The sequence below is a fragment of the Balaenoptera musculus genome, chromosome 12 (assembly GCF_009873245.2).
Source record: "Balaenoptera musculus isolate JJ_BM4_2016_0621 chromosome 12, mBalMus1.pri.v3, whole genome shotgun sequence".
NCBI classification, from domain to species: domain Eukaryota; kingdom Metazoa; phylum Chordata; class Mammalia; order Artiodactyla; family Balaenopteridae; genus Balaenoptera; species Balaenoptera musculus.
In genome coordinates this window covers 81,255,925-81,525,479 of record NC_045796.1, presented here as the reverse complement: position 1 = coordinate 81,525,479, position 269,555 = coordinate 81,255,925, and the positions used below count along the sequence as shown (strand labels likewise).

At 39.8% G+C, this 269,555-nt stretch overlaps 1 protein-coding gene and 1 non-coding gene across 3 annotated transcripts; one reads left to right on the top strand and one right to left on the bottom strand.

Annotated features, from left to right (window-relative positions):
* The first annotated feature begins 34,091 nt into the window (after positions 1 to 34,091).
* On the top strand, positions 34,092 to 164,465 carry CD109 (CD109 molecule). Of its 2 annotated transcripts, XM_036871866.1 has the most exons (33): positions 34,092 to 34,469; positions 35,811 to 35,983; positions 53,179 to 53,207; positions 60,807 to 61,037; positions 67,314 to 67,439; positions 92,323 to 92,362; positions 94,863 to 94,947; positions 99,286 to 99,382; positions 99,654 to 99,795; positions 100,480 to 100,589; positions 102,777 to 103,001; positions 103,808 to 103,909; positions 103,994 to 104,056; positions 105,856 to 106,032; positions 109,538 to 109,690; positions 120,650 to 120,724; positions 121,273 to 121,330; positions 124,828 to 124,957; positions 125,864 to 125,981; positions 127,726 to 127,839; positions 129,233 to 129,451; positions 130,191 to 130,335; positions 132,772 to 132,948; positions 142,834 to 142,915; positions 145,069 to 145,297; positions 145,854 to 146,019; positions 147,518 to 147,708; positions 148,204 to 148,359; positions 149,364 to 149,429; positions 152,398 to 152,540; positions 156,614 to 156,761; positions 158,673 to 158,775; positions 160,754 to 164,465. In XM_036871866.1, exons 1-33 carry the CDS (start codon positions 34,396 to 34,398, stop codon positions 160,927 to 160,929), a joined length of 4,323 nt encoding a protein of 1,440 aa, XP_036727761.1. In that variant the 5' UTR covers positions 34,092 to 34,395; the 3' UTR covers positions 160,930 to 164,465. The 2 variants fall into 2 exon arrangements, with proteins under 2 accessions (XP_036727761.1, XP_036727762.1); XM_036871867.1 differs by lacking the exons at positions 34,092 to 34,469; positions 53,179 to 53,207 and having other exon boundaries at positions 35,868 to 35,983.
* A 1,222-nt stretch (positions 164,466 to 165,687) lies between these two features.
* Positions 165,688 to 165,760, bottom strand: TRNAG-GCC. The gene has a single exon. It is a non-coding gene; the product is annotated as a tRNA-Gly (tRNA).
* Positions 165,761 to 269,555: the final 103,795 nt, after the last annotated feature.

The following is a 269,555-nucleotide window of genomic DNA, read 5'->3' as shown; positions in this document are numbered from 1 at the left end:
TCCGTGTACAAGGAGCTCAGGGAGCAGGGGTGACTGGGAACCTTGAGGCGGGCGGCAGGGGCTTACATCGTGCATAATTGAGGGGAGGGCTTGGACCGAACTTGGAGTGGATGTTTTGTATTTGACGTTCAGTTATAGTAGTAAATTGCCGTGAATATTAGCAACCCTGGTACTGTCTGCCCGTGACAGCCTATTGTCTCTAGGATACCCTTTGAGGCGGAAAAACGGGCAATAGAAGCATATTGTTGAGTCCTATGTAATTGCCTACTTTGTAGGTCAAAATAACCCAGTATCAGCAGTTTCATATGGTTCACTCTATAGAATCATCTGACGTATGTCTCCACAGGTCTAAATCGAACAGGTTGTCCTGGCATTTGCTGACTCTAAGGTAGAAGCGCTAGGAAAATGCACTAGCCTGCCTTGCGGGGAGGGGGTGGGAGTGGGACATACCTCTTCTGACCACAGGCAGTTCTCTGTGGGTAATAAAGAACTGGAGATGAAGGGGAAAATGAGATACGGTAGGTGCCCTTGGGGAGTTCATTGCAGCAGGGAAGAAACCCACAAGCCAGCAGTTAAATCAGCCAGGTCAGAGGCGTGGTGAGGTCCACGTGGGAACAAATGAGAGGGTCAACCTTGTCCGGAGGGGAGGGTGGCAGCGACTGCTGGAGGCGTCCGTAACCTCCAGATCGGTAAATGCTAGCAAGGTCATCACGTTGCAAGGAGGACAAATCAAGCCTTGTTTCTGAGTTACTGAAATGATCGTGTATGAGATTTAAACTGTCCGAGGAGGATTCTGGCCCTTCAGGAATCTTGTAGAGCAACGCCCCTTAAACTTGAACGTAGGAAATCACCAGGCAGTTCCTTTTAAAATTCAGGTTCAGATTTATCAGGTGTGGTATGACAGTTAATTAAAAAATTTTTAAAAATCATTGTTTGGTTTTTATTTTTTAATTTGTTAATATGATATTATAAATTACATTGATTTCTAAAAAATTGAGGTTTAATTGATTTACAATATATTAGTTTCAGGTATACAACATAGTGATTCAAAATTTTTATAGATTATACTCCATTTAAAGTTATTATAAAATATTGGTTATATTTCCTGTGCTGTACAATGTATCCTTGTAGCTTATTTATATTATACATAGTAGTTTGTATCTCTTAACTCCCTACCTCTATCTTGTCCCTCTGCCCTTCCCTCTCCCCACTGGTAACCACTAGTTTGTTCTCTATATCTGTGAGTCTACTTCTGTTTTGTTATATTCATTTGTTTGCTTTATTCTTTAGATTCCACATATAAGTGATAATGGTATTCGGTGACAGTTAATTTTATGTATCTACTTGGAGGGTGCTTTTGGATGAGGTTAACATTTAAATTGTTGAAGCAGATTGCCCTCTGTAATGTGAGTAGACCTTATTCCATTAATCTAAGGCCTGAATAGAAGACCTACCCTCTGAGCAAGGGGGGGATTCTCTAGCAGACTGCCTTCAGACTTCATTTGCACCATGGGTCTCTAGGCTGCCAGGCTACACTGCAGATTTAGACTGGCCAGCCTTCATAATTGCACGAGCCATTTCCTTATAGTTCTTTTTAGCCATTTCCTTATAATTCTTATTCTGTGCCTGCACGCACACACACACACTATTGGTTCTGTTTCTCTGGTGGGCCCTGACTAGTATATCTGGGATGGGCCTGAGATTCTGTATTGTTAGGAAGCTCACAGGTGACCACATTTTGAATAGCAAGGTTATAAAAGACTTGAACCAGGGAATAAAGATTCCAACAGACTTGAAATATTTCAAACCACAGGAGGTCCTGTTAAAAAAAAAAAAAACCTACACTTTTTATTTTAGACGTTTTAAGTTTACAGAAAAATTGTAGAGATAGTCCAGAGAGTTTTTCATACCCTTTGCCTTGTTTGACTTGTTGCTAAGGTCTTACATTAGTATGATACATGATCACAACTAATTAGCCAATATTGATAGATTTTTTTTTTAATACATTTATTTATTTATCTTTGACTGCATTGGGTCTTCATTGCTGCACGCGGGCTTTCTCTAATTGCTGCGAGCTGGGGTACTCTTTTTTGTGGTGCGTGGGCTTCTCATTGCGGTGGCTTCTCTTGTTGCAGAGCACGAGCTCTAGGCGTGGGCTTCAGTAGTTGTGGCATGCGGGCTCAGTAGTTGTGGCACATGGGCCCAGTTGCTCTGCGACATGTGGGATCTTCCCAGTCCAGGGCTCGAACCCGTGTCCCCTGCACTGGCAGGTGGATTCCTAACCACTGTGCCACCAGGGAAGTCCCTGATAGATTATTGGTTTTTTTGTTTTTTGTTTTTTTATAAATTTATTTATTTATTTTTGGCTGCATTGGGTCTTTGTTGCTGCGTGCGGGCTTTCTCTAGTTGCACTGAGCGGGGGCTACTCTTCGTTGCAGTGTACGGGCTTCTCATTGTGGTGGCTTCTCTTGTTGTGGAGCACGGGCTCTAGGCACGCGGGCTTCAGTAGTTGTGGCACATGGGCTCAGTAGTTGTGGCACACGGGCTTAGTTGCTCCGCGGCATGTGGGATCTTCCTGGACCAGGGCTCGAACCCGTGACCCCTGCATTAGCAGGTGGATTCTTAACCACTGCGCGACCGGGGAAGCCCTGATAGGTTATTGTTAATGGAAGTTCATACTTTATATTCAGATTTATTTAGTTTTTACCTAATGTTCTTTTTCTGTCCCAGGATTCCATCCAGGATGCCACATTATATTGTATTTAGGCATTGTGTCTCATTGGGCTCCTGTAGACTGACAGTTTCTCAGACCTTCCTTGTTTTTGCTGATCTTGAAAGTTTTGTAGAGTACTGGTAGGTTTTGTAGAAAGGCTCCCAATTTGAATTTGTTCGATGTTTTTATTATAATTACACTGGGGTTATGGGGTTAAAGACCACAGAGGTAAAGTGCCATCCTCATCACATAGTTTCAAGGGAATATGCTGTCAACATAACTTATCATTGATGGTTATCACTGGTGGTGTTAAACTTCATCACATGCCTAAGATGGTGTTTGTCAGGGTTTTCCTCAAGTTCCTCTTTTTTTCCCCCTCCCGTTCCATTTTTTTCTCTCAGTATGTGCAGCCTATACTTGAGGGGTAGGGACTTTATGCTTCACCTGTTTGAGGGGCAGAATTCTTTTGTATGGGAAAAGTGTCTGTTTCCCACCATTTGTTTATTTTATATATTTTTAAAAATTAGGGACTCTAATTTTATTTATTTATTTATTTTTACATTTTTATTTAGTACTGGAGTATAGTTGATTAACAATATTGGGTTAGTTTCAGGTGTACAGCAAAGTGATTCAGTTATACATATACATGTATCTATTCTTTTTTTTTTTTTTTTATTAATTTTTTTTTTTTTTTTTAAAGATTTATTGATTGATTGATTGATTGATTGCTATGTTGGGTCTTCGTTTCTGTGCGAGGGCTTTCTCTAGTTGCGGCAAGCGGGGGCCACTCTTCATCGCGGTGCGCGGCCCTCTCACTATCGCGGCCTCTCTTGTTGCGGAGCACAGGCTCCAGACGCGCAGGCTCAGCAATTGTGGCTCACGGGCCCGGGTGCTCCGCGGCATGTGGGATCTTCCCAGACCAGGGCTCGAACCCGTGTCCCCTGCATTAGCAGGCAGACTCTCAACCACTGCGCCACCAGGGAAGCCCCATGTATCTATTCTTTTTCAAATTCTTTTCCCATTTAGGTTATTACAGAGGATTGAGCGGAGTTCCCTGTGCTATATAGTAGGTCCTCGTTGGTTATCGGGTTTTTTTGGCTACGATGCGTGGCTTGCAGGATCTTAGTTCCCCGACCAGGGATTGAACCTGGGTGACGGCAGTGAAAGCACAGAGTCCTAATCACCGGACCTCCAGGGAACTCCCATGGTTATCTGTTTTTGAATATAGCAGTGTGTACATGTCATTCCTGAACTCCCAATCTCTCCCTCTCTCCCACCCCCATTTGTTTATTTATTTAATCATTTATTTGTATTAGTATGGACACATGGTTATTTATTTTATACTTTGGGTTATAATCCAACACTTTGTTATTTATTTTATTGCTCAAATTGTTCCAGCTTTGGTAATTGGGAGCTCTTTCAGTTGGCTCCTGTGCCGCTTTTGTATGCCCCTGCTGGTTTTTTTTTTTTTTTTTTTATTAATTTATTTTATTTATTTATTTTGGCTGCGTTGGGTCTTCGTCGCTGCACGTGGGCTTTCTCTAGTTGTGGCCAGCGGGGGCTACTCTTCATTGCAGTGCGCGGGCTTCTCATTGCGGTGGCTTCTCTTGCTGCAGAGCACGGGCTCTAGGCGCGTGGGCTTCAGTAGTTGCAGCATGTGGGCTCAGTAGTTGTGGCTCATGGGCTCTAGAACACAGGCTCAGTAGTTGTGGTGCACGAGCTTAGTTGCTCCGCGGCATGTGGGATCTTCCCGGACCAGGGATCGAACCCGTGTTCCCTGCACTGGTAGGCGGATTCTCAACCACTGCGCCACCAGGGAAGACCCCTGCTGTGTTTTTTGAGCACTACCTTACTTTCTGGTGCTACAAGCTGTCCCAGCTCATCCTGTATAGTCTCTGCTCCTGCCATTTCTCCAAGGTGGATGATATTAGAAGCCAAGATGGGTGCTGTGTGTACTTCTTGCTACTATGTTGTCATTGATTCCAGGCCCAGAGGAGGTACTTTTGTTTTGTTTTTGTTTTCTTTTATAATCTTCTCAAGAAGGTTTTTTTAAAAAGTGTAAGATAACACCTTTTTCTTCCTTATATCTGGCATTTAATTCCTGCTCACTACCATAGAAGATTGTCGTTGATGTTATTTATTTTTTGGTTAGTAATTCCTTTCTTTAACAACACTCTAAACCAGTGCTGTTCAGTAGAAATATAATGCAAGACATATATGTAATTTAACATTTTCTAGGAGCCTCATTAAAAACTTAAGAAACAAAAAAACAAACAAAGGTGAAATTAACTCTATAATATACATTCTTTAACCCAATATACTAAAAATTTTACCAATTCAACATCTAATCAATATAAAACACTTAATAAGATATGTTACATTATTTTTTTCAGTGCTAATTCTTCGAAACCTTGTGTGTATTTTATACTTACAGCACATCTTCATTAAGACCAGTCACATTTCAAGTGTTTAATGACCACATGTGGCTTGGGCTACCATTTTGGACAGCACAGTTGTAGACCATGTGAGGACTTATTTTTTTTCCCCCAAATCTTGTGTTTGCATGGGAAAAGAGTGTCTTCTGAGCAGTGCCTAGTTCAAAAGAATCTAGCTGTTTTTTTCCTCTATAAAATGAAGATAATAATAGAAACAACTATTATTGTTAAACAACTCATAGGGTTATTATGAGGAATAAATAAGATAATGTATGCAAATCATGGTACATGATGGGTAGTCTCAATATATGTTAGCTATTATCATTTTTATTAAGTTTGTTTTGGAAAATGAGCTTACCCATCTTAAGAACTCCTTTATTTATTTATTTATTTTGAAATACAGTTCATTTACAATGTTGTGCTAGTTTCTGGTGTACAGCAAAGTGATTCAGTTATATACACACACACACATATTCTTTTTCATATTCTTTTCCATTACGGTTTATTACAGGATATTGAATATAGTTCCCTTGTTGTTTATCTGTTTTATATATAGAAGTTTGTATCTGCTAATCCCAGACTCCCAATTTATCCCTCCCCCACCCCCTTTCCCCTTTGGCAATGATACATTTGTTTTCTATATCTGTGAGTCTGTTTCTGTTTTGTAACTAACTTCACTTGTGTCATATTTTAGACTTCACATATAAGTGATATCATATAATGTTTATCTTTCTCTTTCTGACTTACTTCACCTAGTATGATAATCTCTAGGTCCATCGATGTTGCTGCAAATGGCATTATTTCATTTTTTTTTATGGCTGAGTAGTAGTCAATTGTATTTATATACCACATATTCTTTATCCATTCATTTGTCAATGGACATTTAGGTTGCTTCCATGTCTTGGCTATTGTAAACAGTGCTGCAATGCATGTATCTTTTCAAATTATAGTTTTCCCTGGACATATGCCCAGTAGTGGGATTGCTGGATCATATGGTAGCTCTATTTTTAGTTTTTTAAGGAATCTCCATACTGTTCTCCATAGTGGCTGTACCAGTTTACATTCCCACCAACAGTGTAGAGGAACTCCCTTTTGATTTTCCTTATACCTCTTTTAAAACACGTATCACATTCTATCTGGAATTACATGGTTAGTAGTTGGCTGTGCAGCTGTTTTAATTCCTTTTTGTGACTGTAGGTGTCCTAGGAGCTGGTACCAAGTCTCGTTTATCTCTGTGAGCTGAGAAGTTCCTAACCATGTTTCTTTCACTGTGCTTATCATGTTTCACAGTGCCTTATCATGTTGGCCATGGTGAAACTACCAAGGTGAGAATTTCAAGTAGGTAGGAATATATAGGGATTAAAAAACTCAATGGAGAGACAAATATTTGAATCACTAAATTTAGAAATAAAGTCGGTAAAGGAATTTTTGGATGAACAGTGTGGCCCTATAAAATCATCCTTTCTTTATCCCAGATTTTCCTCTAAAGTAAATAATTATAATCACAAATGATAATGATTATTGAGATATAATGGTTATTGAGATATTTTTTTCAATGTTTTGATTTATTTTTTTTTCGCCAAACTTGACAGTTGATCATCAGAGAGTTGATTTCTTCGGATTAATTTCAGAATTCTTTGTCATTTTATGGTTTTGAATCTCTAGGATTTAGCAACTATTTTCTTTAAATTGTGTCATATTATTTTGTATGAAGAAACATTTCACCATTTGGAGACCTTTTCCTCATAGAATTCCGTGAGTTAAATTCCACGGATCATTTTTTTCCTCAGATTATCTTTGTAACTTATATAGAATATTAGTCAAAATATTTGCTCAGAAAATAGAGTTTTGCAAAGGAGAAACACTAAAACTTTAAGTACCACAGATCAGCCTAACTTAAAACAATGATCTAATGTAATTATTTAAGAAAAAGTGTAAAAATATTTTAAAAGGATAGGATTGGTAGGAAAATTTCTATTAAGTCTAAGGTTTCTCTCTAATATATTTTCCTTATAATACAGGCATCACAATTCCTGATTTCAAACTTTATTACAAAGCTATAGTAATTGAAACAGTACTGGCATAAAAATGGATACATAGACCAATGGAACAGAATTGAGAGCCCAGAAACACCCACACTTATAAGGTCAACTAATATTTGACAAGGGTGCCAATAATATTCACTGGGTCAAGGATAGCGTCTTCAATAACTGGTGTTGGGAAAACTGGACGACTACATGCAGAAGTGTGATATCGGACCTCTATCTTATATCATTTACAAAAATCAACTCAAAATGCATTAAAGACTTAAATGTGAGACCTGAAATTGTAAAACCCCTTAGAAGAAAACATAGGAAAAAAGCTCCTTGACGTTGGTCATGGCAATGATTTTTTGGATATGACACTCAAAGCACAAGCAACAAAATAAAAAATAAGTGGAGCTACATCAAACTAAAAAGCTTCTGCATAGCAAAAGAAACAATCAGCAGAATAAAAAGAATGGGAGAAAATATTTGCAAACCATCTGTCTGATAAGGGGTTAATATCCTAAAATACATAAAGGAACGCATACAATTCAACAGCATAAGAACCAAACGGTCTGATTAAAAAATGGGTGAAGGACTTGAATACACTTCTTTTCCAAAGAAGACATATGAACGGCCAAACAGGTACATGAAAAGATGCTCATCATCACTAATCATCAGGGAAATGCAAATCAAAACCACGAGATATCACCTCACACCTGTTAGAATGGCTATTACCAAAAAGACAAAAGCTAACAAATGTTGGTGAAGCTTTGGAGAAAATGGGACCCTTGTGCACTGTTGGTGGGAACGTAAATTGGTGCAGCCACTATGGAAAACAGTACGGAGGTTCCTCAAGAAATTAAAAATAGAGCTACCATACGATCCAGCAGTTCCACTTCTGGATATGCATCTGAAGGAAGTGGGGTCAGGATCTCAAAGAAATACCTGCACTCCCATGTTCACTGCAGCATTATTCACAATAGCCAAGATATGGAAACAACCTAAGTGTCCATTAACAAATGAATGGATAAAGAAAATATGACGGAATATTATTCACCTATATAAAAAAGGAAATTTTGCCTTTTGTGACAACGTAGATGGACCTTGAGGACATTATGCTAAGTAAAATAAGTGAGACAGAGAAAGACAAATATTGTATGTTCTCACTTATATGTGAAATCTAAAAAAGCTGAACTCGGAAATAGAGAGTAGAATGCTTGTTGCCAAGGGCTGGGGGTGGGGTGAGGAAAATGGGAGCGATGTCAGTCAAAGGGTACAAACTCCCAGTTACAAGATCAATAAGTTCAAGGGATCTAATGTATAGCACGGTGACTATAATTAACAATACTGTATTATGTATTTGAAAGTTAAGAGAGTAAATCTTAAATATCATCACTACACTCATGCACACAGAGAGACAATTATATGAGGGGACGGAGGTGTTAACTAACCTTACTGTGGTATCATTTTGTAATATATACATGTGTTAAATCATCACATTGTACACCTTAAAAGCTTACATAAGTTATAGGTCAATATCTCAACAAAGCTGGAAAAAATATTTCTCCATTCCCTGGTAAAGTATCATCTACACGTACCTTAGTGCTATCTCTGAATAATATAGGTCTGATACTGTTACCCCTTTAAAAAACCCTTCAGTGGTAACTTATTGCCTGGGTCTTCACGGTTTTGATTGTGTACTCTATCAGTAAAAATTCTGAATATGGACCCAACTTGTGTCTTTTTCTATATAAATTACACACACACACAGACACACACACACATACACACATTATACTCAACAAACACTCAAAATTAAAAAGGATGAGAAAATATAAATACAAATAGATGTTCTGGTGTTTCCCTGAATTGGTTTGCATATGCTCCGGAGTGAGTGCACCCCACTTTGGAGACTACTTGTCTAGAAGATAAAATCCAGATTCTTTGGTGGAGAACACGAGATCCTTACAGACTGGCATCAGTTTCCAGCTATCTTCCGCACTTCCTGCACCCGCTTGGTGCTTTACACATTGGACTGCACACCACGTTTTCCTTGTTTGCTTCTTTTGTGCATGGTGAGTTCTTATTTGTCCTTAGACTAAAATGTTACCTTTCTTTAAAGATCTCTTGACAATCTCCCTTTTTCTTGCTTTCGTGTGTATCGTCCATACCTTTATTATAGCACATCGTGTTATCTAAGACGGTTTATAGTGTGTGAGTCATTCCTTGAGAAGAGGAACCTTGACTTACTTATCTCCCATTCCAGCTCTAAGCAGACAGAACAGCTTAAGAAATATTTATGGAGCTTCGTATTATGTGTGAGGGCCTGTCCTGGGTGCTATGAGAGTGTATGAGATGAATAAACATGATTTCTGCCTCCAAGGAGTTTATAAGTAAAATGTACCTTGAAGGAAATATTTCTTAATTACTGTCTAAGGGAAGTATAAATATTTCTCTAACAATTATGAAAGTTAGAGGACATATTTTTAATTTATATTTTCTAGAGAGCCAGTGGTATATGATTAATGTATTCAAGAGGATGAGTGATAATATTTTTAGAAAGGAATTTCAAAAACGAACAGTCTGGGCATACTTTACCATATCCTGTTTCCTTCAGGCAGCTGTACTGACAGATGTCCTCAGATAGTGATCAAAATATAAACAAAATAAGGCAGGTAAATGTGAACAGTTTTTTGTCATGTTTATGTGAAAGTGTGCACTCAATTATTTTTATAGCAGAGTTTAAATTTCCTCAGTGCTTTTCAACCTAACAATTGAGTAATTATTGTAATATACCCACAGACACGTGGGAATTATAACCATTTTAACTAATGCATGGCAATTGAATGAAGTGATTTGTCCAAGATCAGTGAGAGCCACTATTACAATTCAGATGTATTGCCTTTTCTAGAATTCAGATCCGAGGATGGTGCTTCTTCATAATTTTCTTGATTTTCTACATCTCCTATGTTACCCTTGCATCTTAAAACTTTTGAGTACAATTTTGCTTAGTCTTGGAAGTCATTTCAATGATAGGTATATAATATGTAAAGTTAGTTGTTGATTATAAATTATATGGCATTTTCTTTGTCAGTTTCCTTTCATTGATTTGCTATAGGGAAGCTGAAAAAGCAGTCACTTAAAAAAGAGATATAAGTAATTTTGCCTCTGTGAAAAGCCTGGAAAAGACCGATATGTAAAATTTAAATACACTGAAAAATTTAGAAGATATGTTGTAGCTTTATCTCTTCAACTTCAGGGAATTTAAACTACATCAATTTTTGCAAATGTTGTGAATTATCAGTGAAGCAGATACTGAATCAACTGGGAAAATCACACAAGAAGAAGAAGAAACAGGATGACCTTCAGAAATAAGCTAAAACTGCATGCAAAGCAACTCAAAATTGAATGACTCAGGCAGATTAGAAGATTAAGGTTCAAATCTGTCCTTCTAACTAGTATGTGAAGCCACAGTGCTGTTGAGTCAGCCTTCCTGATAATCCCTTTTGGTCAGAATTCTCTCCACATATGCATTCCTATTTTCTGACTAATGAAGGATATACTGGCTTAGAAACTAATTGTTGTTGTTTTATAACAGAAAAAATAATCTGAGATACTGGGATCTGGATATTAGAAGGTGTTACAACATCACTATAACCTGCTAATTAACACAGCAGCAACTTATTTTTCTGATGGTTGTATTCCTAAAAGTTTTATATAAATTCAACCATATTTAAGATGACACATGAGAGTTTGCTGCTTTTTAGAGAAGCTATGATCAATCCTTTTGTAGAGGGATAGCTGAATTTTCATTTTTTAGGTTTTTTTTTTTTTTTTTTGGCTGTGTTGGGTCTTTGTTGCTGTGCGTGGGCTTTCTCTAGTTGCAGCAAGTGGGGGCTACTCTTCATTGAGGTGCGTGGGCTTCTCATTGCGGTGGCTTCTCTTGTTGCGGAGCACGGGCTGTAGGTGTGCGGGCTTCAGTAGTTGCGGCTTGTGGACTCAGTAGTTGTGACTCGCGGGCTTAGTTGCTCTGTGGCATGTGGGATCTTCCCAGACCAGGGCTTGAACCAGTGTCCCCTGCATTGGCAGGTGAATTCTTAACCACTGCGCCACCAGGGAAGTCCCAGGTATTCTTTTTTTTTTTTAATTTATTTTTATTTATTTATGACAGTGTTGGGTCTTCGTTTCTGTGCGAGGGCTTTCTCTAGTTGTGGCAAGCGGGGGCCACTCTTCATCGCGGTGCGCGGGCCTCTCACTATCGCGGCCTCTCTTGTTGTGGAGCACAGACTCCAGACGCACAGGCTCAGTAGTTGTGGCTCACGGGCCTAGTTGCTCCGCGGCATGTGGGATCTTCCCAGACCAGGGCTCGAACCCGTCTCCCCTGCATTGGCAGGCAGACTCTCAACCACTGCGCCACCAGGGAAGCCCCCAGGTATTCTTTTTAATAGGACACATTTATAGTTGTTTTCTGTACCAGTAATTTAAGTAAAAAGAAAAATGCAGTTATGTTGAGCTTATCTTTCTAATTGAGTTCCTCAGGAATAAAAATCGCAATCTTACAACTCACTAGTTAGAATGCTAATAAACCACAATATTAAAATTTAATCCTTTCTGTGTTTAAAAAATTCCATCAGAACTGGTTACATCAGTTGGTGAGGTGATACCAATCTCCATCAATAGACCCCTTTTGGTTTGTCTACAAACAAGCAAGCACCAAAGGACAAAAATCCAAACAACAACAGCTAAAGCAAAACCGAAACTCAGAGTTTTAGTGATTGATTAATCCCTCCAACTCCAAGTAAAAACCAACATCAAGATACATAATTAATAATGCTATGTAGTGGCACCCTTACATATAAATGAAAGCAGTCAAAGTAGGTCACAGTTTTAACTTACAAGATGTGGCTATAAAGTAACGAGATTGTATGAAGGAGTGAAGAAATGGCTCTTAATAGAGTTTTACAAAGAAAGTTCCAAAAGTATTTTGAGGGATAGAGAATTGGAGAAAAGGTATTTAATCTGTTAAAACTTCTGTTCTCTTTTACATTAATTTGTGTTTATTTGAAAAAAAAAAAACCCCAATTGTCTATTGTTTTATTGTCACACTATTGTCTCTCAGGTAGCCAAGCTGACAGCTAAGCCACTGTGATGTCAGCAGAGGTGGACCCCATACAACGCTTTCTGTGGAGAAGAGCATCAGTGAGTTGATAGGAAGACACGGTCTTTTATTGGGATTACAAGGTGGAGCTGTAGGGAGGACTTATCTGAGGGAGAAGAGATGATCAGATTAAGGTCAAAAACTAAGGTTATTAACCTCCTAAAAGAACTCTGCGCCAACAGTGCTTGTGTGCTGCAACTCATGTGGTAAAAACCCCCCCATTACCACTTGGATCCAATGTAATAGGACACACGGGACTCAGTACCTGTTACGTGTCAGGCACCATGGTAAGCACTTATGCATATTATTTAATTCTGAAAGCATCTATAGGTCTAGGTATCATTATTCTCACTTCACAACTAAGGAAACCTGAACTCAGAGAGAGTGACATTGCTTAAGCACAAAGATTAGAATGTGTCTGTTGCCTGTCTGGGCCTGACCCGGCTCAGCTTTCAAGATCAAGGGTGTTCAGGGTGGTATGGTTGTAGAGAGAATGTATGTCTGTCTTACTCCAAATCCCATGTTCTTTCCATGCTGCTTTCCAGTAGATCACCTATGTAATTCTTCATTCACAGGGTGCTAAAATTTTCTTGGCTTGGGTGTTGGTCCATTATCTGAACCCACCATCAGTGGGAAGGGTCTGAGGATGAGGGGTAATTGGTGTGCTAGAGAGTGCATAGGGTTAGCACTAAGGAGGCCAGATTCCATCAAGTCCAAGGGGCTGGCAATGGGAACGCCAAGAGGGTTAGACGGCAGGTAGACACGGGATGCCAAAAAACAAGGATAAAAGAGTTTTTGATGACACTTTGTCTTAAAACACACCAAATGGCCTGGGAAGGACAATTTTGAAAACAAAACTCAGTCTACACTTGGCTGGCTGCGGACCTCATTACTTCTGAGAGCTTTCATTGTGTTTCAGTCATCGTTTTCCTTATTGGCATTTTCTGATTACTTAGGCATAGGAATGAGTAAATAAAATGCTTTGATGCAGGTTTAAAGAAATGAACGCTATCCTACCTTTGTAAAGCTTGGAAGAGACTTTCAAGGATAGCTTCAGTTGTGTCTGAGTCACTGTTGGCTTTTTTCTGATTACTTAGGCAAGGGAATGTATAAATTGAATGCTATGATGCAGGTTTAAGGAAATTACTCTACTTTTGGATTAGACTGCCAATACATTAAGCTTGAAAATGAATTCCAGTTACTGCCTAGCTAAGACTCAGTCGTCCCCATACAGTCCCCCTTCATGGCTGTGCAGCAGGTGGTCCTAAACTGAAAACCCAGCCTACGTTCTAATCTACTTTGTTATGCCCTTTGGTCATGAGGGAAACAGATCAGCACAATCCTTAAAAAACATTTCAAAGTACATGCCTTAGAATAAACGTTTCCTTATGAAAAATTTCAAACATGCATGAAAGTAGAGAGAATAGAATAATAAACTACTATTGACAATTAACTTGATTCTGATGATTATCAGTATTTTGCCATGTTTGTTTCATACATCTCCCATTCAACTAACTTGTGTCTCCCTGGTCCCCCCTTACTCCATAGCCATCACCAGACTATTTTAAACCAATTACCAGACATCATTTCATACATTTCAGGTAAAAGGTTAAAAAAATGATGATGTTGGGACTTCCCTGGTGGTGCAGTGGTTAAGAATCTGCCTGCCAATGCACAGGACACGAGTTTGAGCCCTTGTCCGGGAAGATCCCACGTGCCGCGGAGCAACAAAGCCCGTGCGCCACAACTACTGAGCCTGCATGCCACAACTACTGAAGCCCACGTGCTTAGAGCCCGTGATCCACAACAAGAGAAGCCACTGCAATGAGAAGCCTGCACACCGCAACGAAGACCCAATGCGGTCAAAAAAAATAAATAATACTGATGTATTACTATTAACTAAAGTTCATAGTTTACATTAGGGTTCACTGTTAGTACTGTACAGTTCCGTGGGTTTTGCCAAATTATAATGTCATATATCCACCATTATAGTATCATACAGAATAACATCTCTGCCCTAAAAATCCCTTGCGCTCCACGCATCTCTTCATCCTTGCTGTTCCCCAACTCTTGGCAACAAATGATCTTTTTATTGTTTCTATAGTTTTTCCTTTTCCAGAATGCCATGTAGTTGGAATCACAGAGTATGTAGCCTTTTCATGATGGCTTCTTTCACTTAGCAGTAAGCATTTAAGGTACCTTCATATCTTTCCATGACTTTTTTTTTCTTTTCATGACTTGGTAATGCATTTCTTTTCATTGGTGAATACCATTCCAATGTATGGCTTTGTTTATCCATTTACATATTGAGGGGCATCTTGGTTGCTTCCAAGTTTTGGCAATTATGCATAAAGCTGCTGTAATACCCGCGTGCAGGTTTTTGTGTGGACTTAAGTTTTCAACTCATTTGGGTAAATGCCTCAGAGCATGATTGTTGGATCATAGGGTAAGAGTATATTTAGTTTTGTAAGAAATCGCTGAACAACAGAAGATACTCTGAGGTGACTGCACCGTTCTGCATTCTCACCACCACTGAATGAGAGTTCCAGTTGCTCTATATCCTTCCCAGCATTCGCTGGTGTCAGTGTTCTGGAGTTTAGTCATTCTAATAGGTGTGTAATGGTATCTCATTGTTGTTTGTTTGTTTATTATTTATTTATTTATTACTGGAGTATAGTTGATTTACAATACTGTGTTTGTTACTTTCTGCTGTACAGCAAAGTGAATCAGTTATACATATTCATATATCCACTCTTTTTTTTTTTTTTTTTAGATTCTTTTCCCATATGGGTCATTACAGAGTTCTGAGTAGAGTTCCCTGTTCTATACAACAGGTTCTTATCAGTTATCTATTTTATATATAGTTGTGTGTATATGTCAATCCCAATCTCCCAATATATCCCTTCCCCTCCTTACCCCCTGGTAACCATAAGCTTGTTTTCTACATCCTTGACTCTACTTCTGCTTTTTAAATAACTTCATTTGTACCCCTATTTTTTTAGATTCCACATATAAGCAATGTCAGATGATATTTGTCTTTCTGTGTCTGACTTACTTCACTCAGTATGACAATCTCTGTGTCCATCCATGTTGCTGCAAATGGCATTATTTTGTTCTTTTTTATGGCCGAGTAATATTCCATTGTATATATATACCATATCTTCTATGACAAAGGAGGCAAGTGGAGAATACAGTGGAGAATAGACAGCCTCTTCAATAAGTGGTGCTGGGAAAACTGGACAGCTACATGTAAAAGAATGAAATTAGAACACTCCCTAACACCATACACAAAAATAAACTCAAAATGGATTAAAGACCTAAATGTAACGCCAGTTACTATAAAACTCTCAGAGGAAAACATAGGCAGAACACTCTTTGACATAAACTGCAGCAAGATCCTTTTTGATCCACCTCCTAGAGTAATGAAAATAAAGACAAAACTAAACAAATGGGATCTAATTAAACTTAAAAGCTTTTGCACAGCAAAGGAAACCATAAACAACACGAAAAGACAACCCTCAGAATGGGAGAAAATATTTGCAAATGAAGCAACCAACAAGGAATTAATTTCCAAAATATACAAACAGTTCATGCAGCTTAATATAAAAAAAAAATAACCCAATCAAAAAATTGGTGGAAGATCTAAATAGACATTTCTCTCACTGTTGTTTAGATTTGCAATTCCTTAATGACATATGATATTGAGCATTCCAAGTCTCTTTTAATCTGTAACAGTTTTATACCTTTTCCCCCTTGCCATGCCATTTATTTGTTAAAGAAACCAGACCATTTATGTTGTAGAATTTTCACATTCTGACAGAATCATGATGTGTAAAGTACATGCCTCTTTGATAGAAGTTTAGTTACATCTTCATGTTTGAAAGAGAACACACACAAAAGATCCTACTGGATGGAAAGACCTTAAGATTCTACTATATTTTACATACTGACAGTTCAGTTTAATGTTTTAAAATATAATGCCTACAAGGGATAGACAGGCATTATGTTCTTTTGGAATTCCTCACACATTTCAGATGACAGTTTTCTTTTTGTATAATTTATCTGATTTTATATTAACTGATAGTGTTAAAAAAAACCTCTGGCCAATGCAGAGTTAAGACTTTTCAATTCTTTTCAATGGAGTCCTGTTTCTAGGACTTTTAGTGCATGTTAAAAAACATTTTGAAAATATAATTTTCTAAAAATGCTTTAGGCTCAGTATCCATTTTGGAGAAGCCATGTTGCAGCTCTCTTCAGGAATAATGAGAACTCAAGGGAAATGTCTGATTTACAATAGATTCAAGGGGGTTCTATCAAAGCATCTTACTTTCTGGTTTACAGTTGATGTCTTGGCAATAATATTTCCCGTCCGTTGAAGCAACAATGTCTCTTTTTTTTTTAAATTTTATTTATTTATTTTTATATTTTATTTTTGGCTGTGTTGGGTCTTCGTTTCTGTGCGAGGGCTTTCTCTAGTTGCGGCAAGTGGGGGCCACTCTTCATCGCGGTGCGCGGGCCTCTCTTGTTGCGGAGCACAGGCTCCAGACGCGCAGGCTCAACAATTGTGGCTCACAGGGCCAGTTACTCCGCGGCATGTGGGATCTTCCCAGACCAGGACTCGAACCCGTGTCCCCTGCATTGGCAGGCAGATTCTCAACCACTGCGCCACCAGGGAAGCCCAGTGTCTCTTGACAAATAGAATTTTTTTTTTTTTTTAAACATCTTTATTGAAGTATAATTGCTTCACAATGGTGTGTTAGTTTCTGCTTTATAACAAAATGAATCAGCTACAGATATACACACGTTCCCATATCTCCTCCCTCCCGCATCTCCCTCCCTCCCACCCTCCCCATCCCACCCCTCTAGGTGGTCACAAAGCACCGAGCTGATCTCCCTGTGCTATGCGGCTGCTTCCCACTAGCTATCTATTTTACATTTGGTAGTGTATATATGTCCACGCCACTCTCTCATTAGAATTTTTTTTAAGTGAAGGGTCTACAACCCTATGGCTTATTACTCTTTAATTTCTGTGTTTTAAATGGTAATGTGGAAGGTGTTGTCAGTGCTGTTGGTGATCTTTGGACCTATGTACATAACAGATTGAAAATTGAGTTATTAAGGAGCAGATTTCTTGTGTTTTTAAAAAATACACATTTTATTTGTTTGGAAGCAACAAACTACTTAAAAAAATAAGGATTTCATTTAGTGAAGACCATAGAACATAATGCATATTGTTTTCACTAAACTTCCTGTGTCGTATATATTTTTGGGGATTGACAAATTTTTATCGGGATGTATTTCTGGAAACTATCCTTCAGTCTAGGCAAACCTGCTCGTGCTGTTCAGACCCACTCCTACACATAAGGGGGTCTCTTAAGTTCTTTACCCCGTTGTAAATGAGGGAATCAGTGCAGTCTGCTGTCTCCTAACCAGGGTTGATGTATATTAATTAATTAATTAACGATTTAATAATTCAGACCCTGCATAAGTTCAAAAGATTATGAAAGTGGTGCCAAAGCATTTAGTACAGATAAATACTTGGGACTTTAGTGTTGTCTAAGGAAACTCTGCATTTCTATAACTGGATCCTTACTTGGGAGTGAATGGAATTGCTGGAGATAGTTTCAGCTATCCTGAGGGAACAAGATCACACTAGCAATTATCTCCTCAAACTTTAAAACTTTCTGACAGGAGCTGGGGAAAGGCAGAGAAAAGATTAATCTTTTCCTTTCTAATAGTTCATTATAAACCCAATATGTGTGAAAAACAACAACTTGGGTCACCTGAAAATAGACTTTAGAAACTCACTAGCATTTCATTTTATTTTCCATAGTAATCAATGGAACAACAGCTGTTAGTTTCTGGATATGGCTCTAACTGTAGATTTTTTTTTTTTTAAACTTTGGGTTTATTTATTTATTATTTTTGGCTGTGTTGGGTCATTTCTGTGCGAGGGCTTTCTCTACTTGCGGCAAGTGGGGGCCACTCGTCATCGCGGTGCGCAGGCCTCTCATTATCGCGGCCTCTCTTGTTGCGGAGCACAGGCTCCAGACGCGCAGGCTCAGTAGTTGTGGCTCACGGGCCTAGTTGCTCCGCGGCATGTGGGATCTTCCCAGACCAGGGCTCAAACCCGTATCCTCTGCATTGGCAGGCAGATTCTCAACCACTGTGCCACCAGGGAAGCCCTGTAGATTTTTGATGTTGTATTCTTCTTGGCTTTTTAAAAAAAGTTGTAGTGAGCTTACAATAATTTACAACTGATATTTTTATCCCCTGTAGAACGGGATTAACAGCTGTCTTCAATATTATAGCTACTACAGTTTATTCTGTGCTAGGTTCTTTTTCTCATTTAATCCTTATGGCCCCCCTCCAAGGTATTATATCCACTTGACAGACAAGGACCTTGAGGCTTGGAGGTATAAGCAATTTACTCAAGGATATAGATGGTAAGGTGTAGAGGATCTTGACCAATTCACAAGTTTTTATTCAAGGTTTAAGTAATATACAAGATGGCAAAATTCCTGGAGCGCTGTAGTGTCCCAGGAATGTTTATTTGCTTCCTTTCTTTCCCCCTTAGATCATGGAGAGGAGAGACGCCCCCTTAATGTGTATTTTCCTCTTCCACTCTTTTGCACCTAAACATGTGAGATCAGTTTTTTACTGGGCATTATCCTACAGAGGGCTTATTTTAATATACGATTTCCAGTCAACAAAAAGTAAAAAACCTTTTATGGTCTAAAACCAAAACAAACAAAAAAGTAAAAACAAACAAAACCCCCAATACATCAGAGGGTAGCACTGACTAATTCCACATCAGAGGTTAGCATTCTCATGGAGCTTTGAGTTGATAATGCCTTCTGACTGCATATAAACTAGAAGGGAAGCTGTGAATTGGCCATGAAAGGTCCCTATGGTAGATGACTTTGCATGTACAGGACTTAAAATTTAGAGCCAGGCCTGATATTGTTACTCGGCACTACTCCAGGTTCTGACTGTTGGCTGGGTGTCGTCTACAGCTGCTGCTTCTGGAGATAACTGAGGCTGGGAGATCACTCAAGTCTACACTGAGAATTGTGGTGTTGGCCCAGGGCAAACTCTTTTCTCAGCAAAGTTCTCAGTACAATGGAAAGTACTTAGAATAAGTAACCTAGTGCTGCTTTCATGTCCTGGAGAACCTGTTCTCCAGGAGTACAAGTGAAAGGTATTTTTAGGATGGGTGGCCTTTGTCTCAAGGTGGTGCTTGGCACTCAGCTGAGGTCATCTTCAGTTTTTAGTGAGGGAAATGGAAATTCTTTTGTTCATGGTGGTGTCTACAGTGATGAATACAAGGCTATTCACAATCCGGGTGGTAACCCTGAAACCCCTGTGGTCTCATCCTCACGTCCTTCCTCGCGTTTTACATGGCTGAGCCAATCATCTAACTGTGGTGTAAGCTGAGGCTTTTGATGGCCCATTTCTATGAAGTTTCAGCAAGTGACATTGAAACACTTGTCTTAGGTACACTCCTAATTATAACAGATATAAGAATTACATTTCTTATCTTTTCATAAGCATTTTTATCAGTAATTTTTTTGTCATTGTCTCTTTGTAACAGGAATGTTTACTTTCCTCTCCTCCTCGGTTTGACCCAGAAAGCATTTACTCTGAAGCACAGAAAAAGATGAGGTCATACTATTCGGATCATGTGGTGATACCAGTAACACGTTGCATCAATTGTTATGACCATTAGGTGGCAGGCTGATGCAGAATGACATCGCCCTGGGAAACTGGACAGTACTCAATGTCTGACTGGCTTCTTCTCTGGCCAGAGGGGCAAGTAGGCTTTTCCTGGATTCAGAATGCAAGCTGGATGAATTCAAGCCTCTGTCGCCTTATGGACCGATCACCGTAATTACCATTCCTCCTCATTTCTGCTTTTAGGCCTTCAAACACAAAAGACTAAGCATCCTATTCCAGGTAATAGAGTTATTTCCATACTATCGTGATGTGACCCTAGGGCCCTCTTAAATAGACATCTAGAACTCAGAGGGGTCACGCTCTAAAATTTTGAGTCCTGTAATGAAAATTTAAAAAACACCAAATAGGACTTCCTTGGTGGTGCAGTGGTTAAGAATCTGCCTGCCAATGCAGGGGACAGGGTTCGAGCCCCGGTCCGGGAAGATCCCACATGCCACAGAGCAACTAAGCCCATGCGACACAACTACTGAGCCTGTGCTCTAGAACCCGTGAGCCACAACTACTGAGCCCACACGCCACAACTACTGAAGCCCGCACGCCTAGAGTCCGTGCTCCGCAACAAAGAGAAGCCACCGCAATGGGAAGCCCGCGCACCGCAACGAAGAGTAGCCCCCGCTCGCCACAACTAGAGAAAGCCCACGCGCAGCAACGAAGACCCAAAGCAGTCAAAATAAATAAATAAATTTATAAACAAACAAACAAACAACAACAACAAAAAACACCAAAGAACCCAGAAGTGGTGATGGGAATTTACAAAAAGAAGGGTTTATTAACTACAGTCCCTGGAGAGACATAACTCGACAAAATTACCTCCTTTTTCAGTGGTTATGAGAAGTCAAAAAGTTTCAGTCTAAATTGGCTTTCAGGGCTCCACTGCCGGTGGGGATCCAGGTCTCTTCTCTCTCACTATACTCTTTCCTGCTTTGAAGTGGTAGTGCCTACTGGCACTCAGTGTCTCAACCAAAACAAAGCAACTTTATCCCCATGTTTCTTCACATTTGATAAAGTCTAGTTTTTGCTCAAACCTGTCTGCATTAAATGACCTCCATGGGAGTGATGTTCTTGTCTGGTTCAGTTACTGCCTCTGACGCCTGAGTTACTCCAGACCCCATGCTACCTTCCCTGCTCCGCCTCAGCTCCATTTTCAGACCCTACATGTGGCTCTAGTGCTAGCATGTCCCCTGGGGCGTTCCAGCTTGTATCCTTGCTCAGAATTCCCGCTCTGCCTTGTTAGTCCTATCACCACGTTACTGATTAGGCTCTGCTACTAGCACCTGAACTTCTTGCCTATACTATTCTAAACCTGTTTCAAGGCTCTGATGTTGTCACCATCAAGTCAGTTAAACTCTACTTTTTCATGTCGCTGTGGTTGCTTGATGGAAACTAATTATAATTGTCCCTCAGTGTCCATTGGGGATTGGTTCCAGGTGCCCCCATATCAAAATCTGGGGATGCCCTTATATAAAATGGCATAGTATTTGCATACAACCTATGTATATCCTCCCTTATATACATTAAATCACTTCTAGATTACTTACAATACCCAATACAATGTAAATATTATGTAAATTGTTGTAAATACAATGTAATTCCTATTAAGTAGTTGCCAGTTCCTGGCAAATTCATGTTTTGTGTTTTGGAACTTTCTGGAAAATTTTTTTCCAGTATTTTCAATCTGTGGTTGGTTGAATATGTGGGTACAGAACTTGCAGATATGGAGGGCCAACTTAAAAAAACTTTTTTTATTGAAATATAGTTGATTTACCATGTTGTGTTAGTTTCAGGTGTAGGGGGACCAACTTTTAATAGAAAATTCAAGAGATTCTCCAGAAAAACTCTTGGAACTAATAAGAGTTTGGCAGGGTTGGTGAATCCAAGATCAACATGCAAAGATTAATTGTATTTTTTGTACCATCAGTAATGCATTAGATAATGCAATTTATTATTTTTTAAATTTTTTCACATCTTTATTGGAGTATAATTGCTTTACAATGTTGTGTTAGTTTCTGCTGTACAACAAAGTGAATCAGCTATATGCATACATATATCCCCATATCCCCTCCCTCTTGAGCCTCCCTCCCACCCTCCCTATCCCACCCCTCTAGGTGGTCACAAAGCACCGAGCTGATCTCCCCGTGCTATGCAGCAGCTGCCCACTAGCCAACCATTTCATATTTGGGAGTGTATATATGTTAATGTTACTCTCTCACTTTGTCCAAGCTTCCCCTTCCTCCCCTGTGTCCTCAAGTCTGTCCTCTACGTCTGTGTCTTTATTCCTGCCCTGTCACTAGGTTCATCGGTACAGTTCTTTTAGATTCCATATATATGCGTTAACATATGATATTTGTTTTTCTCTTTCTGACTTACTTCACTCTGTATGACAGACTCTAGGTCCATCCGCCTCATTACAAATGACTCAATTTTGTTCCTTTTTATGGCTGAGTAATATTCCATTGAATATATGTGCCGCATCTTCTTTATCCATTCATCTGTCGATGGACATTTAGGTTGCTTCCATGTCCTGGTTATTGTAAACAGTGCTGCAATGAACATTGTGGTACATGTATCTTTTTTTTTTCTTTTGTTTAAAATTAATTAATTTATTTTTTATGGCTGTGTTGGGTCTTCGTTTCTGTGCGAGTGCTTTCTCTAGTTGTGGCAAGTGTGGGCCACTCTTCATCGCGGTGCGCGGCCCTCTCACTATCGCGGCCTCTCTTGTTGCAGAGCACAGGCCCCAGACGCGCAAGCTCAGTACTTGTGGCTCACAGGCCCAGTCACTCCGCAGCATGTGGGATCTTCCCAGACCAGGGCTCGAACCCGTGTCCCCTGCATTGACAGGCAGATTCTCAACCACTGCGCCACCAGGGAAGCCCACATGTATCTTTTTGAATTATGGTTTTCTCAGGGTATACGCCCAGTAGTGGGATTGCTGGGTCATATGGTAGCTCTATTTTAGGTTTTTTAAGGAAACGGCATACTGTTCTCCACAGTGGCTGTATCAACTTACATTCCCTCCAACAGTGCACGAGGGTTCCCTTTTCTTCACACCCTCTCCAGCATTTATTGTTTCTAGATTTTTTGATGATGGCTATTCTGACCAGTGTGAGGTGATACCTCATTTTCATAATATTGATTCTTCCAATCCAGGAGCATGGTATATCTCTCCAACTGTTTATGTCATCTTTTTGATTTCTTTCATCAGTGTTTCATAGTTTTCTGAGTACAGGTCTTTTGCCTCCTTAAGTAGGTTTATTCCTAGGTATTTTATTCTTTTTGATGAGATAGTAAATGGGATTGTTTCCTTAATTTCTCTTTATGATCTTTTGTTGTTAGTGTATAGGAATGCAAGAGATTTCTGTGCATTGATTTTGTATCCTGAAGGAAAACTTGAAGGGTATCCTGAAACCTTACCAAATTCATAGATTAGTTCTAGTAGTTTTCTGGTGGCACCTTTAAGATTTTCTACGTATAGTATCAAGTCATCAGCAACAGTTATCGTTTTACTTCTTCTTTTCCAATTTGTATTCCTTTTACTTCTTTTTCTTCTCTGATTGCCATGGCTAGGACTTCCAAAACTATGTTGAATAATAGTGGTGAGAGTGGACATCCTTATCTTGTTCCTGATCTTAGAGGAAATGCTTTCAGTTTTTCACCATTGAGAATGATGTTTGCTGCATATGGCCTTTATTATGTTGAGGTAGGTTCCCTCTATGCCCACTTTGTGGAGAGTTTTTATCATAAGTGGGTGTTGAATTTTATTATTATTTATAGTAAAATATACATAGCATAAAATTTGTCACTTTAACCACTTTTAAGTGTACAGTCCTGTGGCATTAAATACTTTCATACTGTTGTGTAACCATCACCAACATCCATCTCTAGAAATTTTTAATCTTCTCAGACTGAAACTCCCTACCCATTAAACAATAAATCTCCATGCCCCACTCTCCCCAGCCCCTGGCAACCACCAGTAAAATGTACTTTCTATCTCTATGAATTTGACTACTCCGGGTACCTCATATAAATGGAATCACACAATATTTGTCCTGTTGTGACTTGTTTATTTCACTTAGCATAATGCTGCCAAGGTTCAAACATGTTGCAGCACATGTCAGAATTTCTTTTCTGAATAATATCCCAATTGTACAAATATGTCACATTTTGTTTATCCATTAATTCATCAAGGAACACTTACATTGCATTCACCTTTTGGCTATTGTGAATAATGCTTCTACGAACAAGGGTGTACAAATATATGTTTGAGTCCCTGCTTTCAGTTGTTTCGGGTGTGTACCCAAAAGTGGAATTGCTGAATCATATGGTAATTCTATGTTTAATTTTTTGAGGGACTGTCATGCAGCTTTTCACCATGGCTGCACCATTTAACATTCCTACCAGCAATGCACAAGAGTTTCAATTTCTCCACACTCTTTCTAATGCTTATTATTTTCTGTGGTTTATTTATTTATTTATTTGATAATAGCTATCCTAATGGGTCTGAATTGGTTCCTGTATTGTTTCTGAAGCAAATCCCAGACATCATAAATTTCACCCACAATTATTTCAGTATGTATGTCTAAAAGATAAAAACCCTTTCAAAAAGTATAACTCCAGCCTAAAGAATTAATAAAAATTCTTTAATATCATCAAATACCCAATCAGTATGCACAATTTCAACTGTTTAGAAATGGAACAATCCTTTATCCAGGGTTCTGTTTGGATCAGGAGCCAAATATATTCATACATTGCTACTAATTGTTGTCTTTTAAGCCTCTTTAAACCTATAGTTTCAGACACGGTCCTCCAGCTGCAGTGTTGGTACAGCCATGTCTCACCAGGAACTCCGGTCTCAAGTGCCGGGGTCAAGGCCTCTGCACGCAGTACCCTGTGAACAAGTGAAACTACACTAAGCACAAAGTAAAAGAAAAATAGGCTGGGGATGGGGCCTGAGCTCCTGTGGTGGGAATGCCTAGTCCAAGCCACTGGACCAGCAGAGAACTTCAGGCCCCAGGGAATATTAATCTGTGTGAGCTCTCCTGGAGCTCCTCATCTCTGCACCAAGACCCAGCTCCACCCAATTGCCTGCAAACTCTAGTGCTGGACGCCTTCGGCCAAACAAGCAGTGAGACAGGAAAACAGCTCCACCCATCAAAAAAAATTAGATGACAAAAAAATATGTTATAGATGAAGGAGCAAGGTAAAAACCCAAAAGACTAAATAAATGAAGAGGAAATAAGCAACCTACCGGAAAAAGAATTCGGAGTAATGATGGTAAAGATGATCAAAAATCTCAGAAATAAAATGGAGGCACAGATTGAGAAAATACAAGAAATGTTTAACAAAGACCCAGAAGAACTAAAGAACAAACAAACAGTGATGAACAACACAATAACTGAAATGAAAAATACAGTAGAAGGAATCAGTAGCAGAATAACTGAGGCAGAAGAACGGATAAGTGACCTGGAAGACAGAATGGTGGAATTCACTGCTGTGGAACAGGATACAGAAAAAAAGAATGAAAATAAATGAGGACTGTCTCAGAGACCTCTGGGACAACATTAAATGTGCCAACATTCAAATTATAGGGGTCCCAGAGGAAGAAGAGAAACAAAAAGAGTCTGAGAAAACATTTGAAGAGATTATAGTCGAAAACTTCTCTAACATGGGAAAGGCAATAGCCACCCAAGTCCAGGAAGCACAGAAAGTCCCATATGGGATAAACCCAAGGAGAAACATGCCAAGACACGTATTAATCAAACTAACAAAAATTAAGTTCAAAGAAAAAATATTAAAAGCAGCAAGGGAAAAGCAAAAATAACACACAGCAGAATCCCCACAAGGTTATCAGCTGATTTTTCAGCAAAACTCTGCAGGCTAGAAGGGAGTGGCAGGATATATTTAAAGTGATGACAGGGAAAAACTTACCACCAGGATTACTCTATCCAGCAAGGATCTCATTCAGATTTGACGGAGAAATCAAAAGCTTTACAGACAAGCAAAAGCTATGAGAATTCAGCACCACAAACCAGCTTTACAACAAATGCTAAAGGAACTCCTCAGTGGGAAACACGAGAGAAGAAAAAGACCCACAAAACAAACTCAAAACAATTAAGACAATGGTAATAGGAACATACATATTGATAATCAACTTGAATGTAAATGGATTAAATGCTCCAACCAAAAGACACAGACTGGCTGAATGGATACAAAAACAAGACCTGTATATATGCTGTCTACAAGAGATCCACTTCAGACCTAGGGACGCATACAGACTGAAAGTGAGGGGGTGGAAAAAGATATTCCATGTAAATGGAAATCACAAGAAATCTGGAGTAGCAATAGTCATATCAGATAAAATAGACTTTAAAATAAAGAATGTTACAAGAGACAAGGGAAACACTGCATAATGATCAAGGGATCAATCCAAGAAGAAGAAATAACAATTATAAATATTTATGCACCCAACATAGGAGCACCTCAATACATAAGGCAAATGCTAACAGCCATAAAAGGGGAAATTGACAGTAACACAATCATAGTGGGGGACTTTAACATCCCACTTACACCAATGGACAGAACATCCAGAAAGAAAATTAATAAGGAAACAGAAGCTTTAAATGACACAATAGACCAGGTAGACTTAACTGATATTTATAGGACATTCTACCTGAAAGCAGCAGAATACACGTTTTTCTCAAGTGCACACGGAACATTCTCCTGGATAGATCACATCCTGTGTCACAAATCAAACCTTGGAAAATTTAAGAAAATTGAAATCATATCAAGCAACTTTTCCAACAACAACACTATGAGATTAGAAATCAATTACAGGAAAAAAACTGTAAAAAACACAAACACGTGGACGCTAAACAGTGCACTACTAAGTAACCAAGAAATCACTCAAGAAATCAAACAGGAAATAAAGAAATACATAGAAACAAATGACAGTGAAAACACAACAACCCAAAACCTATGAGACACAGCAAAAGCAGTTCTAAGAGGGAAGTTTATAGCAATTCAATCTCACCTCAAGAAACAAGAAAAATCTCAAATAAACAATCTAACATTATACCTAAAGCAACTAGAGAAAGAAGAAGAAGAACAACAATGGAAACCCAAAGTTAGTAGAAGGAAAGAAGTCATAAAGATCAGAACAGAAATAAATGAAATAGAAATGAAGAAAACAATAGCAAAGATCAATACAACTAAAAGTTAGTTCTTTGAGAAGATAAACAAAATTGATAAACCCTTAGCCAGACTCATCAAGAAAAAAGGGATTCAAATCAATAAAATTAGAAATGAAAAAGGAGAAATTACAACCGACAGCACAGAAATACAAAGGATCATAAGAGACTACTACAAGCAACTATATGCCAATAAAATGGACAACCTGGAAGAAATGGACAAATTGAACCAGGAAGAAATACAAAGTATAAACAGACAAACCACAAGTAATGAAATTGAAACTGTAATTAAAAATCTTCCAACAAACAAAAGTCCAGGACCAGATGGCTTCACAGGTGAATTCTATCAAACATTTAGAGAAGAGCTAACACCCATCCTTCTCAAACTCTTCCAAAAGATTGCAGAGGAAGGAACACTCCCAAACTCATTCTATGAGGCCACCATCACCCTGATACCAAAACCAGACAAAGATATCCCCCAAAAAGAAAATTACAGAACAATATCATTGATGAATATAGATGCAAAAATCCTCAACAAAATACTAGCAAACAGAATCCAACAACACATTAAAAGGATCATACACCATAATCAAGTGGGATTTATCCCAGTATATACACAAGTCAATCAATGTGATACACCATATTAACAAACGAAAGAATAAAATCCATATGATCATCTGAATAGATGCAGAAAAAGAGTTTGACAAAATTCAGCACCCATTTATGATAAAACCTCTCCAGAAAGTGTGCATAGAGGGAACCTACCTCAACAAAATAAAGGCCATATACGACAAACCCACAGCAAGCGTCATTTTCAATGGTGAAAAACTGAAAGCATTTCCTCTAAGATCAGGAACAAGACAAGGATGTCCATTCTCTCCACTATTATTCAAGATAGTTCTGGACCTAGCCACGGCAAGCAGAGAAGAAAAAGAAATAAAAGAAATACAAATTGGAAAAGAAGAAGTAAAACCATAACTGTTTGCTGATGACATGATACTGTAAATAGAAAATCTTAAAGGTGCCACCAGAGAACTACTAGAACTAATCTACGAATCTGGTAAAGTTGCAGGATTCAAAATTAATGCACAGAAATCTCTTGCATTCCTATACACTAACAACAAAAGATCAGAAACAGAAGTTAAGGAAACACCATTTACAATTGCAACAAAAAGAATAAAATACCTAGGAATAAACCTACTTAAGGAGGCAAAAGACCGGTACTCAGAAAATTATAAAACACTGATGAAAGAAAGCAAAGATGACACAATCAGATGGAGAGATATACTGTGTTGTTGGATTGGAAGAATAAATATTGTGAAAATGACTATACTACCCAAAGCAATCTACAGATTCAACACAATCCCTATCAAATTACCAATGGCATTTTCCACAGAATTAGAACAAAAATTTTATAATTTGTATGGAAACACAAAATACCCCGAATAGCCAAAGCAATCTTGAGAAAGAAAAAATGGAGCTGGAGGAATCTGGCTCCCAGACTTCATACTGTACTACAAAGCTACAGTAATCAAGATAGTATGGTACTGGCACTAAAACAGAAATATAGATCAATGGAACAGGATAGAAAACCCAGAGATAAACCCACACATCTATGGCCATCTAATCTATGAAAAAGGAGGCAAGAATATAAAATGGAGAAAAGACGGTCTCTTCAATAAGTGGTGCTGGGAAAACTGTATAGCTACATGTAAAAGAATGAAATTAGAACACTCCGTCACACCATACACAAAAAATAAACTCAAAATGGATTAAAGACCTAAATGTAAGGCCAGACAGTATAAAACTCTTAGAGGAAAACACAGGCAGAACACACTATGACATAAATTGCAGCAAGATCCTTTTTGACCCACCTCCTAAAGTAATGGAAATAAAAACAAAAATAAACAAATGGGACTTAATGAAACTTAAAAGCTTTTGCACAGCAAAGGAAACCATAAACAAGATGAAAAGACAACCCTCAGAATGGGAGAAAATATTTGCAAACTGACAAAGCAAAGCAACTGACAAAGGATTAATCTCTAAAATATACAAGCAGCTCAGGTAGCCCAATATCAAAAAAACAAACAACCCAATCCAAAAATGGGCAGAAGACCTAAATGTCTTCCAAAGAAGACATACATATGGTCAAGAGGCACATGAAAGAATACTTAACACCACTAATTATTAGAGAAATGCAAATCAAAACTACAATGAGGTATCACCTCACACTGGTCAGAATGGCCATTATCACAAAATCTAGAAACAATAAAGCTGGAGAGGGTGTGGGGAAAAGGGAACCCTCTTGCACTGTTGGTGGGAATGTAAATTGATACAGCCACTATGGAGAACAGTATGGACGTTCCTTAAAAAACTAAAAATAGAATTACCATACGACCCAGCAATCCCACTACTGGGCATATACCCTGAGAAAACCATAGTTCAAAAAGACACATGTACTACAATGTTCACTGCAGCTCTATTTACAATAGCCAGGACATGGAAATGACCTCAATGTCCATCGACAGATGAATGGATAAAGAAGATGTGGCACATATATACAACGGAATATTATTTTCCCCTTGAGGCCTTATTCCTGGAATTCTTCCTGTTGGAACTTCTCTCTTCATTGCTCCCTGGGGTTATATATACTTTTTCCTGAATCTCCTATCTTCCTTTTTCTTGGATTATTTCATTGGTTTGCTAAATACGTCCTCCAAAAGTAACTTCCTAAAAAGAGTTTGTTGAAGGCAAAGTTTCTGAGCCATTCCATTTCTGAAAACATTTTAATTCTCTCTTCATTCTTGTTTGATAATTTGGTTGGACAGAGAATTCTCATTTTAAATTTTGGACACTCATATAGAAAGTTAAGGACAAGCCTTGTTATTATTATTCCTAGTTAATTTCAGTACCATTCCTTGTCTTCCAGTGGACAGGGGTTTCCTCCTCTGCTCTGGGTAACAAAGATTCTGGTGTTCTGTGCAGGACTCTGTCTAAATAGGTCTCAAATAGATGATGAATTTAAGTAGATGTTCATTTCATACATAATATTTCTGAAATTTTATACAGTTTGAATGTGTAAAAAATCAAACAACAGACTTGAGGGTATGGATTATGCTGTAAATCAGTAAGTAATGTTTCTCTCAATGCTTCTCCCAAGACCAGCCTCACTGATCTGAGAATAGAGGGTGGAAATGAGGCACGAATAACATTCAAAGATAGTAGAGGGATTTTTTTTTAAAAAATTAATTAATTAGTTAATTTATTTTTGGCTGTGTTGGGTCTTCGTTTCTGTGCGAGGGCTTTCTCTAGTTGCGGCGAGCGGGGGCCACTCTTCATCGCGGTGCGCGGGCCTCTTCACTATCGTGGCCTCTCTTGTTGCGGAGCACAGGCTCCAGACGCGCAGGCTCAGTAGTTGTGGCTCACGGGCCCAGCTGCTCCGCGGCATGTGGGATCTTCCCAGACCAGGGCTCGAACCCGTGTCCCCTGCATGGGCAGGCAGATTCTCAACCACTGCGCCACCAGGGAAGCCCCTAGTTGAGGGATTTTGTATACTCTTTCGCAGAGAGGGTAAGTTTGTTTTCCGTTAGATGAGGACTAATTGCTTCATGTTGGGGGAAAGCATGATTTTTCTGTTTTTTGTTGAAGTTAAGTATGGTTAAAAGGGGTATATACAGAGGCCTAGTTGATGAGGCATGGACTTTGGTAGCTTTGTACTGGGCCAACTTATCTAAGATGAAGCTAAATTTCTTAGAATTCCCCTCCCTGTATGGTTATGAGTTGGTGTTGGCCACAAGAGATACTTTATATGAATTTGGAAGCCAGCAGTGAAGCAGAAGTCATATTTTTCACTCTCTGAAGGTCAGTGCAGGGCTCTAGGCGTTGGCCGCTAGCCCAGATTACTGCTGCTGTGCTAGTTGACTTGTGGGTGTGGGGCGGCAGTGGGTCCCGTAGCCCGTCCAGTTCTCAGGGGATCTCCTCCTCGAGCTTTTCTGAATTCTGGGCTAAGTGCATACGCAGCCGGCTTCTCCTGCAGGTTACCCATGACGTCCGAGTTGGAGGTGTTAATAGAGGCATGGGTTCCAGCTTGCCCTCATGCTTCCTTGTGCTGGTCCACATGTAGCTTTTCTGCCCTGGCTGTCTTAGAGTGACTTAGACTCAGCACTAGGTGATTCTGCTTTTCTCAATGAACCACACCCTAAGACATGTCCAGGAGGGACATGGGAACAGTGTAGGGTTCTTATGCCAAAGGCCATTCAGTTTTCATAGGGGGAACATATATAATTTTTCTGTAACAAAACTCATGAATTTTATTCCAGAGAGTTTCTAAGATGCTCCCTTAAAGACTACTTGCTAAAACAATATCATTTTTATTGTTTTCTTTTTAAAAGAAAAATTATATATATATATATATGTTCACTGTAGAAAACTTGGCAAATCCAGGTAATTACCTGGATACTGATAACATTTTGCTGAATACCCTTCAAGTTTTCCTTCAGTGCATGTATCTATAATGTATATGTATACATAAACACAATTTATTTTTATAAAAATGGAATCATTTAAATTCTGTTTTATAAAAGACTCCCCCCAACAGCACATCAGGAATATTTATCTTTAGATAATTAAATAGTCTCCAAAACAAACAAAATAATAAAGTCTCCAATTCAAGAACATAATTTTAAATTGCTTCACAGTATTCTGTTGCATAGGCATACCATAATTTATTTAACCCCATCTCTTATTGTTACTATCAGACAACTTTAAGTTTTTCTTACTTAAAAAAAAAAAATCTAGGAAGAACATTTTTTATTAATCCTTTTAAGGAGTTTTACTGAGTAGCTACTCTGTGCCTCATCTCTTTGCAAATCCACATGGCCAGATTTCTGCATGGTTAAGTTTTTCTTGTGTATTGCGAGAAGGAAGGCCTAAACAGGGAGGTTGCATCAATTTAAAATCTGCACAGACTTCATTTTACAAAACAACTAGGTGGTTCTAAACCTTTCTAGAAGACTTCTTGGAATGCAACATTATCAACTAATCTTTTGGAGTCCTTTTTACATTTTCCTGCCTCTAGAATAAACCTGAATTTATTGATCCATCTTATGAAGTGAAGCTTGGAAAGAATTTTCTCCAGGTTTCCAACTTCCTTTTCTCATCAAAGAGAGAGTTTACCTGTAGACCCTCTGTGGCCCACAGTATGTTGAAATGAGGCAGAATTTCAGTCCCTATCCCAGACCTGCTGAATCAGCATCTGCCTTTCACTGTGATTCTCATACACATTAGAGTTGGAGAAGCACTGATTTAGACTTTGACAGAGTCCACACTTGACCCTGAACAACAGAGGTGAGGAGACCAGACAGGCAGTAACAGCTGTGTCAGGGACAGGATATGTACCCAAGGACCCACTTGGACCCTTTTCACTTTACCCAAGCCCTGCCTGCACAGGAAGTCGGCCACTAAAGATAGGAGTGCGGAGGAGACAGGAGGACATAGGGACCTCTGCTAGCTTTTCAGCAGGGTGAAAAAGGGTGGAACAGGAAAGGGAGGAAAGCAAGTTCCTGGACTCCAAAACCACAGTTGGTCTAGGTGCTACTTTCCCCCTTATTTAGCACATAGTTTTGTGAGGAGACACCCTTGGCTGGCCTCTTTTCTTTTTGCATTTTGCCCCGTAGAGTCTGTCATACAGAGTGAAGTAAGTCAGAAAGAGAAAAACAAATACCGTATGCTAACACATATATATGGAATCTAAGGAAAAAAAAAAAAAAGGTCATGAAGAACATAGTGGCAAGATGGGAATAAAGACACAGACCTACTAGAGAACGGACTTGAGGATATGGGGAGGGGGAAGGGTAAGCTGGGACAAAGTGAGAGAGTGGCATGGACATATATACACTACCAAATGCAAAATAGATAGCTAGTGGGAAGCAACTGCATAGCACAGGGAGATCAGCTCGGTGCTTTGTGACCACCTAGAGGGGTGGCATAGGGAGGGTGGGAGGGAGGGAGACGCCAGAGGGAAGAGATATGGGAACATATGTATATGTATAACTGATTCACTTTGTTATAAAGCAGAAACTAACACACCATTGTAAAGCAATTATACTCCAATAAAGATGTTAAAAAAAAAAGAACTTTGATTAAAAAAAAAAAAGTGACCATCCAAAACTTTTCTCCATGAATTAGAAACTTAAAGTTGTTAGGGACTGAATGTGCCTGTTTTCCAACAGTTGCTGGCAGTTCCCTGCTTTTATGGTGTAGCCATGGTGAAACCTGAGTCATCTGAACATGGTGACAGCACCAAGCAGCGGGGAAGGAGCTACAGACAAGCCGGGACGCAGGAGCTGGAGCTCAGCAACTGCTCGGCACCCTGGGCCACTGGTCTTCCTAAGGATAGGAGAGCCACCCTAATTCTAACGTGTTTACACAAACTGCTCCAGGCTTCACAGTGCTAATGAATACCTTCTGTAGCAGAAGTGTTCAGCGATAGCCCACGGTATAAAGCATCTCCCCCCATAGTTGTTTCTCAGAGTCCTAAGGAGCAACACCTAACTTTCTCATGTGCCAGAATTTTTTTCCTCGTCTTTTTTTAAACGGAGAAACCACATTTTCCTGGAGAGGCAAACGATATACGTGAGTTTTTGTTTCAAGGAAAAGAAGTTTTTCTCTTGTGCCTATTCATTCGTATATATTGAACAACTAGCAGAAAATACACCCCTGTTTGGCGCGTGTGTGTGTGTGCGTGTTTGCCGTTTCTCTAAAATTCTGACTCATGGTCTGGAGGACAATGACCGATTTTTTTCCACCTCACAAGGTTGCTATGAATGTCTCCGTACGGGGACAGGCCTGTTCATGCACCCCGGGCACGGGCGGTGGAGCGCTAGCGTAAACCGCCCGAGGAGCCGGGCGGCCGGGTTTGCGGTGCAGCTCGGGGCGCCGAGCAGCGCCATGGCGATGCGGCGGGAGGGGCGGAGCCGCCGCGTCCCGGCTCGCTGTAGAGCCCTCGCTCCGCTCGCAGGCGCGCCCAGTGCAAACTGCTAAGCCTGGAGTCGGGGAGATCCGGGAGGAGGTGGAAGGCCACACCCCGCGCTGCCCGCGAATTTCCTCCGGAGCCCGCGGTCGCCGGGCAGACGCCGCCGAGATGCGGGGCCCGCGGCTCGGGGCCGCCGCCCGCCTCTTCTGCGTGTGGAGCGCGGCGCTGGCTGCCGCCCCCGGGTAGGAGCGCGGGGCGGCGGGCGCGGGGCGGCGGGCGCGGGGCGGCGGGCGCGGGGCGGCGGGCGCGGGGCGGCGGGCGCGGGGCGGCGATCCCCAGCCGGACCCCGGCCTGGAGATTTGATCATGCATCGCCTCCCTTCGGTTCTTCGCGGGACAGTTGCTTTCTCCACCCGCGAGGTTGTTTAAGCGTCTCTGGCCGTAACTGCTTTCTAAAGACAGCATTTTATTTTTAGTCCACGTTGCCTCTGCGTTTTTCTCAACTTTTTGCTCCCCAATAATGTGCCTTCTTCTTTTAAAGACATATATATATATATATATATTTTTTCTAAACAAGATGCCTCAACTTTGGCAATGACAAGGTGTGGCCGAGGTGGCTGAAATATGGGTTTAGGTGCAGACTTCGTGGGAAGATAACGGGTGAGACACCTAAGTAGTGGAAAGCACTCCCCCGCTTCCCCCCAAAGGTTTTTGCCCTTGAGCCCTAATCCCTAGCTTGGGCAGAGAAAGTGCTGTTTCAGCGATTTTTATGCTCTGCTCTACCTGGAAATGTCACCACTGATAGTTTAATTTCAGATGGTATATTTTAATCAGTGGTGTTGATTAGATGATGTTTTCTTGGGTAGATGTCCAAACATAAAGTTTTCAATAAGAAACAAGCAAAATCCGTGTGTGTGTGTGTGTGTGTGTGTGTGTGTGTGTGTGTCTTTAAGCCAAGAAAAAAAAATTACGCTGGGATGATGTCTTCTGTAAAGGAGAAGTTTACAGGCTTGTATTGATACTTTGCCAATAACTTCTGCATGTCCCAGTGTAAGCCCTCCTGTGCTATTTGTGGTTTATAAAATGGAAATAATAACACAGGCCAGTCCTCTAACAGTACATGGATGACCGCATTAAAATTGATTTATGGGAATGTATCAATAAAACGTGATGAATATAATTAACACTGCTGTATATTATATATGAAAGTTAAGAAGAGAGTAAATCCTTCGAGTTCTGACCACAAGGAAAAACATGTATTTTTTCTATTCCTTTAATTTCGTATCTATATGAGATGATAGATGTTCACTAAACTTACTGTGATCATCTCATGATGCATGAAAGCCAAATCGATTATATCTCAATAAAACTGGATAAAAAATGGATTTATGGGGATTATTGTTGTTTCAATAGCATTTCAGTGCAGTTGCTAAATGGAGCAGTGAGGCAATATTAATTGGAACAGTTGCAACTGGCACAGGATAGGGAGTTGATCTCACTCTCTGTGAAATTTGAGGATCTCAAAAGAATGGAGATGTGAGGGTAAGAAGCTTTGTTTTTCCCTTGCTGTTGGGAACTCTTTAGGCCCAGGTTTCTGGTGACAGCCCCTGGGATCATCAGGCCAGGAGGAAATGTGACCATTGGGGTGGAGCTTCTGGAACACAGTCCCTCACAGGTCACTGTGAAGGCGGAGCTGGTCAAGATAGCAGCGAACCTTGCCGTCTCTGTCCTGGAAGCAGAAGGAGTCTTTGAAAAAGGTAAGATAACAGCAGAGTCTTACTCATCTGCAGTAATAATTGGAGTATGTTAATAAAGCCACGTGCTATGTAACGTAGTGGAGAAGCCCCCCATTTTCAGTGGCTTACACAATAAACTTTGGTTTCTTACTCATGTGGAGTCCGAAATGATGTTCCTGGGATGCTCTTCCAGGTGGAGATTGTGAGGCCCAGGTTCCTTCCCCTTTGTGGCTCTGTCGTCATCAGTACGTGGCTTCCAATCTGCAGGGGAAGAGCGTGGAGTGGCTCCTGTGGGAGGTCTTTACGGGCCAGGCCTGGACGTGGCTCGTATCATTCCTCCCTCCTCTGATGGCCACTTTTAGCTGCACAGGAGGCTGGGCGGGTAGGACAGTGTGTGCCCAGAAGAGGAAATGGGCGTAGTTAACAGTCTGACACAAAACCATATTTATGTATGGTTTATACAAACCAGGTATGACCATATTTATTGGGTGCAGAGGATTTTACTAAGTAGGCCTGTGGGTAGGAAAAGAAGAACTAAAGTTAAAATCTAGTTTTATGGAATATTTTTTAGTTTTTTAAGTAACAGGAAAAAAAAGAAAAATAATGTAAAAGAAGTCGGAGCCATTTGTAAAAGAACCCACATATCTTGTTTTAAATTTGAGCTCTAACCAGGCCCTGGATTAAATTGGGTCAGTGAATGTCTTCTTTTTCAATACTAAGGGCAGAATAATTTGGGGGGTAAATAGTTAAATAGGTAAACTTTCTTTCACATTAAAATGAACATTTAATTTTTTCTAATTGAAAGAGTAATATATACTCAGTGCTAGCAACCTGGCAAATACTGGAAGTAAAGGGAATAAACCAAAATCCTACCTGTAATCCTACCACCCAAGTATAAACACTGTTAACTAGAAGCATGTTTAGATGTTTAGTCAGAGGCCAGAAATTGAGGCATAACTTCCTATAACATTAAGAGTTATCTTTTAAAAGAATCATTTAAGGGCACAAAATGAAGGGTGGATGAGTTTCCACAGTAGCTCATTATATAAATGTTTATCCTTTACCAGCATAGAGAAATTAACGCCATCATGAAATGAGATAAAATCAAAGTTTATCTACCTCCGAGGTTCTTTCTCCATTGGGAAGTTGACTGACTGGGTGGGTAGGTTTGGAGTCAGGAAGAGGTGATGTGTGCAGCAGCCAGGCCACTTTGTCTTTCGTAGGAGTAGTGTCAGGAAAGCCGGAGGCCTTGTTTCCCTGGAGAAGCAATGCAGTTAGCACTTAAGATCTGAGATTGAGTCTTAGCACTAGCTGTGTGATCTTGGGCAGGTTACTTAAATGCTCTGAGCCTCAATTTCCTCATCTATAAAACGGGGATGATGTACTTCCCAGGGCAGTTATAAAGTTAAAATCAGTATCTAGTACCTATTAGGCACTCAATAAACAGTAGCTGTTAATATTGTAAATAGGAATACTATTGAAGAAGAAGATGCAGGAAGCATCATTTCCTTTTTACATGGGGGCAGATCTCTTACTTTTATTATTGAACTATTTATTCTGAAAATGAATGAATCTTGGTCTTGTGATAATGGCTAAAGAAAATATTGAAATACTAAGTCACAGCAGACAACACTTAAGGTAGTTCCACATTCATTATTTATTCATTAAGAATTATCATTTTGGCTCTGCTAGTGTGACAGTTTTACTACCATGCAAAGGTCCAGAATAACAAGGATGATCTTGATAAATATTTGGGCTTTGCTCGGACATTTGCGTGTGCTTATTCTAGAATTTCTCCTACGTTGTCTTTTAGGCAGTCTCCTTCGTCAGTCTTGTTTCTTTTTTCTACAAATAGTACGAACACTGAGGTGCTTGTTACTGTGGCTTGGTTTTAAACTTTATTCTTAGATTCTTCCTTTGGGAGGAAGGTTTGTCATGCTTTTGGGTAAGGCTAAAGTGGGTCGGACAACACTATCCTGGGAGCTTAATGGATCTTTGAAAAAGAAAGAGAAGAAAATGCGCTACTTTCAGGGGCTGTTTTGGACGCAGTTGACATACAGTTTCATTGAAAATACCATTGCAACCATTCTCCCTCTTTCAAAGGAGAATGTTAACTTTGTTATCAGGGGCTCTGAGTCATTGTTCTCAGAGCAGATGCTTCCTGTAAAGTTAGGACTTAAGGACCAAGACATTTCTCCCTCCCTGTCTTTACATCCTTTGCTTTATCTGATTTCTCCAGGTGTAACAATATGTAGATAAAGGAGGACTTTCTAAATTAGTGGGGTCTGGATCTTCCTAGGATTCATTTTTTCCTTGCCACATAAACACAAGCACATAAATACATTTTAGGTCTGATTATTTCATCATTTTCTTATGATGGACTCCAAGAGGTCCTGCCAAGGAAAGATTGGTTTTAATAAAGCTCTGCCTGCTAGCAGAGTTGGGTAAGGAGGGGGATTGTTTCTGAGTGGCTGTTTCTAGCAGTCCTGCTGTTCTTAGAAATTCCTGGGGCAGGGCGGTGTTTCACCATAACCAGAATGCATTTCTAGCTTAACTTGTGTCAGAAATAGTAATAGCTAAAGCATTTGAATTGCAGCATATACCTTAATAAAGGCAGAAAAGTACGGCTTGTCCTCAAGGAAAAGTTCGTTTATTTGTTTGGCAGATATGGGAAAAATTTTGTTTACATTTCCACCCTTGAGGCCAGTAGCATGGATTGCATTACAGTTAGTTTATTCATTTTTAAATATATTAATTTTATATTTATTGGGGATCAATTATTTTTATTCATTTATTTTTTGGTGAACAACAGGCCTTGAGAAAAAGTGTTTCTAATACACTTTGAGGAGTTCTCTAAGGGTATATTAATGCGCTTTTAGTGGTAAGATTCAGATATTGAAGTGTACTTGTCATTGTTACGAATACCACTATCATCATCCTCTATGGTGAATAGAACTAGGTTCCTAATCTTATCTTTTGTTGTACAAAAGAGTTAGTTAAGTAAATACAATGGATAAAATTCAGCAGGTAGCAATTACCAGAGGAGAGAAGATGGAGCATCTATTGGCGTTTGAAATCAAGTCAGTCTGTCTGTCGGTTGGAGAGTGAGTCTGTCCCCTTATTTCTTACCTTCCTGGCTTTTACCTCTTCCTTTACTGTGATGTTGCCCTGGAGTTCCATGCCAAATCAAGAAAAAAAGTGAAGAACATTTGAATTCACAGGTCATACATGAGAACTATCTTCTCATCTTTTAAAGCATGTGAAGGAATTGAATTATTTCTGATATCCTGGAAACCATAATTTCTGCTTTATTTCCCGATCTCTTTTTACAATTTGAAATGTTCATTTGGAAACTTTCATTGTTTTTCCTGAATGAAATTTACTTCAAATAATAAAGAATACACCCCTTTCCTCCAGTAATGAATTCATTGTCACTGGTTTCACATATACCTGATATAAGATAAAAACCTAAGGAACCTCCATACTGTTCTCCATAGTAGCTGCACCAATTTACATTCCCGCCAGCAGTGTCAGAAGGTTCCCTTTTCTCCACACCCTCTCCAGCATTTATTGCTTGTAGACTTTTTTTTTTTTATGTTTTTTTTTTTTTTAATGTCTGAAACATTTATATTAACATATTTCCATACATATTTCCATACTGCTTGTAGACTTTTTGATAGCACAGGGAACTCTGCTCAATATTGTGTAATAACTTAAGTGGGAAAAGAACTTGAAAAAGAATAGATACCTGTATATGTATAACTGAATCACTTTGCTGTACACCTGAAACTAACACAACATTGTTAATCAACAATACTTCAATATATTTTTTGATGATGGCCATTCTGGCTGGTGTGAGGTGATACCTCATTGTAGTTTTGATTTGCATTTCAATATAATATTAAAAAAAATAAAATTTCTCCCCCCTCCGGCAAAGAAAAAAAAAAAAAAAAAAAGAAAAAAAGAAAAAACCTAAACGGAAAATCTTGACTGCAAACTTGGGTGCAAGGCAGGGCATCTCCTGACCTGGAGGCTCTGCTTATTTATTTCTGGCGCCGAGCCTGCTTCCATCTTCCCACTGAAGGGTTCGGGTGAGGTGAACTCTATGTGTATGTCTGTATCCTTTAATAACTTGCCTTTTCTTCTTGCCCTAAAATCTTGGAGAGCTAACGAGGTGTTTACCTTCTATTCTTTAAGAACGAAACATTCTTCTTTGTCTTTATTGTCTTTTTATCTCTCTCTCATTGACTATGGGGTACTTTATTTTCTATCTTGATTCAGTAAGGATGGGAAGTCAATATTTTATAATTTGAAATATTAGCTGAAGAACTTAAAAAACTCATCCAATTCAGTTTGGATGGCTTTCTGGTGGAAACAAAGCTCCTGAGCAGACGTTTCATGGCTTGTAGATCAAAATCAGTAACCCTGGTTTTCATGAGTGTAGATGAATTAGTATGTTATGTGTGCAGGTCTCCCAGGGAAGGCTTTCACAGGCAGCTGTGCCAGTAGAGCTCATTTTGAACTTGCAGTGGCATGAGAATTATTTTTAAAGGGTGTGGGTTCTTCTTTCCCATGTCTTTGGTATTGTGTGTAATATATATTAGTAAGAAGGTGGGACCTGAGGATAAGGGACCAGAGTGTAGTCACGATGAGTGTGGGCTCTGAAGCCAGGCTATCTGATGCCCTTCCATCAGTGGTTGTGTGTCTGTGGGCTGTCACCTTCTCACCAGGCTTCAGTTTTATCATCTGAAGAGCAGTGGTTTCCGCCTTGTACAATTATACAGTTAATGTGAGGGTGAAATGAGGTAACGTTTAAAGCACTTAAACACATAGGACTTACTCAAGAAATTGGTACCTATTGTCATTAGAAGATGACAGCAACAGTTATGTCAGAGGTGATTCTTAGTCACCTGTTGGGATGATCTTGAACTGGGGACTCTGTAAAAGGCACCTCACTAGGAGGGGATGGGAAGGAACGTAACATATTAAATATTGAGTTTCCTTATAGTGCCAGGGACTTTATGCACAATTTTTAACTTCAATAACCCTTGGAGGAAGGCACTATTATCTTTATTTTAGAGGTGAGAAAACTGAGGCTAAGAGAGAATAGTTTTCCTGGGATAACACATTAAATGGTACAGCCTGAATGTGAAGTTGGTTCTGTTGGTACTGACGGTTCTGAAGTTGAAGGTTTTCCACTGCCTGGAAGAGCATGAAATATTTTTTGTTTGCTTTCCTTTGGGATACTGATGCAGTGTGGTATCAGTCTTCCTTGAAAATCGTTTTCTCGTCTGCTTGTGGTAGTTCAGAGCTGGATCTCATGAAATCTAATCTGGATGTAAGAGTTGCAAGTTGCAATGCCAGCTCTCCTCCTAATTTAGTTTGGGCTTCGTAGAATTTTGGAGCTGGAGGGGGTCTCAGAGATAAGCCAAATCAATCACCTAGTTTATGCCTGGGGAGACTGAGGGGTGGTGTCTGGTGACTTGCCCAGGGTGAAACGCCTGTTGGTGGTAGAGCTGGAAACAGATCGCAGGCACCCACATTTGCAGCCGAATGCTACTTCCGTTATACTCTAGGAAACTCTCCGAACATATGGGGAGCTCTGTGTGAGACTTAGGATATATTTGCGAATGTTGCTTTATCTGATATGGAAGAAAATAAGGCTAACTAAGGAGTTTAGAAATGCTTACCTGCATTTTTGTGCCAGTTTCTTATTTCAGCTCAAGGTGGAGTTGCTCTTTATGGACTCATGGTTCTGCAAGGGGTGGGAGTGGGGCTAGGCACCTCAGATCTTTTCTAAAACTAAATTCTGTTGCTGTGTTTCTCAAAATGTGAGTCATACTTATTCAAAATGCAGATTCATGGTCACCCTCTCAAGACATGGGTAAGGTCTGGGAATCTAAACTTTATTTTAAGCAGTCATCACAAGTGATTCTCAGCTGCGTTAAAGTGAGAATAACTGCCCTTCAGTTAGAAGGATTCTCATGGATTGTTCCGACCAAGTACTGGAAAACCTGAGGGTGAGAGGCAAGCCTTTGCAAGTCTGTGGTGATTCAAGGCAGCTGAAGGTCCCGCCCAGATTTCTGTATTTGCCTTTCAAGTGGCCCCTAGCCCTAAACGTTGGTGTTAATTTAAAGCAGTGGAGAAACAGGTCTTGGGGTTTGATTATCAATCAGTGATGGAGTGAAGTTGAAAGTGAACAGACTGATTCTTTAAACTCCAAGCTAAACATGTACTGCCGCTCTTCTAACGGGGAATGAGTCACTGAGGGCTTGTGGTGGGAGAAGAAATCAGATTCTGTAAGAATCTGGGCGGGGTTGCTGTTTGATCCATTATGTTGTTAAGAAGGATTTACAATGCTGGAACTCCTTGTTTCCCGAATGACGTTTCCCCCTGTTAATTTATTATTTATTGATTATTTGCAGTATGTGACACATGAATGAATGGGGGGTGGGACAGAAGAGGAAGGAAGGCATTAGAGAAGGTTCAGAGGTTGCAGAAGGAGAAGTAGAATATTAAAAGTGCAGAGGCTGGAGAGCTGTTATTTCTTGTTTGTGTCGAAACTTCAGTGTGGTTGGTAAATAGTGCTTCTTCTGTGGGACCCTGTGCCTGGTACTGTTACCTTTTACACCCAGAGCTGTACAGATGTCCATTCATGAGTGTTCCACCTCTGCTGATGTATTTGGCATTTTGTGGGAACAGTTACTTCACGTATGAGAGAAGGGAAGGGTGTGCCAGAGGAAAGAGCCCAGGGCTGGGGGTGGCAGGCATGAGAAGGAGACAGAGCTTCGTGTGTGTGTGTTTTCTGAAAAGATGTTACATTCTGCTTTAGATGTAAGTGTGGGGAGACACCCAGGTGGAGATACGCAGCAGATAAGTTTGAAATTGTAACTAGGGGTAGAGTTGAAGGCGCTGTTTTCATAGAGGCAGACAGTATTCGAAGCCTTGGTGGGAAGGCATGGGATGTACAGGAGGCAGCGCTTATAGAAAGAACACGCCTGATGACAGGAGCTTGGGAGGAGGGAAAGAAGTCAATGAAACGGCTGCACGTGAGCAGCCAAGACAGGGATGGATTGGAGATGCTGAGGTGTCTCAGAAGCCAAGGGAAGGAAGAAGACCAAGAAGTTAGGTTTTAACAGTATGAAGTGTCCCAGAAGGTCAGAGAAGAGGAGGACAGGAAAAAGGGCATTGGAGATCCTCAACTGAATGGTTTTAGGTTGATTGTTGGGAGCCAAGTTTTCAGTAATAAATAGGTGGTGAGGAAATAGAATCAGAAAGTGTAGACCACTCTTTTTTTTAAAAAAATTATTGCAGTAGCCTCCTAGGTTATCTTTTTTTTTTTTTTTTCTCCCTACACTTATGGCTCTATAGTCTATTCTCAATCCAGTGGCCAGAAAACATAGGCCAGATTTTGTCACTCCCCATCTCAGTATCAGCCAATGGCGTTCCAATGGCCTGTGAACCCTATGCAATCTAGTTCTCTCTGATGTCGTTTCACAGGACTCCCACCTCACCCCCCAGCCTCTCTGGACTTCATGCAGGTCCTACAACACACCAAGCATGCTCCCATCTCAGGGCCTTTGCATTTACTCATCTGTCTACCTCTAATGCACTCTGCCAGATGTCTTCACGACTCAGCTGCTTCAGGTTTTGATTCAAATATCACCTTTGCAGTAGACCACTCTGTAGAAGTTTCACGGTTGAAAGGAGAGAGGCGGATTGTCTCTTAAAAAACACAGTAAAGAGGTAAAAGGGTTGATGCAAAGGGGAGGGGTGGATAATTCAGGGTAAGAAAAGAATCAGGATCGAGAGCACGGGTGAGTGGATTATCGTGAAAAAGTACTTTTTCCTTTGATGTAAGAAGAAACAGAAGAGAAAGAAATATTTTGAAGTCTGAACTTGAGATGAATAAAATTGCAATATGATTTTAGAAAACCTTGCTATAGTTTCCTCTAAATTGTGCAGATTTGTCATCTCTTTGTAGGAAGTGGGGATAAACGTTAAAAGTAGTGGCTCACTGGGGAAAGAAACAGAACTGGAGATATTTCCTGGTGCTGCGCTAACCTGGGTCCCTGCTGGATTGTGGGCTATTGGGATGCAAGGGCTGACACCCATGCTGGCATCAGGGGAGGGCGCACAGGAGAACGGAGAAGAGAAAGGGGCTGTTCATGGTGGACGTATGACTCACTTGAAGCTTGAGGGCATGGGGTAGAGGCATTTTATTATCACTGTGGTTGTAAGTGTGAATAAGAAGTGGAGTTGTAACTCATCACATCTTGGTCTGGGCTAAGAGGACCTCATACCAAAGGTACAGTGACAGAACTGGAGGAGTGGAAATTGTGGTGGTCCTCTGTCCCTTCTAGTCTTCACTTCCCTTAGGAAAACCCCACGACCTGACTTTCTTCCTTTGCAAGAGTGAGGGTGAAACTGATCAAAGAAGATTTGGTGGAGGCAGTGGAGTAGGGAGGTGGTGGGCAGGTCTGTGGGTCATTTGTTCTGAAGAAGTGATGCATGAATTAAAATCTGAAAACCAGAGTGGTAAAGCGCTTGGAAATAAACAGGGAGGGAGGTGTTTTAAGAGCACCTGGTAGCTTCTTTTGGCAGGACAATGTTAGGAGTTTACGTTTATGAAAACGTAGCTGGCAGAAATGATTTAGTATTATAAATTTAAATTTCACTGAAATACGTGTTAAATCTCCTCAGGAATATAGGTAAGACAGGGCATTTACTATTTTGCGAATTCCAAACATTCATCAGGCACCAAATTGTACATGGCACAATACTGGTGGCGTAAATGTTTGGTGACCACACAAAGGTCCTGTCCTTATGCTTCTCACAAGGAAGCAAAGCAGATTTCGTTTCACGTGCCAACTCAAGTTGATTGTAGAGGCTGCTTGGAGTGCTGTGTTGATGGTTTCAAGTCAAGTCTGGGTTTACTGAAATAGAGAGTGGTCGGATTAGCTGTGTCTGCCGTGCACGGGACCGGGGAGTGTGGAATGAATGCTGCAAATGAGCCTATTGCGTTGAAGACACATGGTCACTTGGAGGGCTACATAGGCCCTGGAGGCAATGACAACATGGATAAGAGAAGATATGGAAGAGCGGGTGTGTCCAGACACCAATGTGAGAGTGCAGTAAGCTACGGAAGCGTGACAGGAGGGAGGGTGAGGTTTCTTTGGACTGATATTTTAGAAGGAATTAGCTGGGTCTGTCCCGTACAGTTTGGGAGACGCTGGAGCCACCTTGGAAATGGGCCCTTAGCACTACTTCTTACTACCTGTGTGGCCTTGGGCAGGTCGTTCATCTCATCTAGTCTCAGTTTCTTCATCTGCATAAAAGCAACAATAACAGTACCTACCTCAGAACACTGCTGTGAGGATTAAACGAGACAGTGCTTTAGAGCTGCACTGTCCAATATGGTAACCACCAGCCACCTGTGGTTTTTGAGCACTTGAAATGTGGCTCGTACATATTAAGATGGGCCGTGAGTATAAAATACACGCTGGATTTTGAATACTTTTAGTGCCAAAAAAATGCAGCAAAACTCAATAATTTTTTTATATTGATTACAAATTTAATGGTAATATTTTAGATATATGGGATTAAATAAAATGTTATTAAAATTAATTTCACCCATTTCTTTTTCCTTTTTTAAAAAAATTTTTATTCTTTTTCCTTTTTGTAGTGTGCTGCTTTAGGACCTTTACCATGGTGCCTGACACACAGTAAACACTTGGGAATGTCAGCTATGTTATACCAAAGCATCTCCCAGCATCAGACATTAGCCCTGATGCCTCCCTCCTGAGCACAAGCCTGTGGCATGAGGCTAGGTGTGTGTGTGTGTGTGTGTGTGTGTGTGTGTGTGTGTTTTAGCTTTTTTTTTTAATGCCATGTGTCTCTGTTGATGGCTTTTTGATTCTGACTGGAGTGGGCCTTCAACCTTACTCCTTCCTCATCCCTTGAGGAAGGAAGATGTCTTCCCAAAAAGAACACCATACCATAGGGGTCGGTAAACTGTTTCCATAAAGGGTCAGATGGTCGGCACGGTAGGTTTTGCTGGCCTGTGGTCTTGGTTGCAGCTATTTGGCCATTGTAGCGTGAAAGCAACCATAGATGGTGCATAACAAAGGAGCGTGTTTGTGCACCGACAGAAATTTACCTATGGACCCTGAATTTGGAGTTCGTATGATTTCCATGTGTCACAAAATATTATTCTTTTTATTTTTCCCAGCTATTTAAAACCATTTTTAGTTCATGAACTGTACAAAAACAGGCACGGGCCAGACTTGGCCTGGGGGCTGCAGATTACTGACCTTGCCATAATAAATGCCATGTACATTTAGCAGCCCAGAGCCTGGCTTGATTGGTTTTTCATGTGTATAGAACCCAGCATTTAGTTTATATTGTACCATTTTATTTTTTTTACTTTTAGTGGGTTTTCATTTGACCTATTTTATACTCGGTGGTCTAAATGGAACAAAACGTTATTTATGAAACTGTTATTTATTGAGATATTTGTAAGCAAGGGGAAGCAGGAGAGAAAAAAATTAAAGGAGTATGTAGGGACCAAAGGAAATTTTTTTGTTTGAAATACTTGTGTTTTCTGTATGGATTGAATTCACTGAAGAGTTCCTTGGCTTAAAAGTGACATTAAACCACGAAGCAGAAACATATCTTAAGGTTTTGTCTTCCATGGATCTGTGGTGGAAACCCCATTTCCCACTTTGTCCATCTGTGATCAAAGAAAATGCTGAATAATGAGGGTACTGATGAAAGAATATTTAATAACTTGGTAAAGAGGTCAAAACTTTTAGCTGCAAAAGTGATTTCCTTAAGTTCATTATTGTACATTACTGAACAGCAGAGAGCTGCCAAAAGTAATTAACCGGGAAATACTAAGCCAGGCACATATATGGTGGAAAATTCTTTTTTTCCCGATAGAGAATATTTCTGGACCTAGTTGGATTTCCAATTACACACTCTCCTTCCCTTCAGGGATTTTCTGCAGAGCTGTCTGGTGAACACAGATGTCAGAAGAGGCAGCATATGGCATTATGAAGTGTATTTAAAAAGTTAAGGAAAGGTTAGTTTTTGTGTATGCTTATTACACAACTTAAAAATAGCTTTGACTCTATTTGTAAATCAAATGATGGCCAGCTCTCAGGCCTGTGCCAAGTGTGAAGCTTTAAAACAAGGTTTCTTTTGAGTGGCTTTGGTGGCATTGGGAAGGAGAAAGCACTGCAGGAATTTTAAGATCTACTTTCTCTGTTATACACAAAAATGATCTGAGTTTTACAGAGATATCTGCAGTAACGTTGAGAAGGACTTCACAGAACAGAGGGCATCTTTAGTCAGCGATTAAGAATGCCGTGCAGCATTTTACGAGGTGGTGACTATTTCCCTTGTCTGCGTAGAGCCCGGAGCTCTGGCAAAAGGGAGAAAAAATGTTCACAACAATTTGCAAATACAATCTATTTCATCCTCAACCTAGCAACCACAGAGAAAGAGATGACTATTTCTCATCTGCACTCCTACCACTCTGCCCCCGATTTTATATTTTGGTGCCGTAAATTACTGCTAGAATGTTCGGACGTTCAAATAAGACTTACTAAGTGCCTAGGAAATTCCAAGCTGCCCTTGTAAATTTAGAGGGAAGACAACAAGTTGCAAAAAAATGTCAAGTACTTCAAGTCGACCTTTTAATAAGGACACATGAGACAAGTGAGCGGACTTTAAATTGGATCTCTGTACATCCTTTGAGTCACTCCCTGAATCCAGCAAGAATTAGGGGTGGGTTGGGGCCTCTCTGCTCCTGCACCCCAGCTTCTGGGGGCAGCTGTGTGTTTCTTGGGTCTGTGATGGACACGGTCACATGTCAGAGCAGTGAGACCCAGGCATGCAGTCTGCCCCCTCTTCCAGTTTCTCTTTAATGAGAAAACCCCTCAAAGCTTTGACTCTGTGAAGAGTCCCATTAAAAACAGAAGTTCTGTGAGTGGGATTTCCTGCACTTCACATCTGGGTGGCTGGCTTTGAACCGCTGAAATGCTTGCCCTCCAGTTGATCAACCTACTCGGTGTATTTGGATTGTAGACTTGAAGCTGTTTTTCACTTTCTCCTTGCTTAGTGTCACTTAGATAAAAATAAATTATGCCCCCTTCCCCAACACACACACAGACACAGACACACAGACACAGACACACACAGAGACACACACACACAGACACACACACACAGACACACACAGAGACACACAGAGACACACAGACACACACACAGACACACGCACACAGACACACAGACACACACACACAGACAGACACACAGGCACACACCAGACACACAGACACACAGACACGCAGAGACAGACACACACACACAGACACACACACAGACACACAGACACACACACAGACACACGCACACGCAGACACGCACACACACACGTAGCCTTTAGTCTTTGTGAGATTGCCGGTGATGGGAGGGAGCCAGTGTGTCAGGCCCAAAGGAAGCACATTGTTTCCTCCAGTCACTGGGCTGACAAAATTGTCAGCCCCGATGGTTTATCCTAAAGTCACGAAAGATCAGTGACTCTCAATAACCAAGGGTGCTGTTGTGCTGGGGCCCAGCTCCCTGCGGGTTAGTATTTCTGATTCTATCCCACTGTGGGACGCTGTGGTGGGTACCATGATGTACCACCCGGAACCAGCCTGTCGGGGATGAAGACTCACTCCCTGAAGCTGCTGGGAAGGTTGTAGCCCACCGCCCTCCAAGCCAGCTTCCTGGGGGCTGCCCCGCTAGGGACACTCACCCTGGCCCCGGGGAACTCCTCCTTGGGTGGAGGTCCAGCCCCTCCCCCAACTCAGGACGCCTCTCGGGGGTCAGCGCTGCTTCTGAGGGCGCCCCGTGGACGCGGCGTGAGCCTGTGTTGAGGCTCTTCCCTTTCTCCTCCCCAGTCCCGTCTCTGCATCCCTCCCCTTCTCTAGGTGCGGGGCCCAGGCGCACGCCCTGTGCTTGAATCACCGTCTCAGAGTCGGCTTCCCAGGGAACCTGACCTTGGACACGTGTGGTTCTTGTTTCCTTTGAAGATGGGTTTTTCCGATCTTGAAATTAGCTTCAAACGTATGAAAACGGTGTAGTGTGAAGAACTGATAAAAAAGAGTTGAGAAGTTTTCTAGTTTTTATATCCTTTCCAGAAGTTCTTGTATAACACGAATTGTTTCAATTAGCTCCACCATTGCAGCACCTATAGCATAACTGAGGGCTGGGAGAAACATTATGGAAGAAGGATCTAGGTTCATGGTGATGACTAACATAGAGCCGAGGAGAGCCGGGAGTCCAAGAGGATTGCGATCTTGAACCTGTGTGACTGAGGCAATAAGGGTGTCAACATACACAAAGAGGCTATACACAGGCTGTGCAACTTTTATAATAATCAAAGGTGGGTAGAATGCAAGAACAAAAGTACAGCTGCCGTTCTTCTACTGAGAGGCAGTGGCTTAGAATCTTAGCTCCGTTACTTCCTTCCTGTGTGACCCTGGGGATGTCACTTAATATCTCTGTGACTCAGGTTCTCATTTGTAAAATAAGGATAATAATACTTAATATTGCTAGTTGATCTTTTTTATTTCAAACGTGTTCCAGTTATCTATTGCTGTGAATGAACCTCTCAACACTTAGTACCTTCAAACAACAATGGTTTATTATTTCTTACGAGTCTCACTCACTCCACTTGTACACACAAGTTTGATGATTATTCGCCTGAATCAGTTATTACCATTATTGTTGTGAAATTTTCTAATTCCATGATTCCTTATACATTTATTTATTGGAATTCTATGGTAAAGAATAACTTTTTCTGAATATATATGTATATGTAGAAATGAATGTTTGCTGTACAGCAGAAACTAACAACATTGTAAATCAACTATACTTCAGTAAAATAAATTAAAAATTGTAAAAAAAAACCCTTTTCTCCTTCATTTAGTCATCTATTAAATTATATATCAGCACAAACTCATACTCTTATTTTATTCAGTAGGTTATAATCCATTATTTATTTGAACGTTCAAGTTATCTGACCATTATCATAATAATGTTCAACTTGAACGTTCAAATAATTAAAAATATTTTTTTCAGATTTCCCATATTTTCCCTGTCCACATGCATGGGTAGCCTTCCCTGTTATCAACATCACTCACAAGAATGGCATATTTTTTTTTTTTTTTTTTTACCAAGGATGAACCTGCAATTATGCATCATAATCACCCAAAGTTCCTAGTTTATGCGAGGGTTCACTCTTGGTGGTGTGAATTCTGTGGGTTTTGATGAACGTGTAATGACATATGTCCATCATCATAATATCATACAGAGTATTTTCACTGCCCTAAATTCCCCTATGTTCTGCCTGTCAAAGATCAGTTGACAGTATTTATAGGGTCTATTTCTGAGCTGTCTATTCTGTTCCATTGATATATTTGTCTATTCTTTTGCCTGTATCACATGGTCTTGATTACTGTAGCTTTATAGTAAGTCTTGAAGTCAGGTAGCATTATTCTTCCAACTTCGTTCTCCTTCAGTATTACGTTAGCTATTCTGGGTCTTTTGCTTCTCCAGGTAAACTTTAGAATCAGTTTGTTGACATTCATGAAATAACTTGCTGGGATTTTGATTAGCATTTAGGACTGCATTGAATCTAAAGATCAAGTTGCGAAGAACTGATGTCTTGACAACGAAGTTTCTCTATTTATGAACATTGAATATCTCTCCATTTATTTAGCTCTTTGATTTCACTTATCAGAGTTTTGTAGTTTTCCTCATCTAGATCTTGTACACATTTTGTTAGATGTAAGCCTATTTCATTTTTTTTGGTGCTAATGTAAGTGGACCTTGTAATTTAACTTCAGATTCCACTTGTTCATTGTTGGTATACAGTGACCATAATATTTTTAGTTGAGAAAACACTCTCTCCACATGTGCTGAGCTACCTGGTAAAATCAGAGAAAATTCTGATGTGTGGAGGATATTCTCAATTTCAATTTTTTCCCATATTGAACTGTTTATGTGTTTCAGCCCAAATATTTTGCAGGGTCTGCCTTTGCCTCTTCTCAACAAATATTTTTCCAAGACAGAACTTGTTAGTTGTCTCTATTTATGGTTCTTTTGAGTGTTTCATCAAGTTTAGTTGCTGCACCATTATGGGGCTTCTCAATTTCCCTTCAATTCAGTATAGAATATGCCTCTCCCATTAAAAGAAGAGCTTAATGAACAGAAGTTTCTTCCCACAAATGGAGATGTTCTCAAAGCATGAGTATACAATTTCAAAGTTAAATCTTGTGCAGGTTAAACCCATCTCATATTAATATTTTGCTAAACCAAAAAAGATCCAGGACAAATAATCAGAACGTGGGGATAACAGTGCGACCCAGACCATTCTGGTGAGGGCTCGCCTGTCTAAAAGGCCTTTTGGGGTCGGGTCCAGCCTCATCTCTACTGCCTCTCCTGCCTCTGGTCGTGTCTCACCCAGCTCTTCTCTTCAGTAGGCTTCATGCCTTTGCACTTGTTGCTGCTCTGCCTGGAAACTGGTCCCCTCCATTCTCACCCTACTCCTTTTTCCTTATCCTACAGCCCTAGACTCTGCATCATTTCCTCTAGGCGCCTCCCGTGGCCCCTCTGAAGTGCCCCCCACTCTCCCTCTATTGCAGCCGTTCTGTGTGGACCTATATCTGTTCAATTGTTCCTCCTCCTTCACCTTTTCAAGACATTCTTTGTCCAGTGTCCTAATTATTGAAGAGTCCTGTTCCTTGCTTCCTATGGTGACAGCTACTGGATAAACTGATCTGTGCTGTATGATAAGTGACTTTGATGAGTTGCTTATCTGCTCCTGAGAACATACTTGTATTTCACTGAGGCCCATTGGGGCAGTGGTCAAAGTGGGGTGCACACATCTGGGAGTCACAAGACCAATTATAAGGGGGTAGGTAGAAAACGTACTAACTTTTATTTCCATTATTTTATTGAGAAAAACTAAAAAAGTCAGGTTTTCTAATATTTATATTTTGGTTGAGAAAGTGCACGTATATAACTTTATAAATCTAACTTGACATGGTAACATGCACCAAATATTTGTATCGATTGAGTGCTCCATCATAAACATCTGAAGCCCACTGCCATAGAGGCACACTGACATGCCAGTGGGTGACCCTTCAAGCTTTCTGGTAGTGTAATGCCATGTTTATCAAGTGTTTCCTACGTGCCAGCCACTGTTCTGTACCCTTTACAGGGATTGGCATACTTATTCCTTACAGCCACCTTGTGTGATTGTCTTCATTTTGTGGATGAAAAAATTGAACCTGGAGAATCAGGTAACATGTTCAAGGACAGAACTAGTATGTGGCTGATTTGGGATAGAACCTATGTGGTCTGATTGCAGAGGCCACTTGCTTAACCCTCGCTCCATACTGTACCCGTCTGTTCCCCTGGGGTGGGCACATGTGGCCTCCAGGTGGAGAGGGACCATGTGTGTCTTGTTCACTGTGGTACCCTTATAAGTGTTTCTTAAATGAATGAAGGAACTGAGGGCCTGTCACCACCTCTGAATTCATGTCCCTTAAATGGGAACTTTGAATAAGTTCTCTTTTATTTTTAACTTGAAACATTTTTTCCCTTGCAATAAATAGAGTTGATGAGAAATTGGCATGAGTTAAATTAGCAGTCTTTGTTTAGGAACTTACATGAAAAAAGTCTGCATCATTTTAATACTAATGGTCAGTTATGAGTCCCAACTCACCCCTGACGTGACTAATGCCTTCCTTTTTTTCCCTTGATCATGAGTGTATGAGAAATGAACCTTAGAAATGAACCTCAGCTTCCCTCTGTACACTGTATGAAGTGTCCCTCAAACATGTACAGCCTTAAAACAGCAACAGGAACAGCAGCAACATACAAATGGAAAAGAGAAGCAGAACGTAACTAATTTGTTGGGGGAGGTTTACCCACGGATAGCCTTTTAAGTCTTAATTCTCTGGCACAAGGATATGTAATAATCTCTCAGGTGTTCTGGGATTTAATAAAATTGTTCTGGTTTGGCTAAATAAGTTGGTGATTCTGTAAGTTTGATTCCCTCTACATCTGAAAGACTATTAAGAGAGTCTTAACAAGTTTTGTATTATATCACTATATTTAAATCATGACCGTTTTCTTCCCTGTTTTCCTTTTAGGCTCTTTCAAGACACTTATTCTTCCATCAGTAAGTATTTATTTAAAAAATTTGCTTTCAGAAATATACATTGCGCCAGTGAAATAAATGAATTAGTATTTTATTGGCTTTTATATTGATTTACATTCCTTGCGAGTGTGATTGAGTTCAGTTCCAACTTCAGATTGTTTAAGATTAATATTACTTCAGGGAGATTGGATATTAGCCTCTTCAAACTCACAGTGGAGATTTTCCTCTCCTAAAATGGAGAACTTCACTGAGGGGGACTGGGCTTGGTCTATTAGCATAGGTACCGGGAGGGTTGGGTCCTGCTTCTGCCTTAAGGAGACTTACAGTCTTGGGTGTGTACTTAATGCTCCATCCCAGTTTCTTTGTCCTGGAAAAGGGCATTGCTTCACTGAGCGGAATTGTACCCTGAGGCAAAATAAAACAACAGTAATTGATACTGACCCTGTCTTTGTTTAAAATTTTGATTTTTTTGTTTCATAATTTAATTTTTGCATCACTTTTGCTATTTAAAACTATTTAAAATATTAAAAAATTTTAACTGTTGATTACTGAGTTTTTTTGGCACACTTAAATTTTGCACTTGAGGCAAGTGCCTGGCTTCCCTCACCATGGTCCTGGTCCTGGAGGAGGGGATAAAGGTATAGTCTATTTCATAGGGGCTACCTTGGAGGTGAGATGAGATGTGAACATGCTGTAGCATCTGCTACAGAAGTGGAAAGGGTTATTATTTTGTTGAGAGAGTCATAAAACCTGTTTATTAAATATTGTTTGTGAACTAGTCCTGCTTCTCATAGCTTTCGTTTGGAAGTTTGTGCTTTTATTACTGTTCTGTTTTGGAGCTTCACACATTTAATATACAGTCAAATAGAACATAGCATCCACCAAGAGGACAATTTGGTGTACTTTTCTGGGACTAGGTGACTGATGACTTTGACCCTGACAGATTACACACTTATGTAAGGTTGACATTTCCCGATGAGCCAGGTTCCCCGTTAACTCTTGAAGGTTACTTATCAAGCACATTCAGAAACCACATTCATTTTGGAGGGATTCTTAGAGAATATAGTGCTCCCAAACTGTCCTTTACAAAAATTACTTATATTCCATAGCTATTATGTTTCTTACCTATTTTTAAAAAATATTGATTTATTTGCTTGGCTGCGTTGGGTCCTAGCTGTGGCATGCGGGATCTTTTATTTTTTATTTAAAAAAAAATTAACTGTGTTCTTCCAGTGTCTTTTTATTTTATTTTTTGATATTTTATTTATTTATTTATTTAATCTTTAAAAAATTTTCGGCTGCATTGGGTCTTAGTTGCAGCACGCAGGATCTTCATTGTGGCATGCAGGATCTTTTGTTGCAGTACACGGGCTTCTCTCTAGTTGTGGCATGTGGGTTTTCTCTCTCTAGTTGTGGCACACGGGCTTAGTTGCCCCGTGGCATGTGGGATCCCTGGCCAGGGATTGAACCTGCATCCCCTGCATTGGAAGGCGGATTCTTTACCACTGGACCACCAGGGAAGTCCCAGCGTGGGCTCTTTTAGTTGCGGCATGCGGGATCTTTAGTTGTGGCGTGTGGGATCTTTAGTTGTGGCATGTGGGATCTAGTTCCGTGACCAGGGATCAAACCCGGTCCCCTTGCATTGGGAGCGTGGAGTCTTAGCCACTGGACCACCAGGGAAGTCCCTGTTTCTTACTTATTATTATGTTTGTACTTACCTTACTAAGAAATATACTGTTGTAATAATAGAAAGTGGGGTTGGGGGAAGGGAAGGCCTAAGCAGGCAGACGTGGGGAAAAAAACCCAATCTTAGTGACAATAAGACATTAGGCTGCATTAATGTGACCTCAGACATTAGGTGCTGGCCCCCCAGTGTCTGTGTCCATAACTCTGTTGAAAAAGTATTACAATGAGAAGATTAAAATAAATCCCGTGTAATATAATTGTCTGATAGCAGAAGGGGGTGAGATTTCAGTTCAGGAATCACAACTCAACGCATAATAACTGTCTGCTTTCCTCAAAGACGTCCGCAGTGGCACGGCCCGGAGTGTAGCAAGTCTGGAAGGAGCAGGCATGCGGGCGGACGAGGGTACTCGGGCTGGTTCCAATAATGTGCCTATAAGCTGTACTTGTCCCAATTAGCTACGAATTTGGCTACTATTAGTCTTTAAAGTCTTAACCATGTGAAATACTAATCCCAACATCCTATATTTGTCTTTAATATTATGCCATTTCTATTGTATGTAGATATAGCAATTATGTATTGAAAGATTTACCAGGAGTTATATTTAGGACTAGATCCCTTTTTAGTAAAGCAAAATTTTAAAGGCTTAGTCATAAAGTGTCTGGGAAAATTTGATAACGCTTGGCAAAAATAGAAGGTTCTGCATTTTTATGAGTGTTCAATTAAAATAGACCCATCTTTCCAAGTGCTCTTGCATTCTGATGCTTGTAGATGTAAGATTTTAAATTATTTTTTAAGGTCCTCATGAAATTTTGCTATAAAAGATGAATATATTGGCTGCATTAAAACAAATGTATTTTTAATATCTGACTAGATCATTGTTTCTGTTTTTGATACAGTAAAATCAGCCTTCAATAAGAAGTAAATAAAAAACAGAATTTACGCTTAACATAAAGATTATTGTTTGTACAAAACGTGCTAGAAAAAGTTTCTTTTTATTCTCTTTGTAAATAAATCCAACTTAAAACGAGGGAGTGGTTTTTAAAATTAGCATGCCTAAAAATTTTTTTAAAATTTTATATTGGAATATAGTTGATTTACAATGCTGTGTTAGTTTTAGGTGTACAGCAACGTGAATCAGTTATACATATACATATATCTATTCTTTTTTAGATTCTTTTCCCATATAGGTTATTACAGAATATTGAGTATAGTTCCCTGTCCTATGCAGTAGGTCCTTGTTGATTGTCTATTTTATGTATAGTAGTGTATATATGTTAATCCAAACCTCCTAATAAAATTAGAATGCTTTTAAAGTTTAACTACTAATATATTTTAAAATAGAAACTATCATCTTAAATTTCTCAGTTTTATTTTGAAAGTTATTTGAAACTACCATTACTTTTGGTAACTGGAGTTAATAGTGAAATAAAGTAGGATAAATACTATTGTGTTTTTGTTTTCTTAAGACAGTTGATCTTTCAGAGAAGGCGAGATGGTTTTAGACGGCCCAGATTAGAATAAGGAATCCATTTACTGTCCATCAAGAACCTTTTTGAGCATGCCTCTATCATCTACCTGGAGAGTTTGCGTTTATGTATACACAAAATAGACTTAGCATAACTGAGAATCAACCATGCTCAACTCAGATGCTCGTTGATATTTTGTTGATCTAAGCCCTGGGTATTGTATACCCCCAGACTCTTATTCTGCTGCCAGACAGTGTCTGTATATGGGAACTACGTCTTTCCCCAGCTCTGTGACCTCAGTTCAACACGTAGGATCCAAAATCTCTGTGGGTAAATAATTGGTTCTTGTATAAGAGATGAGGAAGTCTCTTATTAGGGAACCCCTTTATTACCAATTCTGGGAATCCTTTTTGGTCACTGTGTCCCTCAAGAAGGTGGGAAGCAATTTACCAGCAGAGATTCAGGAGCTTATATTACCTTCTGGGTCCTCTCCACTGTGGGAAGCAGGTTACAACCCACTGCAGGTCTGGCACAGAGAGAATCTTTCATAAAGATTGCTTAACATCCCCAGTATTTTCTCCAGTCTCCTCCTCATTATGTCCCTCTACTGTTACCAATGGATGACCAAGGTCTCTACTGACAGCCAGCGTCCATGGTGACACCCTAAGCGGTGCAGTGATGGCTCATCGTTCATAGGGGCACACGAGGTCCACTCTGACAACTCCATATTGTCATCCTAGACTTTCCAGCTCTAGGATTAGCACCGAGGCTTTGAGGATCCCAAATCACCTAAATTTTACATGGGGAGAGGTGGGGTTTCTAACAGGGAGAATTAGGGTAACTGAAAGGAACAGAAAGATAGTCAGTACCATCTCCTCTTGTGTCAACTCCCTGAAGGAGGATGGAGCAGGGGACAGAGTAAAATGTTTTGGACACTTTTGTGTTAATTCTAATTTTCTAACTCTTTGACCTCCTCGTGGTTAATAGGTCTCTTTAGTTTCAGACCTCTGCATCATTAATTTGACGACAGTCTTCAATCTACTCTCTGTTCTGGGGCCTCTGTGCCGCTAAAAATGATCAAACTATATCCAAATCATAGAGAGAAATTCCATGTAATATATTTTTTAAGCATGAACTATTTATAAATCTGTGCTCTATACAAGCAAATGATATGCGGGTTCCTGGCATATATATTTTCCTGCTTACAGTATTCAGGACTCCGTTTAAAAGAATCTGAGGCCTGAAGCATCATTTGAGAGAATAGAATATAAGGATGCAAGTTCCAGGCTAGATTCTGAGCCCTCTAGGGCGTACGTCTTTGGTTCTTGTTGAATCCCAAGCACCTAGAACAACCTGGAGCTCTGAAGTGCTCAGTCAATGTTTATTTATTAAAGGAAAGCAAAAATCAGTACCAGAGGTCATTTGAAGGTGATATTACTGATTGATTCTCCTAACAGTTTACTATGAAAGTATCAAATACCCAAAAAACCTGAAAGAGTTTCATAGGGGACACTCCTATAACCACCACTTAGAATCTACTGTTACCATTTTACCATACTTGCTCAATCACATATTTATGCATCTACTGATCTCTCCGTCCATTAATTGATCTTATGTTTAAAATGCATTTCCAAGTAAATTGCAAACACCGGTACTTTTCTCCCTATTTCCTGCTGACCACTGTATTGGTGGTTTGTTACATTTCCTTCATATTCTTATCCATATTGCTGGCTTTTTGGTGGCAGCTCTTTCTGGAAAATCTCCTCGGAGCTCTCTGTGGACCACGCTTATTTGCAAAAAGGAGGCAGAACATTGGTTTCAGAATCTCAGGTTTATGAATATGAAGATGAACTAAAATTCAGGTGTGCTAGTTATCGATTGTTGTGTAACCTGTTATCCCCAAAGTCTGGTGTGAAACAACCATAAACTTGTATTATTTCCCACAGTTTCTGTGGGTCAGGAATTTGGGAGGCACGTAGTTGAGCAGTTCTGAGCTGCCGATGGCACGTAGTTGAGCAGTTCTGAGCTGCCGATGGCACGTAGTTGAGCAGTTCTGAGCTGCCGATGGCAGAGCTGCCGTCATCTGAAGGCTTTACCAGGCCTGGGGGTCCTCAGTAAGGTCTCTCTTCACGCGGCTGGCAGGTGGGTGGTGGCTATTGGCTTCTGTTCCTCCCCCCGTGGGCCTCTCACAGGCCTCCTGAGTGTCCTTATCACATGGCAGCTGACCTCCCCCAGAGCCAGGAATGCAAGAAAGAGAGAACAGGCAGAAGCTATCCTGTTAATGCTAGTTACGTCTCCAGCTGGACTGTCTCCAATGCGATGCCTTCCTAGGGAATTTTCTAGGAACTCATGTGTTTCACCCAGTATACTTTCGCTCCACCCCCATTTAAGGTGCCCTCTGTGTTTGGGGCACCCAGACTGTGAGTGGAGACCCTCCCGGATGCTCCCATGCTTTACTCTGTAGCCTTCTTCCTAGGAGGGGTTCAACCCCTGAACTTCCAAGCCACAGGAGTCTGCCCACCAGCCCCCAAATTGCCACTCAGCTGGCCCAGCTGAGGCATTAACAGGAACACAAAATATAAAGTGTTTAGGAAAGTGGCTGGCACACGGAGGGCTCTCCGTAAATGCTCATTATTATTCAGACAACTTAGTATTGGCACAGGCGTGAGGGAAGTCAAAAGGATCAGCTCTTTGAAGGCCCAGGGGCAGGAGGGGGTTATTGGGAGTATGAATCTCTCCAGCTTTGCCAAGCAGGTGCCAAGGTGGCCTCTCTGTACCAGCATCGGTTCTCTTGCTACTGAGGAACCGCAGAAAGTTCTACCACGCAAGGGGTGGAGGCGCTCTCATCTAGCACGGTGTTGGGTGCAGCCTGCGGTGGATGACCTCGGGTGCACACACACCTGGGGCCTCTCCTGGTGACAATGGCAAGCCTGGTCAGTGGCACCCCAGCTCCCCTACCCTGTTAATGACGCAGCCTCATTCTACTCTTGAGAGGCAAGTCACTGGGAAATGAGGCTCTACCTTTTTTTTTTTTTTAAATTAATTTTTACTGGAGTACAGTTGCTTTACAATGTTGTGTTAGTTTCTACTGTACAGCAAAGTGAATCAGCTGTACGTATACATAGATCCCCTTTTTTAGATTTCCTTCCCATTTAGGTCACCATAGAGCACTGAGTAGAGTTTCCTGTGCTGCACAGTGGGTTCTCATTGCTTATCTATTTTATACATAGTATCTATAGTGTATATATGTCAATCCCCATCTCCCAATTCATCCCACCCGCCCCCTCCTTTCCCCCTTGGTATCCATACATTTGTTCTGTACATCTGTCTCTATTTCTGCTTCGTAAATAAGATCGTCCATACCAATTTTTTCAGATTCCACATGTATGTGTTAATATACGATATTTGTTTTTCTCTTTCTGACTTACTTCACTCTTTGTGACAGTCTCTAGGTCCATGCACATCTCTACAAATGACCCAATTTTGTTACTTTTTATGGCTGAGTAATATTCCATTGTATATACGTGCCACATCTTCTTTATCCATTCCTCTGTCGATGGACACTTAGGTTGCCTCCCTGACCTGGCTATTGTAAATAGTGCTGCAGTGAACACTGGGGTGCGTGTGTCTTTGTGAATCATGGTTTCCTCTGGGTATATGCCCAGGAGTGGGGCTCTGACTTTTGAAGGGAGGTGGGTCAGACAAATTTTGGACATATTTTAAAACCACCACATGCAGGCTCTTGTTAGAGTAGTATATAGTTCATCCCGGGTTTGATTCTCAGCCAGTGACCTGGAGCAACTTCCTTTACTCTTCCAAGCCCCAGGTTCCTGGTTTGTAAACTGGTATTAGTTAGAGCACCCACCGGAAGGATTGTTGTGAGGTAGAATGACACGGTGTGTGTAGGCTGAGTGTGACTTCCGGTCTGTTCATGCTAGAAGGTAGGATTTCCACTAGTGATAGAAACAGTAAAATAACGGTGCCATCAAACTTACCAGGACTGTGACATGATGCACAAGATACAGGAAGTGAGTGCATCCTAGAACAGGTGAGAGGTCCTGGAGAGAGTGTGGCAAGAAAACAAAGCCTGTGCCAGTGTGCCTTTCACCCGTGGACTGCCGCAGACAGGGCGAGACACGGAGAAGGGTATCGTGACCCACAGTGACCGTCAGTGTGGAAGAGTTTGTACTCGGGGTAGGAAGTGACAAGGTGACTGCTGACAGAGCTGTGGGACGTGGTTCCTGCCGTCCAGGAACCCTGCGGTTTAACTGGAGAGCAAACTCCAGGACGTCGAAAGAGAGAAAACAAATTGTTTAATTTTGGTGGTTAGGAGGGACGCATGTTTCAACATCGCGATTACTTTTGATAATACTATGTATTTAAAATTTCAATTCTCACTTACAGTTAAAAACACTTTTGAGGTGAAACAATGAGACCTTGATACATCTGATGTCTTTTTTCCCCCAGCTACCTCTGAACAGTGGTGATGAGATTTATGAGCTCCGTGTCACTGGACGTGCCCAGGATGAGATTTTATTCTCGAATAGTACGCGCTTATCATTTGAGACCAAGAGAATGACTGTCTTCATTCAAACAGACAAGCCCCTGTATAAACCAAAGCAAGAAGTGAAGTTTCGTGTTGTTACACTCTTCTCAGATTTTAAGCCTTACGAAACCTCTTTAAACATTCTAATTAAGGTGAGTGCCAGACAGAAATAAAGCTGGGGGTTCAAAGCCGTCTCACTGAAGCTCTCTTGGAAGTTCTGCTCACATTATTGGTACTGGGATGTCTTAGGATTCACGTGGCTAAGCTTCCCTCCAAAAGTGGGATGGTTTCTCTAGGAAGGGGGATGGTACAGCACTGGGTTAAGAGCTCAGGCTCCAGGGTCAAGCCTGCTTGGGTTCCGGTCCTGGCTTCTTCATTGATTAATTCATTTGTCAAACATTTATTAAACTTCTGTGTCCTCGATACAGAAGGTGAGTCCCTGCTTACATCGACTTTTTATTCCAGTGGGTAGTGGACAGACAATATATAAACACACAGATACATAAAAAAAGAGTGAGAGTGTGTGTGTGTGTGTGTGTGTGTGTGTGAGAGAGAGAGAGAGAGAGAGAGAGAGAGAGAGAGTTTGTGCTTGCTGTTTTCTATAGGGTTGTTAGAGAAGTCCTATTTGAACAGAGACCTATAGGAAATAAAAGAATGAGCCTCTACAAACAGAGGGAATAGCATATGCAAAGGCCCTGAGGTGGGAACTTGTTAGGTGCATTGGGGGAACAAGCTTGCAGTGCACTGTTGCCCAGGAAGTGAGGGGACAAATATTAGGAGATAAGGTTAGGTACAGGAAGGTCAGCTGGATGAGGGGCTATACAGGATCTTCTTGGCTATGATGTGGACTTTGGATTTTACTGTGAGTGAAATGAAAATTCACTGGAGAATTCTGAGGAGAGGCATGATGTGATCTGAGTTAACATTTTAAAAGGATCACTCTCTGCTCTAAGAAGAACAGGTGCTAGCTCTGTGACCTCAAGGAAATTAATCAACCTCTCTGAGCCTCGGTTTCCTTATTTGTAAAATGTGTAAAAATAATAATATCTTGTACAGGTTTTTGTGAGGATTATGTGATATGATTCAGGTAAAGCATTTAGAACTGTGCCTGGCACATAGAACATGCTCCTAAACATTAGCTATTGTTGTACTGGGAGCCCCTCTGGCAGGAAACCCTTTGGCCTCCTCTGCCTGAGTACTCTGGGCTCTGGAGGCAGCATGGTTGACAGACTGAGTGCTTCCAGTGAGGGCCAAGCTGGAGGCAACTGACATCTGGCTGGACCTGGTTTTCTACGTTTAAGCTGAAGAGAGTATTAGACCTTTCACCAGTGACATAGAAATAGGGTGACCAGCTCACCCCAGTTTACTGGGACTCTCTTGATTTTAGTACTGGAAAATCCCCTCAGTCCCAGGACATTGGTTGGCATGGACATACATACACTACCAAATGTAAAATAGATAGCTGGTGGGAAGCAGCCGCATAGCACAGGGAGATCAGTGCTTTGTGACCACCTAGAGGGGTGGGATGGGGAAGGTGGGAGGGAGACGCAAGAGGGAGGAGATATGGGGATATATGTATATGTATAGCTGATTCACTTTGTTATACAGCAGAAACTAACACACCATTGTAAAGCAATTATACTCCAAGAAAGATGTTAAAAAAATGTGGCACATATATACAATGGAATATTACTCAGCCATAAAAAGAAACAAAATTGAGTTATTTGTAGTGAGGTGGATGGACCTAGAGTCTGTCATACAGAGTGAAGTAAGTCAGAAAGAGAAAAACAAATACTGTATTTTAACACACATATATATGGAATCTAAAAAAAAAAAAAAGGTTCTGACGAACCTAGGGGCAGGACAGGAATAAAGATGCAGATGTAGAGAATGGACTTGAGGACACGAGGAGGGGGAAGGGTAAGCTGGGACGAAGTGAGAGAGTGGCATGGACATATATACACTACCACATGTAGAATAGATAGCTAGTGGGAAGCAGCCGCATAGCACAGGGAGATCAGCTTGGTGTTTTGTGACCACCTAGAGGGGTGGGATAGGGAGGGTGGGAGGGAGACGCAAGAGGGAGGGGATATGGGGATGTAGGTATATGTATAGCTGATTCACTTTGTTATACAGCAGCAACTAACACACCATTGTAAAGCAATTATACTCCAATAAAGATGTTAAAAAAAAAATCTGGAACAGGAAAAAAAATGTTCTGAGGAATAACAGAATGGAAGGCAAATTTAGGCTTTTTATTTCAGTATCTTCCTATTCTTCTTAGTTTTTTCTGTTGTTATGAACTAAACAAACACACCAACAAAAATCAAGCAAACAAACATGTATACATATAACTTCAAGCCAAGATGTGTTTATAGCAAATATCACATTGGTTGGCATGTTTCTTGAATGGAACTGGTATTATTTCAGAGTTGGCAGCTCTATGAATGTCTGCCTTTGCTGTGTTGGAATAAAGCAGGTCGCCATAGTGAATAGCATTTCGAAATTCACGTAACTCTCTGAGCAGTTTATGGACGCCATTCATACTGTCCTTCATCATTTATCTACAAATACTGAGAACTTACTAAATGCTATATGTAAATGGAGGGTTTAGAAGTGAACGTCTGCCTGTGTCTGGCTGTTTACAATCGATCTGCCTCTTTCTGTCTCAGGCGAATAAAAATCAGCCCTGGATAAATTGTCTGTTGTAAGCGTTGACCCAGAACGAACCCTGCTGATTGTGATTTGTGGATTCTTTGGGCTCCTCTCTCCGATTTTGGACTCCGCCTGTCACATTTGGCTTTCCCAGAAGTGCACAGAGAGCCCTTCCTCTTGCTATTCCTGGTCCTGAGGGATCCCGCCGGCCTGGCTGATGGGTGGTCCCCTTGGCCGGGGCAGGAGAGTTCTACCCGGAACCCACTGTGTTTGGGACCAGTGACTGTTTGCACATGTGGGTACCATACTCACCACAGTACTCATGGGTCAGAGCATTGATGTAAATGCCCTCACCCTGCGCTCCTCCATCTGAAAACAGTCGTTTGGGCCAGGGTTCACCAGACTCTGATGTTTTCTTTTTCTACATCTTTCCGTATGGGACAGGTGGTTTCTTAGAAAAACTTCCCAGAGCAAAGTGGGACTGTAGTGTTAACGAGAGCCCCTGACTTGGACGAAGTTGTACTCTCTAGCACAGCACCACCTGCAGGCAAGTGTGGGGAAGGCATCTGGGAACTACAGGAGGCCAGCTTTTTGGGGCCCATCTTGCCCAGCCAAGAATGACTGACTATAAGATGTGGCTAAAATATTGACCATCATAGCATGTTCAGGCATGTTCAGTGTTTTTTTTGGGATCATTGGGTGTTTTCCCTGACCCAATAACTGACCTTCTCAGGAAGCAAAGGGGCTTCAGGGACCTTTTAATGGTGGAATAAACCTCTTCCCCTAATTCTGGCTTCCTGCAGCCGGTCTGTCCTTACACTACGGAAATAAGTGTCTCCAACACTGTGATGGCAGCTGGCACGCTGTTTTCTACCCTGGCTGCCCTTCCTGAGAAGTTGTTGCTCCTGGTACAGGTGAGCGATCTTGTGGGCACAGCTGCTAGCTGGGGATCCGCCCTGTGACTTTGCTCTGACACTTTGGCCTGGAGCAGTGGTGGCATCTCGTTTAAGTGATTTGATGTCTTTAATTCTACATGCTAGGCACACACCTGGTGCATAATCCAGGACTCTGGGGACTGGCAGAAATATTTGCCTTCTCCTGCCAGGGAGTTTATTGCTCGAGATGGTGGACACAGGCACCTGATGGAGAGCCCAGGCCGTGCAGAGGTGACTCGAAGAGCGCGAGGGGCCACTTTCCCGGTGTCACCAGCCACGTGGCTGTTCCGGCTGTGACAGGGGCACTGTTCACATCACACGTGGCTGTCCTGTGTGCATCCCAGTAGGAGGCGACCACGTGCAAATGCTGGGCTCCGCTGTGACGCCACCATGCGTCACCTGTGCAAATCCTCATGGGCTCTGTAAGGACTTCTGGCATTTCTACATTCTCTGTCTCTTCCTTGTGGGTGATAGGCCCAGGTCCAAGACAGGCTTGGGAAACGAGGGATTTATCTCATTCACTCCCAGCCCTGCAGATCCTCCAGGTCATCAAAGACTTCAGTTTGGATTTCCTTTGTTTGTAGGGCTGTGGGGGAAATGTGTACCTTCACTAAAATAATACATCGGCGGACTATGTGCATTTCTTTCCATACATTTTAAGCGACACTGGGAATTATTATTATCATTTTTTATTTTTGTCAGTGTGATGGAAGAAAAATGGCCTTTCATTGTTTTCCTTTGCGTTCCCTTCATTATTAGACAGCATATATTTATTAGCTCTTTGTATTTCTTCATTTGTTTTTGATCCTTTGAGCTCCGTAACCATCCCAGTCTTGACAGGGGCAGGAGAGCCAGCTCTGACTGCAGTGCCTGCCCCAGGGCTTGCCAAGGATGGTGACCTGCTTATTCTTGACCCGCTTGTGGTTTTTGGTTTTTTTTTTTTAAATTTATTTATTTATTTTTGGCTGTGTTGGGTCTTCGTTGCTGCACGCGGGCTTTCTCTAGTTGCGGCGAACGGGGGCTACTCTTTGTTGCGGTGCGTGGGCTTCTCATTGCGGTGGCTTCTCTTGTTGCGGAGCACAGGCTCTAGGCGCACAGGCTTCAGCAGTTGTGGCTCATGGGCTCAGTAGTTGTGGCTCGCAGGCTCTAGAGTGCAGGCTCAGTCGTTGTGGCGCACGGGCTTAGTTGCTCCAGGCGGATTCTTAACCACTGCACCACCAGGGGAGCTCCCTGGTCTTTGGTTTTAACAATTAGTTTCTGCCTTCCTAGACCACTTCCTACTCAGTTCTCAGCACTGTACTTACCCCGACTTACACACTCTCCCCCGCTCGCGGAGTGAGGTTTCCTCTGGCTTCTAATAACCAGGCCAACCCGCTACCTTGAGTCAGAGGATAGAGATTAGGAATCAGGGATGGTGGTGTGATGAACTGGGAGATTGGGATTGACATATATACACTAATATGTAGAAAATGGATAACTAATAAGAACCTGCTGTATAAGAAAATAAATGAAATAAAATTCAAAAAAAAAATTAGGGAAAAAATTTGATCCCGGAGTTCATAATCCAGGGAACAAAGAAACACCAAAACCAAAAAGTAACAATGACAAAAGACACCAAAAAACCCAGATAACAAATGAGAACCTTAAACAGTAGTACATGTCAGGGGGGTAAACTCAGGGTGCATTGGGGTTTCTCCAGGGAGTGGTCACTCCTGCCTCTTGGAGGCATGTGTAGAAGGCAGGAAGTTGGAGCTTATTTCACCAAGTGGACAAGGAAGGAAGGGCCTCCCATGCAGCAACGGTAGAGGCCTTGGTGCATGGGCATTTGGGGCGAATTGCAAACAAGTCTGTATGTCTGGAGGAAGATGTGCCTAGAAATGTAGATGGGGTCAGCTTCCTAAGCCTTGTAAACTACGCAGAGGAGTGTAGATCTCATTCTGTTGGCGAACAGAAGTCATCGTCACCCGGTGGTCTGATACACTGGTCATAGCGAGCGTTTGCTCATTGCTTGTAATTTGCCAGGAAGTGTGTCTGGTGTTGCAACCCCTTTGCCTCAGCCCCAGGTTTGTGTCTGGCGGTGGGGAAGACGTATCGGAGGGGCAAGACTGGAGGAGAGAGGTTAGTTGCGATAGTTAGAAAGTGGTGGCTGGATGTGAGATGTTAAAGGGGCAGAGTTGGCAGGGCTGGGATGGGATTGGATGGAGGGAGCGTGCTCTGGGAGAGCCTGGGAAGACTCCGGTGTTCTTCACGCATCCCCTTGGTTAAGCACCCCCGTGACACCGCTTTTGTCGAATCGAAAGACACGTGCGTTTGAATCCTGAGTTCCGTCACGTGTTGGTGCTGTGATATCGGACCAGCTGTTTGTGGTTGAGGGCTTACCTAACCTCTCTGGGCGCCCGTTTTCTCAGCTGTAATGGGAGGATAATCCTACTCTGGAGGAGAATCCTAGTGACTGAAGGACGTGTGAGTGGTGGTGAGAAGGCAGAGTGCCCTTAATACAGGGGCCCGTTATCCCTGCAGTGGGGTTTCCTCTCAGCAACAACACCAGCAGCAGCGCAGGTTTGGTGAGGTACGTGATGTAGTGTTTCATGTAGAAGGAAGCACGTGCCAAGATTTAAAAGGTAGAGCAGGATAAAGGCGTTCTCAGGAGAATATGAGAAAAGAAGTAATTTTTATTCATCTTCTTTGGTAGTATAGAGCTGACATTTTCCAAGAGCTCCCTCTGTCCCACATTTTGGATGTGCCTGGGAGCACTGCAGGGCCGTATCCGTAACCAGGTCGGATCCACGTCACATGGGGGTCTTTATATCGTTAACATGCATATGGTTTTCATTGTAGGATCCCAAGTCAAATTTGATCCAACAGTGGTTGTCAGAACAAAGTGATCTTGGAGTCGTTTCCAAAACTTTCCAATTATCTTCCCATCCAATACTTGGTGACTGGTCCATCCAAGTTCAAGTGAATGTGAGTATAAATACATTTTGGGGGGGAATGTTAAAATGTTTAAAATAGGTCCGGTGGGGAAAATATCTCTGAAGTCATTTATTTAGTGAAGAGAAAAACATTAATCTGAGTACCTAGATAATTTAAATGGTTTTATTTTTAATTTACTATTGTTACCAATGGGTTAGCCTGTGTTATAACATATTAGAGTTTTAATCATTGTTGTCTTTTTACATAATGTAATGTTTGAAGGTTAAGACATTTCACATTTTAGTATAAAGCTGATTAAATATTTACTGTATTTAGTTATTGCACACATTGAGTATTTTAAAACTAAGTAATGAATACATAGCTATTATTTGGCAAATCTTATGTCTCAGAGTAATGACTTCTGATGAGAGATTGGTCTAACCTACTTTATCTTTGTTTTAAAAACTTTAGGTTTTTAATCCATTTTGAGTTTATTTTTGTATATGGTGTTAGGGAGTGTTCTAATTTCATAAGGTCAGACACTATAAAACTCTTAGAGGAAAACATAGGCAGAACACTCTATGACATAAATTACAGCAAGATCCTTTTTGACCCACGTCCTAGAGTAATGGAAATAAAGACAAAAATAAACAAGTGGGACCTAATGAAACTTAAAAGCTTTTGCACAGCAAAGGAAACCATAAACAAGATGAAAACACAACCCTCAGAATGGGAGAAAATATTTGCAAACGAATCAACGGACAGAGGATTCATCTCCCAAATATACAAGCAGCTCATGCAGCCAACAAACACATGAAAGGATGCTCAACATCACTAATCATTAGAGAAATGCAAATCAAAACTTCAGTGAGGTACCACCTCAAACTGGTCAGAATGGCCATAATCAAAAAATCTACAAACAATAAATGCTGGAGAGGGTGTGGAGTAAAGGGAACCCTCTTGCACTGTTGGTAGGAATGTAAATTGATACAGCCACTATGGAGAACAGTATGGAGGTTCCTTAAAAAACCAAAAATAGAACTACCATATGACCCAGCAATCCCACTACTGGGCATATACCCTGAGAAAACCATAATTCAAAAAGATACATGTACCCCAATGTTCATTGCAGCTGTATTTACAATAGCCAGGACATGGAAGCCACCTAAGTGTCCATTGACAGATGAATGGATAAAGAAGATGCGGCACGTATATGCAATGGAATATTACTCAGCAATAAAAAGAAATGAAATTGAGTTATTTGTAGTGAGGTGGATGGACCTAGAGTCTGTCATACAGAGTGAAGTAAGTCAGAAAGAGAAAAACAAATACCGTATGCTAACACATATATATGGAATCTAAAAAAAAAAAAAGGTTCTGACGAACCTAGGGGCAGGACAGGAATAAAGACACAGACGTAGAGAATGGACTTGAGGATGGGAACGGGGAAGGGTAAGCTGGGATGAAGTGAGAGAGTGGCATGGACATATATACGCTACCAAATGCAAAATAGATAGCTAGTGGGAAGCAACCGCATAGCACAGGGAGATCAGCTCGGTGCTCTGTGACCACCTAGAGGGGTAGGATAGGGAGGGTGGGAGGGAGACGCAAGAGGGAGGGGATATGGGGATATAGGTATATGTATAGCTGATTCACTTTGTTGTACGGTAGAAACTAGCACAGCATTGTAAAGCAATTATACTCCAATAAAGATGTTAAAAGCAAAAGCAAAAACAAAAACAAAACTCTAGTGACCTTAACAGCTACCGCAATCTTCTGCTCCCCAATGCTTCTTTCTGCCCAGCTCCCCCGCTTACTTCCCGTATTTGCTGCCAACTCTCATGGCTCCGAGATCTAACAGGGCAGGGGCACTAGAACGCCCTCTGTGTCTCTGCCTTGGGTTTTCTCTGGTGCATCACTCTGTGGTGTTTGAAGATTCATTGAATATTTTCTAACTTTTTTCTTTGGAATTTATTAAAATGTATATAAATTCACAAATAAGAGCTTTAAAAATTCTATTAGAACAGGGCTTCTCACTTTTGACATTACGGTAAAAAATTCATTGTTGCGGGGATGTCCTGTGCACTGTGGGACGTTTAGCACCATCTCTGACCTTTACTCACTAAATGCCAGTTGTAGCCGTCCCCTCCCTCCAAGTCGTGACAACCAGAGATGTCTCCAGATGTCACCAAATGTCCCTTTCGAAAAATGCCCTCTCCCTCCTCCTTCGAGAGCCACTTTATTAGAAGGAATAGTCATTCATTAGCAGGTGGCCTGAGGTGAGATAAAAGTACCAAGTACCTAATAATTAAAAATGAAAAAATTTTCCTTTAGTTAGCATTTTCAGGGGCCACATTTTAAAAGCAGAGCTAGGTCCCCTTAGCACATGTTTTTTGAGCGTCTGCATGAAGATAAGGAGCGCGCTGGGCTCATGGAGAGTTTGTGCCACAGAGGAAATGAGAAAGCGTGCAAGGAGTTACGGACGCTGAGAGCGGGGGGTGATCAACGCTGGGTGGACCAGACATTGGAGCTTGTAGAAAAGGAGGACAGAGTAGGTGTTTGTGAGACGTAGGAGAGAGGAGGGTCTGTGTCGAGGCAGGGAAGGTGGAGGAGAGCCCCGGGGTCTGGGGACTGGGGAGAACGGAGGGACTGACACATGTCGAGGATGCTGGGAGCTGCAGATTAGGACGCATGTTGTGAGTTTTAAGGAGTTAGGACTTTATTCTCTGTTCCCACGTTTTGGTTTCATTATCATTTCCCCAGGAATCAGCTGTTTGTCCATCCATCCATCTATCCATTCATCCATCCACCCGTCCATCCATCCACCTACCATCCTCCATCAAATATGTGTTGAGGGCTTATAGTGCGGTGATATGATACCAGGAAGCCTAACATCTGGTCTCTGTCTTCAAAGACTACTGTGGGGAGATGACTAATATGACGAAGTTAAGTGACACAGGGGTGACAGAAGAACACGAGGTAGTGCAACAGCAGAGGACTTGTGAGGCGCTCAGTCAGTGAGGCCCGTCAGGTGCCTCCAAGGAGCGAGTCTCACTCAGGCCCCCTGGGGATAAAGATGGTCTGTTGTCAGCATGAGCGCCTGTGCTTTGGGGCCAGCGGCTTCCTCTGTGCTTGTGGTCGGCCCCGTTCCCCTCGCTTCTCTCCGACCTCTAGGGTGTCCTCTGGTCCAGATCTGGGCCGAGCGCACTGGCTCAGCCTGATAACCATCTCCTCAGGGTACTACAAGCAAGCCTCTGCATGGGTGGTGGGCAGCCCGCGGATGGGTCACTGGGTCCGTTGTCCATCGCTGGTCCATTCCAAGGTCACCTCTGCACAGTGACCCGGTCTCAGCCTTGCGGGTAGCAGCCTCTGAGGGATTCCTTTGTTCAGTGAGTGGCACACAGAGTATGTACCAGGGGAGAGAGGAGACTAGAATCGTGGAGAAAGGCTGGGAGGTGTGAGACTGTAGGGTGAAAGAATTCCCGGATTTCTCAGGTAGTAGTTTGTGCACTTGACCTGTCCTATTGCTTTAACGGGAAAAAAAGATAAATGCTCTTAAGGAAATTCAAGTGCTTGAAAAATTAAAAAACATTCACCAAATCTGGTCCTTGCCCACCTCTTTGGCCTCGTTAAGGGCCACCCTTACCCTTGAACTCTATGCTTTAGATGTATTACTCCTTAAGTTTCTTAAACTCGCCAGTCTGTCCTGTCCCAGAGCCTTCCCCGCGGGCTGCTTCCTCTGCCTGGGACGCTGTTTTTCTGCTGTTTTTCTAGCTCCTTGCTTTTGTCCTCAGGCATTATCTTTGATGGCCTAGCGCCTCTGGACGTTTGCGTAGCACGCTGTGCTTCTCTTGGTCCAATCCTGTCACTTGATTGGCAGGACCTGATAGGCAGAGTCTGTATGAGGTCTGTAGGCAGAGCCTGGTTCCCCTGTGTCTTGGAGACTTAGCACGGTTCTTCGCACAAGGTAGAAGTCAGTACTTGTTCAATGAATGCGTGAAAGCTATATCATAGTCATTGGTCTTGAACTAAATATAATGTCCCCTTTTCCACATTCTATAAACATCTTTATCTTTTTGAAGACAGGCATATTGATCAGGAACTTATTAGTGGTGATATCATGTTTTTTCCTTCCAGCTTTATTGAGATATAATTGACAAATAAAATTGTAAGATATTTAAAGTGTACAATGTGATGATTTAATATACATATACATTGTGAAAGGATCCCCCCCTAGGTGATACAACGTTAAGGCACACAACTGAGGGAAAATAAACCCCGTTATTAAAAAAAAAAAAAAAAAAAAAAAAAAAAGATTCCTCCAATGGCCACCAGAGGTCAGTACAGTCAAAGAAATGTTATGAGAAGCAAACTGGATCCAGCCTTGGTCTCTGGTTTCTTTCCTTGACTCCAATACAGCATTCAAGGACTCTATATTGCTTATTATTGAACTCTTTTCCATTTAGCTGTGAATAATTATTATGGAGGAAATATATTTATTATTTAAACAATCCACCATTATAGACCATATTTTTTTAAATTAATTAATTAATTAATTAATTAATTTACGGCTGTGTTGGGTCTTCGTTTCTGTGCAAGGGCTTTCTCCAGTTGCAGCGAGCGGGGGCCACTCTTCATCGCGGTGCCTGGGCCTCTCACTGTCGCAGCCTCTCTTGTTGCGGAGCACAGGCTCCAGATGCGCAGGCTCAGTAGTTGTGGCACACGGGCCTAGTTGCTCCACGGCATGTGGGATCTTCCCAGACCAGGGCTCGAACCCATGTCCCCTGCATTAGCAGGCAGATTCTCAACCACTGCGCCACCAGGGAAGCCCCTATAGACCATATTTTTATTTTCCCAAGGCAGTGACCATTCTTAGTATAAATTTTAGGGAGGGGAAAATAATTATTTTCAGGAGACTGTTTTGAAATCCCATTTTGTCTCTAGAAAAAATATGGCCTGATTTTAGTATTACTACTGAAGGACAATGTGTACAGGACTTACCAGAGCTTTGATTTGTAGTGACATGCAGATAATCAGAGTGGCATTATTATAAAACAAGTCTTGATGATTATTATTTTTAAGCCCTCTTGAAGTTAGTAAAATTTAGTAAGAATGCTGACTTTTTTGTGTGCTATTTATGCATATACTTAATCTATATGATTGCATCAGATGGGACTTGTTCTTTGCTGCTTTGGGAACAATCACCGTCCCTGCCGGCTCTCCCACACTTTGGTCCCTTCCACGTCTCCAGGCCCTTTTCCATCAGTTCTCCCTTAAGTTCCTGGAGCACCAGACCCTCCTCGCAGAGGGAAGGGGTTTATTTTAGCCATAACACCCCTCCACAGACACGTGTTTTACCTCATGTACATTATAGGTCAAGTGGGGAAATGTGCTCTAAGTTGATAATCATCTTACAAATACACCTTGGGAAGATGATTTGTTTTAAAAGTCAGGCATCGCTTGTATTTTTGTTTTTTTTTAGTATTTCTCTAGTTGCCTTATCTCTTGACTGGTGTCCTTGGTTCTCCCAAATAGTTGCAAATGTTTTTTTTTTTTTTCCTCCCTATTTTTAAAATTGTGGTAAAATATACATAACAGGAGATGTACTGTCTTAACTATTTTTAAGTGTACAGTTCAGTGGTATTAAATACATTCACAATGTTTTGCAACAATGTTGTGCACCATCCGGCTCCAGAACTCTTTTCATCTTGCAAAACTGAAACTCTGTACCTATGAAACAATAACTGCCCATTTCCCTCCTCCCAGCCCTGCCCTCACGTCCCCGGCACCCATCGTTCTACTTTCTGTCTCCATGATTTTGACTACTCTAAGTACCTCACATAAGTGGACTCATAGAGTGTATGTCTTTTTGTGACTTTATTCCACTTAGTTTAATGTCTTCAAGGCTCATCCAGGTTATAGCACGCGTCAGAATTTCCTTCCTTTTTAAGGCTGACGCATCTTCTGTTGTATGTAGATTCCAGATTTAGTCGCAAAGTTCCTGGCATCTTTGATTATAAATTGTATTCCAGGTTACTAGAAGGCAGATTTAGAGGTTCTTTAAAAGAGAGGCTGGCGCTGGTGTCTGAGCACCACGCTCCCAGGAGGCAGGAGGGACCTTACCGCACTGCCCTCTCCCTTGGGCAGCCTCGGCTGGCCCAGAGTTTCAGGTCTCTGGGCGACTCAAGCATGGGTGTCACATTCCTCTGAGGACCCGAAGGAAGAGCACTGAGAGAGCCCTGCTTCTGGATATCGCAGCCCTGCACCTTCCTTCCTTGGGAGCAGACAGCGTGTCTTTCCTCCCAGAGTGGCTGGTACAGCTCCCGCTGCTGGAACTTAGCCGTGCTTCCTAAGCACCCGTGTGCCTGGGAACCCGCCGACGGCAGCTCTCGTTCAAGTTGCGCAGCCCAGCGCCCCGCCCCCAGACGGCAAGTCAGTTTCGCAGGCAGCGACCTAGGAGTTTGCATGTTAATTTAGCGCTCTAGGAGATCCTATTTGTTTTCAGGACCACGTTTTGAGAAGTGCTGCTGTGTGCCCACAGCTAGGCATCTTCGGGTTCTGTCTCTTCCAGTGAGAGGTGGTGGTGGGTAGTGGAAAAGGCACGCCCCCGATTTGTTCTTGGAACTCCCTGGTGGTGAGACGGAGCTACTTCCTCTAGGTGAGTAGCTCCATACGGCCCCCTGGCAGCCTAGACTTCCTAAAGCAGATTTGGGGTCACGGTCTCAATTTTTTTACAGCAGCTTTTCTGGAGCTTGGATACACAGCCTGCGTAGGAACCCCTGAACCAGACGACCTCTTGGTCTCTCCTGGCTGCATCTGACTGCAGTTTCTCAGCCCTTGTTTTGATCTTAGGCCAGTGTTGGGCTGGCAGACAAGAAATAGAAGGTAGAAAGCACGATAGCCCCGAGGCCCGAGATCACTTTTTTGAAGCCCTGTGTCCTAGTTTGTGGGTGTAAAATTGTTGTGTAGTTCAGAGGCAGTCTGCACTGAATTGTTCCTTTGTTTGTAACAATATCTCCTTTCTCCTGAGCTAGTTGTTGTGGAACGTCAGGTAGAGGGGCGCTGCGTGGCCTTTTATAGCCTTTCAGATGCTCCTTATCTATCTTTCTGCTCTGTTCCCTCGTCAGTTTGCTTCTGCTGTCAGGGTTTTTCTGAAGCCACTGTCCTTTGCAAAAGAGCACACATTCGTTTGGACAGCTCTTGAGCTTGGAACGCTCCACAAGTGGCATCTGGTGATCCCCTGGCTGGTGATGACAGCTGAACAGAGCATGGACCCACCTGTGACAGGTCAGCAAACAGTGTATCCTCTCTGGAACGTGGATGTGGCTTCCAAAATCCTTTTGCTAGCCTCTGCTTGAAAGAAGGCTGCTTTTTGGGGGAAAGACCTTAAGTTCTTGCTTGCATGTGCAGTGAAAAAAGGAAGGAGGAGTTAGTTTTAGAATTTTGGTTTTTTAGAGCATGTCAACTGGTGGAGGCTAGCACTTCATTCTCCGTTCTTCCCTAGGTCCTTCTACCCAGCGCCTCTACAGCACTTACTGATCCGTGTAGGCTTTTCTTTCTCCTTTTTTGGTGTGGTAAGGTATACATGAAATTTACCGTCTTAGCCATTTTTAAGTGTGTAGTTCAGTAGCATCAAGTCCATTCACATGGTTGTACAAACATCACCACCATCAATTTCCAGAATTTGTTTCATCTTTCCAAACCGTGATCAGTGTAGCTTTACAGAATATGACTGCCTTACTTATTAGACTGTGAGTTCCTTGAAGACTCAAGTTCTTTTTTTTTAATTGAAGTAGAGTTGATTTATAATATTGTGTTAATTTCAGGTGTGCAGCATAGTGATTTGTCTTTTTTTCAGATTATATTCCATTATAGGTTATTACAAGATATTGGGTAAAATTTCCTGTGATATACGGTAAATCCTTGTTGCTTGTCTATTTTGTGTCTAGTGTATAGTAGTTTGTGTCTGTTAATCCCATACTCCTAATTTATCCCTCCCCCCTCCACCTTTCCCCTTTGGTAGCCATAAGTTTGTTTTCTATGTCTGTGAGTGTGTTTCTGTTTTGTATATAGATTCATTTGTATTATTTTTTAGATTCCACATACGAGTGATATCATAGTATTTATCTTTCTCTGGCCTAGTTCACTAAGCATAATATTCTCTAGGTCCATCCACGTTACTGAAAATGGCAAAATTTCGTTCTTTTTTACAACTAAGTAGTATTCCATTATATATATATATATACCTATATATATACATACACACACACACACACACACGTATCACATCTTCTTAAGCCAGTCATCTGTTGATGGGCACTTGGGTTGCATCCGTAAGACAAGAGTTCTGTGTGATTAATTTCCACATTTATTCTGTCCTGTTGTAGGAACTCATTTATGCTTGTGGGATGAAAGAATGAGTGAACGGAGTGATTGAACGGTTTCTCCTAGACTGTTGCTACTGGTCATTATCCTTTGTGATGCTCTCTGACCTATAGCCCCAGTCTTCTATATGAGACTACAACTTAGTAGAGATATGTTCATATATTTTCATTTTGAGGATATGTGCAATATATAGTTGTGTACTTGGTGCACCTGTGAGCCAGTAGGAAACAGGCCTTTTGGATTAATATTCTGGACTTTCTGATTTTGAAGATTAAAAAAGATTTCAGTCAAGAACTGAATATCCTGGTCTCTTGTGAGATTCAAGATGCATGCACATGTTTTGTGCCGTATTATTCCTGTGACTTTATTAGGTCGTTTGATCTGCTAATTGTCAGTCCCTGGGGGTGCGCATTTAATTAAATTCTGGCTCCAAGCTAATTTATGTCAGGAGTTCCTTGTCTTGTTCTTTCTCTCCAGAAGCTACCCTAGGGATGCCCTTCCTTTCACATGTCCCTTACCGACCCCTCTCTTCAGTGAGAAAACTTTGGGATCGGATTTTAGCGTGTCCTGATCATCAGTGAAATGGGGAGTCTGAGAAGTCCGTCAGCACATCTCACAGGGTTTTGGTGCTGGAGAGGATCTTAGAGGTAACCCAGACCCATCTCCTCCTTTGACGGAGGAAGAATCTAAGTGACCTGTTTGGGCTCAGGTGGTGTTAGGGTAGGGTCAGGGCTACAAGCTAGATTTCCTGATACTTTTCAGCTCTATAACATTAAATTATTTAATATGTGCTGCAATTGCTGTTTTAAGGCAGTCACTTTTTTGGTTGAACATAGATGTCAACAGGGCTGTCTGGATGCATTGGTGGGGAGGATGCCCACCTCTGTCACATGATTTTCGGGTGCCACACGTGTCACTCCCTCATACATTGCATTGTTTTCAAAAATGTCTCAGATTCTGAACACAACAGCCAGGACTTTGAATTGAGGGTTTGAGCCTAGGAGACTCATGTTACAGCATATGCGTTGCCTGGTAGGGAACTATGTAGTATCCATTAGTGTATTTACTACGGATTAGCTTGCTGTCACCTAGCAGACTGTATAATCTTGGTATTATGAGCCATAAGATTAATTTTTTTTTTTTTAGTTCTATGACTTTAATTTTTTTTTTTTAGACTTGCATCTCTTTTTTTAAATTGAAGTATAGTTGATTTACAATGCTGTGTTTTTTTCAGGTGTCAGCACAGTGATTCAGTTATGTATACATATATATCCATTTTTTCAGATTCTTTTCCATTATAGGCTTTTACAAAATATTGAATATATTTCCCTGTGCTATATAGTAGGTCCTTGTTGTTTATCTATTTTATATATAGTAGTGTGTACCTGTTAATCATGAACTCCTAATTTATCCCCCCCATTTTCCCCTTTGGTAACAATAAGTTTGCTTTCTATGTCTGTGAATCTGTAGGAAGATTAATTTTTAAAAGAACTTTTTATTTGAGGTAGATTCACAGAAAGTACAGAGAGGTCCTGGATACCCTTTATGCAGTGGACCCAATGATTGTATCTTATTATTGTACAACCCCAAAGGCAGCAACTTGATACTCATGTGATGTGTGTAGTCCTGTATGATGCTTACTTGTCAGTGACATAGGGGAGAGTTGTAACTCACTGGACTCCAGCTGCTGGCGGCAGCACTGGGTATCAAGGTGGAGCCTGAAATGAGTACTGAGGTGCTGGGTGGAGTAAGAAAAGGAGAAATGAGCAGCAAATGGAATTATTTTGCCTCAAGGGTGTGCCTTTCCCATTCAGTACAAAGCTGTAGCTACACTTCTGCTTTTTCCTCTTGCTTGAGTTTGGTGCCCAAGAAAACTGGTCATGTTGCATGTCTTTGAAGATGTCAATTCTTTCCACTTTCAGTAGGAACGGAAAGGGTTAAATGAGTGATTTTTTTTTTTGTTTGTTTTTTTTAAAGAGAGCATGCTTCTAGTTCGTACTTTTCTACTAAGGAAACCAGTTTGTCCCTTGTACAGCATAATGTATTTGGTACTGCAAATGGTGAAACTTCTTACGGTGTGAATGTGCTCGTGGCATAGGATGCCTGGACCAGGATCCTTCCACCTGGAGCCCTGTGTCACAGACAACAGTCTGTGTCTTGGTTGTTGGTTAGATCCATTCTTCCCAAGTCCTATCACTATGGGTAATTATCGGGTATAGAACAACTTCAGTTCTTCGGATGTTTAGTTCCAGTCTTGATGGGTACCAGAATATTTGTGATTCTTTCTAATGAGGGAAGGGATTCAAGAAAATGCTATCTTATGGGGAGATTCTGGTTTCTCCCTCCTCACTCTCAGTAGATAATCTCCCTTTCTACTTTGTAAAGAAAACAGATGTCATCAGATAGGAGTTTCTTTAAATTTCTCTGCCACATTTACATATCTACCTTGCTTGCACCCATCTCATGCTTATCCTTTTCTTTTACAGAAAAGATATAATTCTTCATATCTAAGACCAAAACCTTGACCTGTTCACGGGCTTCTCCTTTCTCCTGCTTTCTCAAAAACCTTACAGTCTCCCAAAGACCATGCTTGAAATCTCAAAATCTCAAAAGGTAAACTGAAGCATATTAAAAAATTTGAGTTTATTTGAGCAGAAATCGATTGGAATTGGCAGTGCCAAACTGGAAGTGGTTGGACAGTCCCCTCAGACAAGAGGTGAAGGAGAGACTTTATAGAGAAAAGATGGAAGCAAAGAAAGGAAATCATAGATTGACCATAGCTTAAAGCCTAGGTGACTGTATCTGATTGGTTGTCCTTAGCATTTTGATTTCATAACCGTGAGGCATTCACAGGCTTAGATCCTGGTTTGTTTACATAGGGCACCCACGGCGTGAGAGCCCCATCAGTCCAATGGCCTCCTTACTTAATTAACTTAAACCTTTTACCCCTCTTTCTGCTTTGCCCCAATCATGACCCAGTCAGTCACTGAACCTAATACTTCTTCCTTTAAAGTGTCTCTTGAATTCATCCATCCCTCTTTAGTTTTTGTTGCCCCCTAAAGCAGTCCCCTGTTACCCTCAGACTGGAACATTATGACCTAACATAGAAGGTAGTCATGTATTTGGTAAACAGCTGCGAGCCCCTGGGAGTCTCCCTGACTTCAGTTCCTTTCCCTTTAATCACCCCACATGCTGTGATCTCCCTAAAATACTACTTTAATCATGTCATATTACTGCCTAAAAACTTTCTGCAAAAATCAATAATAAGACAACAAATATCGATGATTTCTTTTGTTTGGGAGTTTATCATAAACATGTCATTCTTTCTACTGAATAATGTTTGGGCGTTTTTACATTGACCATGCATTATTTTCATAATCAGTGGGAAATAATGAAAGTATCATTTTTATATCTTTTATAATTTGAGAGAATCACTCACATACATGTTTGCTTTCTCTGTCCTCAGAAGTCTGGTATGAAATTTATAACATTGACATTCAGAGTGAAATAAAAGTTACTAGAGCCTCCCACTGTCTACAGATGAAATCTAACACATTAGCCAGATGTCCAGTACCCTCCACAGCTTGACCCACAAACTCCTCCAATTTTCTCTTCGATGACTTTGTTACCGAGCTCAGGCTCAGGTGCAGAAAGCCAAACTCTGACAGCCAGTATTTGCAGCAGAGTAGGGGTTTATTTCAGGGTGCCAAGCAAGGGAGTGGGGAACAAGTGTCAGGTCCACTCCAACCTGGTCTGTGAGTTGGGGTGTTTTTAAAGGAAAAGAACAAAGACGCCGAGCTTAATCATCATCTTGTGACATTTCTTTATTTGTAGTTTTGAGGGTCAGGAAGTCTCTGATTTACAGTTCTCTGGCCAGGTGGTCCATGGCTTGGGGGTCTGTCGGCTCATCTTGCCCTGGAGAAACAGCCTGAGTTTGTACGTTAATGATGATCTCTACAGCAGCGATTTTAGTGCATTAAGGATGTCATAGGCGACAGTGATCTTAGTCACCTGACTCTGGTTGATTGGCATTCAGCTAGCACAGGCTTGAGGTCAGAGGGGACAAGAAAGGGAATAAAGTTTTGGAGAGGGAGGTTAATCATAAACTCAGAAAGGGAACTCTGTTCTAGGGGGACGGGGTTTCAAGGCCCCTGGCCCGCAGTGCCTGCTGCCAGCTCTGCAGCTCTGTCCCCCAGCTCCGAGCCTCAGTACCCCAACCCCCTCGCCCCATCCAAGTTGTACAGTCCCTCCACCTGCATCTAGTTGACGCATGGAATTTTAAAGGTGTAAGAGGCTTACAAGTTCTCTGATCCAAATCCCTTACTTTACAGCTGAGGGAACTGGAATCCAGAGCTGAAATGACTTATCCACAGTCTTGTGACTCTTCATTCTAGAGCTCTTTGCATTCTTACATGTAGCCTTCCCTGACTGTAAGCACCTTGAATGTAGGGTTTATGTCTTATCATCTTTAGATGTCTACTGACTGTTGTTTCTTCCCACCTAACATACAACAGGAAAGTTCTATATTTTTAGCTTTATTCAGATCCCTACTAATGTTCCTAAGCTTAGCCTTAATACCTATGGAACAGTAGTCATGTAATATCCTATTTTTTCCCCTCTTTGATTTTTATCGTAAAATTAGCAAAGACCTTAAAAACTAGTAAGTCACAAAAGCGTCAACAGATGTATATTAGAGAAATGACAGATGTAAACAGTGTCTGAAGTGGAGGGCAAATCCCACCACTTTTATGGTTATTCTTTGGTAATAAGAGGTCCTGTCATTTTTGGTTACATGTATGCATGCAAAAGTCTGCATTCAGTAATTAATATGTCCAGCCCAATAAAATTAAGTGCCCCCTTCTCTCAGCTTGGGTCTTCTCTGGTCTGGCTGCCTGTCCCCGACTCAGGAGGCTGTATTGCACTCCTGCAGGATTGAATTGGGTAGAGGGAAGAGAGGCGAGGGGTAAAAAACTCTTACATCACTACTGGGTATATACCCTGAGAAAACCATAATTCAAAAAGAGTCATGTACCACAATGTTCACTGCAGCTCTATTTACAATAGCCAGGACATGGAAGCAATCTAAGTGTCCATCAACAGATGAATGGATAAAGAAGATGTGGCACATATATGCAGTGGAATATTACTCAGCCATAAAAAGAAACAAAATTGAGTTATTTGTGGTGAGGTGGATGGACCTAGAGACTGTCATACAGAGTGAAGTACGTCACAAAGAGAAAAACAAATACCATATGCCAACACATATATATGGAATGTAAAAAAAAAAAAAAAAGAAAAAAATGGTTCTGAAGAACCTAGGGGTAGGACAGGAATAAAGACACAGACATAGAGAATGGACCTGAGGACACGGAGAGGGGGAAGGGTAAGCTGGGACAAAGTGAGAGAGTAGCATTGACATATATACACTACCACATGTAGAATAGATAGCTAGTGGGAAGCAGCTGCAGAGCACAGGGAGATCAGCTCAGTGCTTTGTGTCCATCTAGAGGGGTGGGATAGGGAGGGTGGGAGGGAGACGCAAGAGGGAGGAGATATGGGGATATGTGTATATGTATAGCTGATTCACTTTGTTATGCAGCAGAAACTAACACACCATTGTAAAGCAATTATACTCCAATAAAGATGTTAAAAAAAACCCCAGAAAAACCTCTTACTTGATGTATAAGGATGAGACATATGAATTTTCCAATATTTATTCTACAAAAATGTTTAATATGGTTTAAAATAATACTGTTGTCAGCTGACATCAGAGCTCTCTGGGCTTGGCAGGCATTTAAAACGAACACCTTTCCTTCTTAGAGCTCTTTTGTGGGTTCTTTGGAGCACCCCTACCATTGCTGGGAAGTCTCTCATCCAAAGTGTCTTTGATGCTTTTGACTCTCTCTCCTCCAGCTGGCTCTTTCCTCCAGCTCCGTCTTCAGCTCCTGGGCGTCTACAGTACACCTCCAGCTGCATCTCCTGGGGTTGCCTTATGCCTCTGGAGGCTGGTTTTGATTAGGATAGAAGACAGCCTCATGCTGGCTCTCTTTTTTTTGCACATTTGGTTGAGGGAAAAAGCTCATGTGTTCTTTGATCCCTGAAACTCAGCACAGCATCCTGTCTTGGCTCAGCCTTCCATGCAGCAGGTCAGCAGCAGTATTTTTCTCTCTAGGTTTTTCAGGTGTGTCAAGTGCCTGTCCACTACAGCTTGAGGTTGCTCCTGGGGACACACATCCAGCTCTCTGGATTGTCCAATTGAAGCCCTTTTCCCCAGGCTTGAAGTGAGGGGCAGGCAACTCCCACCTGATCCCTGGGGCTGGGGTGTGTGTGACTCCTAGCACATCAAAAGCTTTCTCCTAAAATTCTTTTCTAGTGTGTTTTCTTTTGGTTAAGAGTTGCAAAACCATAAGTTAGTTGCTGACACACAGAGGAGAAGGTGATGTGAAGATGGAGTAGAGAGTTAAAGATGCTGGCCTTGAAGACTGATGTAGCCACAAGCCTAGGAATGCTGGCAGCAACTGCTGTGGAACAGAATAAAGAAAAAAGAATGAAAAGAAATGAAGACAGCCTAAGAGACCTCTGGGACAACATTAAACGCAACAACATTCGCATTATAGGGGTCCCAGTAGGAGAAGAGAGAGAGAAACGACCCGAGAAAATATTTGAAGAGATTATAGTCGAAAACTTCCCTAACATGGGAAAGGAAATAGCCACCCAAGTCCAGGAAGTGCAGTGAGTCCCATACAGGATAAAGCCAAGGAGAAACACACCGAGACACATAGTAATCAAATTGGCAAAGATTAAAGACAAAGAAAAATTATTGAAAGCAACAAGGGAAAAACAACAAATAACATACAAGGGAACTCCCATAAGGTTAACAGCTGATTTCTCAGCAGAAACTCTACAAGCCAGAAGGGAATGGCATGATATACTTAAAGTGATGAAAGGGAAGAACCTACAACCAAGATTACTCTACCCGGCAAGGATCTCATTCAGATGCGATGGAGAAATCAAAAGCTTTACAGATAAGCAAAAGCTAAGAGAATTCAGCACCACCAAACCAGCTGTACAACAAATGCTAAAGGAACTTCTCTAAGTGGGAAACACAAGAGAAGAAAAGGACCTACAAAAACAAACCCAAAACAATTAAGAAAATGGTCATAGGAACATACTTATTGATAATTACCTTAAACGTGAATGGATTAAATGCTCCAACCAAAAGACACAGACTGGCTGAAGGGATACAAAGACAAGACCCATATATATGCTGTCTACAAGAGACCCACTTCAGACCTAGGGACACACACAGACTGAAAGTGAGGGGATGGAAAAAGATATTCCGTGCAAATGGAAATCGGAAGAAAGCTGGAGTAGCAATACTCATATCAGATAAAATGGACTTTAAAATAAAGAATGTTACAAGAGACAAGGAAGGACACTACATAATGATCAAGGGATTAATCCAAGAAGAAGATATGACAATTATAAATATATATGCACCCAACATAGGAGCACCTCAATACATAAGGCAAATGCTAACAGCCATAAAAGGGGAAATTGACAGTAACACAATCATAGTGGGGGACTTTAACATCCCACTTACACCAATGGACAGATCATCTAGACAGAAAATAAATAAGGAAACAGAAGCTTTAAATGACACAATAGACCAGGTAGACTTAATTGATATTTATAGGACAGTCTACCCGAAAGCAGCAGAACAAACTTTTTTTTCAAGTGCACATGGAACATCCTCCTGGATAGATCACATCCTGGGTCACAAATCAAGCCTTGGAAAATTTAAGAAAATTGAAATCATATCAAGTAACTTTTCCAACAACAACATTACAAGATTAGAAATCCATTACAGGAAAAAAACTGTAAAAAACACAAACACATGGATACTAAACAGTGCACTACTACATAACCAAGAAATCACTCAAGAAATCAAACAGGAAATAAAGAAATACATAGAAACAAATGACAGTGAAAACACAACAACCAAAAACCTATGGGATGCAGCAAAAGCAGTTCTAAGAGGGAAGTTTATAGCTATACAAGCCTACCTCAAGAAACAAGAAAAATGTCAAATAAACAATCTAACCTTACACCTAAAGAAACTAGAGAAAGAAGAACAAACAAAACCCAAAGTTAGCAGAAGGAAAGCAATCATAAAGATCAGAGCAGAAATAAATGAAATAGAAATAAAGAAAACAATAACATAGATCAGTAAAACTAAAAGCTGGTTCTTTGAGAAGATAAACAAAATTGATAAACCATTAGCCAGACTCATCAAGAAAAAGAGGGAGAGGACTCAAATCAATAAAATTAGAAATGAAAATGGAGAAGTTACAACAGACACCACAGCAAACAAAGCATCCTAAGAGACTACTATAAGCAACTCTATGCCAATAAAATGGACAACCTGGAAGAAATGGACAAATTCTTAGAAAGGTATAACCTTCCAAGACTGAACCAGGAAGAAATAAAAAATATGAACAGACCAATCACAAGTAATGAAATTCAAACTGTGATTAAAAATCTTCCAATAAACAAAAGTCCAGGACCAGATGGCTTCACAGGTGAATTCTATCAAACATTTAGAGGAGCTAACACCCATCCTTCTCAAACTCTTCCCAAAACATTGCAGAGGAAGGAACACTCTCAAACTCATTCTGTGAGGCCATCATCACCCTGATACCAAAACCAGACAAAGATACTACAAAAAAAGAAAATTACAGACAATATCACTGATGAATATAGATGCAAAAATCCTCAACAAAATACTAGCGAACAGAATCCAACAACACATTAAAAGGATCATACACCATGATCAAGTGGGATTTATCCCAGGGATGCAAGGATTCATCAATATATGCAAATCAATCAATGTGATACACCATATTAACAAATTGAAGAAGAAAAACCATATGATCATCTCAATAGATGCAGAAAAATCTTTTGACAAAATTCAATGCCCATTTATGATAAAAACCAGAAAGTGGGCATAGAGGGAAGCTACGTCAACATAATAAAGGCCATATATGACAAACCCACAGCAAACATCATTCTCAATGGTGAAAAACTGAAAGCATTTCCTCTAAGATTAGGAACAAGACAAGGATGTCCACTCTCACCACTATTATTCAACATAGTTTTGGAAGTCCTAGCCATGGCAATCAGTGAAGAAAAAGAAATAAAAGGAATGCAAATTGGAAAAGAAGAAGTAAAACTGTCACTGTTTGCAGGTGACATGATACTATACATAGAGAATCCTAAAGATGCCACTAGAAAACTACTAGAGCTAATCAATGAATTTGGTAAAGTTGCAGGATACAAAATTAATGCACAGAAATCTCTTGCATTCCTATACACTAATGATGAAAAATCTGAAAGAGAAATTAAGGAAACACTCCCATTTACCACTGCAACAAAAAGAATAAAATACCTAGGAATAAACCTACCTAGGGAGACAAAAGACCTGTATGCAGAAAACTATAAGACACTGATGAAAGAAATTAAAGATGATAGCAACAGATGGAGAGATACACCATGTTCTTGGATTGGAAGAATCAATATTGTGAAAATGACTATACTACCCAAAGCAATCTACAGATTCAATGCAATCCCTATTAATTTACCAATGGCAATTTTTACGGAACTAGAAGAAAAAATTTTAAAATTTGTATGGAGGCACAAAAGACCCCGAATAGCAAAAGCAGTCTTGAGGGAAAAAAACGGAGCTGGAGGAATCAGACTCCCTTACTTCAGACTATACTACAAAGCTACAGTAATCAAGACAATATGGTACTGTCACAAAAACAGAAACATAGATCAATGGAACAGGATAGAAAGCCCAGAGATAAACCCACACCCCTATGGTCAACTAATCTATGACAAAGGAGGCAAGAATATACAATGGAGAAAAGACAGTCTCTTCAGTAAGTGGTGCTGGGAAAACTGGACAGCTACATGTAAAAGAATGAAATTAGAATACTCCCTAACACCATACACAAAAATAAACTCAAAATGGATTAGAAACCTAAATGTAAGACTGGACACTATAAAACTCTTAGAGGAAAACATAGGAAGAACACTCTTTGACATTAATCACAGCAAGATCCTTTTTGACCCACCTCCTAGAGTAATGGAAATAAAAACAAAAATAAACAAATGGGACCTATTGAAACTTCAAAGCTTTTGCACAGCAAAGGAAACCATAAACAAGACGAAAAGAAAACCCTCAGAATGGGAGAAAATATTTGCAAATGAATCAACGGACAAAGGATTAATCTCCAAAATATATAAACAGCTCATGCAGATCAATATTAAAAAAACAAACAACCCAATCCAAAAATGGGCAGAAGACCTAAATAGACATTTCTCCAAAGAAGACATACAGATGGCCAAGAAGCACATGAAAAGCTGCTCAACATCACTAATTATTAGAGAAATGCAAATCAAAACTACAATGAGGTATCACTTCACATGAGTTAGAATGGGCATCATCAGAAAATCTACAAACAACAAATGCTGGAGAGGGTGTGGAGAAAAGGGAACCCTCTTGCACTGTTGGTGGGAATGTAAATTGATACAGCCACTATGGAGAACAGTATGGAAGTTCCTTAAAAAACTAAAAACAGAATTACCATATGATCCAGCAGTCCCACTCCTGGGCATATACCCAGAGAAAACCATAACTCAAAAAGACACATGCACCCCAATGTTCATTGCAGCACTATTTACAATAGCCAGGTCATGGAATTAACCTAAATGCCCGTTGACAGACAAATGGATAAAGGAGATGTGGTGCATATATACAATGGAATATTACTCAGCCATAAAAAGAAACAAAATTGGGTCATTTGTAGAGATGTGGATGAATCTAGAGACTGTCATACAGAGTGAAGTAAGTCAGAAAGAGAAAAACAAAACAAATATCGTATATTAACGCATATATGTGGAACTTAGAAAAAAGGTGCAGATGAACCGGTTTGCAGGGCAGAAGTAGAGACACAGATGTAGAGAACAAACGTATGGACACCAAGGGGGGAAAGTGGCAGCTGGGTGGTGGTGGTGGTGGGATGAACTGGGAGATTGGGATTGACATGTATACACTGATGTGTATAAAATGGATGACTAATAAGAACCTGCTGTATAAAAAAATAAATAAAATAAAATTCAAAAATTTAAAAAAAAAAATAAAAGGGGTTGCAAAACCAGTTTTTGGAGACCTCCTTTGCAGATCCTGCTGCTAGTCTTCTTTTTTTTTTTTTTTTTTAAATTTTATTTATTTATTTTTTTATGGCTGTGTTGGGTCTTTGTTTCTGTGCGAGGGCTTTCTCTAGTTGTGGCGAGCGGGGGCCACGCTTCATCGCGGTGCGCGAGCCTCTCATTATCGAGGCCTCTCTTGTTGCGGAGCATAGGCTCCAGACGCGCAGGCTCAGTAGCTGTGGCTCACGGGCCTAGTTGCTCTGCGGCATGTGGGATCTTCCTGGACCAGGGTTCGAACCCGTGTCCCCTGCACTGGCAGGCAGATTCTCTACCACTGAGCCACCAGGGAAGCCCCCTGCTGCTAGTCCTGCACCTGGCTTGGGAACGTGGCTGTACTTGGCCTCTGTTGTCTTGGGGGACAGAGCCAAAACTGAGTCTTAAATCGTTCCATTTTAACAACTTGTTATGTGTGGATTTAAAAAATTCAGTGCCTTTCTTGATCTTTAAATAAAAATTAAATCCAGACACCGGAGGTCAATGTTAAAGCAGACTTTTACAAAGTTAAAATGATCATAAATGAACAGAAATGTGCAAACACAAAGAATGCATCCAGGCCTTGAATTCTGTTTCTGGCATTTTTTTTTTTTATTCCAGCAGCAAGAGCTGAAAGAAACTGACCTGCCTTTAAAAAAAAATGTACGGTTTTAAGCGGTCATGTAGCGTGCCATATTTTTTGAAGTTTGTTAAAAATAGAAACCCTCTCAAGAGTTGGATGGCTTCATGGTTAGAGAAGGCAAATGTGTAACTGGAATAGAAGGTTGTAGTAATTCACATCTGCAGTTTGCACTGTAGTCATAGTGTATTTCTTAGGAAGGTAAGAATAGTGTGTTTCTGTCTTTCCCCTTCCATTTGATCGATTTCCATAACATACACCATCACGATGAACCACTGACTTAGGGATAAGGGAATAAAGAAGTTACAGAGCTTACCGAGAGCACCTCCTTGTTCTCCTTTTCCATTCTGCTTTAGAAGTTGTTTAGAAATCTAATTGAGGTGGACTTACATGTAATACAGATAGAGAGTGAAGATATGTGCTGAAGAGCAGGTGTCCTAACGGAGTGTTTTCCCCCGGAGCAGCGACCATATTAAGGAAAACAGAGCTCTGAAGATGTTGATGAGTTATGTATTCTTTTGTCTGGAAAGGTGTTTGCTTAGAAGACATGCTGCCCGGATATTTAAGCTTTCAGGTCAGCCTCTCTCTCCAGTTGCTGCCAGAGTGAATGAGCACAAGCTGTATTTGACGAGCTAGAATAAATATTAAAAACTCATTTTGAAGTAGATCGTTTCTTTGAAAGTGAAGGAAAGTTGTTTAGTAAATGGAACTTGTACTTCCTACAAAAGGTCTGGGGTTGTTTTTTGCTTCATGTTTTTAATTTGATTTAGTCAAATTTAGTTCAGCTAGAACTAACATAGAAGAATATGGAAATAAATTTTATATTTTAGACCAGGGGTCAGCAAACCCTGGCCTAAAGACCAAATACAGCCCAACACCTGTTTTTGTAAATAAAGTTTTGTTGGCACACAATCGGTCTCATTTGTTTGTGTTGTCTCTGGCTGTTTTGTGTTGCACCAGCAGAGTTGAGAAGTTGTGACAGGGACCATATGGCTTGCAAAGCCTAAAATATTTACTGCCTGGCCCTTTATAGAAAAAGTTTGCAGATCCCTGTTCTAGGCTAATGAAAGTACTCAGTATCAGTGTTTTTGTGTTTATCTGTGGCATAAAGGGCTGCTACTTCTCTGAATTATTATTAATTTAAAATATTTCAGTATCTTCTACCTTTTTTTTAAAAGTCTTTATTGAATTTGTTACAATATTGCTTCTGTTTTATGTTTTGGTTTTTTTTTGGCTGAGAGGCATGTGGGATCTTAGCTCCCCGACCAGGGATCGAGCCCACACCCCCTGCATTGGAAGGCGAAGTCTTAACCACTGGACCTCCAGGGAAGTCCCTCTTCTACATTCTTGATTATATATTTTGTAAAAATATTTTATAAAGAAAACTAAACTCATTGTGAAAATTGGTATGGCCTGATTGCCTAATGACCACATGCTGAAAATGACAAAACTCATTTCTGCTTTCCAAACCCCTTGGACAGTAAAATAATTTATTTCTAGATTTGCATTTTACCACTTATAAACACCCTGGGAAAACCTCATCTGGTACAAAGCGCACTGTCAGCACTCAGTTACACGATGATTTCTTGATTTATTGGAACAATTTAAATGACAGTGAAAAGAAGCGCTTTTCTCCCACTTTTTCTTCAGTTTTCCCTGATGGCTGGCTTCTTCCACTGCCTGACGTTCATATTCCTTCTAAATGCAGGGCAGAGAGTTAAGGTTACTCCATGGGTCACTTGACAAATGGCTGTGCCTCCTCAGGGTAGTCTGAAGGTTATTTCAATTTCTTGCAGGAAATGCTGTACAATAACTGAAGCTAATCTGATGAGCCCCCGGTATCAGAACCAGCCTGGGGACAAAATTCAATGCGTTCATTCATTAATACATACATTCATTCAACAAACCTTGAAAGCATGCTGAATTAGGTGCTGTGCCCCCAGTGACTTCATAGTCTGTTTCCGGTGATGGGCACAAAGCAGATAATTATAGTATACTGTGTTAAGTAAAGTGATAGAGTTATACACAGGGTATGATGGGAGAGAAGGGGCATCTAACCCAGCACGGGGAGAGGCGATCAAGAAAAGGTCCCTGGTGGAGGCTAAACCCAGATAAAGGAGTCCAGGATCTTCTGTAGAACATGCAGGTGGAGGTGTCTTGAAGGTGGATTTGAGTCTGAATCTCCAGCTTGAGGGATGGCCAGAGATAAAGGTTTAGGAGTGTTTAGCTTAGAGATGACAGTTAACACCATGAGAGTTGATGAGCTCACTTATCAAGAGCATTGGGTTCGGGATGGGAAGGGCCAACATTTCAAGATCAGAAAGAAAGGACCGTTAAGGCAACAAGTCAGAAAGATACTTAAGAGTACCAGGAGAACAGAAGATGTGACAGTGTTTACAGACTGAATGAAGGGGAGGAGACAACCAGAGAGATGGAAAATCCAGGAATTGTCAGGGATGACTGGTAATGCAGGAGGCAGGAAGGGAGAATTTATTTCAAATGTAAACTAATGTAACTACTTGTTTGTTAAATAATTGCCTAAAAGTTGGTTTCAAGGCTGTTTAAAGGAGGCCCAAACAAATTAGTTGATTTTCTACGTTTGTCAAAGCTAGCACTTTTTATTCAATCTAATATATGTTATTTGAGAACTTTTTTGGTATCAGGCAGTCTGTTAGGTTGGCAACTCAAGGGATAAACTATGAAGGATAAAAACGTGGTATAACATGAACCTGGCTCTCAAAGAACTTGCAGCAAGATAAGCCATGTACCTAAATATTCAGGATGCAGGGTGAAAAGTGACAAAGAAAGAAGGACTAAAGTGCATGGAGGCATAGAGATTACTTTTAGATTGGGGATCCAGAGAAGCAGTAATATTTGAGCCAAGTCTTGGAAGATGGGCAGAGGTGGAAGTGTGTGTAAGTCAAGCATAGGGGAGAGTGAGAGCAGAAACACAGTGCATGAAACTCCAGGGCACCTTGCAGTGTTGCACTGGACTGTGTCTGCTCCATCTCTAGACTGAACTTCTGATGCTGCGGACTGTAGTTAACCTTTACAGAGCCTCACATGGTGTTTTATATGCAGTACTCACTTGGGGTTTGCTATGTGAACTTAACTTGACGAACAGACATCATCGTTGTTAAATCGCTTATTCCACAGCCTTACCTGTGCTTTACCTCAGTCGTAAAGCAAAAAGTAATTTAAAGACTAGAATTCTTTTCTTTAATATTTATTTTATTTTTATTGATTTATTTATTGGGTTGCGTCGGGTCTTAGTTGCGGCATCTTTTTGTTGTCACGCGTGGGCTCCAGAGCACGCGGGCTCAGTAGTTGCGGTGCATTGCCCTGTGGCATGTGGGATCTTAGCTCCCCGACCAGGGATTGAACCTGCGTCCCCTGCATTGGAAGGCGGATTCTTAACCACTGGACCACCAGGGAAGTCCCAAGCCTAGAATTCTTATGTTATCAGTAAAACAGGTATTAAAGGTAGATTGCCTTCTTGATTTGATTTTTGAGGATGACAAATCAGAACTTATAAATGAATCAAAGACATGTAGTTTATAACATTCCTTTATATGACGTGAAAACACTTTAAGATAGAAGTGACAAATGTGGAGATTCTTAAAGACTGATCAACACAATTTCTTTGGGATCTACTTTAAATGACAACACTGAAGCCAAGTTTTAGACAGTTATTTTGTTGGCATATAAGTAGTTGTATTTGTCTTATACTTTGAAATGAACTGTATCCTTCTTTTAGGATTAAAAAATAATTTGCTTGTGTACAGTTTATTTATTTATTAAAATTTTATTTATTTTTTATTGAGGTATAGTTGATTTATACTATCATGTTAGTTTAGGTGATGTACAGTTACTTTAGGTTAAACAAATATGATTTTTAAAAAAGCCAATATCTTGAAGCTGCATCTGTGTATTTGCTTTGATAAACTTAGGGAATCAGAATTGGAATACACATTTCATTGGTGGAATTTCTTAGCTATCTTGAAGTGGTTCTGTTTAATGTGTTACCTATGATTAGGAATGGAGAAATAGAAATATGAGGAGTTGGAAAAAAAAGATATTCTAGGCCACACGTTTTCTTGTTGATCCTGGAAAAGGAAATAATTAACAATATGTGTTAAAGTAGGGTAGAGTGTACTGATTTAAGGGTTACAGTAGAAAATACTTCAAGGAATTAGGAAGATAAAGGGTGTTGGTCCATGATGATTTTGCATCCTTGACTATTTTATATATTCTTCATTGGTTTGCTTTGATAGGGATAGACAAACCAAATTTGAAGTCATTTCCTGTTAGTTTGACATGCGTTATCCTTGCTTGATAAACTCCTAAATTATCTAATTTAATCTTGTTTTCATTTTACAAATGAGGGAAGTCAGGTTAAGCGGTTTGTTTCAATGACCATCAGTGAATTAAAGAGACAGGTCACCTTTTTATGTTCGTGGATTGTTAAGAAAAACTCATGAAATTCACAGACTTCATGTTGCAGATAACTAAAAATAAACTTCTACAAAGTTAAAATAAATTGTTTTGTTCATTAAATAATTATAAATGTAATTAAAAATGTTTTCTATATGTTTTTGTGAGGTAAGTAAGCAAGCAAAGTAATTAAATAAGAACTCATCTTTTTTTTCTTCTTCCCAATAGGACCAGACATACTATCAGTCATTTCAGGTTTCAGAATATGGTAAGAGTTCTTCAACTTATTTTGAAGGAAAACACATTTATTGCTTTCCACAGAGATAAGAGAAATTTCTAAGAGATGTATTATTTAAAGTAAAATCCCAATGGATTTTTACCAGGTAAAATCCTAGTATTTCCTATAGGTCTGAACATTTTTTCTTTATAAAGAGTAAAGTAGGAACAAGATTGGCTGTAGTGCCATTATCCTGCTCTTCGTGTGTATAGTTATTCTGTTTTTCTACTTTGTTGTGATCATAACATATTTAAAATTTTGTACGGTGTTTTTTTAAAAGCATAACCACAGTCGTTTCCCATATCTTTCACTTGGTCAGCACTGGGGAAGACAGGGTTTAACTTGAGTAAATCCTCTTCCTGCAGGTGCCACATTTGTAATATCGCATTTGGAAACACGTAGATGTAAGCAATGTGCGACTCAAGTGTTGTGTTGGTGGATGGAGAGGAAGGAAATCAGAGAGTGAAGGTGTAGGACCCCACTATTAGTTGTGCTCTGAACAGCTGTGTTGAGGTTGTACACAAGCTTTTTTGTCTGATTTGTGTTACTTTTTGAGATTGTGTCTCATTCAGGCAATAGAAATTCTGGAAAGTCGTTTGCTTGCACCTTTGTGGCTCCAGTCCATGCATCTCATACCGCATTGTCACAGCTCAGCCTCATGATCAACTAGAACAGGGGGCAGCAAAGCTTTTTCCTGTTAATCGCCAGATAGTAAAACTTTATGCTCTGTGGGCCATACGGCTCTGTCTTAACTACTCAGCTTTGCTGTTGTAGCACGAAGCAACCATAGACAATATGTAAGTGAAAGTGGTTGTGATCTAATGCAGTTTTATTTATGGACGTGGAAATTTGGATTTCATGTAATTTTCCCATGTCGTGAAATAGTCTTCTTTTGATTGTTTCCAACCAATTGGAAATGCAAAACTCATTCTTAGCCCATGCTGGTCATTGTTTACTGACCCCTGATCTGGAACTGTGTTGTCCGGTTCAGGGGTCACTCACCACGTTGGCTGCTGAGCACTTGAAATGTGGCTGGTCTAAATGGAGATGTGCTCTAAGCACGTAGAATGCCAAATTATGAAGACGGTATAAAAAAAAGAAAGAAAGATAGCTCATTAATAATAATTTATATTGATTACATGTTGAAATGGTAATATTTTGGATATATGGCTTTAGGTAAAATATTACAAAAATTAATTTCACCTGCTTCTTTTTCCTTTTTAAATGTGGCTACTAGAAATTTAAAACTACACCATGTGGCTCACATTTTGTTTCTTTTGGACAGCCCCGATCTAGAGGAATAAATCAGAGGTGGCTGAGGCTTTTATAGGCTGTTTTTATTTCACATAGAGGCGGTGCTGGGTGGCTGTATGTTGTTGAAGGGGGTATGTAGCGGAGGGGCAATTGATTGCCACCTTGTGATGTTTGAGAAGGGGACATTTTAATTTCCTTGGTCTAAGGAAATTCCACCTCTGACTGACCAGGACCTTGGAGGAGGGTCAGAGTCCTGGAGTGGTCTCGGGCCTCAGATCATCTTGGGTCTTTAGCCTGGAGCTGGAGGTCTGTCCTGTTCTGCTGACTTATTGGTCGCCTTGATTCTTCTCTTGCGTTAACTGAATGGTGAGATGCCTTGTTATGAGATGGATCTATTTCATTGGTCAGTGAAGTTAGAGAAGAGGAATATTTCTATAGATTGGAAGGAAACGAAATGTTTTTTACTCCAGTGAGGTGCTTTATATTAAATAATATAACTATTTATAAAATATTTCATAGCCTAATTATATAAAGCCAACCGAAGTAGGGGTTTCTAATTTGGGGATTACCTTCAGGAACCAGTACCTGTTGCACAAGAAAAGCATCATTACTTTGTAGCCATATCTTAGTTAATAACTAGAAATCCTAGGACACAACTTCGTAGTAATCCATTGCGTTAGACTGTCACCACATTTACCTTTGATGGTGTCAAAGGATGTGGATTCTCTGTGACTGCATGTGTGTCACCCTGCAGAAAAAAGAGAGTCTTAGGGTCTCAGGATGTGCTTTTAGTAACCAATGGAAAAAAGTCCTAGGGAAGGGGCTGCTCAGAAGTCGCTATTTACCAAGTGATATGGAAGTGTTTTAACAAGCAGTAAGTGCACACTGGTGGGTGACAGGTGAGTGAAAACCCTGGCCTTCTAGCACTCAGATGGCTTTGCATCTAGGGTTCTGGATACAATTTAGATTCTACCGGTGGGAGGCTTCACAGACCCGAGTGTCCATAGCAACTCCCACACCCCCATTGCTGTCTAGTTACCAGCCTTGTAGGGTTTCTGATTTTGAGTGGAATGAAGTACTTTTATCTATGTGTTAATGCGTATTTGGAGCCTAGTGAATCTAAGTTCAAATGGTACCATTTATCAACTCCTTTAGAGCAGTTCTGCTCTCTAGTTTGTTAAGTTGTAAAATGAGAGGTAAATGGATTGTTTAAAATATCCTTGCTTTTCTTTTCCAGTATTACCAAAATTTGAAGTCACTTTGCAGACACCATTATACTGTTCTTTAAATTCTGTGAGTTTAAATGGTACCGTCACAGCAAAGTAAGTATCATATTGCTTTCTATGACTATAAACTGTTATGAAATTGTATGACAAAGAGCTCATTATATACTCCAGAACATTAGCACAATATGTTGCTTATTAAAATACCCCAATGGGCAGGAAACAAATATTTATAATAAATAATTAAGCACGGAACATGTCTGCACAGGTCTTTGCACCCATGTCTCTGCTTCCAAGCTGATCCAGTCCTAAAATATTCCCCATAGGCTAGTGTCTTTCTAAGACTGGTCAAGGGATTTATTTACCTGATAGATTGTGCCAGATTGAAAAAAAGCTTTATCTTTATTTACTCCTCATTTAGCTGTCAATAATGGAGGCTGAGACTTGGGGGAGGGGTTTGGTTGCCTTATTGCAATTAACAGATGAGTCAGTGATCCACATTCATCATCCGTTTCAGCATTTGGACACAGGGACTTCCAGCCCCGCCCCGTGTAACTGCTGTCTAGTGGCTTTCATGATTTTGATCCAATGGCTCGAACATCACAGCATTTTGTTTCGCTGAGGCAAAAAGCGTCTTCAGAGTTCCAGACCACTGGCTCTCAAACGTATAGGCTGGGATTGCCCTCAAGTAATTCCAGGACCGATTTCTTGTACCATTTTAAATTTTTAAAAAATTTTGTGTCCCTCCCCATCCACCGGGGTTTGCGTGGACTTGGATGGGGTGACACCTGTGACGCACGTCCCTCGTCGGCCGGGACCTGTCAGTGGGTTGGAGTTGGCCTGGGTGACTAGGCCTCCTCAGGAGAGCAGTCTGCGGGCTGGGTACCGACCTAATCCTCTAAGGGGGCCAGGACCTGATAGAGCATCGCGGTGCCCTTTCCCTGCTCAGCTGTCCCTCCTTGGTGTCACTTGCACCTCTTCCAGACCAGAGAAGGTCTTGCTCTGGGTCCCAGAAAACCTCAGCACACTCCCGGTGACCTCCGCAGCCCTTATGGAGAGATGCCTGCCTTTCCTTCCCCAGGATGGGTGTGCCTTGTAGCATTTATTTTATTTATTTATTTATTTTTTAAAATTTAATTTATTTATTTATTGGCTGCGTTGGGTCTTCGTTGCTGCACGTGGGCTTTCTCTAGTTGTGGCGAGCGGGGGCTACTCTTTGTTGCGGTGTGCAGGCTTCCCATTGTGGTGGCTTCTCTTGTTGTGGAGCACAGGCTCTAGGCATGCGGGCTGCAGTAGTTGTGGCACGTGGGCTCAGTAGTTGTGGCTCACGGGCTCCAGAGCGCAGGCTCAGTAGTTGTGGTGCACGGGCTTAGTTGCTCCGCGGCATGTGGCATCTTCCCGGACCAGGGCTCGAACCCGTGTCCCCTGCATTGGCAGGCGGATTCTTAACCACTGTGCCACCAGGGAAGTCCCAGCATTTGTTTTTGATGTGTCCATATCTGTGCTTTGGTTTGTGAAATTTATTTAGCTTCAGAATTTATTTGTAATAGCTGGTAAAAACTGGACCCCATCTCACCACTCATCACAATATTCCTCTCCTGGTGAGGGTTTGTGGCAGTGGCAGTCGATGGGCAGTGAGTCCCCGCACCAAAACGTCTGAGGACTCCTGCTTTAGATTCTTTTGGCAAACAAATCATGTGACACCCACGTGACATAAAGGCAAAAATGTGTCTACGATTTGTATACCAAGTTAGTTCAACTAAGAGGTAGCTTACACTGTGAATTTGGGTTCTGTGGCTGAATTTATGGTTTGGAAAACACATAAATGCCTGCTTTGTCATAATTATTATCCTGCCCTTGATCTTAGCTGAAGGTCAAGCATTCTGTCTGCCTTTTATTTCGAGTTCTTTGACTAACGCTTATAAAACTTAGTGACTTCAAATCCGCATAAACCATCAATGTCCACATGGATTAGGTTGAAAGTGGATACCTTCTTTTTTTCTGTTTTTAGTTTTCAGGGGTGTGCCAGGGATTTAACACAACCAGTTAAAACAGTGGTTCTTAAACTCTGGTAACTGTCTAGGAAATTTATTGTACATTTTCAGGGGGTGTGTATCCCCTGAAGCAACAGCATTGACTGCCTCTTCCCACCAGCCCAGTAAGAACCCTGCAGTTTCATCCTGATTCTCATTTGTGGAGCCCCTTTGAGACGCTAATGGCTGAGAATGACACGGCGATTGTGACGGTCCCCAGGCAGTTCTTCAGCGCTCAACACGTTGTGTTCTTATCATTTTCTTTAGTATGTGTATCAGTCGAGGTATAACCAGAGAAGTAGAAGCAGCAGGAGGCATATATTAAGAGATTTACTGCAAGGCGTTGGCTTATTTGACTGGGTGGACTAACTAGGCAAATCCAAAATCTGTAGGGTAGGTTGTCAGGAAGGGCAGCTAGAGCTCTCAGGTACGGGCTGGTGTTTCTGTTCACAGGCAGAATTTCTTCCTCTGTAGGGACTTCTCGGCTCTGCATTAAGGCTTTTCAACTGCTTAGGTCAGGCTGATCAGATGATCTAGGATAATCTCCTCTACTTAAAATCAACCGACTACAGACTTTAATCACACCTATGAAGTACCTTCACCTTGACACCTACAGTGTTTGATTAAGTGACTGGGGACGTTAGCCTAGACACATCAGAAAGCCCATCTTAGCGTTTGGTTTGTCTGTTGTAGGTAGTGAGACAGTTGTTGCCAGTTAAAGTTCTCAGACCTGCCTAGTTCTCATACTACAGGCATACCTTGGAGATTGTGGGTTCGGTCCCAGACCACCGCAATAAAGAAAATATTGCAATAAAGAGAGTCACGTGAAATTTTTTCGGTTTCCCAGTGTGCATAGAAGTTATGTTTATACTAGATTGTAGTCTATTAAGTGTGCAATAGTGAAGCCGAATCTGGCCCCTGTGCCCCGACACCGAATTAATTCTCGGAGACAGAGTTATGGGTGAAGTAAAAAAGAATAGCTTTATTGCTTTGCCAGGCAAAGGGGGTCACAGTGGGCTAATGCCCTCAGACTGTGTGTCCGAACCCAGGGGCGTTTGTGAGGAGTTTCATAGTCAAGGGGTAGGGTTGCGGATAAGGATCAGGGGGCATGCAGGGCTTGCATTCCTTCAATGCAGGGTCACCTGGCATCAGGTGATGATGGGCGAACTGTGACCTTCTCTGGAATGACGCGTGCTTCATCAAGAACTTAACATCTTCCATTTGCTGGGGGTTTCAGTTCTGCAGAAGAGCTCAAAGATACTGTTATTTGTATCCTGAAGGAATGCATTGATCCAGACGAGGGGCTGTTTTCTGTGTTCAACTAAGGGATTCAATGGAAGCAGGAGTTTACTGTCAGATTTATAGAGCACAAAGCAAAATTAACTTCCATGTTTGGTTGAGCATTTCACAATAGAGATGGAAGGGACCCAGGAAACGTATTTAAAAAAGGCTTTCTGACAGTAAAATGGTTTACCAAAGATTGCCTCTCCTTTACACGAAGAGACTATCCCATCATGAGAGGGGATACAATTAATACATAGAATGCAAGTCCGCAGAGAGAGATTTGATTCAGGAATATAATTTCGGTGCTATGGATAAGCAGATTACTTTTATTTTAAATTTTCTTTCAAAAAGCGATTTTTCTTAAAAAATTAATTAATTAATTAATTTATTTTTGGCTGTGTTGGATCTTCGTTTCTGTGCGAGGGCTTTCTCTAGTTGTGGCAAGTGGGGGCCACTCTTCATCGCAGTGCGCGGGCCTCTCACTATCGCGGCCTCTCTTGTTGCGGAGCACGGGCTCCAGACGCGCAGGCTCAGTAATTGTGGCTCACGGGCCCAGTTGCTCCGCGGCATGTGGGATCTTCCCAGACCAGGGCTCGAACCTGTGTCCCCTGCATTGGCAGGCAGATTCTCAACCACCACGCCACCAGGGAAGCCCCAAAAAGCGAATTTTTAATAACCATGAGCACATTTGGTGCCCTGGCATGTTTGGTCTCATAAACCCTGATGGTTAATATTGGAACATGCAGTAATGGGCCACGGCGAATGCAATTTCAACTAGCATTTAAAAATATTCAAAAGCTACAAAGTCTCCTGGGTATGCAGTTAATGGGCCAGTCTGGATTAAAAGGTTTTCATAATCTTTTAAAAATCTTTTGACAGGAAACTGTCACTTCCAATTATGATCAGATTTTCTCTGGAGTCTCCAGAGGCTGGGTAAAGTGTGTATTATGAACTGTTTTTGAGGTATTGTAGTTAAAAGTCTTCTCATTTTGGAGACTTAATATCAAGGATCACCATTTATTAAGCACATTCCTAACTATGTTTTAGTTTTAGAAACTTGTAGTAAGAGTATGTTTTTAATATAATTCTTTTAAGTTAGGCCTCGTGTATTATTTTTCAGGTATACATATGGGAAGCCAGTGAAAGGAGACCTAACACTTACATTTTTACCTTTATCCTTTTGGGGTGTGAAGAAAAATATTACAAAAACATTTAAGGTAACTTTTGCAGATATCTTATAACTTGTAATGGGGAAAAACTGTAAGTGTACTTTCTCTAGAAATAAGATTTTATACTGAATTAACCAAAATTTGAGCATAAGAAAATCAAGAGCTTTCTATCATTGAACAAATGAGAATTTACCCTTTAAAAAAAAATGATTAAAGTGGAAAGAGAACCATTGTATTGTTGTGACTTAGTTTGGGTTTTATTTCTAAAATTTGAAGTGCTAAAGTGAAGAATGAAATTGAAAATTTTTTAACAAAACAGATAAATGGATCTGCAAACTTCTCTTTTCACGATGAAGAGATGAAAAAGGTAATGGATTTTTCAGATGGCCTTTCTGAACACGTGAATCTGTCTTCTCCTGGGCCGGTAGAAATTTTAGCCACAGTGACAGAATCACTTACAGGTTTGTAGACTTTGAAGTGAAGGTAAAGCTATTTATGTTGTGCTGCTCTGTCATCTCTTATTATAATTGGTACGTTCATTTGAGGGCACCGTTGCCTAAGGATGCTAGTTAATGCTGAGATTGTCATGACTATTAGTCTAACTTGTAGAATGTTTTCGTAATGAAGGGGAAACTTGTGTTCTTTGAAAGGATGTACTTGAACCACCTGTGATAGGTATTTATAATTTTTTCCATCTCTATTTTTTTTTTCAACCTGAAAACTACATGGAAGGGCTACCTTTTCAGCTGACTAACCATCCTCCTTTTATTTTTTTAAATAACATCTTCTGAAATCTCACCTGCTCCTAGACAGTTTTCTCTTTTAATAATAAAATAAAGGTTCATTACTTGGATCTTTCGGTTGCTATTTTTTAATGGCTTTCACCAATCCCTGAAAGTGCAAAAAGACTGTTCTGTCAGTGGCCTGATCTCTGGTGCACATGTCATTGATTGGGGGACACTAATGGTGCTCAGAAGGGATCCACAGAGGACATGTATGGTCCTCTTTGTGGCCAAGCCAAAGAGGCTTCTGTGTCCTGATATCCTAACCCCTTTGGGAAGTAGCTCAGATGGAGAGATTTGGTGGATAGAAGCTGTTGGTAATATATTACTTTTACTTTCTAAATGGTGCAATTTCCAAAACAGGTATCTCAAGAAATGCAAGCTCCAATGTATTTTTCAAGCAACACGATTACATCATTGAAATTTTTGATTATGCTACTGTCTTAAAGCCATCTCTCAACTTCACAGCCACTGTAAGTTGGCATATTTATTAATGGTGTAAAGCAGTAAGTTCAGTTTAGTGAAACAGAATGGGAAATAGTACTTTCAATGCTTTTCAAAAAATTTAAGCCCGAAGTAGGTAGATTACTTTTCCTCTGTAGATATATGAGGCACACAGAATTGTTTCCAAATGACCTTTATCTAATTTATTTAAAAAAGTAGTTTCCAAAAAATTTTTCCTCACAATATATTTAATAAGTAATTCAAGTTAGATTTGAATTGCGACATTGAAGTTTTTATAAATTAATTGAAGGAATTAGATGGTAGTCAAAAAATTTCAGTTTCAGTTTTATTTTTATAATGACTGATTTTAGTCCTAGCAAAGATGTAGCATTAAAAAGTATCAACTAAAAAAAAAAAAAAGTATCAACTAATCTACTCAATTTTTTGAGAGAATACTGAATTAACATTTAGTGACTGAGTGAATAAATGGGGCTTACAGACCTAAGAAGGACCCAGTCTCTGCCCTGGAGTCACAGTGTTTGTGATGGTGACAAGAAAATATACACATAACTGTAATTCAAGGCAGGATAAATCAGTGTCATGAACACATTTCTGTAGGGATTTAAAACATGTGTTGGCAAACTGTTTCTGCAGAGGGCTAGATAGTATATATTTTTAGCTTTGAGGGCCATATGGTCTCAGTCACAACTGTGTGACTCTGACATTGTAGCATGAAAGTGGCCACAGCCCCTTGGTAACCAAGCGAGAGTGGTCACGTTCCAATAACAGCTTACTTCCAAAGAGACTGGATTTGGCCTCCCTTCCTGCCATAGTCTTCTGGCCCCTGCTTTAAAGAAAGGAGGGTCACTTCTTGTTGAATAGATCAAGAGAAGTTTTAGAGTTTCTATGTTGGTGACTATGTGGAGATTTGGGGGCGGGGCTGCGCTCAGAGAGGGCCCTGTGCTGGTACCTTGCCCTAAGCATCTCTTCCATCTTGCTCAATATCTTTTTACAATAAACCAGTGATCTAGTGAGAAAAAAAAGTTTTAGATAGCTTCTGATTTTAATAAGCTTATAATTTAGACAGTTTGAAAAGGTAGTTAAGAAAACCCCCAGGAATCTGCAAATGGTAACTTCCAAATGAATAGAGGGAAACAAAGAGAGTTCAGGGAGGAGGAGCTGCCTGTAGGATAGGGATGGGGGGTCATTCAGGGATGCTTTATGGAGAAGCGGAAGACTTAGGCTATTTGTTACAAGATCAGCAGCATTTTCAGCGTTTGGACGTGTGGGTGGGGAACAAGATGAGCTGAGACGTCTACACAAGGCGAGAGCTTTGGTTGGCAAGCCAGGGTGCCTTCAGGTGACAGCGACTGGACCGGGGCAGTGACGGCAGAGAGCTTGTGTCCAGGAGCGGTCAGAGAGAAAGCAGGAGGCGAAGCTTGGGGGTTGCAGAGGGTCCTCCGTGTCTCACATGCTCTAAGCAGCGATCTTGGTGCCTTATGAACGTGGGAGGGGTGTGGCGAAAGCAGCGTTCCAGGGGGACTGGGGGGGGTCTGGGTGCAGGAGGAGGGTAGCAGCCCGGGCACGAGGCCAGCAGGAGGCTTGCACTGCTGACTGTGGGTGGAGAGCATGTAAGAGATGTAAGACTTGGTGTGCATTGGATTTGGAAGGTGGGGAGAGGGAAGGGAAATTCAGAGATGTTAAGTCTGACGGAATTGTGGTATTAGCAAAAATAGGAAAGGCGAGATGGTTTCTCACTTTTAGATGTACTGAATTTGAGATGACAGGGATGTACAAGTAGAAGTTTCCTGCAGGGGGTTGGAGGTATTGAGTATGAGCTCCAGAACCAGGTCAGGATGGCAGCAGGAGTGCCGAGACCTTTGAGGGTAAATGATAATGAGACTTTGACAAATTCCCACATTTAGGGAGAGGGAAGGGGGATAAAAAAGGACACTGAGAGGATGTAGGAAGAGGGGTATGCAGTGAAAGAGGTTATTGTGGAGCCGTGGAAGGTAAGAGGAGCCATAACAGCCAGACGGGAGGGGAGGCCGCCTAGAGAGAGAGAGACCACTGAACCTGGAAGTTAGGGGGCTGTCGATGAGTTTTGAGAGTTCAGTTTCATGGGAACAGCACAGATGGAAACTGGATTCAACTAAACTTGAATCCTTTGCTTCTCTTGTTTACCTGGTTTCAAAATGTTTTCTTTTGACAATTAGGTGAAGGTAACCCGTTCTGATGGCAATCAACTGACTCCTGAAGAAAGAAGAAATAATGTAGTCATAATGGTGACGCAGAGAAACTATACCGAGTACTGGAGTAGATGGGATGGTGGAAATCAGGAAATAGGGGCTGTCCAGATCGTAAATCATACTGTCCCCCCAAATGGAATCTTCAAGATTGAATTCCCAATCCTGGACGATTCCAGCGAGCTACAGTTGAAGGTGCCATCTGTTTCCACCATCATTATGTTACCACAGCAACCTTAAAATTGTCATCTTGTGGTAGGCACTCAACCTGTTGGGAGGTCACTTTGGTACACAGGAAGTGGACATATTTTTATTTTAAAAGAATGGGGAAAAGGGTTAAAAAGTGATTTAATGACAGTAGCTGAGAATTAGACTGAATGCTTCCTTGTAAATTCATTTTGAAGAGCAAAGGAAAATAGTGATCCGAAGATATGATGGAGAAGCCCCCAAACTCCCAGTCTAGGTGATTTTCCATCATTTGAAATGGTGTTTTGGCAGGAGCTGAGATCAAAGGGGAATATATTTTTTACCTTTACACTCCTTTGCTGTACTGAGACCCCCAGCCGTTCCCGCTCCCTTTCTCGTGGTCACTCAGCCCTGTCACAGTGTGGCCTCTGAGTTTTTCTCTCACCAGTGGTAGACTGAGTGAGCTGATATGATTTCTTGCTTATAGTTGAGTTCTGTATTGTGGGGAGAGGAAAGGATTCCTTTTCCATTTCCTTCTTTCTTCTCACAGTGTTTCCTGATAATACACCTTTGTTTTGAAAATAAGCTAGGACTGTACTTTTTTCCTCTTAGATTATGATGATGAAGACCATTTTACATGTTTACAGCTATCACTTTCTTTATAGTATAAGCTGTAAAATGATGAAGATACAATGTCTGGGGAATGTATTGTTTCCTGCATGAAGAAAAGTGAAAGTGATTGTCCAGCAGGTAACATCCTTTATCAAGGTGTTTCTAAAGATGAAACTTTATGGTTGCCTTTTCTTTTGTTGTAGGCCTCTTTTCTTGATACTGTGAGTAGCATGGCAGTTCATGATATGTTTAAGTCTCCTAGTAAAACGTACATCCAGCTAAAAACAAGAGATGAAAATATAAAGGTAATGCTTACAATCACTTGTTAATTATAATTGGACTGTCTTGCCACTTATATGTATATATTAATTAAAATATTTTTTTTCTAGGTGGGATCACCTTTTGAGTTGGTGCTTAGTGGCAACAAGCAGTTGAAGGAGTTTAGCTATATGGTAATCTCTTACAGAATCTAAATTTATGATCTATTGTAGAATCGTCTGAAACAATGTCTACCTTAATTTTAAACTGAACTTACTGATTTTTAAAATTCAGCCTCGCACTTAAAAGAAACTATTATATTTTAATGTATTGTATGTTATACATGCACAGTATGTAATATTTATATACGTTCTTACAGAGTTTTCTTTTTTTTCTTTTATAAATTTATTTATTTTTACTTTTGGCTGCGTTGGGTCTTCGTTGCTGCGTGCAGGCTTTCTCTAGTTGCGGTGAGCGGGGGCTACTCTTCGTTGCGGGTGCGTGGGCTTCTCATTGCGGTGGCTTCTCTTGTTGCGGAGCACGGGCTCTAGGTGCGCGGGCTTCAGTAGCTGTGGCATGTGGGCTCAGTAGTTGTGGCACCTGGGGTTAGTTGCTCTGTGGCATGTGGGATCTTCCTGGACCAGGGCTTGAACCCGTGTCCCCTGGATTGGCAGGCGGATTCTTAACCACTGCGCCACCAGGGAAGTCCCTCTTACAGAGTTTTCTTTTTTTAAAAAATTTATTTACTTTATTTATCTATTTTTTTTTGGCTGTGTTGGGTCTTCGTTGCTGCGCGCGGGTTTTTCTCTAGTTGCGTCAAGCGGAGGCTGCTCTTCGTTGCAGTGCACGGGCTTCTCATTGCGGTGGCTTCTCTTGTTGCAGAGCACAGGCTCTAGGCACGTGGGCTTCAGTAGTTGTGGCACACAGGCTCAGTAGTTGTGGCTCACAGGCTCTAGAGCGCAGGCTCAGTAGTTGTGGTGCACGGGCTTAGTAGCTCTGCAGCATGTGAGATCTTCCCGGATCAGGGCTTGAACCCGTGTCCCCTGGATTGGCAGGCGAACTCTTAACCACTGTGCCACCAGGGAAGTCCCCCCTCTTACAGAGTTTTCTATGTCTAAGTTGTATATAAATTTACTTTGCAAAATTCTTACATTTTTTTCCTTTTCCACAATGGATTATTATAGGACATTGAATATAGTTCCCTGTGCTATATAGTAGGACATTGTTGTTTATCCACCCTATATATATATAGTTTGCATCTGCTAATCTTAATTCATCCCTCCTCTACCCTCCCCACTGACAACCACAAGTCTGTTCTCTGTGTCTGTGAGTCTGTTTCTGTTTTGTAGATATGTTCATTTGTGTCGTATGTTAGATTCCACATATAAGTGATATCCTATGGTATTTGAATTTCTCTTTCTGACTTACTTCACTTAGTATATTATCATACTAGGTCCATCCATGTTGCTACAAATCAGCCTCATACCTTTTTAAGCTGTCCTTTTTATATTGAAATCAGACTCTTTTTTTCTTTCTTCACCCGTATTTGCATTTCCAGTTTAAGATGAATAATGAAACCTTGCATTATGTTTAAAATTTAAAATTCTATGAGATAAGCCACATATGTTCATTATAGAAAATTATAAAACATAAGGAAAACAAAAACAAATAAAAATGCTCCCCATAAATTGTAGTTTTGCTAATCCAGCTCTCTCAGTGGAGCTCTGCATTCCTTCCACTCAGAAATATATTCTTGACCATCAAGCTGCTGTTGGCTCAATTGTGGTTGCTTTATCTTATCCTTTTCTAATTACCAGCGTGTACTCTCTGTGTTGGTCAGGGAGATTTATTTTTGTGTGTGTGTTCAAAAAGGATTTGAAGTTGCTTTAAGTCAAGAATTTGTATGTTTGCTTAAAATTGTGATAAACATAGCTGCCATTGAGATTCTCACTAGCTTTAGCATAAAATAAAACTCATGTATTCTTCTTTTCAGGTAGTGTCCAGGGGACAGTTAGTGGCCGTAGGCAAGCAAAATTCAACAACTTTTTCCTTAACACCAGAAAATTCTTGGGCTCCAAAAGCCTGTATTATTGTGTATTATATTGAAGATGATGGGGAAATTATAAATGATGTTCTGAAAGTTCCTGTTCAGCTTGTTTTTAAAAATAAGGTAAGATTTAAGGTAATGATGTTCTGAAAGTTCCTGTTCAGCTTGTTTTTAAAAATAAGGTAAGATTTAAGGTAATGATGTTTAAAAGAAAACTTCATATTAGTAAAGTCTGAGAAATGTAATATTTCTTTAGAAAAGTGTCATGAAACCAAATGGGTTAGAAATTTATATTCATTTCTAGAACTATGGATAAACCTCTTCATATTTAATTACTGTGTATCTATTTTCACCTGTGGAATTATTGGACGCTGTGCGTCTTCTTTGTAAGTCATGGTTCTTGGCTTTAAGACTTTAATTCAAATCCAGGCTCTTTCAGGATTTCCCAAATGGTGGAGTCAATATTGCTCTGACATGGAATTCCAATGGCAATATATGTGTGGTGTTGCTATTTGTGTGGGAGTGAAGTGAGGGGTGTAGGAGGGAGTGAGGCATCTGCAGTGATGTGTGGAAGGAGAGCTGGGCTTTGGTTTATCCATTTCATCAGTCTGGAAACTCACCCAGGACAAATTTACAATGAGCTTGGCTGCTTTGCATGTGGAGATCTCTGTGGAGTTTTGTCTCCACACACAGCAGTGATTTTTATAAACTAAGGTGTATAGCTTGTGGAGGAAACACTCCTGGGCCCCAACTCTGAGAAGTAACCAGATTGTAAGATTGACAGGTGGAATTAAATTATCTCATACGTATTAAAATGAGCCATTGTTCTCACTAAAGGCTGCTGCCGTCTCAGGACCTCTGAAGCAAAATAATCATTGTTATTATTATTTTTAATATTTATTTATTTATTTGGTTGCGCCGGGTCTTAGTTGCAGCACGTGGGCTCCTTAGTTGTGGCATGTGAACTCTTAGTTGCAGCATGTGGGATCTAGTTCCCTGACCAGGGATCGAACCCGGGCCCCCCTGCATTGGGAGCGCAGAGTCTTATCCACTGCACCACCAGGGAAGTCCCCGATAATCATTATTTTAAAGTAGTGATTTGCAGAGTGCAGTTCTTCTGGTAGCATTTTCCCCCTTGATTTGTTAAAATTTTAAGAAGTAACAGTTGTTATCCATGCCTTTTTTATAGAAAACTGTTAACTCTAACTTTGACTGTCAAAATATGATACAAACTTCCATTTTCTGTCTTATGAAAAGAATATTTTAAAAGGCAGTGCTGTATTCTGTCAGTTTCAGGGCACAATTTTTGACTTCTAGTGACTCCATTAATCCCCTGAGAAAGGTGAATTTTAAAGTAGGAGTAAGGCTTAAACATGGAGTCACACATCTCTGAAAGTGAGAGCAGGTTCTAAAAAAACGTTGCTGTGTAAAAGGCTTTGAGGAAGCAGACCGTATAAATAACTTCCAAGAAATTTCTTAGATATGAGAGGTAAGAAATTAGTTTCAGTTGGGTTTGCAAAGATAAGTCTTCAATTTTTATATGATTATGTTTACCACATTTACTCTGCAAGAAACTGCATATTTGGAAATAAACTATGTTTCAACACAAGAACATTAATGAATCTTTGTTGATGTTCAGTAATGACTGTGGAATAAATGAATGAGATGTGGAAGGGGCAAGAGATGTAGTTTTAGAAATCATCCACACAGAAGTGCAGGTTGGAGCCATGGGGTCATGACGTGCAGAGTAAAGAATGAGAAGTGCAAAGTTTGCATACGATACTCCTCCTTACCCCTTGTTTAAGGTATAAGTGGAGAAGAGTAAACTAGATACAATGGCTCAAGAGGCATGTGAAAGGAAGATGGCATGGGACAAGTTAAACAGGCAAGGAAGACTTTGTTCAAGACATTTGCAATAGGGGAGAGAGACTGAACTCAACTCCACTGAAACAAAAGGCAGGAGGGCTTTCAAGCACTGGTGTGAGTTAATGGAAAAGTACTGGAAGACCCTGGGGGAGGGGTTGGTCAGTGTGATTAGGCCATCTGTGTTTGGTAACTGGAGTTTATATAAGTTAGGCTTCTATTCATCCACAGAGACTGGGAGAACAGTCAGGGCTCTTTCTTGATGATTACACTTCAAAAGGATGGCTCCCAGGTCTTTGAGAGAGACATTGCTGCTGGTGAAACTGGCAGGAAGCCGGGAGAAGATTTACATCTCAAAGGGACAGAGAAAACATTAACAATTGCAATTTTTTTAAGAAAAGGGAAATTGGATGCTTAATGTCAGGAAGAAGCCTGTTTCTAAAGTTCAGGCAAGCTGAGGGGGACATTAAGGCCATCTTGATCAGGTGGTACAGTCACTGGGGCACGGGACTGTTGAAACAGAGCTGGGCAGGATGAACATTCCTAGGAGGAAGAGGCCTTAGAACATAGCCGTTGGGTTCAGCCGGGATGAGAGGATTGATGCTCTTTAAGAAGTCCATCATTGGATGAATGGATAAAGAAGATGTGGCACATATATACAATGGAATATTACTCAGCCATAAAAAGAAATGAAACTGAGTTATTTGTAGTGAGGTGGATGGACCTAGAGTCTGTCATATAGAGTGAAGTAAGTCAGAAAGAGAAAAACAACTACAGTATGCTAACACATATATATGGAATCTAAGGGAGAAAAAAAAAACGGTCATGAAGAACCTAGTGGCAAGACGGGAATAAAGACCCAGACCTACTAGAGAACGGACTTGAGGATATGGGGAGGGGGAAGGGTAAGCTGGGACAAAGTGAGAGAGTGGCATGGACATATATACACTACCAAACATAAAATAGATAGCTAGTGGGAAGCAACTGCATAGCACAGGGAGATCAGCTCTGTGCTTTGTGACCACCTAGAGGGGTGGGATAGGTTGGGAGGGAGGGAGACGCAAGAGGGAGGGGATATGGGAACATATGTATATGTATAACTGATTCACTTTGTTATAAAGCAGAAACTAACACACCATTGTAAAGCAATTATACTCCAATAAAGATGTTAAAAAAAAAAAAAAAAGAAGTACGGGTAGGACTGTGCTTTGCTGAGTGTAGTGACAGAGGAAGTTCAGGCAGCCGCGGAGGCACAGAGCATGGGGCCTGACTGTGTTGGTCTGATGGCCTCGTCCTGGGGAAAGACACCCCTGCCCAGCGCAGCCGGTTCTGGGAGTCCCCGGGGCTCTGACTTGCATGCACTCACTTCTGAGTCCAGGTGGCCAGTGTACAGGCACCGGCATTTTCTTTCCTCTTTCCTGTCCCCCCTCTTGGATACTGGCCCTCTTCACATACGCCACACAGTGTCTTCTCTTCAGCACCGGCTGGCGGCTGTGGGGTGGGAGGTGGAGAAAGGGTAGAGAAGTGAAGGAAGACTCTGATTTATGCCACAGTGAGAGGTTCCATGACTGGCGAACACTGTGGGGCTGAGGTTTCTTTTTACTCCTTTCCCTGGAGAAGGCTTGTGTTATGGTTTTAGAATGGTCCCCGAGCCAAGGCAAATGTAGAATCTTTGCTAGATTTTGTCATTCATCTGCTATTGGTAAGACGTAAGAAATGCTTTGAAAAAGTGTAATGTATCAATCCTGTTTTCTCCCTTTCTTAGATACAGCTGTTTTGGAGTAAAGCCAATGCTGAACCCTCTGAGAGAGTCTCTCTTAAGATCTCTGTGACACAGCCAGACTCAATAGTTGGGATTGTAGCTGTCGACAAAAGTGTGAATCTGATGAATGTCTCAAACGATATTACAATGGAAAATGTGAGTTTAGCTATTTTTTCATTACAAAAATACACATTAAAAGAGAAAAAAAGAAACTTTATTGTGCTACTTCAGGTATCTAAAGGAAATTTCATTAGTTCCTTTTCAAGTATAAGTCAGTAATCAGTAAAGCTTCTGAATGAAAACGATCTGCGTTCCAGTTGTTAATGTTGGAAAGAGGCTATCGTGGTCAAGTGCCTTTGCTGTCTTACATGAGAAGTGCCACTTAGAGTCTTCCCTCATTTTCGTACTGTATTTTAACTGAAGACTCTTGAGAAAGTACTAGGAAATGGACTTGCACAATTCTGAATGACATTGGAGAGAGCTTTAGGTAATTATGAAGTACTTTCTATTTTGGTTGTACATAGAGGTTATAAATAATTACAGTCCCCATTGAATCAGGAATTTACAGTATATTGAGGGAGTGAAAAGTCATGTTAACCTGCAGAAAACTTACAAACCAAGAAATATATGAACATTTAGTGTTATATAAACTAATCACCTATTCGTTAGTCATTTCATTTTTATTTGTAAGCTCTTTTGTTTTATTTTATTTTTATACAGCAGGTCCTTATTAGTTATCTGTTTTATACATATTAGTGTATATATGTCAATCCTAATCTCCCAATTCATCCCTCCCTCCCAACCCCCTGCTTTCCCCCCTTGGTGTCCACATGTTTGTTCTCTACATCTGTGTCTCTATTTCTGCCTTGCAAACTGGTTCATCTGTACCATTTTTCTAGATTCCACGTGTATGCGTTAATATATGACATTTCTTTTTCTCCTTCTGACTTACCTAACTATGTATGACAGTCTTTAGGTCCATCCATGTCTCTACAAATGATCCAATTTCGTTCCTTTTTGTGTCTAATATTCCATTGTATACATGTACCACATCTTCTTTATCCATTCGTCTGTTGATGGGCATTTAGGTTGCTTCTATTACCTGGCTATTGTAAATAGTGCTGCAATGAACATTGGGGTGCATGTGTCTTTTTTTTTTAACATCTTTACTGGAGTATAATTTCTTTACAATGTTGTGTTAGTTTCTGCTGTATTACAAAGTGAATCAGCTATATGTATACATATGTCCCCATATCTCCTCCCTCTTGCATCTCCCTCCCAGCATGTGTCTTTTTGAATTACTGTTTTCTCTGGGTATATGCCCAGGAGTGGGATTGCTGGGTCATATGGTAATTCTGTTTTTAGTTTATTAGGAACCTCCATACTGTTCTCCATAGTGGCTGTATCAATTTACATTCCCACCAACAGTGCAAGAGGGTTCCCTTTTCTCCACACCCTCTCCAGCATTTGTTTTTTGTAGATTTTCTGATGATGCCCATTCTAACTGGTGTGAGGTGATACCTCATTGTAGTTTTGATTTGCATTTCTCTAATAATTAGTGATGTTGAGCCGCTTTTCATGTGCCTCTTGGCCATCTGAATGTCTTCTTTGGAGAAATGTCTATTTAGGTCTTCTGCCCATTTTTTGCTTGGGTTGTTTGTTTTTTAATATGTGGCTACATGAGCTGTTTATATATTTTGGAGATTAATCCTTTGTCCATTGATTCATTTGCAAATATTTTCTCCCATTCTGAGGGTTGTCTTTTCATCTTGTTTATAGTTTCCTTTGCTGTGCAAAAGCTTTTAAGTTTCATTAGGTCCCATTTGTTTATTTTATATTTCTGTTACTCTAGGAGGTGGGTCAAAAAAGTCTTGCTGTGACTTATGTCAAAGAGTGTTCTTCCTATGTTTTCCTCTAAGAGTTTGATAGTGTCTGGCCTTACATTTAGGTCTTTAATCTATTTTGAGTATATTTTTGTGTATGGTGTTAGGGAGTGGTCTAATTTCATTCTTTTACATGTAGCTGTCCAGTTTTCCCAGCACGACTTACTGAAGAGACTGTCTTTTCTCCATTATATATCCTTGCCTCCTTTGTCATAGATTAGTTGACCATAGGTGCGTGGGTTTATCTCTGGACTTTTCTATCCTATTCCATTGATCTATATTTCTGTTTTTGTGCCAGTACCATATTGTGTTGATTAGTGTAGCTTTGTAGTATAGTCTGAAGCCAGGGAGTCTGATTCATCCAGCTCCATTTTTTTTCCCTCAAGATTGCTTTGGCTATTCGGGGTCTTTTGTGTCTCCATACAAAGTTTAAGATTTTTTGTTCTAGTTCTGTGAAAAATGCCATTGGTAATTTGATAGGGATTGCATCAAATCTGTAGATTGCTTTGGGTAGTATAGTCATTTTCACAATATTTATTCTTCCAATCCAACAGCATGGTGTATCTCTCCATCTGTTTGTGTCATCTTTGATTTCTTTCATCAGTGTCTTATAGTTTTCTGAGTACAAGTCTTTTACCTCCTCAGGTAGGTTTATTCCTAGGTATTTTATTCTTTTTGTTGCAATGGTGAATGGGATTGTTTCCTTAATTTCTCTTTCTGATCTTTCGTTGTTAGTGTATAGGAATGCAAGAGATTTCTGTGCATTAATTTTGTATACTGCAACTTTACCAGATTCACTGATGAGCTCTAGTAGTTTTCTGGTGGCATCTTTAGGATTCTCTATGTATAGTATCATGTCATCTGCAAACAGTGACAGTTTTACTTCTTCTTTTCCAATTTGTATTCCTTTTATTTCTTTTTCTTCTCTGATTGCTGTGGCTAGGACTTCCAAAACTATGTTGAGTAATAGTGGTGAGAGTGGACATCCTTGTCTTGTTCCTAATCTTAGAGGAAATGCTTTCAGTTTTTCACCATTGAGAATGATGTTTGCTGTGGGTCTGTCATATATGGCCTTTATTATGTTGAGGTAGGTTCCCTCTATGCCCACTTCCTGGAGAGTTTTTATCATAAATGGGTGTTGAATTTTGTTAAAAGCTTTTCTGCATCTATTGAGATTATCATATGGTTTTTATTTTTCAGTTTGTTAATATGGTGTATCACATTGATTGATTGGCATATATGGAAGAATCCTTTCATCCCTGGGATAAATCCCACTTGATCATGGTGTATGATCCTCTTAATGTGTTGTTGGATTCTGTTTACTAGTATTTTGTTGAGGATTTTTGCATCTATATTCATGAGTGATATTGGTCTGTAATTTTCTTTTTATGTGGTATCTTTGTCTGGTTTGGTATCAAGGTGATGGTGGCCTCGTAGAATGAGTTTGGGGGTGTTCCTTCCTCTGCAATATTTTTTTCTTCTATTTCTTTCCTCTGCAAGTTTTTGGAAGAGTTTGAGAAAGATGGGTGTTAGCTCTTCTCTAAATGTTTGATAAAATTCGCCTGTGAAGCCATCTGGTCCTGGACTTTTGTTTGCTGGAAGATTTTTAATCACAGTTTCAATTTCAGTACTTGTGATTGGTCTGTTCATATTTCTGTTTCTTCCTGGTTCAGTCTTGGAAGGTTATACCTTTCTAAGAATTTGTCCATTTCTTCCAGGTTGTCCATTTTATTGTCATAGAGTTGCTTGTAGTAGTCTCTTAGGATGCTTTGTATTGCTGCAGTGTCTGTTGTAACGTCTCCTTTTTCATTTCTGATTTTTTGATTTGAGTCCTCTCCCTCTTTTTCTTGATGAGTCTGGCTAAAGGTTTATCAATTTTATTTATCTTCTCAAAGAACAAGCTTTTAGTTTTATTGATCTTTGCTATTGTTTTCTTTGTTTTTATTTCATTTATTTGTGCTCTGATCTTTATGATTTCTTTCCTTCTACTAACTTTGGGTTTTTTTTGTTCTTCTTTCTCTAGTTCCTTTAGGTGTAAGGTTAGATTGTTTATTTGAGATTTTTCTTGTTTCTTCAGCTAGGGTTGCATTGCTGTAAACTTCCCTCTTAGAACTGCTTTTGCTGCCTCCCATAGGTTTTGGATCATAGTGTTTTCATTGTTATTTGTTTCTAGATATTTTTTGATTTCCTCTTTGATTTCTTCAGTGATCTCTTGCTTATTTAGTTACGTATTGTTTAGCTTTCATGTGTTTTGTTTTTTACATTTTTTTCCCTGTAATTTATTTCTAATCTCATAGCGTTGTGGTTGGAAAAGATGCTTTATATGATTTCCATTTTCTTAAATTTACCGAGGCTTGATTTGTGACTCAAGATGTGATCTATCCTGGAGAATGTTCTGTGTGCACTTGAGAAGAAAGTGTAATCTGCTGTTTTCAGATCGAACGTCCTATAAATATCAATTAAATCTATCTGGTCTGTTGTGTCATTTAGAGCTTGTATTTCCTTATTAACTTTCTGTCTGGATGATCTGCCCATTGGTGTAAGTGAGGTGTTAAAATCCCCCACTATTACTGTGTTACTGTTGATTTCCTCTTTTATAGCTGTTAGCATTTGCCTTATGTATTGAGGTGCTCCTATGTTGGGTGCATATATATTTATAATTGTTACATCTTCTTCTTGGATTGATCCCTTGATTATTATGTAGTGTCCTTCCTTGTCTCTTGTAACATTCTTTATTTTAAAGTCTATTTTGTCTGGTATGAGTATTGGTACTCCAGCTTTCTTGTGATTTCCATTTGCATGGAATATCTTTTCCTATCCCCTCACTTTCAGTCTGTATGTGCCCCTAGGTTTGAAGTGGGTCTCTTATAGACAGCATATATAAGGGTCTTGTTTTTGTATCCGTTTAGGAGCCTGTGTCTTTTGGTTGGAACATGTAATTCATTCACATTTAAGGTAATTATTGATATGTATGTTCCTATGACCATTTTCTTAATTGTTTTGGGTTTGTTTTTGTTAGTCCTTTTCTTCTCTTGTGTTTCCCACTTAGAGAAGTTCCTTTAGCATTTGTTGTTCCTTTAGCATTTGTTGTAGAGCTGGTTTGGTGGTGCTGAATTCTCTTAGCTTTTGCTTGTCTGTAAAGCTTTTGATTTCTCCATCAAATCTGAATGAGATCCTTGCTGGGTAGAGTAGTCTTGGTTGTAGGTTCTTCCCTTTCATCACTTTAAATATATCATGCCACTCCCTTCTGGATTGTAGAGTTTCTGCTGAGAAATAAGCTGTTAACCTTATGGGAGTTCTCTTGTATGTTATTTGTCATTTTTCCCTTGTTGTTTTTAATAACTTTTCTTTGTCTTTGATTTTTGTCAATTTGATTACCCTGTGTCTTGACATGTTTCTCCTTGGGTTTATCCCATATGGGACTTTCTGTGCTTCCTGGACTTGGGTGGCTATTTCCTTTCCCATGTTAGGGAAGTTTTTGACTATAATCTCTTCAAATATTTTCTTGGGTCCTTTCTCTCTCTCTTCTCCTTCTGGGACCCGTATAACGTGAATGATGGTGTGTTTAATGTTGTCCCAGAGGTCTCCTAGGCTGTCTTCATTTCTTTTCATTCTTTTTTCTTTATTCTGTTCTGCCCCAGTGAATTCCACCATTCTGTCTTCCAGGTCACTTTTCTGTTCTTCTGCCTCAGTTATTCTGCTACTGATTCCTTCTAGTGCATTTTTCAATTCAGTTTTTGTATTGTTCATCTATGTTTGTTTGTTCTTTAATTCTTCTAGGTGTTTGTTCTTTAATTCTTCTAGGTCTTTGTTAAACATTTCTTGCATCTTCTCGATCTTTGCCTCTATTCTTTTTCTGGATCATCTTCACTATCATTATTCTGAATTCTTTCTGGAAGGTTGCCTATCTCCACTTCATTTAGTTGTTTTTCTGGGGTTTTATCTTGTTCCTTCATCTGGTACACCGTCCTCTTTCTTTTCATTTTGTCTGTCTTTCTGTGAATATGGTTTTCGTCCCACAAGCTGCAGGATTGTAGTTCTTCCTGACAGGCTGCAAGATTGTAGTTCTTCTTGCTTCTACTGTCTGCCCTCTGGTGGATGAGGCTATCTAAGAGGGTTGTGCAAACTTCCTGATGGTAGCGTCTGGTGGTAGCTAGAGCTCGGTGTTGCTCTATTGGGCAGAGCTCAGTAAAACTTTAACCCACTTGTCTGCTAATGGGTGGAGCTGAGTTTCCTCCCCATTGGTTGTTTGGTCTGGGCGACCCAGCACTGGAGGCTACAGGCTCTTTGGTGGGGTTAATGGTGGACTCCCAGAGGATTCTTGCAAAGGAGTACTTCCCAGAACTTCTGCTGCCAGTGTCCTTGTCCCCGCGGTGAGCCACAGCCACCCCCCAGCCTCTGCAGGAGACCCTCCAACACTAGCAGATAAGTCTGGTTCAGTCTCCTATGGGGTCACTGCTCCTTCTCCTGGGTCCCCATGTGCACACTACTTTGTGTGTGCCCTCCAAGAGTGGAGTCTCTGTTTCCCCCAGTCCTGTTGAAGTCCTGCAATCAAATCCCGCTAGCCTTCAAAGTCTGATTCTCTGGGAAGTCCTCCTCCCATTGCCGGATCCCCAGGTTGTGAAGCCCAACGTGGGGCTCAGAACCTTCACTCCAGTGGGTGTACTTCTGTGGTGTACTTGTTCTCCAGTTTGTGAGTCACCCACCCAACAGTTATGGGATTTGATTTTATTGTGATTGTGCCCCTCCTACCATCTCATTGTGGCTTCTCCTTTGTCTTTGGATGTGGGGTGAGTTCCAGTGTCTTCCTGTCAATGATTGTTCAGCAGTTACTTGTGATTCTGGTGCTCTCACAAGAGGGAGTGAGCACACGTCCTTCTACTCTGCCATTTTTAACCAATCTCTGTAAGTTCTTTATATGTCCTTGTCAGTGAAATCTAGACTGTATAACCTACATCCGTTGATTGATTAACTACAGTGATTAACAACACATCAGGAAGAAAGATATGTATGTATAGGCTAATTTGGTCATCTTGTTGTAAAATCAATCCATTTGAGAAAAATTATACATTTTTCTTCAGTCTATCCAGCAAATTTTTCTCATTCCTTTTTTAAAAAAACTCCTTTAAAACCAATTGGTCACTTTTTTTCTCTTGCCTTCACTTAAATTCACATTATATTCTAAAAAGTCTGTAGCATTTTGCGTTTGATTTAACTGCATATAGCATCCTTCATTTTACAGCTTGCTAAATATCTTAATAAATATATTATTTCATTTTTCCTTCCATGTATATGTGTACACACACAAATACACACACACACGTGCTCTCTTTGTCTCTGTCTCTATATCTCGCTGTACATTTACATTAAATTTTGTCAGATATTAAGATTGCTATCCCAGCTTTCTTTTGATTCAGATATACTTGGCTGGTATATTTTTCCATCCTTTTATTTTCAACCTTTTGTAAGTTTTTGTTTTACCTATATCTTGTAGATAGCATATTATTATATTTTGCTTTTGTTTTTTTAATCTAATCTGATAGTGTCTTTTAATAAGCTTATTTAACCCATTTACAAATTAGTCCTTGCTCTAGTTAAGACTTATTTCTGCTTTTTTATTTCATATTTTAAAATTTAGACTACTTCCTTTTTGTTTCTTTTTATTCTTTCTGTGGTTTTGGAAGTTATACATTCTATTTTTATTTCCAGGATAGATGCCCTTAACTCATGAATTGTGCTTATATTTATTTATCCTTATTGATTTCTTAAGATTATCAATATTTGTATCTTCATCTGCGAAGGCAAGCATTTTAGTGTGCTCTCATATTCTTATGCATTCTTTTTGTGTCTCCCTGTCTGCACCTCCTTCTCCAACCCTGGCCAGATCATGTTGCTGTTGTACAGAATTTTCGTTCTTTGTCGTGATGAATTGCCCTTTCAATATATACTCTCCCTTCATTTTTTGATTCTGGGAATTTACATCCATTATTTCTTCCTATAGTTGTTTTCTCTCCATTTCTTCTCCTTTTCAGAGATTGGCACTTCTTTTTTTCTCCATATCTCTTAGCTTTTTGTTTTATGTTTTTTGTCTCTTTTGTCTTTTATTTATTTCTTTGGGAGAGTTCCTCAATTGACTCTTTCTGATCACTGATTATTCATCAGCTGTATCTATCCTACTTTGATGGATATCCTACTTTTATATCAGCTGTTATACTTTTAATGTCTATTATTTTCATTAGGTTCTTATATTTTTTCTTGTTTTATATTGCTAATATTTTACCTTACCTATATTTACTATGTTTATTTTAAATTCTTGAGCTGACTTTTCAGTATTCTGCTTCACATGTTGTATGTTGTCCAATTGGATGTCTTTTATGGAAATTATACTCGTTGTATGGCTAATTGATTTGGCTGCTACTCTGATAATGTCTGTTGGGGAAGGCTGAACACCAGGCTCCAATCTGTGTATGTCTTGTGAGTTTAAAGAGAGGCGAGAGGTTGAGCTTCAGGGACTCGAGAACTACTCTTGATCCTCCCTGTGTGCTGTCCCCTTCCACTCAGTGGTTCACTTTTAAGCTCTTAGGGAAAAGCAGCCCAGGAAGAGGCGGTCTCTTGAGGTGATGACCCCAGCCCTGAGGGTTTGGAGGAGTAGAGGAGGAAGAGTGAGTGCTTGAAGGCCAGGGGTCTGTTCACGTTTCCTCGCCCTCTCACACCAGAAGGCAGAGGTGCTCACCTGGTATTATCCTGGCCACACTGCCTGCCTGCTGGCTGCTGGTTTTGGCAGTGAAATTGCAAGGAATGATTGTCCTGAGGCTACCTTCTGAAGAGAAGCACTAGCAGAATTTAAAAACCTCCCTCCAACCATCATCTGACTGCTGTTTGTAGCAGCTTTCTGCCATCTGCTTCCTCCAGCACTCCAAATCGAGATACCCTTCCCTCTTCTGAGGGCTTTCTTGTTCTACTCATCCAAGTTTCTTGCTTGCTTTTATTGTTTCTCCAGAGTTGGCTCTGGAGGAGGGAGTCAAGAGCCTATGGTAATAGACTGTTTTGGTTTCTTTCATTCTTGTTAAATTTATAGGTGATGCCCAGAGACTCTTGAATGCCTTGGAATAATTTAAGTGTCCTAGATCTTCCAGGACTAATTTTCAGATACCAGACTTCCCTTGCTACAGCTTTGACAGTGCCTTTCACTGAGCCAGTGAGAAAAGGAGGACTTCTTTATGCAAGAGATGCTTCTTCCTAGATAATTCCATCGATTCTCACCTGAGTGTCAGCAGAATGACATCTTGCACATATTGGTGTTCTGTGGCAGAGTTGGAGTTATGGAATGAAAACCTTTTCTCTCTATCCTATCTGGCTCTGGCTCCGTTGTCTATAGTTGAGCTAACTATATTGGCTAGCTTGTTGAGATATTATGAAATTTTCTCTTTTCTCATTCCATTGTTTTCTTCTTGGTACCTGTTCTAGCACCATGTTTACTTAACATGGATGTAGCAGTGGTGTTGTTAGTATAGCAGAAGCAGTGGTTTGGGTGTTTAATTTTAAACTTGGTGTGTTTTTAAACTTACACTTAGAACCTTCAGTAATTTTTTCCCTGTCTTTGTCTTAGTTTGTCAGTCTTAATGCTAATGTAAATAAGGGAAATGTATCAAAATAGTTACCAAAAAGCGTGTAATAGCTTAACTTTTTTTTAACCATAGTAAAATATATATAACATAAAATTTGCCTCTTTAACCATTTTCAGAAGTACAGTTCAGTGGCATTAATTACATTCATAATATTGTACAACCATCATAACTGTCTATTTCCAAAACTTTCATCACTCTAAACAGAGACTCTGTGACCATGAAGCAATAACTTTCCATTACCCCCTTCTGTTAGCAACCCTGGTAACCTCTAATCTACTTCTGATTTTCTGAATTTGCTTATTCTAGATATTTCATATAAGTGGAATCATACAATATTTGTCCTTTTGTGTCTGCCTTATTTCACTCAGCACAATGTTTTCAAGGTGCATCCATGCTGTAGCATGTATCAGAACTTTATTTCTTCTCATGGCTGAATAATATTCCATTGTATATATATGCCACATTTTGTTTGTTTATTCTTCTATTGATGATGCTTAGGTTATTTCTACCTTTTGGCTATTGTAACTAATGCTGCAATGAACACTGGTGTACACATATCTCTTTGAGTCCCTGTTTTCAGTTCTTTTGGGTATATATGTAGGATTGGAATTGCTGGGTCATATTCTAATTCTGTGTTTATATGTACCAATTTTACTCACTCTTTTAGCCTATTTTACTCACTCTTGCTAGCAATGAGTACTGTTCTTAAAAAATAGCATTGCTAATGGGATACATGCAAATATCTCGTTATTGAAGAGCTATCTCATTGATGTAATTTGCATCACTTTGATTATCGATAAGGTTGAATATTTTTCTGCTTATTCATAATTTGTGTTTCCTCTTTTGTGAATTGTCTCTTTGTGTTATTTAAAAAAATTTAGTTAACTGACTTTTAAAAAAAAAATTAATTAATTAATTTATTTTTGGCTGCGTTGGGTCTTCGTTGCTGTGTGCGGGGTTTCTCTAGTTGCAGCAAGCGGGGGCTACTCTTTGTTGTGGTGCGTGGGCTTCTCATTGCAGTGGCTTCTCTTGTGGCGGAGCACGGGCTCTAGGTGCGTGGGCTTCAGTAGTTGTGGCACGCAGTCTCAGTAGTTGTGGCACGTGGGCTCTAGAGTGCAGGCTCAGTAGCTGTGGCACACGGGCTTAGGTGCTCCATGGCATGCGGGATCTTCCTGGACCAAGGCTCGAACCTGTGTCCCCTGCATTGGCAGGCGGATTCTTAACCACTGTGCCACTAGGGAAGTCCCTAACTGACATTTTTTTAGAACTTATATTAGCCATCAAATTGAACCCATTTATCTCTGTCAAAAGTATGAGTCATTTTTAATGCTGATCTCTACGTGTTGGTCTTGTCAACAAGCCCACACTTCTTAGGCATTCTGGATTGCTGAACAGAATAAAAATAAGTTTAAAAAAGAAATGTAATTTTGGCTGATTGAATTATGAACATGGCATTTACATATTCATTGTTCCTCCATTTGTGTCATTTTCAAATTTGATAAGCATATGGGCTGTCTCTTATCTAAGGTATATATCAGAACTGTTGAGAGGGCAGAACAGGTTGATATGAATGCATTCATTCCGTATATTTTATCTTTCCTTAGGTGGTCCATGAACTGGAACTTTATAACACAGGATATTATTTAGGCATGTTCATGAATTCTTTTGCAGTCTTTCAGGTATGTTTAGTTTGCTATATAATTTGAAAACATATTAATATATTTTACTGCTGCAAAGTTAATTTCAGAATCAATTATCTAAATTTTGAAATGTTAGCCTCTTATTAAATTTATTTAATTTAACCTTTTATTAAATGTGTTATATAAGTGTAATTTGAAATGGAAAGATAGTCATCCTTCTAGTTTTAAAAGCAAATGAATAAATTCACCATTAGAGAAATAATGGAATTTGTCATTATAATTTCTTTCTTTTATATCACTTCCCTTGACCTTGAAATGTCTCTTTCTTCATGTGAGAGTGTGTGTGTGTGTGTGTGTGTGTGTGTGTGTGTGTGTGTATATCTGTGTCTGGGTATGAGAGAGAGAATATATACTCATGTATGTACCTAAACTCTCAAAAATGAGCAAGAGTTAAAAAAAAAAAGGGAACTACTTTCACATGCTACACAAAAACAAATGAGCAAGAGTGAGTTAGGAGTATGGGAGTCTGACAATTTAGAGGACATTTAAAGTTTTATTTAAAAGAAAATTAAAATTATTCTTTCTAGGAGTGTGGCCTCTGGGTGTTGACAGATGCAAACCTTGTGAAGGATTTCATTGATGTTTGTAAGTGAAATCTGGCAAAGTGCTTTTAAAGTAATTAAGTATTTCATCTCAAGTGTTTATAGTTACTTATGTAAGTATGAATACTTTCTGGTTGAACATGAATATTGTAATTTTCATTTTCTGTTCTCTTATCCTACAGTGTTTGCAGTTTAATGTACTTGAAAGTACATCTGGACCATGACATGGAGTGTTTTTCACCTCCTGTCTAGATCTTTGTAATGAATGCTTTCCATTTGCTCTCTGTAATTTTTTGACATGGTTATATTTTTGGACATATTGGAAGATCTTATGCCTCCAATTTGTGTTGTAAACTGTGGTGTTATTTTGGAATCAGTTAAAAGGGGCAATGTATTTTTGAAACATTTTTGTTCTCTAGCTTTTCATTGTTCACCTAGAAAATAGCCCAGATGTCATAAAGTGTGCTGTCAAGACACACACACACACACATACACATACACACGCATGCACGCACTTGTCTCCTCAATCTGAGTTCTTCGCGGGCAGAGTCACATCTGTACATCCTAGTTCCCTGGATTGCTAAATAGAGTTGACCACCCAACTAATTAAAAGAAGTGTGCTTTTAGGAAGAAGTCATAAAACGTTTTGACTGAAGGAAATGTATAAATGAGACTGATTGATTCTAGAAGTTGTTCTCTTTTCTTTCAGGTAAAATCATACAAAATCATCTTGAAAGGCCACAGAACTATCGTAGTTTCTATCCATGAATTCCCTGTTTCTGTCACTTGTTCCCAGTTAGTCCACACTAAGCCCCAGGCTCTCCAGCTTTGGGTTGTTTCTTGACACCACAGGACACCTGACCCTCTGTCCTGAAGTTATAAGAATAATTTTATAGTCTTAAAGATTTTATGAAATCATTATGATCTCTTTGTATTAAAGACACGTGGCACATTTAGCTTTCTTCATGTAATCTATCCTAGGCAGCCTTCCAGACCAATCTATGCTTTTCCATTCTCTCTCTGTCAGTCTCAGCTTTTACCCATCTTTGTTGATGTTTGCTTATTGAATCCTGGTGCACACTGTAATACTCATTCTATTGTTTGTAATACTTATTGTAATCTTTACCTTTTCTGAGACCCTTCTACCTTTTCACTGTAACAGAAGAAACCTGATACTCTTACTAGCATATTATGTTGCTAGAAACCTTCAAGTGATTGACATTAATTTCTCTGCCTCTTTTCTGGTTCAGGGTCAGTAGGTGCATAGGGTTCAGTGTTTTCTCAGCTACTTCAAGACCATTGTTCAACAACCCTCAGTTAAGAGCCCCTTGTCATTTGAAGCTCAAAAAATTTCAATTACAGATCCTTTAATCAACATTCAGTCACCTACTTTCCCTTTCCCTCTGTATACATTGATGACTCTCACAGAAGATTCAGTCTTACTCCTTTGTGAGGGATTTGAATGTCCATGTGGGTGGCCCACCTAATGGGCACTGTCCCGTGATCACCACTGTGGCAACAGTATTCATAAGGTCACGCCATCACCCGACCACTGCCCTACCCCTAACGTTTCAAATGCCTGTCCTCCTACCTTGCATGTGCCCTCACTCCCCTAATTCTGTTAAATGTCTTCTTTGGTCTTGGCTTCTCCTGGTTATTCTGGGTCACCGGCTCCTTCTGCCTCTATTTGCCCCTAGTACCTGAACAACATGGTCAGTCAGTTTGGTAGAATTCTTCCCTAGTCCCTCGTCCTTGCATGACATCTTTCCCATTAAACTCAACTCTGGAACACCCTGACTGTTTATCTTACCCCTGTTTCTGCACCCTGATGCCCCGAAAATAACCTTAAATTTGACATGTCACAAACCATCACTTTTCCCTAATATGATTTGACTGATATATGAGCTCTTGAGTTGATATGATTCCATATCTCTGTTAATGAAATTATCATCTACCCACATGTCCGCATCAGAAACCTGGAACTCATCCTTAGTTCTTTCCTCTCTCTCTGTCAGATGTGGAACAGCATAGTGGTTAAGAAATGAACTTGCCATTAAATACTTCTGACTTTGAATTCTGGCTTTATGACCCTGAGAAAATTCATTAAGCTCCCTAAACCTCAGGTTTCTCCCTGAATTATAGGAATAATAATATTACCTATATTACAGAGTTGTTAAGAGGTTACATCCAAAAGGATGTAAAGTGCGTAGCACATGTTTGGCACTCACAAGTCTGCAATTACCTACTGTCTTATCCCTCAGATCCAGTTTGTTCATTCATTATTCAGTAGATGATATTAATTGCATGCCTGGCATGTAGGAGGCAATGGAGATTCCAGCTTGGTCTAGTGGGGCAAGCCAGCACACAGAGGAGTAGGCTGAGGGGTGTGATGGGAGGTACAGCCTGCCGTCGGTGCACACAGAGGTCATCCAGCTGAGAGGCAGAGCAGGGTCGTTTCTCAAGGCTGTCCTTTCTCTCCCCTCACTCATCAGCATGCCTCCTTGGGTGCCGCAGGAGCCCCCTGTTTCTCCTGCCTCATTCCCCCAGCTCTAAACCACTGTTCACACTGAGACCAGAGTTACCATTATAAAACATGGGTTAGATCGTGCTTCTAATTTGTTTTAAAACCTTCAGTAGGTCATCATTACTTAAAAGATCAAGTCCAAATCCTTCAGCGTGGGATAACTGATATTTTAAAATCTGGCCCCAAGCATTTGTTCTATTCTCATTTTATGCCACTCTTCCCTAATACGCATTGTCATATTCCAGACATGCCTTTGTACTTGGCTTATTTTTTTTCTCTTGTGTGAGATACTCTTTATCTGGAGGCGTAAGGAAATGGAATGCAGAAGACAGCACAGAATGGGTTTTCTCCTCTAGCCATACCCTGTCCCCCGTGCAGAGGCTGTAAAGTCACCTGTTCTCTGCATGGTGGACATTTGGCCTATGTGCGCTGTCACTCTTAGCATGTATTTGTCTGCCTCCTCTATAGACAATGGGTGGAGCTCATCACATTCATCTTGGTATCTTTGGTACCTTCTACACTATAATTTTTTTTGAAATAATTTTAGGCTTACAGAAAAGTTGAAAGAATAGAGACAGGTGTGTCTATATGTCAGCATGCCTCTTTTATAAGAAAAAAGCTAATAAACTGGATGATTTTAGCGTCTTGTGGATGCTGTAGCCAAAGGCAATCAGCACTAGGAATCTAAGAAGAGGAGAAGAGCAGAATTGGAGATAACTTTAAAAATGTGATTTAAGTTATTTTTTAGCAGCTGAACTCTAAGTAGTTTTTCAGGTATTGGTTGTAGGGCCATCAAACTTTTTTTTTTTTTTTTTTCTGGCTCTGCCATAGTGGCCATGTGGCTAGGGTAAGTCACGTGACTTCTGTGGGTCTCAGGTGCCTCTGTAAAACGAGAGGATTGGACAAGACAAACTCTAAGGGCCCGTCAGCTGAGAGGTGCTGTGATTCTGTGGACTAGATTTATGAACATTCTCTACAGTGGCGTTTTCCTAACAGTTGTCTATGTTTATTTTTAGATGACCGTATAGCGTTTTTGGAGGAAAATGAAGGATACTTGGTAGATTTTCATGACTTTTCTTTGGGTAGCAGTCCACGTGTCAGAAAGCATTTTCCAGAGACTTGGATTTGGCTAGACACCAGCATGGGGTAAACTTTTATAAAGTTCTTTGCCCATATATATTGTGTTTGGCCTTAGTTTTAAGTAAGTTTTGCTCTGTTTCTGATGTTTAAGTACAAACATAGAGTGATAAAGAACTAAATGGACCAAGAGTTTTTTTAGAATGATATTTATTGTATTTAAATATAGTACTTAATAAAGCTGCATGTGAATTGTGGCAGTGAGAGTACCATCATGGAGAAGACTGGCCATTTTTCTAATGAAGGATGATTTTAACTTCCCTGAAGTCTTGTGGTTCTCATGGGGGAAAGATTGCTGAGAATTCCTTTGTTGCCTTGGGATGGGAAGCGCTCATGATTATTCCCTCTGCCTTGTGGCTCCTCATAAAACATCCCTGTGAGCCACAGCAAGAAGGGGTGTGGACGTTGAAAGGAATTCAGCTTAGCTGACAAACTCTGTGCTACCTGGCGTGATGACTGAGCAGGTATATCATGAAATCTACACATACTGTGAGTCAACTATTTACAGAAACTTGAAATAAGACACAAGTCAAACCTCAGAAAACAACAGCATAGACTAGGATACAGAGGGAAACTTTTATGCATATTGAGAGAAACAAATTGGAGTTAAATTTGAAAAAGTATATTTATTATCTGTACAAAATTTATGAAAAATGATGTTTATTCTGAAGATATAAACATTGTAGAAAGATTTTATTGGAATATAGATCAGTCTGCAGTGTTATGACCTTATTATGACCTATTCCTTGAGAACTTGGGGTCTACTGTTTTATGCTTAAATCTTTAAAACAATTTAGATATGTAAATGATTTGGAAAATTAAAATTCTTCCGAAACATGGTTTTAGGTTATGTTGGCCAATTTTGAAATGTGTCAGTTCTCGGTTTGGTGACTTTTATGTTTATCTTGACTTCAGTTCCAGGACTTCTCAAGAATTTGAAGTTACTGTACCTGATTCTATCACTTCTTGGGTTGCAACTGCTTTTGTGATCTCTGAGGATTTAGGTCTTGGACTCACGACTACTCCAGTGGAGGTAGTATATTAAAGGGCTGCTCATAAATGGTACAGTGCCACGAAGCAAAGGAAGTGTCAGCTCCTCAATGGATTTTAAAAAAGTGATTGCTGATGATGTTGATCACAGTTTAGAGATCCCTTGGCGTTTCCTTTTTGTTTTTTCATCTGTTTTACACTTTAGAATGTGAGCTGTATTAAACTGCTAAATATGCTAGCTCTGTATTAAGATTTGGATAGAAAGTTTATTACTGACTGAGCCCAACCACTTCCAAAGGCCAGAAGAGAGAGAATATTTCCGTGCATCCCTCTTTAAGGACAAGCAGAACTTCTCAGAATGTCCCCTAGCAAACATTTCTTCACATCTCTTTGGTCAAATTACATCTCATGTCGCTTCCTAAACCTGTCACTGACAAGAGGAATGTAATGGCCGTGACTGGTCTTAGACCAGTAGCTTTCACCTCTGTCATACCTGAAGCCACCTTTTTATAACAGCTATTCTTTTTGTCCCTCTACCATCTATGCAAAATGAAATGCATAGAAAATATAATATACCTGCACACTCAATTTTAAAAAAAATCAATAAGATGCCCTAAGTGAAATAGTGAGGAGAAATAAAAGGAAAGTAATGCATAATAAAATAATATACTTTTCAGTATGTAAGTGACCAGGCCTAGTTACACTAGAAGGCATAGTACCATATTTGAATATTTACACCGTGCATAGAATCATCCTATGTGTAACAGCTGCACATGCAGTTTGATATACGTGTATTGTTTTAGCAACTCAGAAACCTTGAGTGGTGCTGCCTGAGGTGATGTAAAGTTTTGAAATAGTGAACAAGTTTTGAAAGAGTTACAAAACAAAGTGTAGTTTCCTCTTGATTTACAAAATAGTTGTATATTGACAGATGTTTTGGGTTTATATATACGTTGGAATTAGGTTGTAAGCCCAGGTCATTATAAGCAGGTACTTTATCTACATGAAGGAACATTCAAGAATCATGAGGGACACGGAACAATTCTTCCTTGTCTGGGACTGTCCTGAGCACGCAGACCTTCACCCACTAAGTGCCAAGAGCACACTATTGTGACAGTCTGACACTTCCACAAATGTCCAAATAAACCTCTAGGAGGGGATTAACTGCTGCCAGTGAGAAGCGTGGCCAGTGCTATCAGAGTTGGGTGACCAATGAGGAAGCACAAGTATGTGTATGTATATGTTACAGTGTAGCAGGCAAAACATCATTTAGACTTTTCACATGAGTCCAAAACAGATGCTGTTTCATTTGGCCAGTGGCTTTAGAAGAAGAATGGTAGAACCAGCATGGCAGAGTAGAAGAAGAGAGACTTAGCTGTGGCCTCAGACACGCTGGGATCCAGTTCTGGCTCCTACACTGTGCAGCAGTGCGATCTTGTACCGGTTACAGAGATGTCTGAGCTTCAGATTTCTTTTCTGTAAAACATGATCATAACACCTGCCTACGTAGGTGTAATGACTAAATGAAATAATTTGTGTCAAGTCCCTGGTTCCTGGTAGCCATTTCATAAAATGTAGTGGTTACTGTGTTAAATAACATAAATCAAATCAATGTGCCCCCGTTCGTTTGGGATAGGTTGCTGTGTGCTTTCTGTTGGTAGGCAAGTGGACATTTCTACGTGAAGTTAGTTATAAGCGTCACAGGTTTTGTGAGATTTGCTTTTAATTGCATTAAGTGTGAAGTACTTGGACTTGAATAAAATCTGTACTCATTGTCTTCTTTTCAGCTCCAATCCTTCCAACCGTTTTTCATTTTTTTGAATCTTCCCTACTCTGTTATCAGAGGTGAAGAATTTGCTTTGGAAGTAACCATATTCAATTATTTGAAAGATGCCACTGAGGTAATATACTAATCATCGTTTACACTTCAGGAAAAAAATGAAGAAAACATGCGGGGATTGGGTTATGTAGTGTTTGGGCATCTAAGCCTTCTATACATTTCTGGGAGATTGAAAATAGCCAGACTTGGCCCACAATTTCTTCTGCTTGTTAGTGTCGAAGGATATTGCTAGCATTTCCAAGCATCCTTGCCTTAATTTCTAGCACGGGTTCTCTGCTTTAGTCATGCAACTTCGTCTCCGTGGCATGTCTTTCTCTTTCCTGCCCGCCCTCCCTGCATTTTTCCCCTACTCTCCTCCCACATCTAGAATGTGTCGCCGCTTCTCACTGCTGTTCTGTGCCCATGGCCGGTGGCAAGAATTTATTCCTTTCGAGACCCGGTTTGAAAGTAAGGTGTCTTTCCTGAGGAATGTCACCCATGCTGTTGTGCCTGTGTTTATATTCTGTTTTCAAGGCTTTGTCTTTTGAGTCATGGCCCGGTGCCTCCTTAGCTAGTCAGTTCCCTGTAAGGCAGGGGTAGGCCCACTGTTTGTGCTGTGCCTGCAGTAGTGTAAACGAAATGGTTTTTCCTCCCGGAGTAGGTAGGGATTGTAATTAACCTTATTACCTGAAAATGCCATAACCTCTTTAAGCACTATGTCTAGAGAGTAAACTGTTTCTTATTTTCTAATTTTACTTTTTAATCTTGTCAACATGGCCCAGTGTAGAGAGCAAAAGTCAGAAGGCCCACATTCAATGTCTAGCTCCTCCACTTACCAGCAAATAACTTAATTGCAGTTTACTCATCTGTCAGGTAGGAAATATTTTGAGAAACAGATGAGAAAATAAATGGGAAAACAATTCATAAAAATCTAAGACCCAGAGGAATGTGATTCTTGATGAGCCTGGCAACTTTGACATATTTTATGAAAGTTTACAACCGACATGTGTTTCAGGACTAGTGTCTGAGTCATACTTTTCTTGGAATAATTTTAGCAGAGACTGTCCATGAATGTAATAACATTTCATCCTGTTTGCCTCAGGCTTTTCTGATGGGACCAGTGTCCCAGGATGACATAGATGAGTCAGGCTGGTGGCAGTACCATGACTTGAAATAACCTTTTTGGGTACCTCCTTTCACTCAGGCTTCGGAAAATGAGAGAATTTAATGTTAGTGGGAGTTTAATGTTAGAAATGGAACTGAAGAATGCCATTTCCCCACATGTCTTGAGGTAGATGGAGAAAGCATAGGAAAGAAACTAGGTTTTTCCTGACACCCTTTCACCCTCCCCTTGGCTGAACCTTTCTGTCTCATTTTTCTCTAGTGTCGGGCCTCATAGATTTAACCGCACTTAGAGCAACATTTTACTGGGGAGCAATTTATTATACAAAAGCTGTGATGATTTTTTCTTCCAGGTTAAGGTAATCATTGAGAAAAGTGACGCGTTTGATATTCTAATGGCTTCGAATGAAATAAATGCCACAGGACACCAGCAGACGGTTCTGGTTCCCAGTGAGGATGGGGCAACTGTTCTTTTCCCGGTCAGGCCAACACATCTGGGGGAAATGCCCATCACAGTCACAGCTGTTTCACCTGCTGCTTCCGATGCTGTCACCCAGAGGATTTTAGTGAAGGTAAATACTTGAAGTCTAAATAAATAGAATGGAAATATATAATTGAAAAGGAAGCAGAAGGTGGTTTTTCTCTTGGTTAAATTTGTTTTCAAGACTGAGTAGGTCATCTTCTCCACCCTCCTGGTAATGCCTAATGGTTTTCTCATCTGAATGTAAAAATATATCACGTATGTTTTTAAAGGTAATTGCCAACGTCTTCTTTAAATTTATAGTATGACTATAAGGCAAGTTACATTTACAGTCTGTGTGACATTGGGATCCTATTAAATCATGCCAAGTTGATAAGTAGATTTTGAATTTTGGAATTCCTCAGTACAGGTAGAAGAGGTGTTGTAGGTTTTTTCAGGGAAGACAGTATGCACAAAAAGACAGCTCAGCACAGTAGATAAGCACTTGTGTTCTGGAGTAAGACAGCTCTGGGTTTCATCCCACCTTTGTCAAGGGTGCCTTTGCACAAGGTACTTAACCTCTGTCTTTGGATAATAAAAGGACCTACCTCAGAGGGTTTCTCATCACCTTTTCATCTTCTCCTTTATCATTTCCATTGCCATTCTATGAAATGTTTTGACTAATTTAACTAGGAAGGAAACATTTGTTAACAGATTTGAAGCAATAATCAAGACACTGTAGGTACTTATCTAACCATATACCGGCCAGATGATTGACTTATTATCTGCATATAGTTCTCTGTAAACAGATGAGTAGGGACCATGTTAATCATGTTCCTTTTTATCAACAGGCTGAAGGAATAGAAAAATCATATTCACAATCCGTCTTATTAGACCTGACCGACAGCAAGCTACAAACTACCCTGAAAACTTTGAGTTTCTCCTTTCCTCCTCATATAGTGAGTGGTAGTGAGAGAGTTCAGATCACTGCAATTGGTAAGAACAGATTATATCACCATCACTACTGGTTTATTTGTATATGATACTATATATTTTTCATTTATTTGTAGGTATCTTTTCTTTTTTTAATTACTTTTTAAAATTGAAGTATAGTTGACTTACATTGTTTCAGGTGTACAGCAAAGTGCTTCAGTTATACATATATGTATATATATTCTCTTTCAGATTCTTTTCTGAAAAAGAGTAGTTTATTACAAGATAGTTTATAGTTTATTACAAGATATTGAATATAGTTCCCTGTGCTATAAGTAGGTCCTTATTTAGGTGTATTTTCTTATTTAATCCTAATGAGAAGAAGTTACAAAAAGTTTTTAGCTGGTGCCAACCACTGATTACAGTAGGAAGGCAGGTAAGATGTGTGTCCTGGACCAGTTCTTCTCAGTCTTCAAGGTGCATGTGAATCACCTGGGGAGCTTGTGTGAAGGCAGATCCTGGCTTGGGAGGCCTGGGGTGGGGCCTTGGATTCTGCATTTCTAACAAGCTCCCAGGTGATGATGGTGCTTCCGCTGTGCAGACCACACTCTCGTATGGTTATCCTGCCTCTGTGGCTCTCGACCACTGGTGAATATCCCTTCTGTGGAGCTTTGGAAATACACAGATATCTGGGATCCATTCTCGAGCTACTCAGTCAGAATCTCTTGGGCTGTGGCTAGGGCATGTATGTTTTGAAAAGGTTCCACGAGTGCTTCTGGTAACCAGAGGTTGAGGACCACTGCCTCTAGCAGTTCCCTGTGCAGACACAAGTACCCTTTACAGTTTGAAGCTACCCACTGACTTAGTCACCCTCTCCTAGGTACCTTCTGGTAACCCCAAAGTCCTTTGAACTATTAGACAGAGCTTCCACACAGATGGTTTATTTATGTGGTTGTGCTTTGCAAATAACTGAAAGAAATATTTAGATGAATGACATCTAACTATCGGGTTGGTCAAAAGGTTCGTTAGGGTTTTTCCGTAAGATGTAACGAAACTTTTTGGCCAACCCAATAGTTTAGATCTTTGAGGTGTCAGGACCTAAGGCACTTTTTCAGAGGTTCTTTTAAATCTCCCCTGCAAGTGTAATGCTTTTTATTATAACCTCAAACAACCAGTTCCCCTAGAGAGGACTTTTTTGGGAGACTTAGATATAATTCTTAAAAAGAATTAAATAAGCTTTCTATTTAGGGGAATACATTCTGCCTAAGAACCTCCCACAGTGCCAGGATGCTGGGAGATGATGTGGTACACACGCACACACACACGGAGGGAAGAAACCTTGAAGTTTAAGTGTGTACCATCGCTCCTTATGTTGGAATGAGTCTGCTGTTGTTATTGAAGTGCTCTGAGGTTTAATTTTCAAGCTTGATTTAAATAACGGTTTTTCAAGTGTTATTTTTATATGGGATTTATATATTTAAAAAAAAAACCTATTTGGTAGCCCAGATGTGTGAATATTAGCTTGCTTCTTTGGATTTTGAGAGTCTAAGTTTATGTTCACTTTGAATATTAAAAACATACCCTGCAGTAGTAATAAAAATAAAAAACATAACCTGCAGTGGTATTTATCTCTCTGTGTTAATATCTAAAGTTTGAGACATCATACGCTAGCATGGCTGTAGCGTACCCACCTGAAGATCTTCCTCTCTTTTTCGGATTCATTTTTTTTGGAGCAGATTTTTACTAGGTGTTTGGACTGGGAATGGTGTAAGTTTCTAAAATAAACCACATTGACCAATATTCTTCTCTATACAGTTCAACCATAGTGAGGTCAGAATTAGAACTCAGCCTTTACATTTCTAAATTCTTATTTTCTTGAGTTATGGTGTTAGACTGTGGTTAGAGGAATGTGGGTAAGCGTGTATTTTGTTTAACTTTATATTACTAACTTTGAAGAATATTTTTAATCCTTTTGATCCTGAGATTTATTGAAACGCTTATACTTGTTAGTTCTACTTTGTTGTTGATAGATAGAGCACATTGAAAAATACCACAACCCTGCCCTGAAAAACATCATTTCTCAAGAATTTGTAGTGTATTAGTAAGGAAATCAAAATAAAGTTCTATTTACGTGAAGAATATTAAGAATAAAACATTTCTTTCCCATGTAAGAATGATGGTTTCCTAATGCAATTCCTGACATTTTTGTTCAGAAATTTTATTTTAAACTTGGTTTTTGCTTATATGTGCTGTATCTTTGAGCTAAGTCTCCTAATTTGTCACATAATCTACAAGTTCAGTACCACTGTATTGTCATTTATTTGACCAGTCTTCCTAAAAGCTTGATGTAAAGTTTCTATAAATACTATGTTCCACGCAGTGGAATAGTCATATTGCTTCAGTGTCAGATGCTTTCTGCTCTCAGTGGACATCTCTTTGCCACCAGGAGGTACAGTTACTGAGGATTTGCTGCATGTCATGAATATCTTGTGCTTTCAGGAGATATTCTCGGTTCTTCCATCAGTGGCTTAACCTCACTGATTCGAATGCCTTATGGCTGTGGCGAACAGAACATGATAAATTTTGCTCCAAATATTTACGTTTTGGATTACCTGACTAAAAAGAAACAACTGACTGAGAATTTAAAAGAAAAAGCTCTTTCATTTATGAGACAAGGTAAGCATTTTAGAAACATATTTTTATGTGTAAAAATACATTTATTCTTTTCTTTTTTTTTTTTTTCCGGTCAGAGTTGACTCTAGACCGTATTTCAAAATAGACAGATTTTGTCTTTGCTCTGTGATTGTGGCACTAGATGGTGTGGAATGTGCTAGAAGTGTGGGCAGTGGGACGCTGCCACCACTCGTCCGTCCTCAGCTCAGGGCTCACTGATTGCTGCTAAGATGTTTGTTAAGGAGTTTGTTCCTGGAGGGGTTTGTACTTTCATAAGGGATTGGAAATTTAAAGCCACTCAAAGATCTGAAGGAATGAGTATTCATTCCACATTTCTAGAACATCTCTTAGGGCCAGGGTCAGTTCCGGTGCTGAGGAAGCAGGAAGTCAGGCCTTTCCTCCCAGGGAAGTCCCTGTTCAGTGGAGAAAGGCCACTGGTAAACACACGAGGCTTCCTGTGGTGGGGACCTCCTCAGCGCATTTAACATTTCAAGTAGTTGGGAGGTTAGGGGAGAAGGGTGTGTATGGGAGCCCCTGCTCGCCACTCGGGAAACGCCACACCAGTGACGACTCTGCCCTGGCCCCTGGAGAGGCTGATTCTGTTTGCAGACACCAGGCTCTGTGTCTACAAGTTGCTAATAACAACAGATAACATCGGTTTACGCTTACTATGTGGCAGGCAGTGTTCTAAGCACCTTGCATAATATCTCACTTACTGGTCGCAATCAGTATGACTATCATCTTCCTATTTTTACAGACGAAGCAACTCAGGCACAGAAAAGTTACCTAACTTGCTAGGGTCACATAACAAGTGATGGCAGAGCTGGGATTTGAACTCACTCTCTGGCCCCGGAGTCCATGCTCTATTTGTGTCCATACTTAGGAGAAAATGGACAGTTGTGAGGCATTTTGAATAATAATGATGCAGACTTGATTTCCTCGAATATTCCAAAAGCCAGCCACCCAAAGTCACAGTCTGTGCTTTGTGCGTCGCAGTTTGGAAGCTTTGTGCTTCCATTAGGGGACCTCTAGCAAGATCTCTGTGTAGCTGAGTTCATCATTCTGCACAGTTTGGGGTACTTGCTATCCATCAAACTGATGAAGATTAGAATGGTTCAGGCAAAATAATAGGAAAATGCTTGTTCAGTATAATCTACAAATTGAATCAACACTTTCCACCCTAACTTTTAATTTTTTATTTATTTACTTTTTTTACAATGAATGGGTTAAATGCCAATAGAGGCAAGCTGTTAGTGGTTTGGCTAACTTTCCCACAGTTAAGAATTAGAAAGCTTAGTAAAGACATTATTTTACCGTGGGCTCTTTTTCTAGGTTCCCTCATTATCCTAAACTAAATTCTATGTAATAATGATAATAACTAACCCTATTTGTTTTACAAATGTTTTCATTTAATTCTCACAAAAACCCTTGGCGGTAGGTGTACTGTTATTATTTCCCTTTTGCAGATGAGGAAACTGAGGCGCAGGGAGGCTAAATAACTTACCCATGGTTCCCCTGGTGGTCTGACTCTGTAGTCCATGGTCAGAACGCCATGAGATAGCGTTACTTTGCAACATTCTTAGGTTGTTGGAAGCAATAGGAGAGGATGCAGGAGGGGCAGGAATTGGGCCAAGATGCTTCAGTATGACCAAAGTGCAAGAGGTCTCAATGGGTGTTCTGATAAAATAGTAAGAGAGGACCATGGGTCCCGTAGGGAAGGAGAAACCAGAGGTTAGAATCTGGGTGTCAGGTTAGACCAGAGGGAGCTGTAAGATGTTGGGTCCAAGGGGCTGAGCTGCAGTCAGTGTCCTGAGTGCCCCCTGGGCTAGGCTGGCAGACAAGGGCTGAGTGCAAGTAAGGGAGCTGCGAGTCAGGACTCGCCTGCTGTGTGGGAGGCCACACTTAAGGGAGGCCAGCGTTGGGATCAGGGCTGTGTGTGACCTGAGTTCTGCTGTATAGGAGATAGTGATATAGTTTCCCTCAGATTAGAGCCAGGCCTTGCAGGCATTTATGACATCTCAGGCCCAGGTCCTTAAGTCCTCTAGGAAATTCTCAAAGATCTAGCAATCGGTACTTTCTATACTGAGCTGCCCATTACAAATTATTCTCCTTTCTGCATATGTTTGTGAATCAGTCATTTTTCTTTTTCAGTTTAGCTATTAATTTATTTAAAGAGAATGGTAAAAAATCAAATGTTTTATCATATACGTAGAAAACATATGTTATTAATTTTTCAAGAAAAATGGTACTTATATACTAAGATATTTCCCCTGTGATTTCCAGGTACTTATGGTCTTTATATAATGCATCTTTGCATGTCCTCTACCTGGAATGGTCTTCATGAACTGTGAACTATGTTTGCTTGATAAAATCTACTGATTATTAAAGTGAATCAGTCATATTTTAAGTATATAAATACAAGAGCTGCTTCTTCCAAGTTTGGTTATAATTAAGTTTAAGCAGTGGTACCAGGGGCTCTGTTTGGTATAGTGTGTGCCACGCTAAAATCAGGTGAGATCTTTGCACATTGCCATATATTTGAAGAGATGAGTAAAAAATATTTTCACAATTTAATTCAGCACCTTTTTAAGACAAGATTCTGACTTGTATTTGAAATTTAGTTTGGCTAGTTTCAGGTAGGGAGTATGTAGGACCTAGACTGGTGCCTTATAACTTGATACACAGTCTTTAGGATATTTTAATAAAATAAAGTAAAATATTTTCAAAAATGCCATTGATTGCATATTTTATTTGCTTTATGAACTATAATGTTGGCTAATCAAATATCAATGCTTTAAAGAGACAGAATAAATTTTATAGTTTGAACCATTTAAGGAACAATAATTCATGCCTTAAAAATAATTCGAGTTTCTGTCCTAGACACTTTGCTCTGGGTTAGTAGATGCCCTAAAAAATGAACAGTCCAAATCCTCAGTATCTGTTTTTTTTTTTAAAAGGAGCGCTGGTCCCCAGGCCCATCCTGGCGAGGTAGGTGCCAGAATGCAATTTCAAAGCAACCCTGCATTGCTTGGGAGCCTTCATCACATTTGCTGGTTGTCAGAAGGCACAGAGCAGCCAGAGGGCAGAAAAAGCTTTGTGGGCAGAAAGAAGAGCAGCTGTGAGGTGGGCGAGTCCCACCAAGGGAGAGGTAGAGCCGTGGTTACAGCACCAGCGGTGGAGACCGTGAGGCCCGGGCCCTGAATCCTGCCTCCTGCTCTGGGCTGGTTTCCGCAGCCTCGTCTTTCCACCTATAAGACATGGGTAAATAAGTAGCCACTTCTTAGGGCTGTTTTGAAGACTAAAGGAGGTATTTTAACACATAGTAAATGCCCAGTAACTGTCAGCTGTAATATAGTGAGTGGCATCTAACGAGGGAGATAGGGTCTAAAGTCAGCAAGTAAGGGGCTTCCCTGGTGGCGCAGTGGTTGAGAATCTGCCTGCCAATGCAGGGGACACGGGTTCGAGCCCTGGTCTGGGAAGATCCCACATGCTGCGGAGCAACTGGGCCCGTGAGCCATAATTACTGAGCCTGCGCGTCTGGAGCCTGTGCTCCGCAACAAGAGAGGCCGCGATAGTGAGAGGCCCGCGCACCGCGATGAAGAGTGGCCCCCACTTGCCGCAACTAGAGAAAGCCCTCGCACAGAAACGAAGACCCAACACAGCCATAAAAAAAAAAAAAAAAAAAAAAAAATTAAAGTCAGCAAGTAAATTCTGTCCGTTCTACCTCTAAAAACAAGTGTGAAATTCCCCCACTCTCTCCATCCCAGGCTGATTGATCTACTCTGACACGCCATTGCTGACCTGCCTACTCCAGCAGCTTCCTACATAGACCCTTTGCCAATATACTCACCCTCCTTCGATACAGTCTCTGCATATTTTATAATCAAAGGGATCTTTTTTTTTTTTTTTTTAAGTTTTTTTTTTTTTTTTTTTAACAAATGGCTAAGGGTTCCAAGCGGGGAGAGACCACATCAGGTTGAGTGAGGGAGTATTTATTATTATTATTTTTATTTTTAAATTAATTAATTTATTTTTTTTTGGCTGTGTTGGGTCTTCATTTCTGTGCGAAGGCTTTCTCTAGTTGCGGCAAGCGGGGGCCACTCTTCATCGCGGTGCGCGGGCCTCTCACTGTCGCGGCCTCTCTTGTTGTGGAGCACAGGCTCCAGACGCGCAGGCTCAGTAGTTGTGGCTCACGGGCCCAGTTGCTCCGCGGCATGTGGGATCTTCCCAGACCAGGGCTCGAACCCGTTTTCCCTGCATTGGCAGGCGGACTCTCAACCACTGCGCCACCAGGGAAGCCCAAAGGGATCTTTTGATAATGTCAAAATCACGTCACTTCCTTAAATTCTCCAGTGGGTTCCTCGCCTGGGCCTGCAAAGCCCTGAGTGAATGCCAGGCCCCATCTTTCACCTCACCTGAAGCTGCCCCCTCAGGGCTCTGTCAGCCTGTGTCTGGCGTGCTCTCAGCTCCATGGCGCTGAGGGCCTTTCCACCTGTCCTGCCTTCTGGATGCTCTTCCCCCGGATCTTCCCAGGGCTGGTTCCTTCTCATCATCCAGGCGGTGTTTTCCTCAAAGTGGCCTTCCCTGACCTTTCAGCAGCTCTCACTTAAATTATTCCATTGTATATTCTTCATCACGCTTAACATTATTTAAAATGTTCTTGTTTTTCGGTTATCTGACTGTCTCCTGCACAAGAAGGTAAGCGCCCTGACAGAGGGGATTGTGTTGAATCCCTTCTCCATGGGATCACCATATGGGCCCCTCAGTAGGTGCAGAATGGGTGAATGCAGTCGTATCAATATTCACTTCTTTGGGCTTTAGGTTGATCGTCCTAATGTGGAGATCGGGTCTAGAAGATCTCTCCGGTGTTTCCACGATACACGGTTGTTTCTAAACACCAAAGTTTCTCCCTGGCTCTGGCACGTTTTTATGAGCTAGGAAATGTGACCTGAGGTTTCAACGTGTTACCTTCTGAGCTGGTGAAATGGCTGATGGGAATCAGTCCGATGAGCTCCTCAAAATGTATCTTTTCACATGCTGAACTAAATTATATTTCAAAGTAGTGGACAAAAACTTCTCGGTGTAATGATTTTCATTATGAAATCAGTGTCTCATTTCAGAGACTCTGTTTTTTCTTTTGCTATTACATTTGCCAAAGTTTTTTTTTTTTTCAAATATACTGTAATTGTTTTTATTTTTTAAGGAATTAAAGTGGCTTTGGCACAAGTCATGATTTATATTACTTAAATGTCAGTTATGAACAGCACATGGTTTTCCTTAAATCATGCTTGGCCCAGGAGCCCAGTAACCTAACTTATTGTTTTTTTTGGTCAAAACAATAGCTACATCATTGAATGAAGTGTCTTTCACTGTCAAAAAGAAAAATAGAACCATAACATGGAAACTGTTTTTGATAAGGACTAGAAAATCCCAGACCTGTTAATTGGAGAGTTAAACCACTTGTTTTTCTCAAATATTTAAACTGCAGTGCATGTGGCTCAGTTTTTCAAGTAAGACTCAGACCAAACTTAGTTGAAAACACATTATATTTTCTCTATTGGAATAAAAACAGGAAAAAAGTAGGTTTCAGAATTCTGATGCTGCATTTGGCCATCACAAGAATGGCTAGAGGCAGTAGTGAAGATGCTAAAAAAGAAAACATTGGTGAAGTTCTCACTTTCCATTTCATGTCAGAGAGAGTAAGGAAGTTGATAACAAATACTCTTCTTTTAGTACAGAGAATATTTTTATCAGCTTTTAACCAGAGAAAGTGATTGATACAGCCACAAGCAGCCAATTTTACTTCATTTATTTGTATGCAATTTTGACACTTGTGGTAAACTAAGTCAAATTATGTTTAGAACATTACTTTTCTATGTGTTTCTATGAGTGGTACTTGCCTCTTTATTATGATAAATTGTAAATATTTTCCATTCATGGCTATTTCAAAGAAAATTCATGACCCACTAAGCATGTATCTTGTCTGACCCTTTATAAACAACATATCATGAATCATTATTTTAAATTTTAGAAGTGTGTGTTAATTCTGATTATGCTGTTACTTTGTAACTCAGGAGCTATTATTAAGACTATGAACTTGAAGGTCGTACTCTAATTTCCTCATAAACTTTTGAAGAAAACCATGTTTTTGCCTATCTCATCTATCATGATGAAGTCTCCAATTTAGGTGATTACCCTGGAACACTGAATTATTGCACTAACAGTAAACCTGATAGCTGAGCTAGCTGTCTGCTTCTCTTATGGAACTGGGTGACTTGGAGGGCACACAGCCGAGGGTTCTCTAATGATGCATGTCTGGCTTAAGACAAGGAAGGACGCCTCACAGGAGACAGACTTGGTTTGGGTTCCCTCCTGTTTTGCCCAGGGAGCAGAGCTGGAGGTTTGGATTTTCAGTTTCATCTAAACCAGCTCTGGAAATGCACTCCATACCTGGAGACTGTGTCTGCAAGTCCTCTTCCTCCTCTGGGCTCGCTCCTCCTGGTGGAAGAACTGTGCTAATTGTTGATATTAATGGCAATTCTTGGAGGACAGCCACCTGAGGGGTTATTTCCATAAACACTGATCTCATCTCCATGATCTCATCTCTCTGAAGGTTTTACAATAACTCATACTTGGAACTGCCATTGTTGATGTGATTCAGGGCCTTGGAGGCACTTGGTCCTCACCGGAGGTTGGTCCATCTTCCCACAGATGCACCTCCTCTAGTGATGGCGGGACCTGGAGCTTCCCTTCCCTCCCCTTCCCTTCCCTTCCCTTCCTCCTCTATCAGATCGAGTTCACAGGTAAACTCTGCTACCTGGTAGATGTACTCCTGAATTGGAAATTGAGGGAGAATGTCTTGGCCTCTTTTGCTCACTTCCTTTGTGAACATTAGAAAATTACTCTGCTTCTCTGTGATCCTTGACCAGCTCTGACAAAGGAAGAGATTATATGTTGCGTTTCTTTCAACGTTAACTAAAACATGTTAGAGTGAACTAAGGTTGTGTTAATAGTGCCTGTCATTTAATTTTTTTCCATTCTTGTTTATTTTACTTTTTGAATATGTAAAACATTAACATGCTTCCCAAAGTCAAACTTAGTCTAAAGGGTGTATGCAAAGGGGTATCTTTCCCTCTCAGATTCCTTCTCCCTACCCTCTGGGGGTAATGTTCTGCGTTACTTTCTTGTTTAGCTTCTCTCTCTCTCTCTTTCTTTTTCTCCCTTAGCAGAAATTAACATATGCTTTTTTATTGTCTCTTTTTCTTACACAAAAGGTAGTACACTATGTGTGCTATTTTAGACTTTGCCTTTTTCACTTAACAGTATATTCAGGAAATGGCTCTTCATCAGCTCAGAGAGAGTCCTCATTCTTTTCCACAGCTGCATAGTATGCCATTGTACACAGGTACCACAGTTTATTCAACCCGTCTCCAATTTGGTGGCATTTAGGTAGTTTCCAATGTTTTTGCAATTACAAATAATGCTTCAATCAATAGTCTTCTGCACATATATTTTTGTGTTGTTGGAGGTATATCTTCAGATATATCCTTAGAAGTAGGATTACTGGGTCAAAAGGTATAGACATTCTACTGCATAGGAGTTGTACCATTTGGAATTCCCTCTAGCAATGGATGAGTACTGGTTTCTTTACAGTCTCCCCAACAGGATGAATGGTCAAGCTTTTGAATATTTGCTAAAGTGATGGGTAAGAAATGGTATCTCAATATGTAGTTTAAATTTGCATTTCACCTATTATGAAGTTGAACATTTTTTTCCTGTCTTAAGGTCTGTCTTTCTCTCTTTGTTTTTTGTGAAATGTCTGTATTTGTCTTTTGTCCATTTTTTCTCTATAGGAGTTTTTATCTTTTCCTCTAAATTAAAAAAATTCTTTATATAATCTATATGTAAAGATATATAGTATTAATATATAAAAACATATACATAGACTTATATAGTATTAATATTAGGAAGATTAGCCATTTATCCATCTTATATGTTGCAAATATTTTCCTTTAATTTGTCATCTGTTTTTCAACTTTGCTTATAGTGCTTTGCCTTGGAAAAGTTTGAAACAATTTTTTTGTAGTCAGTTATTTTTTCTTAAAAATTTGGTGGTTAGAAAGTCTTTTTCTACACCTGTGTTACAGAGCGATATCTGTTGTTTACTGAGAGAATGTAAAAGGTACTGTGCAAAGGACTTTTCATATATTAATCATTGAAAGAGCTCTATGAATTAGTAGGAAGCAGCAGCTTTGGAGACAGATGGACCTTGGCTAGTGCCTAACTTCAGTACGTATGAGCTGTGTGACCTTGCACATGATATATTCTAAGTTCAGGTCTCTTCATCTCTAAAAAGTGGATAATAATAGCCTCTACATCATAGAGTTGTGGAATTACCTGAGTTAATACCTGAAAAGGGCTTTGACCAGTTCCTGACACCTAGTCACAGTTGGATAAAAGTTGGCTGGTTAGTTACCATGCTGTAATATTTCAGTTTAAAACATAAAGAGTATAACCTAACGCTCCCTTCTTCAAATTAAGAAAATTCTCTCATCACTTAAATACTGTTTACATCTCTTTTACCATAGGTCTTACAGATCACCGTGAAACAGTGTCTTGTCTTTTATGCATTTTGTCTTACTGTAGCTTAAATCAGATACTCAGATCTGGCTGGGGTTTCTTGTGGAAAGGCTCAATGAGAAAAGTTTGGGACCTGGCAAGAGCAAATTAATGAATTTTAAATGACTAATGCTCATATTTTGTTAGTCAAATGTGAATAATTAATTACAGTTACTGATGCTTCTAAAATGTGGTATTCATAAAGTAAAATTTTTTTGTTACTAGAGTTTACTGGGGATGGAATTCAACATTTTACCAGTGATTATGGTTGCCAGGCACTACATGACCATGCTGCTGGGTTCATTCTATGTGCCCTCCCCTCCTATAGTAGAATCCTGTAGTTTTCAGGAAGAATTCTTGGTTATCAGAGAATCACTGATAAAGCCTTGAGTTGGAAATGTTTTTGGTTCCTGCTTATGCTTACTTTTTAATGATAAATTATGGCTAATATCATTTTTAGCGAGTTGATTTGTTGGGCTTGTCTGGTGACTCTTTCAGTGTTTGGCCTATGATTTCTCAGTCACTGGACTTTGAGACCTGCATGCATTGCTCTGCAAATATGAAACATCTGCCTCTATTTGCAACCATTTATTTGCAAATATGAAACATCTGCTTTTATTAAAGCAGATCTATGAGCCATAAGCCCTCCCCAATTTAGTTCTATACTGAGACTTCATTACCACCACCATGTTCTTTTTATTTAGTGAGAACTTGGAGTTGACGTTTGGGCAGACCAGTCAGTTTGGGGGTTTACCTCAGTTGGTCATGACCAAAAAATTCTAGAGCTACTGTCTTAGATGATTTAGCAATTTTCTCCCTTCTGCTGGTGGTCTAAGAATAGAAAGTATTTTTACTTCTCGTTTTAGCTTTAAACTTTAATTATGATACTGTAGCTAGTATTTTTCTTAGGTAGCAAACAATTTTAGATGACTAAGCATTGAAACCATTGTAGTTAACACTACAGAGTTAAATACTCCGCTTTTTAATTTACTTGCTTTTGAATGGATAGAATTGTTGTCTGTGTGATGGTATTCTTCTGACTTTATTCCAATTTGGGGCTATCGCGGTTCTTATTTTATGCATTCTACTTGAAAAGTCCTGATGTTCTTAATCTCCCACAGCACGTAATATAGAAAATATTCAACATGAGTTGATTTCATGTCTTCTTTCCCATTCTCTGCCCATGTTTCCTCAATATGAAGTCATGATTAGAAACTTCCATTCATTGCAACTTGATTACATTGATTATGTCTATTTTGGTGTCTTCAGGTTACCAGAGAGAACTTCTCTATCGGAGAGAAGATGGCTCTTTCAGTGCTTTTGGGAATGATGACCCTTCTGGGAGCACTTGGTAAGTGTTTCTGCTAACGGAACAAATCCATGTCACCGAATGGGCTCTCTCTAGGTCACGATGGCCATGAAATTGACAGATGTGTCTCTGTATCAGCTTGGAGGCTGCTTTCTCCATAGCCTGGCTTTAAAAGAGATTCTCCTTTTAAAATATGGTTTTAAAACGCTAGTACATCAGATGTTTTTATTTAGAAAAGATAAGTCATAAATCCCCCTCTTTTTTGGTGGGAAAAGCAGCAATAAAATATGATGATGGTGCAGCTGGTAAGAAAAATTGGTTAGAAATACGGAGTATTGTGACATAGGTCTTTTTTTAATCGGACACAGTCAACACTAATTTTGTATTAATACAGTCAATGTAGTTTCTTCAAGGTTATTTTTTTGTGCAAAAACAGTGATGAGGTTAAGTAATGAAGCTCCAGAATTTCCTCCAGTTTGAAATCTCCATATGGCTGATTTTGGATGATTACTCTCTCCTTGTACTATCTTCAAGTTCACTTTTCACTCAGAAAAAGATTGGCTAATTGTATCAGTAGGGTTAGATAAGGTGGGCCGTGGTAACAACCGTCTAAATCTCAGTGGTTTATTAACAAAGGTTGTGCTCATGCTGCGTTTCCACTGTGTCTCAGCAGGGGGCTCTGCAGTCTTTGTTTCGGCCACCAACTCACCCTGAGCCTCTAGGCTTGCTGCAGCCTGGGGACAGAAGGCTGGAGTATCCAGCAGTGGCAGTTAGACGCTTCAGCCCGGTATAAGATTTCTTATCACTTTACCATGACCGGAGCTGGCCCCATGGCCATGCCTAACTTCAAGCGGGCAAGGAAATGAATTCTTCTGCATACCCAAAGTGAAAGAGAACTGCATCGTATTAAATATTAGTAATGTTTGCCACACTAAATCTTTTATAGGATGAAACAGATCTGCTTCAGATTTTCTTTTGGCACGAGTCAGGATGTAGATCCATAAATAGAAAGGTTTCAGTGTTTTATTGCTTGATGTTCTTTTCACCTCAGTATTTAGTGTTCTGTAGCAGACGTTGACATACTTTTTCTTTAAAGGGTCAGATAGTAAATATGCTAGGCATTGCAGACCCCATAGAGCCTCTGTTGCATATTTTTCCTTTTTCCCTCCACCCTCGCTTTCTTTCTGTCTTTTTTTTTTTTTTAAATAAATGTATTTGTTTATTTTTGGCTGCATTGGGTCTTCGTTGCTGCACGCAGGCTTTCTCTAGTTGTGGCGAGCTGGGGCTACTCTTGGTTGCGGTGCGCGGGCTTCTCATTGCGGTGGCTTCTCTTGCTGCGGAGCACGGGCTCTAGGCGTGCGGGCTTCAGTAGTTGTGGCACATGGGCTCAGTAGTTGTGGCTCACGGGCTCTAGAGCACAGGCTCAGTAGTTGTGGCTCACGGGCTTAGTTGCTCCGCGGCATGTGGGATCTTCCCGGGCCAGGGATCGAACCCATGTCCCTTTCATTGGCAAGCAGATTCTTAACCACTGCGCCACCAGGGAAGTCCCCACCCTCACTATCTTTCTCCGTTTAAAAACTGTTCTTAGGTGGAGGTTGGGGGCTGTGCAGTGTGGAGAGGCACATATAAACAGACTGTGGGCTGTGTTTGGTGCAGACAGATTTGGCCTACAGGCTGTAATTTGCTGATTCCTGGCCAATAGGAGAGAAAATATCCATTTCTTCTACTCAAATCACGACAGTTTGATTGTGAACTAAACATACTTCATCCACTGCTTTAAGGTTGAGCTAAGTGTGTGATGAGATCTTCCTTGGTAAATACCCGGAACAGTCCAAAGGTGAATAACCTTGGACAGTTTATTTAACTCTCTCTGAGTTTCGAATTCTCAGCCTTTAAAGTCAAGAGGCGGGATTAGATGATTCCCAAGTTCTTTACCAACTCTGCTCTTTTGTGAGTTGACCTGGAATTTCCCAGCCACACGCAAGGGGAAACCGTGCCCACTGGCCCAGCTGAGTTGTTCACTTTGTTGTCTCTTTGTCGTCTTTCTTCCTTTTGCTCTTTCTTCAGTGATTGGCCCTTTGGTGAATCTTCTGATGGGGGAAAAGGGTTGTTATTGTTGGTGTTTTCTTGCTCAGTGTAATTTGGAGGACTATATAAACTGTATTTTATGTAATTTTCCCCCCCTTTTCACCAAGGTTGTCAGCTTTTGTTTTAAGATGTTTCCTTGAAGCTGATCCTTACATAGATATTGATCAGAATGTGTTACACAGAACATATACTTGGCTCAAAGGACATCAAAAATCCAATGGTGAATTTTGGGAGCCAGGAAGAGTGATCCACAGTGAGCTTCAAGGTGGCAATAAAAGTCCAGTAACCCTTACGGCTTATATTGTGACTTCTCTCCTGGGATATAAAAAGTATCAGGTATTTAATCTTTAATAAATAATGGGTGGAAAATCACAAGGAAGGTAGGTCTTGATGGGTCAAATACATGTCTGGAAACTTAAAGGATTTTGCAATATTCCATCACATTTGAAGTCTCGAATTTGAGTATTCTTTTGCTTTGCATTTGTGGCCACATTCCAAAAGCTGAGAATATAAACTTTCCCCTCAATTTAGAGCTTCAACACCTGAGGTCATATAAGAGAAGTATCTTTCTCAGGCTATATCTTATGCCCTCATCTTAGTTCGTGATTGTCAATGGGAGAAACACGAGCAAAAGCTCCACTTCTTAGTTTTTATTCCCTCTACGGAATGGTGCCTATTTGCTTGTAGAACCTGAAAAGCAATGTTATTTTCAAAATACATGGCAGATCATTAAATGTCAGTGATCAGGGGTGATTCCCATTGCCTAGGACAAAGTCAGGTGCTTAATAGACACTGAAATTGTTTTTGAATGAATGTTTGAAAATACTTTTTATTTAAATATGTTGGTGACAGGTTATTTTGAATAGTAAAATATATATTTTTTTCTTTCCAGCCTAATATTGATGTGCAGGAGTCTATCAACTTTTTGGAGTCTGAATTCGATAGAGGAATTTCAGACAATTACACCCTGGCTCTTGTAACTTATGCGCTGTCATCTGTGAGAAGCCCTAAAGCCAAGGACGCTTTGAATATGCTGACTTGGAGAGCAGAGCAAGAAGGTAATGTGTGCGACCCGTTCTGCATAATGAAATGTGTAAATGATGTGAGAAAGGTTTGTACACCAGGTGCGAGGTTGATTACATTTATATCTTCTGAATGGGATGAAAATGAGATGCAAGTAAGATCAGGAAGGGTTGACATGGCCATCCTGCTGCTACTCTCCCCAACAGTTTTCTAGAGAACTTTGGGGCCTTGGGTTTTTCCTTCTTTTAGATATGTTCTGCCATGTGTCAGTTACCCTTTGAATCGTCTGATGCCATTTCTGGTTTGGTGGCCTTGAGTGATCGTTAAGGCCTTGGTTTTTGGAGAGACTTGGGCTCAAATTCTGGTTCTGTTAGTTACCTTTAGGAGCTTCAGTTTCCCTGTCTGTAAAATGGGAGTAACACCTGCTTTAGGGTTGCTGTGAGGATTAAATGAGATAATGTGCAGGGCTTACCACGTCGCAGGTGTTCGAAAATGTGAATTAAAATGCTAACAGAAATGCAAATGTCAAAAAATGCTGTTAGTGAGCTGTATGATTTTTTAACAGTTTTGGAATGGGCACTGCTTATGGGCTACAACAGGACGAAAAGTACAGGTGTTACTGCTTTCCAAATGGCCTCTGTGTGGCAGAGGGGCTGGGTGGGCAGAAACATTTTAGGTCATGTCAGTTTATTTAAAGCTCTGTTAATTCAAGAAGGGGTAATTATGGAAAGTGCTTAGAGACTTCTGAGACTGTAAAAAATAGTGTGTTATTATTAGCAGTAAGTTAGACTACATTCTTATTACCTGTTGCAGTGCTGGGGACTCGACGATTACTGCATCGAAGCTGAAGTAGTCCTTGACATTTCTGCTTCTCTGCTTGGCTAAATGGTAGTTATTTCACATTCCAATGAAGTGTGGTCATCATCTAAATAGTAATATCTGAGAGAATGGGGAGGGGGTACCACGTAGGATGTTCATCTGGGGGCTAGTAGGAATATCTCTAGGAAGGTTGTTGAGCTGGCCAGGGTCCCTCATTTTTTCTTGGAGTCTTGGATTTTGAACTTATAACACCAACTTTCAGATAATGAAAAAAGGAGTAGTTCCCGTTAGGGCTGGTTAATGGCAGATTCCCAGAACAGGGTTCTTTCCAATATGTCCTAATATATTTTGGGATGGTCTGGAATAGAGTATGGTTTTTTAAAAAAATAATTTATAGCTTTTTGGTCTTGAACCAAACATATGGAATTTCTCTTGGGAAAATATTTTTATCAAAATGTCCTCAAATATAAGTAATAGGACAAGGATGAAATTTTATAAGTTTTAATAGTTTAAGAAGTGACATGTAAGTACACGTTTGTGTGTGTGTGTGTGTGTGAATATACGTATATTTGCTTGGCATCAATATACACATGTATAGAAATATGTATACTTTTATGCTAGTCAAGGAGAACTTGGACCAGTGTAGGGATGTTTAATGGTATCAAGTGTTATTTTTCTGTATTTGCCCAGACCATTACTACTTTTCTCCCGCAGGAGGCATGCAATTCTGGGTGTCATCAGTGTCCAGACTTTCTGAATCCTGGCAACCAAGCTCCCTGGATATTGAAGTCGCGGCCTATGCACTGCTCTCACACTTTCTGCAGCATCAGATTTCTGAGGGAATCCCGATTATGAGGTGGCTAAGCAGGCAGAGAAATAGCTTGGGAGGTTTTGCATCTACCCAGGTGAGTGATGATCGCTTTAAATTTCTTTATAAAAATAATTATATATATATGTAAAACTACTTATAAAATTAAATATATATATATATAGATTTTTTAATTATATGTGGTTGCTTTATTTCATGATGTCATAAAATTACATGGCAGTTAAAAAGTTTAGTAACTTAAATCAAAGGTTTAAGTTACTAATTTTAATTTTTTCTCATCTTTGATATAAACATCGTATCTGATACCCATATGGGATAAATTAGTTCCCTGTCTCACTAGCCATTTGTCATCTCTGGTACCCGGTACAAATGGAGCTCAGTTCTAGTCAGTGGATGTTTTCTGAGTCTTCCCTGGACTCCAGGTCAAGCAGATTCAAAGGTGAATCGAGGAGAGTTCCACTCCCAAGGAAGGTGGACGAGTGTGCAGTGGCATCCTAAACATGACTGAAATTTACTCTTTGGCGGCCTTAATATAGCCTTATGTGCACACATCTTTTTCTTTTCCCAACAGGACACCATTGTGGCCTTGAAGGCCCTGTCTGAGTTTGCAGCCCTAATGAACATAGAAGAGACAAATATCCAAGTGACTGTGGTGGGGTCCGGTTCACTGAGTCCTGTGAAGTTTGTGATTAGCACACAGAACCGCTTTCTCCTTCAGACGGCTGAGGTGTGGACAAGGGGGTGGTTCTCTGAATGTCTGTGTAGATGATTCCTTCTGCTGGAGTACTGCTTTATTTCCTTTCTGTTGACTTCAACAAAGACTTGTTCCCAGAGCTCTGTGCTGGCGGGAAGGAGTACCCTCCCTTGGTTGAATTTGCCGAGCTGGGGAAGGGAGGAGGGCTTGAGAACTTTGGACAGATTTGGAAAAGGAGAAAACATGGGCCCTGTCTTACTGGGAGAGGAATGAATACCCGTGGAGTTCCTATTCTTTGCAGGCCCTGTGCCAGATTTCTTTACATGTGCTATTGCATTTACTTCTCAGACCAAGTACCTTTATCCTCACTGTACATATTATAAAACTGAGGCTAAGAGAGTTTAGCTAACTCTCCCAAGATCATGGTGCTAGTAACAGTAGAGCTAGGATTTGAACCCATGATTTCGAAGACCATGTCCCTTTAGGCTGCACCACATGTCCTCTTAGGTGAATTGATAGAACCAGTAGTAGAACTCTTTCTTTAAAATGGAATAAAGGACTATGCTAGACCCTAACTTTATTCCCTTGGTTAACCTTGTAGGAAGTTGAGGGTAATGGGTGAAAGCAGTAACTTTAAGGCTAGAACCTGAGGGAGAGGGGTGATGGCAAAGGAAAAAGAAGGAGTAGTGTTGGTCCCAGTCAGTGATGGTGTGCCATTGTGTTCTCAGGAAGGCCAGGGACTTAGAGGCTGAGGGAGGCTTGAGGAGGAAGGGATGACTTTCATTTCTTGTCTTTCATGCTTCAGCCCCTACAGAAGGGCAGACCTGTCCACAGCACTAATGTGCACTTCGTCTGCCTTCACCCCCCTTATCTGGTTGACCCATAACTTTTGACATGTGAGGCGTGTAAAGTTCTTAGAACTTTACAGCACACACAGCTTACACTCCCAGTGAGGGATAACAGTGGTCTCTTGTGCTGGTTGGAAGGACCTAGATATGGACAATTAACCTTATTCACCTTTTCCCACCTTTATTCAGCTTGCTGTGGTACAGCCAACTGCAGTTAATATTTCTGCAAGCGGTTTTGGATTTGCTATTTGTCAGGTATGTCATAATGTTTATTTTTGTTTTGTTAAATAGGACTTGCTATACTAATTCTTTGGTTTGGGGCACTGCTAAATCTTTAACTTAGATGATGTAAAATTCTTAATGATTTATTTCTATGACTCAGGCAAGATAAATCACTATCTTTAACAAAAAGTGTTAGAGGTGTTACTAGCTAGTGAGTAGACAGCAACTATGTAGTTTGATAATCTACAGTTTGATAATATTTCTTGAGTATTATATGCTTTTTGAAGTAAGGATTAAAATCCTCCAATATGATTAATGTGAATTGTTGGGAACTCCGACCTTTTTTTGTAAAAATACAGCTTAGAAATTGTAATGCTGGGTAGAGTTTCTACTGTGACTTGATAACCATATAGCATTTTACTTACCATTTCTTAATATTCATTTAACAATATAAAGGTCAACATGGTATTATAAGTAATTGACTTGAAGATAGGAAATGTGTCCCTTTGCTGTAAAATTTTATATTATAGTAAATAAAACAATTAGCGCATGATATGTTCAGTGCTCTTCTCTAGGAAGAAAATCTAAAGAAATCTACCCTTAATTGGGATACAATAAAATGGAAGTAGTATGTAAAATACTGAATGGAAGTTATTATGCTTAAAAATACATGAAAATCATGGGGACCTAAAACCGTGTTATTGAGATGCAAAATAATATGTGATAATACTAAAAAAGATTATGTGCTTGGTTAGAAAAAAAAAAACCAAACAAACCCTGAAAGATTTACTGAGAAAGTTAAAAAAAAGGCTATTATAGAGAAAAAGTACTTTTTCAAAAACCAGAACAACTATTCTAGTTGAGAGAACAGATGTACTTTCTAAGGCACAATGTGAAGGGCACATGGTCAGGTATAATTTGGAAACTTAGAAATAATGTGAAGATTATTTTGTACGATACTCAAAACACAATAAATGTTTTTTAAAATCAAGGAAAAAATCACAGTTAAAAAGAACAGTATTCAATGAAAAGGATAGAAAGAGAAAAGAGTGAATAATTTGTATTGGTCTTTTTTTTTTTAAAGTCTTTGTTGAATTTATTGCAATATTGCTTCGATTTTATGTTTTGGTTTTTTGACCATGAGGCATGTGGGATCTTAACTCCCCAACCAGGGATCGAACCCGCACCCCCCTACATTGGAAGGCGAAGTCTTAACTACTGGACCGCCAGGGAAGTCCCTTTGTATCGGTCTTTACTAACAAAGACCAGACCATGTGAAAATTCTCACTCCCAAGCTGTCTTTTCATGTGAAGAGTAAACCCAAAAGTAAATACATAAGATATTTTAGATACGATTGAAAAATTTTATGTACTTAAACCACCAAATTGGTTGGAACTCATTCTTGATAAACCAAATGTAGATAAATTACTGAAGTCAGATGATTTTTATTTGAGATTTGAAGGACACAGCCGTAAATATGGTACCTAGTGGTCAGAATGTTCACCAGTCCTATGTTGCATCAACATGCAGAAAATGAAACATAGGTACCAATAGGTACTTCTTGTAATGGAGAAAAAAATTGCAAAAAAGCTGGTCACCCAGAAATAGGTATTGACATTTCCTCTAGTTGATATTTTTGTAAGTGCTCTGGATAAAGGAGGGCAAGGAAAACTCTCAGGTTTGCAGTAAATGATAAAAAGCAAAGCTGTTGGAAATAAACTGCAAGATTTCTTGACGTTCTCTGAGTGAGCAGTTGAGCTTTATTGTGGACCAAATATAAACTAACACTTAGTTATAGATGAATATTAATTATGACCCAGGGGACAAATCTAGTGGTCGTGTTTGTTCTGTGATGAGATCGGTCTCTAAAGGAAAATGCGTGCCACGGGAAAGGGGGTAATGAAAATCACGGAGACTGTCTCTCCAATTGATGGAACCATTCTTCAACGGCTCCAAGAACACTCTACACTTTTAATTGTAGTTTAAGAAAAAGTTGGAGAATGTCCAGACTGAGATATTCCAGAATGATCAAGGGGAGGAAGGATTATATGATATAGGTGTGGCAGAATAAAAAGTTGGAACTCTTAGGTTTGAAAGATGAAGGCTTAGAGAGAGGATTTTTTTTTTAAAGTATGTAAATCCACAGTGGGTACTACACGTTTAGGTCGGAGGGGCATGTGTGTGTGTGTGTGAGATTTAAGTATTAGCAAAAGAAAATACAGTATTACATAGTAATAGTAAGGTTTATGAACCTTAGTATCGAAAAAAACGGAAGGGGTGAAGAATTTAAATAGATCCCTATTCAAGTTGACATGAGGCAGGCCTAGGAAATTTAGAGGACATTCTCAAGCTTCTGATCTTAGGGTCCCTTTGAGGAAAACACTGGCCCTCAGGCCTCCTCAGGGTCCCCGCAGCGCCATTCACATTGGTGGTGGGCACAGAGTATATGCTGAAAAAGACCCAGTTGACTTGAAATCCATCATTTATTTCATCCTCTTTGAAAAACATTGTGTGATCGAAAAAGAAGCCTTAGCAGTTGAATAGGTTTTTGTTCCACCAAGGCTCTTGGGTGAAAACATTTTGATGTATGTTACTGATAGTTCCAGTTTGTGAAAAATAACTCCAGTTGGGCAGCAGAGCTTAGAAATTAGTGGATGCTTTCAGGAAACTTGGCAATAGTTTAACTTTTTCCCTCAAGGGAATGTTTTACATCATTTGAAAAAAAAAAAAATACACATGAATATTGTCCATGATGGTCTATGATACTTGGAATATTACCTAACAATTTTCTCAATTTTAAACATCATTGTTTATAAACTTTTATAATTATATTTGTTAATGATACTTCATTAGCTAGTAAAACTAATTTTTTTTAGGTTGAAGATTACCAATCTAGTTGGGTTTATCCCAAAGAGAATCATTACCTAATATTTAGGATACATAATGAAGGCAATTTATTGCTAGTAACTTATTATTTATGCTTATTTGTTATTTATTACAGCTTAATGTTATCTATAATGTGAAAGATTCCAGATCTTCCATAATCCAAAGATCTATTCAAGATCAAGAAGCCTTTGATTTAGACATTGCTGTAAAAGATAATAAAGATGATATCAATCACTTGAATTTGAATGTGTGCACAAGGTTGGTATCTAAGTCCCTCCTTTTTCTCCTTCTCCTTAAAAAAATAGATTTGAAGATTTAATTAAATATATATCATTGTTTATATATTTAATTATATTCAATATAACTCTATAGTTATCGAACTATATCAATATAAGGAGTTACATTTAACAAAGATTTCAGTTATGCATTACACTTCAGATTACAAACTAGAAATACTGCTAATTATATTTAAGCATTTCTCAACATGCCCAAATTATTTACAAGTTTTCCTTGTATTTATAACAAGTTTGAATATAAAAGTTTAATAAAACTCAGGTTTAATTTATAAAAACTTTAACAAATCATGTTTAATACTCCAAAATTGATTATTTCTTTTTGTTGGTCATTTTTCTGTTAAGTAATTATTCCAGGTTCATATTTAACCTTTAGTTTTGTGCACTTAACTCAAAACCTCATAAGAGTGTGCAAGTTCAATGAAGAGCATAGTTTTTTTTTTTTAGACACAGTGAAAATATTCCAGTTTAGAAGATCCTTGCATTGGATAATTAGGCACTTTACAGCTTCTGGGAGTACTTAATAAGGTGACTATTAAATTTGGTCTGTGTCCAGAGCATCTGAGGATCTTGTTAAGTGATAAGAAAAAGGTATCCGTTTCAAGACTACTGACTTCATAGATTCAGGGTCTGTGAAGCCGCCTCCAGCTTTCTTGCCTATTCTAATGCACACGTAAGTTTGAGAGCAAGTCCTTCAGAAAGTTCTTGAATCAAGAGACTAAAATTTCTTCCTTGTCAATCTCCCCTCTTAGTTCTGCCTGATTTGGTGTTAAGCTGGGTGTTACTGCAAGATGCACTGATATTGAGGAGCTGCTGCCTGCCCTTTCTAAATATCCCGTAGCGTCTGGTTGACCTTGGGCTGTTGGGCTGGAGGTCACTGATGTGGTCCTGAGCTGCCACATCCTCTCAAGGTCATCTGTAGGTGTTCCTCCAGATGGTCAACCTTCTTAGCCATTGCCTGAACCCAGTCTCCTCCATTACTGCTACCATCCCTACTATCTTGGGCCTTCTTGTTCCTTTCTGTTTTTTGAAAGTATTTTTTAAAATATTATTTATTTATTTATTTTGGCCGCACCAGCTCTTACTTGCGGCATGAGGGATCTTCTTTGAGGCATGTGGGCTCTTAGTTGCAGCATGCGGACTTCTTGGTTGCAGCATGTGAACTTCTTAGTTGTGGCATGCGGACGCTTAGTCGCGGCATGCATGCGGGATCTAGTTCCCCGACCAGGGATTGAACCTGGGCCCCCCTGCATTGGGAGTGTGGAGTCTTACCCGCTGGACCACCAGGGAAGTCCCAGGGCCTTCCTGTTCCTGATTTTGGTATAAATTGTCAATGCGTTTGCCCCCTTCCTCACCTGTTTGGGCATTTTGAACCAGCAGCTTGGGGATATCAGAATCTCTGCAGTAGCTTCCTTTTCAGCTGAGAAGAAAGTAGGACTCCCATTATACTTTACTAAGATTGCAACTGGGCTCTGTTCCAGAATAACAACATCAAGTTCTTATGATTTAAACAACCACCACCTACATTTATCACAAACTTACATGCCAGGCATTGTATCAATGACTTGCACACATGTCTCACTTAATCCTTAGAATTGCTCTCTAAAGTAAGTGCTATTATTATGCCTGCTTTTCTCATTTACTCCTTCAGTCATTCATTCCCTCAGTAAATATTGGTTTAGTCTCCATTATGTGCCAGGCACAGTGTTAGGATTTGGAATATAATGGTTAGCCAAAAAGGCACAGCCTTGTCTTCACAGAACTTACTATGTGGAAGAGGAGACAGAAATTAATAGAAATAAATCCTGAAAACAACGTTACCAAGCTGAAGTCTGGCTACTCGCTGCTCGCAAGTCAATAACTGAGAGGCAGTTGTTGGTAGAAACGAAAGATGCTTTAATCAGAAAAGCCGGCAATCTGGGGAGAAGGTGGACTCATGTCCTGAGATCAACTCTGAAGATTCAGTCCAGCTGTGACAGTTGTTAAAGGGAAAAAAGGGAGTAATCTCAGTTGATCATTGAGATGGGAGTCAGAGCCATTGCCATCGCCGCCCCCCCCACCCCCCGTTTGCAGGCTTGTGGACTTCTTGTGATCTTTCTTTACATGTTATCTTGTTCACACGGTTTGTTCATAAGATTACTAAAGGGAAAGCTGGGGAAGAGATCTGGTCATCTGTTAATTACTTATTCTTCATTTCTACTTGTTTGATCTACAGAAAGAACCAACAGGTTAGGCAAGGTATTGTGTGATCAAAAGATTTGAAAAGTGTGCTTGGGCTGGAGATGAGAAGAGCATGGGGGTTCCTGGTTTAAGGTTAGTTACAACATAGCTTTGCTGAAGTGACAGGAAAAGGGGTTTCCTCATGAGGGTGATTTCCTGCAAAGAGCTGCTTATAGCAGGTCTAAAATTCTACTTTTGAAAAGGGCAAAGAAGAATAGCCTTATGGAGCAATGAGAGGGATTTTACCTCTTAGGGAGGCCAGGTAAAGACACAGAGGAGGAAAATGAGGTGAAACTCAGATTCAGACCATAATGGGGTTTCACTGTTTATAGGGGCTCATGTAAAGATGCAGGATTCCAAATCTTAATCCAGCATCAGGAAATCAGACAGGCAATAGACTTTGCTAGGTAGAGGACATCTATATCTTTTTCTTTCTTTCTTTTTTTTGGAGGACCTGGAGAAGGGAAGTGTTTTAATGTCAGGGTTGGGGGCTTTATAAAAAGGATTTAGATGTTGCTACTAGTTTTCTGACAAAAATCTGCTATGAAATACAAAATACATTTTAAATGAATTCTTTCAGTGGCACTTTATAAAAAGAAGAGCTGGTGTTTCAGGCACTTTATTCTCATCAGTAGGGTCCAAGCCCTTACTCACCTCAGAAAAGGTTTCTCTGTGGCATGGTAATTTAACACATTCTGCCCCTGGTTGGTGGAAAGACCAGGTCAACCAAAGCACTTCTGATGATGCACTGAAGTCATCATATCTAAGCAGGTTGGCTGTTTTTCTCATCTCTAAAACCCCTCTAGTTTTAACGCCCGTATTGGTTTTCTATAGCATCTCTTCTGGCTGAGTGCCTCACCAGCAGATGGTTTCAGCTGCCTGGGATCACCGAACCCACTGCAGTCAGCACTTGTACTGTGTGGCTTTTCAATCACGTTTGGCAGGCATCAGTTTGCTGCTTTAAAAAGCAAGATTTTCTACGCGCCCTTCTTGCTTTTGCCATTTAAAGGACAAGAGGAACTAACGATGCTAAGAGACTTTCATGTTGGAGACAAACTCCTTTCCATAATGACATTGGGCTGTTTCAGATCCAAACAAAAAGCTCTTGCCATCTGTTGATTTTAGAAAAATAATTATTTTAAAGGAGACAAAATGTTGTTGGTGCCCAGATGCTTTGATATTCACGACGTGTACAACAGGGTTAGAGAACGAGCAGTGTAATAAAACTTTCCGAGGCTTGTCATTCTCCCGAGGTGGCTAAAGAAAACACAAAATGTGCTCCAAGTGTGTGGGAGAAGAAAGGGAAGGACCTTGCCTACCGGTCTTCTTTTTTCTAAAACCAGATGAAGAAAAGGTTGTTGAAGACTTGGCCGCTGTCTCCCGCTAAGTGGTCAAGTGATGCCTCTTTTTCGGTTCCTAGCTTTGAGTTGGAGAGCTTAGTGCCATCAACTTTTGGGAAAATGAAAAATGCAATGTGGTTTGGTATCAACCACTGGAAAACAGATTTGCCCATCGAAGGGCCAAAGTTTGCCTTCCTTACAACCCAGGGGCCCAAGTCTGCTGCATTGCAGGCATTCCATGCTGACTAACAAATGGACCCGTTGTTCTATTCCTCATGTGGTTGAAAGTTATAAGAATTTCAGACCTGTAAGGAAAGGGTTACCTTTTTACAGTTTTCTATAGTAATTTTTTATTTCAATGAAACAGTAAATGTTTGGAATAACACTTGGCAGTTTTAATTTTTATATGAAGATAGTTTGCCAACAGCTTTAGGTTTTTCCTAAAGGGTTCTCTTCTATCCTCTCCTCTTTGATTTAGGTTTCTGGGCCCAGCTAGAAGTGGCATGGCCCTTATGGAAATTAACCTCCTCAGTGGTTTTACCGTGTCCTCAGATGCCATTTCCCTGAGTGAGACCGTGAAAAAAGTAGAACACGACCATGGAAAACTCCACCTCTACTTAGACTCTGTAAGTAGTAAAACCTAAGTTTCACATTGGTAACCATTGACAAAGCCACTATTTATTGTGTTCAAAATTACCTTTACTTTAAACTTTTTCTTTGTGTCATTATTTTGGCTTTTTGTGTCCCTGAACAACTTTCACACGGCAACTATCTGTTGTCCTCACCAAAAAGACATTATTATAAAATTAGTTTAAGGAGAATTACTGTTAATGGTGAGCCTGATGAAAGTCTTGATAACAAAATTATTATTTCATACCAGATGTTCAACATATAGAAATTGCTGTGATGTAATTTCCAAAATGCAGTCCAGATGTCAACTGGAGAACTCCTTTGCTTCAGGGAATTGCTAAACATATTTGTTTAAATGCTGCTGATGAAAAAAAAATGCTGATGGTGAAAGCTTTAATTACATGTTTTAAAATGCTTTCATTAAAAAAAGGCTTTTAATATATCCCAATAGGGTTAATATCCCTGCATTGAAAAGTTAGGTGCTTAAATCATAGAATATTCTCAGAGGTTTGGTCTTTACACAAAATTATTATATAATTTTCATGTACTCTTCCCATTACTGTATGAAAGCTACTGATCCAAGAATAAGGTGCATAAAATATGTGAGAGAAAGGTTAGTGTGGAATTTAAGACTCTACTTGTTATGTCTCAAAACTGCTGGCATGTAAGTTTATTCTTCTGACATCTATATGAAATTCATATGTGGAATCGAAATTGAGTTCTAAGTGTTCTTAGGATTTCATGTTACATGGGGGGAATACGTATGTTTCTTATTCCAGTTTTGCCAAGTGTGAATCAATTAAATTGCTTCAGCAGTGAATCTACTTTTGAAAAGCTAGCTCCTTAATGTTCTCTTTGTTTTAAGACTTCAAAAACCACTTTGGTTAAAAAGCTGTTAAAACTAATTCAAAGTTTCTAGATTCTTTTGCTATTCAGTGATTTTCATATATTAAATACTGCTTGATAGCCATGGGCCTAATTTGGGGTTTGAAAAATACATTAAAGGTTTTTTAAAATAATGTAATTAGGTTTGGAGTTTGTCCTGTATCTGTGATGTTCTTGTTCACGGTTATTTTAATTTGAGTGTCCATTACATTTTGACTGACTAATTTGTCTTTTCACTTACTGCTAATTGGTATGTAATGGAATGTTTAAAGGAATTTATCAATTTCAGATTCCTTAACCAGTATAATTGGCCAAATTGGCTTTAAGTGTCCTTCCTGGAGGCAAGGAGGCTAGCCTTTTGTACCCATGGAGGCAAGGAGGTTGGCCTTTTGTGCTCCTGGAGGCAAGGAGGCTGGCCTTTTGTACCCCTGGAGGCAAGGAGGCTGGCCTTTTGTACCCCTGGAGGCAAGGAGGCTGGCCTTTTGTACCCCTGGAGGCAAGGAGGCTGGCCTTTTGTACCCCTGGAGGCAAGGAGGCTGGCCTTTTGTACCCATATCAGTCAGTTATTGGTTGTGGGCTGCACCCCGCACTCTGAGTTTACTTCACTTACTGGATGAGGTGGCTCCCGTGAGCTGAGGGTGATTCTCCAGAGAAGGGGGCTGGTGTGAGTCAGTAGCAGCAACCAGGATGGGGTGCAAAGCTGAGACGGGGGATTTTGGTGAAGCACCAGGGCCAGGGGCATGCACTTCTGGGCTCCTGCTTACTTAACCACTCCAATTCTCAGTATCTGTTTCAGTAAAATGGAAGTAAGAACAATACCTACCAATCATGCAAGGACTGTTTTACAAGATAAATGATGTAATTTCTATAAAGTGCTTACCCCAGTACCGGGTGTGTAGAAATGCTCCCTAAATGTTCATTTCTATAGCTGTTTGATAAAAGGATAAGAGAAAGAAATGTCTTTTACTTTCTCTTGAACACATAATTTGCCACACCTTTAAAAGTCTTTTGTATTTTTCAAGGTAAATGAAACCCAATTTTGTGTTGATATTCCTTCTGTGAGAAACTTTAGAGTGTCAAATACACAAGATGCTTCAGTGTCCATAATGGATTACTATGAACCAAGTAAGTGTGTCCTGGGGTTCGTGATACTTTGGGAGTTACGCCAGGCATTCATTCATTCACTCATTCATTCATTCCTTCGTTCAGTGTGGTCGTCTGCTGGATTGGTTTTGTGGGGGGTGGGTGTCGTTTGGGGTAGTGAAGGAGGTGGTGGAGCAGGAGGTGAGCTTTACGTTTAAACGAAGACAATTGATAATTTACAAAAAAATAATCACGTGATAGCATTTAGCATATATTAAAAAGTGATGTTTTTGCTCATAATGTTTTAGGTTTTTAACTCCCAGCTACAAACTTTACAAAGAAAAAGTGACACAGGGAGTCCCTTTATGTTCAATTTTCAAGGTTCTGCTCCTATTCCAAGCACCCACTCTATCGGGTTCTGGTTTTAAAACGGGGTTTCTTCAGGAGAGAAATGAACAGCGTCCGCAGTGGACGAGCCTCAATCGGGTTTAGCTGTTTCTTCACTGAGGGAGTCTTGTTTTGCTAAAATTTATTTATTGTAACAGATTTTTTTTATCATTTCAAGAAAACTATAGTCTGTTTGGAAAATAACTTGAGCTTCTTTGACTTTACTGGTAATTTCTTTATAAAATGTTAGAAATTTAGGATGTGAAAGTAGAGATCTAGTCTGGAGATCATCTAAGTTGATCAGGACGAATCTCCATTCAATCACAGAGTGACTTTTTGTCGGTGTGTGATCTTCAGGCTAATGTTTCTACGTGTCATCACATTCATCCTGAATAAGCACTCCTGGGGCTCAGAGTCATTAGAACACATGAGAATCGTGAACATGTTCATGTCCTAGGTGGTTGTAGATAATTACACTTTAAAGTACGAGGAACCTGTCCTCGTGGTTGGGAGTGTTTGGTGGAGTATTCATGCAAGACGACGGTAGCACCAGCTCTCTCTCCTTCTAAGTCAACAAGCCAGGTCCTCTCATCTTGCGCCTCCTGTTGGAGTTCACCCCCAGTTCTTGTGGGACATTCTGGGGACACACGGATGCAGCACTTTTTTTCTGGTGGAAGGATGAGATCCACTGTGGAGACTCAGTGACAGTACCTAGTTATCCAACTTCATTACATGATTGTTGAAACATTCTCCAGTTGATGTTTCTTAGGTGTATGGAGAACATTTTAAACATTTGAAAAGCAAAAAAGATTCAGTCTCTGAGATTTCTTTGTGGAAAACAACTTATGTATGAAGGGGTGCATTTAAAATGAAAACATGGGAAAGATCAGAATAAACCAACCAACCCATTTTGAAGAACCCTAGAGTTAGAAAGCGTACTTAAAATATTAAAAAAGTCAATGAAAAATCGTGAAGAAATTCGAAAATAGAAAGTTTTTAAAAATTGTAAAAATAAAAATCATTTATGCTTTATAGTAAGGTTACTGTAGTGCTATTGGTGCTTTATATAGTTTTAAAAAAATATTAGCTTGTACTATAAAATTTACCCAAGTAAATAGTTTTAGAGACTATGTGCTTAACGTTTTAAAACACTGAAACAAGGCATCACACAGGCAGAGTTCTCTTCATATTTTTGCATTTTAGAATGAAGTCCATGGTAAATATTTCTCTTCAGTAGTTCCAATGAGTAGAACCTTACTTGAATGCATAGAAAATGTCACCCTAAAATAAACTCTCAAGGAGGTTAAAACACCCTCAATTTACAGTCTTTCCTGTTCCAGGAAGCGTTTCAGGTTGCGGTTGAACTGCGGCATGCAGCTGTGGTCTATTTTCTCTCTTTTAATGCTGGCCAGCTGCTGGAGGTACAGAAACTGGACTCAAAGCATTGTTTCTCTCTTGGACTTGGTCGTTTGGGCCCCTCTTGAGTATTTCAGTTGTTTCTTGTAAAGAAAAAATAAAATTATGTGAAGAACGGAAAACTCAGAAAAGTGTATTGAAATGCTCTTAAGTTTTGGCAAAGTAAATGTTTCTAAACAAAGGAGGCATGTAAACCGACATCTGCTTCTTTGAACAGGGCGGCAAGCGGTGAGAAGCTACAACTCCAGAGCACAACTGTCCTCCTGTGACCTCTGCGGGGACGCACACACCTGCGGCCCCTGTGACAGCGCGGCCTCGGCCTCCCTTCCTCACCCTAACGCCTGCCTCCTTGTCTGCTTCACGCTTCTGTTCTCTTTGCCGTGTTGGCTATGATTTATCTTTTTAAAGACTCCGTGTAACACTTTCATTTCCAGAAGTCATGTGTGATCGTCTTGTTTTCATAAGCAAATATCGCCTCTATTTTGAAAATCAATGTTTTTCTTTTTATGGGATGGGATGGGGGTGTACAACCGGTCCTTGTATGTGTAGCTGCATAGATTTCTTCCCCTGACTTCTGTGTGGAACAAAAAATCAGAATTCTTGCAGCTGTATTCTTTTATTTCCCCCTCTTAAAATCTTTTAGGTTTCTTTTGGAGGTGTTATTTTCTCCAGAATAAATGTGTTATTTTAGATGATTCTTTTCATTTTCTAGAGGAAATGAGCCTGGATTCTTAAGCACTGCTATACATCAGTGTCTGTTTTAGTATTAACGATGGATTTCCTGGGAACTGGGAGGAAACAAACCCGCAGGCGGAGCTTGTTCTGTCCCTTCTGTATCCACCCTAACCCTCCGCCTATACCACCCACCCCAGTGGTCTCAGTACATCCTTCTTAATCAGATATAACTTCTTTCTTTAGGATGGAGGTGGTGATTTTTTTTTTTTTTTAAAGGGAAATGATGTTGTTCCACTCCAGATGTAGTCACATACCCCAGTCCTTACTCTTCCTCTGTTTTCCCTCTGGAGAGAAGCAGAGAGAGACCGGCTTCGCTGTGCTGCTGGCGGCTCAGAGGTTGAGGTTGCTGGGAAGTGCCTAGGGGGGCCCCGGGTGCCCTCCTCTGTGTCCTCAGCCCCGCATGTGGGCTCTGTTCAGGCTGGGAGTCAGAGGGCATTGCAACACGTGCCTTACGTGACTTGGACCAGAAGATCCTAGACCAGGAAGCACATGTGAGTCATGGGGGATGCTAAGCCAGGGTCACAACAAAATCCTATATGAGATGTAGCAGACTGGACCTCCCCATGGTCTGGGAAAGAAGCTGGGGTTTGACGGGGATCAGAGAGATGTGAAGTACTGTATGGTGTTGGCCAGGGTCCTGTGGAACCTTCTAGATTCAGGTGTCTGAGTGTCAGACCACCAGCTGTCCAGTGACATCTAACACTTGCTCTGAATCTTATAGAAGATTCTTGAATTTTGAGCACCTGTGTCATGAGTTACCCTGTATTCGGAAGGACAATATTCATTTATCTGGGTGAAATTTTAAGGAAAGATTCCTTTCTTCCCCCTTCCCTGTTTTTCCTCTTTTCTCACCTTTGTTTCATCCTGCCTTTCCTTTCCTTCTTCCTTTCTTCTTTTCATTTGAAATACATTGAAATATTTTAGATATATCCAAAAAATTTAAAGATCTTTTACTAAATCTAAAAATTGGTTTAATTTCACTCCTGAACTCGGCATTTCTCTCAAGGGGATGTAGAAACGTAATCGTCATGGGCTCCAAATAAGCTGCATTGCAGTATTTTCAACTGTTTAAAAATAAATCCAAAAATAAAATATGCAAATAATATATTTTAAAGTCAATTTTAAAAAGAATGTTTTTATTTTAGTAAACTTAAATTACAGTGGAGTGGATGTTCATGGAATGCTTATGGATATTTTGGACACAAAGGTAGGAATTACTAACATTCAGATTTTTAAAGCTTGAGACCTAAATGTAGAAAATAGATCCTCAGAGGGTGGTCTATGGAGACAGAGCAGTTAAATATCAAACACATAATTTTCTTGTATTTACTTTCAAGTGGGGAAAAGTTTTTCATTGTGTTACACCTTTGAAACAATCTGATCTGAAAAAGGCACTTGGGTTTGGGCTTTCCTGGGCGGGGTTTCGGCTTTTATATGCTTAGGACTTGTTTGGAGATGAAAGTATCTTAGAATGAAGTTGGAGGACCGTGTTGGCAAAGGATACCCCCTCGCTGCCCAGAGAGCCTCGGACTAACCGTAAATAGTTTATATTCTGTAGCTTATATTCTGTTCCTACCGGACTTCTAGTGTAGTATTTTAGGAAACACCAGAATGGAAAGCCATTGGAAGACAGTGTGTAGCTTTTTTAAACCATTTTTGTAGCTTTTTTAAAACCATATTTCCTCATTTAAAAACTAGAACTCTAATAGTTTTTGTGAATTATTTCAGATTTTCAGGTTAAAAATTCACCTTGTAACTCATATTGCAATGCATCTCTTTTTATTATAAATGTATTAAAAGTGAGGAGGAGGAGGGGATTAAGGACGAAGAGGAGGAAGAGGAGAAGAAGGAAGGGGAAGAGGGTCAGTCAGCGCAGCTGGAGGTGCGTGGGGCACTGGGGACGCGGGCGTCCTCCTCTGTCACGCCTTTCAGAGCCTCTGCTGGCTCTGCTGCAGCAGTGCACTTGGATTAAAAGGGACCAAAAAGCCACAGGCATTAGGGGGAAAGGAGGACACATAGTAGTAATAATTGACAGTATCGACTCTTCTTTTCTTCACATGCTATGAGTAATAATACTAAAAATCTCTTTTTACCTTTAAGTTTGCTGATGTTGAAACTTTTCCTTTAGAATGCCATCAATTTCATTTTCTGATATGAACTAATTTGAAGTCCCCACTTCTTTTCCACTGAGTGGGGACCTCATTAAGACACCAGCATGTGTGACTTCCAGTTTTGACTCGCCACATAATTCAAGGACAAAACAACGCTATTATATTTGGTTTCACCATCTTATTGCCTTTAGTTATAATTCTAAAAAAGAAGTTGAAGCCCATTAAAATACGCTGGGTCAATGAAATGCTTCCTTTTATTGTGTGGTCCTATTATACTTTATGTTTTTAAAAATATTCTAACAATAATATCTTTGGTTTAGTATTTTGGTTATATTATAATCTGTGGAGCATTGTGTTAATATAAAATCCAGATATACGCTTATTGCCTAACAGTTTGTTACTTACATATGCAATGCTGTATTCCACACGTGGGAATTTTCAGAATTGTACATAGCGTAATTTTCCCTGCTCCCATTTTTTTTTTGAGTCTGGGTGTAATTATTTTTTTAAAAAGTTGTATTAAACTGTAATTTCTTTTTACGTTAAATTTAGTTATAAATATTCTGGCAATATAATGCTAGTTATCTTTATCTTGATGCAATTCAATTATTTTGATATAATTCAATTTGATATCATTCAACATTTCTGGCTGTCCTATGACATTGTAAGAAATTGGAGCTATGATGTTTCTTTGTCATTCTTTAAAGGAGCCATTTTATTAGCCTTCCAGCATGTAATCTGGAGTTCTTTTTAACAGCCTCACGTTTTCTAATTTGCTTGATTGAAGTTTAATACTGTTTTCTATAAAAATATATTGTAAATACCTCCTTGACAAGGTTCCTTCACATAAGGACAGTACTTAATTTGGTGTTCATCAAGTGGCTCCCATGGGTCCAGGTGCCATTACATCTTCTTGGCTGCATCATTTACTTGCACTTTTAAAATCTGAGACACTTACAGTAAATGGACTCACTCTTGGATAAGCTTCAGAACTTTATGTACTCTCAGTAGAGACTTCTGTTAGACAGAAGAATATTCTGATTTTTTTTTTCAAATTCCAGTGAAGCATAACACCTTTAAGAACTTAAAAATTTCCTATCATCTATTCAAATGATATTCGTGTTAATGTTAAATATCCTAAGTTGCATTGGGAGTAATTTGAGGTGCAATTTTTTAAATCACTACTTTGAATAGAGAACTGTTATACTACTTTCTTTAGGAAACTAAGCAGTAAATATACATTTTTAATTAAGTATATATTGGTTGTGAGTAGGCTTGTTTCAAAACTATTTCTAGCCATTGAGTTGTGTTTTCATGTGCCTCATCAAAAGACAGTGCCACATTGAATCATTCACTAAAATGTTGCCATTTCATTTCAGTGGTTGTAATACAGGAAAACAGATATTTCCTAGATGATTTCCGAGTTTTGCACTTCACAGGACACTTACACATTGGTATGTGTGTCTTTGTAATAGGGATGATATTGATATATATGTTACTACACATTTAAGAATAATTCTGTCCATGTTGTCACGAGGCCACGGTTTACCACTCTTCTGCCAGGGTATTGAATCAGTGGTAAAGGATAGTTCCATGTTGCATTTATAGATCATTAAGATTTGTCTTTGATAGATTTAATAGAATGTGGCTCTATTCTGGTCCTTCAAGCCTTTATGTTTTGGATTTTTACTAAGGTGCAATTGATACAGTAGAGTTGATTTCTTTTGTACACAGGAAGCTTTATAAGATTTTACTCATAAATCTTCTATTTTGAGAAGCTGTTTTGCATATAAGAAGGATACTGTTGAAATAAAACATCATTTTCCCAGAAACTAAAGCTTTGTATATTGAAACAGGGTGATTCTGAATGTTTAAATTTTAAATGTTAGAGTGTTGTTATTAATTGTACTTGATGATCTATTCAATAGGAAATCATGGTTTATCAATAAAAATGAAAATTTCCATCTATTACTACCAGTGTTGTTTTTATTTTAGCTTAAATCACATCTGTAGCACATCTCCTTTACCTAAACCTATTTAATGGTGAGGCATGGGATGTCTGAAGGTAGGTTTGAGGAGGGATTATTGTGTTAAAGAGTTTGACATGAGTGAGAGGAGAGAAGCTTGACCACCAGCCGCTGCCTCATTTTTGTTTTTTTAAAAGAAACTTTAAATTTCAGAATAGATTTAGAGTTACAGAAATGTTATGAAAATACTACAGAGTTTCCATATACACCACACCTATTATCTCCCCTATTATTATTATTATTTTTATCTTTTGGCCACGTGGCATGTGGGATCTTAGTTCCCCGACCAGGGATTGAACCCGCGTCCCCTGCATTGGCAGCACAGAGTCTTAACCACTGGACCACCAGGGAAGTCCCTCCTTCCTCATTCTTTGTGTTTGGTGTTGGAGTAGGGTTGGTGGAGAGGTAAATGATACACAAATGAAAAACGTGAGGTGAGGGCTCACTCAACTTCTGGAAATTGTACAGAAATATAGAATGCACAGTTTGTGTACCCAGGAAAATGGAGGCATGGACTCTTGTAACCACAGCCTAGCCTTTCAGGTATATTTTCTTGATTTTCTACTCAGTGTTAACACTTTTCCTGCCATGAACTTTCTGAGCTTCTGTGAAATGTTAAAGATAGTATGGTGCTTCTCAATTGGGGTTGATTTTGACCCCGGGTGACACTTGGCAGTGATTGGAGGTAGCTTTCATTGTCACAGCTGGAGGTAGTGCTACTGGCATCTAGTGGGTAGAGACCAAGGATTCTGCTAGACATCCTGCAGTGCACACCCACAGCAAAGGCCAAGTATTAACAGGGGCAAAATATCAATAGTTCCGAGGTTATGAAACTCCTGAGCTAAATGACATCACCTGGTAATGTCAATGAATTTAATATGATGAATTTAATGACATCCTTAAACAAAAAGTCATTGGAATCACCGGGCAGATATTGAGATTAACAAATAAATCTGTTACCGCAACCCTAGGAAACTTAGGTTGGAGACTGGGGAAAGATGTAGTAACTATTTTTTTGAAAATGTCTATAATAGTAGTTTCCAAACTCGGATGGTTGTCAGACTCCCCTAAAGGAGTTGGTTTAACAAAAAAACCTTGGTCTTCGAGGAATTCCTAATTCAGTAGGTGTAGGATTAGGTTCTGAATCTGATTGTTGAACTCCCCCTGACTGAGGATCATTTCAGTCTGGGAACCACTGGAATATGTAGTGGTTTTCATGCCATTGTGGATCTTCTACCCTTTAGTGTGAATGTGACTTGTGACTTGCTTCAAGCCAACAGAATATGGCAAAGGTGACAGGATGTGTCTGAGACGGTAGTGCCCCTTTAGCTGGAGTCTCTCCTGCCTTTTCTGAAGATGTGAGCTGCCATGTTGTGGGCTGTGATGGTGGGAGGCCCAGACACCAAGGAACTGAGAGCACCTTTTAGGAGCTGAGGGCAGCCTCCAACCTCCAGCCAGCAAGAGAATGAAGCCCCTATAGCTGTAAGGACCTGAGTTCTGCACACAGAAGTGGATCCTTCTCCAGTTGAGCCTTAGTAGAGATTGCAGCCCCAGCTGATGCTTTGATTATAGCCATGTGAGACGAGACAGTGAGTCCCGCTACGTGCCCAGACTCTTGACCCACAGAAGCTGAGAACAAACGTATGCTGTTTGAAGCCACTAAGTTTGTGGTAATTGGCTGCACAGCAATAGAAAACCAATACACAAGTTTTAAAGTAAGCTAATTCTATTATATTCAGCCAACTTCTTCCTAACTGGTACACCTGGAGTTGCCATCTTCTCTGCAGTTCAGGGGCTGTGAGCACGGTGGTGTCGGCCCTGGTGCCCACACGCCTCCACTGCCCCTGCCACTTCTGTCACTGAACCAAAGTGGAGCTGTGTTCTCTGGAGCCCTCATTGCTCCAAAGCTACACTCATTTCCACACTGAAGTGGGGAGTTTTTCCCCCTGACTCTGGTCTATACTTTGTCCCTTGGACAGAGAGGGTCTGCTTGTGCCACAGAGCTCACAAAGCGTTCACTGGAAGCTGTTCTTTCAATGTCTACTTGTAGCTGCCTCTCTTTCTCACTCTCTGGCTCAAACCTAAGTCCAGGCGGCTGGGCTGCACGCCGTGAGGTACAGACACCGTACTGTCCTCCCAATGTACCTTCCTTCTGACATACACAATCTCTTTCCCTCATCTCCCCCAAATCTTCAAGCAAAATGGACTCCTGGTAGCCCTCCCTGCAAGTAGTTTGCTAGACACAATCAGATATAGATACACAGTGGTTAAGAGCATGGGCTTTGGTGCCAGGCAGACCTGGGCTCCAAACTTGGTTTTGCCTCTTGTCGGAGGGGAGACCCTCTTCCCCTCTGGTGTTTGTGGGGTGGAATTTTCCCTAAATGTTCTTAGGTTCTCTCTTTCCCTAAACTCACTCCACCCCAAAGGAGACAGAGATCTTTCTGATCTGTCATGTTAGGAAGAGTGCACCGGCCACAGTGGATGCAGCCCATCGCTCCTCCATCTGGGGTCCCACACGGACACCCTGCTTGGTTCCCTTGTGCTGACCACGTCTTGCAGGGTCCAGTCCTGCCTGGGATGGGGGAGGAAGTCCAGCCAGAAATGGTCTTCCTTGGGCAAGTCCACTCGATTCTTGCACCAAGCTGTGTCCTCCAACTTGAACTTTATCAGGGGATAGAGTGGATAGTTTGGTTCCTTCATCGCTGACTTTTGTCCCCACCAAATGGCGATGGAGGGTGCTATTTATTGCATTCCCAGAGACCCCAGCACCTGTACCAAGAGTGTGATCTTGGGCAGGTTTTGCAATATCTGGTACGTATGAGGTGCTTAATAAGTTATGGTTGGGACTCTATGTCTGTATGTGTCAGTGGATAGCTTTGGCTGTATTTACATGCATAACTTTGGGTAGGAGGGAAGAGAATTCTCCAGCCGAGTTGTGGCCTCTGGGTGGGTCCCTCTGAAGCCCACAGCCTGCTCTGACATCATTTCTGATGCTCACAGTGGACCGGAGGGGGTACTTGGGTGGGATTGATGGGTTCTCTTCTCCTTTCTGCTCCTGCTTGGTCATCATTTCTGCTAAGGCGATTCAAAATGGGGCCTCGAAGAAGGTTCAAGTAACAATGTATTCAAGGTTACCAGTGTTGAATCCAGATTATGGAGATTCAGATATGGGGGAATTGTGCCCCTTGATCTAGTTACGTTGCCCCATCAGGCTGTACAGGAGGGAGAGGCACCACCTCCCAGAACTTTGCATTGTCCCCACGAGGACACTTCCTGTGCTGGCGGAGCGACACGTGGCTGGATCCCCAAGGCTCTCTTTAGGCCATCTCCCTCTTCTTCTGCAGTCTTTCATCTCTGTTCTCCATTCTGAAGTTCCCATCATCTCCACTTTGTCTGTCAGTGACTCCCCCTCAGGAATTAGCAAGTGCTGTATCTCTCCTTTTGCCTTCAGTTTCCTCTCTGTCTCCCGTGAGCTGGCAGCCAGAGCTTTCTCTCTTCTGTCTGTTCTGCTCTGAGATCACGTCCCCAGGGTGGAGGAGTGATGAGAGGACTTTGGAAGATTCTCTGCTCTGATTGGTAGTTGGCTTTTATTCCCTTTTATGTTATCTCAGTCTTCTCAAAGTTTAGACAACAGCATGAGTTCAGGATGAGGGAGACATTAACTGGCAGAACACGTGAAAAAGACCTGATGGCTAAACAAAGTATGAGTCAGTGACAAGAGAGAAGAAATGCCTCCAGTTTCTCAACAAGGGAGGTGATTCGCTTCAGTAGAGCCTGCACGTTTCAGGGTGTTTTGCCCCGTTACTAATGTCACAGTTTAAGAAGGAAGACCAACTGGAGTCCATATGGGGCAGAGCAGCCACAGGGGTGTCAGGATGAAAGATGAAGGGATGCGGGGGACGCATAGCTGGTGAAAGAAACCATGTAGACTCTGACACTTTTCTTCCAATTCCCCAGAGGCTGCCAGCTGCAAGCTCATGTTGCAGAATTGTTACAAGTGGGTAGACTTTGGCACAATATCAAGGGGAATCAAATAGAGCATCCCTAACTCAGATGCTGGTGACTACATGGTCCCTAGAGTTGTTAAGCAAGGCTCATGATCATTAGGGGCTGACACTTTTTAAATTGGTAAAAATAGTAGGGGTTAAGAGGTTTTCTAGTTGAGCCCCTGTTAGAGATTGAATCATGTTCCGCAAAAGATATGTGGACGTCCTAACCCTCGGTACTTTAGAATGTGACCTTATTTGGAAATAGGGTTGTTGCATAATGAGAAGATAGCTACGTGAAGACAGAGGTACATAGGGAGAACGTCATGTAATGACAAGGGCAGAGATTTGAGTTACGCGGCTGCAAGCATAGGAATGCCAAAAATTGCCAACAGTCTAGAAGCTGGAAAGAGGCAAGGAAGCGTTCGTCTACTGGTTTCAGAGGTGAGCAGGGTCTTTTTGACACTTTGGATTCAGACTCCCAGCCTTCAGAACTGTGAGACAATATTTTACTGTTGTTTTAAGTCACCCAGTTTGTGGTACTTTGATATGGCCATCCTAAGAAACTAATACAACTCCCCAGAAAGGTTAAGAGCTGTATACAAGTTCTACAATTTCTTCTTTTTTTTTTTTTTTACCTCCACAGGTCAAGAGGAAAATTGGGACTTCTGCCTGGTAAGTACCAGGAATTCAGTACCAGGCTGTGGACCGAGCACTGATGGTTAAGCGCCCACAGTTACCCTCTGCTCTCAGCATCTCTGCCCCAAAGCCTTCATTCCCAGTGGGGGGGGGGGTACTGGAGCCACTGTCCATTCGAGGCAGTGATGACAAATAGAGTTCCTCTTGAATACCAGCTGCAATCATTTGATAATGACTGCCAGGGATTTTGAGACCACTTCCGTACCCACTGGGCACAAGAGCTAGAATCAGTGGTGAATGTCTGCATAGGTGAGGCAGGGCCAGGTGGTGTCACCTGAGCTGGGAATTTACCATTCCCGATTTAGGGTCTCACTGTACAATTTAGCCTTTAATTATATTGCCTTGCACTTGAACTAATTGTTTTTTATTGGTGTTGGTCTTGATTCACATACCACATTGCAAGCCAAGCCAACACTTTCATCTTATACCATAGACTTTCTCTCTCTCTCTCTGTGTCTCCATATTTATGGTAAATGCTATCTGACTGATGTACCCAGTGCATTCTCTAGGCTCTGAACTGTTGACTTGTAAATAATAAGAAAATAATGCTAATAAAGTTATGTACTAAAGGACCTGGCATTCTTCTAAACAACAATATCACAGATACTAATTACACGCATATCACACTCATGCTTTATCTCTCACAGCCCCTAACACTACTTTTAACTCGCTAAGTATTCAGAAATGTTTAACTGAATGATAGAATTTGAACTACCTGCAATTAAGAATGTCTCCACATGAAAGATATAGGACTAGAGTTAGAGGAAGTAAAGGGGGAATGGTTGGAAAGAAAGAATTGCAGGAGATGGAGAAATATGGAATTGTTCTGAGCATAAACATTGTGTCCCTTATTAAATTTCAGTTAGGGGATGTGGAGAATTTCAGCTGATTCCCAAACACTGCAGATCTTTTATTTTTACTCTTTTTAAGAATTTTTTTTACTGGAATATAGTTGCTTTACAATATTGTGTTAGTTTCTATTGTACAGCAAAGTGATTCAGCTATACGTATACATATATCCCCTTATTTTTTGAATTTCCTTCCCATTTAGGTCACCACAGAGCACTGAGTAGAGTTCCCTGTGTTATACAGTAGGTTCTCATTAGTTGCCTATTTTATACAAAGTATCAGTAGTGTATATATATCAATCCCAATCTCCCAGTTCATCCCACCCACCCCATTTCCCCCTTGGTATCCATACGTTTGTTCTCTATGTCTGTGTCTCTATTTCTCCTTTGTAAATAAGATCATCTATACCATTTTTTTCAGATTCCACATATATGAGTTAATATATGAAATTTGTTTTTCTTTTTCTGACTTACTTCATTCTGTATGACAGTCTCTAGGTCCATCCATGTCTCTACAAAAGACCCAATTTCATTCCTTTTTATGTCCGAGTAATATTCCATTGTATATATGTACCACATCTTCTTTATCCATTCCTCTGTTGATGGACATTTAGGTTGCTTCCATGTCCTGGCTATTGTAAATAGTGCCGCAGTGAACATTGGGGTGCATGTGTCTTTTTGAATTATGTTTTTCTCTGGGTATATGCCCAGTACTGGGATTACTGGGTCATATGGTAGTTCTATTTTTAGTTTTTTAAGGAACCTTCATACTCTTCTCCATAGTGGCTGTATCAATTTACATTCCCACCAACACTGCAAGAGGGCTCCTTTTACTCCACACCCTCTCCAGCATTTATTGTTTGTAGATTTTTTGATGATGACCATTCTGACCAGTGTGAGGTGATACCTCATTGTAGTTTTGATTTGCATTTCTCTAATAATTAGTGATGTTGAGTAGCTTTCCATGTGCTTTTTAGTCATCTGTATGCCTTCTTTGGCGAAATGTCTATTTAGATCGTCCACCCATTTTTTGATTGGGTTGTTTGTATTTTTGATATTGAGCTCTGTAAGCTGTTTGTATATTTTGGAGATTAATCCCTTGTTGGTTGCTTCATTTGCAAATATTTTCTCCCATTCTGAGAGTTGTCTTTTTGTTTTGTTTATGGTTTCCTTTGCTGTGCAAAACCTTTTAAGTTTAATTATATCCCATTTGTTTATTTTTGTTTTTATTTTCATTACTCTAAGAGGTGGATTGAAAAAGATCTTGCTGCGGTTTATGTCAAAGAGCGTTCTGCCTATGTTTTCCTCAAAAAGTTTTGTAGTATCTGGCCTTACATTTGGGCCTTTAATCCATTTTGAGTTTATTTTTGTGTATGGTGTTAGGGAGTGTTCTAATTTCATTCGTTTACATGTAGCTGTCCAGTTTTCCCAGCACCACTTATTGAAGAGGCTGTCTATTCTCCATTGTATATTCTTGCCTCCTTTGTTATAGATTAGGTGAACATAGGTGCGTGGGTTTATCTCTGGACTTTTGTCCTGTTCCATTTGAGCTATATTTCTGTTTTTGTGCCAGTATGATACTGTTTTGATGACTGTAGCTTTGTAGTATAGTGTGAAGTTGGGGAGCCTGATTTACTCTATCTCCATTTTTCTTTCTCAAGCTTGGTTTGGCTATTCGTGGTCTTTTGTGTTTCCATACAAATTGTAAAATTTTTGTTCTAATTCTGTGAAAAATGCCATTGGTAATTTGATAGGGATTGCATTGAATCTGAAGATTGCTTTGGGTAGTATAGTCATTTTCACAATATTGATTCTTCCAATCCAAGAATATTTTATATCTCTCCATCTGTATGTGTCATCTTTGATTTCTTTCATCAGTATCTTATACTTTTCTGAGTACAGGTCTTTTGTTTCCTTAGACAGGTTTATTCCTAGGTATTTTATTCTTTTTGATGTGATCGTAAATGGGATTGTTTCCTTGATTTCTCTTTCTGATCTTTCATTGTTAGTGTATAAGAATGCAAGACATTTCTGTGTATTAATTTTGTATCCTGCAACTTTACCAAATTCATTGATGAGGTCTAATAGTTTTCTGGTAGCATTTTTAGGGTTTTCTGTGTAGAGTATAATGTCATCTGCAAACAGTGACAGTTTTACTTCTTCTTTTCCAATTTGGATTCCTTTTATTTATTTTTCTTCTCTGCTTGCCATGGCTAGGACTTCCAGAACTATGTTGAATTATAGTGGCGAGAGTGGACATCCTTGTCTTGTTCCTGATCTTAGAGGAAATGGTTTCAGTTTTTCACCATTGAGAATGATATTTGCTATGGGTTTGTTGTATGTGGCCTTTATTATGTTGAGGTAGGTTCCCTCTATGCTCACTTTCTGGAGACGTTTTAATCATAAATCCATGTTGAATGCTGTCAAAAGCTTTTTCTGCATCTAATGAGATGATTATATGGTTTTTATTCTTTGTGTGTTAATGTGTATCACATTGATTGATTTGTGTATACTGAAGAATCTTTGCATCCCTAGGATAAATCCCACTTGATCATGGTGTATGATCCTTTTAATGTGTGTTGGATTCAGTTTGCTAGTATTTTTTTGAGGATTTTTGCGTCTGTGTTCATCAGTGATATTGGCCTGTAATTTTCTTTTTTTGGGATATCTTTGGCTGGTTTTGGTATCAGGGTTATGGTGGCCTCATAGAATGAGCTTGGGAGTGTTCTTCCCTCTGCAAGTTTTTGGAAGAGTTTGAGAAAGATGGGTGTTAGCTCTTCTCTAAATGTTTGATAGAAGTCACCTGTGAAGCCATCTGGTCCTGGACTTTTGTTTGTTGGAAGATTTTTAATCACAGTTTCAATTTCATTACTTGTGATTGGTCTGTTCATATTTTCTATTTCTTCCTGGTTCAGTCTTGGAAGGTTATACCTTTCTAAGAATTTGTCCATTTCTTCCAGGTTGTCCATTTTATTGGCATAGAGTTGCTTGTAGTAGTCTCTTAGGATGCTTTGTATTTTTGCGGTGTCTGTTGTAACTTCTTTTTCATTTCTAACTTTATTGATTTGAGTCCTCTCCCTCTTTTTCTTGCTGAGTCTGGCTAATGGTTTATCAGTTTTGTTTATCTTCTCAAAGAACCAGCTTTTAGTGTTGTTGATCTTTGCTATTGCTTTCTTTGTTTCTATTTCATTTATTTGTGCTCTGATTTTTATGATTTCTTTCCTTCTACTAACTTTGGGTTTTTTTTGTTCTTCTTTCTCTAGTTCCTTTAGGTGTAAGGTTAGATTGTTCATTTGAGATTTTTCTTGTTTCTTGAGGTAGGCTTGTATAGCTATAAACTTCCCTCTTAGAACTGCTTTTGTTGCATCCCATAGGGTTTGGATTGTCATGTTTTCATTGTCATTTGTCTCTAGGTATTTTACGATTTCCTCTTTGATTTCTTTAGTGATCCATTGGTTATTTAGTAACATATTGTTTAGCCTCCATGTGTTTGTGTTTTTTACAGTTTTTTCCTGTAATTGATTTCTAATCTCATAGTGTTGTTGTTGGAAAAGTTGCTTGATATGATTTCAATTTTCTTAAATTTACCAAGGCTTGATTTGTGACCCAAGATGTGATCTATCCAGGAGGATGTTCCATGTGCACTTGAGAAGAAAGTGTATTCTGCTGCTTTTGGATGGAATGTCCTATAGATATCAATTAAGTCCATCTGGTCTAGTGTGTCATTTAAGGCTTGTATTTCCTTTTTAATTTTCTGTTTGGATGATCTGTCCATTGATGTAAGTGGGGTGTTAAAGTCCCCTACTCTTATTGTGTTAATGTTGATTTCCCCTTTTATGACTGTTAGCATTTGCCTTATATGTTGAGGTGCTCCTATGTTGGTTGCATATATATTTATAATTGTTATATCTTCTTCTTGGATTGATCCCGTGATCAGTATGTAGTGTCCTTCCTTGTCTCTTGTAACAGTCTTTATTTTAAAGTCTATTTTGTCTGATATGAGTATTGTTACTCCAGCTTTCTTTGAATTTCCATTTGCATGGAATATCTTTTTCCATCCCCTCACTTTCAGTCTGTATGTGTCCCTAGGTATGATGTGGGTCTCTTGTAGACAGCATTTATATGTGTCTTGTTTTTATATCCATTCAGCCAGTCTGTGTCTTTTGATTGGAGCATTTAATCCATTTACATTTAAGGTAATTATCCATATGTAAGTTCATATTGCCATTTTCTTAATTGTCTTGTGTGTTTTTTTTTTTTTGTAGATCTTTTTTCTTCCCTTCCTCTTTTGTTCTCTCCTCTTGTGCTTTGATGACCATCTTTAGTGTTGTGTTTGGGTTGCATTTTCTGTGTGTGTATCTAATGTAGTTTTTTGGTTTGCATTTCGCATGAGATTTTGATAAAGCAGTCTATATATATACAAGCTTGTTTTAAGTTTCTAGTCTCTTAATTTCACATGTAATTCCCATTTCCTGCATTTGTACTCTCCTCTTTTCACAGTTGCTGGTTTTGATATCATATTTGTGTATGGATGATTTCCTGCTTTTACTGTATGTTTGCCTTTACCAGTGAGCTTTCCCAATAGTGATTTTCTTGTTTCTAGTTGTGGCCTCTTTTTTCCCCCCTGCCTAGAGAAGTTCCTTTAGCATTTGTTGCAAAGGTGTTCTGGTGGTGCTGAATTTTCTTATCTTTTGCTTGTCTGTAAAGCTTTTGATTTCTCTGTTGTTTCTGAATGAGAGTCTCACTGGGTAGAGTATTCTTGGTTGTAGGTTTTTCCCTTTCATCGTTTTAAATATATTATGCCACTCCCTTCTGGCCTGCAGAGTTTCTGCTGAAAAATCAGCTGATAACCTTATGGGGAATCCCTTGTATGTTATTTGTTGCTTTCCCCTTGTTGCTTTTAATAATTTTCTTTGTAATTAATTTTTGTTAGTTTGATTAATATGTGTCTCAGCATGTTCCTCCTTGGGTTTATCCTGTATGGGACTCTCTGCACTTTCGACTTGGGTGACTTTCCTTTTCATGTTAGGGAAGTTTTCGACTATAATCTCTTCAAATATTTTCTCAGGCACTTTCTCTTTTTCTTTTTCTTCTGGGAAGCCTATAATTGGAATGTTGGTGCATTTCATGTTGTCCCAGAAGTCTCCGAGACTGCCCTCATTCCTTTTCTTTCTTTTTTCTTTATTCCGTCCTGTGGCAGTGAATTCCACCATTCTGTCTTCTAGGTTACTTATCCGTTCTTCTGCCTCAGTTATTCTGCTATTGATTCCTTGTAGTGTGTTTTTCATTTCAGTTATTGTATTGTTCATCTCTGTTTTTTTGTTCTTTAGTTCTTCTAGATCTTTGTTTAACATTTCTTTTACCTTCTCAATCTGTGCCTCCATTCTTTTTACAAGATCTTGGATCATCTTTACTATCATTACTCCGAATTCTTTTTCAGTTAGGTTGCCTATCTCCTCTTCATTTAGTTGTTCTTGTAGGTTTTTATCTTGCTCCTTTGTCTGCAACATATTTCTTTGTTACCTCATTTTGTCTAACTTACTCTGTTTGTGGTCTCCTTTCCCTAGGCTGCAGGATCATAGTTCCTCTTGCTTCTGGTGTCTGCCCCCTGCTGGGTGAGGTTGGTCCAGAGGCTTGTGGCATTATCTTCTTGATAGGGAGTTTGATTGCTGTTGTGGTGATCAGAGTCTGTGTGGATATTGAGCAGGGCTTCCCCTTTGCTCTGTGGTTGTCACTGCCCTGTCAGGGGCAGGGTCTGCTCCCTAGTTGTTGGAGTAGAGGCCTCCAGATCTGTTTCTTAGCTGTGTTTCTGATCTCTGATATGAGGTATGTGGGATTGGGGCACTCCCACTGAGAGAGAAGCCACTGAGTATTCTTCCTCTGGAGATGTTCACCTGTGAATGTGCTCTGTTGTGTTCCCTTTCACCCATTGTGTGGGCTCACAAAGTACACTGTTGTTGGCTCTGCTCTTGGTCCCACCTTAACTGTGGGTATGCTGGCAATTGGCGCTGGTGACTCTCAGGTGTTGTTTTCACCAGGCCACCAGTGCAGATCCTCTGAGGTCACGTCCCAGGACTGCAGTAGTCATGCACATGAACTTGCTGTGGGAGCTGTGGAGGCAGCTCAGACTCTGGCCTGGCCCCATCCCCATGTGTACGTGCCCACAAAGCCCACAGCTGCTAAAGCCAGACCTGTCCCAGCTAAAGGAGCACTTGTCCCTTCAGATGTTTTGCAGGTGCTGAATTTAGGAAGCTTTCAGCAGAGGTGTAACTCTGAGGCTTGCCAGCCATGAGGAGAGATTTCAGCTCTTCTTCCTTAGTCACACCATCCCTGGGGCTCAGCTGTGGTTTCAGCCCCACCTATATGTGTGTTCCTCCCACCAGAGTCTGTTCTAGAGGTCGCCAGAGCACCTGAGCCCATCAGGCAGGTAGAAGCCAAGGTGGTGATCGAGGCCAGTGGGCTGCCCAGGCAGGAGTGTGCTGTGGTAGCGAACCCCACGTTCCAGCACCCAGACCCCGTCTGCACTGGCGGACACCCACTTCAGGCTGGGGCATGCAGGGCTGTGGCACGGACCATCTTTGGAGGTCCCACTCTGTCCTGCCTGCCACAAACTGGTTGCTGAGGTCTGTTGTGAGCCCCTGAAACTCCCCTTCTGTCCCAGCTGATTTCCCCACTGGTGAGGGGGCTTCCCCACATGCGGGAACTTCTCCTCACCTTCAGCTCCCCGCTGGGGGTGCAGGTCCTGTCCCGCTTCCTCTCCTCTTCCTTTTCCCTTCTTCTTTCTTCCATTCGACCCAGTTATGTGGGTATCTTTCTTGTCCTTCTAGGTGTCTGAGGTCCTCTGCTAGTGTTCAGCAGGTGCTCTGTGGGAATTGTTCCATGTGTAGATGTCTTCTTGATGCGTTTGTAGGGAGAGATGAACTCCACGTCCTCCTACTCCTCAACCATCTTGGAAAGTCCAGTTTACTTTCAAATGACATTTTCAGAGTTATGAATAACTAAATATACTTCTGGAGTATTAAAATAATTATAAAATAAAAGCTATTGTGAAAGAATAGTAATTATGACTCCTTACTAGGAGAATTTTAAAAAATTCTAGGAGAATTTACTAGGAGAATTTTAAAAAATGTTGAGTCTTCCACATATGAAAAGCTAGGAGAATTTTAAAAAATGTTGAGTCTTCCACATATGAAAAGCTCTGTTTCCCTGTCAGCTATTACTGTCTCTTCTCCCTTCATAGACAAATTTTTGATAGGGTTTTCTATGTTTACTATCTATACTTCCTTACTTCTTGTTCGTTCTTCAAACCACTGAAGCCTGGACTTACTCCATCAAAGCCACTCTAAAGAAAGTTGTCAGATTCCTTCTTTTTCTCTGTGTCTAAAGGACGGTCTCCTTCCTCTCTTCCTGACTTCTTAGTAGCATTTGATACTATTGACCAGTCTCTTTCTGAATCTTATTTTTGCTTCAACCTCTGTGTCTGTGCACCCTCCTGATTTTTCTCCTACCTGTCAAATACATTGTCTCAGTATCCTTTGAATTCTTATTTCCCTCTGTATATTTTTAAAATGCAGACTTGAGGTATTTTGGAGACATTATCAGGAAGACTTCAGAATAGATTGAATGTGGGAAGTGAGGAAAAGATGGGTCAAAAACTAGGATGGAGGAGGTAAGTTAGGAGTTTGGGATTAACATATACACACTACTATATACAAAATAAATAAACAACAAGGAGCTACTGTATAGCACAGGGAACTTTATTCAATATCTTGCAATAGCTTATAACAGAAAAGAATCTGAAAAAAAATATATTACATATATATATATCTGGATCACTCTTTTGTACACCTGAAACATTGTAAATCAACTGTACTTCAATAAAAAAATAAAAATTAAAAAAATCTAGGAGATGAAGCAGAGGCATTTATTGAGACAAAGAAGAAAGACTGGAGAAAGAGAAAGTGTGTGTGTGTGTGTGTGTGTTTGTCAAGTATTCCACTTGGGTCATTTTATCTCATTGAATTCTCAGTGAAGAGAAACAACATACAGTTATGGCCCTCAACTAATCTGCCAATGCAAAGAATAACAATACATTACCTAATTTTTCCTATACAATACTCTGCTCTTGCTTTTGCTTTTGTTTGTAATCTAGAGGAACTTAGAAAACTCCAAAGGAATTGCTGGGGAGGAAGAAATTTTCCTCTACCATTCTAGGTTCTTCTGTCTGGTCTAAGAATTATATTGACATGAAACAGATTAATAGGAGAAAGTGAAACAAAAGTTTAATGGCGTGTATACATGGGAGAGACCCAGGAAGACTCACCAACTCATCGAAATTGCTGAAGCCCTCACCTTAAATACCATCCTCAGCTAGAGACAAAAGAGGATGTTGAGGGTGGGGACAGCTATGGGAGGTGACCAGGAAAAGCACAGTAAACAAGGGTAAAGTTGTTATACAGATTTAAGTCAGTTGCTTTCTCCATTGATAAGCATTTCTAGAGATTTGGTCATCCACCTCTTTCTGGTATAGAGGATGATACCCTTACAAATAAATGTAAACGTTTCTTACAAAAGGGTAACTTATACTCCATTATCAGGGTCTTCTCCATGTTTACTGTTTCTTAGAAAATAACCAGCTTAAAATAATTAATATGCCAAAGAGACATATTTTAGGGCGTCAAATTCTGCTCTCCTACAGAATTCATATAGCAAACTCCTTGGTGTGGACCACAGGATTCGATTAAAAAAACCTTTTAATTTTGAAATAATGATAGACTCACAAGAAGTTGTAAAATAGTACACAGAGGTCCTATATGTCCCTCCCCTTGCTTCCCCTGTGGTAACATGTTAAGTGACTATAGTGCACTTTGGAAGCCAGAACGCTAATGGGCACAACACAATTAACTCGGGTACAGACTTTGTTTTCATGATCGTTTCACATGCATTCATTTTGTTATATGTCTTTGTGTATAATTCTAGGACATCTTATCGCACGTATATGGTCTGAATTTGTCCCCGCAGGATTCCTGTGATGAAACCTAACCCCCAAGGTATTTGGAGATGGGACCTGTGGGAGGTGATTAGACCGGAGGACAGAGCCCTTATGAATGGGATTAGTGTCCTTATCTCAAAAGTCCGAGAGAGCTCCCTTACCCTCATCCCCCCGTGAAGTTACAGAGAAAAACCTGCCATCTATGAACCAGGAAGCAGGCTCTTACCAGCCACCAAATCTACAGGTGCCTTGATCTTGGACCTCCCAGCCTCCAGAACTATGAAAAATAAATGTTTGCTGTTTATAAGTCACCCAATCAGTGGTATTTTGTTAGAGCAGCCCAAAGGGACTAAGACATGTAGAACTGAATAACCATTATTATAATCAAAATACAAGTCCCTTTCATCACCACGAAGGAACTCTCCCCACTGCTTTACTGTCACAGCCTTTTTCTCCTCCCTTAATCCCTGGCAACTATCTCTATAAGTGTCATCTTGAGAGTGTAATACAAATGGAATCATACAGTATGTGGCCTTTTGAGGTTTCTTTTTTCCATTCAGCATAATGCCCTTAAGACCATCCAAGTTGTCATGTGTATCAATGTTCATTCCCTCTTACTGCTGAACAGTGTTCCAAGATTTGGTCTTGAGAACCTGCTGGAGTCTTAGGTTGGAGTGTACATCACCTTGCCAACCTGATATAATCAATGAAATAACTGAAGTCAATATGATGGGGAATAATAAGTGTGATAAAGGAAGAAGAATAACAAGGAAGGAAATTTTTAGCCATTCTCAGCAGAAAACAGTGGGTTGAGAACAATGCCTACATGCCAACACTTCCCAAGGTGAATTTACAGAATGCCAGCAGGTCTAATGTGAAAAAAGTGTTTAATGGCAAAGTTTAGAAAATCACAAAAACTGTCACTACTGTGGAATGGATCTTTAACATGGTAATGCATACTTTGAATTCTAGAAGAAGGACATGATATTCTCCACTCTCCAAACTTTTAGACCATCACATTAATGTCCTTTTCATAGAATATTTCTCTCTGGTGGTTTTCCAGGGAAAGTATTTTGGGTAGAGCTGTTGTAAGTTAATACACCATATGTAAATTCTGAAATAACCAGGCAGTTTATCACACAGTCAAATGTGTTTATCAAGTTGATTGTAAGGTTTATAATAGGCATAAAATACAATATAGTTACTCTAATGGTGGAAATATAACAACCAAATATTCCTAAAGGCAAAAAACAAAACAAAACAAAACAAACAAAAAAACCCCCTAAACCTCATAGCACCAGAGAGTGGAACAGTGGTTTCCAGGGGCTGGGGGTGGGAAAATGGGGAGATGTTAGTCAAAGGGTACAACCTTTCAGTTGTAAGATAAATAATTTCTGGGAATCTAATATACAGCACGGTGACTATAGTTAATACTGCACTGTATACTTGATGTTTGCTAAGACAGTAGATCTTGTGTTCCCACCACACCAAAAAAAAGAAGGTAACTCTATTAAGTTGGCTATGGTAATTACTTCACAATGTATACATATATCAAATCATCAGATTGCACACCTTAAATCAGGGGTCCCCAACCCCTGGGGCCGAGGACCGGTACCGGTCCGTGACGTGTTAGGAACCGGGCCGCACAGCGGGAGGTGAACAGCAGGTGAGGGAGTGAAGCGTCATTCGCTGCTACCCCCCCGACCATCCCGTCCGTGGAAAAACTGTCTTGCACGAAGCCTGTCCCTGGTCCCAAAAAGTTTGGGGACCGCTGCCTCAAATACATGCAGTTTGTATTTATCAGTGCCTCCATAAAGCTGGAAAAAATTTACATAAAATATGCTGCCACTAGGGGGCAGAAGAGGATCGGAGCAAAGGGAAACCTCCCCCAAATTGCTGCCTAATTAAAAAATTCCTTTTATGTACTGAAAATGAAATGAGATCTGAGAGCTTTTTCTCCTTTCTGTGCAAACGGATAGTAAAGTTATTAAAATATTCTTCTTACTTCTATTACCATAGAAGGATGCTTATTTTGGTATGTGCATAATTTATGCATAAAAATTTTTTGGTTTTAGAGTAAAAAGCATATCCGGACTGGGAGTTCCTTTTTGATTTTATAAAAGTAAATCCTGATTTTCAAAACCTGAGAGCTCATTAGCCTTTTGACAGTTCAGAAAGAGATACTGTTACCATAAGTAAAGCTTGACCTAGAATTTGTGGAGTTTTAATCTCCTAATGGAATGAAAGGGTCTCCATTAATCCTCTAACGTGTATTTATTACGATCTTTTCCTGCCTAGTTTTGCTTTGTGCTTCAAGTATATTTTTTCCTTTCAATGTTTCTTCTTTTATAATCACCGTTGGAGAAGAACAAATATAACTGAAAAGACAGCAAAATGGACTTGCTAGTGGAGGTTTGGTTGCCTGGTGGGCTTCTCAAAGCCTGTCTTTGCTTGGAGCACCAGACCCCACCATGCTCTTCTTCATCCTGGACTAGCTTATCTGTATAAAAATGTCTTATGAGAATCCTCGTCTGGGAGGATTGTCTAATAGGGAAGTGCATTACTGGGTCTGATAGGGTAATGGAGGGACCTTCCTTCTACGGGGACCACCCCCTCTCTTCTTCCTTTCCCTAACGTGCATGCTTGTCTGTGAGACAATTTTCCTGGTGAGGAAAGTCCTAGAGGAGGGTTGCGTCTCTTCAAAGGTGGCAGTCATCCCCTGGGCCGTAATCTGGGTAAGTTGTGGGTCCTCAGACAGCAAGACAGAAATCAGGAGGTGTGGGAGGGAGCTCCTGCCTTTCTTTGGGTAGTGTTCTCCTGGGCTGGACTTGGGGGTGTTTGGACACGCTTGAGGGGAAGGCTGGGAGGCAGGAAGGGGGTTGAAGATGGGTGAATTATACCACATAAACTGGAGTGTCTAGTTGCCCATTTATTCTCCTCCTGTTCTCTCTTAGATATTAGCGGTTTATAAAAGTTTTGGCCTTATATCAGTTGAAGGGAATTTAAGGAAGAGTTAAACTTTCAGGTGAGAACGATGCCTCCTTGTGAGGCCATGTGGAAGTGGTAACCTTCATAGACGAGACACTGAAAGCAGGAATTTGAATGTCAGGGTCACAGGACTAGCCTTCCCTCCCCACCAGGGTCCTTGTTCATTGCCACTGAGAAGGCTGATGGAGTTCTCTCACTCAGAATAGGACGTGAGGAAAGAGGGGATGGTGGGGTTTCCTTCCCACACAAAATGCTGCAGAGAGCTACCCTCAAAGCTTCACCCTTGACAAAGTTCTCTCAAATCTTTCAATTATTAGGCCAAGAAGATCATTTAGGTGATTTATCTTTATTTACTATCAACTCAGAATTGACTGCCTCACCCAACTGTTTTCAGGTGAGGAAACCAAAAACTGGTTCTGAGAGATTAAGTGATGCCCCCAAAGTCACAGGGTTGAGGTTGGTGTGAGGGCTAAAACTCCGGTTTCCTGAGTCCAGGTTGTTTTGACGCTGCCCCAAGTAGGGAGGATCCCACTTTCTTGGCCAAGTGTTCCTCTGCAATGAGACAGAAGTTGCAGGATACTGGGAAACAGAGATCAGTCACTAAAGGTTTCTACTAGCTCTTTATTTTCTACCCAAGACAGTGCTAAACAATATTAGACATTAACTGCATAGTCTGCAGCCCTGTGTGGAAAGAGGAATATTTTCAAGGACTCTGGGACCCCGAGCTGTGTGGGTCATTGGGTGAAGGACCAGACAGAAAGATTCTCCTGCTAGCCCCACAGCCAAGCCCAAGGGTGTGACAAGGTGAGTGCTTCAGAGGAGTGCGTGTGAGTGTGTGTGTGTGTGTGTGAGACATCAAATCGTTACTCTTTCTCTTTGTACGGTACACTGAAGGGCAAAGTCCCCTTTAGTGTTAGTCAGACGTGAACAAAGGATGTCATCTCAGTTCCAAACAAAGGGGCATTGAACAGAAATATCTAGACATTCCATTTTCTCCTCCCCAGCACACTTTATCTCCTGGGAAAGAGACGCCAAGATGTTGATGACGATCACTGAGTCATCACAGATTATTGACGTCACGTGTTCCTGTGAAAAGGAAAACCATTGTGTGGCACTGTCCGCGCTCCTGGCCTCGCTCCAGCAGGGAGCTGCCTGGGGCAGCCCGTGTCTCTGAGCAGCAGTTAACATCGATCACTCGCCTACCGTGTGTCAGCGTTGCTCTTAATTCTTCACGTTTTACGGCAGGTAATCCTTCCATATGCCTTGTAAGATAGGTGCAATCTACAGATGAAGACCCTGACAAAATGAGGTTAAGTATACATCACATGAGAGTAGGTGGAGAGCCTAGCTCACATTCTAGTAACCTGGTTCCAGAGTGTGGACTCCTAACCTCTACAGCACCCTGCCCCCTGCCAGCATTCACCTGACTTCCACAGAGCCCTACGGACCAAGATTAAATCCTGCAGATTTTATTCACAATCCCTCAGGTTCTGGTGTGATCACATACATGGAAGTTACTCTTGTTTGGGAGAGCAATCCATAGTAAAAACTGGAGTTTTATGACAAAAATCACTCTGGTACGTACTCAAGAATAATGTGAACTGGAGTGTCATTTCCTAAATTTGACTAATGAATACTATTTTTAAGTGATACAGCTAATGCTTATTGAAATATTATTTAGTACTTAACTAAATGTAAAGCAAGTGCTTTACATGTATTACCTCTTAATCCACCCAGCAATCAACTGTACTATTATTGTCCTGGGTTTAAAGATGAATTTAGGGTTACTGTGTAATTTCCCAATGTTATAGAGCTTCTTCAAAGCCAACACTTCATGTGCCCACATTCTTTGCCACTGAGTTATATCAGTGCCCTAGTTGGCTGGTTTGCGGTTCAGGGTGGACATCTTTCCAACTAGTTAGCTTTCCTGAAAATTTGGGAGCAGGATAAATTTGGCCTCTGTGTTCCTGAATTTTGTTTTGCTAATTCTGTTCTGCTCTTGAGCCATCTGTGTGCCATTCTTTCTTTCTTTAGTATTTAGCTCTCATCATCTGGCTTTGATTTGCTCAAACTCTGTCCTCTGTGCGATTTGTATTGTTTTAGTTTCTTTTTCTATGGAAACCATTTTTTTTTGTAGTTAACTTAATAATACATGTTTTACTACTTTGAAGTCTTATTCTTTCACTTTAATAATGGAATTTATATAGCACTATGATAGATATTTTCAGTAAAACTTATTTATACGTATATAATTTTAAATTTATAAAATTTTGGCCCTACAAGTATTCTTATGAATTGTTTGTCAGACTCGCTTGCTGATGTCACTTTTTCCACATGGCACGATTTGAGGGGTGTAGAAAACTGTCTACCTTAAATACTTGTTAATGGCATAGAGAAATAAAGTGTTACATCCAGAAAGTCCTCTGAAAGGTCATCCCAGAAGGACCGTGTATTAACTTACTGTGTTGTAATAGCCAAACAAGTTGCTTCTAGTTGCAGAGAGTGGGGCAGGACCCTTGGTAAAAGAGGTCTGAGACAGGTAAATTCATCCCCAACATAAAGCACTTTACTTAAGGCATGTATGATGGGTCAGAGAGCATGGCAGGTATGGGAGTCTTGAAGTAAGTGGGTGTCAGTAGGAGCAAGGGGTGGGGAGAGAAAAAGAGGAATTTGAAGAAGCAGAAAGAGCTACATATGTGTGTGGACTTGTGGTACACATCCCCGTGGTCGATTGACCAGCTCACAGTACTTCCCTTTCTTTGGTAACCCTTGCCTTTGCCCCCTTCTCCCTGCCAACACCCCAGCCCCCATTCAAGTGATAGTGGGAACAGCCAAGTTTCACACAACATGTCTTTGCTTTCACAGCTGATTGGGCAAGCATGGGCCAATATGTCCCTTCTCAAATCTCTGAGACCAAGAGATTCTAGACAGTTGGCTGTTCTCCCAAACAGAGGAGATATAAACCAGGACTTCACTAAAGAGGAAGAATGAGGGAGATGCTAGAGAATGGATTTCTTGGTTCTCTCCAGTGTTCTAGTCAGTTTTGTCGAATCCATTTCTTGTGGACACACTGTCCATAATGTACTCTACTCTGCCTTACTTTTTGAAAGCTTCCTAAAAATGTGAGTAATTCCTGGTTTACCCCTACCTTCCCTGTTCCTCCTGGACACAGGTTTCACACCCTCTCAGGTTGTCCTACTGGCCCTGGAGACCTGTGCTCTGACAGCCTTGTTTGAGATCTTTAGCTAAATACTTCGTCGCTGGGTGTCTTCCCATACCTCTGACTTGCAATGTATTTGGTAGCCCATTCTCACGTACTATGTTTTGGAATTATAAAAGTCTCTGAATTTTATTAAAAGTGGAGCTTAACTCTCTGTTCTTCATTCTCCTGGTTGGTTTTGGGTGGTATGCTGAAGGAGAAGTGACTAGCCTTATAATTTCCAGCAATGAATCTGGGAGGCAAGAACTTTAGCTTGGTGAAATAACAATCATAGAAGGTTGGCTTTCATGAGCAAGAAATGTGAGGAGAATGAATAATATCAGAATACCAAAGAATTTCTTTATGGTGAATTCTACCTAAGTAAAGACACCTGTGAGATCTGCACGAATGACAACACATGGAATGCAGAACTGATGTGAATTAGCTGCCATTGCCTTTCACAGTCACCCTTAGGGTGCTCTGGAGATCTCTGCTGTAGCCGTATGTGTATTTCTGATTTCGTTTTTGAATCTAGTATTGTCATTTGGTGTTTCCATCTCTAAAATTCTTGGCTCAAATGCTTTCCATATTCTTCCCTGTGACTTTTATTTGGACTTGCCAATCCACTGACTCTACTGTGCTTTTTTCCTTCTACCTACCACCAATCAACTAGTGTCTACTTAGCAGACTAGGTGGGTTTCTGGGCTCTTAAGGTTAATATGAATGTGACAGGGCAACAGTTAGTCTTCACTTCCATTAAGGCTTCTGTAAGCTGGAATTATAAAGAGGATACAGGAAATCTATGGATGTACCTTACATTCAGGATATGAGCAGAAGTTGGAATCAGGTATGAATAAGGGAGGTTATGTTTTCCATATGAGATTGGAAATGTTTAGATAACGATAGTGTTTGGCCCACCAAGGAGTGACATCCTAAGGGAGGTGGTGTGACAGAGAGGCTTAGATGAGGGTTTGTTTCCTTTATAGTTGGTACCTGCAGGAATATTATCTAAAACGAAGTGCTCAATAAAATGCATTAATGGGTAGTATCAAAGTGGCGTGGTGGGTGGAGACAGTGGCTGGGCAGAGATGCTCTGAAGCAGTGGATTCTTCCAGGTGTTACCATAAAAGAATCCACAAAACATGCATGGGACTTCCCCTTTCCTTTTCCAACTCTGCCCTTCTCTTATGCTTCTCCTTGTTATTCGTCTTCTCCTTCAAGTTTGCCCTAAGTGTTCATTTTGCCTTGTATAGGATTGTGAGATGTTGTAGATGATTGAAGAGGTTAGTGAACTCACACCTTATTACAACCAAATATAGAACTATTCAATCAGGGTCATAAGATGAGCCTTTGAAATGCTGGAAATAGAATACTTACCTTTTAAAGCATGGTTACAATCCTATAGTAATTATGACAAATCATACTGCTTCTAGATGTTGTTTCTGGAGACAAATAATGTGCCTCCTAGTTCCATGTATTAAGGAGAAAAAAGGTGCATAGGTTGTTATCAAGGCAAACATAATCAAGTGCATATTTTCCAAATTCTACATTTGATTATTTAGATTTTTTATGAAGAGCAATTTCCATAATATGCAAGTCAATGTCCATTAGGGTACTGACCATTATGCACTTTCCAGATGAGGAAAGTCAGTTATATCAGAATAGTTAAGGGAGAAATCATAGACATGTTTTTTAAGTGAAATAATATGGTGTCACATTCTTTTAAACTTATCTACATTCTCTCACACATTGTATCTCTTGAATTGATCTCATTCTTCTCCAGCTGTGTCTCTTTTTTTTTAATAAGATGATTCTGTTTTTTTTAAAATAAATTTATTTATTTATTTTTTGCTGCATTGGGTCTTTGTTGCTGTGCGTGGGCTTTCTCTAATTGAGGTGAGCGGGGGCTACACTTCGTTGCGCTTCACAGGCTTATCATTATCGTGGCTTTTCTAGTTGTGGAGCACGGGCTCTAGGTGCGTGGGCTTCAGTGGTTGTGGCTCATGGGCTCAGTAGTTGTGGCACACGGGCTTAGTTGCTCCGTGGCATGTGGGATCTTCCTGGACCAGGGCTCGAACCTGTGTCCCCTGCATTGGCAGGCAGATTCTTAACCACTGCATCACCAGGAAAGTCCCTTATGTCTCCTCTTATTGTACTGAATGTATGTTTTTCAAGTTCCAGGAAAGAGTCTTTGTCAAATTTATATTTGTCTTCTTTAGTTCCCAGAGCTTGTGAATGATATCAGAGTGGGAAATATTGTGAATTATTCTCAACAATTGGAACTTTGGAAATGAAATTAGTGCTCCAATGCAAGTAAAATAAAATGTTTTGCCTGGAGTGCATTAATTCTAATTTTATTACCCATTTACTTAATGAAGTTTCTTTACTTTTTATGTGGAAAAAGTAAGGAATAAAATTTGCTATACACAGTTCAATTATGAGAAACTCTATAGTAGAATAAGCCAAAATTAAAGAATGTCTTCCACTTTAGAGCAAATATTTCCATTTCTATTACCTAGGAAAGGGAATCTTTCAGTGTCATTTCCCAAATGAGATATCCCTTTCTAAATAGCACATGCTACAATTTCCATGTGCAAGATATACGTTTAAAAAGCACAAGCTATCTTATAAATATAAATTTACAGTAGGTTTATAAGTATCTAATAAATATTGTAAACCAAACTTAAAATTTTCACATACTAGGTGTATCAGATCATGTTTGGTATTTTAAAAAAATCTTTAAATAATGAGATATACACAAAGTAGTAATACAATGGTTACAAAACTTATGAATACCAGTGCTTAATCCACCTCTCCAAATTAATACTATGTGATTAATTTCTTCACCATCTCTGTAATTATTTTTATCCCTTGCTGGAATTGCAGGGCTACCTACACAACCCAAAGGAGAAGAAATACCATTTCAGGCTGCAAAGTTACTGGTTTGGGGATTTGGGATTGAATATGGCACCTGAGTGCCCCTTCTAGGATGATTTGATCAAGTAGGTGCTTTTCAGGATAAGCCTAGAGAGTTAGGTTGGTATGAGACTGTGTTGAGTCTCAAATACAAGGCTGGGATTTTAAACTTATTTTGGTAGAAATTACTGTTGAATTTTGATTAGGGGAAGTATGGAACGAGGGCTGGGCTTTAGGAAGATTGTAAAGCCTCAAATTGTTTTCATTTACTTCAATGTACAAATTCTACTTTGAATAATTGTAGAAATCTGACTTTTGTTCTGAAAAATTTCCCCCAGATTTATTGAGGTATGGTTGATAAACAAAAACTGTGACAAGTTCTCTTGGAGAGAAGATGGCGGAAGAGTAAGACGCGGAGATCACCTTCCTTCCCACAGATACAGTAGAAATACATCTACACGTGGAACTGCTCCTACAGAACACCCACTGAATGCTGGCAGAAAACGTCAGACCTCCCAAAAGGCAAGAAACGCCCCCCGTACTTGGGTAGGGCAAAAGAAAAAAGAAACAACAGAGACAAAAGAATAGGGACGGGACCTGCACCAGTGGGAGGGAGCCATGAAGGAGGAAAGATTTCCACGCACTAGGAGCCCCTTCATGGGTGGAGACTGCGGGTGGCAGAGGGGGGAAGCTTCGGAGCCACGGAGGAGAGCGCAGCCACAGGAGTGCGGAGGGCAAAGCAGAGAGATTCCTGCACGAAGCTCGGCGCCGAGCAGCACTCACCAGCCCGAGAGGCTTGTCTGCTCCCCCGCCGGGGCGGGCGGGGCTGGGAGCTGAGGCTCGGGCTGCGGTCGGATCGCAGGGAGAGGACTGGGGTTGGCGGCGTGAACACAGCCTGAAGGGGTTAGCGCACCACAGCTGGCTGGGAGGGAGTCCGGGAAAAGGTCTGCAGCTGCCGAAGAGGCAAGAGACTTTTTCTTGCCTCTTTGTTTCGCGGCGCGCAAGGAGAGGGGATTCAGAGCGCCGCCGAAACGAGCTCCAGAGACGGGCGCGAGCCGCGGCTAACAGCGCGGACCCCAGAGACGGGCATGAGACGCTGGGGCTGCTGCCGCCTCCAAAAATCCTGTGTGCGAGCACAGGTCACTCTCCACACCGCCCCTCCCGGGAGCCGGTGCAGCCCGCCACTGCCAGGGTCCCGTGATGCGGGGACAACATCCCCGGGAGAACGCACTGCGCGCCTCAGGCTGCTGCAACGTCACGCCGGCCTCTGCCGCCGCAGGCTCGCCCCGCCTCCTCTGTACCCCTCCCTCCCCGCGGCCTGGATGAGCCAGAGCCCCCGAAGCAGCTGCTCCTTTAACCCCGTTCTGTCTGGGCGGGGAACAGACGCCCTCAGGCGACCTACACGCAGAGGCGGGTCCAAATCCAAAGCTGAACCCCGGGAGCTGTGCGAACAGAGAAGAGAAGGGGAAATCTCTCCCAGCAGCCTCAGAAGCAGCGGATTAAAACTCCACAAACAACTTGATGTGATGCATCTGTTGAATACCTGAATAGACAACAAATCATCCCAAATTCAGGAGGTGGACTTTCAGAGCAGGATATATTAATTTTTCCCCTTTTCCTTTTTTTGTGAGTGTATATGTATATGCTTCTGGGTGAGATTTTGTCTGTATAGCTCTGCTTTATAATAGCTTTATTTTACGTCACTATATTATAGCCTCTTTCTTTCTTTCTTTCTTTCTATTTTTTTCTCCCTTTTACTCTGAGCCGTGTGGACGAAAGGCTCTTGGTGCTCCAGCCAGGCATGAGGGCCGTGCCTCTGAGGTGGGAGAGCCAACTTCAGGACACTGGTCCACAAGAGACCTCCCAGCTCCACGTAATACCAAACGGCAAAAATCTCTCAGAGATCTCCATCTCAACATCAAGACCCAGCTTCACTCAATGACCAGCAAGCTACAGTGCTGGAGACCCTATGCCAAACAACTAGCAAGACAGGAACACAGCCCCATTCATTAGCAGAGAGGCTGCCTAAAATCATAATAAGGCCACAGACACCCCAAAATACACCACCAGACGTGGACGTGCCCACCAGAAAGACAAGATCCAGCCTCATCCACCAGAACTCAGGCACTAGTTCCCTCCACCAGGAAGCCTACACAACCCACTGAACCAACCTTAGCCACTGGGGACAGATACCAAAAACAAGGGGAACTACGAACCTGCAGCCTGTGAAAAGGAGACCCCAAACACAGTAAGATAAGCAAAATGAGACGACAGAAAAACACAGAGCAGATGAAGGAGCAGGGTCAAAACACACCAGACTTAACAAATGAAGAGGAAATAGGTAGTCTACCTGAAAAAGAATTCAGAGTAATGATAGTAAGGATGATCCAAAATCTTGGAAATAGAATAGACAAAATGCAAGAAACATTTAACAAGGATGTAGAAGAACTAAAGAGGAACCAAGCAATGATGAAAAACACAATAAATGAAATTAAAAATACTCTAGATGGAATCAATAGCAGAATAACTGAGGCAGAAGAAAGGATAAGTGACCTGGAAGATAAAATGGTGGAAATAACTACTGCAGAGCAGAATAAAGAAAAAAGAATGAAAAGAACTGAGGACAGTCTCAGAGACCTCTGGGACAACATTAAACGCACCAACATTCGAATTATAGGGGTCCCAGAAGAAGAAGAGAAAAAGAAAGGGACTGAGAAAATATTTGAAGAGATTATAGTTGAAAACTTCCCTAATATGGGAAAGGAAATAGTTAATCAAGTCCTGGAAGTACAGAGAGTCCCATACAGGATAAACCCAAGGAGAAACACGCCAAGACACATATTAATCAAACTGTCAAAAATTAAATATAAGGAAAACATATTAAAGGCAGCAAGGGAAAAACAACAAATAACACACAAGGGAATCCCCATAAGGTTAACACCTGATCTTTCAGCAGAAACTCTGCAAGCCAGAAGGGAGTGGCAGGATATACTTAAAGTGATGAAGGAGAAAAACCTACAACCAAGATTACTCTACCCAGCAAGGATCTCATTCAGATGTGATGGAGAAATTAAAACCTTTACAAACAAGCAAAAGCTGAGAGAGTTCAGCACCACCAAACCAGCTTTACAACAAATGCTAAAGGAACTTCTCTAGGCAAGAAACACAAGAGAAGGAAAACACCTACAATAACAAACCCAAAACATTTAAGAAAATGGGAATAGGAACATACATATCGATAATTACCTTGAATGTAAATGGACTAAATGCTCCCACCAAAAGACACAGGCTGGCTGAATGGATACAAAAACAAGACCCATATATATGCTGTCTACAAGAGACCCACTTCAGACCTAGAGACACATACAGACTGAAAGTGAGGGGATGGAAAAAGATATTCCATGCAAATGGAAATCAAAAGAAAGCTGGAGTAGCAATTCTCATATCAGACAAAATAGACTTTAAAATAAAGACTATTACAAGAGACAAAGAAGGACACTATATAATGATCAAGGGATCGATCCAAGAGGAAGGTATAACAATTGTAAATATTTATGCACCCAACATAGGAGCACCTCAATACATAAGGCAAATACTAACAGCCATAAAAGGGGAAATCGACAGCAACACAATCATAGTAGGGAACTTTAACACCCCACTTTCACCAATGGACAGATCATCCAAAATGAAAATAAATAAGGAAACACAAGCTTTAAATGATACATTAAAGAAGATGGACTTAATTGATATTTATAGGACATTCCACCCAAAAACAACAGAATACACATTTTTCTCAAGTGCTCATGGAACATTCTCCAGGATAGATCATATCTTGGGTCACAAATCAAGCCTTGGTAAATTTAAGAAAATTGAAATAGTATCAAGTATCTTTTCCGACCACAACGCTATGAGACTAGATATCAATTACAGGAAAAGATCTGTAAAAAATACAAACACATGGAGGCTACACAATACACTACTTAATAACGAAGTGATCACTGAAGAAATCAAATGGGAAATCAAAAAATACCTAGAAACAAATGACAATGGAGACACGACAACCCAAAACCTATGGGACACAGCAAAAGCAGTGCTAAGAGGGAAGTTTATAGCAATACAAGCCTACCTCAAGAAACAGGAAACATCTCGAATAAACAACCTAACCTTGCACCTAAAGCAATTAGAGAAAGAAGAACAAAAAACCCCAAAGCCAGCAGAAGGAAAGAAATCATAAAGATTAGGTCAGAAATAAATGAAAAAGAAATGAAGGAAACAATAGCAAAAATCAATGAAACTAAAAGCTAGTTCTTTGAGAAGATAAACAAAATTGATAAACCATTAGCCAGACTCATCAAGAGAAAAAGGGAGAAGACTCAAATCAATAGAATTAGAAATGAAAAAGGAGAAGTAACCACTGACACTGCAGAAATACAAAAGATCATGAGAGATTACTACAAGCAACTCTATGCCAATAAAATGGACAACCTGGAAGAAATGGACAGATTCTTAGAAATGCACAAACTGCCAAGACTGAACCAGGAAGAAATAGAAAATATGAACAGACCAATCACAAGCACTGAAATTGAAACTGTGATTAAAAACCTTCCAACAAACAAAAGCCCAGGACCAGATGGCTTCACAGGCGAATTCTATCAAACATTTAGAGAAGAGCTAACACCTATCCTTCTCAAACTTTTCCAAAATATTGCAGAGGGAGGAACACTCCCAAACACATTCTACGAGGCCACCATCACCCTGATACCAAAACCAGACAAAGATGTCACAAAGAAAGAAAACTACAGGCCAATATCACTGATGAACATAGATGCAAAAATCCTCAACAAAATACTAGCAAACAGAATCCAACAACACATTAAAAGGATCATACACCATGATCAAGTGGGGTTTATCCCAGGAATGCAAGGATTCTTCAATATACGCAAATCAATCAATGTGATACACCATATTAACAAATTGAAGGAGAAAAACCATATGATCATCTCAATAGATGCAGAGAAAGCTTTCGACAAAATTCAACACCCATTTATGATAAAAGCCCTGCAGAAAGTAGGCATAGAGGGAACTTTCCTCAACATAATAAAGGCCATATATGACAAACCCACAGCCAACATTGTCCTCAATGGTGAAAAACTGAAACCATTTCCACTAAGATCAGGAACAAGACAAGGTTGCCCACTCTCACCACTATTATTCAACATAGTTTTGGAAGTGTTAGCCACAGCAAGCAGAGAAGACAAAGAAATAAAAGGAATCCAAATCGGAAAAGAAGAAGTAAAGCTGTCACTATTTGCAGATGACATGATACTATACATAGAGAATCCTAAAACTGCCACCAGAAAACTCCTAGAGCTAATCAATGAATTTGGTAAAGTAGCAGGATACAAAATTAATGCACAGAAATCTCTTGCATTTCTATACACTAATGACGAAAAATCTGAAAGTGAAATTAAGAAAACACTCCCGTTTACCATTGCAACAAAAAGAATAAAATATCTAGGAATAAACCTACCTAAGGAGACAAAAGACCTGTATGCAGAAAATTATAAGACACTGATGAAAGAAATTAAAGATGATACAAATAGATGGAGAGATATACCATGTTCCTGGATTGGAAGAATCAACATTGTGAAAATGACTCTACTACCCAAAGCAATCTACAGATTCAATGCAATCCCTATCAAACTACCACTGGCATTTTTCACAGAACTAGAACAAAAAATTTCACAATTTGTATGGAAACACAAAAGACCTCGAATAGCCAAAGCAATCTTGAGAACGAAAAATGGAGCTGGGGGAATCAGGCTCCCTGACTTCAGACTATATTACAAAGCTACAGTAATCAAGACAGTTTGGTACTGGCACAAAAACAGAAATATAGATCAATGGAACAGGATAGAAAGCCCAGAGATAAACCCACACACATATGGTCACCTTATCTTTGATAAAGGAGGCAAGAATATACAGTGGAGAAAAGACAGCCTCTTCAATAAGTGGTGCTGGGAAAATTGGACAGATACATGTAAAAGTATGAAATTAGAACACTCCCTGACACCATGCACAAAAATAAACTCAAAATGGATTAAAGACCTAAGTGTAAGGGCAGACACTATCAAACTCTTAGAGGAAAACATAGGGAGAACACTCTATGACATACATCACAGCAAGATTCTTTTTGACCCAGCTCCCAGAGAAATGGAAATAAGAACACAAATAAACAAATGGGACCTAATGAAACTTAAAAGCTTTTGCACAGCAAAGGAAACCATAAACAAGACCAAAAGACAACCATCAGAATGGGAGAAAATATTTGCAAATGAAGCAACTGACAAAGGATTAATCTCCAAAATTTACAAGCAGCTCATGCAGCTCAACAACAAAAAAACGAACAACCCAATCCAAAAATGGGCAGAAGACCTAAATAGACATTTCTCCACAGAAGATATACAGATGGCCTACAGACACATGAAAGAATGCTCAACATCATTAATCATTAGAGAAATGCAAATCAAAACTACAATGAGATATCATCTCACACCGGTCAGAATGGCCATCATCAAAAAATCTAGAAACAATAAATGCTGGAGAGAGTGTGGAGGAAAGGGAACACTCTTGCACTGTTGGTGGGAATGTAAATTGCTACAGCCACTATGGAGAACAGTATGGAGGTTCCTTAAAAAACTACAAATAGAACTACCATACGACCCAGCAATCCCACTACTGGGCATATACCCTGAGAAAACCATAGGTCAAAAAGAGTCATGTACCAAAATGTTCATTGCAGCTCTATTTACAATAGCCAGGACATGGAAGCAACCTATATGTCCATCGACAGATGAATGGATAAAGAAGATGTGGCACATATATACAATGGAATATTACTCAGCCATAAAAAGAAATGAAATGGAGGTATTTGTAATGAGGTGGATGGAGTTAGAGTCTGTCATACAGAGTGAAGTAAGTCAGAAAGAGAAAAACAAATACAGTATGCTAACACATATATATGGAATCTAAAAAAAAAAAAGGCCATGAAGAACCTAGTGGCAAGACGGAAATAAAGACACAGACCTTCTAGCGAATGGACTTGAGGATATGGGGAGGGGGTGGGGTGAGATGTGACAGGGTAAGAGAGTGTCATGGACATATATACACTACCAAATGTAAAATAGATAGCTAGTGGGAAGCAGCCGCATAGCACAGGGAGATCAGCTCGGTTTATTTTATTTTTGATTTCTTTCTAAATCATGAATTCAGCAGGAGTATTTTTGAAGCATTATGTAACAGATTTTTATTAAAGTTGAAACTTTTTTGACAAATGCCATTTTTTGAAATAGATGAAACTTCCAGGTATATTTTTTATAGTTGAAGTGTTGATCAAGTAAATTGGTATCTAAAAATGTTTGTCGGTTTCACTAAATAATAAATACTTGGCCGTGGTAACATGAATCTCACCTACTTTTCCTGAAGACACTTATTATTTTTTTCTTCTGTGATGTGTGAGTACTTAGGAAAGAGAATATTATTTAAGATCTATTTCTCTTAAACAGAAAAGAGATAAATCAATTTGTAAGTAGTTAGTAAAGCTATCCCAGATAAGCATGATTTTTATGTCATATTTTTCTAACTGGAGCACTAAAAAGTCACTTAATCATTTTAGAAGAAATATCACATGTATCTACACATCTATGTGTATATAGGACAGAAAGATATATTGAAATGTGAAATATCTAACTTTCTACTGGAATGTTCCAAATATATGAGGTGATGCTTTTGATAATTGACCAGAGATGCCAAAAATTACTGAAGATTGTAAAAGACAGACACTTTGGAACTGCATGTGATTCAGAAGATTTTTGGATGGGTTCCCAAAGTCTGCACTAGACAGAGTATTTGAACAAATTTGGATTTGATTTGTGAAAAGTTTTCTTAACATATTATTCAGTTGTGTATTTATCATGTAATAGTGAAAGTTGCTTGAGCACTAGTTAAATACGAGCAAGACATTCTAAGCACCCCCTTTCTCTTTATACAGCTAAAAAATTTTCGGTTCTACTACAATGTCCTTGTTCTTTATTTTATTATTTTATTGAAGTATAGTTGATTTATAATGTTGTGTTAGTTTCAGGTGTACAGCACAGTGATTCAGTTTTATATATATATATATATATATATATGCACACACACACACACACACATATATACACATAATTATATTCTTTTTCAGATTCTTTTCCCTTATAGGTTATTACAAAATATTGAGTATAGTTCCCTGTGCTCTACAGTAGGCCCTTGTTGGTTATCTATTTTATATATAGTAGTGTGTATATGTTAATCCCAAACTCCTAATTTATTCCCCCCTTCCCCTTTGGTAGCCATTAAGTTTGCTTTCTATGTCTGTGGGTCTATTTCTATCTTTGTACTAGTTCTTTAAGGTGATATAAATTAGCATTATCTTTTGGATTCAGACTGAAGAACTCTGATGAAATCCACTGTGAAGTATGGGACCAGGCAGTGGGAAGTGAGAATTGGTTCCCCAAAGCAAGTTTTTCATTAAGCCACTTAATCACTGGGCCAGAAGGCCCCTAGCACCTTAAAGATCATCTAGTCCAAAATTCTTTAACTGTGTCTTACAGAGATTGCCAAACCTACATCCTCATTCTTACCTAAGGCTTATCATTCCATCTTTAGAAAACTCTGACTGCTAGAAAATGATCTCCTTATAGCTTTTACCCACTTATCCTGGTCCAATTCATTGGAGCTATAGAGAAATGTCTTATCTCTAATCATGACCAGATTTCAAATATTTAAAGACAACATGATTTCATTTTCATAAAGTGGAATCTTTCATCAGTATAACCCAGGGCTCAGTTCAAGAGACAGAACAGTTGCAGAAAAGGAAAACGAAGAGAATTGGCAGAGTTTCGGACCTGTTCTCCCACGCCATAAATCAGAACAAGATTTGTTAGTTCTGCCAGCCAGGTGTGGCTTCCCCACCCTACTGCTTCCGTTCAGCCCAGCCCCTATGGTCAGTCATGAGTGCAGGTGTATTCCAAATTCCACAGCCAACCCTCACAGTGCTTTGTTGCTTTTAATGGAAAAAAGTTGGCACTCATGGATAAATATATACTTCCCTTGTAGCAATTCAGGTATGAGCATAACTTGCTGTTTCACAACTAAGCAGGGCACTGGTAATTATCATTCTTGACAAAACAGGATGGACTAAGTGTGAAGAAGCATTTTTAAGCTGTCATTGGGATGAGAGATGCTCCGGAATTTAAACAATGAAGATCAGGGCTGTTAAATGGCCTGCAGTGCATGAAATAGTCCCACAAAATAGAGAATTAACCTACTGAAGATGCCGAAAGTATCTTCCTTCCATCATTTCATTTGATTAGAACATTGCACCACGTCTGAAGTGCCGATTGTTCTAAAGTCACGTAAAAACTGTGTAAGACATGATGTGTGAATCTAAGAGCTCAGGAAGAAAGTGTATCTTGAATTTGCTTCCAGTATTCTCCTTCTCTTAACGGTCTCACTGCAAAACAAGAGCTAAGAGTGCTGCCCGCCTAGCAGAACACTGATTTCCTTCCAGGATCCATCCGCCACAGGACTATGCGCCTCGGAAGGGGCAGGACCCGTATCCAGCCCAGGGGTCAATGCTGGTGATTTTCAAAGTTGGGAGGAGGATACTTTAGGCATTTTTGGTAGGTTAATTCTTTATTTTGTGGGACTATTTCATGCATTGCAGGGCATTTAACATCCCTGATCTTCATTGTCTAAATTCCAAAGCACCTCCTATCACTATGATGGCTAAAAATGCTCCCAAACATTTCTAGCTGCCCTTTGTTAGCAGGGGATGGGGGAGGGGTAGAAGAGGGCGTGATGAGGAGGTGGGTAGCGGTAGTCTCAAGGGAGAACCGTCAGTCAAAGGCAATCACAGAGGTCTCTTTCCTCTTTCTAGTGATTGCTGTAGGCATGGGATCGGACACAATTCTGGCCAGTGAGATGAGAAGGAGTCTGGGGAGGGCTTCTGGGAAAAGTTTAACCTATTGATAAAATGAGAAGAAACAATTTCCTGTCTGTGTCTGGCCACTGTGATAAAAATATAACGACTAGAAACTGTGGTTTCCATTTGCTTGTGGATGAGGTGAATTTGCTGAAGATAGCTGAGCAAAAAAAGGGGAAAGAACCTGAACCTTTATGGTGCCAGTGAGCTGTTAAATCAATCAGTCCTGGATCTCTTTTGTATTTTGACTTTTACTATGTGAGATAATAAATTCGTTATTGATTGAATCAATTGAGCCAAAGTTTTTAGTTACCTAAGTTGAAAGCATATTGAATGATATGCCTTATCTTGCTTTCTTCCTCCCACCCCCAATCTTAAGATCACTTTATGGAAACAAATAAAATTATTAAAAATTAAAAGTGAACACAAATTAAAAATATTCACACCTGAAGCAAATACCAATGCTCTTTGAAAGACAGACCTGGGTGTGTCTTCTACACTATTCATTTGTCAGATTGAAAAAGGTCAAAATAAGAAAGGCTGTGTCTTAATTCCAACAAATGATTCCAAAACCAGAACCAATTCTACAAGTTTCCTTTTAAAAATGTACAGGTATTTGAACAATATTCATATGACATCCTGCCATGTCACAATATTCAGTCATGGTGGCCTTTTTCTTTTATCTTTGCATTCTTATTTGAATCATAACATTAATGTTTGATGTTTTTTTCCAGCTGGTGTTTCCCAATTCGACCATGGCTTTTGCCTGAAAATAAACACATGCTTGAAAACTAAGGGCGGTGTCTCATGAAGGAATCTGTTAGTGGTGACCTTAACTCTTACTTTAACAAGGTTTAAACTTTTTCACAGATCTGTGGAATTTTAGTGCTTGGGTGGACATCGAAGATAACCTAGCATGTATAAATCCCTTTGGATCCTTAATGGGAAGGGGAGATTGGATGGTAATGTGTATTTTGAAGTTGGTATAAATTCCGTAAGGGATAGCATGCCATGGAGAAATACAAGTCACAGGTATTGAGATCAGAACAGTGGTAGTTCTGTTCCCACCCCAGCTTTGGCATTTTTTCAGGTGTATGATAGCACACAAACTATTCACTTCTGTTTCTTTATGTATAAAATAGGTTTTAAAATATTAGCTCTGCTTGTGTTGAGGGGTTGTTGTGAGAATTAAATGGAACAGTCACAACAATCCCAGCAACAATGTCCTGTTGGGTGAATTTATTCTGAGTAGGAACCATTGCAGACTAAAATTAAAAAAAAACACAAAACTCTACTGGTTGCCGGAACTACTTCCCCCCTTCTGTCGTTCAATTAACTCATCGTGCATTATCAACCTCTGCTCAGACATCACTTTCCTCCAGAAGATCCTCTGCCTCCCCTCAAGAGTAGTCTAGATCAGTACTGCACTCACCACTCAGTCACAGCACTTACTTGTCTCTGTCTCGGTCTTTGGCAGGGGTTCTCTGTGTGCCTGAGAACCCTGGGGAACTCAGTTAGTAAGAGGTTACTGGGCCCGCTCACAGAAATCCTGATCCAGTAGCGCCTGAGACCTGGGAGTCTGCGTCCTCAACATCAGGGCATTCTGATGAGACCTCTTTGGACCGCACTTTGAGAGATCATTCATCTCAAGAGTGATCTCCCTGAGAACCAGGCTCTAACTGTCGTCTTTGTGTCCCCTTTACTTAGAATGGGGCTAGGCATATAGTAGGTGCTCAGTTGACAAGTACTTAATGAACACCAACATTTTTCTGAGGTTCAGTTTCTAGAAATATATAATGGCTTTGATTTTCCACACACAATTTATACATATTACAAAGAGCAATACACTCCTAAGAAATTCTGCCTTTTGTAGCCCAAACATTCAGATTTCCGAAATTACTGTATTCTGTTCAAATAGAAAGGAAACCTCTCAGCATGGTTTAGATGTCAGAGAATTGCAAAGACAGTACTCATTTATTTAAAAATAATTGATCACGTACTTTCAACATGCATCCATTATGTTGGGTGCCACAAAGATAGAGGAATTACAGATAAATGTAAGCAGGATTTCAGTTGCTCAGGAACTAGACATCCTGGGAAAATAAGATAAAGCCATGTGAAATAGGTCTGCATTAGTACGAATGCTGGAGCGACAGTTAGGCAGGGTACTGGGGGTAGGGATATTTAGGGAGGGATTTATGGGGCTGTTGGATCTTGAAGAACTGGAAAATGAGAGTGGAATCAACAACAAGCGTGGCTTTAGCAGGCAGGCTGTGTTAGAGAGGTTGTGGGAATCTCAATAAATAGTGCTGCCTCCTCCCTGCCTCAGTGCTGAACAAACAGAAGTAAACAGAGGACGAACCAAGATTGCATCTCCATTTCCGATAATGGCGACATTCCAGATTCTAGTTTACTGTGAGAGCCAAAAGCTCTGCTAACTGATTCCTGTAGGACTAGCACAATGGATGATGTCCACAGATGGCTTATGTTTTAGGAGGAGGAAAGGACTGAGCTGGGCATGCTCTCCCAAGCTGCTGTAAGTCACTGCATCTCCCTTGCTTTGAGAGATGGAAGGGGCGGCGAGGGGTCAGAAGTGTCCCCCTGGTGGTACTCCCTCCACCTGGGAGGAAACAAGAGTATGGAAGAAATGTTCCTTCTAGCATCCCTTTGCTTTGTGTTCTCTTCATTAGTGGGCTTAGCCATTGAGCTCAGGGTCCACTGGGGGCATAGCTATCCCCCTTAACTGAGACAGTCTGCTGTCTTTCAGGGCAGTCCTAATCCCACCTTCACATAGCCACCCCTTATGACCAACTGCTGCTCTTTTAGGTTTTATTCTGGGACCACTGGTGGGCAATATAACATTTTGACCCAGAAGGTACAGAAGTGGGTTAAAAATATATTAACTAAAGAAACAGACAACTTGGTGTCCAAGGGTGCAAATCATTTCCTCTTCTTATTCCCATTCTAACTTATATCCAGCTGTGTGGTCCATCATCATCTATCGAGCTTTCAGGGGGATTAAATAAGACTTTTAAATAAATCCAATAACAAAGCCCAGCATAAATCCTTTGCCTCTAAAGCAGGTATTAATTTTCTTCTTTCCACAACCATATAGAGATGTCCAAAATCTGAATTTAAACTCCTGCAATTATAAAATTTCCTGAAATTGAAGACCTATATCAAAAGACATTATAGTCCAAAATTAGATTCTCTTGGCTTTGTGAGTTAAAAGTATAAAGAAACTACAGTCCTTCCCATTTCTCATTTGACTCCGTCTCAGAGGTTCTTGGCCCCTGCGTAGACACCTAGACCTTATGTGTCACTCACGTGAATGAGTACAGTTGGTTCAGGGCTTCAGAAAATCCGATACCAACTCTCTGACAAACCTCCCTTTCAAAACGAGTCCAAGGGGTCAACACAGCCTTATAGCGCTGCTCCTAACAACTTTAGCAAGTAATCTACGCAAAATTTTGTTCTCAGAACCCAGTGGGTAGTATGGACAAAGGTCGTGGAAGAAACCCAATGGTATCTGATGCAAGGAGTATAGATGAAACAAAACAAAACAATACCAACTAACCAACCAATCAAACAACAGTAACAAAAACTTGGTTTTAGTTTCTCCAGGATACCAACTAATACCAGCTGTCCAGGAACAGCAATGAATGAACATAAGGTCAACTGGGAGAAATTTCTCACCAGGTTTGTTGGAGGGAAAAAAATCCATCTTACTTCCACTCATAGAAAGTGGTACCTAAGATATTGCTGTCTTCTTGCAAAGTTTAGAAATTTGCAGTGGTGCCAGCCCTGCCACCTTCTCTTGTGTGCAGACATTTTGGTCCCGTGCTCCAGGGGCTGTTTCCACTACCTCTTCATGAGGAATTACTTAAGCCTGTAAAATCCACCTCCTGGGGAAGACTTCTTTCTCATGTGTAATTACGTTCAAAATCCACTTGCTAGCCCTTGCTAGTGGGTGACTGCAGACATATTGACAAACTGTGGTTGGTCATGCTACAGCTCTCTTCTTCGAAATGCAAAATGACATTCTGTGCAGTCAGTTCAAGGCTGCTTACTTAGTTCTGGCACTAAAGACTTAGATCTAGAACTCGAGAGTTCCCAGCAGCACACGTAGAACTCTGCTGCCTTGCGGACCTGGCTGAGATACACAACAGGCTAAAGCACTGGGTGAGAATCGATTCTAACCTACAACTGAATCCTCACCCCATCCTGCCTTTGAGGCTCACTGGCTCCTGCTGACACACCTGTGGCACAAACCCCTCTTCCCACTGCAGGTTCCCTCAGATGCACAAGTTTAAGGTTAAGTTTGGCAGTTGGTCTTGAGGCTGCCTCTGAGGGCTCACCTCTCATTTGGCTCAGTCCATCCCCGTATCTCGCTTTTGATTCAAACTGGAAGCCCCACATTCTTGTCCAAGTGGCTCACAGCCCTATTCAGGCTGCTCCTTATTCGCCCCTCATTTTGCTCAAGGCCAGGTTTGCTGAAGACCCTCACCTTTACTGAGGCAATAGCCCACCAGTGCCTAAAGAGACCCAAACCCACTTCACGCTGTCCAGGCCAAACTGTGTCTGTGTTCAGCTGCACTGAAGTGAGTTCTGTGCGGTTCTCCAACCCTAGTATCTTGTGGGCAGGCATTTAGGAGACAAAGGCTGGGGCTCAATTGGGTATTGTGGTGAGGCACTTGGACTTTATAAGTAGCGTTTTTATTGTTACTGTCTATTTAATTAATTAGTTAATACATTATTTATTATTGAGCTGGAGAGTGTCAAAATGAACTGTGTAAATTTTTTTCTTTTTACAAATAAAGGCAAAGGCCATATGTGGCTTGATTTAGAGTGGATACAGAACTTTTTGGAGGCTATTCCAATAATGCTGGCCAGAGAGGTGGCAGGGACAAAGGACATATTTTTGAGACATTTTCAGTAATTAGAATGGATAGGTGCCAGGCTCAGTGGGACCCAAGAATCCTGCAGAGCAGTTGTGATTGTAGACTTTGGAATACTCTTCATCCCCTTCTCTCTGTCCTAATGGCTGTTGATGGGGTTAGGGCACATCGCCTAGGGGGTCAAAGGAGAAACATTTATTAGGTGACAGTGGAGTGGTTATAACAGATGTCATGGAAGATTGTTAGCATGCCTGAGCTATTCTGATGTACAGCATTGGAATGCGTGTCTGTTTTCCCTCTCAGTAGTTGAATGATGCCCTCCTGGCCTGAGATATGATCCATCCTGAAGGTAATTCTAGACATCTGGTGCTAAGACAGCACTCTTGACAAATAGCTAACATTTTAAATAAAGGAAAGTATTACATCAGGGGATTCCATGTATTTCTCAAAACCAGATGACACCAAAGCCACTAGATGTGTCATTGTTAAATGGTCTTGTGGAATCTAGAGAGGTTGTAGTAATGAAGAGAATTTTGCAATTTCTCCAAATTTCTAAGCCCTAATTTACAGAGCATTCCCTGCCGGACTCATCTCCTGCCTCCTGTGAAAGGAGAGAAGTTACTTTTTGTCCAGTGAATATTTGGCTATCATGTTAATGATGTCCACCTGTTTTCTTTCGATACAGCTGTTTTCTTTCATTCCAGGAGAGCTGGGCATGAAGTGTCTCACCCACTGTCAGCACTTGGCTTTTAGAACCTGACCAGCATCCAGATAGACATAAATTCCCAGCCATCTCCTAATGAATTACAGCCTTACAATCCATAAGTGCTGTGGAGTATCTTGGCCGAAACTGGGCAGCATGCAATTCACTCCAGAAGAAATGGGGACGGGATGTTTTTGTCTCAAGGGATTTTCCCACTTCTGTACGCAGGGCCATTTGTAACTCACCACTGAGTATTTATTTTTTTTAATAGATCTTTATTGGAATAAAATTGCTTCACAATACTGTGTTAGTTTCTGTTGCACAACAAAGCAAATCGGCCATATGCATACACATGTCCCCATATCCCCTCCCTCTTGCGTCTCCCTCCCATCCTCCCTATCCCACCCCTCTAGGTCATCGCAAAGCACCGAGCTGATCTCCCTGTGCTATGCGGCTGCTTCCCACTAGCTATCTATTTTACATTTGGTACTGTATATATGACGATGTTACTCTCACTTCTCCCCAACTTCACCCTCCCACCCCACATCCTCAAGTCCATTTTCTATGTCTACCTCTTCATTCCTGCCCTGCAACTAGGTTCATCAGTACCATTTTTTTTTTTTAAGATTCCATATATATGCATTAACATACAGTGTTTGTTTTTCTCTTTCTGACTTACTTCACTCTGTATGACAGACACTAGGTCCATCCACCTCACTACAAATAACTCAGTTTCGTTTCTTTTTATGGCTGAGTAATATTCCATTTGCATTTCTCTAATAATTAGTGTTGTTGAGCATCTTTTCATGAGCCTCTTGGCCATCTGTATGTCTTTCTTGGTGAAATGTGTATTTAGGTCTTCTGCCCATTTCTTAACTGGAATTTTTGTTTTTTTGATACTGAGCTCCATGAGCTGTTTGTACATTTTGGAGATAAATCCTTTGTCTGTTGTTTCATTTGTCAATATTTTCTCCCATTCTAAGGGTTGTCTTTTTGTCTTGTTTATGGTTTTCTTTGCAGTGCAAAAGCTTTTAAGTTTAATTAAGTCCCATTTGTTTATTTTTGTTTTTATTTCCATTACTCTAGGAGGTGGGTCACAAAAGATCTTGCTGTGATTTATGTCAAAGAGTGTTCTTCCTATGTTTTCCTCTAAGAGTCTTATACTGTCCGGTCCTACATTTAGGGCTTTAATCTATTTTGAGTATTTTTTTTGTGTATGGTATTAGGGAGTGGTCTAATTTCATTCTTTTACATGTAGCTGTCCAGTTTTCCCAGCACCACTTATTGAAGAGACTGTCTTTTCTCCATTGTATATCCTTGCCTCCTTTGTCATAGATTAGTTGACCATAGGTGTGTGGGTTTATCTCTGGGCTGTCTATCCTGTTCCATTGATCTATATTTCTGTTTTTGTGCCAGTACAATATTGTCTTGATGACTGTACCTTTGTAGTACAGTCTGAAGTCAGGGAGTCTGATTCCTCCAGCTCCGTTTTTCTTTTTCAAGATTGCTTTGGCTATTCGGGGTCTTTTGTGTCTCCATACAAATTTTAAGATTTTTTTTTGTTCTAGTTCTGTAAAAAATGCCATTGGTAATTTGATAGGGATTGCATCGAATCTGTAGATTGTTTTGGGTAGTATAGTCATTTTCACAATATTGATACTTCCAATCCAAGAACATGGTATATCTCTCCATCTGTTTGTGTCATCTTTGATTTCTTTAATCAATGTCTTATCATTTTATGAGTACAGGTCTTTTACCTCCTCAGGTAGGTTTATTCCTAGGTATTTTATTCTTTTTGTTGCAATGGTGAATGGGATTGTTTCCTTAGTTTCTCTTTCTGATCTTTCGTTGTTAGTGTATAGGAATGCAAGCGAATTCTGTGCATTAATTTTGAAACCTGCAACTTCACCAAATTCATTGATGAGCTCTAGTAGTTTTCTGGTGTCATCTTTAGGATTATCTATGTATAGTATCATGTCATCTGCAAACAGTGACAGTTTTAATTCTTCTTTTCCAATTTGGATTCCTTTTATTTCTTTTTCTTCTCTGATGGCCGTGACTAGGACTTCCAAAACTATGTTGAATAATAGTGGCAAGAGTGAATATCCTTGTCTTGTTCCTGATCTTAGAGGAAATGGTTTCAGTTTTTCACCATTGAGAATGATGTTTGCTGTGGATTTGTCATATATGGCCTTTATTATGTTGAGGTAGTTTCCCTTTTTGCCCACTCTCTGGAGAGTTTTATCATAAATGGTGTTGAATTTCGTCAAAAGCTTTTTCTGCATCTATTGAAATGATCATGTGGTTTTTATTCCTTAGTTTGTTAATGTGGTGTATTACCTTGAGTGACTTGCATATGTTGAAGAATCCTTGCATCTCTGGGATAAATCCCACTTGATCATGGTGTATGATTATTTTAATGTGCTGTTGGATTTGTTTGCTAGTATATTGCTGAGGATTTTTGCATCTATGTTCATCAGTGATATTGGTCTAAAATTTTCTTTTTTTGTGATATCTTTTTCTGGTTTTGGTATCAGGGTGATGTTGGTTTCGTAGAATGAATTTGGGAGTGTTTCTCCTTCTGCAATTTTTTTGAAGAGTTTGAGAAAGGTGGGTGTTAGTTCTACTCTAAATATTTGATAAAAGTCACCTGTGAAGCCATCTGGTCCTGGACTTCTGTTTGTTGGAAGATTTTAAATTATGGTTTAAATTCATTACTTGTGATAGGTTTGTTTATATTTTCTAAATCTTCCTGGTTCAGTCTTGGAAAATTGTACCTTTCCAAGAATTTGTCCATTTCTTTGTGGTTGTCCATTTTATTGGCATATAGTTGTTTGTAGTACTCTCTTATAATCCTTTGTATTTCTGCAGTGTCAGTTGTGATTTCCTATTTTTCATTTCTAATTTTATTGATTTGCATCCTCTCCCTTTTTTTCTTAATGAGTCTGGCTAAAGGTTTATCAATTTTGTTTATCTTCTCAAAGAACCAGCTTTTAATTTTATTGATCTTTGCAATTGTTTTCTTTGTTTCTATTTCATTTATTTCTGCTCTGATCTTTATGATTTCTTTCTTTTTACTGATTGGGTTTTCTTTGTTCTAGTTGTTTTAAGTGTAGGGTTAGATTGTTTGAGATTTTTTTTGTTTGCGGCAAGTGGGGGCCACTCTTCATCGCGGTGCGCAGGCCTCTCACTGTCGCGGCCTCTCTTGTTGCGGAGCACAGGCTCCAGATGCGCAGGCTCAGTAGTTGTGGCTCAAGGGCCCAGTTGCCCCGCGGCATGTGGGATCTTCCCAGACCAGGGCTCGAACCCATGTCCCCTGCCTTGGCAGGCGGATTCTTAACCACTGCGCCACCAGGGAAGCCCTTTTTTTTGTTTCTTGAGGTGAGATTGTATTGCTGTAAACTTCCCTCTTAGAACTGCTTTTGCTGTATCCCATAGGTTTTGGGTCGTTGTGTTTTCACTGTCATTTTTTTCTATGTATTTTTTTATTTGTTCTTTGATTTCTGCAGTGATCTATTGGTTATTTAGTAGTGTACTGTTTAACCTCCATGTATTTGTGTTTCTTACAGTTTTTTTCCTGTAATTGATTTCCCATCTCATAGCGTTGTGGTCATAAAAGACGCTTGGTATGATTTCAATTTTCTTAAATTTTCCGAGGCTTGATTTGTGACCCAAGTTGTGATCTATCCTGGAGAATATTCCATGTGCACTTGAGGAGAAAGTGTATTCTGCCACTTTTGGTTGGAATGTTCTATAAATATCAATTAGATCTCTCTGGCCTATTGTGTCATTTAAAGCTTGTGTTCCCTTATTTATTTTCTGTTTGGATGATCTGTCCATTGGTGTAAGTGGGGTGTTAAAATCCCCTACTATTATTGTGTTACTGCCAATTTCTCTTTTCATGGTTGTTAGAATTTGCGTTATGTATTGAGGTGCTCCTATGTTTGGGTGCATAATCATTTATAATTGTTATATCTTCTTGGATTGATCCTTTGATCATTATGTAGTGTCCCTCCTTATCTCTTGTAGCAGTCTTTATTTTAAAGTCTATTTTATCTGATACGAGTATTGCTACTCCAGCTTTCTATTGATTTCCATTTGCATGGAATATCTTTTTCTATCCCCTCATTTTCAGTCTGTGTGTGTCCCTAGGTCTGAAGTGGGTCTCTTGTAGACAGCATATATATGGTTCTTGTTTTTGTATCCAGTCAGCCAGGCTGTGTCTTTTGGTTGGGGCATTTAATCCATTTACATTCAAGGTTATTATTGATATGTATGTTCTTATTACCATTTTCTTAATTGTTTTAGGTTTGTTTTTGTAGGTCTTTTTCTTTTCTTGTGTTTCCCACTTAGAGAAGTTTCTTCAGCATTTGTTGTAAAGCTGGTTTGGTGGTGCTGAATTCTGTTAGCTTTTGCTTGTCTGAAAAGCTTTTGACTTCTCCATTGAATCTGAATGAGATCCTTGCTGGGTAGAGTAATCTTGGTTGTAGGTTTTTCTCTTTCATCACTTTAACTATATCCTTCCACTCCCTTCTGGCCTTCAGAGTTTCTGTTGAAAAATCAGCTGATAACCTTATGAGGATTCCTTTGTATGTTATTTTTTGTTTTTCCCTTGCTGCTTTTAATATTTTTTCTTTGAATTTAATTTTTATTAGTTTGATTGATATGTGTCTTGTGTGTTTTTCCTAAGGTTTATCCTGTATGGGACTCTGTGCTTCCTGGACTTGGGTGACTATTTCCCTTCCCATGTTAGGGAAGTTTTCCACTATAATCTCTTCAAATATTTTCTCAGACCCTTTCTTTTTCTCTTCTTCTTCTGGGACCCCTATAAGTCGAATGTTGGTGCATTTAGTGTTGTCCCAGAGGTCTCTGAGATTGTCTTCAATTCTTATGATTCTTTTTACTTTATTCTGCTCCTCAGCAGTTATTTCCACCATTTTGTCTTCCAGGTCACTTATCTGTTCCTCTGCCTCAGTTATTCTGTTATTGATTCCTTGTAGCATATTTTTCGTTTCAGTTATTGTGTTGTTCATCTCTGTTTGTTTGTTCTTTAGTTCCTCTAGATCTTTGTTAAACATTTCTTGTATGTTCTGAATCTGTGCCTCCATTCTATTTCCGACATTCTGGATCATCTTTACTATCATTACTCTGAATTCTTTTTCAGGTAGATTGCCTATTCCCTCTTCATTTATTTGGTCTTGTAGATTTTTACCTTGTTCCTTCATCTGTGATATATATTTCTGCCATCTCTTTTTTTTTTTTTTTTTTAATGAGGAGGATTGGGCTCCTGTCTTACTGGTTGTTTGGCCTGGGACTTCCAACACTGGCATTTGTAGGCTATTAGGTAGAGCTGGATCTTGGTGCTGAGATGAGGAACGACGTGAGACCTCACTCTGATGAATATTCCCTGGGGTCTGAGGTTCTCTATTAGTCCAGTGGTTCGGACTTGGGGTTCCCACTGCAGGAGCTTTGGCTCGATCCTGGGCTCGTGAACCAAGATCCCACAAGCTGCCTGGGGTGGCAAAAAAAAGAAAAAGAAAAAGAAAAAGGAGAACAATAACAAAGTAAAAAATAAAATTAGACTAGGAAACTAACAGATATGTTAGGATGAATATAAAAAAAATATATAGATGAATCAACAGCCAGAAGGTACATGAGTACCACAATAGTAAAAAAGAGAGGAGGAGGGAAAAGAAAAGAATAAAAGGGGGGGGGGGGAAGGCCTTGGCTGTGAAGGGCAGGGCCTAAGCAAGGGCAAGACTTGGGCAGTGTGTGGGGCCAATGCTCATGACCCACAGGGCTGGAAAAGGCCCTGGGGGCTGTGGGGGGTGAGGCTTAGGCTCAAGGAACAGAAGGGGCCCAGGTGTGCCTTCCGCCTCTGGTCTCAGAGGGCAGGGGACCTCACCTGGGAGCCCAGCAGGCTTCCTGGCCTCAAGTGGGTGGGACAAATGCCCTCCTCTCCTCTCCTGCTCCTCCGGTCTGGGAGACCCCCTCCCTCCTTCCTCTCCTGATCTCCCCAGACTCCCACTTATGCCCCCAAGGACCCATGCAGCCTGGAGGCGGCTTTGGAGGGCAGGGGATCAGCCTGGGAGCTCAGCAGGTTCCCTGGGCTGGAGTGGGTGGGACAATCACCCTCCACTCCTTTCCCACTCCTCCTGGAGGGCCCCTCCTGCCTGCCTCTCCTGATCTCCCCTGCCTCCCTCCTATGCCCCCAGTACCTATGTGGCCTGGATAGGGCTTTGGGGTGTGGGGGTACCAGCTTGGGAGCTCAGCAGGCTCCCCAGCCTGAGTGGGCCAGGCGATCACCCTCTGCCCCTCTCCTGCCCTTCCCAGAGAGTCCCTCCCACCTGCCTCTCCTGATCTCCCTGGCCTCGGGGTGCCGATCCTGTCTGACCTCCATTTCTCCTCCCTCTCAGTCCCCCTATGCCCTACCGGTTCACTTTGGGGTTCCTCCCATCTCCTTGGGCGTTAGAGTCCCCCACCAGTGGCTGGCAGGCACCGTAGTTGTGGGGAGACGCCAACTCTGCATCTTCCCACACCACCATCTTGACTCTGCCTCCATCACTGAGTTTTTTAGTTAATAACATGATTTACTAAAGTCCTAGTTAGAAGGGAAACATCTGGAGGAAAACAAAATTCGTTTTTTACGTTATTTAAAGGAAAATGTCACTTCATAGTTACCATCAAAGTGGGCCTGAGGAAGAACTGAGCCATGCTTACAGATAAGGCTTTGGGTCTAACTCTGAAGAAGGTACAGGAAATGAAGCGGATCTAGTCCCTGCCAAGAGGAAATTTGCAGTGTCAGTGGGGCCTCCCTACGGTCTGCCATTGGCTGGACCTTTAGGACACGATCCCCTTGACCGGCTGCTGACCCCCATACCTAACCCCCAAAGCCTTCAGTGGAGACCGTTTTTGTATATCCTGTGCCTCAGTCTCCCCAAACCCTACCAAACTAGCTATTTGCAACTTTATTAAAGGACCCAGGCAATTTGAAAAAGGGAATTTAATCAAAAGAAGGGGAAAGTAAAATAATGTACTTTGTAAGACTTTCTCTAAAGTTCAAAGTGCAAGTAGTTAGAAAGAGGTTAAGGCCTTCTTCCCGAGAAGGTTTGGAGCACAAGTATCTCTCAGTGGGTTAAGGGTGGGTGGGGAGACCCTTTCTCCAGCCTTGCGTCCTTTGTGATGGACGGTGGATGGGCAGTGGCCTGATTTTCTCCCCATTACTCCTGTGAAACCCAGCAAGTACTCACGTATCTCCCAATGTTAAGCTTTAATTCTCAGGCACTGGATAGTCTAAACTCCTAAAGAAGATAAAATTATTTTTTTGTCTTATAATTTGCAGGCTGTTTTGTCTTTGTGTGCAGAATAGTATTATATTTATTCCTGTCTCCAGATCAACATACTTTAGGGACTGCAGGAATAAGAAAGTATCTACATGCTTTTTTCTGTCTCTTTTTTTGCAAATACAAAGGTCATCTGTGAGACGACAGTTTCAACAGAGACTTTTCTTAGTCAACGAGTTTATTCTCTGTTTTCATCTCAAGAAGGGAAGAAGAAGGCCACTAGTCCAGTGACATCATTTCTAATCTTGTCAGTAAACCTAAATATCTTAATTATTTAATTAGCACTTTTTGGATTACCACTGAAATTGAACACATTTCCATACATTTGTCTGCCCAGTAGTATATCTTTAGAAATTGCTTGTTTAAGTACCTTCCCATTTTCCTGTAGGCATGTCATATTTTCCTTACTAATGTGTAAAGGTCTACATTTTTGATAGTGCATGCTATCATGCAAAGTGAATGTGTTTTCTCCTCCTTAATGTACAGTAACTACTGTGTCCTGAGAAACTTAGGCCCTTCTAGATAAAGCCCTTCCAATTCTGTTCACGGTAGAATGTCTTAATTCCGAGGAACAGGATAGAGAGTCTGTACTGAATAAGAAGTACAATACCTTATTTATATACTGTTTTACAAGTTAAAAAGAATTTCTATACAGGCCATCACATTTGGAACCAAATGAGGTGTTCTCTGAGTTCTTAAACCAAGTGGAATGAAGTCTCTTCAGATATCTCACCAGATGTGAGTTGCACTGGATCGTTATTGTTTGTATTTCATGGGATGTTAGCCTCTTTGGCCCTGGGTCCTGCATGGGGTGAGCTGCTAGAACTCTACCCCTGGTCAGTGCTGAGTGATCAAGAGAACGGAACCTCTTCTTTGGCTTTGACGTTCAATTTGGCAGATTCAGGATTGGGCTGGGATTTAATGTATCTCAGTTGGAGGTGCCACTGCATTTTTAACAATTATTTTTAATTGTGGTAAAATATATGTAGCATAAATTTACCATCTTAACCATTTCTAAGTGTACAGCTCAGTGGTATTAAATACATTTACATGGTTGTACAACTGTCACCACTGTCCACTTCCAGAACTCTTCATCTTGCAAAACTTAAACTCTGTATCTGTTAAATAATAATTCCTTATTCTTCTGTATTCTTACCATCTGGCAACCACCATTCCGCTTTCTGTCTCTATGGATTTAACTACTCTAGGCGTCTCATATAAGTGGAATCATAAGTATTTGTCTTTTTGTGACTGGTTTATTTTACTCAGGACATTGGCATTTTGGGTGGAACAATTCTTGGTTGTGTGCAACTGCCCCTTGCATGATATTTGGTGCCTTGTGTGACTCTGGGACATTAGGACCCTGGGACACCTAAGGAAACACCACTGTCTTGTGACAGTCAAAACTGAGGGATGGGATTGCTTCTTTGGCTGGGTCTCCAGATAAAACCTCCAAACCATCTGAAGTTGATTCTCTCAAAAGCAAATATGTATTTGAAATGTAAATAACTCCTCATCCCAATCCACGTAAACAAGCCCCAGATGCCACTCTCTCAGACCTGAGAAAGGCAAGCCAAGTTTCATCAAAGGCTCTTTCAAAGTCCTGTTCCTTACCAGGCACTTGTAAACAAGTTTAAATGCTCTGCTTGGAGTGCTTAGTTCACAGGGTTCACATTGGGCTGTTCAGAGCCCTTGACCTCTTGCAGGGAAAGCAATGACACCATCAGCTTCTCTTCCTCCTCAAGCCCCTCCCCAACCAGCCGGTTTTGATAGTTTCACTTAATGCTTTCTGTGTAAACCTTTTACCCCCACGTTTATTAATTATTGCGTTTTCCAATATGGTTTTTTTTTTAAGCAGAAATAACTCAGATAGCTTTGAAACTGTGCAAATTGCGAGCTTGTCTTAAAAAGCCAGAGAGGAAATTGGACTTGAGGTGAACAGCCTTCCTGATAAAAGTGGGCACCTCCCGTAACTCTGGGCTTTCATGAGGCTCAAAGAACAATGGATCTTGGGGGGGGAGGGGTCTTACCCTTATTGCCACACGTACTCAACAACGAAGCCTGTATTTTTAAAAACATGTTTGTATTATAAAAGTAATGTTCTATTATTAAAATATAGAAAACAAAGAAAATTATGAAGAGAAAGAATAAGAAGAAAGAGAAGGAAAAGTAGATCATGTGTAATCCTAGCATCACAAGTATTTATGGCTCACTTATTGGTTTATCAACTTCTGGTACATTTAATGCATTTGAAAAAGGCAGTTCCCACTTATTTTCTACCTTTTTCTTTTCAAGGGGAACATTCTTGCATTCAGTTGTGCTAAACTGATTGATCATACAATTATGGAGCTAAAATTGAATTCAGTGATCGATCAGTCCACCTTGCGCATTCTATAATGAAACTCTGGAGGCAATTAAGTGTCTTGCTAGTGGTTACACAACCCATTGTAACCTTGTTTGGTAACCCTTCAGTTGGTATCGTTGATAATTTCAATAATGCTTTAAAGTAAGTTGGAAAATTATAAAATCAGCCTTTTCAGGCTGCGTTATAAGCTGTGTATGCTGTCTGCAAGTCTTTGTAGCTCTGACTCTCTGCCTCTGAGGTCTCATCCTAATTCTTCTTGGTTCAATCTTATAATGTATTTTCCCCAACTCACCCTTAACAACTGCTTTTAAAGGTTATCTGATGTTATGCTAACTAACACTGCATATATTATACCTAGAAAGATAAATTGCAATAAGTCATGCTTCAGTTTGGTGTGAAAAACAAACTCAGAACAAAATCTGAGTCTGCCCTTTATCTTGGGCCATCACCAGATTTCTCTAAGCTTTAGTTCCCATCTCTGTAAAATGGGATAATAATGATAATGAGATAATAAGATCAATTATGGCTCTTACATGAAACTAATGAAGTTCTTGGATAACCTTTATGATGGCAAATTAGAATTTTTCTCAAAATTATTTAGTTAGTAAGAAATAAGAGCAACCAGGAAGTTTAAAATGCTAAGAGGAGCTTAAAGTTATAGGGACATATTAGATGTGATTCTCATCTTTGAGGAAGGAAGGCACAACTGAAAAACACATGGTCAAATTAATGTGTCTAAGTTAATACAGCCACTGTGTATCCGTGGTGATGTTTCCTTTCTAGGAGATCCCATTAATGTGACTTAACCACGTAGCTGGTCTCTACCACATGGTTAAGGCACATCTTCTTGAGGATTCTCTCATGGTAATTTGTGCATTGAGTCTTCCTAATCAGACTCTACATTTCTGCAGAGCCTGATCTGTTAATTATGTTTTCCATATATGCCTTGATGGATACAGCACAGATCAAGCACATGCAGAGCCCCATGTGCATGAGTTCATGCCCCTCTGCAGTGGGGTTTTCAGTGGAGTAGTTTGCAAAGCCCTGCATAGTAATATAACTTTACCTGCAGGACTTGCTGGGTGGTGGGAAGAAGATGGTGACAATGAGTGATTTGGGGATACAACCTCAGGCATCAATAAAGGGTAAAGAGGGAACAGAAGGATGGGTAGAAGGACTTCAGACTCCCAAGACAAATTTTGCCTACATCTAAGTTTGCTCAGAAGCAGGCCTGGAGGTAGAGAGTTTGCCTCACATTCAGCTGTTTGGAGAAGAGCTTCTTAGAGAGAAGGGCATGTGTACCATCTCACAGGTCACTCTGCCCTGCTGCCTCTGCTGGAATGCTCATCTTGCCTGCATTTTGTCATTCAGGTCTGGGCTCAATGTCATTCCTCTGAAAGGCTTTCCCTGTCCATTCAATCTAAGGTTGTCCCATCCTCTACATCTCTTTTTTTTTTTGAGTTTTATTTTATTAATTAATTTATTTATACAGCAGGTTCTTATTAGTTGTCTTTTTTATACATGTTAGTGTATACGTGTCAATCCCAATCTCCCAATTCATCCCACCACCACCCCCCCCACCCTCACTTTCTCCCTTGGTGTCCATACGTTTGTTCTCTACATCTGTGTCTCTATCTTTACCCTGCAAACCGGTTCATCTGTACCGTTTTTCTAGATTCCACATATATGCAGTAATATACGATATTTGTTTTTCTCTTTTGGACTTACTTCACTCTGTATGACAGTCTCTAGATCCATCCACGTCTCTATAAATAACTCAATTTCGTTCCTTTTTGTGGCTGAGTAATATTCCATCGTATATATGTGCTGCATCTTCTTTTTTTTTTTTAAATTTTATTTATTTATTTATTTATTTTTGGCTGTGTTGGGTCTTCGTTTCTGTGCGAGGGCTTTCTCCAGTTGTGGCGAGCGGGGGCCATTCTTCATCGCGGTGCACGGGCCTCTCACCATCGCGGCCTCTCTTTTTGCGGAGCACAGGCTCCAGACACGCAGGCTCAGTAATTGTGGCTCACAGGCCTAGTTGCTCCGCGGCATGTGGGATCTTCCCAGACCAGGGCTTGAACCCGTGTCCCCTGCATTGGCAGGCAGACTCTCAACCACTGCACCACCAGGGAAGCCCCCACATCTTCTTTATCCATTCATCTGTCGATGGGCATTTAGGTTGCTTCCATGACCTGGTTATTGTAAATAGTGCTGCAATGAACATTGGGGTGCATGTGTGTTTTTTTTTTTTTTTTTAAACATCTTTATTGAAGTATAATTGCCTTACAATGGTGTGTGCATGTGTGTTTTTGAATTATGGTTTTCTCTGGGTATATGCCCAGGAGTAGGATTGCTGGGTCATATGGTAATTCTATTTTTAGTTTTTTAAGGAACTTCCATACTGTTCTTCACAGTGGCTGCACCAATTTATATTCCCACCAACAGTGCAAGAGGGTTCCCTTTTCTCCACAACCTCTCCAGTATTTGTTGTTTGTAGATTTTCTGATGATGCCCATTCTAACTGGTGTGAGGTGATACCTCATTGCAGTTTTGATTTGCATTTCTCTAATAATTAGTGATATTGAGCAGCTTTTCATTGCTCTCTTGGTCATCTGTATATCTTCTTTGGAGAAATGTCTATTTAGGTCTTCTGACCATTTTTTGATTGGGTTGTTTGTTTTTTAAATATTGAGCTGCATGAGCTGTTTATATATTTTGGAGATTAATCCTTTGTCTGTTGATTCATTTGCAAATATTTTCTCCCATTCTGAGGGTTGTCTTTCTGCCTTGTTTACAGTTTCCTTTGCTGTCCAAAAGCTTTTAAGTTTCATTAGGTCCCATTTGTTTATTTTTGTTTTTATTTCCATTACTCTAGGAGGTGGGTCACAAAAGTTCTTGCTGTGATTTATGTCAAACATATGTTCTTCCTATGTTTTCCTCTAAGAGTTTTATAGTGTCTGGTCTTACATTTAGGTCTTTAATACATTTTAAGTTTATTTTTGTGTATGGTGTTAGGGAGTGTTCTAATTTCATTCTTTTACATGTAGCTATCCAGTTTTCCCAGCACCACTTATTGAAGAGACTGTGTTTTATCCATTGTATATCCTTGCCTCCTTTGTCATAGATTAGCTGGCCATAGGTGTGTGGGTTTATCTTTGGGCATTCTGTCTTGTTCCATTGATCTATATTTCTGTTTTTGTGACAGTATCATATTGTCTTGATTACTGTAGCTTTGTAGTATAGTCTGAAGTCAGGGAGTCTGATTCCTCCAGCTCTGTTTTTCTTTTTCAAGATTGCTTTGGCTATTCAGGGTCTTTTGTGTCTCCATACAAATTTAAAAATTTTTTGTTCTAGTTCTGTAAAAAATGCCATTGGTAATTTGATAGGGATTACATTGAATCTGTAGATTGCTTTGGGTAGTATAGTCATTTTCACAATACTGATTCTTCCAATCCAAGAACATGGTATATCTCTCCATCTGTTTATGTCATCTTTGATTTCTTTCATAAGTGTTTTATAGTTTTCTGAGTATAAGTCTTTTACCTCCTTAGACAGGTTTATTACTAGGTATTTTATTCTTTTTGTTGCAATGGTAAATGGGAGTGTTTCTTTAATTTCTCTTTCTGATTTTTTGTTGTTGGTGTATAGGAATGACAGAATTTCTGCGCATTAATTTTGTATCCTGCAACCTTACCAAATTCATTTATTAGTTCTAGTAGTTTTCTGGTGACATCTTTAGGATTTTCTATGTATAGTATCATGTCATCAGAAAACAGTGACAGTTTTACTTCTTCTCTTCCAATTTTTATTTCTTTTATTTCTTTTTCTTCTCTGATTGCTGTAGCTAGGACTTCTAAAACTATGTTGAATAAATGTGACTAGAGTGGACATCCTTGTCTTGTTTCTGATCTTCATGGAAATGCTTTCAGTTTTTCACCATTGAATATGATGCTTGCTGTGGTCTTGTCATATATGGTCTTTATTAAGTTGAGGCCTATTACCATTTTCTTAATTGCTTTGGGTTTGTTTTTGTAGGTCCTTTTCTTCTCTTGTGTTTCCCACTTAGAGAAGTTCCTTTAACATTTGTTGTAGAGCTGTTTTTGTGGTACTGAATTCTCTTAGCTTTTTCTTGTCTGTAAAGCTTTTGATTTCTCTGTCGAATCTGAATGAGATCCTTGCTGGATAGAGTAATCTTGGTTGTAGGTTCTTCCCTTTCATCACTTTAAATATATCGTGCCACTCCCTCCTGGACTGTAGAGTTTCTGCTGAGAAATCAGCTGTTAGCCTTATGGGAGTTCCCTTGTATGTTATTTGTCATTTTTCCCTTATTGCTTTTAATAACTTTTCTTTGATTTTTGTCAGTTTGATTACTATGTGTCTCTGCCTGTTTCTCCTTGGGTTTATCCTCCCTGGGACTCTCTGAGGTTCCTGGACTTGGGTGGCTATTTCCTTTCCCACGTTAGGGAAGTTTTCGACTATAATCTCTTCAAATATATTCTCGGGTCCTTTCTCTCTCTTTTCTCCTTCTGGGACCCTTATAATGCGAATGTTGGTGTGTTTAATGTTGTCCCAGAGGTCTCTTAGGCTGTCTTCATTTCTTTTCATTCTTTTTTCTTTATTCTGTTCTGTGGCAGTGAATTCCACCATTCTCTCTTCCAGGTCCCTTATCTGTTCTTCTGCCTCAGTTATTCTGCTATTGATTCCTTCTAGTGTATTCTTCATTTCAGTTACTGTATTGTTCATCTCTGTTTGTTTGTTCTTTAATTCTTCTAGGTCTTTGTTAAACATTTCTTGCATCTTCTCGATCTTTGTCTCCATTCTTTTTCCGAGGTCCTGGATCATCTTCACTCTCATTATTCTGAATTCTTTTTCTGGAAGGTTGCCTATCTCCACTCCATTTAGTTGTTTTTCTTGGGTTTTATCTTGTTCCTTCATCTGGTACATAGCCCTCTGCCTTTTCATTTTGTCTGTCTTTCTGTGAATGTGGTTTTCGTTCCACAGGCTGCAGGATTGTAGATCTTCTTGCTTCTGCTGTGTGTCCTCTGGTGGCTGAGGCTATCTAGGAGAGTTGTGTAAGCTTCCTGATGGGAAGGACTGGTCTGTGCACTTTTATGTAATATACTTATACCTGAATAAAAAGTGTTTTAAGGGGGTTTCCTGGTGGTTCAGTGATTAAGACTCTGCACTTCCACTGCAGGGTCCACATGTTTGATCCATGGTCAGGGAAGTTCCCGCATGCTGCAAGCTTGGACGTGCTCACCTCCTGACATGCTGTGCAACCTGCTCTGGCTGACACCACGACTCCAGCCCTGGCTCTGGCTCTGGCTCTGGCCCGGCTCCCGCCCTTGCTCCGCCTGCACTGCCCAGCCCTTCCCTGCCCCCCACAGCTACTTTTCTCTTCCACATCTCTGAAGCAATCCCTTTCTGTTGCATTGTTACTTTATTTCTATGTGGTCTTTGTCATTAGCTGAAATGATACAAATTCCTTTATCAATTTACTTACCTCAGTGTTCTACTTTCTTGTTCATAGTAAGGTTGTCAACTCCTAGAACAATACCTGGTACTCAAAAAGTGGTGGTTGAATAAATAAACAAATGAATTACATGCAATCTCAATTAGCTATAAGGAGACATCCAAATATTTTGTGCATTTAAAATTTTATTATTAAATATTTATTTAGAATTGGAGCATATGGTTAAGAGCTGGAACTGCTTAAGTATAATTTTTTGTAGGGTAATGAAACTTGACCTATTTTTTATTATGGTTCCTATTACATTACTGCTGGATGACCACAAATTATTGTGGTTATGAGAATGGGTAAAAGCAATATAACATCAGGGAACAAAAGAAGGACCAGGTTTAAGACTCTTTTATCTCAGTTTTCTCAACAGTCAAGTGGCATAGTTGGAGGACTGATGGTCTCAAGGGGTCTCTCTAATTCTGTGAGCTCTTTGTAAGAGGAAACAAGAAAGAGCAGAGAGAGTATGGTACGTGCATATAAACAGACATGTTGAAACATTTCTTTAGAAAAAATAAGACATCCTTTTAAGCCATTGTGAAGCACATCAATTGATGAGCTGATTATAGCTCAGTTATTTATAGGAAGAGCTTACAGGGAACATGAGATAGGAGGCAATTTCCAACAGCTTTCATTATTGACTAGACAACTGTCTAGTCAATACAGGAATTTTCCTTTAATTTAGATTCTAGTTGATGACATAAGATGGCTAATCTAAGCATACTGGGAAATTTGTGCTAAACTAGAAGATTTTATTATTATTTTTTAAAATAAATTTATTTATTTATTTTTGGGTGTGTTGAGTCTTTGTTTCTGTGCGAGGGCTTTCTCTAGTTGCGGCCAGCGGGGGCCACTCTTCATCGCGGTGCGCGGGCCTCTCACTATCACGGCCTCTCTTGTTGCGGAGCACAGGCTCCAGACGCGCAGGCTCAGTAGTTGTGGCTCACGGGCCTAGTTGCTCCGCGGCATGTGAGATTTTTCCTAGACCAGGGCTTGAACCCGTGTCCCCTGCATTGGCAGGCAGATTCTCAACCACTGCGCCACCAGGGAAGCCCTAGAAGATTCAAAAAAAATCATTTGTTTTAATCAGAACTCATGCCTCTAAGTCAAAGAATACATTGTTTCTGCTCTCCTTTCCAGCCACAGGCCATTGCTTTCCTTTTATCTGTTTATTATCTTGGCACTGACACTAGCTGTGGTAAGTTTGCTAACAGAAGAATTTGAAGTAGAAGATAGTGGAAGGCTAATGCTTCATTTATAGATGCAGATATTTTACCCCTCCTCTTTTTAAATCCACCACAATGAATAAACAAAACAATGACAATGCTTAGTGAACAGAGTAGTTGAAAAAACATTTACGGTGGCATCATTGTGGATTGTGATAGCAACATGACAAATGAAGACGTGATATGATGTCTAACTTAGATGGAAGGTCTCTGGACATAGGTAATCAATTTGATTAGATAACAGGTCTTTTCTACTTTCTCTATAACATATTACCTTTACCATATAAGAAAATAAATTTTCATCTTTCTTATGCTTCTAAATGTTAATAAGCATTAAAGTGATTTTTCTCTGAATAAAAGAAAAAAAAATTGGCTTATACAGTACAAATCCCAGGCAGGAAATTCTGATTAGTTAATTTCATTTATTCCTCTGTGTTTATTTAAGTAAATCTGTAAACACCATAGATGGTTTTATAGGGAGACACAGATGTGTTCTAATTGCTCAACAAAATTATTTGTTTGTGAATTAAAACAGGATGACTTTAATGAGATTTCCTTTAAAAACTTATCTTCAAAATATGCATATGCATCATTATCAGAAAAGCAAAGTAGTTGAGTGGGAAAAATTCTGGACTGGTGGTTAGAACATGTGGGTTCAAGTCCTGGCTCTGCCCCCCAAAACGGGAACTTCTTATGAGTCTTCCTGCAGCTTACTTATTTATAAAATGTCCTGATTTGGACTTCTTCCTGCCATATAAATGTATGGATTTTAAGATTTATGTAAAAATTGTATTGATCTTTATAAAACCAAATTTGAGGAAATTAGAATGAAATCGGTTTACAATGGTTTAAGATTGCCATTGATTCATTTTATTAGGATTTTCTAATTCTTGCCTCATCTTTTTACAAGGGAACACAAACTCTTTATAAGCTTTAGGGAAAAATATATTTTTTTCCTACCCAGGTGAGGGGTAGAGTTGATTTGTCCTGGCAATGGTGCTCCTAGTGAGAACCATCATCCAACTAAAGAGTGCTCTTCCCTTGGCCTCTACCTGAAAGGCAGAAAGAAACTGGAGAATAAACTAGAAAATCCTGAGATGTGGTTTGGCAGTCCCAAACCTTGGTGCCTTCTGGGCTCTGTGCTGTGTGGCTTTGGGACTGTGCCAGCAGCATGCTCTGGTACAGCCTCTGTGGTCTAGTGTGTGTGTGTGTGTGTGTGTGTGTATGTGTGTGTGTGTGTGTATGTGTGTGTGTGTGTCTAGAGGGTGGGTAGAGGGTGGATGAGAAATTCATCTTTATGTGCCTGGCAGGATAGATTGGTTTTGGCCTTCTTTCTTGAAGAATTACCTTCATTAGATTTTTAATTACTCCCCCCCAAAAGGACAAATGAATAAGACTCTTTTCCAAAGAGTTACCATTCAGTGCCAGTGATCAAGCATTACTCCATACCACTCCATGTGACACAGGATGTGGTCTGATACTTAATCTAAGTACAGGCTCCACTTTTTTTTCTGGATAGAGTGAAGGGACTTATAAAACTTCTTTGTTATGGAATGACTTCTTAGAAAACTGCCTTCTCTTTTCCTTAAAAACCAGAATTACTCAGACTGACTAGGATAAAAAAAAGTCCTCACATTAAGCACATATTGGCCGCCAGAAGCTATTTTGGTAGAAGGTGATGAATGCATTTTAGTGGATTAATATTTCTGGAACATGAGCAGGGTCTGTCTACAGCAAAGTCAGCAGGATTGTCACTCCAGGGACCTAGTCAGGACTGCTGACCTTGCTGTAGCATCCAGTCTTGCTGGTAAAAAAGCCTACACCTCTCAATTGCCCTTCTACATTTCTTTTCCTTGGATTTTACCCCATGGAAAATGGATGGTGTTGGAATAAGTGGAATGAGTGTAACAAACCAATTCTTTCACTTATATATGTTAACTGTATGCTATCCTTCTGTGTAATAAAATGCTTAAAATTAGTTATTGCACTTACCTAGAATTACACAGTTGTTGAGGTGATATTTCTTATATAATGTCATTTCAATGTCCATCAAATCAAAACAATATAGCTGTATGATTTGCCTACAGATATGAATGGCTACTGGTATTTTCAATAATTTTATGATATTCTTAAATTAGCAAAGCATAGGACTTCAGCAAAATGGTAGAATAGGTGGTTTTCAACTTCAGTCTCCTTCACGGAAAGATGAACTAGCAACTGTCCATGCCCAAGACACCTTTGTGAAAATCCCAGAGCCAAGGGATGAGACTGAAGTACCATGGACCACAGAGACCAAGGCCTGCATTAGAAGGGTAATAGGAGCATTTTCACTTTGACTGCATTGTTTTTCCTGCAGGATGGAACAACTCCACATGGAGAAGCCCTCCCTGGGCTTGTGGTTTCTCTGAGGGTAAAAGGATCCTAAAGTGGACATCCAGTTTCCCCTGCATGCTTTCTGGGAAACTCACTTGGGTCTGGCCTCACAGGGACCACTGAGGGAACTGGTGGGGCTGGACCACTGGGGATTAGACAGAGATAAAGAAGTGAGGAGGGGCCTATAGCAATCAGCCTACAGATCTTGGTAGATTACGTTCCTGCTGGCAGTGGTGCCTTAGCATAGATCCCTGTCAGTGGCTCTGCCCATCTGCAGAGCTGAGATAGTGACCCTGTCTGTCCAAGGAGCTTGATTCAGCAGTTCTTCTTGTTTGGGCTCTCAGCCAATGGGTCATACTGGCTGTGGAGCCCATTCTATGACCCCATTTGTACAGGGTAGTAAGTCAGCAGCCCCACCTAACTGCTGAGCATAGTCTCCAGTCCCATCTGACCAGAAAGGCTGGCCAGAGATTCTGGCAGCCATGGAGCCTATCCTACAGCCCCACTGAGGCAGAAAACCTAGTCAGCAACTCTGCTCAACTGTGGAGCATAAACTCTGGCCATGCCTGACCAGGGAAATTGAATAGTGACTGAGGAGCCTTGGAACAAAGCCTGTAGTATTGTCCAGCTGTAGAGCCCAGCCTACAGCCCTACTTGATTGCTGAGCACCCCCAGAGATGTAGCCCAGCCCATGACAATGGCCAATTCCAGGGCACAGCCTGTGCCCCTATCTGACCAGGGAGCCTGAACAGCAACCCCACTCAAACATGAAGCACAGCCTCCAGCCCCATCCAACCATGGGGTATAGCTGGAGGCCTTGCCTGGCCAGGGAGCCTGGACAAAAACCTCACCGAAATGGAGCACAGCCTGTGGCTGATTTCAAGCTATATTACAAAGCTATAGTAATTAAAACAGTATGGTCCTGGCATAAAAACAGACACATACACCAATGAAATAGAATACAGAGCCCAGAAATAACCCCTACATATACAGTTAATTAATATTTGACAAAGGAACCAAGAATACTCACCGGTGAAAGGACAATCTCTTCAATAAATTTGGTTGGGAAAATTGGACAGCTACATGCAATAAAATCAAATCAGACCCCTGTCTTACACCACTCACAAAAATTAATCAAATGGATTAGAGACTTAAACATAAGGCTTGATACCATAAAAACTCCTAGAGGAAAATAGGGAAAAAGCTGCTTAAATTTGGTTTTGGTGATGGTTTTTGGGATATGCCACCAACAGCATGAGCAACAAAAGCAAAAATAAACAAGTGGAATTACATCAATCTAAAATGTTCCTGCACAGCAGAAGAAAAAAATCTAAAAAATAAAAAGGTGAAAATATTTGCAAACCATATATGTGATAGGGGTTAATATACAAAGTATATAAAGAACTACAGATCAATAGGAAAAAACCCAAACAATTTAGTTAAAAAATGGGCAAAGAATCTGAATAAACATTTTTCCAAAGAAGATAAACAAATAGCCAACAGGTACATGAAAAGGTGCTCAGAATCACTAATCATCAGGTAAATGTAAATAAAACCACAAAGAGATATAACCTCACACCTGTTAGAATGGCTATCATCAAAAAGACAAGAGACAACAAGTGTTGGCAAGAATGTGGAGAAAAGGTAAAACTTGTGCACTGTTGCTAGGAATGTGAATGATTGAGCCACTGTGGAAAACAGTTGAGTTTCCTCAAAAAGAAATTAAAAATAAACTACCACATGATCCAGCAGTCCCACTTCTGGGTATATATCCAAAAGAAATGAAAAATTGAAAAGGTATCTTCACTCCCTTGTTTATTGTAGCATTATTCACAATAGCCAATACACAGAAACAAGCTAAGCACCCAACAGTGGATGAATGGATAAAGGAGAAGTGGTATATATATACACAATGGAATATTATTCAACCTTGAAAAAGAAGGAAATCTTGCCACTTGTGACAACATGGATGGACCTTGAGGGCATTATGCTAAGTGAAATAAGTGAGTTAGAGAAAAACAAATACTGTATGATATGTGGAGTCAAAAAAAAAACTGACTTAATAGAAACAGAGTAGGATGATGATTGCCAGGGGCTGAGGTTGGAGGAATTGGGGAGATGTTGTTTAAGGGTACAAACTTAACAATTAGTAGATAACTAAGTTCTGAAAACCTAATGCACAGTGTAGTGATTATAGCCAACATTATTACATTATAAACTTCAAAGTAGCTAGGAGACTAGATCTTAATTGTTCTCACCACAAAAAAAGAAATCATAATTATGTGATGTGATAGAGGTGTTAGCTAATGCTACTATGGTGGTAATCTAATCTCAAAATGTAATGTATCAAATCAACACATAGTACACCTTTAACTTACACAACGTTATATGTCAATTACATCTCAATAAAAATATTTTGTATCTTAAAAAAGCTCTGTCACAAAAGTCTGAAAAAATTTTCCATCTAAAGATTTCCACTGCAAACATTTTAAGAAGTTCTCAAATGAAAGAGAAAAAAATACAGGAGTTGCTACAAGAAATAAGGGAAGCAAGAGTCATCTAATGAAAAAAAACTAAAACCAAGAAAAGAAAAAGAGAAAATACAATCATTAAAACAAGGAACTAAAATTCTAGGGACTTCTCTGGTGGTGTAGTGGTTAAGAATCCACCTGCCAATGCAGGGGACACAGGTTTGATCCCTGATCCAGGAAGATCCCACATGCTGCGGAGCAACTAATCCCGCATGTCACAACTACTGAGCCCATGCATCGCAACTATTGAAGCCTGCATGTTCTAGGACCCACGTGCCACAACTACTGAGCCTGCATGCTTGTTACTACTGAAGCCCACGTGCCTAGAACCTGTGTGCTGCAACAAGAGAAGCCACGGCAATGAGAAGCCTGTGCACTGCAATGAAGAGGAGCCCCCACTTGCTGAAAGTAGAGAAAGCCCGTGTGCAGCAACAAAGACCCAAAGCAGCCAAAAATAAAAAAAATAAAAAATTAAAATTCTAGAAAATATTTACATCTGGAGAAAGATACAGAAGAAAAGAGATTGAAAATCAAGTAGATCTGAGTTCATGAGTACTTAACAAGCACCAAAAGGGGAAGATAAATGTAGTGGTAAGTTTAAGTTTAACAGAAATTAATAAATGTGAGGATGAGTCTTATGTTAAGGAAAATCAATATCAGAATAAAAATAAAATATATAATTTTTTTAACCAGAAGAAGAAGACTTGACCAATCTGATTAAAAACAGGAAAGCAGGAAAAAAAGAAAAAAAAAAGGAGAGAGAACTCTGTGAAAGAAAAGTAAACAGAAAATATGAGACAAGATAATAGAAAAAAGACCTAATATAACCGATAGTTACAATAAATGGAAATGGTTAAAGATACCAAATAAAAAGGCAGGACTCCTAGGTTGAATTTTAAAAATACTATATATTTATTGTGATTGAGTTATATGTACATTTACAAAGAGATAACCAACAAGATTACAGGCTACAGAATCCTGGCAACAGTCCAGAAAGCCCCTGGGAACAACTGAACATTCAGTGGAACATCTTCTTGCCTGTCACTGCTAGACAGCCACTCAATTTAGTGCATATGCATGTGCAAAATTTATGGAAAAAGCTGCACTCAGCCAATATGCAACAGATTGTAACAAAAGGGAAACTATCTAAAGAAAATAAAATATGATCCTAAAAATGTTAGTGAAAAAAATACTTTATTTTTGTCTATAAGAAATGTATGAAGAACAATAAGGTACAGAAAAATTGAAAAGGAAAGGATGAGAAAGATATACAGATAAGTATGACATAAAAAAGATGGGATGGTAAACATAATATCTAAAAAATTAAAATGTAAGATAAAACTATCACAAGGGACAAAGAAGAATGTTACTTATAAAAGACCCCTAGAATAATCGAGAAATATGTCAATCAACAAATGAGTGTACTATAAGGAGAAATTGATTAATCAGCAATTTTAACTGTAGATTTTAACAGACCCTCTCAGAAGTTTACATGTCAAGCAGGGAAAAAATATGCAGTAATATCTATGACCTAAACAATATAAATAATAAGCTCCAGCTGTTAGATACATAGAGAACTTTTTACCTAACAGAGAATATTCAATGTTTACAAGTATACAATAAACATTTAAAAAGTTAAATCTTACATTCATCCATAATGGAATATTGAACACATTCCACAGTATCAATATTCTACATACTGAATCTTCTAGTGTAATAACATAAAATTAGAGATTAATAACAAACAAATAGCTGTTTTAAAATCTCATCTGTTTGGAAATATATGTTACCAAATTATCCTTGCATTAAAGAGAAAATCAAGAAATATTTAGAATTGATTGATAATGAAAACCTTGTTTTCAAACTCTGTGAGATATAATTAAAACAGTTCAAAGGAAATTTAACTTTAAATACATTTCTTAGGAAACAAAAAATGATTAAAAATAAATTAGTGAACCATTTGACTCAAGACGTTGAGGAAAGAGCCACAGAGTAAACTTAAAGGAGCAAGAAAGAAAGTAACAATAAAGACAGCAATAAAAAATCAGTAAAATAGAGAACAAATATTAAATAATGAGAAAAGTAATAAAACCAAAAGCTGATTCTTTAAGCAGATTAGTAAGATTGACCAACTTCTAGCAAGACTTAAGAAAAAAAAGTTATGCAAATAAAATCCAGAATGAAAAATGGAAACTACAGAAATTTTGGAAATTTAGAAAATAAAAAATTTTATGAACAATTATATATTAATATACTTGAGAACCTAGATAAAAATGTTAAATTGCTACAAAAATTCAAGATGTCAAAATAGGTACAAGAAGAAATAGAAAACTGGAATAAACCAAGAGCATTAAATTAAAGAATCTGAAAATAGTCAAAGATGTTCCTTCTGCCCCACTCCTCCATGTCTCAAAAAAAAAAAAAAAAAAAAGGGAAAGAAAAAACAAGCCCAAATAGAGTATGTGAGTTATACCAAACTTTCAGTGAATTATTAAATTCTGCATTAATACATGTTGTTCCAGAAAATAGTAGAAGAGTGTAAACAATTTTTAAAAAATTCAAAACCAGGTAAAACAGTGCAAAAAAAGAAATATATAGCTTCATGTCACTAAAACACAGCTACAACCAATGGAAGTAACTAAGACAATCTAGGGGGATAAACCACTGACCTAGAAAATTTAAGGGCCCAAGGAAAACTTATATTGAATGATTTTGTCTTGTTTTGTTTTTCCAACTTTATTGAGATATAATTGATAAATATTATTGTATAAGTTTAAATATACAACATGATGATTTGACACATTTATTTTTTGAAATGATTACCAGAAGAAGGATACTTTTACATCCATCACCTCACATAGTTACCTTTTTATGTGTTGTGTGGTGAGAACATTTAAGATTTACTCTTGGCAACTTTCAAGCATACAGTACAGTATTGTTAATGATAGTCACCGTGCTGTGCCAATGATAGATTCTCAGAACGTATTCATCTTATAAGTGAAAGTTTGATCAACAACTCTCCATTTCTCCCAACCCCAGCCCTCTGACAACCACCAATCTATTTTGTCTGTGAGTTCAACTTTTTAAGATTTCACATATAAGTGAGATCATACAGTATTTCTCTTTCTGTCTGATGTTTCACTGAGCATAATGTCCTCAAGGTTCATCCATATTGTCACAAATGGCAAGATTTTCTTCTTTTTTTATGGCTAAATAATATTTCACATATATACGTATTTCCCATTTTCTTTATCCTTTCTTCTGTAAGTGGACACTTAGGTTGTTTCCATATCTTGGCTATTGGAAATAATGCTGCTATGAAGACTGGGGTGTATGTATCTTTTCAAATTGGTGTTTTTAATTTTATTCTTAGAATTATATTGTTTTTGATGCTGTTGTAAGTGGGATGTTTTCTTGGTTTCTTTTTCAGATAGTTTATTGTTAGTGTGTAGAAATGCAACTGAGTTTTGTATGTTGATTTTGTATTATGCAACTTACTGGATTTACTTTTTAGTTCTAACACTTTTTTGGGGTTGATTTTAAGGGTTTTCTATAAATAAGATTATGTCATCTGCAAACAAAGGTAATTTCACTTCTTTCTTTCTGATTTGGATACATTTTATTCCTTTTCCTTGCCTGATTGCTCTGCCCAGGACTTTCAGTCCATTGTTGAATAAGAGTTGTGAGAATAGGCCACCTCGAGTTGTTCTTGATCTCAGAGGAAAAGCTTTCAAACGTTCAATGTTGAGTATAACGTTAGCTGTGTGTTTATCATATACGGCTTTTATTATGCTGAGGTATGTTCCTTCTATACCCAATTTGTTGAGGGTTTTTATCATGAAAGGATGTTGAATTTTGTCAGACGCTTTTTCTGCATTTATTGAGATGATTATGTGATTTTTATCCTTCATTTTGTTAATGTGGTATATCACACTTATTGATTTGCATATGTTGAACAATCCTTGCATCTCAGGAATGAATCTCTCTTGATCATAGTGTATAATCCCTTTAGTGTGCTGTTGAATTCTGTTTGTCAATATCTTGTTAAGAATTTTTGCATCTATATTAATCAGGGTTTACTGGTCTGTAGTTTTCTTGTCTTGTAGTGTCTTTAACTGGCTTTGATAATAGAGTAATGCTGACTTCATAAAATGAGTTTGGGAGTGAGATCGGTTCAAACTGAGATTGGTTCAAATTTTGGTTCAAATTGAGATTGGTTCAAATTTTGGAAGAGTTTGAGAAGGATTGGCATTAATTCTTCTTTAAATGTTTTGTAGAATTCACCAGTGAAGTCATCTTGTCCTGGGATTTTCTGTGTTTGGAGATAAATGCTTACTGATTCAATCTCCTTACTTGTTATTGGTCTGTCTAGATTTTTTATTTCTTCATGATTCAGTCTTGTTAAGTTGTATGTTTCTAGGAACTTATCCATTTCTTTCAGGTTATCCGACTTATTGGAATATAATTATTTATAGTAGACACCTATGATCCTATATATTTCTATGGTATCTTTCATTTCTGATTTTATTTATTTGAGCCTTCTCTCTTTATTTCTTAGCTATTCTAGCTAAAGTTTTGTCAATTTTATCTTTTACAAAAACCCAGCTCTTAGTTTAGTTGATCTTATCTATTGTTTTTCTGGTCTCTATTTTATTAATTTCCTCTCTCATCTTTGTTAATTCCTTCCGTCTGCTAACTTTGGTCTTCATTTTCTTCTCCTTTTTCTAGTTCTTTGAGTGCAAAGTTAGGTTGTTTATTTGAGATATTTCTATTTTCTTAATATACATATTTATCTTATGAGATTCTAAGAACTCCTTTTTAAACATTCCATAGGTTTTTGTGTGTTGTTTCCATTTTCATTTGTTTTGATATATTTTCGATTTCCTTTTAGATATCTTCTTTCATCCACTGGTTGTTCAGAAGTGTGTTGTTTAGTTTCCACATGTTTGAAAAATTTCCAGCTTTCTTCTTGTTGATTTCTAGGTTCATACCATTGTGGTTGGAAAATATACTTGGTATGATTTCAACTTTCTTAAATTTGCTAAAATTTGTTTTGTAGCCTATCATATGATGCATCCTGGAGAATGTCCCTGGTGCATTTAAGAAGAATGTATATTTTTCTGTTGTTGGATGGAATGTTCTGTACATGTCTGTTATGTCCATTTGGTCTAAGGTATAGTTTAAGTCCAATGTTTCCTTGTTGATTTTCTGTCTAAATGATCTATCTATTGAAGAAAGTGAGGTATTGAAGTTCCCTACTGTTATTGTATTATTGTTTATTTCTCCCTTCAGGTCTGTTAGTATTTTGCTTAATATACAATATATTAAGGTTCTCCAAGTTAGGTGCATATATATTTACTATTGTTTTATCTTATTGATGAATTATTTATTAGATAATGATCTTCTTTGTCTCTTGTTCCTATTTTTTGTTTAACATATATTTTGTCTGATTTAATTATAGCTCCCCGTGCTTTCTTTTGGTTTCCACTTGCATGGAATATCTTTTTCCATCCTTTAACTTTAAGACTTTGTTGTCCTTAAAACTGAAGTGAGTCTCTTTTAGGCAGCATATAAGTTGGATCTTGTTTTTTTAATCCACCCAACCACCCCCTGCCCTTTGATTGGTGAATCCAGTTCATTTACATTTAGAGTAATTATTGATATGTAAGAACTTACTAATGCTATCTTGTTCATTGCTTTCTGGCTGTTTTGTAGTTCCATTGTTTTCTGTTTCCTCTGCTTCTCCCTACCTTTGTAAATTGGTGATTCTCCATGGTGGTATGCTCTGATTCTTCTCTTTATCTTTTGTGAATCTACTATAGATTTTAAATTTGTGGTTACCATGAGGCTTACATGAAACATAGATAAAGCAGTCTCTTTTAAGCTAAAAGCAACTTAACTTTGATCACATACAAAAGCTCTACCTTTTTACTTCTCCGCTTTTATGTTTCTGATGTCACAATTTGTCTTTTTATATTGTTTATTTGGTAACAACTTATAGTAGTTATAGGTATTTTTAATACCCTTTTCCTTTAACCTTTACACTATAGTTTAACATTAACACATGAACAAATTACAGAATTAGAATTTTGTGAATCTGACTGTGTATTTACCTTCACAAGTTTGTGGTACATTTTTGTATGTTTTCATGTTACTAATTAACATATCTTCATTTCTGCTTGAAGAATTCCTTTTGGCATTTCTTTCAAGGCATGTCTTGTGGTGATGAACCCGCTCAACTTTTGTTTGTCTGAGAAAGTCTTTATTTCTCCTTCATATGTAAAGGATAACTTTGCCAGATAGAGTATTCTTGGTTGGCAATTTTTTCTTTCAACGCTTTGAATATATTATTTTACTCTTTCCTGGCTTGTAGGTTTTCTGCTGAGAAATCTGCTGATAGCCTAATGGGAGTTCCTTGGTAGTTTACAGTCTTTTATTCTCTTGCTTCTTTTAGGATTCTCTCTTTGTTTTTGATTTTAACAATTTCATTATCATATGTACTGGAAAAGGTAGTTTTTTAAACAAATTAATTTATTTTATTTATTTATTTTTAGCTGCATTGTGTCTTTGTTGCTGCATGTGGGCTTTCTCTAGTTGCAGTGAGTGGGGGCTACTCTTCATTGAGGTGCTCAGTCTTCTCATTGTGGTGGCTTCTCTTATTGTGGAGCATGGGCTCTAGGTGGGTGGGCTTTAGTAGTTGTGGCACATGGGCTCAGTAGTTGTGGCTCACAGGCTCTAGAGCGCAGCCTCAGTAGTTGTGGTGCATGGGCTTAGGTGCTCCGCGGCATGTGAGATCTTCCCAGACCAGGGCTCGAACCCATGTCCCCTGCATTGGTAGGCAGATTCTTAACCACTGCGCCATCAGGGAAGCCCAAGAAGGTAGATTTTCATTGAAATAACAGGGTGATCTATTAGCTTCATGAACACTGACATCCATAGCTCTCCCCAGGTTTGGGAAGTTCTCAGGTATTATTTCATTAAATAGACTCACTGTGCCCTTCTTCCCCTCTCCTTTTTGTGGAATTCCAACTATTCAAATATTTGTACCTTTTATGGGATCATATCGACTTTCTTTGCTCTTTTTCATTCTTTTTTCTTTGTTTTTCTCTGCCTGGGTTATTTCAAAGTTTCTATCCTCCAGCTCACTGATTCTCTCTTCTGTTTGATTGATTCTGCTATAGATTATTTCTGTTGCATTTAAAAATTTTATTCACTGAATTTTTAAGCTCCAAAATTTCTGCTTGGTTCTTTTAAAAAATGATTTCTATCTCTTTGTGAAATTTCTCATTTTGTTCATGAATTGCTTCTCTGATTTCTTTGTCTTTGTGTTTTCTTATAGCCCTTTGAGTTCCCTTAAAACAGCTCTTTTGGTTCTTTATCAACTAAATCTCAAAACTCCACAGCTCTGAATTCAGTTACTAGAGGATTATTGTTATCTTTTGGTGATGATATGTTTCCTCATTTCTTCATGTTCCTTGGAGTTTTGCACGGGTGTCTTCTCATTTGAAGCAGCAGATACCTCCTCAAATCTTTACTTGCTGTCTTTGGGTGGAAGATATTTTTCATTGGTCCTTCTTGTATCTGGGACTTTCTCCAACCTTGCATGGATACATTTGCTCTGTACATCTTCTCTCTCCTGTGGCAGAATTCTTAGGCATGTATGTTTTCTCTGGTTCTTACAACTTTCCAGGCTGATGCTGTAAACCTCTCTTTTGTATTCTAGAACAGGGCACTATATCTCAAGCTTGTGGATTCTCCCTTGCCCACAGATCTTGGCCTGTTTCCAGAAAGGACTCCCTGTTTACTGGAACTCACTATGGCCTTTGTACTCAGGAGCCGCACAAGGAGCTGGCAGAACAGTGGGGAAGGAGGTGTGGTTTTAGCACTTGGGTCATCAGGGATGCCCACAGGTTAGGTAGGGGGATCCTTGTGTGAGGTTCACTCAGTGGCTTGTGGGTGAGCTTCCCGCTGGAGTTAGCAGAAATCGTGTCCTTTTAATGCCTTTTGACATTCTTATCTGACCCTTTCCTGATCTCCTCCCTCCCCTTCATTATGGAGTTCCCACCTCAATACTCTGGATGCTGCTGGGAGAGAGAAATAGGTTTCTCCCAGCATTGTCCTGCACAGCTGGGTAGCTGCACACTCAGTCACCACTCTCCCTTTCTCCTGTAGATTGGGGTTCCTCTGGTTAGTTCAGCCCCACACTGCACTGCCTTGGGAGAGGGGAAGCCCTGGCAAAGTTCCTTTTTCTCTCTCCAATGCATCCAAACTCACATATATTTTTTTCTCCAGTGGAATGGTGGTATCTCCCCTCGTGAAGGCTGGACTTCTACAAAAGCTCTCTCATCTAGGGGTGTCTACCCAAATCACCACTCTTCTCGTTTTTCCTGGCCATGACTAAGAGAGGCTCTGGTTAGTTTGCAAGCTCCTGCTGGTTCCACATGCAGTCCCGACTGGGGTCAGTCTGCTTATTACCTGATGCACAGGTGAGCAAGACTCCTCCTGGGTCTCTTGCCACAAGGTGCTGTATCCTACAACTACCACAGATGTACTTTTATTCATGGATGGATGCAGAATTAGTTGTTAAGAAGGGGGACAAAAAGGAGGGATGTATTATGCCACCAAGATGCTGACATTGAAACAGGAACACCAATACTAAAATATTTTGAATGACATTTTGACAATATAAAATTCCAGGTTCAAATCTTTTGCTCCAATACTTTAAGAAATGACATTACTATTTGCTTCTACTGAGAAATTTGATGTCAATATGAATCTTCCTCTTTTGTAGGTGATCTGCTCTTTCTGGACTCTCTAAAAGTTTTATCTGTTTTTAATATCCTAATTTCATTTACATATCAATGTGTGGTTTTCTGGTTTCTCCTGTTTGCACAGAATTGGCCCTTTCAATATGAGGTCTTTCACCTTTCTTTAATACTAAGACATTTATCTCCATTACTTCTTCCAATTAAAAATTGGAAGTTCTAATCTTTTCATTTTAAAATTTCATTTCCTTTTAAGACTCTTTATGTGGATGTTGCTACTTCTACTTTAGCCTTTCTTGTCTCAGTTTTTCCCATTTTATCCTTTTTGGGAGATTGCCTTAACTAAGTTTTCTTATAATTCATCTTTAAAGTATTTGCCTTCTATTACCCCAATCCACTATGTTCTTTATTTTGACTACTTTATCTTCATGTCTAATATTTCCATTGGGCTGTTTAAAATTTTTTTTTTCTATCCTTGTTTCATTTTACTCTTCCTTTATCTCCTAAAGAATATCTATCATGCCTAATTTAAAATCTTGATTTGTTTTTTCCAGTAATTCTTCTTCGAGTGGTAGAAGAAGATCTCTTTCCAGTTTGTTCACTTAAAAAAATAGATGTTATACTCCTCAGATGCCTTGTTTTCCATTTGAGCCTGTGTGTTCTTGCTCCTCTGGGGCTACCAGCTGTTCTTTATGGTAATGAATGTTGGGGAGGGGATGAGGGTAAGTCCCTAGTCAGTGCCAGTAGCAGCAGACTAGGGAGAGGGGAGGGGAGGAGCCCAGGAACTACAGATCCCTCGCTGATAATTCTTGCTTGCTCCATCCTCTTACCCACTGTCTAGTCAGGGACTTATCTTGAAGCCCTTGGGGAGAAGCAGCATCAGAGGAGACAGCCTTCTGGATTATAATCCACAGCCCTGGGCTTTGAAGAATTTAGGATGCATGGTGCTATCTTTTTTCCAAACTTCTTTACCCCATCTGGGTTTGTGTGCTGCTCTGATATTTCCTCTTGGTGATCACAAATGGCCTCAGCGATTGCTCAGAGTCTCTCAAGACAAATTGGAGTAAGGCAAGAGCAGAATTTAAAAGGATTTCCTCCTGCCAATTCTTTCACTACTGGCCCCTGGGCTTCAGCTACCCAACCCTCACACAAGTCAGTTTATGTTGGGCTTCAGTCTCTGGGTTTTCTTATTTTTTAATTTGTTATTAATTGGTGCAAGCTGTGTTCCCCTCAAGCATTTATAATTTCTCTAGAGTTGATTTGGAGGATGGAGCCAGCAGCTTGTCCTAGAGTAACTCTTGGCAGGAACCAGGGCTATCTTGCAGTTTCTTTTCCCATAGCCCTGCCTCCATTAAAAGCTGTTCAGAGCGTAGGGAGTAAATGTTTGGGAGCAAATTCAAGAAGCCAACCTCTTTTCAATCTGTGAAAAGTAAATCATTCAGGCAGGTGGGGACCCCTATTCATTCTCTTAGAACGAACAAGAAGCCTCAATTTGCCAGTGATATTTAGTAGCAAAACCTCCACCCTTTTAAATTTTCCCAAAATAACATCTAGGAAATACATTTAAAAATGGATGAAATTTAAGCAGCTTGGTTGGAATGGGAGCCACTTTTGGCCAATGAGGTGTAGGGTAAATAGTAAATATCTTTACACTTTAAGCCACCATGAATTGTGTATTCTATTAACTGCAGCCAAATAGATTCCAAATGAAACCAAGTCTATCTAATAAGTAAATTAAAGCATGTTTCCTTCAATCCCCATCTTGATTTAATATGCTTAGTAAGTTTTTTTAAAATTTATTTTTATTTTTTATTTTTTTAGATTTATTTATTGATTGATTGATTGGGTCTTCGTTTCTGGGCTAGGGCTTTCTCTAGTTGCGGCAAGCGGGGGCCACTCTTCATCGCGGTGCACGGGCCTCTCACTATCACGGCCTCTCTTGTTGCGGAGCACAGGCTCCAGACGCGCAGGCTCAGTAGTTGTGGCTCACGGGCCTAGTTGCTCCGCAGCATGTGGGATCTTCCTAGACCAGGGCTCGAACCCGTGTCCCCTGCATTAGCAGGCAGATTCTCAACCACTGCGCCACCAGGGAAGCCCGCTTAGTAAATTTTTATCACAAATAAAATGTCAGCTAGTCAACACAAGTCCAAATACATGAACTTTTACCTTTTCACCATATTTTCACTTCTCCTTTGGATACCCCACTGTGCTTGTAGGTAAGACTGGTTTTGTGGGAAAATGTTTTGGGCAGTATTCTAGAACCTCTGTCTCAGAAAAATGCAAATCAGAATGGTGTTCCAAAACCTTGCTTTAATCACATAGCAACTGTTCACATAAACAAAATGTAATGTTAAAATACATAATAAAGCATATTTATTTGTATCATTATCTTTATTAATAGGAGGAATTGTATTTTCTTCTGATATGTTTTCAGAACTTGGTATGCAGCACCTAATGCTTTTTTTTTTATGATATGGTATGGTTGATGCACAATATTATATGAATTTCTGGTGTACAACAGAGTGATTCAAATTTTTAAAGGTTATATTCCTTTAATAGTCATACAATATTGAGTATAGTCCCTGTGTTGTACTATATATCCTTGTTGCTTATTTACTTTATACATAATAGTTTGTGCCTCTTAATCCCCTCCCCCTATTTTGCCCCTCCCCCTTCCCTCTCCCCACTGATAACCACTAGTTTGTTCTCTATATCTGTGAGTCTGTTTCTTTTTTGTTATATTCACTAGTTTGTTGTATGTTTTAGATTCCACATATAAATGATATCATATATTATATGTCTTTCTCTGTCTGACTCATTTCTCTTAGCATAATGCCCTCCAAGTCCATTCATGTTGCTGCAAATGGCAAAATTTCATTCTTTTTATGGCTCAGTAATATTTTATTGTGTAATATACCACATTTTCTTTATTCATTCGTATGTCGATGGGCACTTAGATTGCTTCCATATCTTGTGTATTGTAATAGTGCTGCTATGAATATTGAGGTGCATGTATCTTTTCGAATTAGTGTTTTTATTTATTTATTTTTTTTTGATAAATACCCAAGAGTGGAATTGCTGGGTCATATGGTAGTTATATTTTTAGTTTTTTAAGAAAATTCCGTACTGTTTTCCATAGTGGTTACACCAATTTACATTCCCACCAACAGTGTACAAGAGTTCCCTTTTCTCCACATCCTTGCCAACATTTGTCTTTTGCAGCACCTAATACTTTTTCTGACTCTGATGTGAGATGTTTGTTTCAAAGTCCAAATTACAGGGCTTGTGTTCATTGGTTTTGAGTCCTAGGACTGGTAAACTTCTACTTTCAACTTTTGTGAATGCCAGGGCCTCGGGTGGGAGGAAGGGGTCTAGAGTCTGGAAGATGGGATTTTGAACTAGCAGAATGCAAAGTCCATTTAGCTGAGAACTTTGGTGTTGGGATTTCATGGATCAAGAGATAGTATAGAAGCTCACTGTAAATAACAAATATTTATTCTTAGATATAAGAAATTTATCATAGATAATGTGTACATGCATAAAATATTGTTTCCTGTCATTTTAAACTCTTTTTATGTTACTTTAGCTGTTCTTAATCTCATGATGATTGGCTTTCTCTTCTATTTAAATTTATGCAAAAGTTAAAAAAATATTTAAAACCAACATTCTCCCTACTCTCCTACTCTTACTTTTGCTGGGTTATAGAACTTAACAGAACCTATTTCTCTGAAAATATTACCTCTCCCCAAGTTATATTTTAGACAAAGACCAGCAAAAAGAGCACCAGCCTAATGATAGATTTCCAGATAATTTTAAACAACTAAAACATGTTAGTTTTAGAAACATTTTGCACACTTCCTTGCTGATGAATTTATGGCTTCTGATACTTTTTTAAAACATTGTCTATACTTCTAAAATAAAGTACCACCAAAGCCATAAAAGTGTCCAAGATACACAAAAAAGAAACCTTGGATGACATGGTAGGCGGAATTCTAAGAAGACCCTCCCTTCCATGACCCTCATTCTTGTACAGCCTTACCCCAGAGGTACTTCAGGTTCAGGGCCAGACCACCATAATAAAGTGAGTACTGCAATAAAGTGAGTCACATGATGATTTTTTTTAACATCTTTATTGGAGTATAATTGCTTTACAATGGTGTGTTAGTTTCTGCTTTATAACAAAGTGAATCAGTTTTACATATACATATGTTCTCATATCTCTTCCCTCTTGCATCTCCCTCCCTCCCACCCTCCCTACCCCACCTCTCTAGGTGGTCACAAAACACAGAGCTGATCTCCCTGGGCTATGCAGTTGCTTCCCACTAGCTATCTATTTTACGTTTGGTAGTGTATATATGTCCATGACACTCTCTCACTTTGTCACATCTTACCCTTCCCCCTCCCCATATCCTCAAGTCCATTCTCTAGTAGGTCTGTGTCTTTATTCCCATTTTGCCATTAGGTTCTTCATGACCTTTTTTTTTTTTCTTCCTTAGATTCCATATATATGTGTTAGCATACTGTATTTATTTTTCTCTTTCTGACTTACTTCACTCTGTATGACAGACTCTAACTTCATCCACCTCACTACAAATAACTCCATTTCATTTCTTTTTATGGCTGAATAATATTCCATTGTATATATGTGCCGCATCTTCTTTATCCATTCATCCGATGATGGACACTTAGGTTGTTTCCATGTCCTGGCTATTGAAAATAGAGCTGCAATGAACATTTTGGTACATGACTCTTTTTGAATTATGGTTTTCTCTGGGTATATGCCCAGTAGTGGGATTGCTGGGTCGTATGGTAGTTCTATTTTTAGTTTTTTAAGGAACCGCCATACTGTTCTCCATAGTGGCTGTATCAATTTACATTCCCACCAACAGTGCAAGAGGGTTCCCTTTTCTCCACACCCTCTCCAGCGTTTATTGTTTCTAGATTTTTTGATGATGGCCATTCTGACCGGTGTGAGATGATATCTCATTGTAGTTTTGATTTGCATTTCTCTAATGATTAATGATGTTGAGCATTCTTTCATGTGTTTGTTGGCAATCTGTATATCTTCTTTGGAGAAATGTCTATTTAGGTCTTCTGCCCATTTTTGGATTGGGTTGTTCGTTTTTTTGTTATTGAGCTGAATGAGCTGCTTGTAAATTTTGGAGATTAATCCTTTGTCAGTTGCTTCATTTGCAAATATTTTCTCCCATTCCGAGGGTTGTCTTTTGGTCTTGTTTATGGTTTCTGTTGCTGTGCAAAAGCTTTTAAGTTTCATTAGGTCCCATTTGTTTTTTTTTTGTTTTTATTTCCATTTCTCTAGGGGCTGGGTCAAAAAGGATCATGCTGTGATTTATGTCAAAGAATGTTCTGCCTATGTTTTCCTCTAAGAGTTTGATAGTGTCTGGCCTTACATTTAGGTCTTTAATCCATTTTGAGTTTATTTTTGTGTATGGTGTTAGGGAGTGTTCTAATTTCATACTTTTACATGTACCTGTCCAGTTCTCCCAGCACCACTTATTGAAGAGGCTATCTTTTCTCCACTGTATATGCTTGCCTCCTTTATCAAAGATAAGGTGACCATATGTGCGTGGGTTTATCTCTGGGCTTTCTATCCAGTTCCATTGATCTATGTTTCTGTTTTGGTGCCAGTACCACACTGTCTTGATTACTGTAGCTTTGTAGTATAGTCTGAAGTCAGGGAGCCTGATTCCTCCAGCTCCATTTTTCATTCTCAAGATTGCTTTGGCTATTCAGGGTCTTTTGTGTTTCCATACAAATTGTGAAATTTTTTGTTCTAGTTCTGTGAAAAATGCCAGTGGTAGTTTGATAGGGATTGCATTGAATCCGTAGATTGCTTTGGGTAGTAGAGTCATTTTCACAATATTGATTCTTCCAATCCAAGAACATGGTATATCTCTCCATCTATTTGTATCATCTTTAATTTATTTCATCAGTGTCCTATAATTTTCTGCATACAGGTCTTTTGTCTCCTTAGGTAGGTTTATTCCTAGATATTTTATTCTTTTTGTTGCAGTGGTAAATGGGTGTGTTTTCTTAATTTCACTTTCAGATTTTTCATCATTAGTGTATAGGAATGCAAGAGATTTCTGTGCATTAATTTTGTATCCTGCTACTTTACCAAATTCATTGATTAGCTCTAGCAGTTTTCTGGTAACATCTTTAGGATTCTCTATGTATAGTATCATGTCATCTGCAAACAGTGACAGCTTTACTTTTTCTTTTCTGATTTGGATTCCTTTTATTTCTTTGTCTTCTCTGATTGCTGTGGCTAAAACTTCCAAAACTATGTTGAATAATAGTGGTGAGAGTGGGCAACCTTGTCTAGTTCCTGATCTTAGTGGAAATGGTTTCAGTTTTTCACCATTGAGGACAATGTTGGCTGTGGGTTTGTCATATATGGCCTTTATTATGTTGAGGAAATTTCCCTCTATGCCTACTTTCTGCAGGGCTTTTATCATAAATGGGTGTTGAATTTTGTCGAAAGCTTTCTCCGCATCTATCGAGATGATCATATGGTTTTTCTCCTTCAATTTGTTAATATAGTGTATCACGTTGATTGATTTGCATATATTGAAGAATCCTTGCATTTCTGGAATAAACCCCACTTGATCATGGTGTATGATCCTTTTAATGTGCTGTTGGATTCTGTTTGCTAGTATTTTGTTGAGGATTTTTGCATCTATGTTCATCAGTGATATTGGCCTGTAGTTTTCTTTCTTTGTGACGTCTTTGTCTGGTTTTGGTATCAGGGTGATGGTGGCCTCGTAGAATGAGTTTGGGAGTGTTCCTCCCTTTGCAATATTTTGGAAGAGTTTGAGAAGGATAGGTGTTAACTCTTCTCTAAATGTTTGGTAGAATTCGCCTGTGAAGCCATCTGGTCCTGGGCTTTTGTTTGTTGGAAGATTTTTAATCACAGTTTCAATTTCAGTGCTTGTGATTGGTCTGTTCATATTTTCTATTTCTTCCTGGTTCAGTCTCGGCAGGTTGTGCATTTCTAAGAATTTGTCCATTTCTTCCAGGTTGTCCATTTTATTGGCATAGAGTTGCTTGTAGTAATGTCTCATGATCGTTTGTATTTCTGCAGTGTCAGTGGTTACTTCTCCTTTTTCATTTCTAATTCTATTGATTTGAGTCTTCTCCCTTTTTCTCTTGATGAGTCTGGCTAAGTGTTTATCAATTTTGTTTATCTTCTCAAAGAACCAGCTTTTAGTTTTATTGATCTTTATTCTATTCCGCAGCAGTGAATTCCACCATTCTGTCTTCCAGGTCACGTATCCGTTCTTCTGCCTCAGTTCTTCTGCTATTGATTCCTTCTAGTGTAGGTTTCATTTCAGTTATTGTATTGTTTATGTCTGTTTGTTTGTTCTTTAATTCTTCTAGGTCTTTGTTAAACATTTCTTGCATCTTCTTGATCTTTGCCTCCATTCTTTTTCTGAGGTCCTGGATCATCTTCACTATCATTATTCTGAATTCTTTTTCTGGAAGGTTGCCTATCTCCACTTCATTTGGTTGTTTTCCTGGGGTGTTATCTTGTTCCTCAATCTGGTACATAGCCCTCTGCCTTTTCATCTTGTCTATCTTTCTGTGTATGTGGTTTTTGTTCCACGGGCTGCAGGATTGTAGTTCTTCTTGCTTCTGCTGTCTGCCCTCTGCTGGATGAGGCTATCTAGGAAATTACTTCTTGATTCATGGGCTGCAGAATGGATTTGAGTTCACAGGCCTGGTAAGAACATTAATCTCACTGTATATCTCTGTCAGAATTCTTGGGGTCAAGTGCATTGTCAATGAGCAGTAATATTTTGAAAGAAGTCTTTTTCTGTGAGCAGTAGGTGTCAACAGTGAGCTAAAATATTCAGTAAACCATGTTGTAAACAGATGTGCTGTCATCTAGGCTTTGTGTTCATTTATAGAGCATAGGCAGAGTAGATTTAGCGTAATTAAGGGCCCTAGGATTTTTGGAATGGTAAACGAGCATTGGCTTCAAGTTAAGGTCACCAGCTGCATTAACCCCTAATCAGAGAGTCAGCCTGTCCTTTGAAGTTTTGAAGCCAGGCATTGACTTCTCCTCTCTAGCTATGAGAGTCCTAGTTGGCATCTTCTTCCAATAGAAGGCTGTTTCATTTACATTGAAAATCTGTTGCTTAGTGTAGCCACCATTAATAATCTTAGCTAGATCTTCTGGATAATTTGCTGTAGCTTCTACGTCAACACTTGCTGCTTCACCTTGCATTTTTGTGTTATGGAGATGGCTTCTTTCCTTAAACCTCATGAACCAACCTCTGCTAGCTTCAAACTTTTCTTCTGCAGCTTCCTAATCTCTCTCAGCCTTCACAGAATTGGAGAGAATTAGGGCATTGCACTAGTTTTGGCTTCAGCTTAAGGGAATGTTGTGGCTGGTTTGATCTTCTATCCAGACCACTAAAACTTTCTCCATATCAGCAAGAAGGCTGTTTTGCTTTCTTATCATTCATGAGTTCACTGGAGTAGAACTTTTAATTTCCTTCAAGAACTTTTCCTGTGTATCCACAAGTTGTCTGTTTGGCATGAGAGGCCTAGCTTTCTGCCCATCTCAGTTTTTGACCTGCCTTCCTCACTAAGCTTAATCTTTTCTAGGTTTTGATTTAAAGTAAGAAATATGGGATTTTTCTTTCACTTGAACACTTAGAGGCTATTGTAGGGTTATTAATTAACTTAATTTCAATTTTACTGTGTCTTAGGGAAGAGGGAGGCCTGAGGAGAGGGAGAGAGATGAAGGAATGGCCAGTTGGTGAAGCAGTCAGAACACACAACATTTATCAATTAAGTTCACCATTTTGTACGGGTGTGGTTCATGGTACCCCAAAACTTATGACAATAGTAACACCAAAAATCACTGACCACAGATACCATAACAAATAAAATAATAACGAAAAAGTTTGAAATACTGTGAGAATTACCAAAATGTGACACAGAGACATAAAGTGAGCAAATGCTGTTGGAAAAATGGTGCCAATAGACTTGCTTGATGCAGGATGGCCACAAATCCTCAATTTGTAAAAAATACAGCATCTGCAAAGTATAATTAAAAGAGGTGTGCCCCCTCCCCTCTGAGTGTGGGTGGAGCCTCTGAGTGTTATGCGATATCATACTCAAGATTATGTTATCTTATATGGCAAAAGGAAGACTATGCTGAGTGGGTCTGACCTAATCATGTGAGCCCAGTAAAAGCAGAGGGTTTTCTTTGACTGGCTAAAGAGTAGGGAGTCAGAGAGAAGTGCTCTGAATGGCTTGGAAGAAGTAAACATCTATGTTGTGAAGTGTCAATGGTGGCCACATGGTGAGGAACAGGGGTGAACTCTGGGAGGTGGGAATCATCCTTAGCTAACAGCTATCAGAAAATTGGGCTATCAACCCTACAACTATAAGGAAATGAATTCTGCCAACAACTAATGAGTTTAGAAGAGGATCCTGTAGGTGAGAACTGTAGCCCTGGCTGACATCTTGATTTCAACCTAGTGAAACCCTGAGCAAAGAATACAGCTATGCCATTCCTGGATTCCTGACCAACAGAAACTGTGAGATGAGACATTTGTGTTGCTTTTAGCCACAAAGTTTGTGGTGATTTGTTATACAGCAATACAAGATTAAAACAAATGGCAAAAGTGCATTCAGAGCAAAAGGGCGATGGCAGTGCTGCGTTTGCTCTGTGGTAATTGTTCCTGTCCTGATGCTCTGTGCTCAATTGTTCATTTCAGTAATGTTGGCTATCATAAGCTAGATGTTTACATCCTGTGACTAAGCATAAAATCACAGGTTTAGAAAGTTTTTTGAATTTTTCTCTTCTCTTTGGGTCCTTATTGAGGCTTTGCAGCACAAGCTTTATCTCTCATCCGAACATTCCCAGTTTAATATAATTCAGAAGATGGTTACTTAAGTGCATAGCAAAAGCAAAGGCATTCCGTGCCCTTTCTTGCTACTCCCTTCAAGTCTCTTCATAATTTCTAGGTGTAGAAAGTCAATATGGAAAATATAAGGTGCTTTATTGCTTAGTGAACAAAAAGGTGATAAACTTAGTTGCTCTCACAATCAGTAGAATTTAAGGTGCATCATAATCTAGATGAGAGTCTAAGTCAATAACTTGCAATATAATTATATACAAATAGGCTTAGAAGACAATACATACCATAAGTAAAAGACTAGAGGTCTTGGGAAAACCTTTCATAAGAAGATCTAAGACCTTTATGAGCAAGTCCTAGAGTCTTGTTATAGATTGAATTGTGTCTCCCCAAAAGATATATTGAAGTCTTAACCCCCAGATCTTAGAATGTAAACCCATTTGGTAACAGAATTGTTGTAAATATAATTAAAGATGAGGTCATATGGGAGTAAGATGGGTCCCTTATTCAATATGTCCTTACAGCCTTGTGAAGAAAGAGACACAGAGAGATCACCATGTGAAGCTGGAGGACTGGAGTAATGGATCTACAAGCCAAGAAACCTCAAAGATTGCTGTCAAACCACCAGAAGCTAGGGGGAGGCATTTAATGTTCCCCTACTGGTTTCAGAGGGAGCATGGCCCTATCAACACCTGGATTTAGACTTCTAGCATCCAGAATTGTGACAATAAATTTCTGTTGTTTTAATTCACCCAGTTGTGGCATTTTGTTACAGTAGACCTAGGAAACTAATACCTGCTAAGGCTTTTACTGAGTTTAGAAAGTCTGACTTACTTGCATCTGGCTTTATATGGTCTGAAGGTATTATGTGCAAGGGGTCAGTCAAACCACAGAGCTTAGCTAACTGCTAACCACAGAGTAGAAGGTGGCTGGGTTTTCTCATAGAAATGCTCCTCCCCTCCCAGCCAGTCCTTCCAGTTTCAGGTGTGTGTGATCCCAATTAATAGTTTAATACTTCATCAAGTTATCCACTTGAGACACTTTAACTTGATTAACACTGACTTTGGTTCAAAAAATGCTAGATCTTTTCCCATTTATTTACACATTATCTATAAATGTCTACCTCCTTCCAACTTTGAACAACTTCACTTTCTTGAGAATAATTTTGTACTATCAACATATGTGCTAATATATTGAACAATGTTTCTCAACGTATGTTCCATGGACCATCAAAAGGTAGAGTTTAGTGAAAGACTTCTTAGGCCAAATTCATTTAGGAAATGGTGAACCAAACAAAGCTAAGCATGTTTTTCCTCTCTTCCTTCTTTATAAAATTTCTCATGACTTTTAATATGTTCACATGTATAAGGAATCTTTAAGGGATAAGATGAAGTTGGGGAGAGTTTTACAGGATCTCCCAAAGTTATTTAGATACTACATTTTTTATTTTGAAGAAACATCTTGAGGGCCAGTGTTTCCCAAACTATATTTTGAGAAATGCTGACCAAATCATAGGATTTTTGGGGGTGGAAAACAATTCGGAGGAAATTTATCACATTCTTGAGACTTTAAGTTATAAAGTCACAAATAATTAATGGAACGACTTGAAACTCAGGTCTTCTGAAGCCCAACATCGTCACTGTCAACTATTTTGTACAACTTACTTACACTTAAAAACAGAGCTCCTAAAATTACATACATTTATTGTGGCAAAGCAAAATAATTAAGCCTGTAATTTTCAAGTTTAAATTAAATATAAAACTGATGCTCTTCTAGTCCCTAACTGATGGGTCAAATTCTCATAAGTACCATCTCATGAGGAGCCCAATTTTTAGTTCACATGTGCCCAAGCATTTTCTGCAGCCTGATTAAATTACATTCCCAACTCCTGTGTATACTGTTATTTTTCAAGTGTTATTAATGCTATTGTATTTAATAAAATACTGATTACATAGTAAAAAAACAAAACAAAACTGATGCTCTTTCTGTTATCTGAATAACACTCTCTAGAGTTGTTAGCATTTCTTTTTGATCAGAACTATGCCTGTTTTTCATGAGAGGAAAGTGTTACCATTATATTTTGGCATTGTCTGTCCATGCAGAAGGCAATTCAGAAACAGATGGGGACCAGGAGGTCTACAAATGGGAGTCAGGAGAGTCAGAGAGTGGAGATGGAGAAAGAGCCTTCCAAATGAATGATGTAGGAAGAGCTGAGTCAAACCTGAGCTTTATTAAAGTTTCCTGTTTCTGTCCTGAAATTTGGAAATATTAGCATTCTGCTTTCCCCTTGGGGTTCACCCCAGCTTTTTCACAGACAAGGGAGGCAATGGCAAGCAGCCTTGTTCCACTGTCAGTCCCAGCGAGCCTGCATCTCCAGCCCTCGTGTTCTGTGTGCCTGCCAGCAAGTTGATAACTCCAAGAAGCTGATCTCATCTTAGGCACTTGGGAAAGAGTATGTGTCCTAGGACTGGGAAAATCTTTGTCAGCTCAGTCTATTGGGAAACATCAAAGATAACCATGACAGTCTTCTCAAATCATTTTCCTTCTGTCTTATCTTCCTGACCTGATATAGAAAAACCCATAAAACTTAAGGATTATATGGACCTTTGGAGAGGTCTAGGATCTAGTCCATGGGCTTAAAACCATCAGTCCATGGACCATTTGAAGGACCATGGATGAGTTTCAAAGAGTCTGAGAATCCCTGAAGTGATATGCAAAATTTTCTAAGCCCATTTTTCTGGGAGAAGAGCCCATAGCTTTCATCAGGTTCTCAGATAAGTTGATGTCCCCCAAAAGTTTAAGAGCCACTGATCTAACCTAACTTTCTTCATTTAGGGAGTGGAGGAAACTGAGTCTGTAAGAAGTGGAATGACTTTACTAATAAAATCATACAATTTTTAGTGGAAGTTAGGCTTGTAGTACTCTTTCAGTCCAATTCAAATGAACCATCTAGCATTAGATGAGTGACTTAAAAAAAATAACATTTCTTTGTATTTGGGCATTCAAATTTTGATGAGGTTCTCAATAATTGTGAGACATTTATAAGTGAAAAGATAGAGTTACTCCCTCTGCTATGTTCCTGTTCATATTTTTTCCCTTACTCCTCTGTGAAGCATCTATTTTCCCCTAGTTACTTAGAGCCCGTCCTCCTCAACAAGAGAAGCCACAGCAATGAGAAACCTGCGCACCGCAATGAAGTCTAGCCCCAGCTTGCCACAACTAGAGAAAGCCTGCACACAGCAACGAAAACCCAACTTAGCCAAAAATAAATAAATAAATTTATATATAAAAAAGAATGGTATAATATGCCACCCATGATTTATTCTTAAACTCTTTTGCTCATCAGTTGGTAAAATAATGTATTAAGGGAGTGGCAAGATGTTACTTTGACAAAATCAGGAGGAATCAACCAGGTGCCTTCTCTGGGTTGACCAACTGTGATGGTCAGAAGCAACTCAGAAGAATCATTGGACATTGTCCATGAAGAAGCCTTTGACTCAGACCTTAACTGTGATGATTGACATTGTGATTGTGGTAGCTGGTAAAAAGGGATTTAGCCAAGAACCAAGTAAACAATTGGAGTCACTTCCAGCATAAGTGACAGCACTGAACCCCAAATCTCAGGTAAGTGTACTTGTATCAATAAATTTAGACTGATTCAATATTATAGTCTGTTCTCTTTGGTCTCAGGTTCATATGTATGTATATATTAGTAAAAATCTGCAATCTTTTGATATGTAAGCTATTTCCTTCTGGGGTCAAACTTTGTCTTTCCCTCTCTGGAACATGATGAGTTATGACCCTACTATGGGTCTAATGGGAACAAGAGATAGTTACTGTGGGTCTTGTTAAGAATGGACACCCCTTTGCAAGACATCTGCCTTAGGGGAGGCATTACTTGAGCTTCAAGCAAGGAATGGTTAGTCACCTTAGACCTGGGAGGGCAAGATACTTCCGCTGGCAGCTAGCCCTGCCTTGGTATTAAATACTCAAGTAAGGGAGCCGTTAGAGTTGGTTACACAATAAAATAATCGGCTATCTTCTGTGATAGAGTATAGTTTCCAGAAAATCATGCTTCAAAAGTTGTGTTGCTGAACATAATTTATACCATCTTTCTGAGGAAGAGGCAAGTAGTGGAAAATCAAACCCAAACAAACAAAACACCTTGGTCTTAGAGTCATTTCAAGAGGATAAGGGCTGCAGTATCCACTGAGCCTTTTTCCAATCGGTCTTGGGACTTCTGTTGTTAGAATGCCAGCTTTAAAACAGTTCAACCACGAATACCCACATGGACCAAGTTCAAATACAAAAGGCTTACTTACGTTTATCGTACTGTATTCATTTTCACCACAAGCTTTAGAACATTTATTTTCTGTTAAATCCACTTATCTAAGCAGTTATTGACAATAGAAACATCCCTGAATTTTTCTTTTGTTTCCTATATTCTTCGTGGTTTTATCTTCCCCCAAACCTTCATCCCTCCTGTCTCCACCCCAGCTGAGATGTTAGCAGACAGCATGTAAACCAGAACTGCCTTTAGATATCTTCATTTTTTTCTTTCCCAAGCAAAAAGAAAAAAAATAGTTATGGCCTCTTGGCTTTTATTGGAGTGTAATTGTCCCTTGTGTACCTCTCAAATTCAGCTGCACTCTCATAGCATAACATCTACTTTCATTCTTCTCATCTCCACTATTTTTAAAAAAAGTATATTTAAAAATGATTCACCCACTTTACAGACCCATCATTTTTGGAAAAGGAAAAGACCCACACTAGATTATCTGGTTTCATCTTCCCACCTGGTGCCAGAGCTGTCTCCATAATGCATTTGCAAGCAATAATCTTGGTTCATTTAAAAAGTTTTAAGCACTAGCATTTGCAATATTCCCTTGGGGTATGATACACAAAGTAAGAGGCCTCACATAGGAAAATTTTCTTCTTTTCCCATTATAGACATACTTTACTCCCATATAAAAAAATTTAAGAATAGATATAGGAGTAATATTTTGACTTGGTTCCTATTTTAAGATTTTCATACTCTAGGACTTTTAATTGAATAAACTCCCTCCTATAAATTCTATTAGAATTAGAGCTTTTCTGCATTGCATGCAGCTACCCTGCTTTTCTCTCTCTTTGCTTTTTAAATTTTTTAATTTAACATCTGTAGAACCAAGGTAGGTATTAAAATGTCAATGATATCCAATATTATTTATTATTTTTCACTTATTTACATGAGTATTGCCCTACAGTTAGATGACATCCTTGATTTTAATTCTTTCTGTGTGGTGTGTTGGCTGTTGCAGAACTATCCTAAGCCTCTCCTTCAAGATTCAGCCTGGTTTCTCTGTCCTTTATGAAGTTTTCCCTTGCTAATCAGACCTTATTACTCTCTCCTTTGTCTGCATTTCTGACATCGTTCCTGACTTTGGCAGATTCGCGTTGTTATTCACAGTTTCCATGCATGCTTGTGCTATAAAGTGGAAGGTAACCCACTGTAATTTAGGAACGTGGTCTCATCCACCTCTGTCAGTGAGCTCACTGAGAGTAAGCCAACATAATACATGTGCTGCTTGGTAGGGGGATGAATTTTAAAATTCTATTTTCTTATGTTTTTTTCTTATAATTTGATCACTTCTTTATGATTCGGGCTTAAAAAACTTTAATAATCTAATTGTTCATCTAATTTAATATACTTAGATTTATAGTAAAATACTTGAGGCGTTGTGACTCCATGGTTTGGAATCCCATCTGGTAGAGCCACAGGTTTCGATTTATCTCTTCAGTTTCCTCTGTAAGGAACTTTTAATTTGACACATGCTTTTCTTATTTATTGGATATAAATTTAGCTACGTACCCTGTTACACTTGAGCACAAAAATTGCAGAATGCAATTAACTAGCTGCTCAGATAAATTGCCACTAATTGTGGAAAACTTATTCAGACTCTTCCAAGAAAATCCAGTTCAATTCAGTGATTTTTTGTTGAAATTCAGGATTATCTTCTTAGTTACATTTCAATTCACTGGATCTATTAGGCTGTTCTTTCTTGCTTGCTGTCTCATGGAGATATATGTTTGTATGTGTGTGTACATGTTTGTGTGTGTAGGTGTGTAGGTGTGTGTTTAGGTGTGTGTGTTTCCTGGTTGCTCTTTTTAAAAAATTGTCTAAGAAAGAGAAGGAGCAGAGGGACTGTAGATAGAGGAAGATTTGGGGACAAGGGGACGGTCTTTAACATGAAATAAGCTTGGTCGTGGGTACAGGATGAGAAAAAGAATGCAGCAATGAGAAAGAAGTATAAGATTGTCTAAATGTCATAGGGTTCTTAAAGAGGGGTAAGAGGTCGGGATACAGAATAGAGCAGAGAGATTCACTGCAAACAGGAGGAAAGACAATTGTATGGAAATGAGAGGAAAAAATGGGCAGATCAAGGTGGAGAGATAAATTTCTTACCCCGAACACTGGCCAGGCAGAGCAAAGTTAGGGACTAGGACATTCTTCCAATCTGCTCTTGCCTATGTGTAAGTATCAACTCAGATAGAGTCAGAAAACCCACTCATAGCAGCTTGTGTCAGTGACTCATTTTTCTGGTGAAGTAGTTAAGGCCATCCACCCAAGAAAGGAGGGAGAGGCAGCAGGACTGAATACTTGAAAAAACTGATGAAGATATGGAACGGCCTCAGAATGGAATATGGGAAGAAGCCTCTCAAGGATGGAGAATTATCTGTCAGCATTGAAAATCCAACTTGGGTTCTAGGCCATAAATAAGTAGATGTTCAAATTCGTTCATCTCATAGTTTGTGAAATCTTTTTATCCAATGGCACTTAGCAACTTGTATATGGAGCCAAGAGGAGGAATAGCTGGATTGGCCAAGAGTTGGAGTAATTTTAGAAAGGCAAAATAGGAAGAGAGTTTGGCTTTTAGTAAAAGCATGTTTTAAGTGACGGTTATAATAAACAGGGAAGAAAAATAGAAAGTGAAGGAATAAGCCACATTGGAAGACTCATTTAGGCTGAAAAATAAGCTCAGCAGGAAAAAGGGAATGACAGAGCAAGGTGGGCAAGAGAGCAGTGCCCTGAAATGTAACATCTTAGGGCTGGGGAAGGGCTAGGTGAAGACAGGGTACCAGGCAGGGTCACGGGAAGAAATGGGGGAAGGAGGGTGGAAACGAAAGTTATGAAAAAAGAAGAGGTCAGGGAACAGAGAGGTTGGGAGCGCCCTCTAAGTACTGAATTACTTCAGGATAATGACCTCCAGAATGCCACATAGCCTTGTTTCCTGACCAAGAAATGAAGATGGATGTTCCTGAAATATTACCCAAGCAAAGAATAAGTTTGTCTCTTATTCATGTCTAGAATCTCCAGTTGCACAGCCCATTGCCTGGGACATTGTTAGTGCTCAATAAATCTTTGTTGAATGAATAAATGACCTACAGGTGATAGGAAAGTTTATGTTCTTCCAATGCACTTACTTCTCACATGAGACAAAGCAAATGATATTCCTTTGTTTTTCACCCAAGAAAGGATTAAACGTAAGTGATGCTTAGAATTTGCAGAAGCTATGAGTGATCTTGGCTTAAGTATTTGTATTCCAGTATCTCACTGATATTCCAGTTATAAAGAATTGGTAGTAATACCAGACTTACATAGCTGTATATAAATATGGCTGCTTTTGTATTATTTGCTTAAATATCAAATATTTGGAAAGCATTCACAATGTGTTCGGCAGATTTGTTAACATTGCCTGGGGTGCATCTAGTTTCAGAATCTCTGCCACAGCGTGTGTTGTGTGTTACTGCTCAGGGATTGTTCACCAGCCACCTGCTTGCTAACAATCCCTGGGTGTTTGGGATAGAGAAGAGTCGTCAGATTTTATTACTTGTACCCCTTTGGACCTTACACGGGTGGTGTTCAACTCAGTGCAAATCTAGATTTCTGAGATTCTTTTTCTTGAAAACTTTGGGCCTTAAAAAGGATTTCCTTAATCAACTGAGCTCAGCTCAGATGTGTCCTCTCCCATTTCTTGCTGTAGATGACCTCTGTCTCGAGCAGTTTGGAATTACCACAAGGCCAAAACAAAAGGGCTTTTCGTTTTGTTGTCATGGCATGTTCGGGATTTCACTAGTTGGTCTAGTAATAAATTCTAAATATTTAAATATTTTAGAAGTTTAAATCAATTTTCCATTTTATCTTTTCAAAAATTACTTTAATCATATTATTCCAGATATGACCTATAAAAAACGTTCCTGCTCTCAACACTTGCTCCTTCCTAGAAAAAGGAGCCAAGGATTTAACGTCAGTAATTTTTATCTGTTGATTGATAATTTGATTGCATTTTGACTGAAACTCATTTGCTTTAAAGCATTACCACAATTGGCATATGTCTGTTAGGACTTTCACTTTAATTAAAAAATTAAAAGGTTTTATCTTTCCTTTTAAACAGTTTTAGGTATAAGCTAGATGAAGAGATAAAATGTAGACACCACCTCAAGGTTACAATCAATCTGGTGTTTGAAGGGTAACCGGGTGGAGGTTGAGATGGTAAAGGATAAGTGACACAGGAGGTGGCCAGGGCACCTTCCAGAGTGCTCCCCACACCCCCCGTGGGAGAGGTCACTGATTCACTGGAGGATGTTGGGAGTCTTTAATTTGTCACCAGATTCTTTCAGAACTGAGAACTACTTGGCTGTGAGTAACAAAAACCCCAAGTCAGACATTTTTCTCCAACATACAGTTTTTCAGGTGGGCCATTTCTGTGGCTCAAATTGTGTAAATTCCCTCCCCCAAAGATATGTTGAAGTCCTAATCCCCTTGCCCTGACCCCTTTGAATACAACATTATTTGGAAATAGGGTCTTTGCATACATAACCAAGTTAAGACGAGGTCATCCTGGATTAGCGTGTGTCCTAATTGGGAATTTTGGACACAAAGACACACAAGGAGAATGGCATGAGATGATGGAGACAGAGACGGGAGAGATGCATCTACACGACAAGGAAAGCCAAGGACTGCCCAGTGCAAGGGAAACACAGATTAGAAACAAAGCTTCCTTTGAAACTAAGGAAAGAGACTCCTCATTCTTCCCTTTTCTTACTTACTACAGAAAGCTATTAAGTATAAATTCTTTTTCTAACTCTTCCAAATGTATGTAAATCTCTTTAAAAGCTAAATAAGTCCCCCCCTTCCACCCCCAGGAATGTCTTTCTCAAGGACTTGAAATACAATCATTAAGGAAGATAACATCCCTGCCTCCCAGTTTCCTTGGGAGCCTAACTTCTGCAGGCCCCTCACTCTTGCCATAAGGACATGAGACGTTTAAATTTCCTTCAGATAAAGTCAATTAACAAACAGAGATGGCCACCCTAGTTACCAGGTGAACCTAGGATGAACTGTGTGTGACAGGTGGAGTTGTTAAGTCCTTTTAGTTGAGGACTAGTCATTGTTTATCTTGAGAACATGTATGGAATGGGTTGTATCTGCTTGGCTCTATAAAGGGTGAGATTTGTGTCTGTCTCTGCAGTTTCTTAGTGGATTGCCTGTAATGGGCCTCACATTCTGGCTTAATGCTTATTTAATAATAAAATTGTTTCTTTCTCTTCTGCTTTATAGAGGCATTTTCTGGGTTGGGAGGAGATTTTGTTTTTAATTACATTTTCCCGACACCAGCGACCACCGGAAGCTAGGAAGAGGCAAGGGAGGATTCTCTCCTAGAGGCTCTGGAGGGAGCGTGGCTCTGGTGACACACATAATTCCATCTTCTAGCCTCAAGAACTGTGAAAGCATAAATGTCTGCTGTTTTAAGCCACCCAATTTGTGGTCATGTGTTACGGCAGCCCTAGGAGACAGATCCATCCTTCGAGGGCAGGTATGGCAGCTCTGCTCCACAAAATCCTCAAGTCTGAGACCTCTAGGTTTTTGTTCTGCCAGCTGGAGGGTGTGCTTTTTGTGCTCATAGTATAGATGGAGATCTGACACCGAAAACCTGCAACTTCCAACAGCAGAATTGGGCTAATACCAGTTGTTTCTTAACTAACATTCCTGAAAGCTGTCACAGGAACTTCTACATCAGCCTCATTGGGTAGAGCTTAAGGGTCACACAGCCACCTACAGCTTCCTGGAAACGTAGTGTTTATTCACTGTGGCCACGTGCATAGCTAAAAATAGGTTACTTGGAAGAAGGGGAAAAATGGATATCAGGGACCACTTGTAGTTTCTGAATGTTTCCACCTGCTCCCTGCTTGAATACATACATCACAAGTTCTTTCTTACTTTCCTAACCTGAATTTACCACCTCTCACAACTTTTTCTCTTCCCAGGATGGTCAGAGTCATATTTTGTAATTTCTACTAGGTCTGATGTAATTTGGTTTGTTGAAAAATATTTTCATATTCACACCACACTCCCTTCAGTTTGACATCCTGAAATGCACTCCCATGACTGGAAAACAAGGCCCACTTCCGGCAGGAAGCGTTCTGCCAGCAGGGAGACACCGGAAGTGCTTCACTGATGATGTCACCCTTACCACGAACGTGCTTTCCCAGCGAAAAATTGAATTCAAGTGAAATGAAATATGAAACTGTCCTTAAATAATCCGTACATGACCTAACTAAAAAAAAAGCTATTACACTGCTGCATTTGGTACAGATCTTAAACTAAACTTTTGTCTTCCACAGGCAGGGATATTCTAGAAAATATAAAAGAGAAGATCTTTAGAATGTTCTGAGCCTTATGTGAGAATTTATAGAATATTTTAATATTTAGCTTTTATAGTACTATAAAATTAAATTGATGTGGTCTCTTAAAAAGTCTAAATTTAGTTTTTTATTGACTATCAATTTTGAGGGGTGGAGTAAATTGTTGTGGTGGGATTTCTGGGTTTCTAAGCTTGGTCCTTCAGTTTCATATTATATCTAAACCCTCACGCCAAGTAAAGTTCCCATCTGTTTCACAAAACACTGAAAGACGTTTAAATAGCATTCACAAGTACATCGTTGAATGAAGAGGATTTTTCTTCTTTTTTTTACACGTTTTGAATCCTTTGTTGAGCTCTCTTCTCACTTTCGTCTTGCTGTTTCTGTTTTGTTTCAGCGATGTGTACAGCACATTCTTGTTTGCAGTAAAAAGTTGTCATACGGATTGTTTTGACTGTTTCCATGACATGCAAATGGACAAGGATTTTAAAAAATGTTCTTGGCCCTAAAACAAACCATACTTATTTACACATCTAGGTAACCAGACCTCCTCTTAAACTTTATCATCACTTGCTCTTCTTCTAGCTGAAAAGAGAATATTTTTGTACTTTTATGAGAGATTGGCAAAATACCTGCTAGCTCTCTGACTTCCTGCTAAATATCACTGTGGGCTTTTACCTGCTTTATGGCTTTTTAGCTATTAATAGTGCTATGGACAAAGGCTACCCCAGGGCTGCCTACAGTCATTGGACAGAACTTGGGCTGAGTAGGGCCTTCAGATTTCCACACAGCAAAATCCTCTGTGGGATCTCTAAGGGCCACACTGCCCATTTGGAGTAGCAGAAAGGGAAACACAGGGAGTTAGTATCACAGTAAATGATCCTGTCATATATGTCTGAAGGTCTGAGCTAACTGTGCAGATTTCAGCGCCATTTGTGTAGAGATGATAGTTGAAGATTTCTAAAAGGAAGAGATCAAACAAAAACCTTAAGAAACTCTGGAGAGAAGGAAATGGGGCCAGAGAGGTCAATGGTGATAATGACTGGATACTGGGTCTCCTGCTAAGAGACCAGTTTCAGTGTGTGTAAGAAAAAAGAGCCTGATTTTCAAGGGATGAAGAAACAAGTGAATGAGGAGATGCAAACAGGGGTACAGATGGCTTCTTAGGCAGGTGGGTGGTGAAGGGGAGAAACAGGGTGGGAGAGCCAGCGCAGGTTACCAAGGGGCAGACAGTTTTTCCCCAGACTAAGAAGATTCTTGGTAGCCTTGTGTGCTGAAGCAGAGGAGAGATCAACAATGCAAGAGAACTGAACAAGGTCAAGGGGAGGCTGTTTTGAGCAGGGGAAAGGGCACAGGATTTAGACCCTGACAGCTCTTGCTAGAATCCTGCAACTATACCATTTTGGGCAAGTTAATCGATCCCCTGAGTCAGTTTCTTCATCAGTAAAATGAAGATGAAACATAGTAAAATAGACCGATCCTAATATATAAGGGCTTGAGGAGACATGAAGAGATCTTAGAGGTTGTCTGATGGCAACGCATTTGTTCTACGAGCAAAGAAACAAGACCCCGAGGAATAGAATGACTTGCTTAATGTTATGCAGGTAGTTAGACAACTAGAATCTGCACCCAGAATTTCTCATTCTTAGTCCTCTTTTGTTGCAGTGTTGACAGGTAGGAGAAACTTACAAGATGAATATTACCAGTAAAGTTCTATGTTGGCTTAAACTATGTGACTTGAGGAAGGTGGAGAGGACGGCTGGCTTGACCCCAGTTCCTACAGGGAAGACGTAGGGGATTGTAGTTCCACAAGTGCAATATGAGTAAACAGCACGAGCCATTGCTGAGATGGGTGATATGGGCACAGTCCTTACTACCGCCAGGGACACCCAGACTGACAGGGTCTGGCCACACCGGAAGGCTCTGTCCAAAGGGTGCCTCTTCCAAGAGGGTCACTGGGCACTTGATGTGAAACCAGAGATTGGGGAGGAGGGGGTTGAGGCAGAGATTTACTTTGGAGAAGAGTCTTAGGGATAAAACTATAATATTTAAAAAAAACTATCCTGGAAAAAAAGGTAAACTTGTAGCTTCACAGAGATCTATCTGGGACCTTGGAAGGGAAGCTTTGGAACAAAGCAGATTTTGGCTGAAAATGAGGAAGAACCAAGAATTTTAGACATTAAAACATACTTGGAGTTACGTCCCTGTGACGCAGTGCTTGTAGGAAGATGAATAAGCATTATCAGGGCTTGTGTAGAGGCCACTTTTTGTTTTTTTCAGTAAACTTTATTTTAGAATAGTTTTAGACTTACCGAAAAGCTGCAGAAATAGTAGAAGATTCTCAGCAACCCCACTCACAGTTTCTAGGGACAACTTCAAAAGAGGAAAGATCTATCCAGGACTGAAAGAGTGAAAACTGTCTCAGAGTGAAAAAGGGAAAAGCAGCCCTGTCATTCATTAGGCTGGGAAGACACACCCAGTTAAATCAGCTCCCAAGGCCCTACAACAGCTGTCATGTGCTATCGTGACCCTGTCTTTGAGTGACTGCCTTTTATGAATGATGCCCCCAGACCTGCTTTCTATACCTATCTATTACTGGGGATATTTAATTGCTAAGCTGACATTGCTTCATGACTGCATCTGGTCCTTAGTTACCCATTTTCCCTAATCTTGTCCCAGAAACAGCAACTAACCCAGAGCTGGTCCCTACTTCCCTTAGGTTCTCTTTACACAGAAGTCAAGCTTTACAAAAGACTTCTCTCTTCTCTCCGTCTTGTTGAACAGTGCTGTTGTTCCATGGTAGCTCTGGGGGGCACCTCCTTGCTGCATCTATTAAATAAATCTGAGTTTGTCAGACCACAGTCTTGTCCTTGCTGGTTTTTGCCTGCTGAGGCTTTAACAACTTGGACAATAAGAGGTCTGGTGGCATCTGCGGTACCTTTTAGGGATTTGAAGCTGACCTTGTACATGAGAAGATTGGAATGCCCTATTTGATGTGATTCTGGGGTCAATAGATGAGTGAGATAGCAAGCAGCCTTCTGGAGTGTCAGAAGGGGGTTTGGTTGGTGAAGATGGAGCAAAAAGGCTCTGCTTTACTAGCTTAACACTTTTAGATACTGCTTCTGTTTTGGTCAATGGACAATTAGTTATGGCCATAAATCTAACAGCCCCCTCTATTTCTGTAAATTCCATTGATTGAGCAAGTAGAATGCACTGGGCAGTGTGCTAGGTCCTTCCAGACATTATTTCTGGGATATCCTCACAAAATTCCAGTTTTCAGATAGGGAAACTGAGGTTCTGAAAGGTTAAGTTACTTCTCCTGGGTCATAAGTAGCAGAGTTAGTATTTGAAATTAGGGGTTGTGTGACTCTGTGACTCTGTGAAATTAGGGGTTGTGTGACTCTGTAAAGCTGTTTCTTTACAGATTTTCAGTAGCACCCACTATGGCAGGTTTCAATTGTGGGTTCTCCCTACCTTACCCCCTAACCCCTGCCAGAGTTATATTTCAAAAAAACATTTTAACTTTTCTTAATTGCAAACTAGATCATTAGTAGACAGGGTACCTGCTTTTCCTGGATGTTCCCTGCACCATGGCAGAGGTAACAGCCTCTGCCTTCTGTGCTCCGGTTTGTCTCCATACAGACCAGTATCACCAAAGCCATCAACCCCCCAAGTTGACCTAGTATTTAACATGATTGCAAGTTTTAATTCAGTCTTCTAAATATCCGATATCTTTTTGTAAATCTTTTGCTTAATTAGGAAAAGCCAGTGGTAGAATCTGTTTCTCTGACTTTTGGGTTCACTTCCTAGAAGAACCTTGAACTACCCTCTATCTGGAAGAAGTTGCTTGGGACATGGTACAGGTTGACTTTCAGGGTAATTCTTGTGTCTGTGGCCCGGTGAAATGTTCTTTTAATGTTTGGGAGACACCCAAAGGGAACCAGAACTTTCTTCTCCTTAAGAATCCTTCTCCTTAGGAATTCTTTCTTTCCTTAGGAATGACTTAACACTATTTCAATGGGCCAGCCAGTAATTTCTTGAGGACCAGAGCACTCACATGGGCCCTTCCCTACTCCTCTTTCTTAAAAATCTTTAGGAGCAAGTGCTTGCCAGAAACGTGAGTGCTAACAGAGCTCCTGAGGATACCAAGCCTCTCCTCAGGTTTGGGTTCAGGTCACTTTGTTCTTTGTCAAAGTCTTCACTGGTGACAGAGTCTCTGTTAACTTTGTCCCTCCTCTGGGGTCAAGTGACAGCTTAACCACTGAAGAAATGATTATCCTGAGTAGAAATGACAGAACATTTCCATCTGGTAAGTAGGGAAGTTGGAGGATGGGAAACTATAGAGGCAAGAGGCTTGAGATGGGAGATGGGAAATATTTGATAGTCTTTATGAGACAATCTTGGATACTGGCAAGATGACTTCATGGGGGGTGTGCAATAGGAAAATGTGATATTTATTATAAATGTGTTTGGAGCAATAAATGCTTTATAGGGAAAAATCCTATTCTTTGCAGGAAGTTGTACTCCCTGACCTAAAAGGTCTTTTTCCTTATCTAATACATCTGATTAAATCAAGGCTTATGACTTGTGAGGAAATGTATCTAGAGACTACAGCTCCAACAGAGGAAGGTCAAAAGATCAAATATTACTTTAGAATATATTCTTTAGTAGGAAGCAGTCGAGTCCATAAAATAAACAACACACACATGCAAGATTTGAAATCAGAAAGATCTAAAATAAAATCCCTACCTTGTTTCTCTCTGTGTAATTTTGTGCCATTTGCATAGTCTCTCTGAACGTCAGTTTTCTTATCTACAAAAGTGAGACAACGATAATCTTATAGGGTTTTCATTAATAAAAGTCCTAATTTATGTTTAGGAAAATTTATTTCATAATTAAAAGAACATACGTAAGAGGTATATAGTGGACAAAAAATGGTAATTTTAATTATTATTATTTAGGTCCTATAAATAAGAAGGGACCCCAAAGTCAAAGAATAGGTGGATGAGAACAGAAAAATTAAACTCTAGGATCAAGAATTCCTTTAAAATATAAGGTATGCTAAAATTCATGTTAAAATGAGATGAACAGTAGTTTATAGTAACAAAATCCATTTTATGGGGAATGAAAGAATAGTTGGTGGCCCTTGGTTAGGGTGCCCTCCAGGGAGCAGCCTGAGTCTCCAAAGGGCAGCTTAGCCCCATCCTTTGGCAGAGGGAACCCTGGGAGGGATGAGTAGGGAGTTCACGAATGCACCTGGCTCTATAAACTTGTGTTTCCCTTCCCAGACGTTTCAAGAGTCTGACAATCAGGAACCTCTCTTTGGTTGATAGGAAGGCTTGCAGGAGTGTTCTTCGAGTCCAATTACAGGAATTTAGTTCCATTTACGATTAGCCAGTCGTTGCTAAACTGAGGGCAAATAAGGAAGGGTCTAATGACTCAGATGGTAGTAGCAATATAATTTAACTTTTTCATAAAGATCTTCACGATGTTGCAAATTTTGCTCAGGTGATATTTGATCAGTGTACAAAATGGCCCAGATTGGTGGGTCACTTCCATGAGTCTATATCATTAAGATCCATTTTCCTTCCCCTTATTTTAAGACGTAAATCCCCATTCTTACAAAAAAAATTTCTTCATTGTCTCCAGCCCCAGGGATTTGATCACTTGTTTCCAAATTATATTCAAAATACACCAAAGGTCTCACTACAAACTTTCCCCAGTTTCTCCTGTTCTCACTGATCTCTACTTCCTTTGGGCCACATAAGTTAACACGGTGGCTAACTGTTGCATTTGGGTTATTTTTCTCTCCCTGACTGGATTGTAAACGTAAGCGCTGGGCTTACATCTCTTCCTTTTTCTGTGCTTCCCATGGTGTAGATCTTTGGAGGTGCTCTATAAATAATTATTGATTCCATGATTTTTGGCACAAGTGTTAATATTATAGTATGCTGAAGAAAAATAAATTTATTTATTGAATTAGCACAAAAATAACATGCAAAGAAAGTATGAAAAAGAGCAATTCTCTTTTAACTTACTTTAGTTTTGCCTTGATTTAGTGGGATTGGTTTTTGACTAGTCCAGCACAAAAATAATCTGTTTTTCAAAAGTCTTGGTAAGAAAGGACTCCACCATGGATCTTTTAAGTCTTTCCTTCATATATGGTTTATTCAGGGGGGATGGGTAGTAGTACAAGCTCCTGCCCCTGTTCTTATTTTTAAAAAATTATTACTTTATTCCAGTGAGTACTGTTCATTCTTTTCAAAGAAAGCAATTCATGATGACACTGTAATGCATCCACTAGATGGCAGGCGACTGTTAGAGAAAGAAGAGGGAGAGCCTGAATTATTATTTTTGGGGATTGGTATATTTCCACTGAGCTGTCTCAGTCAACAGGCTTTGCCAATAACTCCTTAATTTCTATAAAGTTCTTCAGCATTAGCTTTCCAGAGATTTTAAAAGCGATTGCAAAACATTCCATGAAATATACCAGCCAGATATTTTTCCACTACCACGTTTAACTCTAGTTTGACCTTTTATTCCCCCTAATTTTCTGAAACCATAAATGGTGTCCTGATCTGCCATGGGAATTCAACTAATTTATAATGAACAGAAATGCATTATTCAGAGAAATGGAAAAATTATATAAGTTCTTATAAGAAACCTGTAGGTTAAAATTTATTTTGAATTATTACCTTTCAAAACAATAGAGTGAAATACAGTTTTGTCTCTAAGTGTCTAAGGGCTGTTTGAGACAGCTTGGGAAACCTTGTCTCATGTTTGTCAGCACATGCATTAGACCTGTGAAAGTTTGAGATGATCATGAACCCTGTCAGAGAACTCTCCATTCCACCTGTGTGCTCACCTCCTAAAGAAGTCAGAAAAGTGTGACAGTGTTTGCACATCTTGACAAGCCTGGTGAGATTCCCGGAACCTTAGTTATATGTATTTTCATCTTTCTTGGCTACATTTTTCATATGTCAGTCTTCTAGGGATGTTAATAAGATTCAGAGAGAGCTCTGAAAGCTCTACCTGCACCTCTAAATTAAGTGAAATAAATGAGACCAATTCAACTGTGTGGGCTCCCATAGTTTCCATAGAGTCACGGAATTCCCCATCACTATAAATGACACTTACGGTGAATTAACTAATTCACCAATTAATTTATGGCATTCAGACTATCACTTAGAATTTATATGTGTTATATTTAAAAAGCTACTGAACAGATATTACTATAAATGGGCTGATTACAAGGTTTATGTTTGTTGTCACCAACATTAGCAACCATATCTTGTCTAGTTAGCGGAAAATGAAAGTCTCTAACAATAGCTGGATAAATAAGCCTTTTGAAATTTTAGAAAATTAATTTTGAAATTAAGAAAATTTGACATAATGACTAAACTCTCCTCATCAGACAAATTTTGACTATCGTAAGAACAGAAATGAGCAACACATGCGTTGTACAACTTTGTGATCCAAGGTTCTTTCCTGGCAGAGTGTTGAGCAACAAATGAGAAGTGATGTGCCTGGGGCTGAAGGTGCTGCTTACCCATGGGCAGCACCTGTATTCTACCATCCTCAGCTGTTAGGAATTTTTGATGGATATGAAGAGACTAAAGCGCAGGATTATTGATTTGGTCCCCCCCAATCATATCCAGTAAATTAACCACAATAATTGGTTATATTTTATGCATTTAATTTCTATCTTTTCAATGTATAATGTATTTAAAAATTTCCCCCAAATCTGAGGATATTTATTTAGTAGAATAAAACAAACATGTGATTGTAATTATTACTGCATTTGTACATAGACCTACTAAAGAGGTTTTGTTCTGGCAGCAACCAAAGCTGGCCTTTGGCAAAAACCTGTTAATTTAGCCTAAGGAGTCATTGGAGGAAAATACATTGAGTGAAAATTAATTAAGCAATTTCTTCTTTAGTAAATATTTACTTAGTGTCTGATATTGCCAAAACAAAATAGATCCTTGAAAGAAATGGAAGGCAATGAACTCAAAATTCTTGCACCATTTTCCACCCTGGTCCTCAAGACTTTTTGACACCATTGGAAAGAACCTCACAATTAGATCAAGATGGCAGAGTAGGAAGATCCTGAGCTCACCTCCTGTCACAGGCAAACCACAACTACTTATAGAGCAATTATCTCTGAGAACAACCTGATGACTAGCAGAAAAGATTTTCCACAACTAAAGATATAAAAAGGAGTCACAATAAAATGAGAGGCAGAGACATGGTCTAGTTAGTACCCACACCCTGGGGGTAGTGACCCACAGGCAGGAAGAAATAGTAACCACTGAGGTCCTCCTAAGGGTGAGGAGTCCAATCCCCATATTGTGTTCTTCAGCTTGAGGCTCCTGCACCAGGAAGAGAAGCCCTCAAAACAGCTGACTTTGAACACTGGAAGGGCTCATGCTTGGGAGAGCCGAATGGCTGTAGGAAACTGAGGCTCCACTCCTAAAGGGCAAAAACTCACTTGCTCTGAGTTCCAGTGCAGAGCCAGCAGTTTGAAAGGCACTGACATAGACCTACTTGTTGACCTTGGACACCCTCCTGGAGGGGCAGGAGGCAGTTGGGACTCCTCATAGTGACTGAGATAGTAGAGACAGCCATTTCTGTGATCTCATTCTACCATGCTCACACAGGTGCTGGTGGGTGTTATTTTGGAATCCTCCCTCTAGTGTATTAGTGCTGGGGGCTTGTCCCATCTACCAGCATGCTTGCAGCACTTGCACACCACCAGGCCTCATACCCAGCCATGCCAGGGCTTACCCCACTTACCAGTACACCTGTAGCAGTTGCATGCCATTGGGCTACTCAGTCAGGCTGGGGGCCTATACCACTCACCAGTGGTCATGTGACACTGGGACTCTCAGCCAGCTGCGCTGGGGCTCTGCTTGCCAACCAGTTAGCCCCCAGTAGTCACATGCCCCTGGGATTCAAAACCAGCTGTGCCAGGGGCTTTCCCTGCCCCTGCAGCACACCTGCAGCAAGAGCACAAAGCCAGACCTTGCAATCAGCCAGGCCAGGGGCCAGCCCTGCATTCCAACATGCTGACAGCAGTCAGGACCTCCACAACAGAAAGGTGCATGCAGCCCACACAGAAAGACTGCTGAAACATCTGCCTCTGGTGGCCAGAAGGGAGTGTGCTTCTGGGCTCCGTAAGACATTTCTCCATAATGCCACTTCTCCAAGATGGGAAGATGTAATGAACAGATTTAGTACAAACAAAAAACAAAAAACCCACAGAGAATTAGGCAAAATGAGGAAACAGAGGAATATGTTCCAAATGAAAGAACAAGACAAAGCCTCAGAAAAAAACTAAATGAAATAGAGATAAACAACCTACCCAATAAAGAATTCATGGTAATGATCATAAAGACTCTCACATAACTCTGGATGAACACAGTGAGAACATCAACAAAGAACTAGAAACATAAAAAAAGATCCAATCAGAGCTGACTAATACAATAATTGAAATGAAAAATACACTAGAGGGAATCAACAGTAGATTAGATGATATAGAAGAACAGAACAGTGATCTGGAAGACAGAGGAGTGAAAATCATCCAAGCTGAACAGACAAAAGAAAAAAGAATTAAGAAAAATGAGGATAGTTTAAGGAACCTCTTGGACAGCATCAAGTATACTGACATTTGCATTATAGGGGTCCCAGAAAAAAAAAGAGAGAGAGAAAGAGGCAGAGAATTTATCTGAAGAAATAATAGCTGAAAACTTCCCTAGCCTGGGGAAGGAAACAGACATCCAGGTCCAGGAAGCACAGAGATTCCCAAACAGATTGGACCCAAAGAGATCCACATCAAGACCTATTATAATTAAAATGTCAAAAATTAAAGATAAAGAGAAAATCTTAATAGCAGCAAGAGAAAAACAACCAGTTACATACAAGGGAAGTCCCATAAGACTCTTCAGCAGAAACACTGCAGGACAGAAGGGATTGGCACAATACTTTCAAAATGATGAAAGGGAAAAAACCCCACCACCAAGAATACTCTACCTGGCAAGGTTATCATTCAGATTTAAAGAAGAGGTAAAGAATTTTATATACAAGTCAAAAGCTGAAGGAATTCATCATCACTGAACCAGCCTTTCAAGAAATGTTAAAGAGACCTCTCCAAGTGAAAAAAAGGCCACAACTAGAAATAAGAAAATTATGAGAGAAAAGATCTCACTGGTAATGGCAAACATATAACAAATGTATTGGATTAACCACTTATAAAGCTAGAAGGAAGGTTAAAAGTAAAAAGTAGTAAAATCACCTATATCTACAATAAGTAGTTAAGGGATACACAAAATAAAAAGATATAAAATATGACATCAAGAACATAAAATGTGGCAGGTGGAATAAAAATGTAGGACTTTTAGAATGTCAAACTTAAGGGATCATCAAAATAGACAGCTATATACATAGGTTGGTATATATGAACCTCATGGTAACCACAAACAAAACCTTTTCATAAATACATAAAAAATAAAAGAGAAAGGACCCAAACATAGCACTAAAAACTGTCTTCAGATCACAAGGGAAAAGAGCAAGAGAAGAAGAAAGAAACAGAGAAGAACTACAGAAACAACCAGAAAACAACAAAATGGCAATAAGTACATACCTATCAATAATTACTTTAAGTGTAAATGGACTAAATACTTTAATCAAAAGACATAGGATGGCTGAATGGATGAAAAAACAAGACCCATATATATGATGCTACAAGAGATTCACTTCTGATCTAAAGACACACACAAACTGAAAATGAGGAGATGGAAAAAGATAGCCCATGCAAACGGAAATGAAAAGAAACTTGGGAAAGCAATACTTACATCAGGCAAAATAGATTTTAAAACAAAGACTGTAACAAGAGAAAAAGAAGGACATTACATAATGATAAAAAGAGTAATCCAAGAAGAAGATATAACAGTTGTAAATATATATGCACCCAATAAAGGAGCACCTAAACAAATATTAACTGATATAAAGGGAAAAACTGACAGTAACAAAGTAGGGGCTTTAACAACCCACATACATCAATGGACAGATCATCCAGGCAGAAAATCAATAAGGAAACACCATCCTTAAATGACATGTTAGATATAAATAGAACATTCCAACCCCAAACAGGAGAACACACATTTTTCAAGTGCACATGGAACATACTCCAGGATATACTCCTAGCCATGCTAGGCCACAAAACAAAGCTCAGTAAATTTAAGAAGATTAAAATTATATCAAACATCTTTTCTGACCACAACACTGTTAGACTAGAATCAACTACAAGAAAAAACTGCAGAAAGAAAAAGCCTAAAACCAAACAAACACGTGGAGGTTAAGCAATATGCTACTAAACAACCAATGGGTCACTGAAGAAATCAAAGAGGGAATCAAAATTATCTGGAGACAAATGAAATCAGAAACACAATGATCCAAAATTTATAGAACACAGCAAAAGCAGTTCTAGGAGGGAATTTTATAGCAATACAGGCATACTTCAGAAAACAAGGAAAATCTCAAATAAACAACCTAACCTTAAACCTAAAAGAACTAGAAGAAGAACAAACAAAACTCAAAGTTAGTAGAAGGAAAGAAGTAATAAAGATCAGAGCAGAAATAAATGAAATAGAGACTAAAAAATCAGTAGAAAAGATCAATGAAACTAAGCTAGTTCTTTTAGAAGATAAACGAAATTGTTAAACCTTTAGTCAGACTCATAAAAAAAAAAAGAGGGCGCAAATAAAAAAAAAATCAGAAATGAAAAAAGAGAAGTTACAACTGACACCACAGAAATACAAAAGCATCATAAGACATTACTACAAACAATTATACTCCAATAAAATGAACAACTTAGGAGAAATAGATAAATTCCTAGAAATGTACAAACTCCCAAGACTGAATCAGGAAGAAATAAAAAATATGAGCAGACCAATTACCAGTAATGAAATTGAATCAATAATTAAAAAATCCTCCCAGAAAACAAAAGTCTAGGACCAGATGGCTTCACAGGTAAGTTCTACCATACATTTAAAGAAGAGTTAACATGTATCTCTCTCAGACTACTCCAAAAATTAAAGAGAAACACTTCTGAACTCATTCTACAAGGCCAGCAACACCCTGATACCAAAACCAGACAAAGACAATGCAAAAAAAGAAAAACGCAGGCCAATGTGACTAATGAACACAGATGCAAAAATACTCAGCAAAATATTACCAAACCAAAGTCAACAATAAATGAAAAAGATTATGCCCCATGATCAAGTGGGATTTATCCCAGTGATGCAAAGATGGTTCAGTATCCACAAATAAATCCATATGATGCACCACATTAAAAAATTGAAGAATAAAAATCATATAATCATCTCAATAGATGCAGAAAAAGCCTGTGACAAAATTCAACATCCATTTATTATGAAAACTCTCAAGGAAGTGGTTATAGAGGGAACATATCTCAACATAACAAAGGCCATATATGACAAACCCACAGCTAGCATCAGACTCAATAGTGAAAAGCTGAAAGCATTTCCTCTAAGGTCAGGAACAAGACAAGGATGATCACTCTCACCACTTTTATTCAAGATAGTATTGGAATTCTTAGCCACAGCAATTGCACAAGGAAAAGAAATAAAAGGAATCCAAATTGAAAATGAAGAAGTAAACCTGTTTGCAGATGACATGATACTCTATAGAGAAAACCCTAAAGTCTCCACACAAAAACTATTAGAACTAATGTATTAGTATAGTTGTGGGATACAAAATTAATATACAGAAATCTGTTACATTTCTATACACTAACAACAAAGTATCAGAAAGAAAGATTAAGAAAACAATCTCATTTATAATGGCATCAAAAAGTTTAAAATACCTAGGAATAAATCGAACCAAGGAGGTGAAATACCTGAACTTAGAAAGCTACAAGACATTGATGAAAGAAATTGAAGATGACACAAATAGAAAGATATACTATTCTCATGCATTGAAAGAATTAATACTGTTAATATCACCACACCAGCCAAGGCAATCTATAAATTAAATGGAATCCCTATAAAATTCCAGTGGTATTTTTCAAAGAACTAGAACAAATAATTCTCATATTTGTAGGGAAACACAAAAGACCCCAAATTGCCAAAATGATCTTGAAAAAGAAGAACAAAGCTGGAAATATCATGCCTCCTGACTTCAGACTATATTACAAAGTGACAATAATCAAAACAATATGGTACTGGCACAAAAACAGACACATAGATCAGTGGATCAAAATAGAGAGCCCAGAAATAAACCCATACTGATATGGTCAATTAATCTATGGCAAAGGAGGCAAGAGTATACAAGGGGAAAAGAAAACGTCTTCAACAAATGATGTTGGGAAACCTGGACAGCTACATGCAAAATAATCTAACTTCTTTACCACACCATATACAAAAATAAACTCAAAATACATAAAAGAATTAAATGTAAGACCTGAATCCACCAAACTCCCAGAAGGAAACATGGGCAGTGGGCAGTGTGCTCTTTGACTTTGTTCTTAGCAATACTTTCTTTGGATCTATCTCCTTAGGCAAGAGAAACAAAACCAAAAATAAACAAATGGGAGTACATCAAACTAAAAAGCTTTTGAATAGTGAAGGAAACTATCAACATAATGAAAAGACAGCCTACTGAATGGGAGAAGAAATTTGCAAATGATATATCAGGTAAGGGGTTAATATCCCAAATATATGAAGAACTCATACAACTCAATATCAAAAAAACAAACAACTTGATTAAAAAATGAGCAGAGGACCTGAATAGACATATTTCCAAAAAAAACATACAAATGGCCAACAGACACATGAAAAAATTCTCAATATCACTAATCATCCGGGAAATGCAAATCAAAAGCACAATGAAATATCACCTCATAGCTGTCAGATGGCTATTATCAAAAAAACTACAAGCAACAAGTGTTGGTGAGGATGTGGAGAAAAGGGATCACTAGTACACATTTGGTGGAAGTGTAAATTGGTGCAGCCACTATGGGAAACTGTATGGAAGTTCCTCAGATAATTAAAAACAGAACTACCATATGAAGCAGCAATTCTACTTCTGGGGATTTTTCCAAAGAAAATAAAAACACTAAGTTTATGTTTTTATATGTGTACCCCTATTTCTTTGCAACATTATTTACAA

Bases quoted from the DNA above. Each gene is read 5' to 3' on its own strand.
- CD109 (XM_036871866.1), top strand. From the start codon at position 34,396: ATGCGGGGCCCGCGGCTCGGGGCCGCCGCCCGCCTCTTCTGCGTGTGG. The intron at 130,336-132,771 runs GTAAGAACAGAT...TTGTGCTTTCAG, and splicing joins AGTTCAGATCACTGCAATTG to GAGATATTCTCGGTTCTTCC. The intron at 145,298-145,853 runs GTATTTAATCTT...TTTTCTTTCCAG, and splicing joins TGGGATATAAAAAGTATCAG to CCTAATATTGATGTGCAGGA.